Source organism: Dama dama, chromosome 9 (assembly GCF_033118175.1).
Source record: "Dama dama isolate Ldn47 chromosome 9, ASM3311817v1, whole genome shotgun sequence".
NCBI classification, from domain to species: Eukaryota; Metazoa; Chordata; class Mammalia; order Artiodactyla; family Cervidae; genus Dama; species Dama dama.
The window spans coordinates 108,656,623-108,944,980 of NC_083689.1; the positions used below are offsets into that span (position 1 = coordinate 108,656,623).

A 288,358-nucleotide genomic window follows, 5' to 3' on the forward strand; every position below is an offset into this window, starting at 1 on the left:
ATTTTTGGTTGGCTTTCTCTTATTTTGTGGTACCTACTAGCATAAAATAGTGAATATGAACAATTTTATCTTTAAGTTTTCATCTCTTTCATTTTCTTAATGGCGTCGATCTCATAAATAGTCTCTTTTCACACTTTTATTGACTTTTATTTATTTATTTATTTATTTCTTAAGTCATCACTATTGCAGATACCCCACGATACATGTGTTACACGAACTTACTTTCACCTTTCTGTGACATAAATAATTCCCAATGCAGGACATTCCTGTGCCTCAGAAGGGGCTCAGCTGCCACACGTCGACGGATCAGGCGCTCTCCAGCCACTTCTTTATTTTACTACCAGCTCTGAAATACACATTATCTTCTGCTTCTTGACTCTTCCTCCATTCCTCTGTGGCAACATGTGAAAATTCTTACCCTTCAGAAAAAATACACTACCAGAATAAAAACCAGTATTTTAATTAGACTGGCTATCAATTTTCAAGGTGTATTCTTCTTCGTGATCTCAGCACCTTAGAACAGTGGCACTTAGTAGGCGGTTGGTAACTGCTTGTCAGGGGACTTATTTGCTTTTTTGAATGGATCCCAACTGCTATATGTGCAACTGCAAAATTATGCTTGATGATGGACAAATTTGAAAAAGAACATAGGAAACTAATGACTGATTTGTTAGGGTGAGGAGGAGTAGCAGGTACTTTGCTATTCTTTATCACTAGGTATGATTGCACTACTGACTGAATAATAAAAGTTCCGTGAGAGTTCAACTGGCACAGGCCTGTGCCTAAACTCAGAATTGCCTCTTCTTGTACTAACAGCTTACTCCTTGGAAGACGCTTACTCCTTGGAAGAAAAGTTACGACCAATCTTGACAGCATATTAAAAAGCAGAGACATTACTTTGCCAACAAAGGTCTGTCTAGTCAAAGCTATGATTTTTCCAGTAGTCATGTATGGATGTGAGAGTTGGACTATAAAGAAAGCTGAGCACTGAAGAATTGATGCTTTAGAACTGTGGTGTTGGAGAAGACTCTTGAGAGTCCATCCTAAAGTCCTGAATATACATTGGAAGGACTGATGCTGAAGCTGAACCTCCAATCCTTTGGCCACCTGATGTGAAGAACTGACTCATTTGAAAAGACCCTGATGCTGGGAAAGACTGAAGGTGGGAGGAGAAGGGGATGACAGAGGATGAGATGGCTGGATGGCATCACCGACTCGATGGACATGGGTTTGGGTGGACTCCAGGAGTTGGTGATGGACAGGGAGGCCTGGCGTGCTGTGATTCATGGGGTTGCAAAGACTCGGACACGATTGAGTGACTGAACTGAACTGAACTGTACTAACAGCAGAGTGTATTGTGGTCTTCCTCTGACTCACCTCAAACGCTTTTTGACACAGCAAAATTCAACTGAAAAGAGCATTAAGATCAGCATTAAGGAAAATGATCAAAAATTAAAGCCCCAATTGCTTATTCACAGTATTTAGCACCTTGCTGTAGCACATTTAACCCTCCTGACATCACTAGGAGGTAGGATTACTATTGTTTCTATTTTAGAGATAAGGAATCAAAGACTCTGAGAAGTTAGATAAGTTATGGGAACGCCCACTAGCTGGAGTGTGTCTCCCAGGTCCTTACAGTAACCATAATGGAGCCTGGATAAGCAGTTCAGAATGGGGAGCTGGCAGGTACATCTATTTAGTTTCAACGATTAACGGGTTGATTGACTATTATTCTTTGTTCAAGGGTTGTGACTGTTGTCTCAGCTTTGTTTACCCAAGACTTAGATAAATCAGAATATAACTGAAGAACAAATAGGGTGGATCCATCAGGGGAATTATTTGTATGAAAGATAAAGACACAGGCTGTGGAAGGAAAAAAAAAAATAGGGAAAGCAACAATAAAAACCATGTTCTCATTATTCATAATGAAGCAGTCAAGACTGCAGGTCTGATCTCAGGCTAATCACTCAGGACCAGAAGGAGGCATCTGTTCATATCCATAACAATCCCTGTGTCTGAGGCCAAGGTGTTTCAAGCAAGCTCACCAGTGGGCTATTTCTTACTGTCTCTCCGAGGCTTTGAGACCACCACTTTCTAAGCCACATAACAAACCACATATGGACCAAGGGGTGGCGTGTGGGATGACAGACACTTTACAGTGCAGCCTTAAGAGTCTTGGGTGCAGGAAGCCAAAGCAAACAAATAAACAAAAAACCCCAGAAACCACTCTACTCAGGAGCTCACGTCAAACAGCCCTCACGTCCGTCCTTGGCTCATCAGAACCTTCTTTTCCTCCCTGGCCTTTGGACTGCTCTCACAAGTTATGCCTCACTGGCTAAGGGTCACGGTACCAGAATTTACTAGGAGCGTGTACAAGGGAGAGCAGCCTTGTACCATTTTTGTTATCACATACTGTTGCTCCAAGAAGGTGGTAAGCTCTTCAAGGGTAAAGACAGTACTATTTTTGCCACTCTAGTAGGACTCAGGACAATGTTGGGCATAGCACAAGCAGTTGATAATTCTTCATTAACCTGACATGACTTTATTCGACGAGTTTGATCTTACTGTTAGCAACTCAAAAAACTGTACAAAGATTGCTGAAAGGTATAAACGCGAAGAACCCCTCCTTCTGGCTATCGCCAAGGACAGCACTGCTTGGAGAGGACTGAAACGCTTTCTGTCGCTACAAACCAACTCCCTGGGAAGCCAAGCCGAGTCTGCAATGCTGATCAACAATGTTAATGTGCCTCTGTAGGCGGACAGGCAGCTCAGAGGCTTGCTTTCCACCTTCCCCCACTTCCTTAGATAGAGCTCTTCTGATTTTCAGAGAGCGAGGGAGACTCAGGGCTGGGGGCTGGAGCACAGAGAGACGTATTTACAGTAATGCGGCCTCCACTTGGGGTACACATATCCTACGGGAGCGTAGAAAGCGCTGAACTTTGTAACGAGACAAATACTCTTTGCTTAACCCTGCCTACCATATCAGAATAAATCAGGAAGCAAGAACCGAGAAGAGACGGGACGCTGTAGGCAATTTAAAGGCCTTCTCACTGAAGCCGGTAGGTTTCATTATCAAAGATAGCCACAGCCTCTAGATGTCAGTGACTCTGGGAAAAATAAAACACCACAACATGCCTGACAGATTAGTCCTTCAGCTCTGCTGTGTATGTATACTTCACCACATACTTTCTTGACTAGCAGAACCTGGTTCTCTAAAAAATTTTATTTCTAGACGTTACCCGCTGCCAGATTTTTCTGGTGATGACTAGGTGTTTACTAACTTGCTCGCCCTCTGACAGAAATTAAGTGGTGGGATGACTTGTAGTTACAACTAAGTCTGATAAAGCACACTTATCCAATGCAGCCAAGAACCAACACTGGTCCAGGAGTCAATAAATTTTAGCCTAATGCCTTACTGAACTTCCGCGAGCACCCCGTGTCTTTGAGCCCCAGTTTATCCTCACGGATGAGCAGGTTGGACCAGCTGCCTTACAGGGTCCCTCGCCACCCTCATGTCGGTGCTCTTGTCTAGCAGAGAGCGCGGTACGACAGAGAGGCCCAACTGAAAACCGGAAGAGGCGGCTGAAGGTCCCCCCTCACCATTTAACAACTCATTAAACTTTCCTGAGTCTTGACTTCTTGCATCTATAAGATCCATTCAGGTTCCAAATTCTACGATATTTTACTGAGTCTGAAAATTTCACAAACATAAGGTCTCAGAAATTACCTTTAAGATTGTCGTACTACACAGATTGCATCCCATAAACAATCCAATTTGATAATCAACCACCAGCATTTATTGTGCAAGCAAATCACTTATCTGCACAACTGTGCAGGGATGAGAGGATGCGTATTTTGCAAACATCACTCAGCAGTGATGATTTTATTTGCCTGATCTTAACCGAATTTTAGATCACTTAATATTCAGCACTAACTACCGCCCATGACTGGAGGCGGGCGTGGCAACCCTCCAGCATTCATGCCTGGAGGAGCCTATGGACAGAGGAGCCTGGTAGGCTATATAGTTCAGAGTGTTGCCAAGAGTCAGACACAACTAAAGCGACTTAGCACACACATGTGCACCACCCATGATGCGTGGGCTTCGTGAGGTTAAACACTGTGTCAGGGCACTGAATTCTACATTTTTAACAGTCTAGGTTGTCTGCTTTCTACAGAATGGTGCCACTGGAAAATGGTAAACAAGAACAGATTGGGAGCTTCACCCAGTTGGCCACTGGAAAACTGCATTCTGAGGCGCTTATGTAGCCTGCGTCCTGTGGTAGGGTCCACTCATGGTTTGACCAGGCCAACTCCTTCCTTTCTTAGGGCATAAAGTGCCGTTTGTGTAGCAGCTTGATTGGGAGTGGGCTGTTGCCTACGCTATGAGAGGCCGCCGAGCAAAGAACGGTCATTTCTGAAGAGAGAACCTGCCAAGCGCAGAGGCAGCGTGCACCGCTCTGGGCAGCCGACTGCGTGCTCCTCGTTGTCCAGTCTGTCTGGCCGGCTTTCCTATAAAACAAAGAACAGCAGTGCTGGCTGCCGCAGATGGCCTGAACCCTTGTCTGGCAGCCACCAAAGTCAGAGGGAAGAAAAGAGATGGGAGATAACATTCCCTGAGCACCTCTGTGTCAGCAGACACTGCTTACCTCACGCAGTCCTCACGAGATGACATCAGACCTGAAGAAACCCCGGGGCCTGGCAGTGAGGGCAGGCCTCCCTCCGTCTCCGTGTTCCAGCTCTGCTTTTCTTTCCTGACTGTTCCCATAGAGAAGACTCTTCTCGTTCGGCAGCAAGATGACACCAGCTCCATCCTCACATCCTCCTGGCTTAGCAAGCCCATGGAGAGAGGAGTTCTCCTTCCCATGTGTATACAGCGATCCCGAGGAAGGTTCAGTTTGGGACATGCTCCGTATGTCACATGTTTATGACCGAACCAGTTTCCCACTCCCCTCACCCAGGCGTGGCGCGCGTCTGCAGGAGTCAGGGTGGCACAGTCCCAGTATGGAATGGGGGAAAAGTTTCTTTAAAAAACCAAAAAAAGAAGGGGGCTACCCTTGCTAGAGAGACAAAACCTCTGTCTGTCCAAATGGCTACCTCAGCTCAACACAATGAGCTCCTTAAAAACAATGTTGATTTGAGATGTCAGTTTGGATGTTTCCTCAAGCAGAATGGGATTGAGAATGCAAAAAGGAAAGTTAAGGGCAGTTTACCAAGTATCAATGGACATATATATTACCATCCATTTATCAGACAAGCAACATAAATCTGTCTTCTTTCCTCTTTTGATGAGTCTTGTGCAGAAATGGCAGCTAGCTTTCTCTTGGATACATATGCAGTCATCTAGATTTAAAGGCATATGGTCTATCTTGGATTGCTTACAGATTGCAAGATGGCTCTGAAGCCAAGCTTGCTGCTTATTTCATGCCCTGCACATTTAATTACTGCTTGATGTGAATGAAGCGTTTTATCCGAAGACATGCGCCACTGAAATTTTAGCTGGGTTGAGTCATAAAACAGTTTTCAACAGATTGAGGCAATCTTAAAGGGAAGTTTGTGAGGAAAGTTGGCTTGAACTATCTTACTCTAAGTCATAAATGTTTTGAGTCAGTCTGAAGATTGCTAGATAAGACGACAAATACAAGTGTTCCTAGTTTAATGCTCTTCTGGAAAAGTTTAAAAACCACACAACTCTTCTATTGGGGCTAATCAGTATGGGTAAATGGCTAATCATTATTAGGAGTCAGTTCTGAAAGAGAGAGGGTGTGTCCCCTAGTCACGTGTTTCTTTCTGGGAGTTGTTCTTTACTTTTAGTTTGGTGCAAACTAATTTCTCTGCAGCAGAGGTTTACTTGGTTTCACCTTGGCTCAGCTTCTGTGCCTTCACGTCAGTTCAATCCTTCCTCTAGCTGGTCATCTCAGGGGGGTACTAGCCTGGGGCAGGGAAAGGCAGGAACTGGGGACCCTCTACAGCTGGGTATCTCAGCAAATAAATAAAGAGCTTATGAGTCCTGTTGTTCTGTCTCATGGGTTGCTCTACCACTTTCAAATTACGTCAATGAAGTAAATGGCTCGGCTCAGGATGAGGACTGAAGAAACAATGCTAGCGAACTGTCCGGCCGTGGTGTCTGGCACACGGCCCTCATCGAGAGCGCCTTGGCCGCGGTGGAGGTGGGAGAGCACCTCTCACCCCTGGCCCTGCAAGGCTGCTCTGAGCTGCCCCTTGCCTTTTCTTTCTTTACTGCCCTCCCTTTGTGCCAAATAACTCTGAGTTTGCAAAAAAATTTTTTTTCTTCCTTTTTTAATTCAAGCTCTGATCCTAAGAAACAGAATAGAGAAAGCAATTTTACTGACTTGTTTAAACTCCTCCGGAGCATGGCACCCTCTCTCCCTGTCAGAAGTCTTCACACAGGCTGTTCCTTTGATCTTTTCCTCTTGTGTTTGCGTCTTCAGCTTTTTCACAATCAAGGTCTTAGTTTAGATTCTTGTCTCCTCCAGAAAGCCTTCCTTGACCCTTGACCCCGCATCTCCCGGGTTTTCTATGTCTCCTGGCATGTCAGACCTTCCCTCTCACTGCAGGGCTCATCCTGGCGACTGGCTCAGACAGACCGTGAGTTCCAGAAAGGGCAGAGACCGTGCTCGCCTAATTGGTCTGTATGGATCACTGCGCCCTCAGCAGCTAGCACCCAGCAGGCACTTGATAAGCGTTCTTCCTTGGAAACACACAACAGTTCCTTTTCTAGAAGGGACCCAAGGATCATTTACTCTTTTGTGTCTCCTCAGTTATCCGTCTCCTGGGGCAGTACTGCTCTGATGGTGGAAATGTCCCGTAGTTGCGCTAGCTCACAGAGTAGACACTAGACGCATGCCGCTACCGAGTGTTTGAAATGTGGCTAGTGCAACTGGGGGTCTTAGCTTAATTTAATTTGAATTCAATTTTAATAGCCACTTGCTATCACATTGGCTGGCACAGTCCAAGAGCATGAGGTTCAGAAGTTTGCTTTGAGGAGCCGTGATTCTTAGAACTTTCACTTTTCCAGGGGATAGAATTGTCACAAAATTCCTAAGTTTGGCAGTAACACCCAAGTTCAGTTATTGTTTGGAAGTGAGTTCCCAAAGAACGCACATGTTGCATCATTTCTGGGGGCTGTGTGGAGCATCTCAATTTTAGGCAAAGGAGTGCTGGGCGTGGATTAGCAAGCCTGCGCTGAAACCTTCTTCTGTGTGACTCTCAGCACGTCACTCAATTTCTCTGGGTCTCAACTTCCTCACCTAGAAAATGGAGCTAACAGTTTCTAACTCAAACTGTGTTAGATGGGAATATGCTGCTGCTAAGTCACTTCAGTCGTGTCCGACTCTGTGCCACCCCATTGACGTTAGCCCACCAGGCTCCCCCATTCCTGGGATTCTCCAGGCAAGAACACTGGAGTGGGTTGCCATTTCCTTCTCCAATGCAAGAAAGTGAAAAGTGAAAGTGAGGTCGCTTAGTCGTGTCCAACTCTTAGTGACCCCATGGACTGCAGCCCACCAGGCTCCTCTGTCCATGGGATTTTCCAGGCAAGAGTACTGGAGTGGGGTGCCATTGCCTTCTCCGAATGAGAATGTGAGTGTGTGTTTATATGTGTGTGTGAATGAGAGAGAACAGTCCCTGGCTCATATCATATTCTCAAAAATGCTAATCACTATAGTTATTTCATTCTTCCATGTTTCTAAATCAACATGGCATTTGGATATATGTGAGTGTGTGTGTGTGTGTGTGTGTGTGTGTGTGTGTGTATACACACACATCCCAACAGATCCACTAAACCTGCTTCATAATTTTTGATCAGACAGAACAAGAATGTGAGTGTAAGGTACTATGTGAAGGTTAGAGAACAGGTATAACAGAATGTTACACTGGATCATTATGAGGGAAGGGAACTCATTTTAGAAGGGTAAAATATCTTGAAATGTTATTTTAAAAGAGCAGCAGCATTTCAGGTAGGGAGGAGAATCTTGGCTTGCAGGAAGGTTTCTGCAAACACTTCTGCTTTCTTCTCCACTGTTGTCACCTGACAACAGGTTGCCCTTCTGCCATCCTCTCAACAGGCAAAATGTCCCGCGGGCGGCTGCCGTGTACCGTGAGCCAAGGCGAGGGAAATGAGCTGATGCGCTGAGTCTAACATCCGCCCGTTCAAGTTTCACTCCTCGGATCAGTGTGCTCTACAGCGTCTGCATGTCCTTTTCGGCCCCTCAGCCCCATTAGAAACCGTGTGAGCAAGGGCAGGAGACAGGCAGATGGCTCCCGGAGTCAGCTGATTTGCAAGCCTTAGGAGTTCGCATGAAAGGCAGCAGAAAAGTCAGTCATCAGCTCTGATATTTACAGTGAGAGGGAAGACAGAGAGACGAGAAAGCCGTGAAATGTTCTTAGGAAGTCAGGCAAGTAGAGAGAGCCACTCAATATAACTCGTACCTTATTACCTGCTCTTCATTTTTTATATAAAGTTTTTTATATGTGATGTGTATGTGGGGTCTTTTTGAAGAAACAGAAATAAGAATCCTCCTCCCTCTGGTCACTGGTGTATGGTAAGTGACTATGTTTTTCACACAAGAAATTGAAAGAAACTAACCACAAATGCAGGAAGATAAGGTCTAAAAAGCAATATAAAGTTTTCTTTATTTCCTCTGCTTTTTTATGTTAGAAATTGGGGAATCATTCTGAATTTCAAACAATCTGCCTGGTCCCAATACCAAACTGTTGCATATTTTTGCAGACTTCAGCTCAGTTCAGTTCAGTTCAGTCGCTCAGTCGTGTCCGACTCTCTTCAACCCCATGAATCGCAGCTGCCAGGCCTCCCTGTCCATCACCAACTCCCGGAGTTTACTCAAACTCAGGTTCATTGAGTTGGTGATGCCATCCAGCCATCTCTGCATTTAAAAAACGTTTTGTAAAAGAAATCTTATATAGAGAAAAAAACACATAAAAAGTAATTCTCATACGATATTAGAATATCTAGTGAATCGTAAATAAGGAAGCATTAATTTTATTGTCAATACAAATAAGTACAGAGCAATAATACTAGGGAGTCTCAGATGCTCTGAACACTGTTGGAACTACTGAAATGACACAAATTAGAGAGTTTTAACATGCCCTGATGAACTGTCACTATTTTAGGTGCAGAAATATCTGGACTCATGGCTTGTTTTTGTATCTTTGATTTATTATTATCCTGAGGAGATAAGACTATGGTGCTTGGAATTCTATTTGACCCTCCATACTTGAAATTATTCCCTTCTACTACCTAGCAACTAGAAAGTAGGCAAGGATTTAAGGGGAAAATATGCTCAAATATACAGTAAACTGAAAAACACACATGTAGGAGTGAGACACGACTTAGTGACTGAACAACAACAACCCTTTCTTTAAATGTCTTCCTGGGTCTTTGAAAAACATTCATTTTAGCACAAAATTGCTTCTTGGATTAGAATTAGGACCTTTTGGGAAGGCTTATAAAAGCACTCACTTTTGGAAGGGGTTTCCAGGGTGATGAGTGAACGAGATCAGCAGTAACCATAAAATGTTAGGATCTGAGGTCAGAGAAGCTCTGTCCACCCCTTATTTTGTATGTGAGAAGGCTGAAATCCCAGAGGCTGGTGGCCTTGCACAGGCCACACATGTCAGGGTAAGGCTGTCTCTAGAATGGCACCTCCTGCCCTCATCCGGTTGCTCCTTTGACCACAGCATGCACCCTGGAATTCACTAGCACCCAGCACCCCCTCCAATGCCTGGTAGTTAGTGGACTCACAATAAATGTGTACTGACTGAGCAGCCTAAGAGCCTCAATAATTTAAAATATCATTGTAAATTGGTTACAAACACTGAAATTTTCAGACAACCTAGCCAACTGCAACAAGATCATTTTGAACAAGAAGAGGGATGGCTGAATAATATAAACAGGAGGAAAGAATTAAACCATAGCTTTTAGTAACCAGCTAAAACGTCCCATAATGAGAGGCTGGAAGAGCTGGTCACCCGTGACCGCATCAGGAACACTAAAGCATCCTTGGCGATGATGGAGTAAAACATAGAATGAGAGTCTTTTGCTTTAATGCGGCTATTCAAACAGCAGGTGGATGTTCAGAATGGTTCCTTTAGAGAAATCAGGGGGAAATTTTGACATCAAAAGGTCTTGAGATAACCACAGTAATGAGAATGACCACTGAGGGAAGACCATTCTTCTCTTACACTGAGTGAGAATATAGCTATTTTGATCATTTTTATTCAAAAAAATGGAAATTTTGCTTAATTTCCATTTATCCTATTCTAAGTCTACCAACCTTGCAAAGCAGAGGCATGATTGATCTTAAAATGTCAATCTCGCACCTAAGGAGAGGAAGAAAAGATTTATTTAAAGAATAAAATGTCATAGGGGTTCCTGGGAGAAAAGCTCCTGGGTTTGGATTTTCTTTGACAGCCAGGCTTCCAAAAGAGTAATTACCCCCCTCTATACATTTTGTAGCAGATCCCCAGATGGCTATGAGTGAAGACCTCCAGACTGGCAAATATTTCCATGTTTTAAGGTACCATTTGGCAATTAATCTACCTGGGTGCTGACTTTCAAGTAAAGAGTTCTTGGGACTGAAAGAAAAACTCCTCAGGACTTTGGGGTGATGATAAAATTCTACGCCTGGACACTTTCATCCCAGTGAAAATGCATCCACCAGGCTGGGGTTGGCAATGAAGCAGCTGGCATTTAATGCTTTTGGTTTAGTCCTAGGGGCTCAGGGAGGCAAGTGAAACCCACAATTTGGATAGCTCACCTGACTACATTTTAAAGTATGAGTGGGTACAGAAAAATGTGAATGGATTCATCAGAGAGCCTGAAGAATTCTCAGCATCTATACACAGTCTTCACACTGAATATTTAATATGCACATTAATCTATATTTCCAGCATCTACAATAGTGCCTGCCTAGCACAAAGTAGGCATTTGATGATTATTTGTGAAAATGTTTCAGTGTTAAAATTAGAGGAAATCTCCCACTGTTTAGATGCAGACAGAAATTTATATTATTCATGAAAATGTATCATTATTTTACAACCTTTTCAGTTAAAAAAAATGAGTTTAAAGACACCTCGGATTTTACCTAAATTGGCCTCATGTTTCAGAAAGAATCTTCCTCAAATCACCCTGGATTAATGTTCTATTTCTAAAGATGTTTAGGTGGAAAATGGCTATGTATAAAGTCCAGTGACTGCCATATTGGCTTTCTTTGTGCGAGGATGAATAATTCCTCTTCTTCAGGTATTCTTTACTTTCCAGACGGTGGGCGAGATTAATGGTGCATGCTGCCATTGCTCTGAGCTAGCTGGAAAGATCCCAGTCATCCTGACAATCTGGAAAACCAGGTCCCTCTTTTTACCCTTGCAGTCATTACAGAGGGACAAAAGGCCAAGAGGAGAGCCACTGTCATTGCCGAGCACCAGACCAGGAAAGAACCACTCCAAAGGCAGGAGTGTGTGACCCCCATCTCACTCCTGGGGAGCCCGAGCAGGGAGTCAGCCTCTCCAGGGACCAGCAGGCTACCAGCGCTGAAGAACCTGCTGTGTCTTCCTAGTGGAGGGACAGGACAGAGGTGTGAACACAGCTGCAGCTGGCCGCAGGGACTGCTTCAGAGCACGGCCCGAGACAGAGAAGGGAGGGGCTGTAATGGCCCGAGCATGTCATTTCAACGCAATTTATATTTTTATATCCTAACCCTTATGGCAGAAAGTGAAGAAGAACTAAAGAGCCTCTTGATGATAGTGAAAGAGGAAAGTGAAAAAGTTGACTTAAAGTTCAACATTCACAAAATGGCATCTGGTCCCATCACTTCATGGGAAATAGATGGGGAGAGAGTGGAAACAGTGGCTGACTTTATTTTATTTGGCTCCAAGATCACTGCAGATGGTGAGTGCAGCCATGAAATTAAGATGCTTACTCCTTGGAAGGAAAGTTATAACCAACCTAAACAGTATATTAAAAAGCAGAGACATTATTTTGCCAACAAAAGTCCGTCTAATCAAGGCTACGGTTTTTCTAGTGGTCATGTATGGATGTGAGAGTTGGCCCATAAAGAAAGCTGAGCGCTGAAGAATTGATGCTTTTGAACTGTGGTGTTGGAGAAGACTCTTGAGAGCCCCTTGGACTGCAAGGAGATCCAACCAGCCCATCCTAAAGGAAATCAGTCCTGGGTGTTCATTGGAAGGACTGATGTTGAAGCCGAAATGCCAATCCTTTGGCCACCTGATGTGAAGAACTGATTCATTTGAAAAGACCCTGATGCTGGGAAAGATTGAAGGTGGGAGGAGAAGGGGACGACAGAGGATGTGATGGTTGGATGGCATCATGGAATCAATGGACATGAGTTTGGGTAAACTCTGGGAGTTGGTGATGGACAGGGAGGCCTGGCGTGCGGCGGTTCATGGGGTCGCAAAGAGTTGGACATGACTGAGCGACTGAACTGAATTGAACTGAACCCCCCAAAGGTGATGGACTAGGAACTGGGCCTTTGGAAGGTGCTTGAGTCATGAGGTTAGAGCCTTCAAGAAAAGGATTAGTTCTCCAAAGAAAGAGATCCCACAGAGCTCCACAGCCCCTTCTGACACTCAGGGGCTCAGTGAGAAGCTTGCCTCCTGGAAGAGGGCCCTCACCCGACCATGCTGAGCTCAAATATCCAGCCTCCAAATCTGTGAGTGATAGATTCTGCGCTTTATAAGCTATCTCGCCTATATTGTTATAGAAACTTGAACTGACTAGAACAAGACCAAATCCAGAATATCATTATTGTTGCTTAGTTGCTCAGTCATGTCTGACTCTTTGTGACCCCACGGACTGTACCCCACCAGTCTCCTCTGTCCATGGAATTCTCCAGGCCAGAATACTGCCAGAAGCCGTTCCCTTCTCCAGGGAATCTTCCCAGCACAGGGGTTGAACCCAGGTCTCTCGCACTGCAGGCAGATTCTTTACCATCTGAGCCACCAGTGAAGCCAAACTAAGAATGTTCCTAGTAAATTTTCTAAAAAATAAATCCACCAGGAAGCTACCTAGTCCTGGTGTCCGGATAACACAAAGTTCGTTCATTTATTTATTCGTTCAACAAATAGAGCATCTCAGACCAGTATGATGGATTGGCTTAGTAAATATCTCTGCTTCTTGGCAGATAATCAAGCAAGAAACTTACATGTGACTTTGGAGCATCCTTCTAAAGAATTTCTATAGGTTACACAGTTACATGCTTATGGTCAAACATATGAAGGATAAAGGGAATATTATCAAAATAAGATCACTCTTCAAAAATTATTTAAAAGGTCTGAAAAATTTTAAACTGAAGAGACTGTCACATGAAGTCAGGGTCTGAATGCTCACACCCTGTTGAACCAGATCCAGCAGTACCAGAACTGCTCTATCTCAGCAAATTTCACCCTGAGGGGTAGCATAATATGTGAAACCAAAAATGCACAGGTATTTGGTTTCCCAGTGGCTGTAGGGTAATAGTCTAATTTATTTGGAATCTGCCAAGGAAACAGTTTATCCTCTCATTTATGTCTCAATTTATGTTTTTGAATTTTTAATAAGTTTTATTGATTTTTCTTGACCATTTTTCTATGACACACTGAGGAAAGTAAATGAAGTGTTTTAGCATATTCTCTCTAAATGCCTTCCATAAAATGCAATGATATTGCTTTCCGTTTGAAGAGATCTTGGATTTTCTCCCCTGCCTTGTGTCAGTGATAACATCATGGGAACAAAAGCGTTCCCACCCGTTCCTGACTTGGTATCTACATGGCTGTGAGTGAAGACATGGGCTTTTTCCACAAACTGCTAGGGTCAGATTGCTGCAGACATGAATTAATAAATGCAGAACCAATGTACAGCTGTTACCGGGAACCAGAGAGTTAAATCCAGGATCCGAGGCAACACCTCGAAGCAGCAGTGGCAGGGATTTGTATTTGAGTTGTGGTGGGGTTCTAAGGTGTAAGAGGGAGGGTGAGATGGAGAGACGCAGAAAGCCTCATCACAGCACGCAGTGGTTTCTCCTTAGGAGAGCCTAGTGGCTCATTGTGCCTGTCAAGTAGGCTAATGTGCCTGTAAATTTCCTCTGACAGAAAACACATCACAGCAGCAGCAGCACCAGAAAACAACACAACCAAACTGTGGAAGACTGAAGGCCCAGCGCTTTCCAGGGTGATCAGAACGTAACAGAGTTAAAAAAATACCAGGCACGGAAAATAAACAAAGAAAGGCTAGGAAGAAATGAGATCACTTTCTAAGAAAAACACATTTATCATTTATAGGCCAAAGGAAATGCTTTTTCCACAGCCATTTTTTTTTTTTAGATATATTTGGCAGTCTCGGTTCAAGGTCAAAAATATCAGAGGGCGAAAGGAATATGACTCAAGATTTAAGATTTGTCGTGACTGGCTTTGTAATTGCATAAATATTAAATATGTAGAAATAATTGTACGCACATTATCTCCACATCTCCACACGTTGCTTTAATTTTTAATGTAATCTTTTATCCGCCTTTTCCTGAGCTGGCTGTGGGTCTGTGATTTGCATAGCTAGAATGATCTGGTGCCATCAATTTAGTAATGAAGTTACTCATTGAACAGAAGAGGCTTCTAAAAGATTACACAAAGCTGCAGGAAAGAAGACTGTGGAAATGAAATTTTATGTTTCAGGTAAATGGGAAGTTTATTTTATAGCACATTTTCCCATTATAAATTTAATATGGCTACTTTAAAATAAATTTGGAAACCAGAGAAGAGAGGCAAAAAAATACCTATATTTTCATCATCCTAACAGTGTTTCACATTCTGGTCTTTCTATACATAAGCATATATATTTTTAATATAGATGCAATCATGTTCTGTGCATGTGTGCATGCATGTGTACAATTCTGCACCTATATTTTTTCTCTTATCAATATGATTTTCATAACTATAACTTTTATGACTGTAAAATAATAACAATAAAGGGGTCCATAATTAGACTCATCCATCAAATTTCTTGTGGCTAGCAATGCAGAGTAGTGAAGCATCTGACACTGGGGCCAGGTGAATCAAACACCAGCTCTGCTACCTAACTTTGGGGATTTGGACAGATTAGTAAGGACTGTACCTCAGTTTCCTCAGATATAAAAATGGGCATAATAATAGTGCCTCTACTAGAGTGTTCTTGTGAGAGTTAAATGAGATAATCTGTGGGAAGCACTTAGCCTGCCTCTTTCATACAGTAAGTACTAAGACTAAGTGTTATTAAAGACCAAAAAGTCAAAAAACATTATGCTGGGATTTAAAAAAGCTTAAGTTCTAGAAAACTGAGTTTCCTGAGACATTGTCAACACCCTAGAAATCTACACGTGCCTTTTTCCAGTAACAGTTCCCCACCTCCACCACTAATCAGATACAATGGTTAACACTTGCTTGCTTTGCCTCATCCTTAAACATCTAAGTACACTACCCTAAGAGTACAGCTTCATTTCACCTGCATTAAGCCTGATATGAATGGAATCTCTCTCTCCTTCTACCTGACCCCCCCCCCCCCACTTAAGTATCACTGTGTTTAAGAAGCACACAGAGACTTCCCTGGTGCTCAGCTGGCTGAGACTCTGAGCTCCCAACGCAGAGGGCCGGGTCCCATCCTTAGTCAGGGAACCCCATCCCACACGCCACAACTAAGAGCTTGCATGCTGCAGCTAAAGATCCGGCATGCTGCACATGAGATCTGGCATAGTCAAATAAATAAATAGTAAAAAAAAAACAAAACAAAACAAAAAAAACTAAGGCTTGGTTAGGTTGTGATTAAAAAAGGCTTTGGACAGGGAGCCAGAGAACTTGGCTTCTGGTCTAGTCTCTGTAAGATCCTGGGCACATTGTTTTGCTTCTCTGGGGCCTCCATGTAAAAATGTTTGGATGTGCTAAGTGTCTTTGAAGATTTAGAGTACTAAACTGCTAAGCCCTTCCTCTTTGAGTATTGTGTTGGCATATGAGAAGTCGGAGCCAGGAAGAATCCAGAGAAAGGCCTGGGGCTTGCTGGAAATAAGCCTCCTCTTCTCAAAATTCAAGCCAATAACAGTGCCAGCAAACAAAGGGCTATAGAAAAATGAAAGTGATGATCCCACATTGCAAATAATTTTCTCATTTCTGATATGTGTACATTTAGATATGTAATTGGCCTTAATATGCACAGGGACTATTTTCCCAGGATAAATCATAGTCATTAAGAGCATGTTAGGAGTTTGGAGTTCAAATAAATAATCACATCATGTAAGCTTTCCTGGCCAGAGACAGTTTTGAACATTTTAACCCATTCTCCCTGTGGAAGTATTTTCATTTCTCCAAATGCTGCCTGGGGTAAGGACTGCAGGGTGGCCCACTCAGTGTCCAGTCCACTGTCCTCTTATGGAGGCTTTCATAATGCAGAGACTGGAAGCTTAAAACACGTCCCAGACTTTTAGTACCAAGAGTTATGGATATGAATTAGGTCTGTCAGTTAAATATACTCATGCAAGATTTAGAAAACACAAGGGAAGTCGAGGTAAGCCTCCTGAACACTTATGACTGTATTTCTCTTATAACTAGGCTAATGGAAACTTTCTTCTAGAGCAATGTTCCATAGTTCATTACTCAACCTCCCAGCCTCCTGGAAGATAAGAGGCAGTTTATGGCAGCTATGAGGGCAGTAGCTTTTTGACTCCACCTCCTATCACAGGGTGATGTTCTTGAACCCCATGTTCCGGTCATTCTCAGCAGTAATAGCTCCACTGACAGGTCAACTCTGTATGTGCTGGAATTATTCATTCTCACAGGCCTCGTCTGTTAACTCACTTCTTCAACCCTGACATGAATTTTTGTAAGCACCCTCTATTAAATACCTCCCTGCTTAAAACATTTAGAATTGTATCTGCTTGCACCAAATCCTGACTGATACACATCCTAGATATTATTTTGGAAAGTCTATTCACTGTAATACAAGATGCAAAGTATTATAACTCTACGCAATGCTATAGCAAATAGGGGAGGGGTTTTGAAATCAGAAAAAAAAAAAAAGCTATACCATTTAGTAGCTATCTATTCTAAAGCAAGTTATATAACTTTTTTTTGTGTCTAAGTTCCTATATATTCATATATATATGCACACACACACACACACATATATATATCAGTATACTAATCTTGTAGAGTTACGAGAATTAAATGAAGCAACAGAAGCAAAGTATCTATGACCTTAGTTCAGTTCAGTTCAGTCACTCAGCAGTGTCCGACTCTTTGCGACCCCGTGAATTGCAGCATGCCAGGCCTCCCTGTTCACCACCAACTCCCGGAGCTTACTCAAACTCATGACCATAGTACCTAGCACCAAATTGTTGCTTACTTTGTAGAGTTCATTTCTTTCTTTCCCCATGTTGAATGTCCTTTAGTGATTGAGGTGATTATTAAATAATTTGGGGGGCAATTCCTTTTAAAGGACTTTTTAAAAAACCTTGTAGGAACACGAAGATTTGGCACTGATTCACAGAGGCAAGACGAATAGGTTTAAACTCAGCTCAAGAGCAGACTTCTATTATGAGTACTACTGATTCACCCCAACTGGTAATTCAGGGCTCAGATAACTGGCTAATTATTTCAACAAATACTTGTCAAGCCTCAACATTCCAAGACATCACCCATTAAGGTACAGTGGTAAATCAAAAGGTTCCTGAATTCCAGGAGCTTGCATTCTACTGGGAGAGATGGACACAAAATAATATATAATTTCAAACAAGGAGAAGGACTATGAGAAACAGGTGTTCCTCCTTTCCCTACCTTCTCAGAAGTTTATTGTCACTTGACTCCTCCCTTCTCTCCACTTCCTTCCACGGCAGGAAAGGCACAGGGAGGTGGAGTTATGCCAATAATGCTGAGACTCTTAGGTAGGTGAGTAGTTTCAGGACATGTGAAGAGACTGGAGCCTGCTACTGTCTCATGGATGCCAAGAGAAAACAGAATATGCCTGTAGGAGAGACAGAGGAGTGTGTCAAAAGTGGCGTTAGCATGTTAACCCAAACCCCATGAGGTCTCAGGGGAGGGATCCAGCTGGGTGCCGCATATACAGTGCTTTTCTGTCACAGCCAAGAAGTATTGAATTGCTTTCACAGTGTTTGGTAAGCAATCCAGTTCTTTGTTTGGGAGATTGGTTACTCAGCGTTGCTCGCTGCAAAGCCAGCTCTGAGAACTGACCCCAGTGAAGGCTAGTTTGGGCTCCGCATCTTTGGTGTGTCCTGGGATGCTCAGGACCCTCAGCAGGTTGCTTTCTCAACAGGTAGAGGGAGTACAACAACTGAATCCACCATCCTTTACAGTTCTGTGCAATCATTAACATTTTCTAAGGTTCTAGAACTTTGTACATGGGAGAGCAGAAGGAAAAGAGGGCGTCACTGGATAAGATGACTGGATGGCATCACCGATGCAATGGACATGAACTTGGGCAAGCTTTGGGAGATGGGGAGGGACAGGGAGGCCTGGGCGCCCTGCAATCCATGGGGTTGCAAAGAGTCGGACACTACTGGGCAACCGAACAAAAACAAAGAACTTTGTTTCTACTCCCTTCCAACCTTTCTCCCCAAATATAATGTATCTAGGCAACTGAAGACCTCAGGCAGATTATAGAAGCAGTTGACAGAGTGAGACAGATATTTTCCAGTTATTACCAAATGTAACCTGAGGCTTCTGTTTGGATATACAGCCTCTCATTTTCGGAAGCATGGTGCTAGTCCTTCTTGAAATTTCACCCAGTGTCTTTTCCTATTCAAGATGTCATTGAGTGCTCATTTTAATAAACCTCCATTGCAAACATGTATTTATATGGGTAGGGAAAATAGGAAAAGGGCAGAATATATGTTCACAGCCCCAAGCAACAGCCTTGATGACCATTGCGCTTGAATCCTGGGAGAAAGGGTCATTTGCGTGTCCTTCTCAGGGTCCACTTTCCTTCAGCATCAAGCCAGGAAGAGAAAATTGCAGACTTGCTCCACAAGAAACCAATGTTGTCCAATGATCTATGTGAACTCCACTCTCCACCTCCCATGGTGGTGATTTCAGACCTTCTCTACCCCATTCAGCTCTTGTGGATTCCATTTTCCCCTTTCCCAGAGAAATGGAAGGCATCTGGGGAATGCTCTCCTAACATGTCATGTGCTATCTCTTGAGTCCTGCAGCAAATGCCGAAAAATAGCTATTATTATCTCAATGTGATACATTAGAAAATTGTGTTTTGGAGAATTTATGTAACTTTCTCAAAGTGACAAAAGAAGAAGACTTTATGACATGGGGCCTTCCTCATGTAGGCTTCTGGAAACAGGAAGAGCTCAGTTGGTAGAGAATCTGCCTGCAGTGCAGGAGACCCAGGTTTGATCCCTGGGTCATGAAGATCCCCTGGAGAAGTAAATGGCAACCCACTCCAGTATCCTTGCCTGGGAAATCCCATGGACGGAGGAGCCTGGTTGGCTGTAGTCCATGGGGTCACAAAGAGTTGGGCACAGCTGAGCGACTCACACACACACACATTTTTTATTTTTTGTTTTCCTATGAGGTTCCAGCCTCCTAAGCCATAGAAATGTATGCACTATCGAGACTGTTTTCTTTCACTTTTTCTAGATACATTTTCTCATAGTATAAGGGCTAGATTTGTAGCTGCTATAATCCAAAGGGTTCATAAAACCTCTCTTATCTTCCCCAAAGCAAAAAATTATTTCCTGGGAAAGGACCCTAGGCTGGTTCTGAACATGCTGGGGAGACTGGAGGGTCATCTCTCTAGTTATTTAAATGTCAGCTAGGATGAGGCCCTGAGGCTGAAGACATCTGGGCTAAGAAGGAGACCCTCTCAGGAAAGGGAGGGGGACAACTAAGCCCTTTACCTTCATAAGCAGATAAAAATTACTTTTCCCTGTCCCTTGTCTACAGAGTATCTGGGCATTTATGTAAGAAAACCTCCACTGGCTTTCTTCACTTTGTCCTGGGGTAAGGCCCAGGGCAAGCTGGGAAAGGCTAGCATGCAGCTCCTCCTCACTGCGGGGTAATAAGGAATCTGCATCTGATCCAGAACACCTCGTGCGTTCACTCAGGGTCAAGTGAATAAAGACGGATATGAAAACCCCACCACTAGACAACTCAGAGGAGGGATAAGAACGCACATATTTCCAGACCATGAGACGAGTAGCTATTAAAAAATACCTGGTCACAGTTGAAGAGAAACAGAGATAGTGTTTGAGTTTCCTTACATGGAATGAGCAGGAATTTGCTGGTGGACAAGAAGGCTGAAGGACATTCTAAACAGAAAGAACTAAGACAAGGATTTGAGGCACACCTTTGTTCAAGTTTTTATAAAACTGACCCTTTCTTCAAGGTGGTGCTTAACTTCTATTTGTCATAAAACTGTCATATTAACTTTAATGGAATAAGACAGCTTACTGCCACCTTCCAGAAAATAGTTCTAATAACTATACAGGTTGACAATAGTAGTAGTATGCATGGAAATGTTAAATGTGTGGTATATACAGCCATACATAGTAGACTGGCCCATTAGAGACAAGTTGTTCAACATAACTCGAGTGAAGATTGTACGTGAAAGTATGATAGGCGATAAGCCTGGATAGAAAGTCAGAGGTCAGACTCCTGGGCTCATATCCAGAAAAAACCCAAAACACTAATTCCAAAAGAAACATGTACCTCAATGCTCATAGCAGCATTATTTACAACAGCCAAGATATGGGAGTAACATAAATGTCTATCAACAGATGAATGGATAAAGAAGATGTGCTACACACACACACACATGCACACACACACACAAAATGAAATAGTACTCAGCCATAAAAAAGAACGAAATTTTGCCATTTGCAGCAACATGGGTGGATTTGGAGGGCATTGTGCTAAGTGAAATAAGTCAGAGAAAGACAATTACTGTATGACATCATTCATATGTGGAATCTAAAAAATATAACATACTTGTGAGTAAAACAGAAAAGAGGATACAGATACAGAGAAGAAACTAATGGTTATCTGTGTGTGGGGGGGCAACAAAAGGGTGGGGGAGTGGGAGGTGCAAAGTACTGGGTGTAAGATAAGCTCAAGGATGTATTGTACAACACCGAGAACAAGCAACATTTTGAAGTAACTGTAAATGGAAAGTAACCTTTGAAAATAGCATTCATTTTTTTAAAAAAAATTAAAAATAAAGGCAGAGGTCAGAACTTGAAGGAACCTAGGGTCCATACTACTGTGATTAGCATCAGATGTGATGGTACTGGGAAACTACTGATGGATTTTAGGCAACAGTATGAGACTGAAATTTTAAAAATTTCACAAACAGGGGATATTGGAAAAGTCATGATAATAAGAGAAGGCAGGGGACGTGGTGAGAGACAGACTGGAACATAGCAGGAGTGCATGATAGAAAATAATGGAGAGGAGGCTTCTTGGGTGGCTTCCCGTTGGGAGTGATCCTTTCTACTACCCCTACTGATGATCCCCATCACTGTACCTTCTTCTCTATTATCTCAATATTTTACTTAACTCGTCTTTTTCCTGTGTCTTCAATCTCTCTCCACTTCACCCCTATGGCCTTTAGTTGCCCCAATATATCAAAGACTTCCCCCTGCTCACCCCTAGTTTTTCACGTGAGTATTTTCCCCTGAGTTATACTGGCTTTATTCACTCTTCAGATTGGGGGAAATCCTACCCTTCTAAGTGACTGGCTGAGCCGCTCCTAAGTAACACTGCAGTAGCTAAGAGAGCCATGAGGGTCACAGCTAAAGCTTCTAGGTTGGCTTACCACAGCTCGAGAGAATCAGCCATTAAAGTGACCACCGGCTGAACTGGACTCAGACAATGTATCACTTGCACAGCAAAAACAGTATGGGCATCGCGTCACCCCCACATCTCTAGTCCCACATCGCATCATCTCTAGTCCCACATCGTGTCACCCTCACGTCTCTAGTCCTACATTGCATCATCTCTAGTCCCACACTGCATCACCCCCACATCTCTAGTCCCATTACGCGTCATCCCAAACATCTCTAGTCCCACATCGCGTCACCGCCACGTCTCTAGTCCCACATCGCGTCATCCCACACATCTCTAGTCCCACATCGCGTCACCCCCACGTCTCTAGTCCCACATCGCGTCATCCCATACATCTCTAGTCCCACATCGCGTCACCGCCACGTCTCTAGTCCCACATCGCATCATCCCACACATCTCTAGTCCCACATCGCGTCATCCCACACATCTCTAGTCCCACATCGCGTCATCCCACACATCTCTAGTCCCACATCGCGTCACCCCCATGTCTCTCGTCCCACATCGCGTCATCCCATACATCTCTAGTCCCACATCGCGTCACCGCCACGTCTCTAGTCCCACATCGCATCATCCCACACATCTCTAGTCCCACATCGCGTCATCCCACACATCTCTAGTCCCACATCGCGTCATCCCACACATCTCTAGTCCCACATCGCGTCACCGCCACGTCTCTAGTCCCACATCGCATCATCCCACACATCTCTAGTCCCACATTGCGTCACCCCCACATCTCTAGTCCCACATCGCGTCATCCCACACATCCCGAGTCCCACATCGCGTCACCCCCACGTCTCTAGTCCCACATCGCATCATCCCACACATCTCTAGTCCCACATCGCGTCATCCCACACATCTCTAGTCCCACATCGCGTCACCGCCACGTCTCTAGTCCCACATCGCGTCACCCCCACGTCTCTAGTCCCACACTGCGTCACCCCCACGTCTCTAGTCCCACATTGCGTCATCCCACACATCTCTAGTCCCACATCGCGTCATCCCCACGTCTCTAGAACCACATCTCGTCATCCCACACATCTCTAGTCCCACATCGCGTCATCCCACACATCTCTAGTCCCACATCGCGTCATCCCACACATCTCTAGTCCCACATCGCGTCACCGCCACGTCTCTAGTCCCACATCGCGTCACCCCCACATCTCTAGTCCCACATCGCGTCACCCCCACGTCTCTAGTCCCACATCGCGTCATCCCACACATCTCTAGTCCCACATCGCATCACCGCCACGTCTCTAGTCCCACATCGCGTCATCCCACACATCTCTAGTCCCACATCGCGTCATCCCACACATCTCTAGTCCCACATCGCGTCACCGCCACGTCTCTAGTCCCACATCGCGTCACCCCCACGTCTCTAGTCCCACATCGCGTCACCCCCACGTCTCTAGTCCCACATCGCGTCATCCCACACAACTCTAGTCCCACATCGCATCACCCCCACGTCTCGAGTCCCACATCGCATCATCCCACACATCTCTAGTCCCACATCGCGTCACCGCCACGTCTCTAGTCCCACATCGCGTCACCCCCACATCTCTAGTCCCACATCGCGTCACCCCCACGTCTCTAGTCCCACATCGCATCATCCCACACAACTCTAGTCCCACATCGCGTCACCCCCACGTCTCGAGTCCCACATCGCGTCACCCCCACGTCTCGAGTCCCACATTGCGTCATCCCACACATCTCTAGTCCCACATCGCGTCACCCCCACGTCTCTAGTCCCACATCGCGTCATCCCACACATCCCTAGTCCCACACTGCGTCACCCCCACGTCTCTAGTCCCACATCGCGTCATCCCACACAACTCTAGTCCCACATCGCGTCACCCCCACGTCTCTAGTCTCACACTGCGTCACCCCCACGTCTCTAGTCCCACATCGCGTCACCCCCACGTCTCTAGTCCCACACTGCGTCACCCCCACGTCTCTAGTCCCACATCGCGTCACCCCCACGTCTCTAGTCTCACACTGCGTCACCGCCACGTCTCTAATCCCACATCGCGTCATCCCACACATCTCTAGTCCCACACTGCGTCACCCCCACGTCTCTAGTCCCACATCGCGTCACCCCCACGTCTCTAGTCTCACACTGCGTCACCCCCACGTCTCTAGTCCCACATCGCGTGACCCCCACGTCTCTAGTCCCACATCGCGTCATCCCACACATCTCTAGTCCCACATCGCGTCACCGCCACGTCTCTAGTCCCACATCGCATCATCCCACACATCTCTAGTCCCACACTGCGTCACCCCCACGTCTCTAGTCCCACATCGCGTCACCCCCACGTCTCTAGTCCCACATCGCGTCATCCCCACATCTCTAGTCCCACATCGCGTCACCGCCACGTCTCTAGTCCCACATCGCATCATCCCACACATCTCTAGTCCCACATCGCGTCACCCCCACGTCTCTAGTCCCACATCGCGTCATCCCCACATCTCTAGTCCCACATCGCGTCATCCCACACATCTCTAGTCCCACACTGCATCACCCCCACATCTCTAGTCCCACATCGCGTCATCCCACACATCTCTAGTCCCACATCGCGTCACCGCCACGTCTCTAGTCCCACATCGCATCATCCCACACATCTCTAGTCCCACACTGCGTCACCCCCACGTCTCTAGTCCCACATCGTGTCACCCCCACGTCTCTAGTCCCACATCGCGTCACCGCCACGTCTCTAGTCCCACATCGCGTCACCCCCACGTCTCTAGTCCCACATCGCGTCATCCCACACATCTCTAGTCCCACATCGCGTCACCGCCACGTCTCTAGTCCCACATCGCGTCATCCCACACATCCCTAGTCCCACATCGCGTCATCCCACACATCTCTAGTCCCACACCGCGTCACCCCCACGTCTCTAGTCCCACACTGCGTCACCCCCACGTCTCTAGTCCCACATCGCGTCATCCCACACATCCCGAGTCCCACATCGCGTCACCCCCACGTCTCTAGTCCCACACTGCGTCACCCCCACGTCTCTAGTCCCACATCGCGTCACCCCCACGTCTCTAGTCCCACACTGCGTCACCCCCACGTCTCTAGTCCCACACTGCGTCACCCCCACGTCTCTAGTCCCACATCGCGTCACCGCCACGTCTCTAGTCCTACATTGCATCATCTTTAGTCCCACAATGCATCACCCCCACGTCTCTAGTCCCACATCGCGTCATCCCACACATCCCGAGTCCCACATCGCGTCACCCCCATGTCTCTAGTCCCACATCGCGTCATCCCATACATCTCTAGTCCCACATCGCGTCACCGCCACGTCTCTAGTCCCACATCGCATCATCCCACACATCTCTAGTCCCACATCGCGTCATCCCACACATCTCTAGTCCCACATCGCGTCATCCCACACATCTCTAGTCCCACATCGCGTCACCGCCACGTCTCTAGTCCCACATCGCATCATCCCACACATCTCTAGTCCCACATTGCGTCACCCCCACATCTCTAGTCCCACATCGCGTCATCCCACACATCCCGAGTCCCACATCGCGTCACCCCCACGTCTCTAGTCCCACACTGCGTCACCCCAAGTCTCTAGTCCCACATCGCGTCACCCCCACGTCTCTAGTCCCACACTGCGTCACCCCCACGTCTCTAGTCCCACATCGCGTCACCGCCACGTCTCTAGTCCTACATTGCATCATCTCTAGTCCCACAATGCATCACCCCCACGTCTCTAGTCCCACATCGCGTCACCGCTACGTCTCTAGTCCCACATCGCATCATCCCACACATCTCTAGTCCCACATTGCGTCACCCCCACATCTCTAGTCCCACATCGCGTCATCCCACACATCCCGAGTCCCACATCGCGTCACCCCCACGTCTCTAGTCCCACACTGCGTCACCCCAAGTCTCTAGTCCCACATCGCATCATCCCACACATCTCTAGTCCCACACTGCGTCACCCCCACGTCTCTAGTCCCACATCGCGTCACCCCCACGTCTCTAGTCCCACACTGCGTCACCCCCAAGTCTCTAGTCCCACATCGCGTCACCGCCACGTCTCTAGTCCTACATTGCATCATCTCTAGTCCCACAATGCATCACCCCCACGTCTCTAGTCCCACATCGCGTCATCCCACACATCCCGAGTCCCACATCGCGTCACCCCCACGTCTCTCGTCCCACATCGCGTCATCCCATACATCTCTAGTCCCACATCGCGTCACCGCCACGTCTCTAGTCCCACATCGCATCATCCCACACATCTCTAGTCCCACATCGCGTCATCCCACACATCTCTAGTCCCACATCGCGTCATCCCACACATCTCTAGTCCCACATCGCGTCACCGCCACGTCTCTAGTCCCACATCGCATCATCCCACACATCTCTAGTCCCACATTGCGTCACCCCCACATCTCTAGTCCCACATCGCGTCATCCCACACATCCCGAGTCCCACATCGCGTCACCCCCACGTCTCTAGTCCCACATCGCATCATCCCACACATCTCTAGTCCCACATCGCGTCATCCCACACATCTCTAGTCCCACATCGCGTCACCGCCACGTCTCTAGTCCCACATCGCGTCACCCCCACGTCTCTAGTCCCACACTGCGTCACCCCCACGTCTCTAGTCCCACATTGCGTCATCCCACACATCTCTAGTCCCACATCGCGTCATCCCCACGTCTCTAGTCCCACATCTCGTCATCCCACACATCTCTAGTCCCACATCGCGTCATCCCACACATCTCTAGTCCCACATCGCGTCATCCCACACATCTCTAGTCCCACATCGCGTCACCGCCACGTCTCTAGTCCCACATCGCGTCACCCCCACATCTCTAGTCCCACATCGCGTCACCCCCACGTCTCTAGTCCCACATCGCGTCATCCCACACATCTCTAGTCCCACATCGCATCACCGCCACGTCTCTAGTCCCACATCGCGTCATCCCACACATCTCTAGTCCCACATCGCGTCATCCCACACATCTCTAGTCCCACATCGCGTCACCGCCACGTCTCTAGTCCCACATCGCGTCACCCCCACGTCTCTAGTCCCACATCGCGTCACCCCCACGTCTCTAGTCCCACATCGCGTCATCCCACACAACTCTAGTCCCACATCGCATCACCCCCACGTCTCGAGTCCCACATCGCATCATCCCACACATCTCTAGTCCCACATCGCGTCACCGCCACGTCTCTAGTCCCACATCGCGTCACCCCCACATCTCTAGTCCCACATCGCGTCACCCCCACGTCTCTAGTCCCACATCGCATCATCCCACACAACTCTAGTCCCACATCGCGTCACCCCCACGTCTCGAGTCCCACATCGCGTCACCCCCACGTCTCGAGTCCCACATTGCGTCATCCCACACATCTCTAGTCCCACATCGCGTCACCCCCACGTCTCTAGTCCCACATCGCGTCATCCCACACATCCCTAGTCCCACACTGCGTCACCCCCACGTCTCTAGTCCCACATCGCGTCATCCCACACAACTCTAGTCCCACATCGCGTCACCCCCACGTCTCTAGTCTCACACTGCGTCACCCCCACGTCTCTAGTCCCACATCGCGTCACCCCCACGTCTCTAGTCCCACACTGCGTCACCCCCACGTCTCTAGTCCCACATCGCGTCACCCCCACGTCTCTAGTCTCACACTGCGTCACCGCCACGTCTCTAATCCCACATCGCGTCATCCCACACATCTCTAGTCCCACACTGCGTCACCCCCACGTCTCTAGTCCCACATCGCGTCACCCCCACGTCTCTAGTCTCACACTGCGTCACCCCCACGTCTCTAGTCCCACATCGCGTGACCCCCACGTCTCTAGTCCCACATCGCGTCATCCCACACATCTCTAGTCCCACATCGCGTCACCGCCACGTCTCTAGTCCCACATCGCATCATCCCACACATCTCTAGTCCCACACTGCGTCACCCCCACGTCTCTAGTCCCACATCGCGTCACCCCCACGTCTCTAGTCCCACATCGCGTCATCCCCACATCTCTAGTCCCACATCGCGTCACCGCCACGTCTCTAGTCCCACATCGCATCATCCCACACATCTCTAGTCCCACATCGCGTCACCCCCACGTCTCTAGTCCCACATCGCGTCATCCCCACATCTCTAGTCCCACATCGCGTCATCCCACACATCTCTAGTCCCACACTGCATCACCCCCACATCTCTAGTCCCACATCGCGTCATCCCACACATCTCTAGTCCCACATCGCGTCACCGCCACGTCTCTAGTCCCACATCGCATCATCCCACACATCTCTAGTCCCACACTGCGTCACCCCCACGTCTCTAGTCCCACATCGTGTCACCCCCACGTCTCTAGTCCCACATCGCGTCACCGCCACGTCTCTAGTCCCACATCGCGTCACCCCCACGTCTCTAGTCCCACATCGCGTCATCCCACACATCTCTAGTCCCACATCGCGTCACCGCCACGTCTCTAGTCCCACATCGCATCATCCCACACATCTCTAGTCCCACACTGCGTCACCGCCACGTCTCTAGTCCCACATCGCGTCACCCCCACGTCTCTAGTCTCACACTGCGTCACCCCCACGTCTCTAGTCCCACATCGCATCACACCCACGTCTCTAGTCCCACATCGTGTCATCCCACACATCTCTAGTCCAACATCGCGTCACCGCCACGTCTCTAGTCCCACATCGCATCATCCCACACATCTCTAGTCCCACATCGCGTCACCCCCACGTCTCTAGTCCCACATCGCGTCATCCCACACATCCCTAGTCCCACATCGCGTCACCCCCACGTCTCTAGTCCCACATGGCGTCATCCCACACATCTTTAGTCCCACATCGCGTCACCCCCACGTCTCTAGTCCCACGTTGCATCACCCCCACATCACTAGTCCCACCGAAGGGCACTGGCCTGGGGAACCCGAGACGGAGCCAGGAGCGATGGCGGATCTGCTACCGAGAGCCGTCTCAGCCACAGCCAGGCAGTTTCTAGACTTACACAGCTTAGAGCTGTATTTGCACGAAGGTGCAATTAGAAGGAATCAAAGCAATCAACTGAGATGAGGGAGATGGAGGAGCAGTGGTTTTATGGCAGCTCCTCACAAGAAGCTTATCTCCCCTGGCTGAGAAGGGACTGCAGGGCATTCCACCAAGACCCTGGTCAGACTGGGCTGTCTGGTCTACGTAAAGCTATGTGAAGTCAAGTGGTAGCAGAGCTGTTTCTTAGTACAACCCTGACTTTCCACGCATCCAAGAAAGAATTATTTACTATCTTCATGAATTTAGGCCACCCATTAGGTTACCTAATTAACTCTACTGATTAACTGCAGGGGCTTGGAACAAACATTTTCTATTTGTCTTAGACTACTTCAGATGAGAGTGACCAAGACTCTGACTCCTGGCAGGATGATCAGACCAACTTGAAAGCTAAATTGCAAACAGACTCCCAACCAGAGCTAAGCCAGCTAAGCACGTCTCAGTACTACCAAGACAGACCTTGCATGCATGCTCAGTCACTTCAGTTGTGTCTCATGCTCTGCGACCTTATGGACTGGCTCCTCTGTCCATGAATACTGGAGTGGATTGCTATGCTCTCCTCCAGGGGATCTTCCTGATCCAGGGATCAAACTTGTGCCCGTGTCTCCTGCATTAGCAGACAGAATCTTTACTCACTGAGTCACCTGGGAAGCCAGAGACAGACCTTAGAGAGCCACTATAATGTAGGAGATACATTGCTCCACCTGCCCTGATTTATTCATCTCAGGGCAGCAATGGTGTTGGCATTTGAATGTACTTTGATTGGTCAGGCGCGATGTGGTTGTCTATAACCAGTTTCATTAGATAGTTCATACTGGTTTTTGTCAAGCAAGTATATGTCTGATGTCCACATTGAGAAGTAGTGCCCTGTATGCATGCATGCTAAGTCACTTTAGTCGTGTCCGACTCTTTGTGACTCTACGGACTGTAGCCTGCCATGCTCCTCTGTCCTTGGGATACTCCAGTCAGGAATACTGGAGTGGGTTGCCATGCCTCCCCTACTAGGGGCATAAACTGTATTAGGAGTGTTTTTGAGTCATGTATCAGAGCAAGTCAATTTAGTGTTCCTTGTGATGGACAAAGCCCTTGGTTAAACCTAAATTATTCCTGCAGAGCAGGGTGCAGTGCTTCTGAGAACAACCTGCCTATCACAGCCAACCAGCCTAGCCTTTACAGTAAGAACTGCTCCAGGTAAACTAGACTCTGCTGATAGGTCTGTAGTCCAGCAACAATGTTTTGTTGACATGGGGGTCAAGGTTTGATTTTTCAGTGTCCAAAGGAACATCTGTTAAGTATTTGGCAGTAGGGTCAGGAGACAGTGATAGATACAACAGTCAAATTCAGAGCAGTAGCTACAGTCTGGGGAAAGCATAGAAGAGAATTTTCTCTTAGCTAGTAAACAGAGAGCACACGGGACTGAATTATCTCAGCTGGGGCAGCCATATTAATGTCCAGAAAATTAATCTTGTTCTGTCATCATTGGTGGAAGTCATCCAAAAGGTCAACAGTCTTGAGTGTAAGATCTAAGGACCAAGGAGCTGTGTCCTAAGGCCTAAGGGTCTAGATCCAAGTTAAGAATGGGTATTCAGCTACCAAAGCATCCTGAGACACCAGGCCAGGTGTTCTCCATCTAACAGTTGAGAGGTTACTGAGTCTTCCCCCGTTCTCAGCCTCCTGGCGCTTCAGGTGTTCTCCCTCTACCAGCTGCGCTGCCGCCTTCCTTCCACAGCCAGACGAGTGGTAGGACCCAAGTCTGCAGCACCGCGTCCCTGGTTTTCCAACCCTATAACTCCTAACCAGCACCATCTGCTTGGATTGCTCTCTCAATGTCTTTTTCCTCATATGGCTTTTACCATCCTAGAAGCCATCCCGCCCGTGAGGTGTGGGTCTTGGCAGGAACATTTTGGAGTTGCTATCTCTCATTCTTGATTATCCGATGCCCTCTAGCTCAAATAGATCTTATGAAGGTGTATTAAATACTTGCTGCTTCCTGCTTATCATCTCCAATCACCCTACTGTTGTCATTATGAACCACCAAAATGAACCTGTGTGATGTTTCATGGAATGTCAAGATGATCACGTTTCCGTAGGCTAGAGTAAGGAGAATGGAGAGGTATATTTGTAATAGGGAAGAAGCAATCTGGCTCGATAATTCATCTGTTTCTTTTACTTTAACCTTTGTATTCTATTGCTTTTGCTATGAGAAAGATGCCCATAGCTTGAAATAAATAAGACAGTCCATTCTCAAGACTCTCATCACTAACAGTATAACACTTTTCCATTCACATAGAAATAAAAAGTTGCAGAACAGAGAATAACATTTTCTTCTTGGGTGTTATAAGAATATTGTGATAGGATCTACATGGACAGCTGTAAGAACAAAGGATTCTAACACCAAGAAGTCTGCAATAACCAACTGCACCTCCCGTTTTAGTGTAAAAGAAGCCCGAATTCTAGAGAAAGGAGGTTCTTTGGGACGCTAATCCACCATCTTCTAAATCTGCTGGCTTTCTGAATAAAGTAACTATTCCTTGTTCTAATTACTTGTCTCTTGATTTATTGGTCTATTGAGCAGTGAGCAGTTCAAGCCTGGACTCAGGAACGTGCTGTTGGCCCTGATAGATAAAAGCCAGCTTTTGGGGGTTTTTACAAATAAGTATAGAGAAGACAGCATTGGTCATATCAGTAGCTATACCAAGTACCAGGTACTGTGTTGATTCGCTCCAGTAAAAATACTGCACCTGAGGATAGCAGCCACAATTAGAATTACCTTCTGGCTAAGTTTATAATATTCCACAGTCAATTTTTAAGATCTCCTTCTGCACTGGCCAAACTGGTGAGTTAAATGAGAATAAGATAGGTATCAGCACCCGTGCTTTTTTCCAAGTCTTTTATGGTGACACTGAACAGGGAAGAGCAAAGCTGACTCTATACTGGGTCTATTTCTTTCACTTTAAACTTTGTATTCTATTACTTTAGCTGTAAGTTAATTACTTAAGGGATGTTGCCTATAGCTTAAAGTATACATAATGGCCCATCTCAGGGAGCCCAGCTTCCCTTGACTGATCTTACGATAAAATACCTTTTTTAACTCACAAGAAACATCCTGACCTGTAAAGATCTGCAGGAAAGTAGAAATTAACATATCTCCTCCAGAATCTGGCCAGAACTCACAAATATTTGCAAAAACGTATCCTCCATTTTTACTCTATCTTTTCATCTTCTCCTCTTGCTCTGTAAAATAAACCAGCATCCAAATCCAGGCAAGAATTACTGGGACACTACTCCCACTAATCCACCATCCTCTAGGTCTGCTGGCTTTCTGATAAAGTCACCATTCCTTGTCTCAACACATTGTCTCTTGATTTATTGGCTTGTCGTGAAGCAAGCAGCATGAGCTTAGACCTGGTAACAATATTAATTGCTTTAGTATCTTGTAAGGGAGTGAAATTTCCAGGAGCAACCACTTAGCTCTTCCTACTCTAATGGCCCTCATCCCATGGATAAGAAAGCCAAAATGGGGATATGACCTATTCTAGACCTCGCAAAATAATTACACAGTTGGTTGGTGTGTGGATCAAGTGACCTAACGACCAACTGTGAGCTGGATATGAGTTAAGGCTTCATCTATCAACTGACCAAGATCAAGTCCAGCTTTAGTTGAAGTGTCACAGTGGTGTTGTGTGTCCTCAGGAATTAGCATCAATTCAGATCCAAGATCCAGAAAACCTCAGAACCACTCTAGTACCACTCTAGTATATGGCTACACATTTCGGGGGAACAAGGTTGAGGGATCATTTACAACATGTACTGTGGCAATGGTGCAAGGTAATTCCTAAAAAGTACACAGACTCTCCTCCAATCAAGGGGTTCTGGGTCTGAGAATCGATATAGGTCTAAAAACTGAGAGAATCCACTGTGGTGACTCAGGTTGGATTTTGGATACCTGATTTAGAGCTTTTCTTCTTAGTAAATATCAAGTAGTATTCTCTTAGGGGGGTTTCTCTGAGGACTCAGGTGGTGAAGAATCCAAATGTGCAATGCAGAAGGTTCAATCCCTGGATTGGGAAGGTCCCCTAGAGGAGGGTATGGCAACCCACTCCAGTATTCTTGCCTGGAAAATCCATCGACAGAGGAGCCCGGTGGGCTACAGTCTAGGGGGCTGCAAAGAGTTGGACACGACTGAAGCGACTGAGCACACACAGCATTCTCTTAGGTTGCCTTTCTTTTTCCCAGGGCCTCTCTGTGGGCAAAGGCATTCTGATTGCCTGTGCATACCTGCTGCCCTTTCATAAGGCAGATGTGCCACAGCATCAGTGGTAGTCTGTGCTAATTTGGGGTTTTGTTATCCCCATCATTATCAATGAGTCCACCTCAATAGTGGCATCATTAATAGTCATACATGGCCTACTGAGGGAAACACCCACAGAAATTTTCAGAGACGCAAGTCTTCCTCTCACGGATGTATTTCTCAATTCTTCAGTGAGGGGAGTGTCTTCTGGGCCTTTGGGGGATGGGTATGCAGATTACATGCAATAAGTCTAGGGTAACATTTCCCTCAATTTTGGATTCCCTGCTGCACATTATGCCAGGGAAGCTTGGCATTTCAATCTCACAAACTTCAGGCAACCAATGAGTCTAAGTTTCCATCAATCAACCAATTAAAGTATTAGAACCACCTCTAGCTACATGAGTTAACATATATAATAAAAACTCTATCAATAAACTTGGCTCAGCATACTATTACATTCCATCATCCATGGTCTAACACCTCAGAATTCACACAAACACATGTTCTCCGGGTTTTTGCCTATATATTAGCAAAGTCTTGTCATTCCTTTGCTTGTACGTTACTTCTTCCCTATCATAGTGCACACCTATACCCCCAGGAATTTGCTGTAAATTGATTTTAGTTGTGACAACACTGGTGGGAGAAGGTGATTACCATGGTTTTTGAGGAGAATGTGAATTTCCTTTCAAGGCACCTGCCCCAGGTGAATTTTCAAGCAGAGGAAGCCTACCTCTTCAGAAACTGGAGGGCAACCTACTCCCATAGTGAGAGGGGCTCAGAGAAACATGTGGGTTCAAGATTGTCCATTTTCTCTGGGTCTAACCCACTCCAAGTTTTGGGATCCTGTTATTTAATAGTACTCTAACTTTTACATGAGAAACTTAGCATATCTGTGAATTTGATAGAAGTTGTAATGCAGTAACATGAAAATGAAAATGTGTTTGATTTTCAGCAATATCCTTTTGTCGCTACAATCAATGAGCTTCATTTAGAATTGGACAAAATCTCTCTGGTTCTCCTACGGTAACTTGGAACTGTGCTTATTATTTCTCTTTTTAAGCATTCAAAGGAACTCAAAAGAATACATCTCACACCACAGTCCTTACAGTTACCTCACAGCCATAACAGTCCAGTGTAACTGCCACTTGGGGCCCCAAGGCACTTGGTAGTCCAGCACCACAAAGTTCACAGGTGGCTGGTTAACTGAGATGCCCCCAGCACCACAAAGTCCTAGCCTCTTGATTCTGTCAAGGAATTCAGCACCCAGCTCAAGCCCAGGTGTCCAATCAAACTGAACCATCTCTTGGGACTATAAAAAAAGCTTAATAAAAAGAATTATTAACTACCACAGGGTTTTGGACTAATGAGAGATTCACTAATAAGATGAGTGAAAATACAGAAATAGCCGCTATAAGGAGTCAGACTTATAAATAACCTTGGGGTTAGGAGACAGAGTTGTTAAAGATGAGCTCCCGCTGTCCTTCCCAGGGCTAAGACCCAGACCTGACTGGAGAGGGCAGGGCCTGGCCCACTGCATGGCAGATAAAGCACTGCGGTGCTATTCCGTGTGAAAAATCCGCCGTCTGGAGCTTGCTATGAATCTTGCATCTTGCCTCCAGGGTGCTCAGAAAGTTATTCAGGAGGTCGAGTCTATTTTTAGCCCCTCTACTACAAAAATGTTTGGATGGCATCACTGACTAGATAGACGCGAGTTTGGGTAAACTCCGGGAGTTTGTGATGGACAGCGAGGCCTGGCGTGCTGCGGTCCATGGGGTCGCAAAGTGTCGGACACGACTGAGCGACTGAACTACAAAAAAAGAGTTGGCGAAGTGCTAGCTAACCGTTGGCCCCTGAGCAACACGGGAGCGCGGTACGGGGAGAGCAAGGTATGCTGCCACTGCCTGCCTGCCGATACACCAAAACCTGGCAGAAAACGCAATTCTTCCCGGAACGTCTCTTCAGCCTTCTCCAGGGACTAGGCGTCCGCCTCTGCTGGCAGAGGAACGCTCACTTCACAAGGCCCAGATCCATTTTCCCAGTGCAGCCAAAAAGGATGAGCTGAGCTGAGACGCAATGGATACACCGCCGGCACAGGCCGGTTTCCCTCAGGTTTTGTGGCCGGGTGTCTATACCTGTCGGGGGGCTCCTGCCCTCAGGTTTGACCAGAAGTCAGGGAGGCAACGGAGGCAAGGCTGAGTCTGAGCACAACGCGCAGCCCCCTTCTCACGAGTTTCTGCCCACGGCCCTGCAGGCCTGGGCCTCGAGGTCAGGAGACCCGGGCGACGAAAGGTAGGCGGGCAGAAGGCGCGGCGGACCCGGGGGCCCGGCGTCGGTCCTCCCGCGAGGCCGCCCTCCCGCCGCGGCGCTCCCGAGGCCGGCGCGGGCGGGCGGCGCGCGCTGATTGGCCGCCGGGGCGCCCGCCCCCCGCCCGCGCGTCGAGGGGCGGGGCCTGACGCCGCCTCGGCGCCGGGGCCGCGGGCGCCCACTGACCGCGCGGCGCTGCTCGGCAGCTGTCTCTGCGGGCTCGCGGCGGCAGGCGCGCGGGCGCCGAGGGGCGCTGCAGAGCCGGCGTTGCCTTTCGCGGCGGCCGCCGCCATCGCCGCGCGTGCGGGGCGGGCGGGCGGGGACTCGCGGCTGCGGCTGGAGCGGGCTTCTCCGGGGGAGGCTCCCCTCCTGCCCCCGTCGCCCTCCCCCGCGCGCCGCCGCCGCCCGCCCCCAGCGCCCCCCGGTGCTGCCCTGTTCCCGAGAGCCCGGAGGCCGGGACGGGAGGCCGGCCGGCGGGCGCGCACTCTGAGGAAAGTCCTGTCAGAGCCGGGCGCGCCCGGACCCGGCGGCGGCGGCGGCGGCGGCGGCGGCAGCGGCAGGAAGGGGCTCCGCCGGCGGGCGGGGGCGGCGCCTCGGGGCGGGCCCGGCAGTCCCGGCTGTAAGTTGTGGGGCCCGGCCCCTCCCGCCTGATTTCCTTCCCCGCGGCTCCGCGGACCCGTTCCCTCGGCGCGGGGCCGCCGTGACCGCACTCGTGGGCGGAGAGAACGCGCCGGCCCGGCTCGAGAAAACTTTTCCTGCCGACCTGGTGCTCGCGACAGCGGCAGCAAGTCCGCGCGGCGACCCTGCCTGCGCCTGCCCCGCGCGCCCCGCCGGCGGCCGGCGCGGAGCTCCGCGGCCAGGGCGAGTGGGCCCCTTCCGGGCGTGAGGCGTCCCGCCCCGGGGAGGGCGGCGGGCCGGGCCGAGGGCCGAGGGCGCGTGGGGGCGCCGGAGACGAGGTGCGGAGCGCCGCCCGGACCCGCGCCCGCGGCGGAGAGGAGCGCGTGCAGGGAGAGAGCCCAGGAGCCGGGAGCCTCCGGCCGCCGCTTCCTGGAGTCCGCGCTCCGCCGGCTCCGAGCGGGGACCGTGCTCGGTCGCCGGGTCTATCGAGGAAACATGAAGTTGAGCCGGCAGTTCACCGTTTTCGGCAGCGCTATCTTCTGCGTGGTGATCTTCTCGCTCTACCTGATGCTGGACCGGGGTCACTTGGACTACCCCAAGAACCCGCGCCGCGAGGGCTCCTTCCCGCAGGTGAGCCCCGGGGAGTGGGGCTCCGGGAGGGTGCGGGCGGGGCCCGTAGTTACCCGCTGCTCCGCCGAGGCTCCGCGCTCGGGCAGGGCGAGGCCCAACTGGACAGGGGAGGCTCGGATCCTTCTCCCGCCCGGGCGCCGCGGCGTTCGGACGGCGGTGGCCGCTACCCGGGGAGCCGCCGCCTCCCGGGGCGCGCGGAGTTAGCAAAGTACCGGGCGGGCGGCCTGCGGTGGCGGGATCACGCCCCGGGGCCCGGGCCTGCGGGGGCGCTCACCTGCGGGCCGGGCCGCCGGCGCGGCGTGCGGCTCGCTCGCGTGCAGCGCCCCCTCACAGCTGTTTGGGGAGACCCCCGGCCCGCACAGGGTTAAGCCGCCGCAGACCCCCTGCGCGACCTCGGTCGCGGAAACCCATTGAGCAGACCCCATGTGGGTGTTTTATTTGTTTTCTAACTCCACTGTCTCCGGAGACATAAAAGTTTATTTGGTGTTGCGGACCTCCAGGATGAAAAGCTGTAGGGTTGATTTTGGTGTCGTCATTCTTCAGCTGTTACCTCGGGTTTGTTGGGCACAGTCGGGAGAACCTGGGGAAGCGCGTGTCATTCTCCAGCCGGAAGCTGTGGGGCGCTCCGTCCCGGGCCACGGTCACCCTGTCAAAGGAACTGGGAAAACGACCCATCTTCAGTCTTTTATTTAAAGTTACTAAAAATAAGCGAACGGAAGGTTCCTATTTGGGAAGATACCGCGCCGCCTGTGCGATTTAAGTTATTTGCCAATGATCTGTGAGATCTAGACATTTTAGTAAAACTGGGTAATGTGTAGTATCCCTTGCAATGAATGAACCTGAAGAACCCAAAACCCCGACAAGCTGATACATCAGCTCCTTAACAGCAGAGAAACGTAGGACGTGAACAAGTTGGCGTTTTTTTGTTTTGTTTTTTATCTTTTGTGTGACAGTGTAAATAACGAAAGAATATTCTTGCCTTTTCTTCCGGTGATACACTAGGGCAAAAGGCTTGAATTTAATGAAATTTAATGAAATTTTACCCGAATTATTATGAAAGTGAAAAAAGACCATGTGACAACATCGTGAATGGTGTCATCAGTACAGAGCACTCAAAATGCTTTGCAGATGATATTAGTAATCTGATTGTAAACATGGATCCAAAAATTTAAAAGCGTTTGCTTTTGCTATTGAAAATGCAAGTTGTGTGTCTGATGCACAGTGAGGCCAAACAACACTAAAACATTGGAGTTTGGAACAGAGGCAGGCCGTACAAGGGCCATACAAGGAGATGGGTGGCTCATGTATTAAGAGCCCCCAAATTACTCAAAACTTTCATGAAAGCCCTTTTAAAAGCAAAAGGTGAGGGAGGGGCATGGTTAGTTGCAGACTTCTTGGTGTCAACCCTTTATTCTTGAAGTCAAGTCATGGTCAGGTAAGGATGTTTCTGTAAATTTCTATGTAACGAATATTATTCTCTGTCTTGACAAAAAAAAAGGGAGGGGGGGTGGTGAGATCCCGAGGCACAACTTTCCGCACCGAGGTCCGGGTCCCTGCTAAGAGGAGGCGGTCTCAGCGGCGGCTCCCTCAGGGCCAGGGCCCCAGACCCTGCCCCCGTCATCGCTGAGGAGCCGGCCCCAGACCCAGCTGGCCCGCCGGCTCCTCCGGCCGCCAGGACAGTGGGCCGGGGACCCAGGCTGTGTCCGTGCAGATAGCCGCTGCCATCAGGTTACAGAGGCAGGGATGGAGGAGAGGGTCACCGCCGCCTCCATGCCTGGGCCAAGGGGTGCTGCGCTGTGCTTAGTCGCTCAGTCATGTCCAACACTCTGTGACCCCCTAGACTGTAGCCCTCCAGGCTCCTCTGTCCGTGGGGACTCCCCAGGCAGGAACACTGGAGCGGGTTGCCAGGCCCTCCTCCAGGGGATCTTCCCAACCCAGGGATCAAACCCAGGGCTCCTGCATTGCAGGTGGATTCTTTACTGCCTGAGCCAGCAGGGAAGCCCAAGCATACGAAAGCGGGTAGCCTATCCCTTCTCCAGGGGAGCTTCCCCACCCGGGAGCCGAACCGGGGACTCCTGCACTGCAGGCGGGATCTTTACCAGCCGAGCTGCCCGGGAAGCCCTGGGCCAAGGCTAGCGGTGACTTTGGGGAGGGCTCTCGAGCCCGGCAGGACCTAGCTCTCAGCCTGTTCCCTGGGACCCGCAGCTCATCCACTTGCCCAAGGCCAAAGAACAGGTCAGAGGGGCGGGGGGAAAAGGCCAGGAGCCACCTCTTGCCTCACTCTCCACCCGATGACCTCCACCCTACAACCATAGGCTGAAACCCTCATTGACCTTTGGTTGCCAGTGAGCGGGGCCCACCAGTGCCAACCAATGGCTGAGCAGGACCACTAACGGGCTCTGATTGACCGTTGGTTGCCAGTGGGCGGGGCCCACTGTGGAGCCAACCAATAGCTGAGAAGGACCTGTTACCTGGTAAGGGCGTAGTGATGCGCAGCAATGGGTCTGTTCTGAGGGCTGCAGTCGCCTTGCGCTCTGCACTTTTAGGTAGTATTATGGAGAAAATACGGTGGGATGGGCACCATGGGGTATCGTTAAATACGCAGTTTACAGTTTGTCCAGTGCTTGTTGATGAGACTGGATAAACAGTTTAAAAAAAGTGGGGGGAGCGGTGACACCCTGGAGCTTTAAGCCTTTCTAAAATATGTTGTATAATTTTGGGGCTTAACTTAATGTGATTTTCACCCCAGTAGTCCCACTTTTAGAATTTTCTCCATTACAGGAAAAACCATAAAAACTGATCTTACTCAGAATGTTATCTTGAGTAATATCCTTTGGGTTTGACTTGAAGATCACTTGGAAATGATTTATGCAAACATCTGAGGTTGGCTTCTCTGGCAACCTTGACATTTGACTATTTCTAAAGAAGTGAGTGACTCATTTGGTCTCTAGAAAGTCTTAGGTGAAGTTAATTCTAATATTTTAGCATCCAGCCCTAGTTCTCATCAAGGGACTGAAGTTCTGCTTAGAACATAAAGCATTTAATGGAAAGTGACAGTAACTGCTGGAAGAGAAGGCCCTCTGTGTATTTTGTTTTGTGTGCAGGGGGAGAGGATTTGGAAAGTAGAACTTTCTATACTTAAGTTTGTCTTAGATTTTCATACTGGGTTTTCAGTGCAAAAGACACCTTTGCTGATTTAGTTTTGAAGAGCCACTGAATCCCCAGGCAGGTGGACTGAATAAATATTCTTATACCCTTGTATGTCTGTTACTAGCCTATGTGTTTTAGTCTTACTTGATAAACTGCATTCACACAGTCATCATCTAGTAGGTGAGGAAGCTCAGGCATGAAGAGGGTAACTTGCCCAAAGTCACCAGCTAAAAGCTGAGGTTTCAGCAGGCAGCCTTTGGGGTCTAAGCTCTCAGCTGTACTGCCCCTTAGTGATCCTTTGCCTACTGTTTAGGCCCCAGCTTCCTTGTAGAAAACAGAGCATGTTGCTCTGTGGCTTCTTAGCGTATGACTTTTTTTTAAAAGGAATTTTTAATATGAAGCCCTAATGAATGTGCTGCTTTTTTTTCCTTTGATGCTCTTAAAAAATTTGTTGATTTTGAAATGATTGTGGGGTCACAAGCAAGTATAAGTCATAATACAAAGAGATAACATGTATCCTTTAACAGTTTCCTCCAGCGGTAACATCTTCCAAAACTCTAGGGTAACACGCTGGATATTGATATCTTGATATAGTGAAGATACAGAATATTCCCATTGCCGTGAGTACCCCTTACATTGCCCTTTAATAGCCCCAACCACTTCCTTCCTATCCCTTCCCCTTCTGGCCCCTGGCAACTACTCATCTGTTCCTCAGTTTCTATAATTTGGTCATTTCAAGAATGACTAGTGAAATCACATAGTGTGCAACCTTTGGGGTTGGCTTTTTCCACTCAGTGTAAATCTCTGGAGAGACATCCAGGTTATTACATGTTTATCCCTTATTATTTTTCGTTGATGGTGTTATCTTTTCATTTTCATTTTGTTCCTTATTACTAGCGAGTAGTATTCCATGGACAGAGCATAGTTTGTTTAACCATTCATCCAGTTGAAAGATATCTGGATTGTTTCCGATTTGGGATAGTTTATTTTGAATAAAGCTGCTATGGACATTACAAACATTCACATACAGTTTTTGTGTGAACACATGTCCTGAGTTCTCTGTGAAAAATGCCCAGAAGTACAATTTCTGGGTCATATGGTATAAGCATAGAGTTTCCCAGGTGGTTCAATGGTAAAGAATACACCTGCCAATGCAGGAGATGCAGGTTCAATCCCTGGGTCAGGAAGATCCCCTGGAGGAGGAAATGACAACCCACTCCAATATTCTTGCCTGAAGAATCCCATGGACATCGGAGCCTGGTGGACTACAGTCCACGGGGTCGAAAAGAGTTGGACTTGACTGAGCATGCACACACAAGTACTACACACATAAACACACACATTGTACAGGCATACCTGAGAGACACTGTGGGTTCAGTTCTAGACCTGAATGTGCTCCTTTTTGTGAGACATTTAATGCTTGAGATTTGTACCTCTCCTGCAGTATCTTCTAGCTCACTTGAGAGCTAAATGTTACAGTGGAAACCATTATGCAGCATAGCATCCCAGCATTTGAGTTGATTTTTATTTTTTTCACTCCTTCTAATGTCTGTGTAAACCTTAATCTGATGAGAATACCAAACAGTGAAACTAGATGGCACTAAATTATATTTCTTTGATGAGTTTGGGTCTTGAATTCTTTAAGGTAGTCAGTCACTGTAAACCACTTTTGGTGTCTAGTAAAATGGTTTCTCTCGGAAGGGATTGATTTGCTCTGAATTGTCCATTTTAGTTTCTTCCAGTTAACATGGAACCTTACATGGTCCATCATGTAAACAAGGTATGTTTTAAAACTGTCTTCAGTTGAGAGCAGTCTATGTGCTGGTTATTCTAGCTTTCGTTCTTCTTCCCTCCTCCCACAGGTCTGTGTTTTCCACCACTTGGCCAGACTCGGGTGGAAGTAAGCCCAACTCTGGGTGCTCCAGTTTCTCCACCCTGGATATAGTCCTTAGAAGGCTTTCCTCTGTTTCTGGGAGGAATTCCTTTGAAGCCTTGAGGCAACAGTAGCTTTTGTGTGTCTCTTTCAGGGTTAATAAATCTCAGCTAGAAAAATTAATAAAAATTCTACTCTGAATGAGAGGTTGACCGGGGCCTAATGCCCTGAATATGCTTTGAGGTAATGTAAGAATTCAAGCAAATGTAAAGGAGAAACAGTGTTAAGGTGTTCCTGCAATTCTTCATCACTTCCCATAAGCAGATTTCACAGGCTGCTTACCATCTACATTGTGTTTAAGCAGATGGCCTATTAATGTCTTATATTTGGATCTGGAGAATTAATGACTCAGGTTGTGTATAACAAATTATCAATTTTTAGTATAGCGTATGATATAGGGATTAATTTTACCTCTTGAAAGTTCAGAGATTGAGATTGATGGAAAATGTAAAATTGAAGTTCAGGTTTTATCTTTGTGCCCAGGTAACATTTATCAAGTGACAAAGTGTGACTGTCTTTAAGTATCTGATAGAAAGGCACTGGTTAAAAAAAAAAAAAAGGCACTGGTAGAGAGAGACTTTTCTGCCTTCTTTGTTTTTTTTGACTTTGACTGTGAAAATATAATACAACTATAAAAATATGGTAGAACACTTTACATCACTACTACTTTCTTAAGAGTTAACATAGTATATATTTAATAAAAGTTGACCTTAGTTCCCCAGTTTTTTTTTCTTGTTTTTAAAATCGGTGACTCTTAAGAGTAATAAATAGAAAAATATGATCTTTTCTGCTGCTCCACACTCCAGTGCACTCCGTTTATAAACTATGGCACTTGTTGCTGGGGTTTGTGCAGGTGTGTATCAGAGAGTTTGTTTCACTTCTTGAGGTCTTCTGTTTGAGATCTGTGACTTCTGGGAAGTGATGGAACTTTGATCAGGGTGGCATCCAGGGATTTCAGAGAAATGAGTAAACGAACAGGAAAGCCCCTGAAGAGAGTTGGTTTCCTCCTCCTCCTCCTCCCGAGTCCAGCGGTCCTTCAGCACTTCTCTTACCTGCGTGTTTCACTAAGGCTAAAGGGTCTTCCTATGGACAGACACTCAGGACTGCATCCGGTTTGAAGGCTTAAGTTTATTAATTTTTAAGTTGAATTCAATGTTTTATTTCCAGATCAGCACTGCTATTAGGATTTAACCAAATACTTTTGCTTGGGAGATGTTGCAATCCTATTTATCTAAAAGATTTTCTCTGTGACTCATTAATTAGCATTAAGGGATATCTGGGCTGTGGATAATACATCGATTAAAATTACCACTTTTATTTGTTGTTTTTAAGTCAGCTATTGCTGTTGGTGATAGCTGTTAAAAGTTTGGCTTTTTTTTTTTTTTTTTAACTGGACTAAATGTTGAGATTTTCCCAAAAGGAGTAGATCAATAGCTGCTGCTGATTCCCTGCTTTGCTCTTAGTTTTTAAAATCCAACAGTCTTAGTTTTCCCTTGTTGTTCCCTCATTTCCATGGTAATCTTTAAGAAAATAGGAGGATATTCAACAACTAGGATACCATCTCCAGCTGCTGGATTGTACCTTCTGTCCTGGTAGCACCATCTTTTACAGGAAATGGAGAACTCAAGAGAGGAGGAGGAACTCTAAAGAGCAAATTTTGCTTCTGTTAGTTGTGATTAGCAAGTTGATCAGGAGAGGAGGTAGACCATTTTAGCTCAAACAGGTTTCTGTTTCAGTAATAGGTGTTAATAGGTAATAGCAAAACTGCTATTTTTAAGGTCGAAACCATGTTTAGGTTCAAACAGGTTTGAGGGTCGATTGTACTGAAATGGAATTCAGACCTAGTGCGTGGGTATTGCTGAATTTGCTTTATGAAAGGGAAGAATTAAATAATTTGAATGGAGTAAATTCAGTCTCCTGAGGTTAAATGTAGTTTTTCTGTAAGACAGTGTACTTAAGTTTAAGGTAATGTTATTTATGCTTTTATGCCACCCAGTGCATAGTTGGTAGCTGGTAAATGTTTTATGTTGAATTTGTAAATTTAACTATTTCTAGACAGTGTACTTAAGTTTAAGGTAATGTTATTTATGCTTTTATGCCACCCGGTGCATAGTTGGTAGCTGGTAAATGTTTTATGTTGAATTTGTAAATTTAACTATTTCTAAAGAAAGGATCACCTTTGGCGAACCCTGGTTTAGACATGTGCGTGCTCCTCCTCTGGCTGCCTCACTGCCTTTGCTGTTGACGTCTGTGGCTGCGGTCTTCAGTGTGGGAAGCTGTCGTACACATCCTAGGAAGTGTAGCAGCATCCCTGGTCTTTACCCACGGGATGCCAGAAACACCTTTCTCCAACTGGGAGCTACCAAAAATGTCTCCAGACGTTGCTAAATGGCCTCCTGAGGAAAAATCAACCCTTTTGAAAACCTCTTTGACTTCACTCTCGCCAAAGACGTGTTCCTTATGCTGATCGCACTATGTTGTAATTTTGCATTTTAGGAAAAAGTGATTAAAAGGCTCAATTCTTTGTTTTTTTAAATTAGAGTTGATTTGCAATATTACGCTAGTTTCTGGGGTATAGCAAAGTCTATTCAGTTACACATACGTGTGTGTGTTCTTTTACATGTTCTCTTCCATTGTAGTTTATTATAGGATATCAAATATAGTTCCCTGGGCTATACATTAGGACTTTGTTGTTTATCCATTCTGTATATATAGTTTGCCTCTGCTAGTCCCAGTCCAACCCTGCCCCCTACTCCCTTGGAAACCACAAGTCTATTCTCTCTGTCTGTGGATCTGTTTCTGTTTCATGGTAAGTGTGTATGTGTCATATTTTAGATTGCACATATACGTGATATCATACAGTATTTGTTTTTCTGTTTCTGACTCACTCTGTTTAGTATGATAATCTCTAGGTCTATCCATGTAGCTTCAAATGGCATTATTTCATTCTTTTTTTTATTTTTGAGTGATACTCCACATCTTCTTTACCTGTTCATCTGCAGATGGACGTTTAGATTCTCCCCCTGTCTTAGGTATTGTAAATAGTGCTACTGTGAACATAGGGGCCTTCCCTGGTGGCTCAGATGGTAAAGAATCTACTTGCAATGTAGGAGACCCAGGTTTGATCCCTGGGTCAGGAAGATCCCCTGGAGAAGGGATAGGTTACCCACTCCAGTACTCTTGCTTGGAGAATTCCATGCACAGAGGAGCCTGGCGGGCTACTGTCTGTGGGGTTGCAAAGAGTTGGGCACGACTCAGCAACTAACTTAGTATGAAGATAGGAGTACATGTATCTTTTCGAATTACAGTTTTGTCTGTATATATACCCAGGAATGGGATTTCAGGATAACATGGCAACTCTATTTTTAGTTGTTTGAGGAACCTCCCTCCTGTTCTCCATAGGAGTTGCACCAATTTTCATTTCCAACAGCAGTGTAGGAGGGTTCCCTTTTTTTAATACTCTGTCCAGCATTTCTTATTTGTAGACTTTTAATGATGGCCATTTTGACCAGTGTGAGGTGGTGGTACTTGTAGTTTTGATTTACATTTCTCTAGTAATTAGAGATGTTGAGCACCTCCTCTCTTGTGCCTATTGGCCATCTGTATGTCTTCTTTGAGGAAGTGTCTATTTAGGTCTTCTTTTCATTTTTTTACTGTGTTTTCTTGTTGTATGAACTATGTGTATATTTTGAAAATCAAGCCCTGTCGGTCTCATTGTTTGCACATAATTTCTCCCAGTCTATAGGTTGTCTTTTTGTTTATGGTTTTCTTTGTTGTGCAGCAAAGCTTGTAAGTTTGAGTAGGTCCGTTTGTGTGTTTTTGCGTTTGTTTCTACTGCTTTGGGAAACTAAGAAAACAGTGGTGCAGGTTATGTCACAGTATGTTTGCCTGTGTTCCCTCCTGGGAGTTTTATGGTGTCATGTCTTAAATTTAAGTCATAAGGTTTAATTCTAACACTCAGGGATAACTAGCTTTTTTTTTTTTCCATGACTGAAATGTGTCCTTTAACTAGATGCCCAAAATTCACTTACATTTTTAGGATTCCTCATTACAATATGTTACAGAGAACACAAGAGTAGATTATGTTCATATGGAAGTTAAAAACGGAATATTATTATAATGAAACAATTAAAAAATAATTGGGCACGTTTTTTTTTCTGAGGAAAACATTTGATCAAATGATAGTACATAAGCCATCTTTTCCTTTATGCAAACTCAGTTAAAGGTTTAGATTTATTCCCCTTGCCTTTAGCACAGGAAGATAAGATGTATTGATTTAGTAATAAGGTAGTATGAAAGGCATATGCGAAAATAATTGGAGAGGTCTGAAACTTTCTCAGGCAAGCTATTTACTTTCTTCAGAGTATTACTTGTTTTATTTCTTCTAATTCTGATGACTTTGGTTACTGCATTTTTTATTCCTTCTTGAGATCAGAAAAGGCTGGGAAGGAAACTAGAAAGTCACCGTTGGAGACTTCCTTCCTGTTCACTTCATTTTGTCCTAACTAGGCTTTTTAAAGAAGGGGGTGGAGATAGGGGTAGGACAAGGGTGACACTCTGGACAAGTGCTCTCCTTCCTTCCTTTTTCCCAGGCCTCTGGGCTTGAACTCTGGCGAAGTCAGGTAACTCAGCCCAGTCGGGCCTGCCGCCTGTTGTAGGACCTCAGTGTGAGACTGGAGCTTACATTTTTACATGGTTAAATAGTTCATGATGTGGTCACACCTGTTCCTCTGAATCGAATCGTCTCTGGCTGTGTTTGTGTTACCAGGGCAGAGATGGGTGGCTGGGATGAAAGTAGCATAGCCCACAAAGCCCAAGTTACTGTCTGGCCCTTTGCAGAAGCTCGCCAACCCCTGCTTTAAGCTGTGTTTCTCTGTCATTCACATTGGAAGCAAACAGTGTGGGCTAATTAAAAACAAACAAAATTCTTGTAAGCTGGTTATTAGGTTAGCATTACTCAAACTTAGTTTGTGTTTTGAGAGTATCGTTTAAAACTCCTGTTGTCTGCATGTTTCATGGATTTTTCAGATGTCCTTGGGGAACTTCTGTGTTATAGCATTGATATGCTTGACATGTTTCATTTGTTTCTCTTCTCCCACCTAAAGATTTCTTACCCTGTGGCTGCTCTGGGATGGAGGGTTCTGGGGCATGAACTATGCAAAATTGATCCATAGTCTTGAGATGCAAACCGTGACTTTATTGCATTTTAGATTTGTTGTAATTCACAGGTGGGCTGAATCCTGAGTTTAATCTGACTGCTTAGATTGCCCAGGTCCAGGTATCTTCTTCATAAGCCAGAGGTCCAGGCCAGAACTCGGCAGTCATCTCTGGGAGGACTGGTCAGTGTGGAGGCGAGGAACTGACTTCCAGGGCGTCGGCAGGCCCTGTGCTAGTCTGTTTGTCCAGGAGTGATTAATTCCATTGGTTCTGAGCCGTCTTCAAGCTTCTTAAAGATTATGTGTGATTTTCATCGTTCCCTGTGGCACAGGCCACTCTCCCATTTACATCCTCAGAGACTTTGCTGTCACCATTAAAATGCAGTACATTTCACATGAACAAAACGGGTGTAAAACATCTCATTGAGTGATACAACTTTAAAGTTTTTTCCCTCATTTTAAAATATATTCATTTTTCATATGTAAGTAGATTTCCACACTGGCTCCCTTTGCATGTCGTCGCCTTCAGAAGTCTAGAGAAATGAAACGCCTTTTGGACAGGCAGAGCAGGTCTCAAGTGAGGCCTGATCCTACCGGTGACCCTCACTGTCCTGAATCGGGGTCTAGAGAGCCAGGGGACCTGCCGATGGCCGTTTTCTTGTAAATGCGTGTTTTGCCCAGGCCTGCTGGTGTTTAGCTTTGTGGCGGGAGGCGGGGAGCTCTTCCTCTCCAGAGTGCAGCTGTGCTTTGGGCTGAGGGTGCCCTTTGCAGCGCTTGCCCGCTCTTCCCTGCTGCAGGCATGGTCTCGGCCTTTGTGGCAACAGTTTTACCCTTGGAGCATTAGAGGATGGAAGCCTGACAGTGTGAATCATTCTCAGAGTTCTCTTCTGCGTAAAGTAATCCTGAATGTGCATGTTTTAAAATCCAGTGAGATAGTCATTCTCTCAGCAGTCATCAGAATCCCGGAAAAGTCATATGAAAACATCACGGAAGTTTTGGAGTTGGGCAGGTCCTTCCAGGGTTGGTAATTTAGTATTTGATTTTTCAGATAAGGACAGAGACGTGTAGACTGGACCTCAGCAGTCTTTTTTTGATCTGTGTCCCGTACCTTATCACAGCATTCTTGGACATGCTTGCTGTCCCGTAACTCAGGGAGCTTCCTGTTGTGCTCTCGCCAGCACCGTTTGCTGACTCGCTGTGTGTTAGGGACTATGCAGATTGTGATTGACGTGCCAGACGTGTTCCTTGCTTTGATAGAGCTTCTTAGTTGTGGATACACAACTGCCATTTGTGAGATGGCTAGAGACAGTTGAACGTTTAGTTGTTCTTTAAAAGAGTTAATTTTGAGAAGTTAGAAGACTTCCTGGCACATAGCAAATGCTCAGTAAATGCTAGTTGTTACTGATGAGCAGTGTTAAATAGTACATGTTAGGTGCCAGGCACTGTTGTAGGTTCTGGGAGTATAGGAACTAAGAGTAAAACAAGAGTCCGTGTTCTTAATTCATATTTTTAGTATAAGGGCAGGGGCCTTAGAATTCAGAACTAAGTTCATGTAGTGGCCTAGTTCACACTGCCCGTAAGACACGGGACAGAGCTCGGCCTCCCTGACCGGGTAGGACTATGAAGGGAGAGAGGACATTCCTGTGTGAAGCACCACACCTGCAAAAGCTTGGAGTCCCAGTGGAGCCTGGCCACATGAGAAGGACTGAGGGGATTGGTTTGATTTCTGACCTTTGAACTTGTAGAGTAGCTGGGGAAAACAGAGTAGGTAGTCTGGGGTCCGTTTGTGAATTGCCCTGAGAGCCAGTGCAGGGAATTATGAGTTGGGTGGGGGTGAACCATTCAGAATTGTTGAGTATGTCAGGATGCTGCTTGAGAGAATCAATGATGGAGAACTAATTTCATAGAAAATTTTAGACCTGGAAGGGAGCTAAGAGAAGATTCAGTCTGAATTATTCTGGTAACAGTGTGTAGGAAGACTCAGAAGCAGGAAGGCAGCTGAGAATCTGTTTGCGGTAATACAGACAGAAGGCAGTAAATCCCTGTAACAGTGTTGAATTGGCTGGAATCAAGAGGCAGAGGGGAAATGTGGAGACGTTTTGTGAAAAGAAGCATCTGGGCTTCCTCACAGATTTGATAAAGGGTAACAATAGGTGACTTGAGTTAAAACAAATTCTCCCACCTTTGTCCTTTGGGGCGTTTGGGAGACTGCTTGTGCTGTTTGCAGAAGGGAGTAGTTGGAAGGATAAGCTGGTTTGGGAAGCCAAGTTCAGTTTGGTTTGTGATGAGGTGGTTGGCGTGGAAATAGCCAAGTGGGCCGGTGTGCAGAGGGAGAGGCGGCGAGGAGCCTCACACGGGCGGCTGGGGCGCGCACTTGGGGCTCGGCTTTGTGAGTGGAGAGCAGAGCGCCAAGCACCCTCCCTTAGAGCCAGAGCCCTCGCGTCCTGGGTTAGGGGTGCTGTGTAGCGGATGCTAATAAAAGGCAGCAGCTTGTGTTCAGATTGTCAGAAGCCAGCTTATCGTTGAGCATATCTCAGAGCAGATAATGCTATCACAAGGAAGGGTTTCAAAGAAGCGTCTCGGTAGGAAATGAAAAAAGGCCCATCTCATCTTTGGCCCAAATTCTGGTTCGGAATTATTTCTTCTAGGTTATAAGAATGAAAATAGATTATGTGTGCGGGTTTGTGTTGGAGGCTGGAGGAGGGAGAGGGAGAGAGAGAGGAGATTAAAGGGCTTCGCTGCTCAAGGTCGGTCTGAAGATCTCGGACGTCTGCGAACACCCCCAACTACCTCTTGTTTATAGTAAAGGCGAGCCTCTCCCATCTGATTGGTGACTGGCCCCCACACCACTCTCACCCCAAACTGAAGAACTGTTTTGGTCCTCAGGGCAATTCTGGAAAATTTTTAGGGCCGAATGACAGCACTCAAGATGCAAGATACTTCTTGTGACTTTCAGGGGAGATTTAACTAGTAATTGTTTAAAAAAAATGAAGAACCCAACAAATGTATACCTCTAACTCATCTTTGGTAGCTGATAGTGTGATATTTAGCAGGTTGCTGTTTTGTGTTTCTGTATGTGAAATGCCGCGTGCCTCACACTGTCACATTTGTTGTGCGCACAGCAGGCATCATGCCCCTCTGCACCCTTGTAGAGCAACTGGTTCAGACCCTTTTTTTAAAAAACAATTATTTTATTGGAGTATGGTTGATATACAGTGTTGCGTTAATTTCTGCTGTACTGCAGAGTGATTCAGTTATTCATATATATAATATTTGCACATTATTTTTCATGTGTTTTCCATGATGGCTTGTTGCAGTATGTTGAGTATAGTTTTCTATGCTATGCAGTAGGACCTTCTTGTTTATGTGTGGTAATTTGCGTCTGCTAATCCCAAACTCCTCATCCATCCCCCACCCGTTGGCAACCACAAGTCTGTTCACTATCATACCGATTTTTATAAAGTCACTAGGAGAGGATCAGTGGCAACCCACTCCACTACTCTTGGCTGGAAAATCCCATGGACGGAGGAGCCTGGTGGGCTGCAGTCCATGCGGTCCCTAAGAGTCAGACATGACTGAGCGACTTCACTTTCACTTTTCACTTTCATGCATTGGAGAAGAAAATGACAGCCCGTTCCAGTGTTCTTGCCTGGAGAATCCCAGGGAAGGGAGCCTGGTGGGCTGCCATCTGTGGGGTCACACAGAATCAGACACGACTGAAGCGACTTAGCAGCAGCACCAGCAGGAAAGGATTGGTAAAACTTTAGAATCTTTGATGCTTGTAAATAAAAGTAAGGAAATTCAGAATTTATAATAATTAAGATGGGGCTTGTCTAAACACCTGTCTCTTGTGAGTAAGGAATAGAGGGGCTTATTCAGGAAATGGTTAGTATAAAGAAGACTGAAGGTGGACTGATTACCTACTTACTACAGTCCTGCCTTCAGGAGGCTCCCCTGAACAATTTCTGTGTGAAAAACTGTCTTAGACATGACAACTGCGTTTATTTTAATAGGCTAATGCTGTTTAGGTTGTATTGCTTTTTCCATGATTGGCAGTTACTCTCTTTTTACATTAAAATCATGTTTCTCAAAACTATTTGTGTAAAATTATGTCGATAGAACTTTTATTAGGAGAACCTAAAATATAATACATGCCTTTCCTTCATGGAAAATGAGTTTAGGTAGTATAAATAGATAATGCATAATAACCCTTGTGTACAAAGACAGGCATATGTCAAAAAAATATGAGACAGATTAACAACATAGACCAGGAGTCTTTGATGAGATTAATATATGACATATAACCCTGGTTCTCTGGGAATTTTTGCATTCTGAAAGTGTGTCTCATGAACTTTTATGCAGGTTCTTGGGTGGGATACAATGTTGACATATTATTTCCGAGTGCTATATTTAAGAATAGAAATTCCATTAAAATATGAAATGTTTTAGAAGAAAAATGAGTGTGGTTTTTTAAAATGTTGCAAAATATAAAGAAAGTAATGTTCCTTAGAACAGTTTGCAAAGTGTGGAATTAAAGAATTCTATTAGCCAGCACCTAATTTGCTAGTGTCAATTGTAGTTATTAAATGTATTTGAAAGTAATAAAATTGCACTGTATGAAAATATTTTACAGCTGAAACATTTTGTGCTATCTACAAGCCCTTGTTCTCATAATCATTTTTAAAAAGATGCCCGTTTTGCAGAACTTCACTTTATGCAGTGCCTTTGTGCCTAAAATGTTGCCTCAACAGGAGGTGGTTTCTGGTGGCCACGTTGGGTTAGTGTGGGTGGGGGTGGCCGGGTTCTGACCTCCGTGAACACTGGGAACCCACGGAGGGAAGGAGGGCCGTGTCCTAGAGCCTGCAGAGTGCTGCTGGCAACTGGAGTGCTGACCGTGCCTGGGAGGTGGGGAGGCTGGGATCACACGGGCCAGGCCTGCTGATTCTCTGGGTTGTCGGGGCTCTGCAGGGATCCCAGCAGCTGCAGAGTGGTTGTCCACATGCGGCCGTGACTCTTTCGGGCCCCCTGCAGGAAGTAAGGGCTGGTGGATGTGGAGTCCCAGCTCGCCCCTTCAGGGTGACTCGGCTCCAGCACGCTGCCTTTGTGACTAGCGCCTCGGCAGGTGCGTGATCTATGAGGGATGGTTTCCGGGGCAGAGAGTGCCTTGGCCCCTGTGTTTTGATAGGGTAGTATGTAATTAAGTATTCTTTGTGTTCACATCATGAGGGCGTTTATTTCCTTGGATGGACAAGTAGAAGCACAAAGACAGTACCTTGCAAGAGCTTCAGGCATGATAAGCTCTAGGTTTGGGAAATCATAGAGAGGTCATTAGTAATTGGTTTGTGGCTTGTTTGATAGAGTTATGTAACTGTGGCCACCACTGTAGTTCACACTCTTTCTGGCCTGAGCAGTGCACATCTTAAGGGGTAAGTGGTCACTTGGATGACTTGTCATTCAGTCAAACCAAAATGCTTCCCTGTTAAGAGCCTGAGATCTGACTCAATAGGAGGGTTTTTCTGAATAGTTCAACAGCAGCTAACTGCCTTGTGCTGTGGCGGTTACGGTGACACGCCTGCTAGAAATACAGATTCTCTTTTACCAAATCACTGTTCCTATACTTAGCTTTAATGCAGTGGTTCTTAACTGAGGATGTGTGAGAATTGCCTGGTGAGCCTTTCACAAAATGATAAAAGGCAGATCTATGCACTCTCTCTCTGGGTGATCCCATTTGTCGCCACTGCTTTAAATTCACTGGTACTGACCACTCGGGTTCACACATGCTCCTGCCATTCAGAGAGCCTGTCTGTGTGACACCACCGTGGAGCTGTCTGACGGCCCCTTCTGCTCCTCCCCAGCGTGTCCTGATTGCTTAGGCTGCCGCCCCCACCCTCTCAGTTCCCCAGCTGCCTCAGCAAAAATAAGGGGCCGTTTTTCTTGCTTTCCTGGTGCCCCCCTCCCCCCGGCTCATCTGTCCTGGCAGATGTGCTCACATTCCTGCACCTCTCCCTCCTTGGCCCTGGTTACCCTGGTATTTACCGGGCACACCGCAGTCACCTCTTCCTCCACTGCTTCCCCACGGTTCCACAGGAGCTGTAAGTGCTTTTTGTTCTTTGATCCCAAAGCCTCCACACTGATGGTATGGGTGTTTCTTTCCTGGGAAAACATTTTTAACCATGTCTTTTCCCGCCTCCATTATGTAAAGATAATATATAATCTTGTTAGATCACAACACCCCTGGGAAAGCAGCTTATAAAGTCACATGGTCTCACCTTCCTTGCCCCATGGTACAAGCTCCCAGCTCTTTATGCTCCCAGCCCTCCGCCTCTCCTACGCGCATTTGGACAGACGTCCTTACACTGCCTGCAATGGTACGGACGCTTGCTGAGCTCCATATAGGTCAGCTCTCTGCCAGCTGCGTCGTTGTTGTTCAGTCGCTCAGTCGTGTCCGACTCTGTGACCCCATGGACTGCAGCACGCCAGGCTTCCCTGTCCACCACTAACTCCTGGAGCTTGCTCAAACCCATGTCCATCGAGTCAGTGATGCCGTCCAACCATCTCACCCTCTGTCATCCCCTTCTCCTCCCGCCTTCGATCTTTCCCAACATCAGGGTCTTTTCAAATGAGTCAGCTCTTCGCATCAGGTGGCCAAAGGATTGGAGTTTCAGCTTCAACATCAGTCCTTCCAATGAACACCCAGGACTGATCTCCATTAGGATGGACTGGTTGGATCTCCTTGCAGTCCAAGGGACTCTCAAGAGTCTTCTCGAGCATCCCAGTTCAAAAGCATCAATTCTTTGGTGCTCAGCCTTCTTTATAGTCCAACTCTCATATCTGTACATGACTACTGTAAAAACCATAGCTTTGCCTATACAAAAGCTTTGACTAGACAGACTTTTGTAGGCAAAGTAATGCCTTTGCTTTTTAATTTGCTGTCTAGGTTTGTCATTGCTTTTCTTCCAAGGAGAAAATGTCTTAATTTCATGGCTGCAGTCACCATCTGCAGTGATTTTGGAGCCCAAGAAAATAAAGTCTGTAACTGTTTCCATTGGTTCCCCATCTATTTGCCATGAAGTGATGCCATGATCATCTTTTTTTGAATGTTGAGTTTTAAGGCAGCTTTTTCACTCTCCTTTTTCACTTTCATCAACAGGCTCTTTAATTCCTCTTCACTTTCTGCCATAAAGGTGGTATCATCTGCATATCTGAGATTATTGGTATTTTTCCCAGCAATCTTGATTCCAGCTTGTGCTTCATCCAGCCTGGCATTTCGCACAATGTACTCTGCATATAAGTTAAATGAGTAGAGTGATAATATACAGCCTTGATGCAGTCCTTTTCTAATTTGGAACCAGTCTGTTGGCCCATGTCCAGTTCTAACGGTTACTTCCTGACCTGCATACAGATTTCTCAGCAGGCAGGTATGGGTCTGGTATTCCCATCTCTTTTGGAATTTGCCACATTTTTTTGTGTTCCTCACAGTCAAGGGCTTTAGTGTAGTCAATGAAGGTGTATTAGTTTCCTAATAAATCACAACAAACAGTGGCTTATACAAGAAAAAATGTATTATCCTATAGTTCTGCAGGTCAGAAGTTTGAAATAGGTCTTACTTGACTAAAATCACAATGCTGGCAGCACTGCCTCTTTCTGGAGGCTTTACGAAAGAATCTATTTCCTCACCTCTTTCAGCCTCTGGAGTCTGCGTGTTCACTGCTGTAAGGTCCCCTTCCAACACAGCATCACTCAGACTTCCTGTTCTGTCTCCGTGTCTCCTCTGATTCTGACCCGTCTGTCACCTTCTTTTCCATTTTATGTGATTATGTTTGGACTTCCTGAATATTCTAGGACAGTCTCTCCATCTCAAAAATCTTAAGTTAATCACATCAGCAAAGTCTTTTTTGCCATGTAAAGTAACAGATTCACAGATTTCAGGAATTAGGACATGGACATCTTTGGGAGGCCATTCCGCCTACCACACCAGGTGCAATTTAACCTGATTTGTGTATGAAAGCTAACTTAACACTCATAACTATCCTATGGGTTAGTTCTTACTTGTGATCCCTGTTTTACAGATGAGGAAACTGAAGCAGAGAAATTATGTAATCTACCCGAGGTTACAGAACAATTTATAGTGGAATCATAATTCAAATTTGACTTGGCTTTATTTTTATCCTGTTTTATTTTCCAGCTTTATTGAGAAATAACTGACATATAGCACATAAGCTTAAGGTGTACAAGTGATCATTTGATACATGTATAGTGAAATAATGTTTGTCAACATATCCGTCACCTCACATACTCACTGTTTCTCTTTTGTGGTGAGAAAGCATACACAGAAAGCATACATATACGGTATGTTTAACTGTGGTCATCATGCTGTACATTAGATCCCCAGAAGGTACTCATCTTACAGCTGCTAGTTTACTCCCTTTAATTAGCGTCTCCCCATTTTCTCCTCTGCCAAGCCCCGAGTGACTGCCAGTCTGCTCTGTGTTTCTGTGGTGTTTCAGATCCCACATGTAAACGACACTACATGTTATATGTATTTCTTTGACTGACTTCACTTAGCATAATGCCCTCAAATTTCATCTGTTTTATCACAGGTGGAGGGTTTCCTTCCTTTTTTTTTATGACTGAGGGTGTGTGTGCGTGTGCACGCAAATGTGTGTGTATGTGTGTGTGTATATATGTGTTTGTGTGTATGCGTGTGTGTATGTGTTTGTGTATGTGTCTCTGTGTGTGTATATGTGTCTGTGTGTGTGTGTGTGTGTGTGTTTGTGTGTGTGTGTGTACCACATTTTCTTTATCTGCTGATGGACACTTAGATTGTTGTGTTGTCTTGGCTGTTCTGAGCAATGCTGCAGTGATCATGGGGATGCAGACATTTCTTTGAGATCCTATTTTCGTTTCCTTTTTATACATACCCAGAAGTGGCATTGTTGGATCCTATAGTAGTTCTGTTTTAATTTTTTGAGGAAATGCCATGTTGTTTTCCATAATGACTCTACAGTTTACATTCCCACTGAGAATGCACAAAGGTTCTCTTTTCTCTACACCCTCACCAACACTTGCTACCTCGTGTCTTTTTGACAACATTTTACCCATTAAGAGGTGATGTTGTTTTGATGTGCGTTTCCCTGATGATTAGTGAGGCTGCGCACCTTTTTTATGTACTTCTTGGCCATCTATATGTCATCTTTGGAAAAATACCTGTTCCTCTGCCCAATTTTTAATCAGATTGTTTTTTTTTAAATACTGAATTGTATGAGTTCTTTATATATTGGGTATTTATCCGTTATTAGATATATGTTTGCAAGTATTTTTTTCTTGTTCCATAGGTGCCTTTTTTGTTTTGTTGTTTGCTTCTTTTGCTGTGCAGAAACTTTTTAGTTTGATGTAGTCCGATTTATTAATTTTGCTTTAGCTGCTTGTGTTTTTGGGGTCATATCCAAAAAATGGTTGCCCAGGCCAATGTCAAACATTTTCCCTATGTTTTCTTCTAGGGGTTTTATAGTTTCATTTCTTATGTTTGAGTCCATTTCACTGGCATAATATAGGGGTCTAATTCAGTTCTTCTGCTTGTGGTTTTTCATTATTCTCAACATCATTTGTGGAAGAAAATGTCTTTTCCCCACTGCACATTTTTGCCGCCCTTACTAAACGTTAGTTGACTGTGTGTGTGAGCGTTTGTCTCTGAGCTTCTGATTCTGCGCCGCTGCCCGCGGGCCACTGTCTGTGCCAGCACCGTACTGATTGGATTGCTGTAGCTTTGTAGTATAGCCTGAAATCGGGAAATGCCAGCTTTATTCTTCTTTCTCAAGATTGCTTTGGCTTTTTGAGGTCTTTGATCATTCTATACAGATTGCAAGATTGTTCTTTCTATTTCTGTCAAAAATGCCATTGGAATTTTGATAGAGATTGCATTGAATTTTGATAGGGGTGGCATTGGGTAATATGGACGTATTAACAATATTTGTTCTTTTAACTTGTAAACAAGAAATATCTTTCCATTTGTTTCTGCTCTAATATTTGTTAATTCCTTCTGCTAGCTTTGGGCTTAGTTTATTTTCCTTTCTCTATTCCTTGAGTTGTAAAGTTAAGTTGTTTGAGATCTTTCTTTTTATTTATGTAGACGTTTATCACTATAAATTTCCCTTTTAGAATTGCTTTTTGCAGCATTTACTGGGTTTTTGTATGCTATGTTTCCATTTTCATTTGTATAAAGGTATTTTTAGATTTCCCTTTGGTTTCTTCTTTGACCCATCAGTCATTCAGAAGTGTGTTATGTAATTTCCACATATTTGTCAATATTCCAGGATTCTTCCAGTCAGTTGATTTCTAGTTAGTTTCTAGTTAGACTCTATTCTGGTGGAAAGGATACTTGATGTGCGTTCAGTATTCTTAAATTTGCTGACCTGCTTTGTGGCCTATCGTATCGTCTGTGCTAGAGTGTTCCTCGTGTGCTCAGAGAGAGTATGTGTTCTGCTTCCATTGGATGCAATGTTCCATACGTGTCTTAGATCCATTTGTTCTAAAGTATGGCTCAAGACCAATGTTTCCTTGTTGATTTTCTGTCTGGATGATCTATCAGTTGTTGAAAGTGGAGTATTAAAGTTCCCCAGTTCAGTCCAGTTCAGTCGCTCAGTCATGTCCAACTCTCTCTGAGACCCCTTGGACTGCAGCGCTCCAGGCTTCTTTGCCCATCACAAACTCCCAGAGTTTACTCACACCCATGTCCATTGAGTGGTAATGCCATCCAACCATCTCATCCTCTTGTCGTCCCCTTCTCCCACCTTCAGTCTTTCCCAGCATCAGGGTCTTTTCTAATGAGTCACCTCTTTGCATCAGGTGGCCAAAGTATTGGAGTTTCAGCTTCAACATCAGTCCTTCCAACAAACACCCAGGACTGATCTCCTTTAGGATGGACTGGTTGGATCTCCTTGCAGTCCAGGGGACTCTCAAGAGTCTCCTCCAACACCACAGTTCAAAAGCATCAATTCTTCGGGGCTCAGCTTTCTTCACAGTCCAACTCTCACATCCATACATGACTACTGGAAAAACCATAGCCTTGACTAGATGGACCTTTGTTCGCAAAGTAATGTCTCTGCTTTTTAATACGCTGTCTAGATTGGTCATAACTTTCCTTCCACGGAGCAAGCATCTTTTAATTTCATGGCTGCAGTCACCATCTGCAGTGATTTTGGAGCCCCCCAAAATAAGGTCTGTCACTGTTTCCATTGTTTCCCCATCTATTTGCCATGAAGTGATTGGGCAGGGTGCCATAATCTTAGTTTTCTGAATGTTGAGCTTTAAGCCAACTTTTCCACTCTCCTCTTTTAGTTTCATCAAGAGGCTCTTTAGTTCTTTGCTTTCTGCCATAACGGTGCTATCATCTGCATATTTGAGTTTACTGATATTTCTCCCAGCCATCTTGATTCCAGCTTGTGCTTCATCCAGCCCAGCGTTTCTCATGATGTACTCTGCATATAAGTTAAATAAGCAGGGTGACAGTATACAGCCTTGACGTACTCCTTTCCCGATTTGGAACCAATCTGTTGTTCCATGTCCAGTTCTAACTGTTGCTTCTGAACCTGCGTATAGATTTCTCAGGAGGCAGGTCAGGTGGTCTGGTATTCCCATCTCTTTAAGAATTTTCCACAGTTTATCGTGATCCACACAGTCAAAGGCTTGGCATAGTCAATAAAGCAGAAGTTAATGTTTTTCTGGAACTCTCTTTTTGGATGATCCAGTGGATCCTGGCAATTTGATCTCTCGTTCCTCTGGCGTTTCTAAATCCAGCTTGAACATTAAAGTCCCCTACAGTTACTGTATTGTCTGTTTTTCCTTCAGGTCTGTTAATAATTGCTTTTAATATATTTTGGTGCTCCAATGTTGGGCACATATATATTTAAGATTGTTCTATCTTCTTGACTAATTGATTACTCTATTGATACATGGTGGCTTTTTTGTTTCTTTTTACCATTTTTGGCTTAAAGTCTATTTTGTCTGATAGAATTATACTTCAGTTTTGGTTTTTATTTGCACAGAATATCTTTTTTCAAAAAATTGTTAGTTTATTTATTAATTTTTTTGACTGAGTTGCACAGCTTGTGGGATCATATTTCCCCTGCCTTGGATCCAGCCTGGGCCCTGGCAGTGAAATCACTGAGTCCTAACCACAGGACCACCAGGGAATTCTCCTGAATGTGTTTTTCTACCTCTTCACTTTGAATCTGCGTGCCTCCTTAAAGCAGAGGTGAGTGTTGTGTAGGCAGTATTTAGTTAGGTCTTGCTTTTTGTCCAATCAGCCACTCTGCTTTTTAATCGGCATATTCAATCCATTTACATTTAGAGTAATTACTAATTGGTAAGAGCTTACTAATGTCATTTTGTTGTCTGGCTGTTTTGTAGTTCCCTTTTTCTTTATTCCTCCCCTGCTGCCTTCCTTTGTAACTTGATTTTCTGTAACATTGTGCTTTGATTCTCTTCTCTTTATCTTTTGCCAGTCTGCTATAGCATTTTGCTCTGTGGTTGCCATGAGGATGAGGCTCACATGAAAGGTTCTGTAGTTGTAACAGTCTGTTTCACTATGATAACAACTTAATCTTGATCACAGACCAAAACTTTTACCCTTTTGCTCCTTTTGATGTAAAGGAGTTTGTTTTACTCCTCTTACCCTTTGGATGTTTTGATGTCATGACTTACCCCTTTTTATAATGTTTATCCACTGACAAATTACTGTAGCTAATAGTTATTTTAATGTTCTTGTTCTTTAACTTTTTTTTTAAATTAGGGGTAACACTACAGGCTACCATATTACACTGTTAAGAGTATTCTGAATTTGACTACATACTTACCCTTACCAGTGTGTTTTGCATTTTCTGTGTTTTTGTGTTACTAATAAGTATGTCTTCAGCTTGCAGACTTTTTCCCAGCATTTTCATAATACAGGTGTTGTGGTAATAAGTTCCCTTAATTTTTGTTTGTCTAGGATAGTCTTTATCTCCTCTCCATTTCTGAAGGACAGCTCTACCTGGTAAGGTGTCCTTGGTTGGCAGTTTTCTTCTTTTAAATTTATCATCCCACTCTCTCCTGCCCTGTAAGCTATCTAAGATTCCTGCTTAGAAGTCCACCAGTAGCCTAATGGGGGATTCCCCTAAAATTTATAGGCTTTTTTTTTCTCTTCCAGCTTTTTAGATTTTTGTCTTTGACTTTTGTCAATTTTATTATACTGTGTCTTGGTGTGGATCTCTTTAAGTGTATTTGGTGACCTGTTAGCTTCATGAACCTGATCCACATCTCTCCTTAGTTTGGGAAAGTTCTCTGCCATTATTTCATTCAATAAGCTTTCTGCATCCTTCTCCTTCTCAAACTCCAGTAATTTGCAGACTGGGTCTTTTACTGTTGTCCCACAGAACATGTAGGCTTTTAAAATTCTTTCTCATTCCTTTTTCTTTTTTCTCCTCTGGTAGGATGATTTCAGTTGATTCATCTTTGAGCTTGCATATTCTTTTTTCTGCGTGGTCAAGTCTGATGTTAGAACTTTCTATTGATCATTGTATTCTTCAGGTCAAAACTTCTTGTTTGGCTCTTCCATGTGTTTTCCTTCTCTTTATTGAACGTCTTATTTTGTTGTTATATTGTGTTTCTGATATTCTCATATTGCTTATCTGTGTTCTCTTGTAACTCTGAGCTCCTTTTCAACAAGTATTTTGAATTATTTTTTGGGCAATTCCTGTATCTTCTTTTGTTTGGGACTAGTTACTAGGGGTTTACTGTATTCCTTTGATGGAGTCATCCTTCCCTGACTCTTTGTGTTGCCTGTAGCCTAGTAAAGGTACCTGGATTTGAAGAAGCAGTGTCCTCTCCCAAACTTCGTGGCCTGACTTCAGTACGTGAAGCCTTGCCCCTGTGCATGGGACATGCTGGAGCGTGCTGCGACCCCAGGTCTAGTAGGTCAGGGCTCCAGTGCAGCCATGTGCGGCTGCATCGATAGCTCTGGGGGTCGTGTGCTGTCTTTTGCCTCAGGCCCCTGCATTCCGTAGCACTGACATGTGTGGCTTCTGGTGAGTGCCGCAGGTGTTTGCAGAGGGCTGCAGGGCTGTGAGTCCTCAGGGGCCCTCCTGGGTCCCATGGCTCTGCATCAGCCCACATGGCATGACGGCCAGCATGGGGCTGTCACGCGTCTGGCTGTGGGGGCCAGCTGCAGGGAGCAGGGTGGTGGCCGGGCTGGCTGCAAGCGTGCGTGTGGCTGCGGGGCCACGGCAGGCAGCAGAGCTGGAGCTAGCCGTGGGTGCGCAGGTGGGTGCAGGTCTCCTGCTTGTGGGTGCTTCTGGGGACGGCTCGGCCCCACGGCAGGCATGCGGCGCAGTGCTGGGGACGGGCAGGCAGGCGTCACTTAGGTGACAGCTGGCGGCAGGGGGTGGGGGGCGGGGTGCCGGTGGGCACAGTGGCGCCTGCAGTGACAGCAGACGGGGCCTCATCCTGGCTGACACACCGCTGCGGGGACAGTGCCCTGTGCAGAGACAGTGGAGGCTGGGGACGGGCACCAGCGGGGGCATCTTGCAGTGCCCGCTGGCCGCCCCGGAGGCCAGAGGTGGCTGCGGGTGCGGCTCCCGCGCTCCAGAGAGGCTGCGTGGGGGGAGCAGGAGGGGGCTCGGGCATGCCCGCCTGCGGGCGAGAACTGGTGGGCTCTGCGGGGCTCCTGCGGCTGCCCTGCTGGCTGTGGGCTCCTTCGGGGCAGCTGCGGCTTTCTCTGGGAGACAGGCCTCGGAGCCGCTCCGCCCCGGCTGTGTGACTGCTCCCGGAGCCCGCCCTCCCCCGTGTCTCGCAGCCTCTGTGCGCCTCCCCACGCAGTGCTCCAGAGCACTGAGGACGTCGGCCCCTCACCCCGCTTCCCTTTCCCAGAAAGAGGAACTCTTCCAGCCGTGGAGTTCCCTCTTGGCGTTGAGCAGCGCCAGCCTGGGGGATGGGATGAGGCAGCACAGTGACGCTGCTGTCCTTCTTTTTATGGGTGGTACTCTCGAGGGTTTTTTGTTCCACCAGGTTGCTGAAATTCTGTAAGTAGCCTCCACAGCTCTCCCAGAACAATTTTGCTTGTGGATAACTGTCTAATTGTTGATCTTTGTGGAAAGATGGGGGTGAGGGTCTTCCATGCTGCTGTTTTGGTGACGCCACTCTTTGGACGTGGCTTTAGAGTCTGCTTCTAATCACAGTTGTTGCTCCCTTCAGCGTAATTTTAGAAAGCCAGACCCTTGTTAGGGCAGTAGTAGCAGTGATGTCTTCCTGAGTGTTTACTTAGTAGCAAAAGTGAAAGTGTTAGTCACTCACTTGTGTCTGAATTTTTGTGACCCCATGGACTGTAGCCCGCCAGACCCCTCTGTCCATGGGATTCTCCAGGCAAGACCACTGGAGTGGGTCGCCATTCCCTTCTCTAGGGGATCTTCCAGACCCGGGGATCAAACCCGTGTCTCTTGCGTCTCCTGCACTGCAGGCAGATTCTTTACTGAGCCACCGGGGGAGCCCATCCCCTTGATGGCAGACTCAGTGCTAATTCATTTATAACCATCATAAGCAATGGGATTAGCACTACATTTTGCCTGTAATGAAACGAGGCTTCCAAAAGTTAAGCTACTTTCTCAAGGTCACAGGAAAGTGCAGGAAAAGTGCTGAAACTAGGACTAGAGCCCAAATAGTGTGATCCAGAACCCATGTACTTTAACTTTTTAGCTAAACTGGTTTTGCCTTTATTTGGTAAAAGGAGTCATTAAAAATAAAAGTAATCATTATTTGCTGCTATTGTATGAAAATACAAATGTGATCTCCTACCACAAGCACATGAGGTGGGTGAGCATTACTGTCCGGTTTAAACGGGTTATCAAACGGTGCAGCTTTGTGAATTCACGTCACCCTGTGGGGAGTTGAGGGATGATTTTCCAAATGGCTGATTGTCTGCTGCATCCTCTTAGGCAGCAGCCTCCCATCTTTTTGGCACCAGGGATTGGTTTTGTGGAAGACAGTTTTCCACTGACCGAGGTCGGGTGTATGGTTTCGGGATGATTCAGGCGCCTCGCATATATTGTGCCCTTTGTTATTACTGCATCAGCTCCACCTCAGATCATCAGGCATTAGATTCTGGAGGTTGGGGACCCCTGGTATCTCAGTGAGATGTGTGACTTCAGAGTCACCTGTGGAGCATAAACATTGCAGTTTCTGGGGCCCTACGTGACATTCTAGGGTGGATCCCAGGGGTTTGTACTTTTGAGCAGCCTTTACAATGAGTCTTGATGGTCACTGTTGGAGCCTGTTGACCCAACAACACTCACTACACGAAGGGCCCTTTAGTGACAGAATCCAAATGCAGAAAAGTCTTGATGTGATGGAGTGATAGCTGACTCTAACAAATTAGATTTAAAGGGGAAAAAGCATGAGGTGTACACACAAGCATACCATGGGGAAAGCTTTTTTCTTTAGAATACTGCCTCTTTAGAATGCTGGTTATATACGTGTAATATTATTTCCTCTGGAGTTCCCTTAATTATAAGTTTGATTTGGTTGTGAAGATTTCATATCACTAACATGGTAGGAGGGATTCTAGAAGTGTCTCAGGGTTCTGAATTCACAGACACCCTCAGTCACCCTCGTCAGCTGAAAATCATAGCTCACTGAGCCACAGTTACTGACGGTTGTGAAACCTGAAAACATTTGGTTGGACTGTACAGAACCCATGATCTTTGCTTTAGAAAGGAAGCCACGTTTTTGCTGTACTCACGAGGTCATGATGGTCACCCTGTGGCTGAATATGGATCAGTTTCTCTCTCATTTCCCAGACAGTCCGTGAAGATTATTCTACTATTTAGGACTCCTCATTCTTTTCTTACCTACATTTAGGGTTACAGTGAAGATTTTTTCTTTCTTTAAAAATTGTTAGTTTCATTTTTGTGTTTGTAGTGTAGGTGTATGTGCCACAAAATGACAGTCACTGCTTCTTTGTCTTAGAGAAAATGCTGCGCACTTTTTTAAAGTAAATGTTTCCAGTTCTGCTTTGTGCCAGGCACTGTGCTCGGCATCAGAATGCAGTGGGTACAATGGTGAGTAAAACAGCTGTAGTGCCTGTTCTAAATACAGTGATTCATTTAGTGCTGAAGGTGGGTAAAAATGCATGAATAAAATAGGCAAAAATACTGTGACAGAAGCAAAAAAATAAGCTGACATGAAGTGTAACATGAGGAGGCCTATTTCAGAGAGCATGACTGGAGAAAACCATGCAGAGGGAACACTTGAGAAGGGGTGAAACGCTGTTTAAAGAGAGAACCTGTGCCAGATCTGGATGAGGTGGGAGGAGCTGGTTTAGGGCTGAGATAAGATAAGGGTGTGGGCTTCCCTGGTGGTCAGACAGTAAAGAATGCGCCTGCAATGTGGGGGACCTGGGTTCAATCCCTGGGGCAGGAAGATCCCCTGGAGGAGGGCATGGCAACCCACTCCAGGATTCTTGCCTGAAGAATCCCATGGACAGAGGAACCTGGAGGCTACAGGCCATGGGGTCACAAAGAGTCGGACACGACTGAGTGTCTAAGAGCAGCACAGCACAGGAGAAGGGTGTGGCTAAGTAGGAAGTAAAGAACTAAAGAGCCTCTTGATGAAAGCAAAAGAGAGTGAAAAGGTTGGCTTAAAACTCAACCTTCAGAAAACTAGGATCATGGCATCTGGTCCCATCACTTCATGGAAAATAGATGGAGAAACAGTGGAACCAGTGACAGACTTTATTTTGGGGGGGGCTCCAAAATCACTGCAGATGGTGACTGCAGCCATGAAATTAAAAGATGCTTGCTCCTTGGAAGAAAAGTTATGACCAACCTAGACAGCAGAAACATTACTTTGTCAACAAAGGTCCGTCTAGTCAAAGCTATTGTTTTTCCAGTAGTCATGTATGGATGTGTTAGTTGGACTATAAAGAAAGCTGAGCACCAAAGAATTGATGCTTTTGAACTGTGGTGTTGGAGAAGAAGTCCCTTGCACTGCAAGGAGATCCAACCGGTCCATTCTAAAGGAAGTCAGTCCTGAGTGTTCATTGGAAGGACTGATGTTGAAGCTGAAACTCCAATACTTTGGCCACCTGATGCGAAGAGCTGACTCATTAGAAAAGACCCTGATGCTGGGAAGGATTGGGGGCAGGAGGAGAAGGGGATGACAGAGGATGAGATGGTTGGATGGCATCACTGACTGGATGGATATGAGTCTGACCAAACTCCTGGAGTTGGTGATGGTCAGGGAGGCCTGGCGTGCTGCAGTCCACGGGGTCGCAAAGAGTCGGACACAACTGAGCAACTGAACTGAGCTGAAGTTGGAGGAGAGGAAGAGTGAGGTGGGGAGGTAGATATGCAGGTCCTTATTGAGTCTAGTGTGGGGCGTTTCAGTGTTTTGTTTTTTTTAAAGTACAAGAGAAACTACCACTATATTGATTAAACGTGTTCCATCTTAGGAGGGCCTGGTTGATGCTGTGGATCTAGGGAATCCTTAAGCGGCTGCTTGGACTGTAGGGAGGGCAGCCCAGGGCGGCCGGTAGCACAGCCACTGCTCTGCGCTCTCACCCTCCGCCCCCGAGCAGAGCAGGCAGGGGCCCCGGGCCCTCGGTGGTCCTGCTCCGCCGTCGGTCCGGGTGGGCCCCTCGGTGGTCCTGCTCCGCCGTCGGTCCGGGTGGGCCCCTCGGTGGTCCTGCTCCGCCGTCGGTCCGGGTGGGCCCCTCGGTGGTCCTGCTCCGCCGTCGGTCCGGGTGGGCCCCTCGGTGGTCCTGCTCCGCCGTCGGTCCGGGTGGGCCCCTCGGTGGTCCTGCTCCGCCGTCGGTCCGGGTGGGCCCCTCGGTGGTCCTGCTCCGCCGTCGGTCCGGGTGGGCCCCTCCTGCTCGCCAGCATTCTCTGAGCAACCCTCCGTGCTCCTGCTGGGCATAGGGTGGTCCTCGGGCGGAGTGCGAGGCCAAAGATCAGAGGCAGCCTGCCTTCTCCCCAGGCCGCCCGGCTCTTTGGCCTCCGAGCAGCCGCCCGGCCGGGCCTGTGAGTAGGGGTGCAGCGTCCGAGGGCTCCGTCTCCCCAGGCCCAGGCCTGGGGGCGGCGGGGACCCTCCCGGCGCGCACCTCCGCCACCCGACAGCAGCGGCCGTGTGCAGGGACGCAGCCTGGGCCCCGGGCCCGCCGTCTCGGAGCCTGCGGGCCATCTGGGTCCGGCCCGGCCCCTCACGATGACCGCGGGCAGGGTCTGGGCCCTGGCCTTGAGGGGGCTGCCGCTGAGAACGCCTCCTACTAGCTGGGACCTGGACTCGCCCTTTCTTCTGAGGACAGAGGAAAACGTCCCTTAGAGAGAGATGACAGGACCATGGTTACCTGACCATGACCTGACCTCTAGGACAAAGGATCTGACACCACAAAGTCTGTATCAGCTAACCACGTCCCTCCCTCCCTTTTCTAGAAGAGGGCTGTTCTGGAAAATTTCAGTAACTTGGGGCTCTTAGGGCCTGAGCCCCCCATCTCCCTGCCTAGCGCTGTAATGAGCCTGTCTCTGTTTCAAACGCCAGTGTTTCACTGTTGTGTGGCCTCGCTCTGCAGGGGCGCTCTGACTGGTGGTTTTGGTAACCGGTAGGGCCCTCGAAGGGAATGGCAGGGCTAAGGGAAACACCAGAGGTGGTTTTTTGGATGGGTTGTAGTGTTAAGTGGAACCCTGAGAAACTGGTGACATTTGACTATTTCCAGCTTAAGAGAATGGTAATTTCATATTCTTTGACCTAGTACAATGTTATACTACTGAGGAGGCGTTACTTTTAGAAGGGGAATTTGATGAAGCAGTGTTGAGGGAATTTAGCCAAAGGGAGTGCCTTTGAGCCGTTGAGGGGCAGTTTAGAGATCACCAGTGGAGTGTTGGCCTCTGAAGCACAGAGAGACAGGAGGCGTGTATTCTTTTCAGCTGCCCCAGGAGGGAAGACTGATGCGCAGATTCTGCCTGCCCCAGTGACCGCAGTGACGCCAGCCCCAAGCGAGAGTCTTCTCTGGGGCAGGTAGCTGCATGACGGTTTTGTAAATGTAGCCCTAGGTGTGCATAGGTTGGCTCTGTCCACAGGACAGTTGGGGGCACTGATCCTGATTCGCTGGCAGCAGACTCTGAATTTTCTCTCAAAAGTCTTTGCTGTCAGTGATTTTTTTTCCCTTTACTCAGTTATTCTCTTTCACCAAAAGCAGAATAAATCATCGTGACCTTCTTTCCCACTCTGTGGCAGTGCAACACTGGCCTCCCTTTAGAACTGATTAGCAAATCAAAGAATAAAGTGGTTTTCTCACAAGTGATTTTCTTGCCCTACAAGGAAAATTGTCTTTTTCAATATTACCATCAGTGTTCTTTGACTTGTCAGCATAATTGAAACATTATCTATGATTTCTGTTACTTTAATGCAGACCGCAAGTGTATCTTTTTAAAGTCATATCACTCTTCTCTGACATGTATATAGAATTTGCTTATGGAAGTATGTGTATTTCAGGAATTTCAGCTGTTTGGATCAAGACTTCATTCCACTGCATAATATAGTTTAGAAAATGATTTTCACTAGACCATTATGCTAACATATCCCCAGGCCAGGATTTTCTCTATGGACCTATTATTCAGCACAGAATTCCAGGTACTCATCATTCTTTGTATCTTTAAAGCTACAGTGAACTTAAAAGTCATCTTAAGTGCCTGCTGGATCCTTTTTCATGAAACACTGATCACCTGTAATGTTTATTTTGTGTGGTGCTCTTCATCCATGGGTTATGGGACTGGGGCCACAGTGAGAACATTCCCAAAAGGAACTTAATTAACTCTTTTTCAGTGTGTTCTTTTAAGCTGCAAGTAACTTTGCAATGTGCATGGCCCCAAAATTATCTTTTCCTGAAAGTACAGAAAGATCTGGAGAAACATAGCGCCCATGAATTAATTTATACATTATAAGTGTCTGGTAAAACACATGGCATCTTTAAAAGCTCTGGAATGGTGGTATTTTAGACTAAGGTTTTATTTTATGGAGGTGCGTAGCTTTACTGCAGGCCAGACAAGTCAACACTTGTTGACTAATTCTGCTTGGAATCAGAGGAACTTGATTTACTGTTGGACCTGCTGTGGTAGAAATTGTAAGTATCACTGAAGTAGGCTTGTGTCTTCGGTGCTGGAAATATTCAAAAGAACTCATCAGAAGTGATTTCAAAAAGCCTCAGTCTGGGGTATTGTGATTGATGATGAGTGAAGAAAAATTTTCCCTTATTTCAAACAGCCTTTGATAGTGCATTTTAGTTCAGTTCAGTCACTCAGTCGTGTCCGACTCTTTGCAGCCTCATGGACCGCAGCACGCCAGGCCTCCCTGCTCGTCACCAGCTCCCACAGTTTATTCAAACCCATGTCCATTGAGTCAGTGATGTCATCCAGCCATCTCATCCTCTGTCGTCCCCTCTTCCTCCTGCCCTCAATCTTTCCCAGCATCAGGGTCTTTTCCAATGAGTCAGTTTTTCGCATCAGGTGGCCAAAGTATTGGAGTTTCAGCTTCACCATCAATCCTTCCTATGAATATTCAGGACTGATGTCCTTTAAGATGGACTGGTTGGATCTCCTTGTAGTCCAAGGGACTCTCAAGAGTCTTCTCCAACACCACAGTTCAGAAGCATCAATTCTTCGGCGCTCAGCTTTCTTTATAGTCCAACTCTCACACCCATACATGACTACTGGAAAACCCGTAGCCTTGACTAGACGGACCTTTGTTGGCCAAGTAATGTCTCTGCTTTTTAATATGCTGTCTAGGTTGGTCATAACTTTTCTTCCAAGGAGTAAGTGTCTTTTTATTTCACGGCTGCGGTCACCACCAGACCACCTGACCTGCCTCTTGAGAAATCTGTATGCAGTTCAGGAAGCAACAGTTAGAACTGGATGTGGAACAAGAGACTGGTTCCAAATAGGAAAAGGAGCGCGTCAAGGCTGTATGTTGTCACCCTGCTTATTTATTTCAGTATGTGTCTTTTATTAAAAAGGTGATCGATTATGTCATACACACAGTTTTAAAACTGTGTTTGCATAACTCTATCTTCTGAAAGTGGCTTCTCAATTTTTTAAAAAAATTGTATTTCTAAGTTTTTAGTGACTAAAAGCTATTCATGATGTTAGTTATATTGTTTGAGCAGTCCTTGACTTTGGGACATGTAGGTGTTTTTTTCTTTTCTCCTTTCTGTCTTTCTGTTATTTACTGGTGAGAGAAATTTTGTTGCTGGGTGTTCAGATTTATTTTGCTTTCTGTGCGTTTGTTTTTTTAAACCTTAATGTGGACTTTTTTGCAGTCATGGGGCGGGCTATTGCTATGGCACGAATACAATGCCACCTTGTTTGTTCAATGTAGGGAGCCATATCTAATGCTCATCTGTCTTTCCAGCATGTAGCATTATGCCTGTACAGAGGGTGTTCACTAAAGCACTCTTGTTGCATTGAAGAAGTGTAGAGAGCTATATGACAAGCATTTACGTACTATGTCTTTGGGACCCAGGATATTGGAGTGAACAAGATGAAGACTGCGACTGAGGTGGACTGCCGTTTCCTCCTCCTGGGAATCTTCCTCACCCTGGGATTGAACCCTGGTCTGTCGCATTGCAGGCAGTCTCCTGCATTGCATGAATTCTTGCCTGACTGAACCACCAGAGAAGCCCCTTTACTTAGACATGTGTGACAGAAATAGCAGCCTCCTACAGATCAGAGGTTGAAGGCTTATTCTATGAAGGAAAGTTTGTGTTTAGAGGTGGCAAGCCTCTACATGTGAGGATCAATTAAAGGAAACAAAAGTGCACAGTGTAGTAGAAGTGATCTGAATGACTTACGGTGCAGCTGCTGGGGGAAGGCTCACGCCAGTCTTTTTCACAATATCGCTAATTAAAAGAGTTGACTAGATTTTTCTGTTGATGGTCGTTCTTGTTTAGGATTGTTCACTAGTCTTACTGACTGAAATGGAACAGTCATTTTCAAGTTCATACTTTTTTGTTCTTTTAAGTAACTGGACTCAATTGTACCTAAATTTAAAATTTCATACCTGAATATAATATGGTATTGCCCTTAGTGGTTTTAGAGCCCTGAGGGTCTTTTAGGACTGGGTTTGGGGTGATAGGAAACATAGGCCCAAATATTCTTGGTCTTTGTTTTGCGCCTTTTAAAATATGACTAAACGAAGGTTGCGGCCATGGGGAAGGTTTTCTGCTGTACTCTGGTGTTTAAAACCCTGCCAGCTACTCATGCTTTCAGTGACCCCACTTAGAAAAGAGAAAAGTGAAGGGTGAGTGGTTACCCTCTTTGGTCAGGCACATAGTTAAAAAAAAAATGTTGTCTGTCTCAGTAGAGCTATCTTAGAGTTTCATATAGCTGTCTTTTTCTTTTTTATTATAGGGTCAGCTTTCAATGTTGCAAGAAAAAATAGACCATTTGGAACGTTTGCTAGCTGAGAATAATGAAATCATCTCAAATATTAGAGACTCAGTCATCAATTTGAGTGAATCTGTGGAGGATGGTACGAAAAACTCCAAAGGCAATTTCAGCCATGGTGCTGGCTCTCCTCTTCTGCCGTCAAAACATTTGTCCCTCACAGTTGACCCTGGAGACTGTCTGTTTGCCTCACAAAGTGGAAGTCAGAGTTCAGACGTGCAGGTAATGTATGCATTCATTAATTATCACCGGGCTTTGATTTGTTTTTCTCTTTTTAGATTTGATTTGGTACCTGTTTATAGTTGCTAAACTCTTTGGATTACAGTTTCTGTTTTTGTAAAGTCATTTAATTGGTCACATGATCATTGATGTTCTTTTTAGTGATAAAATTCTGTAATTCTATGTTTCTCCTAGTTTTTCTTTCTTTAATACCATGTGACTATGGCCTTTTCTGTGTGCTTCTTAGGTTTTATTTTCTGTAAAATAAAGACCTTTAGAGGTTTAAATCTTGGCAAAGAGATTTTTTCCCCCTTCCTTTAGCTAATACAAGAAAAGCCCTACTCTCACTGTATACCTGTCATACATAGGTTTCACAGAGTGTACTGTTAGCTTCTTTTTACTGAATGTGCCTTTGTGAGAGGGGAAGGGGAAGGTCCGAGAGCTGTCGAGTGTCAAGGTTGCTGTCCGCCTGTGGTCAATGAGCGCGTCAAGTGTGGCACATCTGACTTGAGATACGTGCTGATATCCACACAGAGTGTTGAAGATTTAGTGTGAAAAGAAGAATGTAAAATATCTTGCTTATTTTATTTTGATTATGTATTGGGATGGTAATATTTTGAATATATTAGGTTAAAATATATCATCAAAATTAATTTCACCTATTTTCCTTTCATTGGTTTAGTCAGAGCTCTATTTTAAAAATTAGTTGTGCAGTTATTTAAAAGGAAGTTGATATGTATTTCCCTAAACATGATTAGTTTTACCATTTTCTTTTAGTAGGAGATATTCTCATTCTCTTTATGGTCTATAAGACTATTCATTTTTCTGATTGATTTCCTTTCTTAAAAAGGGTTTATTTATGAATTTTTAGCTTGATCCTGTTTTTGTTTCTAGTATCTTTAGTTTGCTACCCAGTAATATTTAAAGCTACTTTCAGGTAGTAATTATTGGATTTTAATTTTGAGATACTATATTTTGGATTTCAAATAACTTCTATCTTTCATTTATTTATTTGTTTATTTTTTCCTATCTAGGTAGTATGATTTTATTTTCTTTATACTTTTGCATTTATGTACAGAGACCTTCCTCCGCCCTGGATTCTTTTTTTTTTTTTTTAAATGAAACAAAGATGAATATTTTTAATGATAGAATGTACAATTCACAAAGAAGATAGATGACATAAATCATTAGACACCTTAACAATAAAGAAACAAAGATACATAAAGGAGAAATCAGAAGAAATATGAGGGAAAAGAAAAATATATAATCATATATATAATATATCATAATGAGATGTATTAACATTTCTCTGAGAATATCAAGTGCAGAAAAAATAAGAATAGGAGCATCTTGAGTGATGTCATTAATAATTTAAATATAATTGGTTTATATTTAATTCAATTCAGTTCAGTCACTTAGTTTTGTCAGACTCTTTGCGACCCCATGAATCGCAGCATGCCAGGCCTCCCTGTCCATCACCAAATCCCGGAGTTTACTCAAATTCATGTCCATTGAGTGGTGATGCTATCCAACCATCTCATTCTCTGTCATCCCCTTCTCCTCCTGCCCTCAATCTTTCCCAGCATCAGGGTCTTTTCCAAAGATGCCAGCTCTTCGCATGAGGTGGCCAAAAGTATTGGAGTTTCAGCTTCAGCATCAGTCCTACCAATGAACACCCAGGACTGATCTCCATTCGGATGGACTGGTTGGATCTCCTTGCAGTCCAAGGGACTCTCAAGAGTCTTCTCCAACACCACAGTTCAAAAGCATCAATTCTTCGGGGCTCAGCTTTCTTCACAGTCCAACTCTCACATCCATATGTGACCACTGGAAAAACCATAGCCTTGATTAGACGGACCTTTGTTGGCAAAGTAATGTCTCTGCTTTTTAATATGCTATCTAGGTTGGTCATAACTTTCCTTCCAAGGAGTAAGCGTCTTTTAATTTCATGGCTGCAATCACCATCTGCAGTGATTTAATTAATTTATGTTAATCATATCCTACACAAATATATTTAATATTTTGTATTTTATACATTGTTTTTAGATGTGCATAGGACATTTAGAAAAGCTGGCAAAAAGGTAGACATAGCTAAATTTCAGAAAGTAGAATTCTTTTTTTGTGTGTGTGATTCAGTTATACACATATGTTATTTGTGAAATTATTTTCCATTATAGGTTATTACAAGATACTGACTATAGTTCCCTGTGTTATACAGAAAACCTTTGTTGCTTATTGCATATCTGTTTTTTAGAATTAGAAATCTAGCATTCTATTCATACTAAGTCAAACAAGTGGAATCAAAATGTCATGAACTTTTTAGTTAGGCAAAGATTCATAAGTTTTGTAAAATATATACATACTATATATATACACACACACACACACAAAAGCTTTTCTAATATGCTTCATAAAGGCTTGAGAAAGAACATTAAAAAATAATCAATGGAGAGATTGGAAAACATAAACCAAATGAAATGGGAGCACTGAATATGAAATAGAAAAAGTGAAACAAGCTAGATAAAAGTAAAAGATTCTCATACGGTCTGGTTGCTCTTAAATATGACTGTTCATTAGGAACATATCTGGACCTCTGGAAAATAAGCAATACCTGGGCATTTGTATTTTTCAAAAAATACCAAAATAATTCTGCTATGCATCTAGATTTCAAAAAGTGATTACAGGTTTTTCTATTAAATGGTAGTTTTGGTGATATAAAATTCTATCTATGATTTTTCTGTTGACCAATCATGATACAATGATATTAAGTGAGTAATAGTTATATTGTCACAATAGTAAAAGATGTTTATTAGTTTCCACCATCAATAGCCAGACAAAAAATAAAATCAATACAAAAAATTGTATAGATTACAATTGCAAGGTATAATGGGAACTTGATTAATCTAACAATATAAAATAATTACATGCATTTTAGGGAGTCAAGCCGAGTGATGTGGTAAACGGACATGCATACATACACATGTTTTCATCTGCTAATTAAGCCAGGCTCTGTCTTTTGGTTGGTGCATTTACTCTGTTTGTGTTTAAGGTAATTACTGATAATGTAGACCGGAATTCGATCCCTGGGTCAGGAAGATCCCCTCGAGGGGGGCATGGCAACCCACGCCAGTATTCTTGCCTGGAGAATCCCATGGACAGAGGAGCCTTGTGAGACACAGTCCATGGGGTCACAAAGAGTTGGACACAACTGAAGCAACTTAGCATGCATGCACCCATGATCCCGTTACCTTTTTCTTAATTGTTCTGGATTTATTTTCTGTAGCTAGGGCTTTTCCTTCTCTTGTTTTCTGCCTAGAGAAGTTCCTTTAGCATGTGTTATAAAGCTGGTTTGAGGATGCTGAGTTCTCTTAACTTTGCTTGTCTAGAATGCTTTTGATTTCTCCATCAAATCTGAAGGAGAGTCTTGCTGGGTAGAGTATTCTTGGTTGTAGGCTCTTCCCTTTCATCACTTTAAGTATGTCACGCCGCTCCCTTCTGGCTTGTAGCGTTTCTGTTGAGAACCAGCTGGTGTCCTGATGGGAGCTCCCTTGTGTGCTGTCATTTTTCCCATGTTGCTTTTAATATTTTATTTCTGTCTTTGATTTTTGTCAGTTTGATCACTGTGTATCTTGTGTTCTTCCTTGGGTTTATCCTGCCAGGGACTCTCTGTGCTTCCTGGACTTGGTTGGTTGCCATATTAGGGAAGTTTTCAGCTGTTATCTCTTTGAATATTTTCTCAGGCCCTCTCTCTCGCTCTCCTCCTTCTGGGATCCCTATAATGTGAAGTTTGGTGCATTAAATGTTGTCCAGAGGCCTCTTAGGCTGTCCTCATGTCTTTTCATTCTTTTTCTATGTTCTGTCCCGCAGCAGTGATTTCCACCGTTCTCTCCCCCAGGTCGTTTATCTGTGCTTCTGCCTCGGTTATTCTTGTCTGTTTGTTCTCTATTTCTTGTAGGTCTTTCAGTTCAGTTCAGTCGCTCAGTCGTGTCTGACTCTTTGCAAGCCCATGAGCCACAGCACACCAAGCCTCCCTGTCCATCACCAACTCCCGGAGTCCACTCAAAACATGTCTATTGTAGGTCTTTGGTATACACTATTTGCATCTTCTCAATCTTTGCCTCCATTCTTCTTCCGAGATCCTGAATTATATTCACTATCATTATTCTGAATTCTTTTTCTGGAACGTTGCCTACTTCCACTTCATTTAGTTGTTTTTCTGGGGATTTTGTCTTGTCCCTTCATCTGGGACGTAACCTTCTGCTTTGTCATGGTGATTTTGTTTCAGTTGCTGTGGGATTGTGGTTCTTCTTGCTTCTTCTGTCTGCCCTCTGATGGAGGAGGCCAAGAGCCGTGTAAGCTTCCTGATGGGAGGGACTGGTGGTGGAAAAGTCTGGGTCTTGCTCTGGTGGGCAGTGCCTTGCTCTGTAAAGTTTTAATCCAATTATCTGCTGGATTTGCACTCCCTCCTTGGTAGTCTTTTGGCCTGAGGCCACCCAGCCCTTGGGTGTACTGGCTCTGTGATTGGGTTATTGGGGACCTCCAAGAGAGTTTATGCCAAAGGGGACCTTCCCAGGCAGCTGCTGCCAGTCCCCTGGTCCTTGCAGCGAGCCCTTGCTGACCTACACCTCCACAGGAGACCCTGCAATGCTAGCAGGTAGTTCTGGTTCAGTTTCCTGTGGCGTCACTGCTCCTTTCCTCTGAGTCTTGGTGTGCACAAGGTTTTGTTTGTGTCCCCCAAGACTGAAATCTTTGTTTCCCCCAATCCTGTGGAAGTCTTGTAGTCAAATCCTGCTGGCCTTCAAGGTCAGATACCCTGGGGATTCCTGTCCCTTTGTTGGGTCCTGGGTCTGGGAAGCATGATGTGGGGTTCTGAACCTTCCCAAGAAGGGGAAAACTTCTTTAGTATTATTGATCTCCAGTTTGTGGGTCACCCACCCGATAACTTCCCTGGTGGCTCAGATGGTAAAGCATCTGCCTACAATGTGAGAGACCTGAGTTCGATCTCTGGGTTGGGAAGATCCCCTGGCGAAGGAAATGGCAACCCACTCCAGTATTCTTGCCTGGAGAATCCCATGGATAGAGGAGCATGGTAGACTACAGTCCACGGGGTCGCAAAGAGTTGGACACAACTGAGCGACTTCACTTTTCACCCCGATAGGTATGGGATTTGATTTTATCGTGATTGTGTCCTTGCTACGTCTTGCTGCGGCCTCTGCTTTGTCTTTGGACATGGAGTGTCTTTTTTTTTGTTAGGTTCCAGTGCTCCTATCAGTGGTTGTTCAGCAGCTAGTTGTGGTTCTGGTGCTTTGGCAGGAGAAGAGGAGCGCATCTTCTTCTGCTGCACCGTCTTCAACTGGAGGTTACTGATTTCATTTCATTAGAGAATTTTAAATTATGTATTTAGGTTGCATTATATTGGTTTGCCAAAATGCTTGTTCGGGTGTTTTGTAATGGCTTAGAAAGCACTCAAACTTTTTGGCCAAAGCAATTTTTTCCTCCAGCGGCACTGTTCTTGGAGGGTAGTGGTGTTGAGAACTCAGGTAAGACAGGACTTCTGCCTTTCTTAAACTTTGAGTGTGTCGCTCATATTTGCTCCGTTGTACAAGTTGACAAAGAGCTATTTTAACATTGTACCTTAGACCGGAAACTGGATCTTGGTGCTGTACCCTAAGGAGTGAATATTTTAAAGTTGGACAAAAGGAGTTGGCTCTGGCCTTGCTTCAGTGTAGAAACTTTCACTGACTCTTGGGGACAGAGAACGTGATATGATCTCAAGGCCATGGCTCGCTTGCTAAGCCAGAAGCTGGGGACAGTGGGATTGTCTCATCAGCTAGTGTGTGGCCATGTTCAGATAGGATCAGGATCCTGGGCTTTGAGGGGATGTCTGTTTCTCTGAGGCTTGGCTGTGTTTAGGTTTTAACTAAGTACTTTTAAAGGGAAACGATAAAATCTTTTTCGGGGGTGGTCCTAAATCAGCTGGCTAGAAGGAGGTGCAGAGCAGTCATGGAGCTCAGGTGGAGCGAGGCAGCAGGGTGCTGGGAGCCGCAGGGCCTGAGAAGGACCCGCGAGGTAGCGGGGACTGCTCCGTCCCTTCTTATCCTGGGGGCATTTTATTTACATTGTGAGTGTCCAAGTGAAAGGTATGTTATTTTCTTAAAATATTTTGTGTTCACTTTTGTATAATTTGCTTGTTATCTTGAAACATTGTTTTGTAACCCATTTATGTATTAATTAGGATGTAATTTCTCAAGTAGTTTACATTTTACTAAAGGAGGGTCGTGTTCTCTGTCACACTTAGTATCACAGAGAACATGAAAAATAAGTGTTCAGGTTTGTTTGGCTTTGTTTTCTTGTAATATTTTTTTCCCTTTTTCCCCCAAATGTTTTATTATTTAGAAGAAATACTACTTTGGAACTTAGCAAACATTTGAACACTTAAAAGCTGAATCTCAATTAAAAAAAATTATTTTAAACCTAGTTGACCCTGTTATAGTTTTATTTTTAGTATAAAAAAGGTAAACATACATAAGCTAAATTAAAGAATATCTATAGATCCGTTTCCATTCAGATATAGAATTCAAAATATAGGAGATTGGTTATAAAATAAAGACAAATTATAAAATAATTTTCAGTACTTTGTTTGAAAATGCTAAAATATTTGATCATATTGAAATCTTTTGTTAGCTCTTCAGTTCCCATCATTTTCTGTTGTATTGTATTGGAAGTAAAGTAGGGGAAGAGGAATTGAATGAAGTTATTTTATATTAGGAGCAAAAGAGGAATGGGGTTATTTATCAGGTTTATTATATAGCACAATTTTAACCTTTATTTTAGCCCTTTGGATGATGGTTAAAGGTGTTCTGCCTCAACCTCTTTAGTTAAGGTCTACAGAAATAGTTTCATTTTTCAAAATATACATAAAGAATATAGCAACAAGTAGTTTTGAGCAAATATTCCCAACATTAAGTTTAAATTAATAATGGTTATACACGATTAACTGGAGAAGGGAACAGTAACCCACTCCAGTATTCTTGCCTGGAGAATTCCATGGACAGAGGAGCCTGCCAGACTACAGTCCATGGGGTCAGAAAGAGCTGGACACGACTTACTAACACACATGCATACATGATTAAACTTAACTTTTTTTGTCTTTCTGTTTTTAGATGTTGGATGTTTACAGTCTAATTCCTTTTGACAATCCAGATGGTGGAGTTTGGAAGCAAGGATTTGACATTACTTATAAACCTGATGAATGGGACACTAAGCCCCTTCAAGTCTTTGTGGTGCCTCATTCCCATAATGACCCAGGTAAAATTTGCACTTCAAAAATCTGGAAGTTATTGAGTCCTTGTAGACCCAAAGAATTTTAATGAGAATCAGGTAAACCTACTTTTCAAATTTTGGGGATGTTATTCTCTGACTTTTAACATATTTTGTATGTCACAGTGTTCTCATTTTACCAATTTATGGGCCATTCAAGGATAATACTTGTGCAGTACCAAATAGGAATAAACACAAGAAGGTCTTAGCTTTGGGAGATGAAAAGTTACATGCATTTAAGGTAGTGATAGTTCATTTTAGTTACTACTTAAATATTGTGTGAGAGAATTATGTCATGTCCATAAACTCTGCATTAGAAAATGCAAAATGCTCATGGTAAAGTTTGTATCTTTAAAATATAGAAACAGCATAAAGTGGTTAAGAGCCTTGGTTTCAAGCAGTCATGAGTGTGAGTCCCAGCCCAGCCGTGTTAGACAGCCTTAGGCCAGAGTAAGTTTTCTCCCGGGAGGAGACAGGATGAAGTGTTCCCTTCACAGAGGGGAAGGTTAGAGGCCCGCTGCACAGCCCGAGAGTAACTGCGTCGTTACTGTTGGTGCTGGTGTTCGTTCAGGTGACACCTTTTCGTATTTATCAGAGGTTTTTCCACCCAAGGTAAAGGAAAGTTGCTAAAATGATAACGGGAAATGTAATTCAGTGTTTGTCTTTATTAGCGTGAGGACACAGGTAATGAGTAAATGACCCGTAAATTAAGTTGCAGGATTTTTTGGAATGTACTTCCAAAGACTTCTTTTGAAGGACTTACTTACGCTTCTGTTTGTCATTTTTCTCAATTTCATTGTTACTATCGGAGGCACCATATTCATTTACTACTTTGCATGTTTTTGCTCTTAACATTGAATTTTGTCATATTCTTTTCCGCTAGTTTATGTATTTCTTTCTAAGACAGTAGAACTTGTTACTTTATGTCTGGAAGTATGATTTGGTGAAGCTTTGCATGTGTGTGTTTGACCACGTACACTGCTTTTAGATGTGAAAGATGGTCTGCAAGATAGAGCTTGGATGCTGAAACGTGTGAATCTCTAGTATACTTCAGTATTTAGTATGAGAAGAAGTATTATATATATATATATGAAATCAATATTGTTCTGGAAATTTGTGATGAGCAGTTACTACACATCAGCTTCCGATTTGGTTTCCTTGTCTTTGGTTGTAATGTCTTCATCTAGCTCTATTTGTCTCATTAACATTTCCTCTTATGTGTTTTAGTCATCACCTCAGCAGGTAAAGAATCTGCCTGCAATGCAGGAGACACAGGAGATACAGGTTCTGTCCCTCAGTTGGGAAGATCCCCTGGAGGAGGAAATGGCAACCCACTCCAGTATTCTTGCCTGAAAAGTCCCATGGACAGAGGAGCCTGGCTGCCTGCAGTACAAAGGGTCACAAAGAGTCAGACACGACTGAGCGACTAAGCGTGCAAAAAGGCCTCCCCGTGTAAAGGCCGCAGAGCTCTGGGGCCAGCCTGGATGAGGCCGACCTCCAGGTGTCCTTGGGCTTGTTCGTTTGTGTGTCTATCAAGTGGAGGTCATGTAGGCGGCGCAGCATCTTAAACGAGATTTAGTTATAAAGTAAGTGCAAAAGGTGATGAAAATCATACCTAATCAAAATTTCTTTTGCTGTTTATTTACCCACTTGAGCACCAGATTAAGTAGTACATTTGCATTTAGGGGACACATATGAAAGACATACTATCTTCATTTATATTTGGATTCACTCATTGAGGTGAGGTGCTCACACTTCACATATGGGATCTGAGACTGTAGGACTGTGGATTTATTTTTTTCCTATAAATCTCATTTACTCTGAAATATCTCTTCATTGAGTGAGATAGTGGCCAAGCTGGTTTTATTATTTAAATTGTTCTCTCCTCCTCTTTTCTCTGCCAGTCATGCATAGTTTAATTCTTGTCACTTAATTGGGTTTGTGATGTTATTGCATTATGTTCCCATAATTCCAAATCCATAGTAGGAGTTCCGAGGAATCCCTCATAGGTTTGTAAATACACTTACAGTGTGCTTCACAAGACCTCCCCATGTGAACACAAGTCTCCTTCCTTTTTATTTTTTAGAGGCCTTTGTTATCCTTTCCTCTTTTCTGCCATCCTCAGCTTCCACTGATCTCATTTCTTGTTATCTATAATGTGGGCTCTTAACTGAAATAATAAAGTTTGTAGTTTCCCAGGCAGTGTGGCAGATGTTTTATAAACAGCTAATGCTGACAATAACTTTTGAAGGTTGGTGCCACTGTTAATGATGAAGGTGTTACCAACTTGCCAAGGTCACCCAGGCAGTAAGTGGCACCAGAGTACTTCCCTGCTGGTTTACCTGGACCGGCAGAGAACATGGGTCTCTTGTTACACGCTGTCCTCATTGCCTAGCCCAATAGTTGGCATATAGTCTTCGCTAAATATGTGCAAAGCCTTCACTAACTTCCTCCATGCCCCTTCACAACTTTTTCACACTGTGTACATGTGTGCACACACACACACACACACACTTCATGCTTGCATATCAGCACAGATACAAATTTTGATCGGTCTCCTTACTGGAGTGTGAGCTCAGTGAGGGCTCGAACTTTGTCCTGTTAACCAGTGGGTTTGTTGTAGCCACACTCTGCGGGAAACAAACTGACTCAGAGGGACAATGCAGACAGTGGAGTGCAGTTTATTACACCGGCGGGCCCAAGGCAGAGTCTCCTCTTAGCCACGGACCCCGACCAGCATTTGTGAAAATCTTTTATACCCCATGTGTTCGTGTCCAAACCCACCACCCCAATTCCCTTGAGACTTACACAGACTAAGGAAGGGTAAATACAACTACAGTAACCCCATCATTCACGTGTTATGTGTTCTAACAGTCAATAATCAATAAGCCCGCAGTTACATTCCAAACAGTTAATAATCAGTAAGCTTGTGGTCACGTTCCAACCAGTTAATAATCGATAAGCCTGTGATTACATCCCAATAGATACGGAAAAAGTTTATGACCTGTCTGGAGACAGGGGTGATTACAGTATGTTTCCTCTTAGGCAATGAGTAACCTGGATGTGATCTTCAAGATTCCCCTGTCCGGAGGGGGTCTTATCCTTCCATCGTCGTTCCCACAGGCACTAAGCAGAGAGTTCAGAGTCCACTGGAGAGGCAGCCAAGCATGATCAGCACAGATAGGCCTGAGATGGAGTCCTGGCCCTGTGAATTCCTTCTTCAGGTTGTTAATACCTCAAACTGCACATAGTACAGACTCATTCAGTTAAATAAGCTAATGAACAAAGGAATCTGATTCTGCAGACTCAGATCAAACAGTTGACTTACTTATTCTTTGGCCTATACTTTCAACTGCCCTCCTTCTTGTTGTCTACTTATTTCCAGTCCTTTAAAAAATAGCTTCTTTAAATAAGTGCACTGTATAATTTTGAATACCAATAACATGATATTACGCCCTTAAAGGGCGGGGACTGTCTCTGCCTTTTAAACTTTGTTTGCATTAAGCTTCCTGTTGCAGTTAGTATGTTGTTCTGTGAGAAGGCATTCTGAATAATTGTTCCTGACTAATAAATGAGTCTGTCTGTTGGTATCCTAGCAACCACAGTTGAATCTTTTTGTCTTAGTGAAAGATGTTAATGACCTTTACCCTCAGGCCCTTCTCCACTTGAGTCAAAAGTAATGGTCAGAAACAGACCTTTTAAAACTAAAGCAATTTTTGCTTTCAAGCAAACTGCTAGAGAAAAGAACCTGCTGACTTAATTTTCATTCCTCCTTAACAAAAATAGAATTTAGATAACTGAATTGTTCTGTAAAAAACTGAATCATTCAGATCATGAAAAACCACTCTTTGAGTAGAGGAAAAGAGATGAGTATGTACACATGCATTCTAAGTTAAAGTGTGACTCCGTGATGGGAAATATTTGTATAATACTCCTAAATGAATGTGCAGTTTACTGGTAAATGAAATTTATAGAGAGTTTTTCCTTTTCTGTAGCAACAATTTAAAATAAACTTTAGCCCAGTAGTTGGTTTCATCAGTGGAGTTTTGTCTGTTGGGGCTAGAAATATTTGAAATAAATTTTTAGGAAATTCCTATATTAAGTCACCATACTTAAAAAATTATGTTGCTGCATTTTTGTGTGTGGAGATATTTTTCTTTTTGGATTGAATTGGAAAGGTAAATTTCAAATTTTATTTATATATTAATAAAATTTCTAACTATGTCTTTTTCCAGTACATAAGGACATGTAACAATTATCATGTAATATTTTATATGATTTACATGAGTTGAAACAAACTTGGAAAGGAATTAAGTAAATGCTGATAATTGTGTACTGTTACACTTTTGAAAAGTTTTGAATCATAGACCATGAAATTAAATGTTAGTTGATTGATACATGTTCATGTTGTATTTAATAAGCTGATTAAAACACCATTACAGCACCTTTATATCTACAATCTTAATTCTTTGCTTCCTGCTAGTTAACTGTGGAAATAGTTAATTTTCCTTCAAAGGAAAAAAGTGTGTAGAGAGAAGGTAAGGTACACTAAATGAAAAATTGGACAGCATATTGCTAGTTAAGCAGTTTGTAAAATGAACATTAGAAAATAATCCTCCCTGTGGTGTGACTCCAAAACTGAAGGAAGATCTAGGCCCAAGAGTCACACTGGAAGATAATTTTCTTTCATGAGTTTTCAGTTCTTCTGCCCAATTTTTGACTCAAATGAGTGTTTAGGATTTTCAGCCTTTGTTTTTTGAAAACTGAGAGGACAGATTTTTGCATTTAGTATTATATGATAATTTGAAATGAATTTGCTTATGTATCCTTATTCTTAAAAAGTCTGTGGGAAAGAGAAACATGTGAGGACGTCACGGTGTAATGTTATTCCCCAGCTCTTCTGTTCCAATACGTTAAGCACAGTCCAGAGAGAACAGCTCTGGTTCTCCGTGGGTGGGTGAACGTCCACGCAGGCGAAAGGCCGGGGACGGAGCTCAGGCTGCCGGAGGAGACTGCCAGGTGGAAGGAGGGCGTCGGGAGAAGGCGAGCTTTGTCTGTGGCAACAGTGGGGAGTGCATATGTTTTTCTGTTTAGTTATTGTGGGGTGAAGTGAGTTCTTTGGTTGTGGCTACTGTACAGGAAATTTGAGTTTCTGGAGCTAAGACACTATGACCTTTACTGCCCATCTTGCCTCAGGGAGTGTTGGGCATGCATTATTTAGTGTGACCTGTCCTGCAGCCCTGAAAAGTGGTAAATTCAAATCCCATTTACCAGGTGAGGACAGTGAGGCTAGAGTAACTGTAGTTGTTTATTCAAAGTTAAACAGTTATAAAGTGGCAGAGGATGGTGAATTGGAGCTCAGATTTGCCTGATTCTAAGCCCCAGATTCTTTCCATTTACTATACTGCCTCTTAAGATACTTTGTTTAGTTCAAATGATGCTGGTATTTCTTTTCTTCTTGCTTTATGGGCATTGGCTAATTTAGCACATTTGTCTGAACTTTGGTTGTTAATAGAGTTGCCAGATTTAGCTGGGGAAAAAAGAAAACAACAACAGGCTGCTCATTTACATTTTAACTTTCTATAAACAATGTATAATTTTTTACATGTGCTGCAAATATCATATGGTACACACTTATACTAAACATTTATTGTTTATCTGAAGCTCAAATTTAACCTGTCATCCTGTATTTTATCTGGCACTCTTAAATGTTAAGAAAATTTGACATTTGTTTTGAAGAGATCTCTAGAATTGGTATATTGATATTCCTCTTCAGAGGGAAAAAAATCTGATTGTTTGGGCTCTCACTAGACTATATTCCTTAGGAGCACAAATGTCAGGTAGTGCATGAAACGTGGGTCATCATTAAACATCTTCCAGTTCCCCGGTTTTGATTACTTTTGTCTGTCTTCAGTCCTGAGTGCTTCAGAGCTCACCACTATGCTGACTATACAACTAACTGCTGCTACAGTGGAAATTTACCATGTTCCAGGCACTGTTCTAGGTATTGTGTGTGTGTGTGTGTGTGAGAGAGAGAGAGAGAGAGAGTCGCTCAGCCGTGTCCGACTCTTGTGACCCCATGGACTGTAGCCCTCTAGGCTCCTCTGTCCATGGGATTCTCCAGGCAAGTCTACTGGAGTGGGTTGCCATTTCCTGCTCTGGGGATCTTCCCCAGCCAGCGATGAACCCGGATCTCCTGCATTGCAGGCGGATGCTTTACTGTTTTGAACCATCAATCCTGTCAGCGACTTTATGATAAAAATCATGTTTTCACCCTCATCTCACTGATGAAAAAACAAAACAAACTGAGGCACAAAAGAGGATAAGAAATGTGTCTGTGGCAGGGCGGGTTTGAACCCAAGTCAATCTGGGCCTGGAATCAGAACTCATAACTATTTTTTAATATTGCCTCTTGCAGGTAATACTTCTGAAACCACAAAAAGAGCTTCTAGGAAGAGTGTCTTTAAGTTTTTCCAAGCCAGATGCCGTCTACTTTAGTGCTATTAATCGTATAAAACATTTTAGTGACTGTTGCTAAAGTGGATACCTCACTACACTGTATGCTATCCTTTCTTTCTTTTCTTCTGTCCTTATTGAAACAGATGGCTTAGTCCTTAAATACTACATTAGTACATGAAATGGTGAGTGGTTTTTCTCATTGCTACAAAGTGGTTGAGAAGCAGTATTTTCCAGCTTTTAAGTGATTTTTTCTAGAAACGTTGATAATTTGCCCAATATTGGCTTGCTCATAAGGCTAAGTTAGTAGACTCCTCACATATCCTAAGAGTAATGCCCCCAAAGGAATATGCATGTCTCTCATAGATACTTTTCTTTACTTCAAATGATCAAGCTTTGTTTGGACAGGACTTACTTGTCCGGAAGTGTCCTCATTTGGTTCAAATAAATACTCATGGATGAAATTTTTAACACGGAAGGGAAGTAACACAGGGAAGCACAGATTTAGAAAATATTTTGGAGGGTTATCTCACAATTGCAGGTGTCAGGTATCAAGGTATGCAGGTCTTTTAAAGGGCATTTAGAAAAGCAATACAGAAAGAGGTCACATTTGGTCATTAATACAAATGCAATGTGAACCAAATCCAGCTGTCCTGATAGTAATGCAAACGGATTCTTGTGGTGTGGGGTAGAATTTCCAGTGACAGCATCTTACATAGGTTAAAAAAATGCTGTATCTCAAACAAGCTAATGGAAGTGAAGCTGATATGTTTTAAAAACTATTAGATGATACTGACTCACCTGCAAAAAGGTTGGGTTATTTTGGATATCTGAGTTCAAAAGCATTTAGAGGCATCGGCAGGTTTGTAAGTTTTCAGAGACTCAGCTTCAGTTCTGACTCTGCTTCTCCTCTCCTGAAAACTTAACTGCTCAACTCCCTTCACCGTGCCTTCTTGGCCTCTGTTTCCCGTGTTTGTTCCCACGGGGGTCCATTACCGTATTCAGCAGGATGATGGCGGTGGCCTCATGTCTTGTTTTTCTCCTATTTTACCTGGTTAGTTTATCTGCAGTGCAGATAGTTTTGAAAACCCAGCTCAGAAAACCTTCACTTCCTTCCTTCTAAGTTTTTGGAGAGAACAAGGATGGTTGAGGAGTTCTCAGTGGTCTGATCTCACTTCTCTTATTCCGTGTCTCACCGTGTCCCCCACTGTGTGAGGTGCAGTGAGGCCGTGCCCGCTGCCTGCTGCTTCCTGAAACTGACACATCCTTTCATGGCTTCCTGTCTTTTCTGTCTCCTCTTGCCTCTGTTTGGAACATCCCCCTTTTCTCTCTAACCAAGTGACATCTAATCTAAGAATCTCTCTTCTATTCTTCTAATAGGAACTTACCATTTCTTTATTCCCACAGCATTTTGTTTATATTTTCACTGTAAAATGTTTTCATTCAACTTAGCTTTATTGCTTTGTCATCATTAGATGCTTGGATTGTGTTTGAATGAATAAACCAGAACAGAAAGTTAATTAAAACTCTTTCACAGTTATCAGGGGGAAAAATAAGTTTATTTTATACTAGAAATATTGTAATTACAATTAATCATCCATGTGAGTTATGGTCACATCAGTTAAAGTTGTTTGTAACCCCTTAAGCGTAGGATTGGATGTTGCAGGTGAACATGGGAAGGTTTGACAAGTGATGTAAGGAACTTGTTGATCATTTGTTAATATAGAATAACTTAATGACTAAAATAAAGGCGCTTTCTTTTTTAATGAACTCCACTTATATTTTTAAATTTGAAAATATTTGTTAAAATGGAAATAACTTGAAACATGTTGGATTTTTTTCAGTGTTTATTATCTGGATATATTTTTGACTCAGAATCTTTTTATGTTTTCTTAACAGTTGGTACCTATTTGAGTGGAATTAATGTACTCATTAAAAAGTCATTATTGTAGCAATTAAAACCATAACAGTGTAACAATGGTTTGAGGGGCATGCCTTCTTCAGGATGTGTGTGTTTTAAGTCATCTTAGAACTGACAGAGCCTTTATAAATATAAAATAGAAACTTAGAGATATTGTTCAAAGATTATTAGGTTAGTATCAGGACTGTGAACATAATAGAGCTAATAGTATGTGGTGTCTTTGACCTTTGGTTTCATTTTCAGTTGAAGTAGTAAATTTGCATTTTTCATTCCACATGGATTTTTTTTCCAGTCCTTTTCGCCATACAGTTCATTCATCTGTCGAGTACTTACTGACTGACCTTTTGCTGTTGTGGACTGTACCAGGTGCTAGAGTCAGGAGAGTGGACTTGTTTGAAGTTCAGCTGGCAGTGTTTATCTAGGCTCGCTTCTAAAACTTGCATGACCTGGGGCAAAAGTACATGGGGGCCCTCAAACACTATGTCTAAACATTTAAACGTTGCAAATCAAACTAATACATTGCTAAATAAAGTAGATCTTTTCCTGTTGCCTTAGGATGTAATAGCTCAGAGACCTGAAAGGCCAGGCGAGGGTTTAAGACGCCTGCGCTCTGCCGCCCACTGGCTGTGCTGCTGCTGTGGGGAGCCTCAGCCTCTGGGATTCCCGCCCTGCCTGAACCCGGGAGGGCGCTTCTTGCAGACACCCCAGCCCTCTCCCCACACCCCTGCAAACTGCACCTCCTGGCTACTGCCAGGCTCGTGGCCACCTGCAAGTTCACCTGTCCTGGCAGGGACGGCCTAGTAGGAGGCCCTGGGAGGCTCAAGAAGCTGGCTGTGGGGTGATCAGACATGGATTTCCGAGCCCTGGGGACTCAGAAGGGCAGGGCTGTATGGTGCAGACGGTAGCTGGGCACAGCCTCTGCCTGGTGGCTTTGTCCTGTGGAAAGGGTGGGTCCAGTGCGCAGGGCGGGCGCTCCTGCCCAGGCCCCTGGGTGGCCCTGTACGTGCCCTCAACCAGAAAGGTGAAGCGCTCCTCAGATGCTCAGATCCCGCAAGCCTGCAGACTTTGAGCTAGATCAGAAGTCCACAATTTAAAAAATAAACTGTGTTTTGTTAGTGAACAGTTATTAGGTGTGTATTTGTTTATGCAGATTAAGAATAAACAATAGAGTTTTCAACTGTGTTATTTTTATATTTTAGAAATTAAAAATTTCTCTGATAAAATAGTGATAATGACTTTGGAATTATGATGGCTGAATAAAACTTCTAATTGTGTACTCTTTGTTTTTAACATTTCCTCACTTATTTAAAATAGTGATTAGCTGTTTTATGGGTGATGGTGCTGTTAGAATGAAAAAGGATAAATTGAAAGGTATTCTTAATGCTGTTCTAGCCCTGTTTCAATTTCTAAGTATATTCAAAGAAAAGAAAAAGCCTGTGAATTGACCATTTAAGTAAATCAGTTTGTATCTGAATGTCCCAAGATTATTAAATCTCGACATAGGAATGTAATTTTATATCACAAAAATTCATCCCATACAACTTTTTATAAAATGCTATCTTTGTGATTGGTCTCATGTTAATATACAGTTGGAGTTTTACAGTAATTTAGAAAAAGAGTCAATTCAGTGTAAAAGGGAATACTTGATTACTCTATTGTATAAGAGCAATAAAAGCTAATTTACTGTTATATTACTCAGTATTGAAAACTGCAAGAGACTATCTTTCTGTTCATTCTACATTAATTGTGCTGTATTGTAGTGATATTCATATCTATTATATATGAGCTTCATGAGCCTTTAAGGCGACGTCTCTGAGCTTGTCTTTTGGCTCACGTGAATATCTTTGACATGTTGTCTGCATGATTGTTGAAGGACGAATGAAGTGTTGAAGGCAAAATGGATTAATCAGTCACTGTAATTCCTCTATGAACACTCCCCGGATAAACTATTCTTTGAAATGGCCTGAGTTCATCACAAAGATGAAAATAAGTGGTTGTATTTTAAAAAAGCTTTTAACTTATTAAATTTCATAAAGACTATTTCTTCTAAATTTGCCTCTTATGCAGGTATTTTATTATTAAATTAATTTCAGAGGCATTTCACTGTAGTTCTTTTCTTTAATTGAGTTTATAAGCCAAATAATTGGGATTAATTTTGATTTTTGTTAAAATTTAGGTAGAAAGTGGTAGATGTGTGTCTTTGTTGTTCAGTCGCTCAGTCATGTCTGACTCCTTGCAACTCCATGGACTGCAGCACGCCAGGCTTCCCTGTCCTTCATCATCTCCCCGAGTTTGCTCAAATTCATGTCCATTGAGTTGGTGATAAAATCCAGCCATCTCATCCTCTGTCGTCCCCTTCTCCTCCTGCCTTCAGTCTTTCCCACCATGAATGTCTTTTCCAGTGAGTCGGCTCTTTGCATCAGGTGGCCAAAGTATTGGAGCTGCAGCTTCAGCATCAGTCCTTCCAATGAATATTCGGGGTTGTTTCCTTTAGAATTGACTGGTTTGATCTCCTTGCAGTCCAAGGGACTCTCAAGGGTCTTCTGGAGTCTTAACCACTGGACCACCAGGGGAGTTCCTTTGGACTCCACTGTTAATTCTACCACATTTGCAGTGACTTCCTCTGCTAAAGTCTTGAACCCCTGAAATTATTCATGAAGATTGAAGTCAATACGTTCCAAAATCCTGTTGCATTGATATTTTGACCTCTTCCCATGAATTGCAGATGTTAATAATGGCATCTAAAATGGTGAATTTTTTCCAGAAGTTTTTCAATTGATTTGGCTCTGACCCATCAGAGAACTCACCATCTATGACAGCTATATAGTCTTATGAAAGGTATTTCTTAAAGCATAAGACTTGAAAGTCAAAATTAGTACTTGATCCATGAGCTGCCGAATGGATGTTATATGAGTGGGCATGAAACCAATGTGAATGTTGTTGTGTATCTTCATCAGACACCCTGTGTGACCAGGTGACCATTGCTAATAAGCAGTACTGTTTTGAAAGGAATCTTTTTTTCTGAGTAGAAGATCTCAGTAATGGGCTTAAAATATTCAGTACATCCTATTGTAAACATATGTGCTGTTATCTAAGCTTTGCTCTTCCATTTATAGAGCACAGGCAGAATAGATTTGCATAATTCTTAAGGGCCCTTGAATTTTTGGAATGGTAAATGAGCATTGGCTTTAACTTCAAGTCACCAGCTCCATTATCCCCGAACAAGCCAGTCAGCCTGTCTTGCGAGGCTCTGCAGCCAGACAGCAATTTCTCTTTGCTAGCTATAAGAAAGTGTGAGATGACATCTCCCTCCAATAGAATGCTCTTTCATCTACATTGCAAATCTCTTGTTTAATGTAGCCACCTTCATTCATGATCTTAGCTAGATTTTTCTGGATAACTTGCTGCAGCTTCTGCATTAGCACTTGCTGTTTCCCTTGCTGTTGCACTTGCATGTTATGGAGATGGCTTCTTTCTTTGAACCTCATGAATCAGCCTCTACTAGCTTCAAACTTTTCTTCTTTATCTTCCTCAACTTTCTCAGCCTTCATAGAATTGGAGAGAGTTAGGCCTTGGTCTAGGTTTGGTTTTGACTTAAGAGAATGTGTTACTGGTTTGATCTTCTGTCCAGACCACCAAAACTTTCTCCGTATCAGTAATAAGGCTGTTTAGCTTTTTATCGTTCATGTGGTCATTGGAGTAGCAGTTTTCATTTCCTTTAAGAACTTTTCCTTTGCATTCATCGCTTGACTATTTCAGGGCAATTTGTCTAGCTTTTGGCCATCTTGGCTTTCAACACACCTTCCTTACTAAGGTTAATCATTTCTAGCTTCTGATTAAAAGTGAGAGACATGGGACTCTTCTTTCACTTGAACACTTAAGAGGTCATTGTAGGGCTATTAATTGGTCTGCTTTCAATTTTATTTTGTCTCAGGGAATAGGGAGGCTGGAGGAGAGGGGGAGATGAAGAATGGCCTTTAGAACAGTCAGAACATTGAGTTCACTGTCTTCTATGGGTGTGGTTCGTGGCACCCCAAAACAATTGCAGGTGAAACATCAAGATCACTGCTTACAGTTCATGGTAACAAATATGATCACAATTAAAAATTTTAAAATAGAATTACTGAAGTGTGACAGACACATAAAGTGAGCAAATGCTGTTGGAAAAATTGCACAGATCTATTTGTTTGGCAAAGGGTTGCCACAAACCTTCAGTTTGTAAAGAATGCAACATCTGTGAAGCAAAATAAAGCAAAGCGTGATAAAACAAGTTATGCCTGCACTGGGTTAGGCTCCATTCATGACATGGTTTTTTTTTTTTTTTTTTTTTTTAATATATATAAGAGTCACTATACTTTATTTTTTTAATTTATTTTTTATTTATTTATTTTTTTATTAGTGGGAGGCAAATTACTTCACAGTATTTCAGTGGGTTTTGTCATACATTGATATGAATCAGCCATAGATTTACATGTATTCCCCATCCCGATCCCCCCTCCCACCTCCCTCTCCACCCGATTCCTCTGGGTCTTCCCAGTGCACCAGGCCCGAGCACTTGTCTCATGCATCCCACCTGGGCTGGTGATCTGTTTCACCATAGATAGTATACATGCTGTTCTTTTGAAACATCCCTCCCTCACCTTCTCCCACAGAGTTCAAAAGTCTGTTCTGTATTTCTGTGTCTCTTTTTCTGTTTTGCATATAGGGTTATCATTACCATCTTTCTAAATTCCATATATATGTGTTAGTATGCTGTAATGTTCTTTATCTTTCTGGCTTACTTCACTCTGTATAATGGGCTCCAGTTTCATCCATCTCATTAGAACTGGTTCAAATGAATTCTTTTTAATGGCTGAGTAATATTCCATGGTGTATATGTACCACAGCTTCCTTATCCATTCATCTGCTGATGGGCATCTAGGTTGCTTCCATGTCCTGGCTATTATAAACAGTGCTGCGATGAACATTGGGGTGCACGTGTCTCTTTCAGATCTGGTTTCCTCAGTGTGTATGCCCAGAAGTGGGATTGCTGGGTCATATGGCAGTTCTATTTCCAGTTTTTTAAGAAATCTCCACACTGTTCTCCATAGCCGCTGTACTAGTTTGCATTCCCACCAACAGTGTAAGAGGGTTCCCCTTTCTCCACACCCTCTCCAGCATTTATTGCTTGTAGACTTTTGGATAGCAGCCATCCTGACTGGCGTGTAATGGTACCTCATTGTGGTTTTGATTTGCATTTCTCTGATAATGAGTGATGTTGAGCATCTTTTCATGTGTTTGTTAGCCATCTGTATGTCTTCTTTGGAGAAATGTCTGTTTAGTTCTTTGGCCCATTTTTTGATTGGGTCATTTATTTTTCCGGAATTGAGCTGCAGGAGTTGCTTGTATATTTTTGAGATTAATCCTTTGTCTGTTTCTTCATTTGCTAATATTTTCTCCCAATCTGAGGGCTGTCTTTTCACCTTACTTATAGTTTCCTTTGTAGTGCAAAAGCTTTTAAGTTTCATTAAGTCCCATTTGTTTAGTTTTGCTTTTATTCCCAATATTCTGGGAGGTGGGTCATAGAGGATCTTGCTGTGATTTATGTCGGAGAGTGTTTTGCCTATGTTCTCCTCTAGGGGTTTTATAGTTTCTGGTCTTACATTTAGATCTTTAATCCATTTTGAGTTTATTTTTGTGTATGGTGTTAGAAGGTGTTCTAGTTTCTTTCTTTTACAAGTGGTTGACCAGTTATCCCAGCACCACTTGTTAAAGAGGTTGTCTTTTTTCCATTGTATATCCTTGCCTCCTTTGTCAAAGATAAGGTGTCGATAGGTTCGTGGATTTATCTCTGGGCTTTCTATTCTGTTCCATTGATCTATATTTCTGTCTTTATGCCAGTACCATACTGTCTTGATGACTGTGGCTTTGTAGTAGAGTCTGAAGTCAGGCAGGTTGATTCCTCCAGTTCCCTTCTTCTTTCTCAAGATTACTTTGGCTATTCGAGGTTTTTTGTATTTCCATACAAATTGTGAAATTATTTGTTCTAGTTCTGTGAAAAATACCGTTGGTAGCTTGATAGGGAGTGCATTGAATCTATAGATTGCTTTGGGTAGAATAGCCATTTTGACAATATTGATTCTTCCAATCCATGAACACGGTATGTTTCTCCATCTGTTTGTGTCCTCTTTGATTTCTTTCATCAGTGTTTTATAGTTTTCTATGTATAGGTCTTTTGTTTCTTTAGGTAGATATACTCCTAAGTATTTTATTCTTTTTGTTGCAATGGTGAATGGTATTGTTTCCTTAATTTCTCTTTCTGTTTTTTCATTGTTAGTATATAGGAATGCAAGGGATTTCTGTGTGTTAATTTTATATCCAGCAACTTTACTATATTCATTGATTAGCTCTAGTAATTTTCTGGAAGAGTCTTTAGGGTTTTCTATGTGGAGGATCATGTCATCTGCAAACAGTGAGAGTTTCACTTCTTCTTTTCCTATCTGGATTCCTTTTACTTCTTTTTCTGCTCTGATTGCTGTGGCCAAAACTTCCAACACTATGTTGAATAGTAGTGGTGAGAGTGGGCATCCTTGTCTTGTTCCTGATTTCAGGGGAAATGCTTTCAATTTTTCACCATTGAGGGTGATGCTTGCTGTGGGTTTGTCATATATAGGTTTTATTATGTTGAGGTATGTTCCTTCTATTCCTGCTTTTTGGAGAGTTTTAATCATAAATGAGTGTTGAATTTTGTCAAAGGCTTTCTCTGCATCTATTGAGATAATCATATGGTTTTTGTCTTTAAATTTGTTAATGTGGTGTATTACATTGATTGATTTGCAGATATTAAAGAATCCTTGCATTCCTGGGATAAAGCCCACTTGGTCATGGTGTATGATTTTTTTAATATGTTGTTGGATTCTGTTTGCAAGAATTTTGTTAAGGATTTTTGCATCTGTGTTCATCAGTGATATTGGCCTGTAGTTTTCTTTTTTTGTGGCATCTTTGTCTGGTTTTGGAATTAGGGTGATGGTGGCCTCATAGAATGAGTTTGGAAGTTTACCTTCATCTGCAATTTTCTGGAAGAGTTTGAGTAAGATAGGTGTTAGCTCTTCTCTAAATTTTTGGTAGAATTCAGCTGTGAAGCCATCTGGTCCTGGGCTTTTGTTTGCTGGAAGATTTTTGATTACAGTTTTGATTTCCTTGCTTGTGAAGGCTGTGTTAAGATCTTCTATTTCTTCCTGGTTCAGTTTTGGAGAGTTATACTTTTCTAAGAATTTGTTCATTTCATCCAAGTTGTCCATTTTATTGGCATAGAGCTGCTGGTAGTAGTCTCTTATGATCCTTTGTATTTCAGTGTTGTCTCTTGTGATCTCTCCATTTTCATTTCTAATTTTGTTAATTTGGTTCTTCTCTCTTTGTTTCTTAATGAGTCTTGCTAATGGTTTGTCAATTTTGTTTATTTTTTCAAAAAACCAGCTTTTAGCTTTGTTGATTTTTGCTATGGTCTCCTTAGTTTCTTTTGCATTTATTTCTGCCCTAATTTTTAAGATTTCTTTCCTTCTGCTAACCCTGGGGTTCTTAAGTGAGGTAGAAGATAAAATGGTGGAAATAAATGAAGCAGAGAGGAAAAAAGAAAAAAGGATCAAAAGAAATGAGGACAACCTCAGGGACCTCTGGGACAATGTGAAACACCCCAACATTCGAATCACAGAAGAAGAAGACAAAAAGAAAGGCCATGAGAAAATACTCGAGGAGATAATAGCTGAAAACTTCTCTAAAATTGGGAAGGAAATAGCCACCCAAGTCCAAGAAACCCAGAGAGTCCCAAACAGGATAAACCCAAGGCGAAACACCCCAAGACACATATTAATCAAATTAACAAAGATCAAACCCAAAGAACAAATATTAAAAGCATCAAGGGAGAAACAACAAATAACACACAAAGGGATTCCCATAAGGATAACAGCTGATCTATCAATAGAAACCCTCCAGGCCAGAAGGGAATGGCAGGACGTACTGAAAGAAATGAAAGAGAATAACGTACAGCCTAGATTACTATACCCAGCAAGTATCTCATTCAGATATGAAGGAGAATTCAAAAGCTTTACAGACAAGCAAAAGCTGAGAGAATTCAGCACCACCAAACCAGCTCTTCAGCAAATGCTAAAGGATCTTCTCTAGACAGGAAACACAGAAAGGTTGTATAAACGTGAACCCAAAACAACAAAGTAAATGGCAGCGGGACCACACCTATCAATAATTACCTTAAATGTAAATGGGTTGAATGCCCCAACCAAAAGACAAAGATAGGCTGAATGGATACAAAAACAAGACCCCTATATATGCTGTCTACAAGAAACCCACCTCAAAACAAGAGACACATACAGACTAAAAGTGAAGGGCTGGAAAAAAATATTTCACGCAAACGGAGACCAAAAGAAAGCAGGAGTCGCAATACTCATATCAGATAAAATAGACTTTCAAATAAAGGATGTGAAAAGAGACAAAGAAGGACACTACATAATGATCAAAGGATCAATCCAAGAAGAAGATATAACAATTATAAATATATATGCACCCAACATAGGAGCACCGCAATATGTACGGCAAACGCTAACGAGTATGAAAGAGGAAATTAATAGTAACACAATAATAGTGGGAGACTTTAATACCCCACTCACAACTCTGGATAGATCAACTAAACAGAAAATTAACAAGGAAACACAAACCTTAAATGACACAGTGGACCAGCTAGACCTAATTGATATCTATAGGACATTTCACCCCAACACAATCAACTTCACCTTTTTCTCAAGTGCACACGGAACCTTCTCCAGAATAGATCACATCCTGGGCCATAAATCTGGTCTTGGAAAATTCAAAAAAATTGAAATCATTCCAGTCATCTTTTCTGACCACAGTGCAGTAAGATTAGATCTCAATTACAGGAAAAAAATTGTTAAAAATTCAAACATATGGAGGCTAAATAACATGCTTCTGAATAACCAACAAATCATAGAAGAAATCAAAAAAGAAATCAAAACATGTATAGAAATGAATGAAAATGAAAACACAACAACCCTAAACCTATGGGACACTGTAAAAGCAGTGCTAAGGGGAAGGTTCATAGCATTACAGGCTTATATCAAGAAACAAGAAAAAAGCCAAATAAATAACCTAACTCTACATTATGACATGGTTTTATCTTGGTCATCTCTTTGGAGACAAGGGAAGTCGCTCAGTCACGTGCGACTCTCTGCGATCCCCTGGACTGTAGCCTGCCGGCTCCTCTGTCCATGGAGTTTTCCTGGCAAGAGTACTGGAGTGGGTTGCTATTTCCTTCTCCAGGGGAATCTTCCTGACCCGGGGATCGAACCCAGGTCTCCTGCACTGCAGGCAGACGCTTTACCTTCTGAGCCACCAGGGAGGCCCCTCTTTGGTGACGTTATGTTCAAATACAGTTATATTCTGAAGTTACTGGCTGTTAGGACTTCAGTGTATGTGTTTCAAGAGGACAAATCCAGCCCATTAAAGGGTCATAAAATGAATTCTATGCTGATGTATTGGACAACCAATATGTTTAAGATGTGGAGCAGTTTATTTAATGTTATAAATAAATTGTATACTTTTCAAAATTGGATGTTAGGAGTATCTTTTATTTCTCCTTTGACCCAGTTTGATTGTAGAGATGTGAAAAGGGTAGTTAAAGGCTGATGATGGTTATAAAAATAGCAGCAGCAGCAGCCGTGTCATCAAGTGTTGTAGTGTGTCCTGGGCTTGGGTCTGAGCACTGGATCGTTTCTGTGTCCCGGGGTGCTGCGTGGTCAGCAGGAAATTAGGGCATCTCCATTTAAGGATAGGTTGAATTTTCTTTGCTTGTCCTTGGGAATCTGGGTGTAGATCCTGGCCTCAGTGCTCTGGGGCAGGGTCCGGGTTCATCGCTGTGTGAAGCAAGACGGAATTCTGTGTAAACCACTAATTCCTGAGGTATTTTTGAGTTTTCTGTAGGTACAGGCTTTTTACTCAATATGGAAAAGTTGAATTATTCAGGTGGTGTTCTTAGGTGACAGACTAGCTTAAAAATGTCCTAAATCAAGAAAGTTCTCTAAAGAATATTTTAAACTGTATCCTGTCTGGCTCATAGCTCCTATACCCATCACTTTGTGGGTGCTTGATAAATAATCGTAGAATGAATAGATTTCAGTTAAAGTGAAAGGGAGAAATACAGTCATAGAGGCAGTGCCCATTGGAATCTCCGGTTTGCATTGTCAAAAGAGTATATTGCCTGCTCAGCCCTTGCAAGTTTTTGTTATTTGTTTTGTCAGCAAATATAGTATGCATTGAATTTTCACTCAATTGTAGACAGACAAAAGAAATAACTAGCTGGACCCTTTGTGTCTTAGACCTCCCGCATGTTTGAGACTTGGAAACAATAGAACCGCAGTTTTGCCTGTCTGTATAGAAGCTCCGCGCCCTGTAGGATGTCACAGATGAGAGGTGATCCTCACAGAGGACATTTTGTCTCCCACCAGGAGGTGGGGTTGACGGTTGTGCGTGTTCTGCCTCAGCCTTTTGTCCGTTGCTTTATTACTAGGCTGGGTGGCTAGGCTGCATTTGGAACTATAGATCTTGTTAAAAATGTTTCTTAATAGTCAAATTGTAAATGTCTTTAGATATAGTTTCCAGGATATTTGAGAAGTAGTAGGAAAAGGCAAAGAACTGAGTTGTCGCTATTCTTTTTTGAAAAAAACTTTATATGGATGTATGTACATTTGTTGTTTGATTATTGTCAATTTGTTCTTCAAAAAAGTGGAATAATGAGCAGCCTTTTGGGAACTGATGCCTATTTTTGGTAGAATTCTTCTTGTTAGTATTCATAATAGTGCTGTAACTACCTTATTGCTCTGTTTCTAGGCTTTTCTTAGTTTTGGGTACTTAATGAAGAAGAAATTTTAGATGTGGTATGAGAGAATAAACGGACTTCCCTGGTGGCTCAGCAGTCAAGAATCTGCCTGCAGTGCAGGAGACCAGAGTTGAGCCCTGGGTTGGGACGCTCCCCTGGAGGAGGGCAGGGCAGCCCCCTCCAGGACTCTGGCCTGGGCAGCCCCACGGACAGAGGGGCCTGGCGGGCTGCAGTCCGTGGGGCCGCACAGAGTTGGACACGACTGAGCGACTAAGCAGCAGCAGGAGAGAGAGTAAAATTTTGATTCCGTATTAAAAGAATATTATGTCCAACTTGCTAATGCTGTTTGGGTTTTTTAAATTTTAAAAAATTCCTTAAATTAGAGATAAGTTACAATAGTTGAATTAGATACTGTAATTGTTAAGTATGAATAAATGTTTTTCGGCTCTCTTGTTTTTCTCATTGATATCTGAATTTGTACAGTTTTCAGTCTTTTTATCATTTCAGTATTAGTGACTTTTTGAGTCTCATGTCCATTCAGTGGAATTTCATTAACTGAAAATGTTTGCTAAATTTTTAGTTGTCTTTGTATGAATGAAACCCCTAAGGTTGTACAAAATGCAATTGAGTGTGACTGAGTTTAAATCAGACCTTTGTGATATATTTGTGTCTTAATTTAGGTTGGTTGAAGACCTTTGATGACTACTTTAGAGAGAAGACTCAGTATATTTTTAATAATATGGTTGTCAAGTTGAAAGAAGACCCACGGAGAAAATTTATATGGTCTGAGATCTCTTACCTTTGGAAGTGGTGGGAAACTATAGATATTCAGAAGAAGGATGCTGTTAAAAGGTTTGTTGTTTAAAACTATTGTTTTTTGAAATTAGGTAATATTAAATACATTGATTTTACAATGAAACGTGTTGACTTTTCAGAAGGTGAAAATTCTTAGCTTTATAAATGAAACTTAAAATATTTCTCCATATCCTTTTATTACCTTGATTCTGGTTCATTTTTGAAAAAGCGACCTGAAACTTCTTCACTGAAATTCTTATGTTCCAACTTTGTCCTCGCAATGGAACTACTACGTCAAAGGGGCTTGATGTTGTAAAGATGCTTTTGAAGCATATAAATCAAAGTGGTGCCTGTAAAGGTGGTCTCAGCGTGTTCTTCATTTAGAAATGGACCAATTTCTCTGCATATTAGGCAACAATGTAATGTTTTCTAAACCATATCAATTTAAGTATTGGAAAATTTGCATTTTTGATTAGTGATAGTGTTACGTGTTTTCTCATATATGCAGGCAGAACTTTTTGTGAACTGCTTCATCATGTACTTTCCTTACTGATTTCTAAGAGTATTTATGCACACGTATGAACCCTTATTTTTTCTGAAGCTTTAAATTTCTTCTTAATTCTTAGTGTTTGACAAATAGACTTCAAAAGTTTTTATATAGTCTTAATGTATTAATCTATTTTCTTGATACTGGCTTTTCTGTCACACCCTAGTCTTACCCGACCTAGGAGGGGATCTTTTCCCCCCCCTTTAGTGTTTTTACTGCTCCCTTTTATAAACCCTCCGGTTTTTTCTTTAATGTGGTGTCATGCGGGCTTCTGCTCTGCGTCTCCCTCCTCCCGCCACCCGCCTGGCTTCCGGGAGCTTAAGGTTTGTCTTCGCATAAACTACTTTTTACTTACTTGGTGTCACACATGCACCATTCACTGTGTCACTTCCTGTGGTAAGTGCCTCACAAACAATAACTGACCATCTCTGCAGCGAGCCTGTGCAGTGAGCCCAGTGAGTGTCCTGACTGTGCAGACGGGGCCACCCAGCTGGGCAGGCCACACTGCTTACCGTCCAGACCAGCCTCCGCCCCACATGCTGTTCCCATACACATTCATTCTTTCCACTGACTTGAAGTGCCATCTTTATTGTATTTAAATAAACATTGATTTCTGGGCTTTCTGACCTCTTTCATAGACCTTTCCGTCTAACTATAATTATTGCAAGTTTATGAGGTGTTTCATTAACAGACAGTTTAAATCTTCCCTTATTTTTCTTTATTGAAAAGTTCTTTTAATGAGTGACTGCTTAATTTTCCCAGAGACCTTTAGGATTAATTCTTCCTACTCTATCCCCCAAAAAAGATGGGAAAGTTTTTGAGAGGTCTTGACCTAAATGTTTAAAGGTATTTTTGGGAGAATTGGCTTTCCGTTATTATCTATATTTATTTTTCCCTGATAGCATCCTTAAGATGCTCACAAGAGTGGTCAGAGGAAGTCATAACTAAGGGCTCCAGGCTCTGAGAGGCCTGCACTCACCAGGAATAGCCGTGGCACCCAGAGATCTACCCCCGTCTCCATGCGTGCTGTGTGCGGCCACAGGCGGTGCTTGTCAGGACACTCTTCCAGGCAGTCACGAAGAGCTGGGACTCCAAGACATTACATAAAAAGTGTTGACTTTTAAGTTGAAATGTTAGCAGTTAACTTAGATTAACATGAACATATACACATCCTTAGTTAAAATCAAGCTTTCCCCTGGTTTGCAACTTTTCAAAAATTAAGAACTGCCCTGTAATGCTGTATGGAATTGGTGTTTGTCAGATATGTAATTTTTTTTTTAACTAAGTTTAAAGACAAATTTTTCTGTCTGTCTAGGTTTTATGTTGCTCCTTGACTATAAATAATGCTTTATAGTTTCTTAAATTATTATTTTATAGCATTTTACTTAGATTGTGCAGATTTTAAGATTTTATTCCATCTGTAGGTTTTTTTTTCCTTATTATTTGGTGGGACCTGATTTTTTTCTTTATCTTGATTAGATTGGCTGAAGCTCTTACTAGTTTCATTGGTTTTTGTACTGCCACTTGTTTCCTAAAAAGTTTTTTGCATTTTACTGATATTTACTCTTGACTTTTCTGTTTTTATTAATTCCTTCTGCCTGTTTTTTAACTAATGCTAAATGGGCCAGTTGATTTACTTGAACAAGAAGTATTTCTCCCTCTATGTTTGCCTTTTAGCACTGCTCTTAACCAGCATTCACATTTTTATGTGTTATTTTGTTAATATGATATTTTTTCCTAAATCATCTGTAACTGTATTATTGTTTTCTTTTGCCATATATTTGGCTATGTATAACTTACTATTAACTTTTTCATCTATCAATTCAGATACTTTGCAGCTTATCTGTTTTGCTGTTACTAATTGGTTTTTATTTCATTTTCTTATAATTCAGTTATCTAGTTATCTCTGGTCTCTCTTTGGCATATGCTTTTTAATATTTTTTGTTATATTTACTGCATTTTATGTGATTTTTTTCAAGGTTTTTTCTGCCCGCTTCACATTCAGTTATCGGTCATGTAGAGCCTGTTCTCTTCTGGCTGCGAATGCATGGTTTTAACTATGCTTTTTAATGAGTTCTGGATTCTCTTTGTTGTTGTTTATGGGTCCAAACATTTTCTCTCTCTTTTTTAACTCATCCTATGAGGAATAACATGTATCCACACCTGGAATGTATTTTAAAACAGAGAGTGTAACTTGAATCACATTCCTTCCTTTTCTAACCGGATACTGCTTCCATCTCATTCACCTGGTTTCCTTTTAGGAAACGGTCTCCAAATGCAGAAGTCACATCTTTCATTTTCCTGCCCCAGGTCAGACAGCTCAGCTATTATCTGACTCAGCTAGTCAGTGTTTTATTTCCCAGGGTTTTAAGCCCTTAGAGAGTGACGTGAGGGTGGACAGGTGAAAGAAAGGGAAACAGGATGGAGGGAAGTTTGGGGTCATCCCTTGTAGCACTGGTGCGTTCACGAGAGGCTTCCTGCCCTGGGTCCCAGCCCCTGTCGTGCCTGTGGCGTGCCTTCTCATGGTTTCCAGTCCTTTGTTTAGCCTGGACTTGTAGCTTGCCCTCAATCCTGTGTGCCCACGACAGCCCCCCAATACATTTCCTGTTCAGAGTCAGTCAGTGTTGCTTGTGGGCAAGAATGCTAGCTGTTATGTAGTTGTTATTCAGTCACTCAGCTGTGCCCTACTCTTTGTGACCCATAAACTGCAGCACACCAGGCTTCCCTGTCCTTTACCATCTCTCTCAGTTTTCTCAGACTCATGTCCATTGAGTCAGTGATGCTGTCTGACCATCTCACCCTCTGTCATTCTCTTCTCCTCTTGCTCTCAAACTTTCCCAGCATCAGAGTCTTTTCCAAGAAGAGTTGGCTTTTTGAATCAGGTGACCAAAGTATTGGAGCTTCAGCTTCAGAGCCAGTCCTTTCAGTGAATATTCAGGGTTGATTTCCTTTAGGATTGACTGGTTTCATCTTGCAGTCCAAGGGACTCTCAAGAGTCTTCTCCAGCACCACAGTTTGAAAGCATCAATTCTTTGGTGCTCAGCTTTCTTTATGGTCCAGCTTTCACATCCATACATGACTGCTGGAAAAACCATAGCTTTGACTAGATGGACCTTTGTTGGCGAAGTGATGTTTCTGCTTTTTAATACACTGTTGAGATTTGTCATAGCTGTTCTTCCAAGAAGCAAGTGTCTTTTGATTTAGTGGCTACTGTCACCGTTTGCAGTGATTTTGGAGCCCAAGAAAATGAAATCTGACACTGTTTCCACATTTTCTCCCATCTGTTTGCCAAGAAGTGATAGGACTGGATGCCATTATCTTTGTTTTTTGAACATTGAGTTTTAAACCAGCTTTTTCACTCTCTTCTTTCACCTTCATCAAGAGGCTCTGTAGTTCTTCTTCACTTTCTGCCATAAGGGTGGTGTCATCTGCATATGTGAGGTTATTGGTATTTCTCCTGGCAGTCTTGATTCCAGCTTGTGCTTCATCCAGCCCAGCATTTCACTTGATGTACTCTGCATATAAGTTAAATAAGCAGGGTGACAACACATAGCATTGGCATACTCCTTTCCCAGTTTTGAACTAGTCCGTTGTTCCATGTCCAGTTCTAACTGTTGCTTCATGAGCTGCATACAGGTTTCTCAGGAGGCACGTCAGCTGGTCTGGTATTCCCATCTTGTTAAGAATTTCCCACAGTTTGGGGACTTCTCTGGTGGTCCAGTGGCTAAGACTCAGCACTCTCAGTGTGGGGGGCCTGGGTTCAATCCCCAGTCAGGGAACTAGATCCCATATGCTGCAACTAAGAGTTCCCACAACTGAGACCTGCATAGCCAAATAAATAAATAAAATTTAAAAATAAAACGAATTTCCCACAGTTTGTAGTGATCTACACAGTCAAAGGCTTTATCATAGTCAATGAAGCAGAAGTAGATGTTTTAGCTAATATATTTCTCCTTAAATCCTTTGTTGGAGAGCAGGGTTCCAGAAAGAAGGAAAGAAAAGACACATAGGTTTGCTCCCATTATTTTAAATTCTGAGCTTATACTAAGTGGCATTACTGATAGAATTTTTTTTGACTGCTAGTGTAATGGTTATGCAATGGCTATTTTTCCCTTTTTGAAGGTGAATATATGGATTAAATGTCTGTAGCTAAATTTGCAAGCTAGCTATTGCAGAGAAGAACCTGTTAATCTAGCAGAGTTCTCTGTAAGCTTTTATTGTCCCTGAAGAATACCAATTGATTATGGGAATTTAACAGAAACATAGCTCAAGTGATCTTCATAATCTATGCTAGCAATGACTTGTTTGATTCTTCCCCCTGTGGTAGCAGTATTCAGCTCTATAAGCTTTTAAAAATGAAAAATCTAGTTAACTAAAAGGAGATTCATGCAGACAACATCTACCTTCTTTATTTTGTGTGACTCAAAGTAATTTAATCAAGTATAGTCACGGTTCCTACTTGTAACACGTATCCAGTGGATTTAAAAGAAACTGCCTTGTTATAATCAGCTCATTTTCTGTCTACTCTTGTTTTATTTTGAAAATAACTGGTATGTTAACATTCTTTTTACTTTTTAAACTTCCTATTTGAATATTTTTTGGCTAAATTCAGTTTCAATACTGTGTGATATTTATACTACATAGAAATGTGGACCCTTATTCAAACAGCTGAAATGTTAGCCTTAGCATTTCCTTTGACTAGCACCCAGCATGTTACATATTCATTTTTCCTCTGGGCTCTGAGATATTGAAAGAGTTTTTACATAGCATTTGCTTCTGCTATTGAGACCAGTGTTCACGTGAGAAGCCCATTGAACTGTTGGAACCTAGAACAGTTTATGTGTTTGCCAGTATCTTGACCAACTTCTCTGTGTGGACTTCTGATATGAAATAAGTCTCTAAATGTATGTGTTAGATATTGTCTTGACATTTCTGGATTGCATTGCTTTGCCAAGCCTGCAGTCTTTCATCTTTCTACCATTCCCTTACATCTTTTTTCCCTAGGTTTATAGTTAAGTAAACCTTCTACCCTGTCCTAATAACTCTTTCTGCTTATTGAAATCAGAGAAATGTTTGAGGTTGCTTTCTTAAATAATACAATTGCAAACATATTGCAAACCTACATACATTCTATATCTTGAGTTCACTAGAAAAAATAACCTTTAAAGTTCTTACACTAGCTAATTTATTATACGTTTTATACAGGTCAGATTTTATGGTATTTAACCAAAGTCTCCTACAAAATTTGCAGAGCGATGAGAAGTTACAGTGTGGCTTGTGATGTTCAGAGTAAATTGCAGGTTTGGATTGAGTTTAGAGCCTAAAGATACATAGCGTTTCATCAAAGGAGTCAAAGCAGTGCCTGGTGTCTCAGATGACTTTGGTTCAAATAGCTGAAGCCAGGGTGTCCGTTTATTTCAGAGTCTGTACTCCATCCCGATGACCTGCAGTCCCAGCTCGTCTGGACTGAGGGGGCTTCGCTCCCGCCTCGTTCCGTTCATCGGCTGGCTTCCGCTGACATCAGACACGGGCAGAAGCCTGGAGCGCTGATCAGCTGTTCTGTCTGTGGGGACTTTTCAGTCCTCCTAGGGGATTTCTTTGCAGCGCTGACACTGACCACTCCATTCGCCTTAAATTCTTTCCTCCTCCTGTCTTCTGTGGCCCAGAGCTCTTCTGGCCCCAGGTGTGTGTGGCTGAATGGTGCTTTGTCCTCCCCTCGGCGACTCCCTCCTCTGCCCCTTCCTACACATGCCAGCCCTCACCTGTGGGCGTCGCGGGCGATGCCACACCGCTGTTTTAATGTCCGTGTGTGCAGGCTGCTTCTAGATCTACAGTTCCAGCCTCACTTTCTCTCTTCTTCCCCAGTCAAGGCTAAGAGTAACAGCTAACATTACTGAGTGGTTACTCTACTCAATGTAGAAGGCATAGTCTCAACAGTGCTATGTATGTTCAGCTGGTCCTAGATCATTCCTGCCTGCTGAGATCCTGCATTATCCTCATTCTCCTGCTGAGGAAACCAGGGCAAAGGGGGTCAGGAGTGTGCCTCGGGTCCCAGTGTGTGAGCCTGCCCATGTCTCTTCTTGGCTTCAGATGCCTCAGTGACATCCAGCGTCCAAAGGCCCCGCGTGGCCCCTCCGCTGGGCACGCTCTTGCTCTGGCCCAGTTCCCGCTTGCCTGTCTGCCCTTCCCTCTGTCACTCCTCACCTCACACCCCGCTCTAAGCCCTGCTGAACCACAGGGATGTCCTCAGTCACAGCTATCTTCTCCTTCTTGGGATTTGCTCACAGTTTAGCTGAGAATTTCTTTTTTCCTTTTGTGCAGTGGATGATCTCAATGCTGTTTATTCTTTAAGACTCGACTGAAATGTTACCTCACCTCCGAAGCCTTCCCTTATTTTCTCCATCATCTATTCAGCAAGTATTTACGGTGCTAGACTCCAGGGATACAAGAAGTGAATTAGACTTACCTGATCCCAGCCCTCAGGGCAGGGGAGGGAAGACAATGTAATGAGCACAGTCTTTCCTTCTATGGAACCAAGGGGGTCTTGGAAAGCTTCCCGAAGCAAGTGGTATTCATGTTGAAACTGGAAAGGCTATTAGAAGAGCCAATAGCAGAGGGTGGGGAAAGGATTCCAGGTTTTGAGAGGAGAATTGTGATTATGGGCCAGGGATTAGCAAGAGCATGGCATGTTCAGACACCTGAAAGAAGTTGATTAGACTGCAACAGAGCAGGGGCGGGTGTGCGTGCAGGGCTGAGCTGTGTGTAGGCATCAGGGAGACGGAAGTTAAAACTGCTACAGTGTCCTATCCAGAACCCCTGCAAGGGGCTGCAGGCAAAAGGACTGACAGCACCAAGGCTTGGAAAGAAGGCGCAGTGACTGTAGCTCTCCTACAGTGCTAGTGGGAATGTGAGACGAGAAATCCACTTTCTGAAAGGCTGCCCGGGATTTCCAAAGTTAAATGTTCATCAGCTTTCCAAGACCGTCTTGTCTCCATAGAAGGAACTGCTTTGTTGTGATTCAGTTTTCATTCCATTGTCTTCGCCCCCCTGCCCTGAGGGCTGGGACCAGGTAAATCTAATTCCTGGGGGCTCCTTCCTAGGAATTTATTCAAGAAAAATAAAAACATGTTAACAAAAAGACTTACATAGACATTTTTATAGCAGAATCTTTTATGACGACTTCAAACTGGAAACAGTTCAAATATCCATCAACAGAATAATGAATTAAAACTTTGTGCCATATTTAAACAATGAATTACCACTCAACAATGAAAAATAATGTTACTGAGATATACAGAAATACGGATGAATCTAACAAACATGTTAGCAAAAGAATCCTGACAGCAAAGCATATTGTATGACTCCGTTTTATGAAGTCTGAGAGTAGCTAAACTAATCTATTGGGGTATAAATCACAAAGTAAGAATGTCTTTTTTTGGTTTTTATTGTTGGGGGGAATTGATTGGAAAAGGGCAGAAGGGAAATCTCTGAATAGCTTATGTCTTATTTTCAGTAGTAACGGGTACAGTTTTGGGCAGTAACAGGGGTCTAAACGGTTGTCAAAATACATCAAACTGAACACATGTATATTATGTGTTGCTGTATCTCAATTATAAATACTTTAGCAAAAATGATCAGCCATAACATAATGATATATGTCTATTTATTGACATGGAAAGATGTTTATGGTATATAGTATTAAGTAAAATAAACTGGTTAAAAACTATGTCTACCATAACTGTTTATGTATTTATAGAAGGACATTAAGAGTGAATTTTTCAATGTTATTCTTCAACCTCATGTATTTTCTGATTTATTTGCATGAGCATTTTATTGTTTTTATTTTTTAAAAAATGAGAAAATGAAATACTCTGTATTATACAATGAAATATTTAAAGTATATCTTATTAAAATTTTTCAGAAACTATTAGTTAAACCATCTAATGTGGTAAATATTCCTAAATGAAATTTCATGACTATTTTGTGCTATAGTTTTGTTTTTAGTACTTAAAAGAAATCAGCGTAGTATGGCATTTATAGTTTAGAAAAAAGTTTAATTCATATTTTAACATAAGTCTGAACATATGAAGGGTACACAGTGAAAGGCAGGGTGCTGGCTACTCCTGTTTCTTTGTCATCTAACTCTTCACAGGAGGCAGCTATTGTGATCACACGTATATAATTTATAGAGAAATAGGAAAAAGATATGTTCATGTACATATGTGCAAAGACACATTCATATGTATTATGCAAACGATAGCATGCCACGGACATTGTGGTTTTTTTTGAGTGCATCTTTTTTATGGTGGTATAGTGTACATAACCTAAAATCTATCATTTTAATGATTCTCTGTGTGACATTCGCTGGCATTACACATACTCACATTGTTTTGCACCATGACCACCACCCGTCTCCAGAACTTTTTCGTCACCCTGGATTGAAACACTGCGCCTGTTAAACGGTAACCCCCCGCCTCAGTCTGGCCGGCAGTTGCCATTCTGCCTGCTGTCTCTGTCAGTGTGACTCTGCAGGTGAAGTCATACAATATTTCTTTTTCTGTGTCTACCTTATTTCACTTAACGTGTTTGAGGTTCATCCATGCTGAAGCATGTGTCAGTCTCCTTCTTTTCCAGGGCTGAATGGTATTCCACTGCATGAATATGCTGTGTTTTGTTTATTCATTCCTCGTCAGTGGACATTTGGGCTGTTTCTACCTGTGGGCTATTGCAAAGATGCTGCTGTGAACATGAGCACATAAATACCAGTTTGAGTCCGTCCTCTCAGTTCCTTTGTGTGTGTACCCAGAAGCGGAACTGCAGGATCCCGTACCAGTTCTGCGCTGAGTTTTTCACAGAACTCCCATACTGTTTGCCACACTAGCTGCGTCACTTCACATTGCCACTAGTAGTACTTGAGGTTCCCAGCTTCTCTGCATTTCTTATCAATACCTGTTTCCTGTTTTTCTTTTCTTTCTTTCTTTTTTTTTAATAATAACTATCCTAATGAGTTTTGTACCATGCTTTTTAAACTTAATATGTCTCGGAGAATCTTTCAGGAAAGTTTCTGTTTTAAAGACTGTATAAAAGTCTTTGTTATGAGTGGGCCTTAATTTAACTTCTCCTGATTAATGGCCCTGTATTTTCTTTTCTGGTTTCTTGTGAATGCATGGTGTATATCTTTATCTTTAGTGTATACAGTCGACCCTTGATAATCCTCAGAGGATTGGCTGCAGAACCTGCCCTGGATACCAAAATCCTTATATAAAATTGAGTAATACTTGCATTTAACCTACATACATTTCTCCTGTATACTTGAAACCATCTCCAGATTACTTATAATATTTAATACAATGTAAATGTTATGTTAATAGTTGTCAATATAATGTCAGTGCTATGTAAATAGTTACTAGTGCACAACAAATTCAATTTTTGCTTTTGGTACTTTCTGGAAACCTTTTCTTTTTAAAATTTTCCTTCAAAAGTTGGTTCAGTTTGTGGACACAGAACCTGCAGATATGTGGGGCTGACTGTACAGAGCTTTTGTTTATTTTTATCTATTTTCTGACTTCATTTTAATGAGCATAGATAAAAGTATATATGCATTTTAAAATTTGATAGTTATTGCTAGTCTTAAATAACAATACCTATTTATAAACATCCTTGACATCACAGTGGTTGTACAACTTTTTTATCTCATTGAAGTTTTAATTTGCATTTCCTCATGAGTGACATTAAACTTTTCATTTTTAGGAGCTAGTTATTTCTGAAATATCTGCTTCATATCTTTTGTTTGCATTTCTTTGGGGTTGTTGTTACTCTCTTCTAATAGGAACGCCGAGATTTAAATGGTTAACAAAACAGGTATGATTCCTCCCTTCATGAGCCTGTAGTCTACTGGGGGACAAAGACCGTGAACATGAAAATGTGTTATTAAATTTCATGAAAAGTGCCATGAAAAAAGCCTTTGGATTTTATGCAAGATAACAGTTTAGGTGGGGCTTGGGTGGGGTGTGTTGGCCAGAGACAGCTCCTACTGGGTGCATTGTGAGCCAGTGAGGCAGACATTGGGAGAGGGTCGTTTAGACAGAGAGCGCGCATAGACTGCAAACTCAGGGACAGGGTGTGGTTGGAGTGAAGTGAGGAGGGAAGGAGGGGCGATGGCTCACTGGCCGTTTGTCCGTCATGCACTGTCTGAAGATGGGCATCTGCAGTACTCAGAATAATGCAGTAAGTTTCTCGAATTATTATCTGAGCGGTTTTAAGACAAAACTTATCTTTACTCTCCTATTAGATACTCCTCATGAAAGGCATATGAATCAGATAATCTGATGAGCAAATGTTTTTAAATTATTAATTGATTCATTGTGAGTCTCCATCTTTTTAAATTTTCCATTTAACTAGTTTTTTATTTAAGAATGAATCCCTGTGTATCATGTGTTATTTCATATTTCCCCAGATGTATGATTACAAATGCAACTCATTTTGTCATGTGAAATTAATTTGTGATTCTTTGATGCTGGCAAAATGATGCATTGTTTGCTGCTAAGTTATCTGTAACAATTTCCCCATCAGGGAAAAAAGCTCTTTGCGTCTGTCCTTCTATGTGTGACCCAAGTCCCAGCGTGTGATGTGTGTACATGGGGGAGGGGGACACGCAGAGAAGAGGGCTTGCCGCTTCCTGTGCTTGGTGAGTAAACTCACTCTTCACAGCAAAGTGAGTGTGACAGAGACGCTCAGCTCACTTTTGATCAGTGCCTTCTAAAGCTTTTTATATCAAGCTTTCAAGCAGAGAAATTGTAGAAACGGAGAAGTGCATAGTGGCATACAGATCAGCCATTTCAAAAAGTAAAATAATATTCCATGGTGTATATGTACCACAGCTTTCTTATCCATTTGTCTGCTGATGGGCATCTAGGTCGCTTCCATGTCCTGGCTATTATAAACAGTGCTGCGATGAACATTGGGGTGCACGTGTCTCTTTCAGATCTGGTTTCCTCAGTGTGTATGCCCAGAAGTGGGATTGCTGGGTCATATGGCAGCTATAGTACATATACACCATGGAATATTACTCAGCCATTAGAAAGAATTCATTTGAATCAGTTCTAATGAGATGGATGAAACTGGAGCCCATTATACAGAGTGAAGTAAGCCAGAAAGATAAAGACCAATACAGTATACTAACACATATATATGGAATTTAAAAAGATGGTAACGATAACCCTATATGCAAAACAGAAAAGGAGACACAGATGTTCAGAACAGACTTTTGGACTCTGTGGGAGAAGGCGAGGGTGGGATGTTTCGAGAGAACAGCATCGAAACATGTATATTATCAAGGGTGAAACAGATCACCTGCCCAGGTTGGATGCATGAGACAAGAGCTTGGGGCTGGTGCACTGGGAAGACCCAGAGGGATCGGGTGGAGAGGGAGGTGGGAGGGGGGATCGGGATTGGGAATACATGTAAATCCATGGCTGATTCATGTCAATGTATGACAAAACCCACTACAATATTGTAAAGTAATTAGCCTCCAACTAATAAAAATAAATGAAAAAAAATAGATAAATGATAAAAAAAAAAATTCTTATGACACATCCATCCAGTGGCATATTAGCCATAAAAATACAACTGTTGACAAGGAAAGTCAATAAAATTGTGTGGTCAAGTGTAAATAAAAGCATGTCTGAAACAAACAAACAAACAAAAAAGTAAAATAAGGGTGTTGTTAATTGTGAAAGTTAGTGCCTGGTTTCCTATTTTCTGGACTTGCTGTATGTACATATCCCTTTCTCTCCCTCTCTTTCCTTGTCTTTTCATTTGTTTCTAGATCTCTTGTTTATTAGGAAATGTTAGGAAGAGCATTCATGCAAAAAATTAACCAGAAACCAGAAAGTAATTTCTGTCTGGGCAGAAATTAAGCAATAGACCCTGAGAAGTGGGCACATCATTTTTGATTTTGCATTTCCTTTTTTTTTCCCCAGAGTGATAATAGTGGTCTTTTTCGGGGATTTCAGTTCAGTTCAGTCGCTCAGTCGTGTCCGACTCTTTGCGACCCCATGAATCGCAGCACGCCAGGTCTCCCTGTCCATCACCAACTCCCAGAGCTTACTCAGACTCATGTCCATCTAGTCGGTGATGCCATCCAGCCATCTTATCCTCTGTCGTCCCCTTCTCCTCCTGCCCCCAATCCCTCCAAGCATCAGGGTCTTGTCCAATGACTCAACTCTTCGCATGAGGTGGCCAAAGTATTGGAGTTTCAGCTTCAGCATCAGTCCTTCCAATCAGGGAGTTAGATCTAGGTAATTTTGTTTACAGTTTTCTTCATCCTTTAAGTTTTATCATTAGAACAGTAGGCATTGCTCTCCTAAAAGTAGTTTAAGTAATATGCTTGTTTTTTTTTCCAAAACAAAGAACCTTTTATTGGAGTATAGTTGATTTACAGTGTTGTGTTAGTTCCAGGTGTATAGCAAAGTGATGCAGTTATGCGTGTATCTGTGTATGAATGTGTATCTTCTTTTTCAGATTCTTTTTCGTTATAGGTTATTGCAAGATACGTGGTTCCCTGTGCCGTGCAGTAGGTCCTTGTTGCTGTGCTCCCCTGACAGTTGCAGAGAATGGCTCAGTTCATGCTTGTTGAGTGCTAAGCGAATGGAAATATTACTTGGGAACACCTGTATTTGCTCTAAGTGGCTTCTCTGGTTCCCGTTAGTTGATTTTAAAAAATTATGAAAGTGTCAAATGTACAGCTTGCATTCTGCCTTAACTTTATTTTGTTTGGTAACAATGGCAGTTTTAAATATGGTGCTTTTTGTAGGATAGCGTGGCCTTTCTGCTATGGCTTATAAATATTTTTCCTAATTAGTTCCTGGAGCGTTATTTCTGCAAGGCTGTCCGGACTGCGTTCTGTCCCCGTCACTACATGATGCTGATGGCTGCCGTGCTTCATTAGCTCGATGTTTCTCATCTTTATTGGACCATTTTGTCCTGTCATTCCTCAGATACTTCTTAAGTGCTTATTGCATATGTTCTAGAAATCAGGGGTACATGGCAAATTTATGCACTGCTGCAATTTCTATGTGTGCATGTGTCTTTTTATTTAACTGGTCAAGTAGCACTTTTGCTTAACACAGTGAGTATTTTATATTAAGTCTGACCTTCCTGCCTGTAAGACTGTCTGGTTTATAATCCAGATTTCATCATTGATACGTATGGACTAGCGAGTGAGATAGTACTCACTCACTTGACTGTCTGGCCAGGTGCCCACTAACTGTCACATCTCTGTATGTCTGAAATCATGCTCTTCTCTCCCAGTCTGTTCCACAGGTTAGAGGGACTGTGCTGAGAAAAAAAGGAAACCTGTGTTCTTTCTGGCTTGCTGTTTTGATACCACTTACGCCTCTTGTGACTGCCTCATGTAATTTTTATTAAAAATCTGTCTGAGCCACTTCAGATGTCAATTCTTTGTCTTCCATGACAAAATATCTTGGCTTTCTTATAAGTTTGTTTTAAATCACTGACTGAAGATTTTAAAAACAAACTGTAATCCATGCTTCCCCAGTAATTTAATAGCTATTTTAATAGTATAAATATGTTTAAAATCTATTTCTCAACGTTATGTTCTGAGCCCCTGATGTGTCTGTGTCTGAGTTGCAGTTACACGGTAGCTTTATAAGCTGCAAACACACCTTTTACCAAGCAGAGGTGTGGGTGCTCTTCATCGCTCTTTTCTGGGTTGTTTCAGCACAGAGGCACAGATCTATTTTTGTCTTTAACCTTTCTTGTTGCCTCAGTTTCCTCTTGTGTTTTCCTGCCACTTGTTCCTTCACTCTCCTTTGACTGTTTTCTCCAAACTTTCTGTCCTTTTCTCTTTCCTCTTTGTGTCCTTTCTTCAAAATGCAGTCTGTGTATTGGCCTTTTCCCCGAAACTCAGTTTCCTTTTTCGTTAGTTTCTTTGGACTGCTCCTTGTCACATCCAGTAGCCTTAAACAAATTTATATTTATCACACTGTAAATTGTAAACTGATTGCATTCTCAGCGGAACTGTACTGTGTGTTAGCAGCGCCTCTGTTAGACGCCTGGGACCCCAACGCTGCATCGTGTGCGCTTTAATGCTCTTATTTCAGGCATCTCTTGATTTCCACTGATGCTCCCTGAGCGAGTCCTCTCTCCTTCCTTGTTCATTTTTCATACATAAACCACATTCCAGATCATGTCACCTCATACCTACGTGATTCACACCCCTTTTTAGCTGACTCTTCCCTGTCCAATTTATTTTGCCTATGTCTGTACTTCAGCTAATAAAAGACTTTATGTTCATACTGATTTTAAACTGAGAATCTCATTCATGCGTTCCCTATTCATCTAGCAACAGAGTGCCCATTATATGCCAAGGAAGTTTCTCGGTGCTGGGCCTGGAGAAGTGAACAAAGCAGCACGTCTGGTCCCTTCTGTCCCGGAGCTAATATTGTAACGGTTGGTTGGACAAGGAAGGATGGGTATCCTGGAGACTTCTGTGGGCAGGTTTATTTGAGCTGAGAGAAGAAAGACAGGAGAAAATAGATAAGAAAATTATGAAAAGCAGTTAAATGAGCAGGGGCTTTCATGCCTCTCCTATTTACAAATGGGATAGTTTTTAAAATAATCACTGTGTTCAGATAAGAATTCAACTATAATCTCAGTAGTATCTCAGGCATCATGGGGAGGGGGAAGGGGTAAAGTATTCACAAAAGGAGTTGAAGAAATTTAGTATGCATGATTATTTTCCAGAGTGGCTGTTTCTTGCAGCCCATTTATGCCTATGGGACAGGAAATATGTAGCAAAATAAAACTGGCAGATATAGGTGAAAAATTCCATTGTCTGAGTGATTTATTTTTCCATTTAACCTTAATGGTATTTAGATTAATTACTTTATAGTTTCTATTCTCTGTTGAGGGGCAGCACAGAATTTGTTTTGGCCAGTTCATTTGTGATGTTTTCCAAAAGGTGTGTTTACTGAAGTACTGAGCTAAGGAGGCCAGGTTTCTGTGTTTGACGGCGGGAGGTTAAAGCTGCCCTGATGTCTCAGGCTTCCAGGGACTGGCCATAGGTGTAAGGGGCTGGGGCTGGCCACGGCCTCCAGAGTGTGGCCAAAGCAGGCAATCAACAGAAAGAGAAGAGGAAGAAACCGTTAATGAAGTCCTGTTGGCAGGGAGAGTGGGACAGAATCGCCTTGGGTTTCGTTGTGTTCTTAAAGAGAGACAGTTGTTATGAACTCCCATCTTCTTCTTTCTTGTGAGTTCTGATGTGGGCCTGTAAGAACCTGAGAATCTGAGGTTTGACTGGATGTTTGGATTTCTTCAGCTACAATAATGAACCATCATATTCTCTGTGTGAGATTGCGTTAGTTGGTGATCCCCGTGGTAACACAGATGTAATTAATACGTTTTCATTTTACACAAGGAAATCATTCATTCATTCACTTTTAGAAATTGTGTCCTTATCCATTCTGTCATTGGTTCTGTGTTTGAAAAAATCAGATATTTTGTTAATGCTGTAGCTTTTGTTATATGCTTTGTAGAAAATTATTTATTCTTTATGCATCTAGTCTGTTTTAGCTAAATTTGGCTTGATACTTGGCTGTTAAGTTATAGGTGTTCAGTGATGTTTATCCTCATTAAGACTGCTTTTTTTTCTGAAATTTTATAGCATTTTCAAAACCACCTTGTCACAAACTCAGAAGTCTGTGGCACTTAAGATGTTTGCTAAAGTTCTTGACATTTATACTTCCTCATGTAGTTTTTCAGATTTTTTATTAGTTGATGATTTTTGTCTTTCTCTGAGAAAGATGTATTGTAACACTTTAGTTTTCCAGGATGGGGGATCTAGTTACTTTGTACGGTGTTATGTAAAGGGGAACCCAATGAACAGATGATGATAATGGTAGAGCTTTTCATTCAGTAATCAAAGATAAACTTAACAGCTCATATTATAGCTGACTCTGGAGCCAGGGGGCTTTGTGGTGCCTTCTGTATTCCCAGAAGCGTGTGATATTGCTGGCTTTACCTTTGTCATCATGACTTTTGTAGTTTGCTTGATTCACTTACTAATGTCAGGAGTACTAAGTAAATGGTGATTTTTCAGCATAAGTATAATGAAACAAATACTGAGCTTAAAATGACTGTCCACCAGTGAGCACTCATCACGCGTGCACTCTGAGTGAGGCACTTTGCCAGGCGCTCAGGAAGACCCAGACACAAGTGAGGCGTGGCTGCTGGCTTCAGGGAGTTGTGTGGGAGACTGTGCCCTTCATGAAGTAGGGCTTCCAGAGTCGCCTCTGCGGCTCTGTCTGTAGGATGGGCTGCCTCAGTTACTTTACCACGCATGCTTTATCACCACTGTCCCGGAGTTGGAACTCATTCACTGCTTTGTTTTGTTTTGTTTTTAATTAGTGTAAATACTGGTTACATTTAAAGGCTATACCTAATGTTTATGATGTCTTACTTTTTTATTTGAACTTTTCCTATGTATGTTAATGTAAATTCTTATGTTATTTTTTCCCTAGTTTGCTAGAAAATGGTCAGTTTGAAATTGTGACAGGTGGCTGGGTAATGCCTGATGAAGCTGGGGCACATTATTTTGCCATAATTGACCAACTAATCGAAGGACATCAGTGGCTGGAAAAAAACCTAGGTATGTATCGGCATCTTTGTCTTTCATACGGACAGTGCTAGGTGCAGTGCTCAGTCGTGCCCGACTCCGCGGCCCCACGGCCTGCAGCCGGTCAGGCTCCTCTGTCCGTGGGGCCTCTCCAGGCAGGAACACTGGAGTGGGTTGCCACGGCCTCCTCCAGGGGATCTTCCTAAACCAGGGGCGAGCCCAGGTCTCCTGCATTGCAGGCAGATTCTTGACCATCTGAGCCACCAGGGAAGCCCAGAAAGACTGGAGTGGGTAGCCTGTCCCTTCTCCAGGGGGTCTTCCTGACCCTGGAATCGAATCAGGGTCTCTTGCATTGCAGCCAGATTCTTTATCAGCTGAGATATCAGGTAAGCCCTGGTAGCTCATGTGGACTACTTTGGGCAGTTCATTTTGGGAAAGGTGAGATGGGTTTTTAAAATTTTTTTAATAATTAATTTTTCTAGGACTGATTATTATTGAATAATTTATTTTTCATTGATTTATGTTTTTTGGATCATAAACTCAGTTATATAGGTATAGCATGGTCACTCTTAGGATCATCTACCTTGTTTCACCTATTATTTTATCAATTTATTAATTTTAGTATTTTTTGCTAAAAATATCCCACTGGAATTTTAATCATATATTAGTTAAGACTCTTGATCATAAAAGGCAAAAACCTAATTTCCTAGCTTAAGCAAAGGGAAAAAAAGGAGAGGAAAATAACTAGTTCTGTCATTGAGAATTCAATGACTGGGCCCAGGGGCCCACTCTTTAAAAGACTTAATGACTGAAACAACAGCAAACAGCGTGTGTGTAACTGTGTTCAAATATTTCTGAGTACAATTTTGTACTTTATAGTAAATATACATTTGTAATTGAAATTATTTCTAGATATTTTATTACTTTAAAATATTTTAAAAATATTCTGTTACAAATGAAACACTCCCACCCCATTAATATTGACTTTTAATTTTGGAATAATTTCAAATATTAGCATTGTACGAGTACTACAAAGAACTCCCACAAGCCCCCGATCACACCCACGGGTTACTGACATTTTGACATTTCTGCCTTACCTTCTCTTTCCTTGTGGTTACTGTTGCGGTTCCCGCAGAGTGAGCTGCGGACGCCACACCTGTGCTGAGAAGAGTCGGCACGGCAGCTCAGACGCTGCTCCCCCTAGAAAGGCCTTGCTTGCAGAGCTGGTCTTTGGTGGGCGTCTGAAGAGCTGAATTCTTCAGTGTTGAGTACCTCACTGCGTTTAAACTGCTTGTAAAACCAGTGTAGTATATGATGAACACTTGTCTTCCTTCTGGGAGTCGAATCGCATTATGAACTGGACAGAGTACCCCCGTGGCCGGACCCAGGGGAAAGCTCGGGCACCGCCTCTGGCGAGCGGCTGTGGCTGGCCGCCTGCCCGGCGGCGTCAGCGTCCACTGCTGCGGTCACTGCCTCCGTCTGGGTGGCGCGTCGGAGCGGAGCTCTCAGAAGCTCGGCCTGCTTTCCTGTAGACCCGGCCCTGCGTGCCTTTTGTGTTAGCTCATCTTTCTTTGTATCTTTTCACTATGATAAATCACAGCTGTGAGTGGGACTTTATGTTGAGTGCCAAAAGTTTTCTTAAAGAAAGAAAGTCTGGGGGTGGACTTAGGGACCCCCTACTTAGTGTCACTTTTCTTAAATATTGAGTTGGCCAAGAATTTCCTTCAGTTTTTAAATAAAAATAAAAGACACTTTTTTTTTTAATCAGGAATCTTATTGAACAAAGTATTCACCGTTTTGTTCCACTACCTTCTGCCATTTTTCATGCAACTTTATAATTCCATTTTCCCAAAACTTCTTGTCTTTTTGAGCAAAGAACTGTTCCAGGTGCCTTTTTATAGTCTTCCAGGGAATTGAAACTTTTCCCATTAAGAGAATTTTGTAAAGACTGCAGTAAGTGGATTTTGTATATTTTTTCTTTATGTTTAGCTTTTATGAATGTGTAATTTACATGCAGTGCAACATATAAGTCTTAACTGTAGAGTTCTGACAGATATATATACCCATGTAACCCCGTTTTCATCATTCTAGAAAGTTCCCTCATTCCCCCACCCCCCGAATTTCTCCCTGCAGCCAAGTGCTCTGTGTTGCTATCACTGTAGATTATTTTCACTTATTTAAGGGATAAGGCTTTTGGATCTGACTTCTTTCGTTCAGCATAGACTTTTTTCTTATTGTATTATAAGTAACTGTTACTTTACATACCATAAAAGTCACTCAGTTAAAGTGTATAGTAGTTTTTGGTGTTGTCACAGAGTTGTGTAGCCATAACTACCATCTGTTTTAGAACTTTATCAACATCCCCAAAAGGAACGTCTTGTTCATTAATAGTCACACCCCTTTCTGACTCCTTCCTTCTCTGTCCTAGGCTCAGGTTACCACTGATCTCCTGAGTGGAGCGCACACACATACACACACACACACATACGCAGACACACACATACACACACTTACACACACACAGACACACACACATACACACACAAACACATACAGACACACATACATACACACAGACACACACATACACACACACAGACACACATACACACAAATACACACATACACACAGACACACATACACACACATACACAGAGACACACACACACATACACACACAGAGACACACACACACACATACACATATACACAGACACACACATACACACACACAGACACACACACATACACACTCACATACACACACAGACACACATACACATACACACACAGACACACAGTTTGACTGTTCCGGACATTTCACATGAATGGAATCATACAATGAGGCCTTTTGAGACTAACTTTTTTACTTGGTATAATGTTTTCAAGGTTTATCCACACACACACACACACACACACACACACACATACACACACAGACAGACACACACATACACACACACAGACACAGTTTGACTGTTCTGGACATTTCACATGAATGGCCTCATACAACGAGGCCTTTTGTGACTAACTTTTTTACTTGGCATAATGTTTTCAAGGTTTATCCACACACACAGACACACACACACAGACACACACACACACACACACAGTTTGACTGTTCTGGACATTTCACATGAATGGAATCATTCAATGAGGCCTTTTGTGACTAACTTTTTTACTTGGCATAATGTTTTCAAGGTTTATCCATAGCATGTATCAGTCATTTATTCCTTTTTATGACTGAATAATATCCTATTGTATGGATATACCATATTTGTTTATCCACTGTTTTTTCACCTTCAGCTAATGGGCATTTAGATTGTTCTCCTTTTTAGCTACTCTGGGTAATGCTGCTATGCACGTTTGTGTAAGTTTTTATGAGGACAAAAGCTTTCATTTTTTTGGATGTGTGCCTAAGAGTGGAGTTCAGTGAACATACTTGAGGATATTAATTTCCTTATTGTAGCTGTGAATGGATCTTGTCATCTTCTCAGTTTTTTGTTTTCTAAACAGTTTGGAGCAGCTTGTTTTGGACACTGTTTTTACATTTGGTTTTGGGATACTTTTTAAAATAATTTAGTCTTTGGTTGTTAATTTCTGTTTTTATAAGTTTTATTATATAAAACTGATCATTAGAAACTTTAAATTTGAGTTTTTAAGGTTATCTTCTGCCTAAAATATGCGTTTTGAAACTGTTCTCTGACTTCTCTTAAGTTCTAATATTAGATATATTTGAAATGATCCAATTTTATTAATTATGTTATTCATATTGCTCATGTTTTGATTTTAAGTCTATTAGATTTGCCAATACTTAAGTGGTATGTTTTACTCTTTTTAATGATTATTTCCTGCAACTTTTCTTGCTTTTACTTTTATGTATTTTAACAATCTTATTCTTACATGAAAACACAAAATCTTTCCTGGTTTTATTGACACATGTGCCCTCTTTTTAAATTTTGGATTTTTCTTATACTGCATTTTCCCTAAAATTTGTCACTTATCCCCTTTTAAAAATATTTACTTATACCAAGAAGAATCCTGGCAGGATACTGGGTTTCCCTCTAAGTCTCTCTGTAGCTTTCATCTCCTTTCATATCAGTTTTTAAAAATTCTCTCTTTTCTCTGTCATGACATCTCAGGAGTTCTTTAATCTGTTGCAGCTAGGTTAAGTTGCTCTATCCTGTGTATCAGGTGATTTTGATTGGAAAAGATCACTGGTGATGATAAAATCTCAGACATCACTGTAACTTTTCATGTTGGTTTTTACTCTTGTTTGTAAGCTTATTCTGCCCTTGTTATTCTGGACAATATGTGAAGAAGTGAAGTCGCTCGGTTGTGTCCGATTCTTTGTGACCCCGTGGACTGTAGCCTGCACCAGGCTCCTCTGTCTTTGGGATTCTCCAGGCAAGAATCCTGGAGTGGGTTGCCATTTCCTTCTCCAGGGGATCTTCCCAACCCAGGGATTGAACCCAGGTCTCCCCCTTTGTAGGCAGATGCTTTACCCTCTGAGCCACCAGGGAAGCCCTGGACAATATATACTCCGTTTTTTTTTTTAAAAAAAAAAATATTTTAATTGAAGGATAATTACTTTACGGTATTGTGGTGGTTTTTGCCATATATCAACCTGAATCATTTTATAGCTTGCTGCTGCTGCTGCTGCTAAGTCACTTCAGTCGTGTTCGACTCTGTGCAACCCCATAGACGGCAGCCCACTGGGCTCCCCCGTCACTGGGATTCTCCAGGCAAGAACACTGGAGTGGGCTGCCATTTCCTTCTCCAGTGCAGGAAAGTGAAAAGTCAAAGCGAAGTCGCTCAGTCGTGTCTGACTCTTTGCGACCCCATGGACTGCAGCCTACCAGGCTCCTCCATCCATGGGATTTTCCAGGCAAGAGTACTGGAGTGGGTTGCCATTGCCTTCTCCACATTTTATAGCTTAATTTGATTTAATTTCAAATTTGTAAAGAGTTGCATGCTAGTATTTGGGAAGGACTCCTATTTATACTGAATAGTTGACTCTCCACATTCACTGGTTCTGCACCGTTGGTCCTTTAATGGACCGGAACCTGGTGGTCCGGAGTCGACGATGAGAAAGTGAGAGAGAGAAAGAGGCTGATATCCCCTGGTTTACGCAGAAAGCCAATAGAGTCCTGTTCTTAGAGCTTACACTGCTGCACGTAGGCACTGGGTGCCCTCTCGAGTGGGTGAAGGCACAGGGCGCCTTCTCGAGAGGGTCTTAGACCCCCGGGTAAGAAAGTAAGCTCAGCGGGCCTCCGCGCTCTAAGGAATTAGCCTGAAAGAGAGAGAGAGGGAAAGAAAGAAAGAAAGAAAGACACGGGGATCCAAGCTCTGGTGGAGCAAAGGTGTTTTAATCAACATGGTGTGGGCATATATACTGTCTTACAAGGTAGTTATTCTCAGCAAAGATAAATATTAAAATTCCACATTTACAAAACATAATGCTATCCCTATCAAAGAGAGAGTTGCAAACAATCACTTTTTACCGTATGGGTCATAAAAAGGAAGAGGGTACTTATCACTGTAATGAGAAATGCCTGGATTCCTGAATAATCAGGAATTAATAAGGGCCAGAGGGTTCCTTACAGATCCAGAACAGCACACAAGAAGCCTCTTGTTAAATGCTTCCTGATACTGCATCTGATGATTCAACCAACCATGAATGTAAAATAATGGAAAAAAAATTTTCTGTTAAGTTCCAAACAGCAAAACTTGAATTTGCCACGCCTGGCAGTTGCTTAAATATTAGGTTGCTGCAAGAGTAATTGTGGTTTCAAACCCTGAATTTTAAATCATTATAACTAGGCTCAAACACATTTTTATTTTAATCAAAATAGAAACCATTACAATCAACACATTTTTGCCAATGATAAGTTTGTTTATTCCTGTAACATAAAAATGTGTGCTTTGAGATTTGACGAGCTCTTGGAAAGCACTTTCTGTATCCTGCTGGTTATGGAGGTGTTTTCCCTGCTGAGAGTTGTCGTGGTGCTTGATGAAGTGGTAGTCAGTTGGCGACAGGTCAGGTGAATACGGCAGATGAGGCAAAACTTCATAGTCCAATTTGTTCAGCTTTTGACGCGTGAATTGTGTGACGTGTGATCAGGCCTTGTTGTGGAGAAGAACTGAGTGCTTTCTGTCGGCCAATGCTGGCTGCAGGCATTGGGGTTCCTGGTGTCTCTCATGGATTTGCTGAGCATGCTTCTCAGAAGTAGCGGTTTTGCCGGGATTCAGGGGGCCGTAGTGTGTCAGACCATCAGCAGTTGCACAAACAGTGACCGTGACCCTGTTTTCGATGCAACTTTGGTTTTGGGAAGTGCTCTGGAACTTCTCAGTCCAACCGCTGAGCTGGTCTTCACCGGTTGTCATACTTTTTTTTGTCCATCACAGTCTGATCAAGAAATGGTTTGTTGTGTAGAATGAGAGAAGATGACACTTCAAAATAAAGATTATTTTTTTTTTGATTTGTGGTCAGCTCATGAGTCACCCACTTACTGAGCTTTTTCACCTTCCCAGTTTGCTTCAATGCCAGAGGACCATAGCATGGTTGGCGCTGAGTTCTCTGGCCCCTTCTTGGGTGACTGTAAGAGGGTCAGCTCTGACACCTGCTCCCAGCCGGTCATGGTCAGCTTCCCACGTCCAGCTGCTGTGTCCTCTGCAGAAATGGTTGAACCACCGCACTGCACGTGGATGAGCAGTCCCTGCGTCAGATGCATTGTTGAGCTTGTGAGCTGTCTCTGCGGCTTTATGACCCATTTTGAACTTGAACAAGAGTTCAGATTTGCTTTTAGTCTCGCATCATTTAAAATACATATAAAACAAACAAACAAAATACATATAAAACAAACAGCAAGTAATAAGTTATTAGCAAAAATTTAAAGTGAGAAATGCGCATTAAAATAATGTATAACAAACATAACCACATTTAAGAATGTATGCCAGTATCAAATGGGCAAAGTTCAACAATGCAAAACAGCAATTACTTTTGCACCATCCTAATAGTATTTACATTGTATTTATAACTATTTGCATAGCACTTATATTGTTTTAAATATTATGTGTAATCTGGATATGATTTAAATCACAAGCATACCTTACTTTACTGTGCTTCACAGATACTAGGTTTTTATGGATTGAGGATTTGTCACAGCCCTGTTGAGCAAGTTTGTTGGTGTCATTATTCCAACAGCATTTGTTCACTTCGTGTCTCTGTGTCACATTTTGGTAATTCTAGCAATGTTTCAGACTTTTTCATTGTTATTACACTTGTTAGGGTGAGCTGTGATCAGTGATCTTTTACTATTGCAAAAGGAGCAAGACTTGGAGAAGGCTCAGAGGATGGTTAGCAATTTTAGCAATAAAGTTTTACTTTGTTCTGTTTTTCTTCAAGTTTTATTGAGATATGATTGAGGTACTGAATTATTTACGTTTAAGGTATACAGCATATGATTTGACTTACATACATCATGAAAAGATTATCTCAATAAGTTTAGCGAATGTGTCATCTGATATAGATAGAAAATTAAACAGAAGAAAAGTTTTTCTTGTCAGGAGCACCCTTGAGATTCACCTCTCTCCACAGCTTCCATGTGCGACACACGGCAGTGTTCACTGCGTTGATTGTGTTGCACTTACACCCCTGCACACCTGTGGCGAGGTTGGTCAAAGCGCTGATCCTCTTTCTTGTTTAGCCGCCAAGTCACTTCCTGCTCTTGGAGCCTTACGTTCTGTAGCCTGCCAGGCTCCTCCGTCCATGGGATTTCCCAGGCAAGAATACTGGAGTGGGCTGCCATTTCCTCCTCCAGGGCATCTTCCCGACCCAGGGACTGAGCCCGCATCTCCTGCCCTGGCTGGCGAGTTCTTCACCACTGAGCCGCAAGGGAAGCCGACTCACTGGAAGAGCCCTGATTCTGGGGAAGCCTGAAGGCAGAAGGAGAAGGGGCGGCAGAGGGTGAGATGGTTAGATAGCGTCACCAACTCGATGGACATGGGTGTGAGCACAGTCTGGGGGAGTGGGGGGACAGAGGAGCCTGGCGCACAGCAGTCCCTCGGGTTTCGAAGGATCGGACTGAAGTGGCCCGCAGCGTTACATTCCTGGTGCTTACATATCTTGTACCTGGAGGCTTGCGCCTTTTGACTACCTTCATTCAGTCCCTTCTTCTCCCACTCCCACCTTTGGTAAGCCCAGATCTGATCTCTTTTTCTTTGAGTGTGCCGCTTCTGAAGTATAATTTATCTGCAGCGTTATGTTCCTCATATACAACGTTGTGACTCTGTATTTCCATACGTTTCAGATATGGGATCACATGACTAACTTTGCAGCTGGAAGTTTGTGCCTCTTAATCTCCTCACCTATTTCTTTCTTCTTGGCAGTCTCCTCCCTTCTGGAAACCACCTGTTTATTCTGTGTATCTATGACTCTATTTCTGTTTTGTTGTTCATTTGTTTTTTAGCTTCCACATGTAAGTGAAATCATACATTTTTTGTCTTTCTCTATTTCAGAGGGGAAATGGCCTCAAGCCTGATAAATGTTGTCAAAAATGACATGATTTTGTTCTTTTATATGCCTGAATAGGATTCTATTGTATATTTGTCTGTATACATACCTATATGTACGTGTGTATGTGTACATGTGTGGGTATGTATATGTACCCACTGATCCACTTACGGACACTTAGTTTGCTTTGGCATCTTGGCTGTTGTAAATAATGCTGCTGTGAATGTGGGGGTCCATGCATCTTTTCAAATTAGTGTTTTTGTTTTCTTTAGATTAACTCCCAGGTGTGGAATTGCTGGGTCATATGGTAGTTCTCTTTTTAATTTTTCCAGAATTTTCTGTACTGTTTACTACAGTGACTGTACCAACTTACATTCCCACCAGCAGTGCAGGGGTTCTCTATTCCCTGCATATAGTTTCTTTTAACTGAAGTATGTACAGTTTTTTAGACATAATGCTCTTGTACACTTAAGAGACTATGTAAACATAACTTTTATATGTACTGGGTAACATTTTATTGCGATACTCTCTTTATTGCAGTGGTCTGGAAGTAAATCCTCAATATCTCTGAGGTATGCCTATATGCAATAGGATGTGTGTAGGTTATATGCAAATATACCATTTTATATAAGGAACTTGACATCCAAGGATTTTGGTTTCTTTAGGAGTCCTGGAACCAATCTCTCTTGGATACCAAGGGATGGCTAGTTAGATTCACATGCGTGTTTTTTTTGAACCATTTGACAGTAAGTGGGAGACATCTTGTCCCTTCATCTCTCAATATTTCATAGTGTTATTTCCTAAGAAACAGAGATGGTTTCTAAGATAAGCAGAAGATAGTTTTCAAATCAGGAGTGTTAATAATGATACCACAATCTAGTTCACAGTATATTCAAATCTTGTCAATTGTCTTAGTAATATTCTTCAATAAAAGCTGCTGTTTATTCCTCTCCCAGACCAGGATCGTGTATTACCTCTAGTTGTCACGTCTTTTTGTCTCCTTAACCTGGAACACTCCGTCAGCCTTTCTCTGGATTTCTTAACCTTGATATTTTTGAGGAGGTCAGACGTCTGTTGTAAAACATCTCTCAGTTTGAGATTTTCCCCTTATCGTTAGCTTCAGATCATTTGTCTGTCTGATCCGTCTACGTAGTATAACCAAGTCTACTGACTTTCCTAGAATATCACGGCGGTCGTTTTCTGTGGGCTCAGTGCATCCTATCGGAAAGCGAGCCATCTCTCTGTTCCCGCATCGGTGCTGCTGTCTGTGACCAGTCACGCTTTAGGCTTCTTCCCTGTGCTTTGCACCCCCGTTTGTGGGGGACACATTGAGAATAGGTAGAAGTCCTCATCAAACATCAGTATCTTAGTTTTAGGGTCTGTTGATGACTTTCTAACTCCACCATTCCTTCTGTAACTATTAGTTTTTTTGTTATTTAGTCGCTACGTCTGACCCTTTTGTGACCCCAGGGACTGTAGTCCACCAGGCTCCTCTGTCCATGGGATTTCCCAGGCAGGAGTACTGGAGTGGGTTGCCATTTTCTTCTCCAAGGGATCTTCCTGACCCAGGGATCAAACCCACATCTCTTGCATTAGCAGGCGATTCTTTACTGCTGAGCCAGGGAAGACCTAATTATTTGTTAGCATTTTACTAAAAGGAAGAGCTTTCTTTTTTATTTCTTATTTGTGAGCTTGTGGGTTTTATTTTATTCAGTGGGTTCTAGTCCAGTACTACTATTCTTTATCTTGCTGCCCCAGTTGTCCCACATTTGGCCAATGGAAGCCCCTTCAAGCTATCTCCTGATTTATTTTTATGTAATGTGTTTCCATGACTCTTTGGCTATTTCTTTACTTTATGCCCCAAAGAATCTGTTCTACGGTTATCTTGTACTTTCCCAGTCCCAGCTCTGAAATAAGCTGTTTCTTTGAGGTTATTTTTTATAGAGCATAGCATTTAGAGGTCAAAATCTAGGAGCAAAGTTCTGCTAATTGATACTGAAGTATTACTGCATCTAGGCCTTCCTAGTGCTGTGAGCTAGGAGATGTGTGTGTACAAACACGCACATATATGTATAGTTTGTTTAAATATACATATATGTTTGTGTGTTTATTTGTATATTTATTCATAAGTTAGTATTACTATCTCCTGTTTCAACTCGGTATTACAGGGTCCATTCTACTCTCAGATTTACAGGAACTATTTTGTAGTTCCTTCTCTCAAAATATAAAACCTGGCTACTTTAACCTAATTAATTTGCTCAGTCTTGGAATTCATGAAAGTTTCAGAATTGCTAAACCTATGCCACCACAAAAACCCCAAAATTACTAAATAGGTTCAAGATTTCTGTATAATTTTTGGAGGTAAATCACATGTGTGAAATGGGCAAACTTCATGTGGCAGCTTCTTTGAGTTTCGACGTACGCTTGGTTCTCTGACAGCGCGGCTTTTCCTTCTCGGTCGCCTCTGCTGGCTACACCTGCAGTGTCTGCAGCTTCCTCTCTGCTTTCTCTTCTGTTGCTCTGTGTGAACGCCTTGTGTGGTCATCTCTACAGCTATAAAGCTATAGTCAGGATCAAGATTAACTCATGTGTGTAATCCTAGGGCCTTTCCAAGCCTTCGGTCCATGGAAAGTGCTAAGTAGGTGTTTGAGTGAAAAAAATGCACAGTTAGATTACTTATATCTGTGTATAGGTAGCATATAGAAGCCTTCTTTGAGAATCCTGAATAAATAAAATATTTGCATACTCCCCAGTGAATAATCTTATTTCATTAATTCTAACCTGTGCATTTATTATGTTGATTTTTAATAGGTTATCCTCTGTGAGATTGAGGTATATTTTTAGTCCTTTACCAGAATTGGTGTGTCTTAAGAAAGTCTTAAGATTTATAATGACGTAACAGCACAGTTATTTTGGCCAGTTCTGCCACTGTGTTATGTGATGATTGGCACTGTTGTACAGTATGAAAGATAGCCTAAAACCACTTAGCGTTGGCATTGGAGAGGACAAGTTGCCGTGGCTCAGGTTGGTTTTGTGTGTGCTGTGAGAGCAGGCTGCAGGATTCTCCAGCCCCACAGAAGCCAGGACTGTCGGCCCCTGGAGTGCGCTGCCTTGGGCCTGTGTGTTTCTCTGGCTCCGCTGACTGCAGCAGCTTTCTAACCTCTGTCAGATGACGGAGCGCCCGCGTTGGCTCCGGCCGGCTCCCTTCCAGCGTGGGTCCCTGCCTGGGAGGACCGCCTGGGCAGAGCCCTCCGCTCAGGCGGTCTTGCAGGGAGTCTCATGGGGTGGTCTGGGCCGCGCTGTGTGTATCTTGGAATCCAGGAGACCAGGGAGCTCGGGTGGGTCTGAATGTGTTGTGACTTCTTTCTCATTTATCAATTTAAAAAAATGACACTTATTTTCTTTATTGACAGGAGTGAAACCTCGGTCTGGTTGGGCCATCGATCCATTTGGACATTCACCAACGATGGCTTATCTTCTAAAACGCGCTGGATTTTCTCACATGCTTATTCAGAGAGTTCATTATGCAGTTAAAAAACATTTTGCATTGCATAAAACACTGGAGTTTTTTTGGAGACAAAATTGGGGTATGTAGGGTTAGATGAAAATGGAAGATCTTACTTGACCTAGATATTATTTCACAGGGGTTATGACCTCTTCCTGTTACAGGTTTTATTCAACTTGTCAGTCTTGAGAATCAGATTGCCTAAAGATATACATAATTATTTTTTCAATGTAATTGTGTCAGGAATCTTTTAAGCATTGGTAAAAATATTTATCTATAGAACATGGTAGACTGTTTCATTTGATTCTATTTTAAAATGTACCCATTTTACCACAAAGTTGATTGCATTAGAACTGATGTTTATTTAGTCGCTAAGTCATGTCGGACGTTTTTGCGACCCCGTGGGCTGTAGCCTTTCGGACTCCTCTGTCCATAAGAATTTTCCAGGCAAGAGTCCTGGGGTGCATTGCCATTTCCTTCCCCAGGGGATCTTCCTGACCTGGGGCTCGAACCCACGGCTCTGCTGCGTCCCCTGCGTGGCAGGCTGATCCTTTACCACTGAGTCGCTGGGGAGTCCCCTTTAGAACCGATGTCCAGTCATGCGTTCTGCCAGAGTTCCTCCCCTCTGCCCCTCCTGTCTGTGTGTCTGGCTAGAACTGCCTTTGAAAACCTGCATCTTGCCCTCTTGGAACAGCTGTCCTCTGTCCTGCGTCACTTGATTTCCCCAGGGGACCCACGGATGTGCTTCTCCAGCTCTGTCCTGGAGGAGGGGTGACAGGATTCAGACCTCCTGAGGGGCCTCTGCCTTTCCCAACCCCAGGCAATTCAGAACACCTTGTCTGCTTACATATTTTTATTTACTGAGTCCTTATGACACGCATTGTGTTACATGCTTTATGTTCACTCTGTCATTGAACCTTTGTAATCATCGTTAAGTTGGATTCTATTATTATAGGACCTTTTAAATGGTGAAAAAGTGGAGGCCATTTGCCAAAAATCATACAGGTAATAGGTACAAAGCCTAGATTTAAACCCAGTTCTGGGCTCTTCCAAAGCCTAGGCCCCCTAACCTATAGCATCTGCTGCCAACTGTATCAAGTTGTCAGTAAAATTTCATCTGAAAAAAGGGTTTCATTATGAGAACTGTTCAGCTGTTACTGCATGACGTCATACTTGCTTCTCTGTGTGGTCCCGACCCTCACTCAGTGCTTCAGTAGCATCGTTTGTAAATTTAGACAGTATCTTTCTTGTGTGCACTGTTATTGTTTCAAAAGGAAACACATTAACTGCCTGACTTATTATCCTGGAAAACAGGAGCTTGTGGGGGATTGCATCCTATATAATTTTACCAGATGCTTAGTAGCATATTAATTTTTTTAGAAAAAGGATTATTTATTTGAGGAAGCCCTACTTAAACTATTGTTTACATTCAAATTGCTTATAAATATCAGTTGGCATAAAATTAATACTTTTATGTACTTAATACTATGCTAAGAAGAAATATAGAAAACATCCTTGCCTGTAAAATTATAGTCTAATTTGATAAAAGACTAACACCACCAAATGCAGCAGATAAACTGAAATGTGTAAATGAGCTGCTAAATAGCATGGTGGACCTACCCAATGTATTTGGACATGTTGCTTGAAAATGATGTTTTGGAATTAAGGTGAGCTTCTTTGTTTGTTCTGGTTGTTAATGAAGCAGTTGTTTTCAAATTTTTAAAATGTATATGGTGCTTGTTGGTTTTTTCTTGTTGTCTGTCTTATAAAAGCAATACATTGCTGAGAACTGGAGAGCTGTATGTAGAGAGGAAGAGGTATTTACAGGTCAGAATTTAAAAAAAAAAATAGCCACTTTCAACTCTTATTAAAGCCCTCCAATCTTATTGTGGGAGGCTTCTGACCTCTCGAGGGCAGTGATGTCAACACATACTGGCATTGAGGTTTCAGTTAAAAACAATTCTGTGTTGGGAACCAGTACTCGTTTTCTGTATCTTTTTTGTTTGCTTTGATTCTTTTCTTTGCTTTTGAAAATTATTTTTACTTTTCCTCTGCCTCCAAGGAGAACAGTCAAACTGGCCCTTCATTGGTAAGGGGCCCTCTACAGACTCTCCTGAGTGCACTTATTTCTCATTACTGCGAGAGAGTATTTCCCCAGTATTTTCACAAGCCCTTCCCTCTCTGTCTCTTATTCTCCCAGTTCCCTGTTTTACTGCCGCCTTGCCTTCTTCACACCCGGGCTCTGCAGTTAATGGTCCCTCTCAGAGTCCCTGTTCCCCGAGGTAGACGCGGATGTGGCAGGCGCTGGCAGCCAGGGGTGGCTGTAACTTTGGATGAGCTGGTTGTAACTTCTGCTCATTTATATCCTTCCAGGTCAGCAGATGCTGCTTTAGGATGGGGCATTACTGTTTCAGTTAAGTTTAGACAGAAGATGCAGGTAGAGACTGAGCTACCTTCTGGCCTCTCATCCTTCTGGCCGGTGGGCATTGATGCTGTTGGGGTGTGTGCACCAGTAGAGGGGTTGTTGCTTTAGGATGGAGCTTGCCCTGTGTATGTGTAAAGCACTGGTGTTTTGAAAGTTTGGGGATGACATCTGTAAATTTACACAGGTCTGTTGCTCTTTGTTGTAGATCTGGGATCAGTCACAGATATTTTTTGCCATATGATGCCCTTCTACAGTTACGACATCCCCCACACTTGTGGACCTGATCCTAAAATATGCTGCCAGTTTGATTTCAAACGGCTTCCTGGAGGCAGATATGGTTGTCCCTGGGGAGTCCCCCCAGAAACAATATATCCTGGAAATCTCCAGAACAGGTATGAAAATATGCATTTTATAAGTCAGCATCTTGAACAAGTAAGCATTAGTGGCTTGTTGCTGAAGAGTTGCATAAATGGGCTCTGGTAGCCAATATTATCCTTACTCAAGGCATTCATTCAAATGAGATTTAAAGCAGCTGAAAAATGCCAGAGCCTTGCCTGTTTGTCTTCTGTGTTATAACTTAATGGAAAGTGAACAATAGTAGATCAGTGTACGGTGGGTAACCTATTATACACTGTTATTATGATCTTCTTTGCTTTTATTAGAAAAGCTTCCTACTGTGTTTGATTGATTTCATATACTTTTGTTGATAATAAAACTTATGGTCTCTATGGTATAAATTGGTAAGAAAAGCAACCCAATTGCAAAAACACATTTATTGAAATGGATCACATAAAGAGTGTAATTATCTGTTCCCTTAATAACAATTTCAGTAATAGTGAATGCTGCCCAGCTCTGATGAATACATGTCTCTGCATTTTTCTGACGTTTTTGACTTACTGGAAACTTTAATTAGGAATATTTATTCTTAAAAATTGTTAATTAAAAATCAGGAAACGAATTACTTGTTTTTTCTTAGAAGAAAACTGTCCTAAAGATGGAAGCACCTCATTAAACCGAGCTACCTATACTTCTAATTCTGGTGCTTTTAAAAGTTTAATTTCTTCACGGTAAAATTAATGGTATGTAATACACTAAAATAAAACACTGTGTTATTATATAAGCCACTCAACTCTGCTAGAAAAATAATATAGGCTTTTAAATAAAGTAAGATTGTTGCTCTGTGCTCAGTAAAATCTATTTTTAAAAAAGTGTGTGTGAGGATGAAGATATGATTTGGGTCTCCTTGCACTGAGTGAGTCCTTGTGGCCATAAAGGAAATATTCCAGTGTGAACCTCTCACTGTGGCAGACGTAAAAGTATCTTAGCACGGCAATCTTCTTAAAGGCGTAAGAGGATAATCCAGCACATTATGTAGCAGAGGGGTGCTGGTGGGTTGTCAGGGTGGGGGATCCCTGCCTGCCTTCTCGGGAGAACGGCTGTTTGCCGCTAAGTGGGGTTTGCACGCCTCCTCTTACTCCAGTGGTCGGGGCACCAGGAGGCTTCTTGCAGGCTCGCTCGGGGAATCCCCGCACACCCGTAGACGGTGCGAGGCCCCGCGTGTCCTGTTTCGGGCGCTGCTGAGAGTGCCCGAGAGCCGCTCTGCGCAATCCCTTGATGGTCGTGGGGCCCTTCAAAGACGCCAACACCCCTCCCCACCCCACTCAAAACACACCGTGTTCAGTGAGTCCCAGTGATTCTGAAAGGGCGTCCAGGCACCAGGGACACAGAGATGAGTGAATCTGTATAATGCTTACATAGATTGTTTGTTTGTTTGTTTAGCTTGTAAGTCTTGAAGTCTTAGCTCTGCTGGTTGTTTCCCGTGCAGATGTCACCCTCCTTGTGATGCTCAGAGATCAAACATGGGCGTTCCAGCGTAATGGCGCTGGGTTTTTTAATGCCTTAAAGAAAATGATTTTTAACCATAATGTGCAGGTGATGCATTCAGTATGTTTAGCTTATCAGGTTTCTCTACTTTGAGGGTAGAGAAGCTCCATTCTCTATCCAGTTTGGTCTTAGCTCTAGTACCACGTAATTTGGGCTTCCCTGGTGGCTCAGATGGTGGTGAATCTGCCTGCAGTGCAGGAGACTGGAGCTCAGTCCCGGGTCGGGAAGGTCCCCTGGAGGGGGGCATGGCTAACTACTCCAGTGTTCTTGCCTGGAGAATTCCATGGACAGAGGAGCCTGGGGGCTCTAGTGCATGGGGTCAGAAAGAGCTGGACACGGCTGAGCAACTGGTGACTCACTCTCTGTGTATTTTACGTATGGTGATGATTTGCATGTCAGGTGATTTGGCGTTTGTCCCAGTCAAGTTGCCCTCTCTCACCTGGCAGAGTGAGCGCAGAGCGAGTTGCAGCGGCATGTCTTTGCCTGTGATGCTGGTCAGCGCGTCTGTCACCAGGTCGTCCTGTGCAGCGAGTGTCCACCCCCAGCGGGTTGGCACCGCGGTCCCCTGCCTTCCCCGCGCTGATGCTTTCTGAGCAAGAGCGTGCCAGTTGGGATGGCTGCTCTGTAGAAAGGCGCTTCGCTGGAGTCTGTGCTTGCCTTCCTCCTCTGTGTCTCACACACAGACGCGCAAAGCGTGCTGTGTCTAGTTGTAAGCCTGGGGATGCGTTTTTGTGCTGCTTGCCTGGAGGATCTAGCTCGATGCTCATTTATACTTTATCTTATATCTGTGATTTATGTACATATTTTTCCTCTTATTTCTTTAGGTCTTATACATCTTCCTGTGGGATTAATCTCATTGTATGTGTGCCTTTTAATTATAAGTAATAATTAAAAATTGTTTTTTGGAAAATATGGACTATTAGTAAATTACTAGTAAAAATTAAGTTCTATATTGAATGGTTATCTCAGGAAACTTAAGTATTATATGTTATGTAAGAATATTATGGTTGTATTGTACTCACCAACTTATTAAACTTTTGCTAATTTAATATTTGAAGAACAATTTCAGAGACCATCAATATAAAAAGAGCATATGAGATTCTAAATTTAGTTTAATGTTTTTTCATAGTTTGTGTAAAATGCCTCTTTCCATCATTGATGTTCTTTGAGATTTCTTCATAAATTTTTATATCATGAATTAGAATCTACTTCTGGATAATCCTTGAAATGAAAATTGGAATACTGAGTAAAAAAGCATATTTGTCATCTATCACTGTTTTTTTAAGCTCTGGCACTAGAAATATGGAGAACTCCTCAGGGTTCATCTGCTTGTTTAATTTCACTTTCAGAAGCTCTTCCTCTTACTTTGTGTTCCCAGACTTTCTCAAACGGGCCCCAATTCAGCGTCTCCCAGAAGGTTTTCTACAGAGTATAAGTAAATGAAATATAGAAGCTTATGAGCACATTGTGTTTAGCTGTCCTTTTGAGTCATGGGTTAGGGCCCAGAGGATAGTAACCAAAATAGCTCATGCAATTCCTTAGCTGTATCTGTTGATCAGTATGAAGGACACTGTAACAGATACTCAGATTATTGATGGAAGATGTTGACTGAGTTGGTTTTCTTCCTTTAGAAAAGGAAATATGGTTCTATAATTGGTTTCATTCAAAATAACACTGTTTAATTAGGCAATTTTATTTATTTTTTTAATTAGGCAATTTTAGATTAAGTTAGAGAAAGGGATATTAAGTCAAAGCAAGCTTCAGAGTTCATGTAGATGAGAAATTCTATCTTCTTGGAGTAAATTATTTTATGACGCAGGCTATCTGGAAGTCAGTCTCTGTGGCTGACCTTTAGGAGGGCACTGATGCCGTCAGTCCTTGTATGCCAAAGCTGTCATGTGACTTTATTTCTCTAAGGCTATTCCATTGAAAATCTATGGGGTTTTTCCCTCTGAAAAGAATTTATGAATATTTTAAAGGGGTAATAAAAATGAGTATAGTGGTTTAAAAAAATCTGCCTCGTAAATCATGCTAAGCTAGGACACAGGCAGAGCATATGGTACTTTATTTTTCTATAGCACGCTTTGTGATGAGTGGCCCCACTGTTGTTAGTAGCACTCCTCTTCCTGTTGCAGGGCGGAGATGCTTCTGGACCAGTACCGAAAGAAGTCAAAGCTTTTCCGTACCGCCGTTGTCCTGGCCCCGCTGGGAGACGATTTCCGCTACACTGAGCGCACCGAATGGGACCATCAGCTCAAGAATTACCAGCTGCTTTTTGATCATATGAATTCTCATTCTCAGTATAATGTTAAGGTAACGAGGACGTACTTTATCATGATGCTGTGTTTGAAGGCGAACCTTCGTCATTAACACAACAGCCTTCGTTTCTTTGTCCCGCATCCTGCTATTTCTTAGAATATGTAGTTCTTCTGTAAAAGTGTAATTCCTGAAGGGGAACCTCTTACATTACAGTTCCATTTCTAAGCTTATCCCTTTCTTACCACTCATTGAGGATTAAAGAGGCATTACTTTATGTGGTTGAAAACTCGTACCTACCAAGTTGTGATGCTCACTCCCCAGTGACGTCCTGTTTTCCTCCTGGCGCTGAAAGTTTGCTGTTTCTCTCGGTTGCTTCCTGTGGTTTAGTAGTGTGACTGGCAGATGCAGACGCGCATGTCAAGAATTTTGCAAACAAATGTCTTGTATCCAGAGACTACACTCGCATTTTTCTTAGATGAGAAGTCTTCTAAAATTAATCATTCGTCTGTCATTCTTGCTCTTTTTCTCCCCCTCTGGAAAATTTAAAATGCACCCTAAAATTTTGAGAATAGCATAAATTCCTCCCCCAACCCCCCATTGCTTCCCAATACCCATGACTCAGCTACAGCATTCAAGGTCATACGTCAGTTCAAGGTCATGCGTCAGGTCAAGGTCATGCGTCAGGTCAGGGTCAGCCTTGCTTCCGCCGTGTGCTGCTGTCATCTCACTCCTGGAATTTTGGAGCAAATCTCAGAGGCGTGTGTGTTTGTCCATAACCATTTCATTATGTATCTGAATGATAAGGACATTGTGGAAAAATAACGATCATAATACCATTATCACATCTAAAAGATTAATGGTAATATCATATATCCAGACACATTCCAATTTTACTCACCTCATAAGTGTTTTAACAGACGGGTTGCCTGAGTGAGGACTTGAGGAAGAGTCATGTATTGGACCCCATAAGAAAAAGCTAATTATCCAACAAGTGTATTCTGTTCACAGACAGAACTTTTAGACAGTAAAAATACGGTGAAAATACAATAGAGAGGAAGTGGTATTAAGTGTGGAAAATAAATTCAAGCTTATTAAGGAAAATTACATAATACTGAATAGATGAATAAGCTTAAATAAAATATCACGGTGATTCAAGATACTTAAAACTGAATTTCAACCATGATATAAACTTTAAGTATTGAATCTGTATTTAAATCATCTCTGTACTTTCCTCCAAGACAAAGTGCATATAGGGACAGTTGATTAGAGGAGTGTGTGTATATATCTCTAAATACACCTTCTTGGGGAATAGTTTTGAGGTCTGCAGAAGGATCCACTGCATGACTCTGAAGAATTTAATCTTATCTTTAGTATTTCACCTGTTTCCTCCTTTGCCCACTAGAATAATCTTTAAAGTAATTTGAAAAGTTAATGTATCATGTACATAGGCGTGCACAGACCATTAAGTATACAGAGAATATTTTCAAGTTTTAAAACACCCATGTAATATTGAAAAGGAGATATATATATATATATATATATATATATATATATGTATAACTGAGTCAGTGTGTTGTATAGCAGAGATTGGCATAACATTGTAAACCAAATATACTTCATTTGAAAGAAAAAACAAAACCACCATGTAACCACTATCCAATATGTAGGCCGTCTCTAGACTTCCAAGTCGTTACCAATTCCTACAAGAGTAACCATCACTTTCTTTTCTATTTTTTAATTTAAATTCATTTATTTTCTAATTGGAGGATAGTTGCTTTACAGTTTTATGTTGGTCTCTGCCATCTATCAGCATGGGTCAGCCGTGGGTGTGTGTCTGTCCCCTTCTTGCTGAGCCCCCTCCTCCCTCCCACCCCGTCCCACTCTTCTCGGTTGTGTCTTCGTGATTTGTGTTGCCTGTTTTTGAATTTTATGAGAAGGGAATCTTAAATATGTGTTATTTTGTGTCTCACTTTTTTTTTTTTTTTTGCTGCACATGATGTTTTTGAAATTCATCTACTGTTACGTGTTACATGTAACATGTGTCATGTAATATTGGTGAACACACCACCGTTTATCCATTCTGTTGCTGATGGACACTGGGGTTGCTTTCCGCTTTGGTTTATTACAGGTGACACTGCGTTGGCCGTTTGTGCAGTGTGTGTGTATGAGTTTATAGGGTATAAAATGGATGGAGGTTTGGGGTTATTGGGTATGCACAGGTTCAACTTCAGTAGATATTGTCAAATAAAATTCCAAAGTAGATCCACTGGATATTGCACCCTGTGACAGTGTCAATTGCTGTGCTTCCTTACTCAGACTCTGTTTTATCAGAACTTTTTTTTTCCTTTTATGATGGATGTGATGGTTTTATTTTGTATTTCCAGTAGTTAATGAGGTTGAGTCTCTTTTCATAAGTTTATTGCCATTTGGGTATCCTCTTTTGAGCAGTGCTAAGTCTTTTGATGATTATTTTATTAAATTGGGTCGTCTGTCTTTTTCCTAACCATTTATATTTCTCTTCTGTATTTTGGATTGAGTCTTCTTTCAGATAAAAGTTATGCAAATGTTATCTCCCACTGTGTAGCCTGTGTTTTCTCTCTCTTAGTGCTATCTTTTGATGAACAGAAATTCTTAATTTTAATTGAATCTTACGGTTCGTGCTTGTTATGTTTGCTTAAGAAGCTTTTGTTTACCCATGGTCATGAGAATCTCTTTCTTAGGAAGCTGTACTCTGGAAGTGCTGTTGTTGTGCCTTCAGCATTTAGGTCTATAGTATGTCTGGAATCAGTTAGTTCAGTTCAGTTGCTCAGTCGCGTCGGACTCTTTGCGACCCCATAGACTGCAGCACGCCGGGCCTCCCTGTCCATCACCACCTCCCAGAGCTCATTCAAACTCCTGTCCATTGAGTCAGTGATGCCATCCAGACATCCCATCCTCTGTCGTCCCCTTCTCCTCCCACCTTCAGTCCCTCCCAGCATCAGGGTCTTTTCCAATGAGTGAACTCTTCACATCAGGTGGCCAAAGTACTGGAATTTCAGCTTCAGCATCAATCCTTCCAATGAATATTCAGGACTGACTTCCTTTAGGATGGACTGGTTGGATCTCCTTGCAGTCCAAGGGACTCTCAAGAGTCTTCTCCAACACCACAGTTCAAAAGCATCAATGCTTCGGCACTCAGCTTGCTTTATAGTCCAGCTCTCACATCCATACATGACCACTGGAAAAACCATAGCCTTGACTAGATGGACCTTTGTTGGCAAAGTAAAGTCTCTGCTTTTTAATAATGTTTGGAATAGATTGTTGTATATTGTCTGAGGGGAGGGATCAAGATACTTTTTGCCCATGTGAATATCAAGCACCATTTATTGAAAAGACCATAGTTTTCCCATTTTTATGCAGTGTCATCTTTATTATTAATCATGAGTGGAGATGAATTTATGTGTGGGTCTGTGTCTAGATTTTCTATTCGCTTTTGTCTATTTGATAAGTTGCATACTTTCAGCTTTATGATAGATCTTACTGTCTGATAGTGAGTCTTCTAGTTTTGTTCTTCTCAATATTGCATTGGTTATTCTTCAGCACTCTGCCTTCTTTATGGTCCAACTCTCACATCCATACATTGACTGTTGGAAAAACCCTACTTCTGAGTATATGGACCTTGGTCAGCAGAGTGTTATCTCTGCTTTTTGATATGCTGTCTAGGTTTGTAATAGTTTTTCTTCCAAGGAGCAAGCGTCTCTTAATTTCATGGCTGCAGTCACTGTCTGCCATGACTTTGGAGCCCATGAAAATAAAGTCTTTTACTGTTTCCATTTTTTCCTCTTCTGTTTGCCTTGAAGATGGGACTGGATGCCATGACCTTCATTTTTTGAATGTTGAGTTTTAAGGCAGCTTTTTCACTCTCTTTCACCTTCGTCAAGAGGCTCTTTAGTGCTCTTCACTTTCTGCTGTAAGGGTGGTGTCATCAGCATATCTGAGGTTATTGATTTCCTTTATTTCAAGAATTTTTGTCCTTCAGATCCTGGCTGCTTTGAGGGCCCTCAGATAGCTTCAGACATTTTTTTCTCTGTATTAAAACTTGTTTGTCTAGTTGTATCTGTTCTCTGTGAGATGTTTAAAGTTGCTTAATCAAGCTGGAAGTGTAACCTTATTTTCTTCTACTGAAAGGACAAACAAAAATAAGCCATTAGATTTAGCTGACTGAGAAACTGGCCTTGGGCGGGCTCAGCCGGCCGGCTTGCCGTCGGTCACGGCTTGTTCACCAGTCTGTGTAACCGTCCCTTTTACGTTGTCCTGCTGGAGGAGTTTAATATTATGTAAGGTTAAGGTGATGTTTAAGATTATTTGTTGCCTTTTAGTGTAAAACATTTAAATATTTTTGTTTGGTTATTTTTTTGGTATCCCAAATACTTTATTTGAGCTACCAAGAGACTATAGAAAAATTTACTTTAAATAATTTTTTTTTGAAACTACTTTAGCATTCATAGAGGATTATATTTCAGTCCTTTAAGTTTGTGAGAAAGCTCATCAGGTCACTTACATCAACTTTGCTCTGGGATGTTGCCAAGAAGAAAATATTTTCATTCTGGGTAGTACCAAAAATTAACGGAAATATTTTAAAAAGGGTGTACTTGTTTTTGATATTAACTTTCTAGCACGTCACAGATCTCTAAAATTTGAAACTGAAAGTGATTTTTGTTATCTAATAGTAATCCCTTATTATATAGATGACGAAGTGAAAGTGAAAGGCGCTGTTGTGTCTGACTCTTTGTGACCCCATGGACTGTACAATCCACAGAATTCTCCAGGCCAGGATACTGGAGTGGGGAACCTTTCCCTCCTCCAGGGGGTCTTCCCAACCCGGGGACTGAACCCAGGTCTCGCGCAGCGCAGGCGGGTTCTCGCCAGCTGAGCCACCAGGGAAGCCCTGTGTGGATGAGGAGAGGGAGCCTCAGAAATACCTGGCTCGATGAACATTTTGCCACTGTCGTCATTACACTGCCCTGGCCTCATCTGTACCTGTCGGGTCTGAAGCTAATGCCGTGTCCTTGCATTTGTGACTCTCATTTTCTCATTTCTTGTGTGTTCACACGTACTCTGCTTCCTATTAAGTGTATTCTGCTTCCTAGTGATAAGATTGGGGAGTGATACTTAAATATTAACTAAAGTATGTTGAGAGATTGATTTGCTATTAACTCTCTAAAGGGCTTTACTTTTTAATTTGTGTCTAATGTGATTGAAATATGATTGATATATATCACTGTTTATGTCTAAGGTGTATATTAATAGCATAATTTTTGACTTACCTATATTGTGGGATGGTTACCACAATAAATTCAGTTGGCAGCCATCATCTTGTATAGATAAAATAAAAAAAGAAGAAAAAATTTTTCCCTTGTGATGAGAACTGTTAGGATCTACTCTCTTCACAGTTTTCATGCATGTCACTCAGCAGTGTTAACTGTGGACATCATGTTGTGTATGTTACAGTCCTGGTACTTCCTTCTCTTGTAACTGGAAGTTTGTAGCTTTCAGCCACCTTTGGCCAGTTTCCTTCCCTGCCGCCACCTCTACTCTCTTTTTCTGAGCTGTTTATTTTTGTTATATTTCACATGTAAGTGAGGTCATAGAGTATTTATCCTTCTCTTTATCTACTTGGCTTAATATCCTCTAGTAAAGTGCTTTATTTTAACAATTATTGAATTCTCTGAGCATTTTCTGGTAAGCACGTAGTTATATTTGAGGAGACAGGCACAAATAGATTAACTTGCCCAAGAAAAGTTGTATTTGGTGAAGACAAGATTAGAGTAGATAATGTAATTTAAAACTGCTTTTCTTAATGGTACTGATGAACATATTTGCAGGGCAGGAATAGAAAGACATGGAGAATGGACTTGTGGACACAGTGGGGGAGGAGAGGGTGGGGCAGCTTGAGAGGAGCATTGGCAGGTATACATCACCGCGGGCAGGGCGGACAGCTGATGGGCAGCCGCGCTCGGTGATGAGCTGGGCGTGGGACGCGGGGACCGGGAGGGGGGCGTGTGTGTGCCTACAGCTGGTTCACCTTACTCTGCAGCAGAAACCAGCACAAGACGTAAGACGGTCATCCTCCAAGTAAAAATGAATGTAAAAAGTTAACTTTAAAAAGCTGCTTGTCTTTAATGTAAGCATAAGGACTTGGAATAATCATCCATTTTGCTGTTACAAAATTTGTTATATCACAGATTATGAAAACTTACACTTGCCTTACTAATATCATTGTTGTGTTTCCAGTTGATATTTTGCCTCTGCAGTGGTGGAGTAACAGCCAAAACTTAGACCTTTATTTGCCAGTCGTGTTTGTAAGCATCTTACTTAGAGCCCTGTTAGCTGTGCCACGGAGGCGTGCAGAGACTAACTCCTTTTGATTACTGGAATTATTTTTCCGCCACATTGAATCAAAATGACTCTCAATATCTGTGTGTGTATGTGTGTATATATGTCTTGGGTTGGCCAGAAAGGTCATTTGGGTTTCATTACATCTTATGGAAAAACTCAAATTAACTCATTGGCCACATACATATGTGTGTGTATATAAGACCAGAAACAAAAAAAATAGCATCTTTTTAAAAAGAACACATTCCCTGTTTAATTGTATATTTACTTCTAGCAACACTACCTTCCAATTTATGTTTATGAGGTCTTGTATAATATTTCTTTTTTCCTTTGATTTATAGACTAGTTTGAGATCGTAAAAATGGATTTATGTACTGGTAATTTGAGTCATTAGTCAGAAAAACCTTTTCATTTGAGCAGTCAACCTTGCAATTCTCATCGGCTTTTCTGTTTTACTTCTGTTGTTCACTGTTACCTACTGGTAGAGAAAGTCCTTTTTTTTTTTTTTTTTTAAAATGACCTGCTGTTCTTAAAGTCTCTCTTTTCTCCTTTTTAAGAATACAGACTGGGGAGAGTGGAGGCCAGAGGAGAATATGTGCATATGATATGTGGAAATACTTAATAGCTAACAAAGCTGCTCTTCCGGACTGCTGGAACATGTACTTAAAATATACGCCTTTTATTTTTGCTGTTTCCCCTTCTTGCCATTCATCTCTGGATTAGGCCGTAGCCCGATCCTTGCCCACTTGGAGAGTCTAGAAATATATAAGGAGTTTTCAGATCCACACATTTGTAGCTCTGATGAACTCTTCTAACTGCTTACATGTGCAAGTTTTCTGTTAGTTTTTTGGGACTTGCTGCAAGTAAAAGACAGTCACCGAGTGCTTTTCCCCCTGCATTTAAGTAAATCTGAGCTATATATTTATTCTAATTTGGAAGCATGCCTTAAATATTTATCAGGAACTTTTCCTTTCAGCACTAAAAGTAATTTTAAGGTACAGATGAATGTGTGAATAAGTGAAATGTAAACTTTTTTTTTTCCCCACTAGGTACAGTTTGGGACTTTATCAGATTATTTTGATGCACTGGAAAAAGAAGCTTCAGCCAATAGTAGGAAGAGCCAATCAACATTCCCTGTTCTAAGTGGGGATTTTTTCACTTATGCTGACCGAGATGATCATTACTGGAGTGGCTATTTTACATCCAGACCCTTTTACAAACGAATGGATAGGATATTGGAATCCCATTTAAGGTACATTTACCTTTAGAGAGCTTCGTTTATTTTTTCACTTCTTTTATGTTATCATAACTTGTCTATAGAGTTTTGCATAATATACAGCATTTATGTTGTATGTGTAAGGATGTATTTGATGTAATTGTGAAATTTTAATGCAATCAGATCTATATCTTCAGAAATAATCAGATTTTTACAAGGGTATTGCTCTTGAAGGAAAAACATTTTGTGTAATTAGGTTTTCTGGGAGTTGTACTCAATATTTTATATTTTTCTAACTGACTCCCTGTACTATCTGCACACTGTAGTAGCATTTCGGCAGCCTCACTGTGCCTGCAGGCCGGGAGCCTGGTCAGCCGGGTTATGGAAGCGGGAGCAGGGGTCAGAAGGAGCAGACAGGCTCTCAGCTGCCGGGGGCAGGTCTCAAAGTCTGTCCTCTGAAACAGCCGTATTCATATTTGGGAGGACTGGGGACTTCATCGCCACTTTTGTTTTAAAACACGTTTCTACAGATATGGTTTTCTGCTTAAAGAAGAAAATTTAAGAGATGGGACCTGATGGAGGCAGAATGATTGGTTGAAAAAATAAACTGATATGGGGAAGACAGAAAAAGCCAATAAGAAAAACATAAAAGCACTGTGTAAACCTGCATTACCCAGTTCTTCTCAGTCACTCTCCAGTAGAGCTCTCTGTAGCGAGAAATGCTCAGTATCTCTGCACTGTCCATGCAGCACTGGGGCCACTAGCCACGGGCAGCTGGACGACGGGAACTGTGACCAGCGTGACTGAGGAACTGAATTCTCAGTTTTATTTCATTTTAATGTACATAGCCACATGTGGCTAGTGGCTATCATAGTGGAGAGTACTGCTATAAACAACTGAGTCTCATTGTTTTTAGATGCTCAGAAACCATCCCAAGAGAATCCTGTGGCTTTTTCTATATGTGTAGCTCAGGAGGTTAACTTTTATGATGAATTTATTGTCCATTCAGTTCAAAATATGAAATCATGATGATTAATTTTCATGATGAATATTGGCATTAAAAATAATAAGTTATATGAAACCTACCTTCTTCTATGTACTATTTATTAAGTATATATTGGACAGTATTTTTCTAAAAATCATTAATTTCTTTAAGCATTGTACTTTGGTGTAGTGGTGTGTGTGTTTATTATTTTTACTGTTTCTGTGATACTGTGTCCAAAAAATAACAGTAACTTATTAAAAAAAAAACCCTAACCTTTGAATCTTTGAGGGGATAGTCATTAATGTGCCAGATGAATGTATATTATTATATTTATAACAAAAAAGTTTTATATATTATAAAGATTTCTGCATCCTTAACCAATAGAATGTTAGTTATCTGTTATGTTATTCTAAACTATCTATGATAAGAACAGAGCAAGTACTAAATAACGTAGAAATTCTTTTGGGCCACTGCATAATTTTTAAGTATCAAGTATTTTTTGGTGGCAAAAAGTTATGAGTATTGGTTCAGTCTTATTTTATTGAACTTATTTAAGGTACTACTTGAATATATTCCTACTGGTAATGTATTTTGAAAATTCTCCTGCTCTAAAATAAAACAATAAACCATATGGTAATTTGAATTTCAAAATGTAATTAATTTATTTGAAACTAAGTCTTTTGTGTAATAAAAATTATATTTAATCCTCAACTCATTTGTAAAAATAGGTGCATAAAATAGAAAAGTACAAAAAAATTCTTAAAATCCACTTTTTTAATATTTTGGAATATTTGGAACGTTTGTATGTATATGTACATTTGCTCTGGATATGTATGCCTACATACATATAGTTTCCTTAATTCCAATATAGTGATTCTCATGCCATCAAGAAGGCTTATAATTTTAAAAAGTGGATATTAAATTTTTATCTGTTTTTAAAAAGTAGAGATTATTTAGTATATTCAAAAATTCAAAGGAATTATTTTTTCAAAAGAGCAGTTTGAATCTCTTCTTTTTTCCTGAGATCGTAATACATTTTTGTGCTGCCTTGATTTTTCTCTCCATCCTCCTAACGTTTGTCATAAGGATCCTTATATTTTTTACTCCATCAAGCTGTGTCTCTTTTTAAAGAACTTTTCAGAAACCTATCCTGAACCATATCCTTGGATGAAAAAATTTAAAGGTGAAAGTTATAAACCCCCATATTCTTGCTCAAAACTATTCTTAAGCTAAAGTATTTTTATTCTTTAAAATAAGTGAGGAAGGCCAGTGTGTGATTGATCACCTTTCAGGTTATGTTGCTAAATTCTCTGTAGCTGGCGTGTGTTGTCATTCGGCTCTTAGACTGACTTCTGTCCCTGAGCTGTCAGGCCGCCATCCCCTTCCTCTCCGTTATTGTTATTCTAACACTCAGGGCCACACGTTTCCTCACCGCCTCCTCCACTGTACGTGTGAGGATAAATGGCCTTCTGGTGGAGTTCATGGTATATGTCTACACTGCAGAGATGAAAGGACAGAAACACTTACCTAGTTCTTATTGCTTTCATCTGTTACATGGAAATGGGCATATCTTGCTGCCAACAGATACTCACTTCTTTGCCTTATATCACTGGGACATGGTGTTCTTTGATACTTAAGAATTTAGATGTATTAGGTGCATACCATGGTGGTTTTATAGAAATGTCTGTTTTCAATATTTGTCTTATAAATTGATCATACTGAAATCATGGATTTCTTTTTTTAAAAAAAGTTTGAAAATGTATCATTGATACCTCTTTTGTAGTAAATTAAAATGTTTGTTTTGAAATAAAAATTAATGACTGTTTTATGCAATTAGGGCTGCTGAAATTCTTTACTATTTCGCCCTGAAACAAGCTAAGCAGTACAAGATAAATAAATTTCTTTCATCATCCCATTATGTGATGCTGACAGAAGCAAGACGAAATTTGGGACTATTTCAACATCATGATGCTATCACAGGAACTGCAAAAGATTGGGTGGTTGTGGATTATGGTACCAGGTAATGTAATTATTGCAAAGTGAACTTAAAATCTTTTAAAATTTGGGGTCATAAGCTTTATCTTTTGATGAAGTTTTTTTTAATTGTAGTACTGAATTTTTATTGAAGGAGAGCACACTAAATCAAACCAATTTCAAAGATACATATGTCATGCCAAGAAAACATTTTCAGTTATGCTGACAACTCAAAAGGCTTATCTTTGATGAAGTTTTTAATAACCACATCTCTTATAAGTATTGCTATAGAAAAACCATCAATTTTCAAAACCATCAATTTTTTAAGAAATCACTTGACAAAAAGTACTGGCCGTCCCAACTTTTTATGGTAGTGCCTTTCTGTAAATGGAGTAGTAAAAACATTGTTATAAAACTGATCCCACTTTTCCCCAAGTAGAGTGTGGTAATTGAGGCTACCTTCTTGCCCAAGGATTTGGTATCAAATAAAGCATAGTTATAATCCAGGGCCATGCAGAGCTCCATTTCATTATATAGCTATTTAATTCCATCCTATCATATCCATTTGTTCTTGCATATCTCATTTTTTAAGAGGGGCACTGACAACAAAAACTATGTTTAGAAGAATAGCCAGCAAGTAGAAGAACCGAGAAACCTTGTCATGTATAATGACATAAAGAATCGGAGTGAGAAGGGATGGTCTGGGTGTTGATATCAAAGCTATCTTCAGCTCCTGGATGGTCTGTTAGATGATTGAGGGAATAGAATCCCATCATTTTCATATTGCAGATCAGAAACAGTGATTACTGGCTTTGGCTCAGAATAGCAGGGCACTTTGTAAACTGTGCTTCCCAATAAGCTTACCTTTTGTAATAGTGAGATTTCCATCATCATACCAGAGTTGAGGCTATCATTCGTTAGGATCGGTGCAGGGGAGATTCTGACATTGGAGGAGGAGTTTTGCCTATTGTTTCACTGTAGTTTAGATTAGTATTTCTTCCAGATTACTCTTTGATAATGTTATAAAAATCATTAAAAATCTGATTTTCTTAGATATAAAAAGTGAATCTCTTTTTATAGATATTCTCATAGGTAGAAAGTATACATAACACATAAAGCTATTCTTAGAAAACTGATCTACAACTGATACAACTAATTGTAATAGTGTTAACTAAACTTGTAGTTAGAATATTTTGACTGCCTTTCAGGAAACTTGGTAACAAATATTCTGGAGGTTCCACTGGTTGCCTTGAGTCTTAAAAAAATATATTCAAGGTAGTACCTTAAATATCTTCTTAGTTTTCTTGTGGCAGATATATCTGGCATTGGTCTGAGTTTGAGCTGAGCTTAAAGTGGAAGATACTTACTGGATGATAGTGATGTTATTGCTCCCACAGAAAGTGTCTTTGAAAGTAAGGTCAGATACTGTATTTTTCTTTTCATCTGTTCCTATTTTCTTGGTTTCTCGAGAGTTTAAAAGTGAGGCTGCTGGGAGTCAGGCCAGAGCAGAGCTCCTAGGAGGACACAGAGAGTCCTCCTTCCCCACTGACTGCTCTCTCCCTGGCTGCCATACTGAAAGGGGTTAGGGTCCAGGTCACGGGGCTTTTGTACAGAATATTTTCTGTCTCGTGACCTCTCCAGAAGGCCTGCCATTAGTTCCTCCATGTATTTGGTGTTGCTTTTAACATATAAAAGCATCGCCATAGAAAACTGCATCTTAGAGAAAAAAGACACAGTAATTCTCATTGTACTTGACATTTGTAAATCTGCTTTGTCAGCCCTTCATGCTTCATTGAAAAGCCATAAACAATTATCAAGCCATTAGCACACACATTTTTAAATAGGAAGTTTCAAAACACAAGTTAGAGAATTATTACTAAAGGAGTAGCTAGTATAGGGTGACTTCCGGTTCTTAGATTGTTGACTCCTGCTTATTCAGATGTTGGCAGAGATGTCCCTGTGATCAAGTGTGTGCGTTAGGAGCTGACTACGGTTGCTGGTGATGGTCCCTGGAACCTGAATGAGCCCCACCTCTGCGTTTCCAGGCTGTGCTCAGGTGTGACCGCTCCGCAGCACCGTCAGAGCTCCGGGCCCCGTTAGCCCTCTCTTCTGCCTTCTCAGGGCCGTTCTTCACAGCACATGTACATTACGGCATATTTGGAGGTTAATTCTAATTATGGCATAAAAATCATGGCATCAAAAATGAATTAGACTAGGCAGTGTTTTGCTGGATGTTTAGCTTAACAGTGAATCCTGGGACTGTGTGAAGAAGGGATGGTAAGAGGTCAGTTACAGAGAGATTAAGGCTCTGCCAGTGGCTAAACTGTAATAAAGGTAGGTAGGAGAAAAGAATGAACAGTGGGTGAGACTGAGGCCCCTAATGCGTAGTCTAAACTATTGAATGGCAAGCATGAGAGCACCTCTTTAAACAGCAGCAGTGGTGACAGACTAAAGACTGATTCCTCAGTGATGTTTGCTAAACTTGTTTCATAGTACGACAAGGGTATATTAGGAAATTAGAGGAAATTTTCATACCACATTGATGAAATGTTGAAATGTATAAAATTCTGTTTTTCCCAATTTTTCCCAAACTTATTTACTGGGTTTAGCTTTATTTTGTTTTTAGCAAAATAGCTTTATACATCTTGAGAAAGTGTTTGGGAAATGCACTGTCTTCAACTCGTAAGAAGACTACATATGTGCCTTTAGGACACAAACATTGATTTATGGCATTCACTCAGTTTAATCAGGACCCTCTAAAACACTAATAGGAGTAAGATTTTAGCAGGTGCAGAACATGACTTTTATTCTGTAGGTTCAGATAACCTCATAAAGATAGCCATGTAGATAATAAAAATAAACTTAGATTGAAGGAGTTGTTCTCATAACTGCATTGTGTTCATTCATATATATGGTCTCTTAGTCTTATGAAAACACTGTTATTTAGTAAAATATTTGAATAGAATGAGAAATTTAGCTGGATGATTGAACTCCATAAGATTTTAATACTGTAGTTACAGATTTACTATGTAAATGCACTTAATTAATAACTTACTGATTATGATCACTTACATCTTTGAAGTTATCTAATTCTTTTACAATTATTTTGTTGCTGAATATAAACAAAAATATTTTAACACATAGATCCAAAATTGCTTTCTGTGTTTGGGAAAATAATATAATCACTCTATAAACATCTGAGGGTTGATTGAAAGCATTACTATGAAAGTTTCTCTACCAATTTCTCCATTATGAGTTTACTTAGGGATACCTGCTCTCTAAATCTTTAAAGAAATAAGATGGGACTTTGAAAAAAAAAAAAAAAGGCAAGTTTTCTTTCCTAGGTATAGTGCTTCACCAATAGCTGGTAATGTTCCAAGATTATATTTTAGATTTGAACTTGAATCAGTCAATTCATAGGCATGTCTTTTGTTCCTCAGGCAGAAATGCACAGTTTGAATACAGTTAAGACTTTCAGTGACAAAGAAGTAGAACAAGGACAAAGACAATTTTGTTATCTGGATCTGAGAAATTTTCTAATTCTTTTGAACAAGAACATGAAACTAACTTCAACAAAATATTAGAATTCTTTAGGAATTTAAATTCTTTGAAGTGTGTATACTGATTGAATTTTCTTGTGAATGAGAGTTAATCTCATGTCTTCTTTTGTTGTTATTTCAATGCTTGTTAAAGATTTTTCTAAAGTGAAACATCAACTAATTGCTATTGGTAGAATGCTTTAGAGCTGTTGGGGTCATCATGCTGGCTATTGTTATTATTTAGTATGATATTCATGGAGAATATAAGTAGTGTGGATAAGTTTATATGTTTCAGCTGTGTCCAGAAAGTTTGCTATTTAATGAATCCTTACCAGTGATACCTTCTGATTAACTTTTTTTCCCTAAGTACTTCATTCAGAGATTCATCATAGGTTCATGATAGGTTTTAGTTTGAATACAGGGTGAAGATGATGGTGGTTTGGCCATAAATAAAACAACTGAAAATATTGTATACAGATTAGTTGATGTATAGTGTGTTAGTTCCTACTGCATAGCAGTGATTCAGTTATATACACATTTTTAAAATTTTCCTGTCTGTTGTGGCGTATCACAGGATAGTGTATATATTTCCCTGTGCTATACAGTAGGACTTTATTGTTTATCTATTCTGTGCATAATAGTTTGTGTCTACTAATCCCAGACTCCCAATCCACTCCTCCCCTCTCCCTGGCAACAAGTCTGATCTCTGTGAAAATAGTGTATACTAATGTTTGAATCACTTCTCAGATAAGTAAAATTTTTGGTTCACAGACTCTTTCATTCACTGATGAATTTAAAGAAGATAATTGGACATTCTGCACTGCTGCTTATTTTGAAGGACAAACGCTTATACGACTCTTACTCTTCAGATACCTTCCTAGAAATGGTTAGTTAATATCTTCTATTTTCATCATAAAAACGAATGATTCTTTTCTTTTTAGATTGGGAAAGGGAGTGAGAAGCTTAATAAAAAGAGACATTGAAATATGATGACTTCTTTGTATATTATTTGAAATAATTTGTATCACTTTATATAAATTACCTGTGTTTTTCTTTCCTGTGTCTCTTTGATTTATGGTGTGTATTTTCCCATGAAATTTAAGCATGAAAAATGAAATAATGAACTTATTTCAAGGTATGCGAAACATTCAGACTTTTAGAACACTTAAGATGATATTATAAGGTAACTAGGCTTGATACTCGTTATTTTCCTTAGCTTTAATGAACAACTCTTTGATGTGTGAACTGCCGTAAATCCTGAGCCTGTCCTTGTGCATTTCTATTTGAATGGTCCTAAGTTCCCTCTGGTTTCGGGATGAGTCAGGGAGTGCTCTGGGCAGTGTAGAGATGTCAGAGCAGAGCCGTGGCGAGGGCTTGCGGGAGTAGCTGTTAGTCTCACCTCTGCCCCTCTGCGGGGCGAGGGAGTCGCTTTATATCTGTGAGCCCTTGCTTGGTCACTCATCTGTGAGACAGAATGATGCATGCCTTAGCCTGTTAGGGCCAGATGAGTTAGTAAAACAGGCCGTGCCCTGAGAGGAAGAGCATGGTATCCACAGCAAGGAAGAACGGTTCAAAATTGGTTTATTGAAATCCTTTTTACACTTCTACTTAGCAACTCAGATATTTTAAAATTGTTTTTATTTATCAAACTTATGTCTCTAAAGATATGAAGCATGTGACACAAAGTGACATAGTAAAGCTTTCTGCAGAATTGTTTCTAGAACTCTGATTTATTTGGTTACTAATTAGAGCTACACATTATGGACTCTCTAGTCCCTGCAGCACATGCCATGCTTAAAATCTAAATGCACAACACATATTCATAGACACAAGATCTGCTTGCTTTGAACTTGGGTGGACTTTATGTAGCTGGAAAGAGGTTTGTTTTTTGTTTTCTGCTGTGCCCTTTTCATGTTTTCTTCAAGATATTATTACACAGCTAATTTTGAAACTTCTTTTAAAAGTAAAATAAAAACTTCTGTTCATTTTTCTAGGATTTGAAACAAAGAACGCAAAGTTCTCTGCCACAAAAAAATGTGATAAGTCTGAGTGCAGAGCCAAGGTAAATAGCATTATTTCTTAGAAACTTTGACCACTTGTTTGACTTGACTTTTTGGATTTTCGTGGTTTTGCTCTGGATCCAGCACATATTTTAAGGCAGTATTTCATTGAATCAGCTTATTAATTTAAAACGCCTGCTTGAAGAATGGATTTTTCTCCCATGGCTGTGCCATATGTGAGTGTGCGCTTCAGTCATGACCAACTCTTGGCGCCCCCATAAACTGTAGCCCCCAGGCTCCTCTGTCCGTGAGATTCCCCTGGAGAGAGTCCTGGAGTGGGCTGCCATGCCCTCCTCCAGGGATCTTCCCCACCCGGGATGGAAACTGTGTCTCCTGCATTGCAGGTGGGATTTTTATCCCAGAGCCACCGCGGAAGCCCGCCGCAGTGTCGTGCTCCGTGCTAACAGCTGACACAGTGCTTGGTACACTGATGGCCTATAACTGTGTAAGAGTAGTTCTTCACAGATACTTAATACGGGGCGGGAAACATGTAGCTTTATTATAAAAACTACCTTACATTTCTAATATTGACTATTTTTTAGAGTATAATCTTTCTTAATTAACTTTCTATTTACTTACCTTATTAGTCTCTGATCATGTATTTTTAAATGGAAGAAGAAATGTAATTACTATTAGGAGATAAGTGTTCCTACTGTAAATTGTTTACTAGATAACTATCACTGTGCTTGTAAAACTGCCTCATTTTTACACTGTAGATTTATGCTTAAATGGGAAAGGTGCTCAGTCAACCTAAAAATGTGGCATTTAATTTATAGCTGCCTCTGATTTACGAAAAACATTTTATGTTTTTATTGACAATTATTTAACCAAGTTATCTATTTTTAATTGACCCCAAGTATCAATTAGTCACTACCCAGATACACAATATCAGTTCAGTTCAGTCGCTCAGTCATGTCTGACTCTTTGCAACCCCATGAACCGCAGCACACCAGGCCTCCCTGTCCATCACCAACTCTGGAGTTTACTCAAACTCAGGTCCATTGAGTCTGTGATGCCATCCAACCATCCCATCCTCTGTCGTCCCCTTCTCCTCCCGCCTTCAATCTTTCCCAGCATCAGGGTCTTTTCAAATGAGTCAGCTCTTCGCATCAGGTGGCCAGAGTACTGGAGTTTCAGCTTCAACATCAGTTCTTCCAATGAATATTCAGGACTGATCTCCTTTAGGATGGACTGGTTGGATCTCCTTGCAGTCCAAGGGACTCTCAAGAGTCTTCTCCAACACCACAGTTCAAAAGCATCAATTCTTTGGTGCTCAGCTTTCTTTATGGTCCAACTCTCACATCCATACATGACTACTGGAAAAACCATAGCTTTGACGAGACAGACCTTTGTTGGCAAAGTGATGTCTCTGCTTTTTAATATGCTGTCTAGGTTGGTCATAACTGTCCTTCCAAGGAGTAAGTGTCTTTTAATTTCATGGCTGCAGTCATCATCTGCAGTGATTTTGGAGCCCCCAAAAATAAAGTCAGCCACTGTTTCCACTGTTTCCCCATCTATTTCCCATAAAGTGATGGGACTGGATGCCATGATCTTAGTTTTCTGAATGTTGAGCTTTAAGCCAACTTTTTCACTGTCCTCTTTCACTTGTGTCAAGAGGCTCTTTAGTTCCTCTTTCCTTTCTGCCATAAGGGTGGTGTCATCTGCATATCTGAGGTTATTGATATTTCTCCTGGCAATCTTGATTCCAGCTTGTGCTTCTTCCAGCCCAGCATTTCTCATGATGTACTCTGCATATAAGTTAAATAAGCAGAGTCACAAAATACAGCCTTGATGTACTCCTTTCCCTATTTGGAACCAGTCTGTTGTTCCATGCCCAGTTCTAACTGTTGCTTCCTGGCCTGCATACAGATTTCTCAGGAGGCAGGACAGGTGGTCTGGTACTCCCATCTCTTTCAGAATTTTCCACAGTTTATTGTGATCCATACAGTCAAAGGCTTTGGCATAGTCAATAAAGCAGAAATAGATGTTTTTCTTGAACTCTCTTGCTTTTTTGATGATCCAGCAGATGTTGGCAATTTGATCTCTGGTTTGTCTGCCTTTTCTAAAACCAGCTTGAACATCTGGAAGTTCATGGTTCATGTATTGCTGAAGCCTGGCTTGGAGAATTTTGAGCATTACTTTGCTAGCATGTGAGATGAGTGCAATTGTGTGGTAGCTTGAGCATTATTTGGCATTGTTTCCCTTGTGACTCAGACAGTAAACAGTCTGCCTGCAATGCGGGCGACCCGGGTTCGATCTCTGGATTGGGAAGATCCCCTGGAGAAGGAAATGGCAACCACTCAGTATTCTTGTCTGGAGAATCCTATGGTAGAGGAGCCTGGTGGGTTACAAAGGGGTCACAAAGAGTCGGACACGACTGAGCGACTTCACTTCACTTTCTTTGGGATTGGAATGAAAACTGACCTATTCCAGTCCTATGGCCACTGCTGAGTTTTCCAAATTTGCTGACATATTGAGTGCAGCACTTTCACAGCATCGTCTTTCAGGATTTGAAATAGCTCAACTGGAATTCCATCACCTCCACTAGCTTTGTTTGTAGTGATGCTTCCTAAGGCCCACTTGACTTCACATTCCAGGATGTCTGGCTCTAGGTGAGTGATCACACCATTGTGATTATCTGGGTCGTGAAAATCTTTTTTGTACAGTTCTTTTGTGTATTCTTGCCACCTTATAGTTTGGTAATATAAGTTTTTGCTATCTAAATTGAGAAATTGAGTATCACCTCTTATAAACTATAGAATAAAAGACTAATTGTAAAGTGTGATGCATTATTTTAAATAGGTACACTGTATTAAAAGTATTTTAAAATAAATGGGATCAAAGTGATTACAGAAATTTTACAGTTGAGACCTCTTCTGTGCTCAGATTTCCAGCAGATTCAGGCCACACCTGACAGCAGTAGTATATTTCAATAATACTTAGGTATCACTAAAGTAATACTAAAGAAACTTAACATCTCTTTTGCCTGGAAAAAAGGAGGGGATTGTTTTGAAAAGAAAATAAAGTTTAACCTTGCTAAAGTCTTAAAAGCTTGCATATAGCCAAGCCATAGTTAGGATGAAAAGATAATGAATGATCCTGAAAGAAAAATCAGTTATAAAATTATAAAACATTTTCTTTGTCCTAAAATAAGTAATGTTTTGATGGATTTGGGATTGTATGGCAACTCTTAATATGTTGTGTGCCTAATAAACTGTGGTGTCAGTAAATCTATTTGGGTTTAGGCATAATCCTCTTATCTATTACCTGTTTTATCTTTTCCTATTCTGGTGGCGGCAGATCTCCTTTTTTGCTGACTCTGAGAATGACTTCTGTGTGCTCTTGGGAAGTCGCGCTCCACCCCCACCCCTAGTGGTCCTGCGGGCGCGCATCGGGCGGGCGGGCTGCGCTGGGGTCAGAGCGGGACCTGTGCGCTGTGGTTTCTCTTCCCGTGCAGGCCTTGCTTTGGCCAGCTGTGCGCGAGACTCAACTTTCCTGATGCTAGAGGGAGAAAGGAGACAGAAGTCTATTAATTGAGGAAAATATATTTTTGAGCTTTAATAATGAACAGTTTTAATAAAAAATAAGCATAGACTTTTTGAGTCTATTAGGAGAACAGTCACTTCTTGATATTTCATTTTAAATAGTTTTCTTCATTTTCATGTTATATCTTCAGAGTTCTTTTCTACCAAATGTCAGTGCTGCTGTTTCCATAGTTAGGTGTGTTGGAAATACTTAGGATTGTCAGATCCTTATTTTTATCTTTCCTGTCTTTTTTGAACTCTAGAACCTCATGAATAAAACCGTTTATATTTTTGGTTTTAAATCCACTTTTTACTTGTTAGCCACAAATTATATGAGTTGTTGTCTTTCAATAAAATCAATCAAGAATGGAGGACTGTTGGTGTCCTTTAAAATGGAAGTGTTTCATAGCTTTGTTTTGCAGGTACTGGAAGTCAGAGTGTATTATCGGTGCTCCTCCGTCTTTAAGTTGGCAGTTCCAGGAGAGCAGCCACGACTCAGTCTTGTCCTCTCGTGTGTCTTCTGAGATGTTCCGAGGCCTAGTTTTATTTTGATTATAGGAATAATTCTAATTTGAACAACATATTATTAGTCTAAATAAAGCGTGCATTCTCAATAGGGAGGTGTCTTCCCCAGGAGGATAAGAATTGGTTCTTGGGCCCATGGTGATGTTGGGGTGGGGGATTTAAAAAAAAATGTATTCTTTGGGAAATGCAAAGCACAGATACAGTGCATAATGGTGCCCAGCAGATGAACATTTTATATGTAGTGTCAAAATTGTGTGGAGGAATGATTAGGAAAAAATAAATAAAGAGAATCTTGAAGGAGGTTATAATGACAAAAGGTTGGGAAACACTGGTCTAAACCCCTGCAGTTTAAATAATACATGTAAAATGCATTTGATCATGCTTTTGGCAGCATTAGTAAAATCTACTACCTGATACGATTTCATTTGTGCGTATGTAAAAGCAGTCCTTGATTCGCTGAGAGCTGACATAGTGCTTGCCTGTGTGCCTGAGTTAGTTCACAGGGTTCTGTGAGCTGCATAGTAAACGCTCACTTAGCCTTTGCGTAGAAAGCACATGAAATTACAAATTAGCAGTTAGGGTGCCCTGAACAGGTCATAAATTGTCTAGCCTTAATTCTTAGATACACAGAGATGTTGCCGTTTCTCTTTACGTTCACAGTTGCCTAAGGAAACCAGTTGTAAGAACATTTAATACAAAGATTTGACAGGATTCGGGACTGAGGACGCAAAGTGAGAGCCTGAGACAGACAAAGGGATTTCAGTCTCCTGTCAGTATCCGTCTGCTCAGGCGGGGCAGGATTAAATGTTGCTGCAACACAGGTCTGCAAGTCATGTGCTTGACAGAGTATAAAGTCACTTTTTTTTTTTTTATGGTGAATACTTTGAAATGCCACCAAGGGATTCCCTGGTGGCTCAGTGGTGGAGAATCCACGGGTAGACACACATTTGATCCCTGGGTCAGGAAGATCCCCTGAGGGAGGAAGTGGCAGCCCGTTACAGTGTTCTCGCCTGGGAGATCCCATGAACAGAGGAGCCTGGCGGGCTACAGTTCACGGGTTCACCAAGAGTCAGACAGGACTGAGCGACCCAACACCAAAGGCACAGAGGTAGTCAGAATGATACCGCGGTGGCTTCTGTAAACCTGAAAGGTTAAGTTTCTCAAGTAGGTAAGCTTTTAGTTTGAAATCACTATTACACGTTTACCTTGATATGCTTCTAATTATTAGAGAGGTATTTATTAGTAAGGGGTCCTACATCTCTTTTGGCCAGAAAAAAAAAAAAAAGAATTAATTAGAAAAGATAGCATTAACCATGTGGAGACACAAAGGAAGTCAGTGTTTTCTAGGCTTAGGTTACTTCAGAATATCAGCCAGATGGAAGAGGACACAATTCCAGAACAGGCACTCAGTACCCCACTCACTTGACGTGTTGCCGTTCATTTGTTGGAGGACCTTGATTGAGAGCATCATTTTCTTTTTAGCTGTCTAGGTTCTGAAACGCCAGAACCCACATTGACTTCTATTTTTTCTTAATCCTTAAGTGTCATCAATAGGAGAGTCTTTTGGATTTTAGCTTTACTCATCTCTGACACCCATCCTCTCTCCTCTTTCTGTTGCTTTTGGTTTTAACCAGCCCTTTATGTTTTGCGTGAACTGCTGTAGTAGCTTACTGTCCCTGGGCCTTTCTCTGTACCTGAACTATTAATTCAGCTCTGATGAGTCTACCCAAAGCCACTCTGAAAAAGTTACTTGCATAGAAATGGCAAGCCTTCAGACCTAGACTCGGAAGCCCTAGAAGGTCACTTTGAGTTCAGTCAATTAGTGGAGCAGTCAGGGAGGCCACCTGGGATGTAAGGGGGGGTCACTCCCCACTGCCTGATGGGGGGCGCATGTAGGGGACGCAGAGGGGAGGACGGCAGCGGCTTTGGGGAGGGCCTGCCGCAGCTCACACCGGCCCTCACGGCTCACTGATTTCCCAGTGCAAAATGAAACACGCCCCTCCTCCCGAGATGCCCAGGGTCTCATCCTGTCATGGTCTTGGCCCCAGTGTTTCATCTAGTCAGGTCCAGCGTAGCTCAGTCGCGTGACTGGGGGTTGATGCTGGCTTTTTCTGCCAGTGTAATTGTTTGAAGTGTGTCCCACAAGACTGTAAACTCCTTGAGGATTTATTTTTGTCCACTGCTGTGCCTATGGTATGATAGCATGGTGAGAATTTAATAAAGATAGGTTATGACACATTTGATTATTGCTTGAAGAGAAGATTAAACTTCAGATACCACATATGCATAGAATATGGTTCACATTCTATGTGAAAACGTAGTATTCTGGTATATATTCTCTTCAACAGATTCTTTCATCTGACATTTGGAGTGACAGAAGGCTTCCAATCCACTAAATACTAATATAAATAAAAATAAGCAGTAATTCAATATACTTTAAATTTGTTCAGCAAACTGTTCAGAAAACTGTTCATTTGAGATTTCAGAGTATAATACCATGAGACTTGACAGATTTGGCATTGCATCTCAGCACCACTGCCTTCTTATAGAATTAACTTTGTTGGGATTGCATTCTTGGGGTCTCTAAAGAATGAGTGGATTTAAAAGATACACCTGTATATCTGAATGAGTATACTTTGTCATGAGGCTTTTGCTGTTGTTGACATAGATTATTTGCCTAATTCTACATTTTGTATTTTTTAATTGGTGGAAAACTGATTTATAATGTTCTGATATAATGTGATGGTTTCTGCCATTGTATTTTTAATATTGTTATCAGACACAGTTATTCTGATAGTAATTTTCCACTAGTGAGATAGGATTCAAGGCTTTGGAGCATTTTCTGATTGGTCATTATGTCATAACATCACAGTATATCTAAGGAAGTACCTACCATCTCTGCCAGTTATTTAAACATAAGCTTTCAGTGAAGAAACCAAAGCCTTATTTTTTTGTTTGGAATGTTGGCTTATTCTTTGGGGGAGGTGGAACAGTGTTAATTAGCAGTGTAATTAGTGTGAGGACTGTGCTTATTGCTCATGGTTTTTAATGTTCGAGCTCAAGTCTTGTCATGTAGTAGAAAGCTAGTGTAGAAATGTCTTCACATTAGTTAGCAGAAAAATAAATGGATACAATCAAGGTTTGTATCCATTGTGAGCATTTTTGTTTGTTTTGTTTTGTTTTTCCCTTGGAAGTGGCTGCATTTTAAAATTATCACAAGGGAATTCCAAGTGATAATAGAATGCACAATTCACTAGGCTCTGACACTGAACCCTCTAATGGTTCTGTTATTCTGAGAGCAACCCAAAGGTCCTTTGCTTAGAAAACTAGTGTATAGCTTTTCTTTAATGGAGGAATTGTTGATGACAGTTGTTTGATCGTGTCCGATTCTTTTGCAACACCATAGCCTGAAGGTTCCTGCCAGCCTCCTCTGTCCATGGGATTTCCCAGCAAGAACACTGGAGTGGGTTGCCGTTTCCTCCTCCAGGGGATCTCCTTGACCCGGGGATTGAACCCGGGTCTCCTGCATTGGCAGGTGGATTCTTTATGACTGAGCCGCCAGAGGAACCGTAACTGACAGGACTGAGACAAAGAAGCTGAGCTCACTAAGTCTATCGGGGTGTTAATTGCATAGTCTATTTTAAAATTAATATTCAGTACTGGACTTGAAGGAGGAGTTCCTAAAGTCTCTTCTGAGATACTGTTCTGTTTAAGTATTAATTACTTTTGAAGGGTATTTGTGTATTTTTATCTATGTTCTGTCTGAGTTGTGTTTTATTAACGTTGACTGTTTTTAAGCCGTAGATTGACCAGTTCTATGATTATCCAGAAATATTTTGCAGCCTGTTTGTAATCTGGAATATTTTAGAGAGGATGTTTTAACCTGAAGACTGAGTTGGACTATAATACATTATTTAAACAACCAAAGTCTCTTAGGGGATTGGTGATACCTTTCATGTGGTATATTTTGTGTTAAAACTTCTTTGCCTAGTAGTTGGAACTGTTTGGGAACAATCACGTCTGATAAGCAAAATAACCTTGTCTAGAGTTTGCCATTCTAAATCAGTCATTTACTGGCTTGCTTTTTACCTGACTTTTAAGGGAAATAGCTCTTAGAGGAGAGAAGAGGAGGAAAGACTCCACCTTTCTCACACTGTTCTCCCTACTCTTAATATTTCTGTTTATTTTATTATATCAGCAATGATGAGTATTAGTTCCTAAAATACTCTTTCAGCCTCACATTGACTTAGATGAAGTAACACATGTTATATGTTTCTTAAAAATATTGACAAAATATTGATGCTTCCGTTTTATATGGTGACTGACTAGGAACCCTGAAGTTGACTCTCAGTTTTTTATTAAAACTCAGATGATCAACAATCAAAGGAACACCAAAACCTTGACTTGACAGTCGCCCTGTTGCAGCAGTGTAAGATAACTGCAAACTGCAGTGCTGATCAAACTGGACTAAAAAATGCACCTGCTCACTAACCAATGAAAACGGAAGTGAAAATAACATGTGGGTTTCTGAAAGCAGGTGTGGAGACTGATTCCTTTATGTCTGCCCACAAGGCTTTGAAGGGGCTTCCCTGTGGCTCAGACGGTAAGGAGTCTGCCCGCAGTGCAGGAGACCCAGGTTCAATCCCTGGTTTGGGAAGATCCCCTGGAAAAGGGAATGGCATTCTTGCCTGGAGAATCCCACGGGCAGAGGAGCCTGGCGGGCTACAGTCGGTGGGGTTGCAAAGAGCCAGGTGCAACTGAGCGAGTAAGCGCGCGGCACCAGGCTCTAAGATTCTGGCGCAGGAAAACTGGACAAGATGGGGCTGCTCTCTGCAGCTTTAGGCAGCTGTTCTTCCCTTTCATCCTCCTCGCCTCAGATCTCTATTTACAAGTGCCCGCTTAACTGACCAGCTAGACCAGCGGCTGCTCTGTGCCCATGCACCCACCCTCCTGCCGACAGACCACTGGCTAGCAGGCTGGGGCTTCCCTCCTGCCAGGAGTTCACTTGAACCGTGTGATTACCATAATGCAGTTACTTACTCCCAAATCAGTTGTTCTTGCTACTGTTCTCTTATCATTTGATTTTTATTAAACTGATGGATTAAGTATAAAGTTTTTTAATCATAAAGTTGAGTGCTTTGGAAATTTTCAATAAAGGTAAGTCACCGATAAGTACCGACAAGATGCCTACAAAAGATTTGGAAAGAAATTGTAAAGATGTAGAGGCACTCTGTGTTCATATTGTCTAATATTTTTGAGTATTTAAATTCCTGGTCTTCTTTACAAAAACTAGGCTAGAAACCACAAATAATTTATCATATGTATGGTTATGCAGAAAATATGACACAGAATGCCAATTAGTGGTCCCATAATCAAAGCAGAAGCTTTGCTTTTGCATCAGTAGACTGGGGCATTATACATATTTGTATGTTTTATGATGAAGTCTTTTATGGTAAAGCTCTGAAGAATGATGAATGATGGAAGATGTCCTTAAAGATACACCTATGGCTGATTCATGTTGACAGAAAACAACAAAATTCTGTAAAGCAATTATCCTTCAATTAAAAATAAATAATTTTTTTTTTAAAAAGATGTTCTACTTTAAATTTTACTTTCAAGTCAGGTTTAACCCTTTCAGTTAGCAGAGCCACTGCCAGCCTTAATCGCACTGATGGTTTTCCCTGTGCCTGTATTTTACAACCAATGTGGGGACTGAATCTGCCAGATATAAAATAGGTGGGAACAAATAGGGGGACTGATGATAGAGCATTGATCTAGCACAGTATCCACTCAAGGAAGTTGCTGTTGGTGGCATGGGCCAGGATGTTGTTTGTTGAAGGAAGAGGCCCTGTGTTTTTTCAGAGCAGCAGAGCTGGTGTAGAATACCCAGTGCTGTAGACAGTAGCCCCCTTGGGTAGTAGCCTTTCGGAAACTTCACTCAGACTGCGTCTGTGCCTGTGAACTTATTTTTCACTCATTCTTTTCTCTGTTACTGCATCTTCTTCACATCCTTCAGGCCTTAATAGCAAACTGATTATTTCCTTTATTTCTGGTTTTCCATCTCTCTTGCTAAAATGTTAGCTTCATGAGTGCAGGGAACTTTTACTTTTGAATCCCCTGGCAAATAACTGGTACACTGTAGGTGGTCAACAAGTATTTGTGAAATAACTAACTCTAGAGAAGAGAGGAACTTTGGCCAGTACTGCGGTGAGGACCACGAGGTACCTTTCTCGTACACAGGATTAGGTGGATGTCTATTTCTACGAGGAGAAATAGTAAATGGGAAATTATCATAGGAGAGCTTGTGAAGAAGCCCTGCAGAATCCTGAAAATTGGGGTAACATGAGGATTGAGAAGAACAGCTTATCTTAAAATAGTTTATTACAGAGACCAGAAAAAAATTTTTTTAATTCTTTGTAATTCTCAGTTTGAGTCATAATCCCAAAGGAAAAAGAAAGAGTGGAAGGCAAAAAATGGCAAGATGCTGTAGAAAGGGGGTGGGGTGAGATAAGGAAAGACTGTTAGGATGACAGGAACAGAATCTTCATTGGTGAGACGTAAGAGTGAAGCTGACATGGTGAAAGAGCACATCAGTGACGTGAGAAAAATGAGACGCTCTTCAGGAGTGCAGGGGAGAGGGACAGTGGTGGGGGTCAAGGACGGGAGTTCAGCAGAGGAGTTGTGGTCTTTCTGTAGGGAAATGTTAGCAGATGCAGTCATCAAAGATACAATGGAAAGTGTTCTGAGCGGAGGCGGCCTTGCTTTGTAGATGAAAAGGGCTAAGTTCTCCGCAGTATAATGAAAGGGTCACCCCTCGTGCGTCTTGGTAACTTATTTCAATTAAAAGGAAAAGGACATTTTGTAAAAGTACCCAGGCAGAAAGACAGATATTGTGCAATATGGCACAAAAAGGGTTTCTGCTCTATGACAAGTATATGGAGTTTTGAAATTATTTTGTACTCAGAGTTATCTTTCATATGTGAAAGCAACAAAGAGGCATTTTCAAATATGAAAACATTTATAAAGCATACTACAGATACTCTTTTCTTTTTTTAAAAAGGAAATTTTAAAAATGTTCCTGCTAAACTTAACTTCCCTGACTGATAAGTGAATCAAAATTAAGAAGGCATTGGAAATAATTAGACATAGTGAAAATCCAAATCATTGTTGTAAATTTGATTACCAAACTGAATTAGAATTTCCCATCTAGTTTTGGCAGAATTTTTATAATGTAAAGGCAGTTTGCTAATAGTAGTATTGATCTCTAGTTTCAGATTATGTTGACATCTGAAAGAGGTAGAGAAGCAGAGCATGTAGAGATCTTAGAAAACAGTCACGTTGCCTTGGAAAGATTTGAAAGTTAGAAGTTTGTGGGGAGAGTGGTATTTCCTCCGCATTGCCATCACTTATTATCCCTGGCTTTCTAAATACGCAGATCTGCTGAGAAGTCCCTGGAGGTCTAGACCCGCACGCCGCAGGCTCTGCGGGCAGCTCCGCTGGGACAGCCGCCCACACCTCGGCCTCAGTGGGTTTAAATGGGATTCCTCCCTGCCTGGACTTGTTTTGTGGCTCCAAGCTCTTTGATAAAGTTTTCGCCTCATCATCCAGTTCCCCAGGCCAGAAACCTGGGCCTCAGCCTGAAAGTGATCATGTGTTCTAGTTTCTCATTAGTGTCCCCTTTCACTCTCAAAAGTCTGCTTGTTTGGGCAAGAAATTATGGGCGTACCTGATTATTCTTGTCTCTTCCCTTTCACTTTCAACTTGGATCCAGGCAAACACCATGTCTTCTTGTGTTGTTTATTAAGTGTATCTCAGTTTTGTCCATATTTATTCAGTGCCAGCTCTTTCTCCCTTGGGTGTGTCCCTGCTGCATACATTTGTTTGAGGAATTAAGTAAGATTATGTATATGAGCTTAATTGTGTGGGATCTAGTGCTTAGTAGGCACTCAGCAAGTGTTAGCAATGATGTTGTAACTCTCCTGCTCAAAACCCTTCTTTTTCCCATTGCCCGAAAGAAAAATTCCACAGTCTTTAACTTGGCTTTTCTGTCTGCATTTTGATTTCTCTTGTTTTATCTTCCATATGATACTCTAGCCTACACCATGAGCTCTAACCTTTCAAAAGCTATCAGTTTTTTGACTGGCTATGTCCTGTCTTATTTACATGTCTTTGCTACCTGGAGAAAAATAAAAAACAAAAAACCCTTTCCACCTTGCCCCCAAACACACACATATGTGCGCACACACACACACACACACACACACACACACACACACACTTGGCTTGATTGATCCCTGCTTATCTTTTAGAGCTCAGCGTTGGTGTTACATCCTCGCGCGTGCACACACACACACACACACCACACACACACACACACACACACACACACTTGGCTTGATTGATTCCTGCTTACCTTTTAGAACTCAGCGTTGGTGTTACATCCTCACGCGCGCGCACACACACGCACACACACACACACACACACACTTGGCTTGATTGGTTCCTGCTTATCTTTTAGAACTCGGCGTTGGCGTTACATCCTCGCGCACATGCACACACACGCACGCACACGCACACACACACACACACAGCTTGATTGATCCCTGAATACCTTTTAGAACTCAGCGTTGGCATTACATCCACGTGCACACACACACACACACACACACACACGCGCGCGCGCACACATGCACACACTTGGCTTGATTGATCCCTGCTTACCTTTTAGAGCTCGGCGTTGGCGCTGCGCCCTCTGGAACCTTTTCCGGCGCCCTCGTGTCAGGGCGGGGTGCCGCTCTGCACATTCTCACAGGAGTGTGTCCTTCCTCACCATTGCTTCTCTTACGACGTGTGTAATGTTGCTATAAACCTCATGAAGGCAGAGGCTGAGTCTTGTTCATCATTCTAAACATGGCACCTGGCAGTCTCTCAGGAAAGGGACTTAGTATGTGCCAGGAGCATTTGGATTGGACAGTGTGCTGGAAGAAATCTACCCTGCAGAAATAATCATGTATAGATATGAAGAGAATTTTGGACAAGATTATGTCTCTTGGCTTTATTGTGTGAACAAATATTTTTAAAGATTTCAGTGTTCATCAACAATAACTATCAATGAATTTGTCAGATATTCTATGTTGGGACTTACCTGATGGCTCAGACAGTAAAGAATCTGCCTGGAATACGAGAGACCTGGGTTCGATCCCTGGGTTGGGAAGATCCCCAGGAGTAGGGAATGGCAACCTGCTCCAGGATTCTTGCCTGGAGAATGTCATAGACTACAGTCCATGGGGTCACAAAGAGTCAGACATGAGAGCGACGAACGCTTTCACTTTTCTACTTTTATTTCTGTGTTCATAAAGTTCTGTATGAAGTTTTAAAAAGATGCTAAACTTGCTTTTATTTTTTTTAATAAAAGAACGGGATTGGTAAATTCTGAGGTTTTCATTTTATGTTTTTATGAAATCTCTCTTCCAAGTCCCATGGAGGAAAGGAAGATGACTTGTTTGAATGGAAGAAGTTGTGATTAGTTGAGTCAAATAAGGAGAGGTGCTTGGCTTGTAGGACATGTTTGCTGAATTGAAAACTAAAAATTGAAATGGAAGAGGTAACAATTATGAGAAAGAAGTTATGTGGAATATTTGATAGGCAGTTAAGGGCTTGTTTAAAAAATAAACAACCCTTTAAGGAAAAGCATGTCTATAGTGATGAATCTTTATGGGGAATTTTCTACTTTAGGAGAATTATCTCTTGCATTCAACGTTACTTTAAGTTTTCAGTACTTGTTGGCTTCCCTGTGTTACCCAGTATTGTTTCTCATGTGTTTAATGAATCACTTTGGGTTGCATTCAGCTGCCCTCAACAAAAATTGAAGGCAGGTAATTTTTCTTATGTACGAGTTTTGAGGTGGGTAGCCCCGGACTTGTGATGTATCTCATGGGGTCATTAAAGAATCAGGCATTTTTTTACCTTTCAGCTCTCTGCCACTAAGCCTATCGCTATTGTTCTTATGGCCTTAAGATTGTTCCTGCTTTTTCAGACATTGCATCTGTGTTCCAGCCAGGAATGGGAAGGAGCAAAGGATGAAAGTTATACCAATTGAGCCTGCTGACTTTTATTAAATTGGTGATATAATAAATTTCTGGGCTTCCCAGGTGGCGCAGTGGTAAAGAATCCACCTGCCACTGCAGGAGACCAAGAGACAGAGGTTTGATCCCTGGGTCGGGAAGATCCCCTGGAGTAGGAAATGGCAACCCACTCCAGGATTCTTGACTGGAGAATCCCATGGACAGAGGAGGCTGGGGGGCTGCAGTCCACGGGGTCGCAAAGATGTGAACATGACTGAGCCACTGAGCCACACGGACAGCGCGCATGCACACGGATACACACGCACACACAGAAGACGCTCTACTTACTGAATTCCAGTTAAAAGATCATTCCAATATCTTTTGTTGGCCAGAACTGTGTCACATGGCCCACCCCAAGCTTGGGAAATCAAATGTTGTGACCCTGTTTTAAGCTAGGATTGTTGTCATCCCAAGTGAACTTGGGTTTCTTCTGGCAGAGTAGGAACTGAGAATGGCTGTGGAGGAACCATCCGGCAGTGTCCGCTCATCGCTTATAAGCAGACCACAGGGCAGCCACCCTGCTTTCTGACCACTCTTGGCCTTTCCTGCTCCCTTCAGCTCAGAGTGCATTTATGTGTTGTGTATTATAGATACAGGTCTGTGCTGAAGAAATAAGTCCTGGGTACTAAAAGCATCTTAAAGACATGTCGCCAAGACTTTGCTAGCAGTCAGATAGGAAGATCCTGTCAGGTACTTCCCTGGTGGTCCAGTGGTTGAGAGCCTGGCTTCCGAGGCAGGAGACCCGGGTCAGCCCCTGGTGGGACACCGAGACCCACGGTCTGTGGGGCGGCTGAGCCCCGGCACCTGAGCTCTGGAGCCCCCGTGCGTAGGGGTCCAGGTGCTGCCTCCGAGACCAGACACAGCCAGCAGCACACAGGAGGAGTCACAATCACAGCTGTTGAAGAAATGAGAGTTTTCTGTGGATTCCAAAGCCGAAGCGTAATTGAACATTGCGTGATTACACGTTAGGAAAGAGAGGAAGGGGTGTCTCACAGAAGCGGATGTGTGTCCTGTTGGGATTTGGGGATTTCACATATGAAGAAAATAGAGTGTTCTTAAACATTCACTGTTTCTTGGTGACCTATTTAAGAGCATGTTAAAACACACCTGTTCCGCTGTGCCGTCGGTCAGCCACTCGGGCCAGATATAGTTAGTGCTCCCGCCCTGGGTAGCACTGTGCGGGATGGGCGCATCCTCTCCCCACTCTCTCACCTGTTGGTTTCTTTCTTGCTCAGAATCTGGACAGAATCGACAAGCAGTGTGTAACTCACATTGCTGCATCGCCTCTAAATACAAGTCCTCAATCCTTTACCTGAAGTCTTCAGGGCTAGGTATTTATTTGTGGATTTAGAATTTTTAAAATTTTAGGAACATGATAGGAATAGACGTGGTGTATTATATAGTACTTCAGAGACTGGGGCAAAACTCCTCAAATACTTTAAAGATTCTGAATATTCAGATTAAAAGGAATAAATAATTATATATAGCTTCGTGTCAGTTCAGTTTAAGTTTTGCCACCAAAAGAACTTTGGAAAATCCTGTAAAACTGTAGATTAGTGGTGTGAAGAGGGATGAAATTGTTTGACATAATTAGTGAGTTCCCCCCAGAAGGTATAGAAGCCACCGTGATTCTTCCAGCTGGCATCAGATTATCACCAACATGTTTGCTGCCTCGACTCTGCCCTGTCTGGTTTTGTCCCTGGCCTCTCAGGAGGTCTTTGCAGTTTGAGCACCGCTATCTCTCCACATCTCTGTATCCCATCTCCTGATCACAGCAGTGTGAGGTGCTGACTTTTCACTCAAAGGAGACTCGGCTGAGTGTTCTGGCTCCTTGATTATACTCCATGCTTCCTCATTATCAGAATTTAAAAAACCAAACATTTCTTATTCCATTCTTGTACCTCCTGAAGTAATAATTTTTAGAATTCTTACATTAACCAGTTTAAAGTTTGTGATAGAATGATTTAAATAATATAATTACTTCTTACATGTACATTTTTACTGTCGTTTATAAGTTTGAAGACCACGTTTGTCAGTAGGCTACTCTTGAGTCTCACGTGTTGTCTCCTAAATGATTCTCCTTAGTGCTTTCAGGGTGTAGTGTCCTCAGTCATTCCTTTCAGCAGTTTTACATAAACTTGAAATGCTCAGATTCTTCCCAGGTCCTTAGGATTAGTCTGTTTTCATTTTTGTTCCTAGGTACAAAACTATTTTAGATTTATTAGGTTTAGACTTTATTTTGAAAAGTGATTGAACAGACTGTTTTAAATAATTATTTTAAGGTTTATTTGAGAGCAATGGCAAAGTAGTTGTGTGTTCAGAGAACATTTGCTAAGCTGCTATGTTTTAATTGCCTTTTTATTGTTTATACTTTAAATCAAACTTTAACTAGCCGTGAGGTGCTAGTTTATTGTTGTCAGATTATCATACAGAGAATTAGGTTTACACTTACGTTTTAGTTGTGTGATTTGTCTAATGAAATTAAAGTGATTTTGCACGTTGCATACATGTTATAGTTACTCCAAGGACCACAGTCAAGAAAGTGCTGAAGATGGAAAGAAGTAACGTGTGCCTTTGTCTGTGTAGAAGTATGATATTATTTTGATACCTTCCAATATGAAGGCAGAGTTAGCTTGGGGACTGTCGCCTGTATCTAAGAAGGATTATAATAATTGCCAGTTATGATATTTGGAAATACGTTTGTAGAACCCAAGAAACATTTGTAAAGGGGATGAAGTTGTGTCAGAGAAGAGCTAGAGTTGGTTTTTGCTGTGTCTGCCGGATAACCCAGTTACCCCCCGCCATCAGCTGGAGTTGCGCACTGTGAGAGTGCGGAAGTAACTTAAACGTCTGGCACCTGCGTGGTTTCTCTAAGCGGTTTGTGTCGGGTCTGGGGGAACTGACCGGGGTGCGAGTGTGCTTCCTCGGGTGCTTCTTTCCCCTGGCTTTGTGCGCGCTTCGTCCTCTGTCCTGTCTCCTTTCCCTCGCAGCGTCTGCCGCGCCTTCCGAAGCCGCTCACACAGAGCTGTTAGCCCAGAGCGGTGCAGAGCACAGGCTGGAGAGGTGCGGCTTACTGCAGTCTTCCATTCTTCTGGGCCGGATTTTTTTCCTTCTAAATGTAGATTAATAAACCGTGCACTACAAGAGGAACAAGGAAAAAGATTTTAGTGAAGGTATCCTGATGCTGAAAAAGTCAGGGAGGGCTTCAAGTCCATCTTGGACTTGAGAACACTTCACAACTTTGTGGTAAAAGAAACATTTTAAATAGAGCCTTTGGACTTACTTCACCCTTCTTTGGAGAGTAGCTTTATTTTATTTTTTAGGCAAGAAAATTAAATGTGAAATTGGGGTGCTTTTGGAACTAACATGTACTTGGTTTTAGATTTTGATATTTTGTAGGTGCTTAGCATATACTCCGGAGAAGGCGATGGCAGCCCACTCCAGTACTCTCGCCTGGAAAATCCCATGGACGGAGGAGCCTGGTGGGCTGCAGTCCATGGGGTCTCTAAGAGTCGGACACGACTGAGCGACTTCACTTTCCCTTTTCACTTTCATGCATTGGAGAAGGAAATGGCAACCCACTCCAGTGTTCTTGCCTGGAGAATCCCAGGGACAGACAAGCCTGGTGGGCTGCCGTCTGTGGGGTCGCACAGAGTCGGACACGACTGAAGTGACTTAGCAGCAGCAGCAGCAGCATAAACTCAGAGTACTGTGGGTGTCTGGATGGCGTGTGTGTTTTTCTTTGAAATGTGTTCTTTACCCCTTGTGACATGGTGTCTCCTTCACTGAGAGTCGTGTTTTCCCTAGTGTTTTGTGTCTTCTTCAGTCGGCTCCTGGGACTGTAGAGTTTCTGTCCTAGAGCCGACATTGTGTCAAAGTGTTTTGGAAAGAGAGTGTGCTTTTTTTGTCTGGTTGTTTTCATGGTTTTACCTCTTACAGGATGGCTCACCGGCATGCAGAGATGTAGCACCAGTAAAAAGTTGTTTGCTCCTCACCAGAAAACCTCTCACGAGATGGATTTTCATCTGTCAACAGGGAGATGTGCACTGAATACAAACATTTGCCGTTTTTGTCTTTAGCAACAAAACAACCTTATTTTACTGCACTAAACTTTTAAGGTCTTTTTATTTGTGAAAATCAGCCTGTTTATGTACTGTGTATTCCTCCAAAGTTATGGCGTTATAGTCACTGGAGAAATGAAATTTTCTTCTAGTAGATGAAAATTACATTTTGATTGAACATCATTCCTTATGCAGTCACCCATAAATATAATGTCTTTTGCTGTCTTTTCAGAAAATGGCTACAGATGTGATTTCTGAATTGACAAGAAAATAGAACATCTTAATGTTTTAGGTAAAACAGATGGTATTTTTGTTTTAGGCAAAGCTATCTCAGAGTGAAAGCAGCTTAATTGGTGACAAGACTCTTGGGGTCAGCCAAATTATGTACAGTTTTTGTATCTGTTTCTCTTTATTGCTTTAGTATCAAACATTTTAGAATAGTTGGAAAGGAATATTTATCCTTTTCATTGATTTGCTATTTTCTGTTATACAGTGGAAATAGTTGCAACATTTTTCAACCTTATTTTTTTTAAAAAGTTATACAATGACGTGTTGATTCTACTTTGGTTGTGGTTTTATTTCTGCTTTTAGAAATGCTTTTCTCAGTGTAGGAAAGCCTGAAATATGTAGTTGTACTTTTGAGGGTTAAAACTTTATAGTATTGCGTTGCATTTGCAGCTGTGAATCCTGGTAGCATTTATGATACTACCTCTGCTTCTATCCTGCTGGGCTTTGGGCAGGGCTCACTGCCCGGTGCCTGGAAAGAGCATGGACTTGTGAGGTGAGCGCGGGCTGAGAGTCGGAGGCTCCTTCTGGTCCCACCTCTGTCACCAACCAGCTCTGTGTTTTTAAATGTTAGGTCTAGCTGCAGTATGTCTTGAGGGAGAGGGAGCTGTGGATAATCCCCAGGTTATGTCCAACTGACATTTAGTTGTCTGTTATAATAGAAATCATTTATAAAGCATTTCACTTGCATAATCACTGGGAAAGGAAGTTTGGAGGTAGAAAACTCTAGAAAATAACCAAGTTGGTTCAATAACTGGGACATAGGAGAAAGAAACTATTTTCCAAAATAACATCAATATTGCAAAATGAAGACCTGTGATACAGTTCGGGCTCCCCCGGCGGCTCAGCTGGTAAAGAGCCCACCTGCAGTGCGGGAGACCTGGGTTCTATCCCCGGGTGGGGACGGTCCCCTGGAGGAGGGCTAGGCTGCCCACGTCCATATTCTTGAGCTTCCCCGGTGGCTCAGACAGTAAAGAATCTGCCTGCAGTGCGGGAGACCTGGGTTCCATCCCCGGGTTGGGACGGTCCCCTGGAGGAGGGATAGGTTGCCCACGTCCATATTCTTGAGCTTCCCCGGTGGCTCAGACAGTAAAGAATCTGCCTGCAGTGCGGGAGACCTGGGTTCTATCCCCGGGTGGGGAAGACCCCCGGGAGGAGGGATAGGTTGCCCACGTCCATATTCTTGAGCTTCCCCGGTGGCTCAGACAGTAAAGAATCTGCCTGCAGTGCGGGAGACCTGGGTTCCATCCCTGGGTTGGGACGGTCCCCTGGAGGAGGGCCTAGCAGCCCACTCCAGTGTCCTTGCGTGGAGAATCCCATGGACAGAGGAGCTGAGGGCTACAGTCCAGGGGGTCACAGAGAGTCCGACGTGACTAGGCGACTGAGCACACACACATTCCCACTGCTTCCTACAAAAAGGAGAATCTCCTGAGAGAGTAGCTTGTGTTGTTATTCGAGCCGTTTAGAGAAGTACCTTTCGTTTCACCCCCTTAAAGAAAGCCCGTCCACCCCAGTCCTCCATCTGCAGCTGATTGGGGGCCGTCAGAGTGAGGGCTATTTGCTGAGGTGGAGGTGGCGTGGAGCTGCCTGATCAAGCGGTGTTCAGAGAGCTGTGGGGAGCTGGAGCTGGGGTCGGCCTCTGCTCCCAGCACGTGCACACCAAGGCCCTCACCCGCTGGAGAAGGGCAGGCCACCTGCTCTGCCTCCGAGAGGCCTTAGGGCCTGGCTGGTTCCGTGTGATTCCTGGCTCTGCATGGTTTTAGGGTTTCATAAGCTGGCTGTAAGCTGCACAGAGTTAAGGAAAGCACATCCTGTATGCTCGGCCCTGTTCTAAAGGCCCATTAATGCTGGCTGTTTGGTATTGTTATTGTTGTTAACATCTGAAAGGCGGGAGGAGCAGGGGACGACAGATGGTGGGATGGCATCACCGGACTCAATGGGCATGAGTCTGAGCAAACTCCGGGAGTTGGTGACGGACAGGGAGGCCTGGCGTGCTGCAGTCCGTAGGGTCGAAAAGAGTCGGACACGACTGAGCCACTGAACTGAACTGGACTGACCAACATCTGAAAATCTCTGCCACTTAACAAGTCAAATTTACTTTGAATTAAAAGTAGTAAAAATATTCCCTTAAGATACAGTTTTATTTTGTTTATTTTTTTTACAATTTTATTTTTGATTTACTGCTTTGCCTATTAGTATTATAAGCAAACTTAATTCTCTACACAAAGTAGTATCTTCTAATGTAGAACTTCGTGGAATGTTTACTTAGTAATTGCCTGTTCTCCATCTCAAGTAAGAACCCTTGTTAGTGATCTCTTACGGAGCTTTTGGATTTAGGAAGGTGTTTTCAGAAATCAAGTGCTTGGCTGACAACAGCAGTTTAGGTGCTCCTGCCATCTTACTGCTTCATGAAGGGCATCTTCACACTGGCAGGACATTTGTTTACTTTCCTTTTGAATCTCGTCCTTGGGTGAATGACTTCCATGAGATTAGATTTATAATATTTTTGTCCATGAATTTTAATTTATTTCTCCTAAATGTAGAAAAATTGCTGAAATAAAGTTTTATGTGTTAAGAAATTCAGGCTATATTTATGCACTATTGTATTCAAGTAAAATCCTAATTTTGATTGTTGAGATGAAAGTGTTCTATTCCTAAGTGTGGAATTACTTTTCTTCTTAACTGAGGCCAAATAATATATGTTACTGAATCAACTGGAAGCTTCCAGAAAACATGGTGTTTTATTTTTCCTCTTGCAAGTATAAATTCTATATCTGGTCATGGAAGAGAAGTGTGATTGTTATTATATAGTTTCTAGGAAAGTTTTTATGGAAAAACAGTTAAATGTCTAATAAAGAAGGCCTGTTTTATAGAAATAGAAGGGTCTTTAAACTGAGAGGCCGTGGGACTTGTATGAATAAGTCCTGGGCATATGTACATTTCTTCAGTGAATGATGTCTGTGTAAGGTATGCAAAGGTGAACAAGTAAGTAGAATTGTAAAAGGTTAAGAATAATCACCTTGGTCAGTGTAACGGGCTGTTAGTCATTTGCTTTTTACGAAATACAGGTCTGGGAGTTTTCTCCTCTGCTTCTTGTTTTTGCTAGCTGCGTGCACTTGCTCCAGGACACTGTGGGTCTGGGTTCCTCAGACCTTGTAGCCGGCGGATGAGAAAGCAGGAGGGAGTCCTCCTTGGGAGAGGGGTCAGAGGCGACACCCTTCAGTCTCTCCTGGGCCCAGTTCCAGGAGCCCCGGGCCCTGCCTCCTGCCCATGTCCAGCACTCGGGATTTTCTTTTCTGTGTGCGGTGGTCTCTGCTGGGAAACCGGAGCTTGGCCCTCGTTTTCAGGAGCAACAGTATAACCCGGTGTGTTCGTTCCCTAGTGCTGTTGTAACAAATACCCACACTCTTAGTGTCTTGAAAAACCACAAATGTATTATCTTAAACATTTAGAAGTCAGAAGTTCAAAATCAGTTTCACTTGGGTGACAAGTGCTCGCAGGGCTTGTCCCGTGTGGAGGCTGTGAGGGACAAATCTGGTCCCTGCCTCTTTTCTCTTCTCGCTGTCTTGCGTCCCTAAGGCGTGGCCGGTTCGTTGCGGCCCCGTGGGCTGCAGCATGCCCCGTGTCCCCGTTCCATCAGCTTCTCGTGGTCACCTGCAGTGCTTGGCCTCCAGCCCCTTGCACACACTGCCCTATCTCTGGCAGGTTCTAAACGCTCCTGTCTTGCTCTACTTTTCAGAAGCTTTCTGTTTAGATTTCTGGGCGGCCCCCAGTCTCCGGTGCTGTGCTGATGAGAGAGCCGAGTGCGTGCGTGAAGCCCCCTGCGTGTCCTCCGAGTGCTCTTTAGCCTCTTCGGAGACAGTGACGCTCCTCCAGGCTTCGTGCTGGCTTTGCACGGAACTCAGCCTTTCCTGTGCTGAGAACTGGCACAACCCAGAGTGGGAAATGGCTCGAGAAGGCAGCTCTCTTCTCTGAAATTCTCTCTTCAGCAATTCTCTGTTGCCTTCAAGCAAACAATTACTATATTTTATCTGGTTTCCTACTTGACCCATAGAAGTGAGAGCTCTTGTCATCAACTACTTTATGTCTGCTGGAAGTGGAAGCATCATTTATTGTTCAATTTCAATTTGGTGAAAGAAAAATGCTCATTTTCTCCACTTGAGTGTTTATATTTCTATTGATTTTTAACAACACTTTACAGATTTCCTGAATTTGATCTCCTTTTATTTTTTCATATAATCTTACTAATCTTTTTAATCTTACATTTTAATATAGAAAATGTTCTAAGCATTTTGTTATCAAATCTGTCAGCCTTTTACTTTATTGCTGTATTTTCTATTATGGTTAAAAAGATGTTTTGTACCACAAACTTTACATTTATTTTTCCTACTTATTTTCTATCATTTTTTCCGTCTTTAAATTTTTTAATTCATTGGGAATCAATGTTGGCATTATGTTTTAGTGCATCTATTTAACCATATGTCTTGCCCATCTATTTATAGAAATATCATAAGATTGTTTTGTTCCCTTTCTTCCAATAAGAGGATTTCAGTGGGATTTTGGTTGGCAGTGCATAAAATTCATGAATTAATTTTGGGAGAATTGTATATTTTGCAGTATTTTAGTTTTCTTACCTAGAAAAGTATATTTCTCTTCATTTTTTACATCCCTCAATAAAGCTCTGTCAGCTTCCTTGTATACATTTTGCTTATTTTGTGTAAAGTTGATTTCTAGTTTGAATCCTCTCCTGATTGATTCTTACCCATCCTGACTGCCATCTCTGTGTGCCTCACAGCACACTCTGTACACAGTTTTTTCTTGCTGCCTACTCTGTCATATTGAGCTCAGCAATGCTTAGAACGGGGCCTGCGCGGTCACGTCCATAAGTGTGTAATGCACACAGCAGGCGGAGCCCTCCTCTGTCCATCTTAACGCCGTATGTCATGCGTTGACTTTGTGCTTGTGTGTCTTCTGCGCACCTGTTTATCCCCACTGCCTCCCCACATCTTCTCTGAACTCTTGTTTAAGGTGTCTGTAACATGTGTGGTTTTGCTAATTTCTCTCATTTAGGTTTATATGTGCCTTACCTCGAAAAGCATGTGAGGCGGCTCAGAGACCTCCATCCCACCATCCATGTGATTTGCATGCCAGGGTCCCTGGTCAGGACACCAGAACGATCTTATAAGAGAAAGGAGAGATTTAATTGCTGTTGATATTCTACTTTGTGCCAAGTGTCAGCCCTGGGATTTTCCAAACGTTTTATGATTTAACCCTAACCGCAAGCTTGTCTCCTGATTGTATAGATAAGGATCTTAAGGCTTGGAGAAATGAAATCACTTGTCCAAAGCCTGTCAAATTGTATGTATGATTGTTGGCTTTTGAACTTGAATGTATCTGACTCCAGAGCTTAGGAATCACAGAACTGATTGTGATTTTTGAAGGCCTAATATATCTCAAAAAGGCTTCCTTTTTGTTTTTTAATATCTTGATTTTTATTCTGATGGCCATTATGGTAAGCATTATGTTTTAAAGCTAGAAAACTAGGTGGACTATATGAATATAAGTTCATATCTAGAAATTGTAGTTTTTGTAAACAGATAAAACTACATATTTTCGTATTCAGAATAACTTAATGTAAGGGTTACTACTCTTTCTATTATGCTCCACTAATGAGGCTATTTAGAGAAGTTGAATATATTGTTTGAAGTGAATTTTTTAATATGCTGTCATTGATTAATAATCAGACAGACTGAACTCTAGTTTTTGCTTTTATTGTTAACTTTTTCTTTGATCATGAATCTGTCATTTCCCTCATCTTTGCAGAGGGGTTAATTACATAGTTTCTCAACCATATCTTTTGAGGAATTAAGATAATCAAAATGAAAATGATTTGACAAAACCATAAAGCTCCACAGTAGTAGGTATTCTTCACAAGTGATGAGGCCTCCTCCTGAGATTCTTGTTTTATTCATTCGTCAACTATTTACTGAATGTTATTTCATGCAAGGCACTACACTAGGCACATGAAGTTAGTTACTTTTCATATAACCTGGCGTTTGTTTAATTGGTTTTTAAACTTTAGTAACAGGTGACATTTTTCGTTTATATCTTCCTTTCACCTCCATAAATGCATGTAATATTTTTTAATTTTTTAAAAATTTTTTAAAAAATATAGTTTAGTTTTTTAATATTTTTAATATCATTTGAATAATGTTTTGACTATTGTTTGAATATGCAGTAAGGTCATAAGGTAAATGACTTTATATACTCTTATATACTTACATGTAAGTATACACTCTTATATACTCTTTGGTATATAAGATTTTTTCTATTCCATTATTCTGGTTTATAAGTTTTCTTTCACAGATGTAATGTACTGAAATGTAAATAGCTTTTTGTTCATCCTGAGCTATCTGAAGAGAGAAGGTCCGTGGGGATCTTAGGCATCAGTGAAGAATCTGTCTTCACGTCAGTGGAGTTTTTCCCAAGTAAGTGTGGAGCTAAGGGAACCTCCACAGAAAACCGCATTTGTCAGAATGGTTGCTGTGAGCGTGTCCTGTGAGTCAAGGGGTTAGGACGGTTAAGACGACCGTGGGGTGAAGCTGAGTCCTAAGCCCGTTCTGGCCCCTCTGACCAGTGGAATCTGGCAGCTCACCTGACCTCGTGACCCTCAGCTCTGCTGACTGCCCAGTAAGGGATGAAATGCTGCGTCTCGTAGGTTTCCAGCCTTCGGGCTGAGCTCGGCATAGAGGAAACGCTCTGAGTGGTGCCTCCAGCATCTCTCTCCCCAAGGGCCTCTTCCTTTCCTGTTGCCCTGGGTGCAGTCCTAGGAGGAAGTCCGCCTGGTCCTAGCCCTTTGTTTATAGTAGGTGTTGGTTAGATTACCTCAAAAATAGGACCCAGAGGACCACTGTTGCCTTAACATGACTCAGATCATTTCTACAAAAGAAGTGAGTGAATTTTAAATAGGCTCCTCTTCATTAGAATCTTCAAGGACAGAATCACATTTACAGTGGAATTCTAGTTCTTCATAAAATGATTCCCAATTTGACATGAACAAGCAGATGTTTCTCCTTCCCATTTTCTCTCAGCCACGATAGATCATAGTCTCTCATTTGATTGGCAGGTAACATATGAGTGCTCTGTCTTCATGAGGTGAAGGTTGTTCTTTGTATATAGAGACATGAGATAATTGCCTGTAGCCCCAGGTCATGGGGGCTGAGTGTCGTAATGAGGACTAGGAAGCTGGCTTGGTGACAGGCAGATCAGAAGCCAATGCAAATGTAGGAGAGATTAGGGGGAATAGTTCTGAGCTTCCTATGCAGTTTCTTCCAAGGTAAAATAGAAATTAACTACTGCCCCTTTTCAGGAATATTACTCTTTTGTTAGTATGGATGAAATCTTATTATTTTTTAATAAGTGAGTATGATAGTTTAATATGAAACCTGTTGGTTGCATTCATAATTGACAGGTTTAATAAGTCTCATGTTTGGAGATACTGATAGTGTAACAAATGTCTTACCACTGAACACAGTGATGACAGTGAAAACACTTCGTTTGCGGTGGTGTCCTTACTTCCCTTGGAAGTGAGCTTCGTGTGTGACCATGCGTTCTCTGTGCTCTGCTTGGCGCACACGTAGACAGGAGTGCGTGAGTCAGGTAACCGTGTGCGATGCTCTTGGACATGCTGTCAATCTCTCGTTATGTTAAAGAATTGCTTCCTTCGTGCAGCGTTATACTCATTATATATGCCACACATTTAGCTTTTGAATAGATTCCTGGCATGATAATTACATAATCATTTAGTACAGTAGAAACATCATTATGGTCAAATACTAATTAGCTACTAACACGAAACAAAACAGAACCTAGTTCACAGCATATTATAAAAATCGATTTAATACTGTACAAAATGAAATATATGGTTAAAATTATTTGCTTTCGGTGTGAATCACTTCTTTCTTATCAGAAGGAATCAGTGTTTTGGATGCTTGCTGCCCAGGTTTATTTCTTGGATGCATTGTATTTTATTGTCAGAGCCTTTATGACCAGCCCTGCGTATTTGCAGTGGAAGTTCCGGACTCCATTCCTGGGTCTTCCTCAGACCGCCTACCGCATTAGGAGGCTGGCCCCAGCCCTCAGCCTACACACGCAGACCACACGGAGCTCTCCTCATTCTGGCGCTCAACGAGCCTCTGGACGCCTGAGGCTCAGTAGGAAGCGCCCGGCTCTGGGATGCCGGTTTGCACATCCGGCGCGGGACTGGCCGTCCGCCGCCTTCCTGCGCCCCGGTTGGTAGCCCTGAAGCCCTGGCGTTCCTGCCTCTCCCGGCGGGAGCGTGGCTGGACGGCCCGGGGAAAGCGCAGCGCCGGCAGAGCGTCGCGGGCCGGCCCCCGCGGGCGGGCAGCGCCTTCCGCGGAGTCCGCCCAGCACCGCCCGGGGGCGGCGCTCCGCCCCCGCCTGCCTCGTGGGTGCGGCGGGGCGTGCTCTCGGGCTTCGGGGCTCCGGCGCCCGTTGTGCATGTCTGGCTGTGTTTTCTCTCGTTTTTGGCTGCATGCTGCCGGCGCTCCTTTCCCAAACACGCCCGGGATGGCAGTGAGCCTCCGTGACGCTGGCGCTCGGCACCCTGGCCCACGCCACGCCTCGTGCGAGCCGAGCCGCCCCCGCGCCGTCCCCTGTGGCGTGTCACGGCGCTGCCCTGACCAAGTGCTGCTCCCGACGGCGCGCGAGCCGGGCGCTTTACGGCTTTGTGCTGCGCCCTCCGTGTCCTTTGTCCTTCGCTTCCGTTGTGGTCGCGGTATTTATTTATTCCCTAATGAACCATGTGCAGTGCAGCTGAAACGTGCAGGGCACGTGCAGGATGGAGGAGGGCCGCCCGACTCGGTCACGCGCTGAGCGGGCGGCGGCCGCTGGGGCCTGTCCGATAGCGCGATGGGCAAGAGCGAGGCGCGCGGCTGGCTCCTCACTCCGCTCCCGAAGCCGCGGGAGGGTCGGCACGCAAAGTGCGTTCCGGTACGTGAAAGTATAGGGGATGCCATGAAAGGATTCACTGACGAATCAGTTATACTGTTAGTCAAGTATCCTCTTTGAAATACTGTTTCCTTTATTTGAAGATAATATGTTGTAAGTGTATTGTAAAGTAAAATCATAGGTCTTACAAAGAATGCATAATTCCCGAAGTCTGTGACATGATCTAGAACGTTTCTACTCACAGGCAAAGCCCATGAAGTCGTGAGGACCTAATGCTTCTGAGGAAACCAAGGCTGTTAAGGGCTTCAACTGACAATGGTCTAAATATCAAAGAAGTGAGAGAGAACTTCAGGAAAAATGATTAGGACCTTGAATATTCTTTAACAAATACAGTTATGTTTAAAACCATCTTGTAAAAATTAAATGTTACATGATGGATGTGTGCTAATATAAAGTATTGTTGGAAAAATTTTGTCAAAACCCCACTTCATTCTAAGAACTGCACTTATTTGCAAATGCTGCCTAAACTTATTTTAATAGTCTTTATTTCCCTTTTCTAGCAAAGTTCCAATCAGTTTTTTACCACTATTTATTATAAGATTTCAGCCTTTTATTTTAAGTGAATTTGTTTCAAATGATCTTTCTTCTGGGACCAACTTTCTGGGATAATAGGGACCCCTGTTTATAAAATACATGTGTGGCTGCATGTGTAGCCATATATTTCACTGTGTGTTAGTCATCTAAAATGAATGTCAGAATTTTAATTGAAATTAATTGTGACTAAAATGCAAATTGAAACTCCAGTACTTTGGCCACCTGATTCAAAGAGCTGACTCATTTGAAAAGACCCTGATGCTGGGAAAGATTGAGGGCAGGAGAAGGGGACGAGGATTAGATGGTTGGATGGCATCACCAACTTGATGGACATGGGTTTGGGTGGACTCCGGGAGTTGGTGATGGACAGGGAGGCCTGGCGTGCTGCAGTTCATGGGGTCACAAAGAGTCAGACACAATTGAGCGACTGAACTGAACTGAGAAATGCAAATGTTAAGGGATTCCCTTGTGGCTCAGCTGGTAAAGAATCCACCTGCAATGCGGGAGACCTGGGTTTGATCCATGGCTGGAGAAGGGAAAGGACACCCACTCCAGTATGCTGGCTTACTGAGCGACTTTCACTTTCAAAATGCAAACAGGCAGTTTATGTATTTTCTTATTCAGATTAGGCAAGGATCAGGATATTGTATAGGGCTGCTTATTTTAGATTAATAAAACTATATGTACATAAGTCATTTTATAGGACATAGAAATAACAATAATAGTTCTATTGTTGACTTCCATTTGTATAACATTTACTCTCAGAAAGAGAATCATTGTTTCGTTACCTTTGTACGATGTGGTATTTGTTATGATGAAAATTGTCTGTTCTCTGAAAGTTGTACTGGAATGTTTCTGAAAATTCTTCTTGTGTTGGCTTTGTGCTTACCTGTGAGTTGAAATCTTACGAATGGTGTGGAAAAAGGACAAACATTTTGAGACCCCACTAGTAAAGCAGCTGTTTCTACAGGTATCTCGTGGTCTATAATCCTTCAGAACAAGCTCGAAGCTCCGTGGTCTCAGTCTGGGTGAGCTCATCGGCAGCGCAGGTGTCCTCTGCTTCGGGAAAGCCTGTGGAGATTCAAATGAGTGCCGTGTGGGATACAGCAAATAGCGTCTCACAGACAGCCTACGAGGTATGCGCGCTCCGTGGAGCCGAAGGAGGCGTCCTGACAGAGGCACGGCCAGTGTATAGTTTGTAATGTTGTGAGGTTGCACAGTCACGCCCGACTCTTCTGGGACCCCATGGACAGTAGCCCGCCAGGCTCCTCTGTCCATGGGACTCTCCAGGCAAGAACGCCGGAGTGGGTTGTCATTTCCTTCTGCAGGGGATCTTCCCGACCCAGGAATCGAACCCAGGTCTCCTGAACTGGCAGGCAAATACTTTACCGCTGAGCCACCAGGGAAGCCCCGCTGGCCAGTGAAATGACTCTAAAGGAAAACAGATCCTTTGTTTTCCAAAATATTAATATCTTTGTTAGTATGTAGACTGCATGTTATTTTTAGTGCATTATGAGTATGTATATTGTTCGTTTTTGTAAGTGTGTATATTGTAACTCTTTCCTGATGTCATGAAGTAATCATTCCTTGTAAAATTTTGAACTTTTTTGCCTAACTCAATTTAATGAGTTGTAAGTATTGAAATGAAGATAAATACCACCTTCTAAATAACTGGATACTTTCAACTTTTCATTGCAAAGATGACAGTAATATCCCAAGAAAGAAAGACTTTTTAAATAAATAAGATGCTTCTTTTCTGAGATATAATTATGAAAAAAATGTCTGGGTTCAAGTAATAGACTTTTTGGGGAAATATCTTGAAGTAAGCAGTATTAAATCAAACCCCCATATCACTGGAAATAATGAACTTCTAGAATTTGGAGTACAACTTAAATTGTATTTCTGAAGACACAGACAAAAACTAGGGAACCTAAAAGAGAATTAAAAGCCATTGCTGGCTGCTCTTATAAATTTATTATCCTTTAGAAAGAAAGGAAACTATGATACAGGTTTTGATCAGATTTTACAGGAAACGCCTCACCTCGAGATTGGAGCAGAAGCTCCTGAAAGGTTGGATCATGTCCCTTGGTGGGTGCCTCCTCCGTGCCTGTTCAGCGTCTGCTGGATCCCCCAGGCACTGATGTCTGGTATTGGTTGGACTAATATGCTTGATGTTTACATTGTTACATTTATTATTTTTTATTTTTAATGTACTGAATTATCATAGTATTGTAAAATGATTCCTAAAATCACTGTCACAGTAAACCCTTACCATCATGGACAATTTCCATGAGCATCCATTAAGAATACTGTAGGACAATTGAGAATGGTCACATAATTTCATATATTGAATAAAAGCCTTAATGTCTTTGATAGTCCTTCCCACTTGAATTTACTAGGTTCCCTAGTTAAACAGAAATGTGAATACTCCACCCATAAGTTATAAAAACATAGAATAGTATTATATTCTTTCTTAAATATAGTAGTTTCTTGTTTTTACTAGAAGTATAAATAGTTTCCTTTCAGTAGATTGCATTTCTCTTTAATAACTTCTCTCCTTTATCTTTAAAGATATCTTTTCTAGCAGAGATGCCACCATTGGGACTGAAAGTTTATAAGATTTTGGAAACATCAAGTTCAAGTCCACATTTAGCCAAATATGACCTGTATAATGGTAATATAGCAAATGAAGGAATTTTTAACATGAATAATATAAAAAGTGCTCAGGAAGCTATAACTCTAGAGAACTCCTTTATTAAGCTGCGCTTTGGTCAGTCTGGGCTTATGGAGGTATGTTCCAAATAGTTCTGAAATTTATAGAAGGCTTGTCACTTTTGTTATAACATATGCAGATTACCTATGTAAAGTGGAAAAAGTGGACACAGATATTGTGGAGGAAAGGGTGGAGAGGTACATGTGCCTTCTCCTGCGGTCCACAGTGCCCACTGCTGCTCACAGGTGTGGTCTATGATGCTGCTGACCGTGGACTGCTTGTTACTAGTCCACAGATAAGTGTGCAATTGGCGGCTATTTAGAAATGTTTATGGGAACTTTGAAAGTAACTAGACTGAGTAGATATATGCCTACTAAATCTGATAATAAAAAAATGAGTTTATATTTGGCATATCACTTTAATTTTTTTTTTAATTAATTCACTTTCATTGTACTTTACCAAAATGCTGCTCCATGCATAGTGAAAATAAAAATAAATTCACTCCTTTACTGCAGAAAGTTTGAGAAGTACTGGTCTAATCTCTAGTATATCTCTTTCTTTGGTGAAATGTGTTCTTTTTGTTCTATTGTGGAGATTTTAAATCCTAAGGTTAAGTATAAAATTTGGAGTGTTCATCCAAGAATTGTGACTATTACAGGCTGAATGTTAATCACTTTTAAATCTATCACAAGGTAATTTTTTGAAAATAGACATATGCATCTAGCTAGATACAGTAAGTTTATGTCTTAATACTGACTTACACTAAATTTTTTTTTTTTTTTAATCCTTAGGAAATGATAAATAAAGGAGATGGTAAAAGTCTTGAAGTGAAAGTACAGTTTTCATGGTATGGAACCACAAGTAAAAAGGATAAAAGTGGTGCCTACCTCTTCTTACCCGACGGGGAAGCCAAGGTAAGAGCTGATGCTGGGAGCAGTGAATAGGCACTTATTGAAAGAGTAGTGAGGAGCATAATAAACACATCTCAATATTATGGTCATCTATTAGGAACAGATGAATTAGCTCCACTGTTATATATCATTATTGACACTTAGCAATTTCTAGTTGAGTATTAGGTGAACAATAATTTCTGTGTTGAAATTCGGTAAGGATGCTACAGTGGACAAGTGCTCCATATGGAAAGAAGCTAGATTTGATTTAGGATTAGGGTGCTGCTGAGTTATTTATGTGCCTGTGTGGCATGGCATAGATAGAGACACAAAATTCCTAGCCATGTGGGAAAGATAGATTGACCACTGAGCCATTTTTCTCCTTAACATTTAGCACTTTAAAAAACAAACAAAAAAAAGTGTTCTCCGACCTTGACTGCACATTTAATGCAGAAAACTGAAGAAAACAATGATATTTGCCGATTGTTCCACAAGCCCGTGAAAACCTTTGCCAGTGTTGTTGTATTTTTACCATTTATTTTTACCGTTTATTTTATTCTGTGCATATCATTTCCCCCCATTTTAAAGTTTTACCTTCCTATGTGAATATATTTTGTTTTTCATTGTGACAATGCCCACAATCTGATATGCTCTCGGAAAACACAATACACACTTTTGATATTAAAAACTTTAGCTGTAAGATGAACGAGGTCTGAGTCTGATGCGTTATATGGTAACTATAGTTGATAGCACTCTGTTGGATTATTGATATTTGCTAAAAGAGTAGAACTTAAGTGTTCTCACATTAAATAAGTGTGTCCGTGTGTGTGTTATATATATGTGGAAGTAAAGAATTTACTGTGGTTGCATATGTACATTTTACATTTTCTCCCAATACTTTATTACTGTAATATTGTGATAAGCTTTCTTTGTACAGTGCTAATTATTTCTTGAGAGTAATTTTCTAGAAGAGTCATTTTGTGTGTTTGGAGCCTTTTAAGGCTTTTGACATATAGATACTACTTATCTTCCTTGTCTCTCTAGAAAGATACATGTTCATTCTGCAGCTGTGTGTTTTTGAGGGTAGCTATCTAACATACTACTCTAAACTCTGAGAGTTAGCCATATTAAATACTTAACCTATAATAGTAAATGAAAAATACTTTACTGTTATGATTTTTGTGATTATTAGTAAGGTTGAACTTTATAATGCTTTTATTTATCTTTAATAATTCTTTTGTGAGTGTCCTATTTAAGTTCCTGGCCATTTTTCCATTGATATGACTTGTGGATCTGTAAAGATTTTGTATATATAATAAAATTAATCCTTTTTCCTATTTATTGAAAAATATACCCTCAGTGTATCACTGCGTTTGTTATTTTATTTTTCTGTTATAGTAGTTTTTAATTTTTGTGTAATCAATTTTGTATTTTTTTCTTTAGAGTTTCTTCCTTTGCTTTTACACTTACACCAACTTTCTCCACTTTAAGATAAATTCAGTATTCTCCCTGTTTTGTTGCCCAGAGTCCTGTCTCCTGAAAAGTTACTTTTGCTCTAGAAAAGCCTGCTAACCAAAATCAACGATAGGTGTTAAGGGATTGTTTAGATCATGCTCAGAATTCTAGTTACTTGTTGTTTCTGTTTTTTTAAAGCATTGAGGAATTAAAGGTGAGCTATAGATCATAGTAGACCTTTCAGGATGGGCAGTGGACCCTGAATATAAGCTGCATCAGTGTTTTCTCACTTCACAGCTTTTGTCATCACACAGGCATTTTGTTTTGACTGACTTTAAAAAAAAAATAGCTTGCTATAGAATATTATACACAGACAATTGTAATTACTATTTTATTTTTTAAAATTATTTTATGTTTAAGTAACTCTAATATTAGATAGTAGGAAAAAGAGAATCATCATATGCTTACAAAGAAGGAATAGAAGCGCACCAGGGAACGAGAAGCTGGGTGAAGCAGACACGGTGGGAGCCCGGGCGGCACCGCTCTGCTCCCACCCTCCCCGTGACTTTCTCGCCGTGTGGCAGTTAGGCGCAGGAGCTTTGTTAACTGTAAAGCATGATGTTAAATTCAGAATGTTTCTCTCTAACCAAAGAGGCAAATATGGAAGCAAATCACACAGCACTGAAAACCCTGTGCTGCACTGCAGCCTAGCTTTGCATGCTGTTGTTGAGCCTTCTAGATGTGTAATACTTAAAATGAAATTCTTCGTAGGAGCTTTGGATTTCATTTCTCTACCATATCAGTCACATGGTTTATTCCCATAGTTTGTTGACTCTAGATTCTAAATAATGAAAACTAAACCAGTGGTTGCCACAGTTTTTCCAAGTTTGCAAATTGGCTTTATATTCGCTTAGTTCTTTCAAGTAAAAGGGCAGTGTGTTTTATAGAGTAGTAAACCTGACTGTGATTAAGCTATGATTCTGAATCCTGCTTCCAGTTTGTTTGAGATGAACCCCTGTGGTCCTTCTAGCCACATGCTCCCGACTCTGAACATTAGGGGCCCATGGTTATAATGTTTGCCTGGGCAGCGTCACTGCTGCCGTTTTCCTACATGACATAGGAGCCATAGGGAAAAACTTTAATTAGAAATTTTTATGGCAGGGAGAAATGTTTGTAGATCTTCTAAACCAATCAAGTTGTAACATTTTTATTTTCTATTTTCAGCAGTTTTTGTCTAATGTAAAACCGTATATTCAATTTTTATAGCATGTGCATAGTCTGATACCTTATAAGGTTTGGTTTTCACTTAATATTACATATATCAAATGATATGTATTTGCCAATTTGGAAACTATAATAAACATTCCTTGGAAAAATTAAAAGCCAAACATTTTTCTTAAAAATGTGATTTCCTCCTCAGCCTTACGTTTACACAACACCACCCTTTGTCATAGTGCAACGTGGAAGGTTTTATTCGGACGTGACTTGCTTTTTTGAACATGTTACCCACAGAGTTCGACTGTACAACATACATGGTAAGAAAACAGAAATGCAACTGTGGAAAAAATGTATACTGATTCTTGAATTCTTGCTTTTCTTGTGTCAGTTTTAATAATTTAGCAATTGGTTTTTGAAGATGACATAATCATCTGTCTAAACTTGACATCATACTCATTTGACTTTAAATGGTGGTATTTACCCTTCAACAATCAAAAATGGTCAAACACTTAACTCCCTACATATACATGTTTTGTTTTTGTTTTTTTTTCTTCTGTATATCTTCTCTTTCTTGGGGCTTCCCTGGTGGCTCAGAGGGTAAAGTGTCTGCTTGCAGTGCGGGAGCCCTGGTTTCGATCCCTGGGTCAGGAAGGTCCCCTGGAGAAGGAAATGGAAACCCACTCTGATATTCTTGCCTGGAGAATCTCATGGACAGAGGAGCCTGGTGGGCTACAGACCACGGGGTCACAGAGAGTCGGACATGACTAAGCAACTTCACTTTAACTTTCTCTTTCTTACTGCAGTGCTTGTCATAAGTCATGAGCTCTTTTCTCAGATCAAAAAGCAGTATAGTATTTTTTTATTTTAGGAAATAGAAATTATATCAAATGTGGCTTTCAGTTAATGGATCCCTGACTACCTTTCTCTCACACACACAACCTGGCTCAAATATAGAATTTATTTCCATAGTGAACATTATTAGAGTTTAACTTTAGAAGAAAAATATTCTATATTCATTCTGTTTGTTTACAACTTATTATCTTGTAGCATATAAAATCAGGCAGTTTGTTACTTTTAGCACAGTATTGAAGCAGCTTCTTTGTTAATCAAGTGGTAAGAAGTAGGCCTTTGATCTGTTTGGAAACTGAACTGTGACCAGTAGCACTGGTTTTTCCATACGATATGACTGGACCTATGGTTCCCAGTCTCAGAATTGTATAGTTAGGTTGGTTGATTTTTAATTCACTGTTTTTAGCATGGAGTACCTTTCCAACCACAATTTTAATCCTAGTAACCAGACCATTTACTGTTGTATCAAATCTCTTAGTAAAGGACCTCATAAAAATGCTACTTTAAATGTTTTGTTGCTATGAGCTAAGATGAAAAAATTAGAAAAGGAAAATATTCTTTCCCTGAGTCTGTAGACAGGTAGACAAAGAGTGTTTCAAAACAGGTAATAAAATACATGGGCAGGCACGGTTTACTTTTGGGTATCATGGGGAAGCAGAGGCTACTCTGGGCTTCCGTGGTGGCTCAGCAGTAAAGCATCTGCCTGTCAGTGCAGGAGCTGTGGGACCCATCCCAGAACTGGGAAGGTCCTCTGAAGAAAGTGGCAACCCCATCCGGTGTTCCTGCCTGGGAAATCCCATGGACAGAGGAGCCTGGCCGTCCACAGTCCACGGGGTTGCAAAAGAGTCAGACACTAATTCACAACTAAGCAATAACAGAAGCCTACTGTGTTCAGGGAATTTCTTATTCAGCTACGTTCAGTTTTCAGATTTGAGTGTCTAAATTTGACTTTGTTTTTAACTTTTTTTTAACTTCAAACCTCATCGATGCAAAAATCTAACATCAGCTCAAGTTTATCTCACCCACTGAGACATCGAGAGGCAATTTGAGGTCTGGGTATTTATTTTTTAATTATTATTTTTGTTTTGCTAATACTCCAAGTACCCAGTTAGAATTTCAGGTACGAATAACTTCATTATGTGACTACTTATGTGATATATTTTCAGGGTAACCCATGGTTCATATGTTGAATTAAAAAGTGAAAGTTCTTCTAGATGGCAGGGAAAATCATACTAGACACTAACTTGGTGTCTTTTGCAATTATCTGCAAACACTTTGAAAACTACAAGAAAGTATAGTTTTGAAATAATCTTTTAAAGCTTTTAAGTCAGAAACACTATTTTTGGCCTTCCTTTTGTACCCTTGCATAGGCCATTGTTTAGCATTTGAGAGAGTCCTAAAATTCTATCTTCAGCTATGGCCAAAGGTTTCATCTTACGGATATAAAATAGCATGATCACACAGAAGATGTGCCTGTCTACTTTTGAATTTGCTTAAGACTTCTGTCCCTAACGGGAGGTTCTGCCCTGAGTGCAGCGCGGGGCGCGCGTTGCCCAGAGCTGCGTGAGCGGCCCGGTGTGCTGCCGCTCCTCGTCAGTGACTTTGAGGAGCAGACTCTGTCTCAGAGCAGGCTTCTGTGTGGGCTCAGGGTAAATACCAGAGAGACAGGTCTGATCCCTGGGTCTGGAGGATCCCTGGAGAAGGAAATGTCAGCCCACTGTGGTATTCTTGCCTGGGAAATCCCATGGACGGAGGAGCCTGGTGGGCTACAGTCCATGGGGTCGCAAAGAGTCAGACACAACTGAGCAACTAAACAACAACGTGTTTCAGAGGAAATGCTGAAGTAGCTCATCAGAAAAGTCCAACTTCTGTATTCCGACAGGGGTGTCTGCGTAACTGCTTTTGCTTTTGTTTAATGGCATTTGCTCAGTAGTGCAATTTCTGAGTTTTCTTCGGATGTCCACAGGATCTGGATCTCATATCAGAGGTCGTTTCTGTGAACTCGACGGCCCTCTTCCACTTCTGTGGCTGTAGCTTAGCTTGCTGTCGCGTTTCAGCAGCCAGCTCGGAAGTTATTATGCTCTGCCTTGGCCTGTTTGCTTATCCCAACAGATAGGCCTCCTCAGAACTACGTGCCTGTCTTTCCACCCCTCCTCCTCCACCTGTTCCCCACTGAGCGGTCAGAAAGGCCCAGGGCCTAGTCGGCCCTTAAGCAGGAGCAGGGCAAGAGATGTCACAAACTCCCCACACACCTGCCCTGCTCTCCAGGGTGGCAAGGCTGGCTCTGATTAGTCAGTTAAGAAATAGAGGTTGTTTTGAACTGGGCACTTAGAGTATTAGCATAACAAAAATAATAATTAAAAAATAAATATGCAGACCTCAGATTGCCTCTAGATGTCCCAGTGGATGGGACAAATTGAGCTGATGTTAGATTTTTGCAGCTTGAAAGCAGGAAGCTTCAGAAGTTTGTGTGAAATGACGGATAAGTTAGAGAAAATGTGACTTTAAAGTGATTCTCCAGATGAGCTTTAGTGTACTTGCTTGAACTGAACCTGAAACCAGCATATGTAAGTATTCGAAGTGACAGATCAATCTTTCCTTTTACTCTTTCAAGCCTAGAGCATTTTTTCCCCACCAAGACTGTGGAGAAAATGGAGATATAAGATCACCTGAGTGCTTTCCTTCAAACTGCATACCCTCCCACGTTTGTATTTGAGACTCTCACCGTGCCCCAGTTGCGGAGGTGGAGCCTTTTCCCGGTGGCCTCTGTTGTCTGTTTCCATCTGCCCTTGTTTCATGCACCGCTGTCTGAGGGCACAGGTTGTCTGGATCCTGTCTTCCTGGGTTTTAACTGAATCACTCACCAGGCCTGTGACTGAGATGTGACATCTTCAGGGTGCTTGCCTCTCTAGGTGTTCCCAATACCTGAAGAGCGTTTGGTTATGTGACGCTCCTCTGTACTAAGAAATGCTTCTAAACTTCAGCCTCGTGTAGGACTCCTTGTAAGCTAAGCTTCTGAGTTGAACTGAACTGAGGCTTTTGAGTAATTGATCAGAATGTATACACAGATGACCTGATGTTTGGTGCTACAAATATTTCAGCCAAATTCCATGCTTTTTTAAATTGACTTTGGTTGAAAATTTCTTAAGATAACAAAAAGATCTATTCTTGAATTTAACTTATGGATCTATTTTCTGACATAGAATAATTTTCCCCCTTTAAATTGCAGATGCAGTTATTTGAATGAATACTAATGACTAGAGTCTGTTGTTAGTACTAAGTTCAGGATCCAAGAACAAATGGGGGCTGATGGGAAGAAAACTGTTAATATTTTATGATTACATATTGTAACTATTAGTTTACTAAACCATTTAATCATACAAAAGATTGTCTTATCTCTCAGCAACAAGAGTAAAGAAGCAGAAAATGAGTTAATACTATGGACTGTCTTACTGAATTCAGTTCAGTTCAGTCATTCAGTCGTGTCTGACTCTTTGTCACCCCATGAACCATAGCATACCAGGCCTCCCTGTCCATCACAAACTCCCGGAGTTTACTCAAACCCATGTCCATTGAGTTGGTGATGCCATCCAGCAATCTCATCCTCTGTCCTCCCCTTTTCCTCCTCCCCTCAATCTTTCCCAGAATCAGGGTGTTTTCCAGTGAGTCAGCTCTTCGCATCAGGTGGCCAGAGTGTTGGAGTTTCAGCTTCAACATCAGTCCTTCCAGTGAACACCCAGGACTGATCTCCTTCAGGATGGACGAGTTGGATTTCCTTGCAGTCCAAGGGACTCTCAAGAGTCTCCTCCAACACCACAGTTCAAAAGCATCAGTTCTTCCATGCTCACCTTTCTTTATAGTCCAACTCTCACATCCATACATGACCACTAGAAAAACCATAGCCTTGACTAGATGGACCTTTGTTGGCAAAGTAATGTCTCTGCTTTTTAATATGCTATCTAGGTTGGTCATAACTTTCCTTCCAAGGAGTCATCATCTTTTAATTTCATGGCTGCAGTCACCATCTGCAGTGATTTTGGAGCCCAGAAAAGTAAAGTCTGACACTGTTTCCACTGTCTCCCCATCTATTTCCCATGAAGAGATGGGACTGGATGCCATGATCTTAGTTTTCTGAATGTTGAGCTTTAAGCCAACTTTTTCACTCTTCTCTTTCACTTCCATCAAGAGGCTGTTTAGTTCTTCTTCACTTTCTGCCATAAGGGAGGTGTCATCTGCATATCTGAGGTTATTGATATTTCTCCCGGCAATCTTGATTCCAGCTTGTGCTTCCTCCAGCCCAGCGTTTCTCATGATGTACTCTGCATATAAGTTAAACAAACAGGGTGACAATATACAGCCTTGACGTACTCCTTTTCCTATTTGAAACCAGTCTGTTATTCCATGCCCAGTTCTAACTGTTGCTTCCTAACCTTCATACAGATTTCTCCGGAGGCAAGTCAGGTGGTCTGATATTCCCATCTTTTTCAGGATTTTCCACAGTTTATTGTGATCCACACAGTCAAAGGCTTTGGCATAGTCAATAAAGCAGAAATAGATGTTTTTCTGAAACTCCCTCGCTTTTTTGATGATCCAGTGGATGTTGGCAATTTGATCTCTGGTTCCTCTGCCTTTTCTAAAACCAGCTTACTGAATATGTTATATTAAAACTTTCAAATTCTGTTTACTTGAAGCATTCTCTTAAAAACCTAAGGTAATGAAAATCCGAAAAAATATATTTAAATTCCTCAAAATCTTTTTAAGTTACTCTTTGATTCTTCTCTCCATAAAGTAACTTTTGCCCAAATTAAGCTTTATAAGAAAACAAAGTCAAGGACAAAAGTTAAGCAACACTTCCCAAATTACATAAACTGTGTGGTCGTTATTGATTTTGAAACAAACTGATTTGGGAGGCCTGGGTTCAGCCTCGCTTCTGGTTTCTTCTTGATGTGGTATTTAACTTCAGTTTCTCTATTTGTGTTCTCTCCGGATTCTGAAAATAATAAGTGGTGCAGTTTAAAGTCTCTTCTTAACATCATTTAAGCTATTAAAAACACTGTGGTTTTATTTTCATTATTGTTCAGACATTATATTCAAAAAGGTTCCTAGAAATTTGAACTAAAGGAAATCTTGTGCTCATGAGCTTTAAAAGCTCCAAAAGATCAGAGAAATTTCAGAGATTTCAAATGAAACATTATGCTTTGCCTCATAAAAAGTTAAATAAGAAACCCTTTTCTTGGTGACCATAATTTAATGAAATGCCCTTTTAGAGCATTTCATGATTTCTGAAAGATTATTTTGTTTGTAGAAAATAACATTTTTCTGGAGGAACAGGTGAAAGAAGTGGGGATTAATTTTTTATTATAGTGTAATCATCTTTCATTAAACTGAAGCTTTAAGTGTTACCAAATATGCTACTTTAGCTTTTATCATTAAGCTTGGATTAGAAGATAGACTATCATACAAGCCAAAAGCCCTATACCCCCCTGTGTTATAGTAATTTGATATTTTACCGTCACAGAAACATACCTGTCTTGCAGTGATGATCAGTGAGTGGCATTCACTAGTTTAGTTTCATTTGTCTTCAGAGTTGTAATTATTAGACTTTGGTGCCCTGGTTTTCTGGCATCACCTGCTGCTTTGAAGAGTTAGATTGCTGTTGGTTAGCAGTGAGGCGTGCACAGTCCCTGGCATGATGTTTGGGTCTCAGGTCTGTTATAATATATACCCTCAAGGCTTTTCCCTCCCTCAGAACTTTGTTCTCCTAGGCAAGTATTTGTGAGTGAGTGAGTATGTCAGTGTGAACCATGGTTAAACCCTTAGGAGAAGTATCGTAAATGCAGTACTGTTACCTGTTTTCCACCAATCACATTATAAAAGTGTAGCGTGTAATGGATTTTGGCAAAGAAAGTACAGAGTAGCCTGGGGGTAAAATGTAATGAACTGCCATCAAAAAGTATGGAAGAAAAGACTTTTCCTTTGGCTGAAATGACTGATAATTTTCTTCCATGGGCATATTTGGTAATCAAAGAGAGCTTGCTTAGTTTTCCTTTTGTTTTGAATGTATACTCTAAATGGATTCATAACATGACCCTTAACTTGCAGAGAATTGACATGAATTTAACTTTATCCAGTTAAACATGTGAAGAGAGTTCACGTTGGGAATTAGAGATCTGAATCTTTAGTTTTGCCTCTAAGCAAACTAGAATGACTTTGAGTTTGTTCTGTAAGTTCTTAAGAGAGAAAGACTAGATGGTCAATTAGGTATTACCATCAAAGTGTCTTCACAAAACTTACTTTCACATGAAGTTTCTTTAGTGCTTGAATCCAGTTCAAGGTCAGGAGGGGCGGCTGTGAGGAGATACCCCTCGTCCAAGGTAAGGAGCAACGGCTGCGCTTTGCTGGAGCAGCCGTAAAGAGATACCCCACGTCCAAGGTAAGAGAAACCCAAGTAAGACAGTAGGTATTGCCAGAGGGCATCAGAGGGCAGACACACTAAAACCATAATCACAGAAAACTAGCCAATCTGATCACAGGACCACAGTCGTGTCTAACTCAATGAAACTAAGCCATGCCATGTGGGGCCACCCAAGACGGATGGGTCATGGTGAAGAGGTCTGACAGAATGTGGTCCACTGGAGAAGGGAATGGCAAACCACTTCAGTATTCTTGCCTTGAGAAGCCCATGAACAGTATGAAAAGGCAAAATGACAGGATACTGAAAGAGGAACTCCGCAGGTCGGTAGGTGCCCAATATGCTACTGGGGATCAGTGGAGAAATAACTCCAGAAAGAATGAAGGGATAGAGCCAAAGCAAAAACAATACCCAGTTGTGGATGTGACTGGTGATAGAAGCAAGGTCCGATGCTGTAAAGAGCAATATTGCATAGGAGCCTGGAATGTTGGGTCCATGAATCAAGGCAAATTGGAACTGATCAAACGAAATGGCAAGAGTGAATGTCAACATTCTAGGAATCAGCGAACTAAAATGGACTGGAATGGGTGAATTTAACTCAGATGACCATTATATCTACTACTGTGGGCAGGAATCCCTTAGAAGAAATGGAGTAGCCATTCTGGTCAACAAAAGAGTCCGAAATGCAGTACTTGGAAGCAGTCTCAAAAATGACAGAATGATCTCTGTTCGTTTCCAAGGGAAACCATTCAATATCACAGTAATCCAAGCCTATTCCCCAACCCAGTAATGCTGAAGAAGCTGAAGCTGAATGGTTCTATGAAGACCTACAAGACCCTTTACAACTAACACCCAAAGAAGATGTCCTTTTCATTATAGGGGACTGGAATGCAAAAGTAGGAAGTCAAGAAACAGCTGGAGTAACAGGGAAATTTGGCTTTGGAGTATGGAATGAAGCAGGGAAAAGGCTAATAGAGTTTTGCCAAGAGAATGCACTGGTCATAGCAAACACCCTCCTCCAACAACACAAGAGAAGACTCTACACATGGACATCACCAGATGGTCAACACCGAAATCAGATTGATTATATTCTTGCAGCCAAAGATAGAGAAGCTCTATACAGTCAGCAAAAACAAGACTGGGAGCTGACTGTGGCTCAGATCATGAACTCCTTATTGCCAAATTCAGACTGAAATTTTAGAAAGTAGGGAAAAACCACTAGACCATTCAGGTATGACCTAAATCACATCCCTTATGACTATACAGTGGAAATGAGAAATAGATTTTTTTTTTTTTTTTGAGAAATAGATTTAAGGGACTAGATCTGATGGAGTACCTGATGGACGGAGATTCGTGACATTGTACAGGAGGCAGGGATCAAGACCATCCCCATGGAGAAGAATTGAAAAAGGCAAAATGGTTGTCTGAGGAGGCCTTACAAATAGCTGTGAAAAGAAGAGAAGTGAAAAGCAAAGAAGGAAAGTAAAGATATTCTCATTTGAATGCAGAGTTCCAAAGAATAGCAAGGAGAGATAAGAAAGCCTTCCTCAGCGATCAATGCAAAGCAATAGAGGAAAACAACAGAATGGGAAAGACTAGAGATCTCTTCAAGAAAATTAGAGATACCAAGGGAACATTTCATGGAAAGATGGGCTCAATAAAGGACAGAAATGGTATGGACCTAACAGAAGCAGAAGATATTAAGAAGAGCTGGCAAGAATACACAGAAGAACTGTACAAAAAAGATCTTCACAACCCAGATAATCACGATGGTGTGATCACTCACCTACAGCCAGACATCCTGGAATGTGAAGTCAAGTGGGCCTTAGAAAGCATCACTATGAACAAAGCTAGTGGAGGTGATGGAATTCCAGTGGAGCTGTTTCAAATCCTGAAAGATGATGCTGTGAAAGTGCTGCACTCAATATGCCAGCAAATTTGGAAAACTCAGCAGTGGCCACAGGACTGGAAAAGGTCAGTTTTCATTCCAATCCCAAAGCAAGGCAATGCCAAAGAATGCTCAAACTACCGCACGATTGCACTCATCTCACATGCTAGTAAAGTAATGCTCAAAATTCTCCAAGCCAGGCTTCAGCAATATGTGAACCATGAACTTCCAGATGTTCAAGCTGGTTTTAGAAAAGGCAGAAGAACCAGAGATCAAATTGCCAACATCCGCTGGATCATCGAAAAAGCAAGAGAGTTCCAGAAAAACATCTATTTCTGCTTTATTGACTATGCCAAAGCCTTTGACTGTGTGGATCACAATAAACTGTGGACAATTCTGAAAGAGATGGGAATACCGGACCACCTGACCTGCCTCTTGAGAAACCTGTATGCAAGTCAGGAAGCAACAGTGAGAACTGGACATGGAACAACAGACTGGTTCCAAATAGGAAAAGGAGTACGTCAAAGCTGTATATTGTCATCCTTCTTATTTAACTTATATGCAGAGTACATCATGAGAAACACTGGGCTGGAGGAAGCACAAGCTGGAATCAAGATTGCCGGGAGAAATATCAATAACCTCAAATACGCAGATGACACCACCCTTATGGCAGAGAGTGAAGAGGTACTAAAAAGCCTCTTGATGAAAGTGAAAGAGGAGAGTGAAAAAGTTGGCTTAAAGCTCAACATTCAGAAAACTAAGATCATGGCATCTGGTCCCATCTCTTCATGGGAAATAGATGGGGAGACAGTGGAAACAGTGTCAGACTTTATTTTTCTGGGCTCCAAAATCACTGCAGATGGTGACTGAAGCCATGAAATTAAAAGACACTTACTGCTTGGAAGGAAAGTTATGACCAACCTAGATAGCATATTAAAAAGCAGAGACATTACTTTGCCAACAAAGGTCCATCTAGTCAAGGCTATGGTTTTTCCAGTGGTCATGTATGGATGTGAGAGTTGGACTGTGAAGAAAGCTGAGCACCGAAAAATTGACCCTTTTGAACTGTGGTGTTGGAGAAGACTCTTGAGAGTCCCTTGGACTGCAAGGAGATCCAACCCGTCCATCCTGAAGGAGATCAGTCCTGGGTGTTCATTGGACGGACTGATGTTGAAGCCGAAACTCCAATATTTTGTCCACCTCATGGGAAGAGTTGACTCATTGGAAAAGACCCTGATTCTGGGAGGGATTGGGGGCAGGGGGAGAAGGGGACAACAGAGGATGAGATGGCTGGATGGCATCACCAGCTCAATGGACAATGGACTCCAGGAGTTTGTGATGGACACGGAGGCCCGGCGTGCTTCGATTCATGGGGTCACAAAGAGTCGGACATGACTGAGCAACTGAACTGAACTGAACTGACTCCTTGCTTCTAAATTCATTTTCTAAGGATGCTTGAGTCTGGGGCCTCATTCCTGGAGTCCTTTCACTTACAAACATCTCAGAGCTTCGCTGAAATTGTTTTTATTTCCATAAAAAGATTCATGAGGATATTAAAATGGTTTGCAATCAATCTCTCATTTTTCCCAGGACTACATTCCATATTTAGCTTGATTTAAGAGTAAAAAGCATTAAGTAAGTTATGGCTAGGCAGACTTAAGTAATTAAAACATTTTTGGAATATCGTAATATGCAATTGACTGCTAAGGATCTTTTCTTTTTCCTGTTAATTGGAACTTAAAAAAAATGAAATAAGTAGCTATGTGTTGAATCTGATTATTCCCTACAGGCATGAAAGGGAAGGTTATTTTAAGGGACTATACACATATTCTGGTTGCACAAATTCAGAACTCAAAGATAACCTTGAGGGGGCTGTTTGACAGCAGCTGCTGCGCTGAAGGAATAGCTTCTTACCAGGAAACAGCATCATCTTCCACAAATGTGTGTTCAGCTAAACTGAGATAAGGGGGCCGGGCCGGGACACGCAGGGGAAGTGTGATGGTTAAGAGCCCAGGCCCCAGAGAGAGCCCATGCCCCTCTCATTCCCAGCTCTCACACCAGCTTTGTTTGACCTTGTGCAGGTTATGACCTGCATGATCTTGGTTTCATTATCCTGCAAATGGTGACAATAAGCCTTCCTCAGAGTGCTGGAGGATTAACTGAGCTAATGCACATAAAGCCCAGCACATACTGAGTGTTGTATCTCCTTTAAGAGGTGCAGGCCCAGTTGCACAGTAAGTCATTGGAGGTTTGGGGAAGATTTGATTTTAAAAAGTGAGCTTTTGAGAGGCTTAGTCTTGGAGAAACATAATTTGAATGGACAGAAAAGAGGAAAAGAATATCACAGAGTGTAAAGTGGATTTGTTGAGGTCAAATTCCCTTGTTCTTATAAAAATTTGAAGAATCTATGTCCATTACATTTTTGTAAGTTGACATCTAGTTTTTCTTTATACATTTGAATTTTTGCAAAGGATGTTATATTTGGTACATTGTAAATATTGCCATTTTAAAATAAACGTATCCAGTGCATAGCAGTTTGATACTAAATCATGCATTTTTGAAATGTCTGAACAAGCCCTTCTTAACAGTAAATTTCATATCATTATTTTCTCCTTGAATTCATGTTTCCATTCTACTTCCCTCACGAAATTTTACCTCAGTTTAATACTTTATACTTAAGAGTCTTATTATTGGTCAACTTTTCATTATTCTTCTGAAAGAAATATATATATACATATATATATGTGTGTATATATATATATATACATGTTTTAAGATTCTGTCATCCTAAAACTCAAAGAATTAAATTTCTTCTAGATTGAGTTATAAAATTATTACTAATAGTATGTAATTGATCAAAACATATAATTAATATATATATTATCATTTTGATAATTTATTTTATAAATTTTAATAGAAACATTTTTCTTATTGAGATGAATTGTACCTTTAGTATCCTAAATGTTTATGACTTCATTGGTGAGTGTTACTTATTGCTAGAGTGAGATAAGTTTCATCATTGATTTTATTCTTATTTTTTGTTCTTATAAATTTAAGGCAAAGGAATGTTGCAAACATAAATAAGTAGGCGGGAATAGAAGGAGTTTAGTTATGGGCGTATCATCTAGTTCCTTGAATTCCTTCTGAGTTATATTCCATAAATCACAGTGATCTATTGCCAAACATTAATCAATTATTTTTAATGATGTACTGTCTGACAATGTTATTAGGTAACCTTCAATTTTGTTGAAAGCCAACAATTGGAAACCGTGTGTTTTGCAAAAAGTCTTTGTTCCTAGTCATTAAAGTTCAGTCAGACACCAGTCCTTTAATTGTTTCTGTTCAGCCCCACAGGAGTTAGGGTGTAAGAGGAACGCGCCTGCCTTTGTTTTTTGTGTGTTTTTTTGTTTTTCCTTTGGTGGGTGGGGTAAGTTAGGGGAAAGAATAGTCAAAGTGTGGTGTAAGGTAATTAGCCTCCAACTAATAAAAACAAATGAAAAAAAAAAAGGAAGAATCACGAGCCTGCATGGCAGGTTTGTGTCAGTGAAATCTGATTTTCCTCTCTAAAGGAGGCTTGGAAAAGAGCATGTTTGTAAGAAGGGGAAGTAGGCGACTCCAGAGTGCCTCCAGTGTGGAGGCAGACAGACATGAGATTCCTCCAGCATTCCTCCCTGCCTGCACCAGACCAGCCCAAGCCTGTAATGCAGGTCATGAGCTATTTATTCACCTTCTGGGAGGAAGTGAAGGTTAGTGAGACTGAATCTGTTTGGGGTTTGAAAGAATGTTAGTGACATAGGTGTTATGTTCCTCCAAAATGAGGCTTCCAAGAAAGCGTGTTGTTTCTTAAAATCAGTGTTTATTAGAGGGAAAAAAAGAAAAGAGACAGCTTCCTAGTTTTGTTGTCTGTGTTTCAGTTATTAGGGCTTTTTCACCCATAGCATACCTAATTGGTATAATCTTTAACCAGAATTTGCAATCTGTGTGATCAAAATGTTGTACCTTTCCTAGTATGCCTTTACTTTTTGCGTCATTTTGAGAGTTCGTGAGATGAAAAGCATAAAATATGTTGACTAGTGCCTAGCTCATGACAAGTTGATCAGTAAGTAGTGGTAGTTGTTTATCTAGTGCTTTATGAATAAAACACAGTGATGCATTATCGTTTTCTTAAATTTGAGTCTTGGAGTGAAATTTACTAAACTTTGTATTCATGAAAGTAGATGTTAAAATTTTCACTTGTGGAGAAATAATCACTGTGAACATTTACAGATCTGGGAATCACCACGTACCTCAGAGGATAAATTAGATCTTGTAATGGACGATAAGTTGAGTTAGTCAACATGAAGAAAAAGGTCATCTGGTTGTGGGAATTACTGCCATTTCTATTCTTGGTACATTCAGAAAGGAGTACATTTTTTTAAAAATATAGTAACAGTAATATTTGCTTTAAAGAAACATCATCTCCTGCTGACCTACTGAATGTGTCATCGTTGTGAGAACTGTCATTTAGATGTATGTGCCCCCCTAAGCAGTATGTGCTAGTTATTAGTGATAACCATGTGTCAGTTCCCAGTTAGGTTGGGTACGTTTACAAAAGCAATGTCACAAAGTAAGCACACAACCAGGAACATTATTTTTCAATTTTCGATCACTTAAATATGAAACAAAGTACCCCCCAGATTGAAGGGGAGCTGTTCAAAGTGAGAAGCCCGAGTTTCTCACGACAGCTCTTTCTGTCCTGCTTCTGTTCTGATGTGAGGGCCCAGTCCTCTCTGTTGAGGACAGCAGATTGAGCGCAAGGTTCCATTTTCGCCCGAAAGCCAGCATTTTAAGGACAGTCACTGAAGACCTTGCTTTAAATTGTGGATGGGTTTCTTTCAGGACTTATTCTGCATGATATCCTGTCTGTGTCAGATCTCAGTTAAACTTCTGTTTGGTGGCTTAGACACGTCCCTCAGGGCCCCCATCACCACTGTTCGTTTCTCCAGGTGGGGGTGGGCCAGTTGCTGTTTTCCCATCTGATCTGATGACTTGTCCTCAGCGCATATTGACTGCCACTAAACACGGTCCTGAATTCTTGCTGGACTGTGAGTGAGGCTGTCTTTTGCTCTTTCTCCCAAGCTGCTGCCTCTTGTTCCTGTCACTGTTTCACCGTCATGAGAGAGCTGTCTGACTTATCAGGCATGTCCTTGGAAGAGTGTGTTTTGCATTTCAGAACTGCTAGAGTCAGGTAGTCTAGACAGGTGGAGGCAGCTGAACTCGGCTGGTCCAGAGTTCATGTGCGGAGGAGATATGCCTGGGATTCTCCAGAGGTTGCTGTCAGAGCCACAGCCCTGGGCCGTCTGTCTGCAGCACCCAGTCATGAGACCTTCCAGGCTGCTTGGCCCACCTCTTCTTTAAGGCCCAGGGGACATGCTGGAGGTGCCATCCAGTCTTTCTCTCCATACACAAGGGACTGCGCGTCTTGATTTCCTTAGAACCCGTGCTGAGCAACAGACTGCAGACGGTGCTGCTTTCTGACCCTCACCTCTTGCCTACTTAGTTTCATTATTTTCCCTGCCTCAGAAAATATTCTTTAAAAAGAAAAAAATGCTTAAAATTACTTTTATGTATAAAATGCAAATACATAGTATTTATGACTGTGTTTACACACATATTCTTTTGACAAAAATTTCACATGCTATAAAAAAGCTGGCTTAAAACTCAACATTCAGAAACCTAAGATCATGGCATCCAGTCCCATCACTTCTTGGCAAATAGATGGGGAAACAATGGAAACAGTGACAGAGTTTACTTTCTTGGGCTCCAAAATCACTGCTGATGGTGACTGCAACCATGAAAGTAATAGATGCTTGCTCCTTGGAAGAAAAGCTATGACGAACCTAGACAGCTTATTAAAAAGCAGAGACATTACTTTGCCAACAAAGGTCCGTCTAGTCAAGGCTATGGTTTTTTCACTGGTCATGTATGCATGTGAGAGTTGGACTATGAAGAAAGCTGAGCACCGAAAAATTGACCCTTTTGAACTGTGGTGTTGGAGAAGACTCTTGAGAGTCCCTTGGACTGCAAGGAGATCCAACCCGTCCATCCTGAAGGAGATCAGTCCTGGGTGTTCATTGGAGGGACTGATGCCGAAGCTGAAACTCCAATCCTTTGGCCACCTGATGCGAAGAGTTGACTCATTGGAAAGGACCCTGATGCTGGGAAAGGTTGAAGGTGGGAGGGGAAGGGAAGGAATGATAGAGGACAAGATGGTTGGATGGCATCACAGACTCAGTGGGCATGAGTCTGAGCAAACTCTGGGAGTTGATGATGGACAGGCAGGCCTGGCGTGCTGCGGTCCATGGGGTCACAGAGAGTCGGACACGACAGAGCGACTGAGCAACAACAACAGCATAGACACAAAATCTCTTTGAAATCTGTTCCTGTCCTCTGTCCACCACTTAAGACAGGTAATACAGATATGTGGGCCTTTTCTCTCTCTCTCTCTCTCACACACACCCCCAAAGAAATATGTTGTATTTGTGTCTGTTTTGAGCATGAAGTTTATCATACTGTACAGATGCTCTGCTTGCTTTCTCCATCAGCTCCTCTGCCAGGACAGAGTGTTGCCTCTTTCTTTTCATTTGCTGCAGAGCATTCCATAGCATGGATGTACCTACCTGGTTTTTTTACTCATTTGCCTGTTAGTGGGCATCTGGTGTGTTTCCCCATATTTCTACTCTTGGCACCAGTGCACTGTAAATATCCTTGTGCTCATGATCGCTGTTCATTTAAGGTAGATAAGAGGTAATTAGGGTATGTGACTTTAACATTTAATGTATATTATTTTATTGGCTTCTAAAGTGTCTGTGACAGTTCAGAAGAGATTCTGAGATTGTTTTAAAGAAATTTTAGGTTCTGGCAAGCCTTGTCCCTTAATTTTATTTTATTTAATTCAGTAGCTCTTATAGTATATCAGATTGCAGATCAGTGCCTTCTCTCCTTGTTTAAAAATAATCTGGAGCTCTTCTCTCTGCTTAGAGTTCCTATAAAATATTTCTCAATCCTTGGTCTGAAAGTAATTTCAACATTTTCTAGTAGTTGGTCTGCCATGGAGACATGATAGCCGAGAGGTTTAGTCCTGATTCTGCCAGACCTTGTGATCTTGCACAGATAATTCCCTCCTAGGCTTGCGGTCAGAATTGAATGGGTTATTAGGTGTATGCAATACGGTCCATACTAAGCACTTGCTGCCTGCTCGTGGTTTTCCCCCACGCAGCTGCCTCCCTTCACTCAGTTCTTCGTGCCTTCTGTGCTCGGAGCGTAAGGATAAATACGACGTGGTCCCGGTACACGAGGGGCTGAGAGTGTAGCAGGCGTGCGTTTGCTCAAAACGAAAGGACTTCCTCCTCACCTTTCCACCTGAGCCTTCTCTGTAGCCCGTCTGCTCTCCCCCTGCCGGCCAGCTGCTGCGTGGTGAGGGACAGCCTCTCACGTCTTCATTCTCTCTAACTGTTTCCAGCACATGGCTGAACTCTGAAGTGTGAGGTGTGTGTAAGACAGCCTGTGTCTGTGAGGTGCTCACAGGCTGTGGGGAGGAGAAATGAAAGAGCGCCATGGTTCTCAGAGACTCCTTTGGCTCCTCTGTCGCAGCTTTCCGCCTGTGAGCTGGCTGCATTTTACTCTGCATCGCGTGTATTAATATGGGTAAAGAATCCCCATCCTCTCTTCTGCAGGGGCACAGACTGTGAGGTGCTGTTAACAGCTAACGGGCGCCTAGTCCTCCGTTGGAACGTGGAGTGTCCGCACACCCACTCTCACTTCCCTGTGCATTACTTTTGTAAAGTCAGAGCTGTTTTCTTTCCCAGGATTGAGATAAAACTAGAGGGCCTTTAAAACCCCTGGCCATCTAGAGCCGTTGCTCTGGTAGAACCATTTTAGTAAAAGTATCTTTTGCTGCCACATCCTGCAGAGAGGCAGCAGGTCTCTGGAATCAATGGGCTTGTACCCCTGCTTCTTGGGGACTTCTCCCCTCAGTCCACGGAGCTTCGCTGGGACAGGTGCGTCTTCAGATTCTTGACACAGAATAGGAGATGTTGTTTGTCGGTCGCTCAGTCATGTCCGACTCTTTGCGGCCCCATGGACTGCAGCATGCTAGGCTTCCCTGTCCTTCACTATTTCCTGGAGTTTCCTCAGACTCATGTCCACTGAGTCGATGATGCCATCTGACCATCTCATCCTCTGTCGTCCCCTTCTCCTGCCCTGTCATTCTCAGGAATAAGGTCTTTTCCAACGAGTTGGCTTTTCACATCGGGTGGCCAAATTATTGGAGCTTCAGTGTTAGCCCTACCAATGAATATTCAAGGTTAATTTCCTTTAAGATTGACTGGTTTGATATCCTTGCTGTCCAAGGGACTTTTAAGAGTCTTCTCCAACATCACAGTTCAAAAGCATCAATTCTTCAGCACTCAGCTTTCTTTATAGTCCAATTCTCTCATCCATACATGACCACTGGAAAAACCATAGCTTTGACTATACGGACCTTTGTCAGCAAAGTGATGTCTCTGCTTTTTAATAATATGCTGTCTAGGTCTTTCATAGCTTTTCTTCCAAAAAGCAAACATCTTTTAATTTCATGGCTGCAGTCACCATTTTCAGTGATTTTGGAGCCCAAGAAATAAAGTCTATCACTGTTGCCATGGTTTCCCCATCGATTTGCCATGAAGTGATGGGACCAGATGCCATGATCTTCATTTTTTGAATGTTGAGTTTTAAACCCACTTTTTCACTCTCCTCTTTTCACTTTCCCTGGGCTTCCCTGGTGGGCTTCTGGGCTTCCCTGGTAGCTCAGAGGGTAAAGCGTCTGCCTGCAATGCAGGAGACCTGGGTTCGATCCCTGGGTCGGGAAGATCCCCTGGAGAAGGAAATGGCGACCCACTCCAGTACTCTTGCCTGGAAAATCTCCTGAACGGAGAAGCCTGGTAGGCTACAGTCCATTTAGTCGGAAAGAGTCGGACACAACTGAGAGACTTCACTTTCACTTTCACCAAGAAGCTCTTCAGTTCCTCTTTGCTTTCTGCCATTAGGGTGGTGCCATCTATGACATCTGAGATTATTAATATTTCTCCCAGAAATCTTCACTCCACCTGTGGTTCATCCAGCCTGGCGTTTTGTATAACATACTCTGCATTTAATTAAGTAAGCAGGGCGAGAGCACACAGCCTGAGCCCAGTCCTCCCCCAGCCTGAACCGGCCGGCTGCCCCGCGCCCGGCCCTGGCTGCTCCCTGGCCGGCACACAGACTCCTCAGGACGCGGGCCAGGCGCTCTGGCGCCCCGTCTCTTCAAGAGCTTTGCACAGTGTGTTTTGTCCAGCCAGCCAAAGGCTTTGGCACAGTCAATAAAGCAGAAGTCGATGTGTGTCTGGAACTCTCTTGCTTTTTCTTTGAACCAGCGGATATTGGCAATTTGATCTCTGGTTCCTCTGCCCTTTCTAAATCCAGCTTGAACATCTGGAAGTTCTCAGTTCACATACTGTTGAAGCCTAGCTTGAAGGATTTTTAACATTACCTTGCTAGCACATGAAATAAGTGCAATTATGCAGTAGTTTGAGCACTCTTCGGCATTGCCTTTCTTTGGGATTGGAATGAAAACTGGCCTTTTTCCAGTCCTGTGGCCCCTGCTTAGTTTTCCAAATTTGTTTGCATATTGAGTATAGCACTTTAACAGCATCATCTTTCAGGATTTGAAATAACTCAGCTGGAATTCCATCACTTCCCCTAGCTTTGTTGTAGTAATTCTTCCTGAGGCCCACTTGACTTCACACTCCAGGATGTCTGGCTCTGGGTGAGTGATCACACCATTGTGATTATCTGGGTCATCAAGGCCTTGTTTTGTACAGTTCTTCCCTGTATTTTTGCCACCTCTTCTTAATCTCTTCTGCTTCTGCTGGGTCCTTATTTCTGTCCTTTATTGTGCCCTTCTTGCATGAAATGTTCCTTTGGTATCTCTAATTCTCTTGAGGAGACCTCTAGTCTTTCCTGTTCTGTTGTTTTCCTCTATTTCTTTGCACTGTTCACTTAAGAAGGCTTTATCTCTCCTTCCTGTTCTCTGGAACTCTGCATTCGGATGGGTGTATCTTTCCTTTTCCCCTTTGCCTTTCAGTTCTCTTTTCTCAGCTGTTTGTAAAGCCTCCTCAGGCAACTGTCTTGCCTCATTGCGTCTCTGTTTCTTGGGAGTGGTTCTGGCCACCACCTCCTGTACAGTGTTACAAAGCTTCATCCATAGTTCCTCAGGCACTCTCTGTCACATCTAATCCCTTGAATCTATTTGTTGCTTCCATTGTATAATCATAAGGGATTTGATTTAGGTCATACCTGAATGGTCTACTGGTGTTCCCTACTTTCTTCAAGTGAAGTCTGAATTTTCCAATAAGGAACTGATGATCTGAGCCACAGTCAGCTCCTGGTCTTGTTTTGCTGACTGTATAGAGCTTCTCCCTTTTTGGCTGCAAAGAATATAATCAGTCTGATTTTAGTATTAACTATCTCGTGATGTCCATGTGTAGAGTTGTCTCTAGTGTTTTGTTGGAAGAGGATGTTTGCTGTGACCAGAGCGTTCTCTTGCCTAAACTCTATTAGCCTTTGCCCTGCTTCATTTTGTACTCCAAGGCCAAATTTGCCTGTTACTCCAGATTTCTCTGACTTCCTACTTTTGCGTTCTAGTCCCCTGTAACGGACATCTTTTTTTGGTGCTAGTTATAAAGGTCTTACTGGTTTTCATAGAACCGTTTAACATCTGCTTCTTCAACATTAGTGATTGGGTCATAGACCTGGATTACTGTGATGTTGAATGGTCGTCCTTGGAAACGAACTGAGATGATTGTGTCGTTTTTGAGATTGCACTGGAGTATTGCATTTTGAAGTCTTTTGTTGACTAGGAGGGCCACTCCATTTCTTCTGAGGGATTCTTGCCCACAGTAGTAGATATAATGGTCATCTGAATTAAATTCACCCATTCCCAATCATTTTAGTCCTCTTTCTCCTTCAAACATTTTCTTCTTTGAAAAATAATAATTTTTCTTTGAGAACTCAGGGATACCTTCTTGCTTTTATTACCATCACATGGTCTGTTGGTAATAAGTATATTAAGTCTGACCTTATTTTAAAACTCTGTCCTGGCACAGAATTTAAATTAATGTCTTATTCAAGTGCAATGGACATAGAGGCTCCATTTAAAGGACCTTTAAGCATTTGTTGCCCCAATAGTATCTGAACATAATAGTGCTGAGCTTGAGAAAGATGATTGTCTCAATAGAAATAATTTATCATTGCTAGAGGTAATGCGAAATTGTTAATTTTTTTCTCAGAGCATTTTTCTTTTGTCAGTGTTTTCCAGAGATGCATGACACCCTCCTTTATGAAGACTACTTCATTTTATGTATTTCGTTGGCCCCTGAGATAATGTTCCGTCTAGAGAGGAAAAACATAAAGCAGTGCTGAAAACCCTACAAACGCTTCCAGTAACGTGGAGTCACTTGCTGTCTGCTGTTTTTCCTAATGCCCCATTAACACTAGCATCCCTAGTGCTACATTTTGGGTTTGGGGCTTCTTTGGTTCATTTGTGAATACTTGTCTATTAAGTTTTTTATATAATTCATTTGGTTGTAGAAAAAAAAAAGTCTGGGTTACTTAAAGTATGCTGGAGGGAAAGTTTACTTTAAAAGTAATGCATTTCCTAGTTCAAGGAGGTTACTATTGTTCTATTACCAGTGTTATGTCTTTGCTTGCCCCCCCACCCCAAACTTCCTGGTAGTGGTGGGGTTTCCATCAGCTTTGTTGGTAGGTTTATCTGGTAATCCTCAGAAGAAAATGTGTGTAGGTATATGTATGTATTTAGCTAGTAGAGGTTAGTGGTTCAGACTGTGGCTGTGTGTGTGTGCTAAGTCACTTCAGTCACGTCTGTCTCTCTGCAACCCCAAGGACTATAGCCCGCCAGGCTCCTGTCCACAGGATTCTCCAGGCAAGAACACTGGAGTGGATTGCCATGTCCTCCTCCAGGGGATCTTCCCGACCCAGGGATCGAACCCAGGTCCCTTATGTCTCCTGCGTTGGCAGGTGGGTTCTTTACCACTAGTGCCACTTGGGAAGCCTATAAAGCAGGGGGGAAATGGCATTTCCTTCCTCCACCCATGAAGATCATACTCCTCATAGTAAGAAACTGAAGTTGGCTCTGTGAGGTTGTTCAATCAGAAGGGCGACATCTACCAGAAGAGACTCCCTGAGCATTCTGAATATTGTGTTATTGGGAGCTGCAGCCCATTCAGTATTGTTACCATGTTATTATTTATGGTGTACAATTTCCAGTGTATTTTTCACCTAAAGCTATAATGCTTAGGCCAGCTGCATTTATGTTTTCTCCACAAATCCTGCGTATTCAAACTTCCTTTCTGCTTGCTGTCACCTTCTGTAAGCTCTGGGGATTCTTCTTAGCTCCTGGAAAAAAGTCTTCCTCACTTTATTTCTCCCCTCCCTGTGTTTCTGTAGACAGCCCTCTGTGTCTAAAGAGGTGCTGGTTGTCAGCGAGGTGACAGGTTGTGTGTGAGAAAGGGGAGGGGCTGAGTCATGAGTCACAGCTGTGGGAAAGTGTCGCGGGCTCCAGGAGCCTCAGAAAGCTTCAGCTGTACAGGATAGTATGTGGCCAGTCTTTCTCCTTTGACCACTTTCCTAATTGCTCTCTTTCTCGGAAGATCCTGCGACATCTTTTCTACCCACTTCACTGTATTAAGTGTTTCATTTATTTATAACTCCTCTCCAGCTCTAAAATAGACCCAAGGGTTCACCACAGACCTGAAGATATACTTAGGGTAGCATGACAGATAGAAATTAGTAAATACTTTAGGCTTATTAAAAATAAAAATGTCCAGTACATCTGGGACTTTCTGAAGCCCTCCTCTCTCTGCTTTATATAGCAAAGGGCAAAATGAATCGCTCCATAACAAGGGATCCTAAGAGATATCAGACTCAGTTAAAATTGACTGAAGTTCTGGGGAGCTCTCCAGATTATACTCCACAAATACTAATACGGTAATATCGGTTTCAGCCATAAATCATCTCGCTGGATCTCCTGTCTCTTTTCCTGGAGAGAGATCATGGGCAGTAATATACTGTCTTTTGAACCAACAGAGTGTAAATTTCACTGCTCATAATTTCCAGTGTGTGAAGAGAGCCTGGTGAAGAAGTAGCCCTGAATGGCTCTGCTGGGGATGGCAGCCCCGCTTGAGTGGTGGATGAGCCGCAGTGGGCTGACATCCTGCCCTTCAGTGTCATCTCTCCCCTCTGTGACTTCCTGCAGGGTCATTTGCATGTTTTATTCCATGTACATTTATCTCATTCCAGCCTCTTAATCCTTCTGTAGAGTCATACATGATCTGAATATGGTCTGACTTTAAAAAAGATGAATTGTGACACCGCTCTGTGTATGAGGGATGGTAAAGATAGACAGCTGGAAACAGGGAAATGCATGTGACTTTGGAAGGAGTTCTGTATAGTATATTTAAGAAAAGGGGGGGCAATTATTTTTTATTAATGTATTGTTTAGTCGCTAAGACATGTCTGACTCTTTGTGACCACATGGACTGCAACGCTCCAGAATTCCCTGTCCTTTACTGTCTCTTGTCTCTTTGCTCAAACTCACGTTCATTGAGTCGGTGATGTTATCCAACTGTTTCATCCTCTGGCACCCTGCCCTCATTCTTTCCCAACATCTTAGTGTAAATATTGTTTTGATTTTAGGAGTAGAAGGACAGTCTGTGGAGATTTCCAATATTGTAGACATCCGAAAAGAACATAACTATGAGATTGCAATGAGAATTTCTTCTAGCATCAACAGCCAAAACAGATTTTATACTGACCTAAATGGATACCAGGTAATTTTCCATTAAAATGTTTAAATGATGGTTATAGTATGTACCTTTTATATGTCATAATAGGCAAGTTAATTTTGGATCCTTTGAAAAAATATACTTACTTAAGGTTGCAAATTATTTCTAAAATAAAACTGAATTTTCACAGACACTTTTAGTTTCTGTATCTAACCAGGTTTTCAAGGACAGAACAAATATTTGCAAGACTATTTTGTAAAACATCTATTTGTAAGGATTTGTTTTTTCAAAGGAAGATTTGGAGACCACTATGCATGTTAAATACCTTGATGCTAAAATATATATGAATTTATCTAGTAGAAGGAAATATTAGTATTAATTAGGGATTGATAGAGTATATCTTTTATTTCCTCGTAAGGAATTGGTCTATGCGTATTTAGTTTGTTCCACGTATGTTTTTAAATGTATGATTTAACCGTGGGCTCTTTTCAATTCCAGGAAATCCTTCTCTACTGATGTATGTGTGTGTGTGTGTTTATACACATACGTATATGTGTACATAGATACAGACACACAAATAAAAACATCTATCTGTTAGAAATGTGAATAGCTGTATTTAATCAAAGTTTTTGTGAAATAGTTTGAAATAGTAATGGGAAAATGGATTCATAAATTTTTTTTCAGATTTTCATTTCTCTAGTTTACTAGAGCTCTTTTGATTGCTACCTAAATCTATATTCAGAGTATATGTGTGTAACAATATATATTTGAAATAATACTATTAAAAACATGAGCATGTCTCTGAGACATTAGCATTTTAGAAATTTCTGACTGTGAATAGAAATAATTTCACAAATGCTATTACTCTGATTTTCAACTGGGATGAGTGGAAAGGATTGTGATAATTTTCTCTTCTACAGTTTCCTGCAAAAGTTAAATTTAAACCTTTCCAAAGCATAAAAAATTGCAGCATCCATTTAAAATTAACATGTTAATTCTGCTACAGCTGTTTGGCTTTCAGATGAAGCCCTGGCTTTATGGTGATTCATTTTTCTTGTGTACAAAAGAAAGACTTTTCTTCAAGTCCTATAGAAGCAATCATTTGTATATGTGGGTGTATACATGAATGAAAAAACTTAGTAAAAATGAAAATGTGAATTTTCTTTACAAAGATAGAGCACATTAATAAATAGGAAAATATTATTTTTAAGACTGTAAGCTAAATGTTTCTTCTTTTTTAGAATAGGCCATTTCTTATGCTTTGAAAAGAATAGTTACTTGGGCCAAACTAGAAATCTAGACCCACAAATGGGGAGGGTAACAGCTACACAGTTGTGACGATTTTAGATGTCAATTTTTAAAGTATAAGCTTAATTGGAGTAGAAAGATTAGGCTTGGCAATTTCCTGCTAGCTAGCTTTCTTTCCTTCCTTTTTAAAAAACATTTTACAGGTTTTTTTTTTTTTTTTCTTTTACACCTACCAGGTTGTTAATTTCTTAGGGCTGTGATATAAACTGCCACAAACTGGGTGACTTAAAACAACAAAAATTTATTCCCTCACAGTTTTGGACTTTAGGAGCCAAAACGGAGGTGTAGCCAGGGTCCCCCCCACCCCGCCTGCTCTCGGAAAGGGTGACCTTGCCTCTTCTGGCTGCTGGCGGTCCTTGGCGCCCCGTGTGCTGTAAACACATCACTGCAGTGCCTGCCTCCGCTGTCACACGGCCTCCGTGTGTCTCTGCATGTCTGTATGTCCAAATGCCCCATCTCTTGTAAGGACACCATTCTTTAGACTATCACCCACCCCAACCCCGTGTAACTTGGTTATATCTGCAGAGGCCACGTTTCAAAATAAAATCACACTCACAGGTTCTGAGTGAACATGAATTTGAGGGGACACTGTTGAGAACTAGTAAATTGAATGACCTACTGCAGGGTTGTTGTGAGGATTAAAGACCTTATTTGTGAAATACCCAGTACTGTGCCTGGTGTTAATGGACACTCACTGAGTACATGTTAACTATTGTGCTTACATTGTACTTCTCCTATTCTGAGTTAAAGTTTCATGAGTTTAAAAGAAGACAGGACATTTTTATGTGGTGTGAGTAAGGTTTCTGATAACGGAGTCTCTGTTTGACATCTCTTCCTGAGGTTTGAGTGAGTTTGAGTTTCCTTGACCCAACCAGCTTAGTTCATTATCAGTGTCTCTCATAAACTAAAGGTGGAGTTGTAGTTCATGCATTCAGATACTAAACCAAGAAAAATTGGAATTTGGAGCTGTCTACATTGAAACTAAACAAGAAGAGTAAGCCTTGAATAGTTTTTAAATATAAAAATGCATTTGATTATTATAACATAGTATGTTAGAGGATATGGTGGTGAGATGTGTGGTATTTCTTAAAACTGATTCAAGAATTATGAGAGATATTTCTTGAAAGGGGATAGGGAGCTATTATGCTTTGCATTCATTACAAAAGCAGTATGTTAGATTTAAATGAGAAATGAATACCTTTGTAACTTGTTTTATGCAAATATGGAGAGCTAGAAAACTTTTGTAAAGGATTTTTATTCTAAATTTAAATAGTAATGCTGTTTTAAAAAATACAGGTAAGTTCTACCTATTTCACTTAAAAATTTTCTAAGATGCTCATGATTTTTCTTCATATTGAAGAATGTTTTAATTTCTAAGTTAACTGTTGTGTTGGACAAGAAAGGTGCTGTACCTTTTTCTGTTTGGAAATAAGCCATTTGTAGTCAACAGTAATGTTTTTAAGTACATGTATAAATATCAGTGGATTTTCTTTTTTTCTTAACGGTAATTGTTTGGTCTTGCAGATTCAGCCTAGACTGACAATGAGTAAATTGCCTCTTCAGGCGAACGTCTACCCCATGACTACGATGGCATATATCCAGGATGCCGAGCATCGCTTGAGTCTGCTCTCCGCTCAGTCTTTAGGTGTTTCAAGTTTGAAAAGTGGTGTGTATTCTGTAGACTCTCTCTGGCTCTTACTAGTCTCACTTCCCAGTGTATCATCTTTCTCTTAGTCATGTGTTAGTTATCTTCCTCAGTCACAAGCTTTTTTTCTTTTGAGGCTGTTAACCTCAAACAGCTGTTAACAGCTGTTAACCAGGCTGTTAGTTAATTTTGAGCTTTGTGAGACTGACATAAAATAATAAATTTCCTCAATCTTCAGATGACAGCAGACCCAAAAGTTCACAAAACTGATGATTTTTAAAGATAATTTACTTTTCCTGATAGCCCATTGTTTGCAAAATTCTGTCATTGTTGTGACTGAATGGATATGGAAATTCAGACTCCAACTAAACTAAATTTAGATAATTTGAAGTTTAGATATTAATAAATTAACCAAGGTTGCAAAAGGGGAAAGTTACAGTTCAAACTTAGGTCCTTTTCTGAATCGCATCCCCCTAGAATGCTGCCACCTGAAAGAAGAAGGGGAGTAGAGATGATACAGATACGGCAACAAAGAGATGACAGACACGACTCTACAGATTCCCAGCAGACGGAAATAGGGAGGAGAAAAGAGACAGTAGACGCTGATGGTTTTTTGTGGGACTTTCTATTGAGAGATGTGTCCTTCATAATGCCTGTTTTTAATTATTTACATGTCATTGCTCCTCTTTGCTTACATACTAAGAGTTGCTAAGACAAGTGTGTTATAGAGCTGGGCAGGTAATAAATGAGTGTAGTTGCCTGGCATATTCATTTCATGTTGGCACATGCATGCATTCTGTACTTCCATACACAGAAAACTTTACTATTTATCATTTTTCTTTGTGGCCTTCTTTACACAAAATCCTGAGATCATGTCATGAAGACATGAATGCAGTTATAAAAATAAAAATGGCCTCACCTCGGGGATCCACTAGGGACTGCTGAGATGTGAGTGAATTGCAGAGCACACCCCCCAGTGCACAGACCTTGTTGCCGTGGGGAACTGGCCCAGTGTTGTCACGTCCTGCAGTTTTTCACAAAAAGCCCATCTGGAATTTTACAAGAAGTAGCCCATTCTGTAAATGTTGACATAATTTTTTAATAATGAGAATGTAAAACCTGTTGGTGTCAGATACGACTCCTGAGCTACCCATTTTTAAACCCTGCCTTAAACTCTCCAATTTGGGCTCTAAATATGGGACTAGACCTTACGATTCAAGCAATCATAAAGCTAACAGTGTTGTCTCACTTCTCTGATAAAGACCCTGCTGTAGATACCCAGATACCCTGGAGTTTGCATAACTACAGACATAAAAGCAGTTTGAGTTAGGCGAGACCACTATGTGTCACACGGTGTGTGGGCCAGTGTTTGAAGTCAGGGAGAAGACTTAGAAAGGACCGGGAGGTTGATAGACGACTTTGGACGTGAAGCAGTAGAGCTCTGGACAAGCACGGGACAGTTAGCCCCAGGGCCTGAGGAGCACGTGCTAGACAGCTGTCTTATAGAATATGGAGAAAGTAACACTGAAAATTCTAACCCTGAATGATAACTTTATGTCCTGGTTACCTAAACTAAAAGAAACCAGAGTTGGTTTAACTATATGAGCATGATAGTTACTAAAACATTTTATAAAATTTCCTTTTACTCCAAGTGATTGCTCAATACAGTAGCAAATATTAGTGGATGGACAGGTGAATAAATACATTTAAGTGTGTGTGTGTTACTCAGTCGTGTCCAACTCTCTGTGACCCCGTGGGCTGCAGCCCACCAGGCTCCTCTGCTCACTGAGTTCTCCAGGCAAGAACACTGGAGAGGGTTGCCATTTCCTTCTCCAATGTATTTAAGTAGTATAATGTTAATGGGGTTTTTTGGTATAATCTTAGACATATAAATATGTCTCTGGTGATTTTCTTTTAGTTTGTAATTTCATAACCTAACTATTAGGGTTATAGCTTAAACTAGAGGAGTTGTAGAATTTCTGCATAGCAAATAGAGGAACCAAATATAACAACTTTTTGAGCTAAAGGAGAAAAGACAGCTGGGAAATGACTACTCTAGTATCGGAGAGGGAAGGGGTTACACAGTGGGTGTCCCCAGATCCTTGGGCTTCAGAGAATCTCCACACATCAAGTAACCTAAAATGTTACTTCAGACAGATCCTTTTTAGATCTGTCCTTCTGTATTTTTCTTATTACTCCATGTGTGATATATATATTTCTTAATGAACCTCATAAACATTTTTAAATTCCAAATGCTGTCACTAAAAATTTTGGAAGACTTTACTCTTTTGATCAGTATTTTTAAGTTTTACTTTCATTTTGCTCTCTTCTGTCCCATTTAAATTTCTTATTAGATTTTACAAAATGCTGATGAAGAAAAGGAGAAATACAGTCCTGTTTTGTGAATTCATACTAAATGCTGTGAGCTATTATTGAAAGGAACCCCATAGCGTCCCTGACTGGAGGGGAAACGTAAATCTAGACTTTGCTTTATATTTGTGAGATTCTCAGTGAATAACCCTGGCCTGTTTGTTTCCTTGTTTGCTAGGTCAGATTGAAGTTATCATGGATCGGAGACTCATGCAAGATGATAATCGTGGCCTTGAGCAAGGTGTCCATGATAACAAGATTACAGCTAATTTATTTCGAATACTACTAGAAAAAAGAAGTGTCGTGAATATGGTAGGAAAGAAGCTCTCATGTTCCAATGTTGACTGTTCTTTGCCATCCAAAAATGTGACTTTATACTTTTATTTTTTGCATTTTCTGATATTGAGATGTGTCTTTATATTAGACTTAGCCTGTATTCACAAGAAAGAGAACTTCAGTTATGTGTATCATGTAAGATTTATATTTAGGCATTTTATTTTTTATTTTGCTTATTATGTAGATATAAAATAATGTTAAGCAATCAGTTTGGATGAAATTTCCTGAAATTACTTTGACAGAAACAAGAGTTCAGTTTAAAGAATAGAGCTTAGTCACATACTTAGGAGATTAAGTTTGATTAGTAAAATTTATTTGAAACTTTAGTGCAGTCATGCTAGTCTTAGACTCATCTATTAAAAGTGGATTTACTTGTCTGCTTTCTTGTTCAGTTTTCATTTCTCAAAGCAAAAATCCAGCATTCTGTGCAAAGAGTCTGGCAAAGACCTGGTTGGCCATGAAGTAACCTGACAATATACTCCTTCAGAAGGCAGAAACGGTTCCCCGTGGAGCCCCCGCAGACTGCAGGTCCCCACTTCAGGGGCCCCCGACGCGGCCTCCTTCCTCTGGTCCGCTCTTGGGCGCTCGGACCGGCCGTCAGACCTCTGCTCTGCGCAGCCGGGGCCCCCATCCGCCTTGTGGAGGGAGCCCCGGGCGTCTGCTCCCCGCCTCCCTCTCCTCCTCGGCCGGTCCCCCACCGTCACCCTCCCCAGGGCCCTTGGGTGGTCCCCGCGCCTACAGCCTTTGTGTTGGCTTGTGAGCACCATTCATTGTCTTCTGTCAAACACAAACCCACGCCGCTGAGCCTGGGACTCTCATCTGCGGCTCCCTGCCCGTCTCCCCCGCGCCGAGGCAGGGCTGCCGGCCACCTTGGTGCCCTCACCGCCCCCTGCTGCTGTGCTCCGGGCGGCCTCCGCCTCCGGCCGCTCGCCCCAGTGGGTGTGGTCGGTCATCATCTGACCTCCTCCCGCAGCAGCACCCGACACTGCCCGCCTTCAGGTCCCGAAACGCTGCCGAGCCAGGGCTCCCGTGGCCCTTGGTACTGGGTTTTCCTCCTGCCTTGGGACGGTTCTCTGTCTCTCCCATAGCTCTGTATTCAGCTTTAAACATGAGCCTCAAGGCTCAGCCCCAGGCCTTTCCATTTCCTCACTTTGTATGTTATTCCTCTGCACCAGCTGGAACTGACTGATACAAACCCTCAGCTTCAGATTCACCTCTTGCCTTGAGACCCATCCATCTGGTTGCTGCCTGGCATTTCTAAGGGCATCTCAAGCCTGGCAGACTCAGAACCACGGTTCTGATCGCCCCCTTCCCAGTGTCCCCTCTCTTGATAACCGGCGCCGCTTTCCACGCAGCCCAGACCCTGAGGGTCGGCCCGGGTGGACCTTCTCCCCCACCTGCTCTCTCTCACAGCAGCCTGCCCCAGTGCTTGGCTGTGTCGTTGCCCGAGTACTTGGACGACTCGAACGTTTCCTCGCCTCCTGTGTCTCCTGGGGTGGGCTGCTCACATCCGGTCCGCTGTCTTCTTTCTGCCCTGTCTGTTCTGAACCCAGGGAGCAGTAGTTGTTTCTCGAAACCGACTCTGTCCTCACTGTGCCCTGCTTCCCACCTCTGCCTCCTCGTTGCTCCCCGTATAAAAACCAGCTGACCGTGGTCCGCGGAGCCCCATGCTCGGGGCCCTGCCTGTCCCGCCTTCTCCTCTCTCGATGCGTGGTCTCCCTGTTTCTGCCCTGGGCCAGCTGGCTTCCTTCAGTCCTCAGTGCTCCTCGTGCACCCGGCCCCCCTGCACCTTTGCACACGCCTTTCAGTCTCTCTGCCCAGCGATTCTTCGTAATTAATTGTTCAGGTGGTCTGAGTCTACTTCAGCAGCTTCTTCGGCTTGACCAGATCCGAACCGCCCTCAGAATCGTGCATGTTTCCTTTGTGTGTGTGTGTGTGTGTGTGTGTGTGTGTGTGTGTGTTTATGCGCTCATTGTCTTTCTCCTCCTGCGGACCACAAGCTCGCTGGGGTTAAGAGGTGGTCTCTGTCTGCTTCTGGGCTGGTTCCTAGCACAGCAGACGCCGGTGTGTGCTGTGTGGATGATCACACAGGTGCGGCGGTGCCTGGGCCGGGAGAGCACGCTGCCCCCGCAGGCCTTGCCCGCTGCCCGTCCCCGTGTGCGTGTCCTGCCCCCACGGGGCTCAGGACTCTGCTTCCTTGCCCTGTGCCCCCGCAGGGCCTCGTGCCTACGGTAGGCATTTTACAAATAAAATACTGGTTGATTTAATGAAATGGCAGCAGCTAATTAAGGCAAAGAATTCTCTCCGAATTTAGAATCTTTCAGGAAAAAGGTTTTAATATACATTTTAGATGTCAAGATTTATACCAGTTCTTGGGACTCATGGTTTAAATCAATTACTGACAAGATAGCTTAGTTTTAGGACTAAAACGGCATATAAAAATCATTGTCTGGGTGCTGGCAGCTACTATCTTTTGCTTCTCCTGAAATGTTTCTGGCTTTGATGGTTTTTCTCTCCATAAATACTAATTTACAAAACTTCTGTTAACTATAGCGATAAGAATTTTTTGTGTCAGATCTATAAAGCTTTCACTTAGAAGTTAAATAATTTGTTTATTCTCATTCAAAACTCTTTGCATAATGATTGATTTCAGTTTGATTCAAAGTTTTTATAATCCTGTCTTGGTTAAATTCTTCTTTTGCTCAACTATAGATTCTTGGGCTTAAGTCAGTAGTTTCTTTTAAATAAAAGATGAACCAGAGAAGAGAAGATACGTTTTAATTTCTAGTGAAATTAATTAAAATGACATTTAATTAAGAAATGTTACATATCACGTAACTTAAATTTTCTAGAAAGTGTTTTTATTTTCAACCAGACTAATGACTAAAATGTCGATGGTAGAAATTGAGATGGGGAGACATTTCCTGGAAAGGAAGGCTTTTTAGTGGAAGCTTTGAACCTGCTGGAGCTTCATGGTGATAATCCTGGATGACTGAATGGAAGCAACCTGTTTTCGAGTCTTTCGCAGAGTCAGTGAGAACCAGATTGGAATGATAAATATCACTGGGAGAGGTGTCGATGCCCAGCGGAGGACTGTGACTGTGAGGTCTTCCACAGTAATGATGCTCAGGGCTCAGCAGAAGAATGAAACAGAAATTGTCTCATTAGTGTTGACCTTTTAGGATTTATTTCTTTGACCCTCACTCCCTACCCCCTTCCTGCTGGCAACTAGAATAACAGTAAAGGGGACATTGAATCAGGAAGCATTGCACTAGAGATATTCATGTGTTACAGTTGGGTCATTTTGCTTCCAGATATCAGTTCTTTACATATAGGAGAGGGATTTTGGAGCTATCAGATGAAAATCACAAATGCTGACTGGACTCAGGGAGATGATAGCAGAAGGAGGTTGGTCAAGTTTAAGGGAAGTGCTTACATTAGGTGACCAGAGGGTCTGGCGAACATGAGGATGGATGCCTGGCCCACATCAGAGCCGCAGTGCAGCCCCAGATGGTCGTTTCCACTCGAGAGTGGGGGCGCCCAGTGTGACTTCATTTCCCAGTGCTTGGGGTGAAAAATAAGTTATCTGTTTGGATAAGTTTTCGTTACTATAGTCATTTTGATGATTTTAAATATAAAATCTCTTAGTTTTTTTTTTTTTGTCTTGAGAGGACTGAAAAATAAACACTGTTTTAATGCCATGTGGAACTGCCAGAACATGTCTAACAGGGCCAGTCAGTTCAGTCGCTCAGTCATGTCTGACTCTGCGACCCCATGGACTGCAGCACGCCAGGCTCCCTGTCCCTCACCAACTCCCAGAGCTTGCTCAGACTCATGTCTTTCAGTCGGTGATGCCGCCCAACCATCTCATCCTCTGTCGTCCCTTCTCCTCCTACCTTCAATCTTTCCCAGCATCAGGGTCTTTTCAAATGAGTCAGCTCTCACATCAGGTGGCCAGAGTATTAGAGTTTCAGCTTCAGCATCAGTCCTTCCAATGAATATTCAGGACTGATTTCCTTTAGGGTGGACTGGTTGGATCTCCTTGCAGTCCAAGGGACTCTCAAGAGTCTTCTCCAACACCACAGTTCAAAAGCATCAATTCTTCGGTGCTCAGCTTTCTTTATAGTCCAACTCTCACATCCATACGTGACCACTGGAAAAACCATAGCCTTGACTAGACGGACCTTTGTTGGCCAAGTAATGTCTCTGCTTTTTAATATGCTGTCTAGGTTGGTCATAACTTTCCTTTCAAGGAGTAAGTGTCTTTTAATTTCATGGCTGCAGTCACCATCTGCAGTGATTTTGGAGCCCAGAAAAATAGTCTCCCACTGTTTCCCCATCTACTTGCCATGAAGTGATGGGACCGGATGCCATGATCTTGGTTTTCTGAATGTTGAGCTTTAAGCCAACTTTTTTGGTCTCCTTTTTCACTTTCATCATGTGTTGTTTAGGCAGCAGGTAACTCAAGTGGGCTTAATGAGGGGCACCAAGGAGCCTGGCAGGAAGTTCTGACTTATGAGATAAGGGCTTAAACCCAGTGGAGAAGATCTCAACTTAATGTGGGTTGCATCAGAATGTGCTAGAAATTCTCCTTAATCTCGGGTAGGCTGCAGATAGAAAAAGCCAGACATATATAGTCTGAAACCTCCCAACCTACAAGAAACCAAATAGTGTTTGCAGTTGTAATATATCATTTATTGTAACACTGGTTTATAGCTCACACAAACATAAAATTTCCTATAGCAAATATATTTTATAAATTTTGAGTTTATCATCAAGGTTATGCTTAAAAGATTACCTTCCTAGCAGGTTAGTCAAAATAGTGATAGTGTCACAGTTAAATATATTGTTGAGCCCCTTAATGCTATAAAGCTGCTAAGAAGCTGTGTGAATCATGGTGCTTTGCCTGAGTCTTTGTCTCATCTGGCCTGGCCAGTGTCCAGAAGTGTTTGTGTTCATGGAGCTCTTCTGGCACGGAACCACAACTCTTACATAAACTTCTCTTCCTTTCTTGCTGAGGAGAACATAAATAGCACAGTTCTCGAATGCCCAGAGTACTTACATTCATGACATTGTATTATTTGACAAGACTTTTCCTTAACATGCTTCTGAGTCTGCATCTTTTTTTTTTATCCTAAGCTAGTTAAATGGTAAGGCTTATACTTTCAATTCCAAAGTGAGCCCTGTTTCCTCTGAAAGGTTGGGAGGGTGCTGAGGTGGCAGTCCCTGCATCATACAGGTCAGGAGAGCAGAGTGGGGCTGACTGTGACCTTCACTTGCGGGCTTTTAACTTGACCTTCGCAGGCCCCTCTCCTTAGAATTCTGATGTGGTAGGTTTTGGTTCAGGTCCAAGGATCTATGTTTTATAAAAGTTTCCCAAGCCATTCTGATGTCTGGTCAATCTGGGGGAAACACTGAAGGTCTGGAGAACTGATTTGGGCTTGGAAGAGTACTAGCTATGCACATTATTACTCCTAAGGTATAGATTAGTTAGTATCCTACCATCTCACTGAAGTGTCCAAGGATTCCTCCAAGAGTGCAGAACAAAGCCGGAGCGCATTTTCTGAATGTATCTTGACCTAGAAGGGATTTAATGCCTCTGGAATCTGATAAAACAGGTGTTTTCCTTTCTGTAAGAAGCTTTTATCTTTTATTACTCAAAAGTGATTTTGTCAGCAGTCCTGACCTAGATTATGAAGTCCTTTGATCTTTGAGTCCATTTAAAGCTTCTTGTTGAAAATGTTCCCTCTCTCTTCATGTTACCCTACAAGCTGCATTAAATTTCAATGTTGTTGAAGAATATTATTTTATATGCTTTATTTAATTTTTCCTTAAAAAAGAATGTGGAATGGATAAACTTTTTAACGTAATATTTTTTACCTAATGTTTTTTGTCAGTATCTTAATATTGTAGTGTCCCTCTGTTGCCTTAATTTTTTTTCTCTACTCATAGTCTGCATTGTGATGACATCTCCAGTTTGCTGCTGGCAGGATGCTCAGCGCTCTTTGCTAATACCCTCTGTCCAGTGCTGATCTGACATTCTGAATTTTAAGCTGTCTTCTGTAAATCTTGTCTTTGCACACAGATAAGTTGTCAGACCTTTTATTTGAGCCACCTATTAAAAAATATGCAAAATCAGAAGATATCAGTGAAATAGTCATTTCCAAAAATACGATACAAAATGGAAATATCCTGAAGTGGTGTTGGTGATCACAAGGCCTTTCTACATAAATTACGTTCTCTTCTCAGTGCTTTTCTGGGTCTGCTTTTACACCTTAGGCATTATTGGTTAAGATTCTACTTAGTTACTGATTTAATTAATTGTGTATGTCATCTGCCATATGTATATTCCCCAGTCCTGGTGGATTTACTTATTGTTTGAATGTGTTGAAATGCTTATCTGTAACCACACACCATAGCAAAGACTAAAGTATTTTAAAATTATACTGAATAATTGTATACCATGTAAATGTGTGACAACTATTCTGTTACAGATATAGTAATTCCAGTGTTTGGAATAAAGTAAAGCGAAACATCTGGCAATGATTTTACCAAATTTAAAGATAACAGATGATCTAGATATGCTACCTGTGTTATTTTAAAGCCTTATTTATTTTTATTTTTTTAAAAAATCCTATCATTGGGTAGAACATAGCTTTATATATTTTATATATAGAATATATATACAAAGAACCTTCATATAAAGTTATATATATAGAACTTATAAAACATAATTTTGGATTGGTATATAACTTCACAGTCTAGTCAAATGTATAAATGAAACCATGAGAATATGATAGATACAACCTGAGGGAAAAGAGACAACATTTGATGACGTACAGGATATATGAGCATCCCAATCTGTCCACTTTAAGAGTTTTATGGTAGGTTGAGAAAGAATCTTCATATAACGTAATTCCTTGTCCTAGGATGTTTGTGGAAAATGTTCTCAAGACTTGTAGTTTTAAAGCAGTGGAGAGGAGATGTATTTCTAAACAGGGAAGTTAATGTTAAGTGGACACTGTTTTCTTCTATTGCTTAGAACTGAACTTGGTACCCTGCTGTGCATTGCCTAAGACTTATTTATAAAATACAGCGAAAGCAAAGTATTAATATATTTTTATATTTCTCTCCTGTCTGAACCATGTCTGCTGATTCAGTTAATACTATGAGAGTTGCACATATCAAACCTTTACGCATTTTTGTTTTTTCTTGACAGGAAGAAGAACAGAAGGCAGTCAGTCACCCTTCCCTCCTTAGCCACATAACTTCTTCTTTCCTGAACCATCCTGTCTTTCCCATGACAGAAAAGGTCCCCGTGCCCACCCTTCAGCTGCTGGCTGAATTCTCTCCACTGATGTCACCTCTGCCCTGTGACATTCATCTGGTTAATCTGAGGACAATACAGTCGAAGGTATATCCACAAGTCTATCTATGAAAAGCTGACTTTCTGTATTATACTTGGCATAAGGGGATGGGAATAAGAAAACTGTGAATTTTACTCTGCTTCAGGGAATGATTAAGAGCACTTCACCTTTAGGCAACATCGTTATACCTTTCGTTTGACTGTTGCTGTATAGTTTAGAGAATGTCCTTAGACTTATTTTATTCTCATAAAATTCCTGTGTGGTGAGCAGATTGGGAAGAATCAGCTTCTATTTACAGATAAAGAAGCTGAAGCTGGCCTGCAGTCACATAACTAGTAGGTGGGAGAACAAGGAGAACAAGGCCTGAAGATCAGCTCTACTGGTGTTTGCCATTTGTTTCTGCCTATTAGCCAGTGTTTCTCAGGAGTTAGAGAAACAGAAAGCACAGTGTTTGATTATTTCTATACCAGAGGCTTTGTACATTTATATCTTTTCTCCTAAAAATATAAAAAGTCCTAGTGAGTGAGTGAAGTCGCTCAGTCATGTCCGACTCTTTGCGACCCCATGGACTGTGTAGTCTACCAGGCTCCTCCATCCATGGGATTTTCCAGGCAAGAATACTGGAGTGGGTTGCCATTTCCTTTTCCAGGAGATCTTCCCGACCCAAGGATTGAACCTGGGTCTCCTGCATTGTAGGCGGACGCTTTACTGTCTGAGCCACCAGGGAAGTCTCTTAAAATACTCCTAAAACTTTGCATTGAGAAACCAGCTATGTAGGAGAGGTATAAAGATATGTTAGAGGAAGTAACAAGGGAAGATTTTGTTAGGTACAGAATGTTAACTCAGATTGCTTGAGTTTACCTGTATGCCTAATTTTAAAGTCAGATAGCATTTGAAAAAAGAAAAGATGAGAGGTTTGACATTTTTATGTTTTGTAGAGCTGTTTTGATATTGTGGATTGACATACACTTAGCTGGAAATAGTAAGTGGTTATGGATTCTGTGGGAAATATAATAAATAACTTGAGTGTGAAAAAAAGAAAGTGTTCATGTTCAAAGACAGCATAAGAGGGAAAAATTGTTTAGCTTAAGAATAAAGAACTGAAGTGTATCAAATAAAGGAGGAATCAGCACATATAAATTTGGACGTTCAGTGCTTTAAGACTGGATGTCCACAGAAGAGCTTACGCCTGCATCTGCAGGAGAATACATATGACGAGTAATGACGAATACAAGTGAATGTTAGAGGCCTGTGCGTGTACCTCTGTGTCACAGGTACACAGAAGATCACATGAGTGAACTTCAGGGTTTATTCTGTGCCTGCTATGTGCCGATTATCACTAAAGGCGCTAAGGGGTACAGCCAGGAACCAGACAAGAGCCCCTGCCTTTTTGAAGCTTAGATTCTAGCAATTGGAGAAAACTGAAGACCAAAAATAAGAGGACACATGTTAGATGGTAATAAGCGTTGTTTTGAAAGGGAAAAAGGAGAGAAGAGCACCTTCAGGAGGTGGTTTGAATAGGGCGGTTGGAGAAGGCATTGCAGAAAAGGTGGTAATGGAGTGAAAATCTGAAGGAAGTCAGGGAATAGGAGACTTAGCGGATTTCTGGGGGTAGAGTCGTCGGGAAGAGTTACAAGCACACGGAAGGACTGAAGGCAGGAGATGCCGGTCAGAATGGCGGAGCCCTGAGGCCTGCACTTTTCTTTGCCTCCTCGCTGCGTGTCCCCCACTGAGAGCGGGATCTGCACCCAGTGGGCACGGTATAACCATTTGTTGAACAAGTGCGTCCTGAGAGCGCTCTCTAGGATTTTGCTGTGGTCTTTGCGGGTCTACTCTGACTCAGGGAAAGAACACACTAGACGATGGGCAGCCTCCCTGCGGTGACCCGTCACTGATTCATGGGCTCGAGAGAAAGATGGGAGAGAGTGGAGACACCAGCCTCTGAGCCCCCGGCTGCCCGCTCTGGGCGGGAATGGCGGAGGGCACTAGCAAGCGGGAGGCGCCGAGGGCTTTCGGGCCCACAGTGGCCACTGTTCCTTAGCCTCACTTCTCAGGGACTCTTTCCTGTGGTGGTTTTCTGGAAGCAGCACCAGCTGACTCTGTAGAGGCGATGAGTGTAGGGATTTTCCCTCCAAGGTTTGCGCTTCTTTTCCAGATCACCTCTTTGTCGTGGTTACCTGTTTCTTTCATTTTTCCTGCTGTTGGCTGTCTTACCTGTGATACAAATCTAATCACTTTTGTGGTTAAAAATTCCATAGCCAGGACTTTCCGTGTGGTCCAGTGGCTCAGACTCTGCACTCCCAGTTCAGACTGGGCCCGGCTTCAGTCCCTGGTCAGAGCACTAGATCCTGCATGCTGCACCTAAGAGCCAGAACACAACCAAGATCCCCCAAACTGCAGGCAAGATCCCCCAGACCGCAGCCAAGATCCCCCAGACCACAGCCAAGACCCCGCAGGCCACAGCCAAGACCTGTGCAGCTAAAATAAACCCCGCTGCCTACCAAGTTTGGCTTCCCTGGTGGCTCAGACAGGAAAGAAGCTGCCTACAATGTGGGAGACCAGGGTTTGAGCCCCGGGTTGGGAAGTTCCCCTGCAGAAGGGAATGGCTACCGTCTCCAGTATTCTGGCCTGGAAAGTCCCATGGACAGAGGAGCCTAGCAGACTACGGTCCATGGGGTTGCAAAGAGTCAGACGCGACTGAGCAACTAATAGTTACACTTTGCCCAGCTGGTTCATAGTCGTGGACGCTCAGGCCCCTGCAGGCTGGCTCCCACTGGCTATGGTCACGTGGCGTCCCATTGCCCCTCTCGCCTCTGGGCAGACAGACTGCCTGCACCCCAGCTGCGTGCCTGTGGACCCCACTGCCGTGTATGAAATGGGCCTGGTGGCAGATATTTCCCGTCTGGTATGAGAGATGGGTGAGATAATGCTGTGAGAACTTTTGGAAACAGAAGGTCTTTGTAGACATACATTGTTGTCCTGATGATGCTTAGAGTACATGCCAACACAGGTGCAGACCGGGGTCTTAGCAGAGGAAATAAAAAGTGATTTAACAGTCTGACCAGGAAGAATAAAGACTGAAATGCCATAGGCATAAGTTAATGCCTCACCACGTGATCAGAACTAAATATTTGGGGCTGTTTTGCATTAGATATCAGTTGGTTCCAATTCCTCTATTAGTCTTTGACTCTTAGCACTTATTTCTAACAGTTTAAAAACTTGCCAGGATTCTCTAGACAGGAAACACAGAAAGGTTGTATAAACGTGAACCCAAAACAACAAAGTAAATGGCAGCGGGACCACACCTATCAATAATTACCTTAAATGTAAATGGGTTGAATGCCCCAACCAAAAGACAAAGATTGGCTGAATGGATACAAGAACAAGACCCCTATATATGCTGTCTACAAGAGACCCACCTCAAAACAAGAGACACATACAGACTAAAAGTGAAGGGCTGGAAAAAATTATTTCATGCAAACGGAGACCAAAAGAAAGCAGGAGTCGCAATACTCATATCAGATAAAATAGACTTTAGGATGTGAAAAGAGACAAAGAAGGACACTACATAATGATCAAAGGATCAATCCAAGAAGAAGATATAACAATTATAAATATATATGCACCCAACATAGGAGCACCGCAATATGTACGGCAAACGCTAACGAGTATGAAAGAGGAAATTAATAGTAACACAATAATAGTGGGAGACTTTAATACCCCACTCACAACTATGGATAGATCAACTAAACAGAAAATTAACAAGGAAACACAAACCTTAAATGACATAATGGACCAGCTAGACCTAATTGATATCTATAGGACATTTCACCCCAACACAATCAACTTCACCTTTTTCTCAAGTGCACACGGAACCTTCTCCAGAATAGATCACATCCTGGGCCATAAATCTGGTCTTGGAAAATTCAAAAAAATTGAAATCATTCCAGTCATCTTTTCTGACCACAGTGCAGTAAGATTAGATCTCAATTACAGGAAAAAAACTGTTAAAAATTCAAACATATGGAGGCTAAATAACATGCTTCTGAATAACCAACAAATCATAGAAGAAATCAAAAAAGAAATCAAAATATGTATAGAAATGAATGAAAATGAAAACACAACAACCCAAAACCTATGGGACACTGTAAAAGCAGTGCTAAGGGGAAGGTTCATAGCATTACAGGCTTATATCAAGAAACAAGAAAAAAGCCAAATAAATAACCTAACTCTACACCTAAAGCAATTAGAGAAGGAAGAAATGAAGAACCCCAGGGTTAGCAGAAGGAAAAAAATCTTAAAAATTAGGGCAGAAATAAATGCAAAAGAAACTAAGGAGACCATAGCAAAAATCAACAAAGCTAAAAGCTGGTTTTTTGAAAAAATAAACAAAATTGACAAACCATTAGCAAGACTCATTAAGAAACAGAGGGAAGAACCAAATTAACAAAATTAGAAATGAAAATGGAGAGATCACAACAGACAACACTGAAATACAAAGGATCATAAGAGACTACTACCAGCAGCTCTATGCCAATAAAATGGACAACTTGGATGAAATGAACAAATTCTTAGAAAAGTATAACTTTCCAAAACTGAACCAGGAAGAAATAGAAGATCTTAACAGACCCATCACAAGCAAGGAAATCGAAACTGTAATCAAAAATCTTCCAGCAAACAAAAGTCCAGGACCAGATGGGTCACAGCTGAATTCTACCAAAAATTTAGAGAAGAGCTAACACCTATCTTACTCAAACTCTTCCAGAAAATTGCAGATGAAGGTAAACTTCCAAACTCATTCTCTGAGGCCACCATCACCCTAATTCCAAAACCAGACAAAGATGCCACAAAAAAAAGAAAACTACAGGCCAATATCACTGATGAACATAGATGCAAAAATCCTTAACAAAATTCTTGCAAACAGAATCCAACAACATATTAAAAAAATCATACACCATGACCAAGTGGGCTTTATCCCAGGAATGCAAGGATTCTTTAATATCTGCAAATCAATCAATGTAATACACCACATTAACAAATTGAAAGATAAAAACCATATGATTATCTCAATAGATGCAGAGAAAGCCTTTGACAAAATTCAACACCCATTTATGATTAAAACTCTCCAGAAAGCAGGAATAGAAGGAACATACCTCAACATAATAAAAGCTATATATGACAAACCCACAGCAAGCATCACCCTCAATGGTGAAAAATTGAAAGCATTTCCCCTGAAATCAGGAACAAGACAAGGATGCCCACTCTCACCACTACTATTCAACATAGTGTTGGAAGTTTTGGCCACAGCAATCAGAGCAGAAAAAGAAGTAAAAGGAATCCAGATAGGAAAAGAAGAAGTGAAACTCTCACTGTTTGCAGATGACATGATCCTCTACATAGAAAACCCTAAAGACTCTTCCAGAAAATTACTAGAGCTAATCAATGAATATAGTAAAGTTGCAGGATATTAAATTAACACACGGAAATCCCTTGCATTCCTATATACTAACAATGAAAAAACAGAAAGAGAAATTAAGGAAACAATACCATTCACCATTGCAACAAAAGGAATAAAATACTTAGGAGTATATCTACCTAAAGAAACAAAAGACCTATACATAGAAAACTATAAAACACTGATGAAAGAAATCAAAGAGGACACAAACAGATGGAGAAACATACCATGTTCATGGATTGGAAGAATCAATATTGTCAAAATGGCTATTCTACCCAAAGCAATCTATAGATCCAGTGCAATCCCTATCAAGCTACCAACGGTATTTTTCACAGAACTAGACCAAAGAATTTCGCAATTTGTATGGAAATACAAAAAAACCTCGAATAGCCAAAGTAATCTTGAGAAAGAAGAATGGAACTGGAGGAATCAACCTGCCTGACTTCAGATTCTACTACAAAGCCACAATCATCAAGACAGTATGGTACTGGCACAAAGACAGAAATATAGATCAATGGAACAGAATAGAAAGCCCAGAGATAAATCCACGAACCTATGGACACCTTATCTTTGACAAAGGAGGCAAGGATATACAATGGAAAAAAGACAACCTCTTTAACAAGTGGTGCTGGGAAAACTGGTCAACCACTTGTAAAAGAATGAAACTAGAACACTTTCTAACACCATACACAAAAATAAACTCAAAATGGATTAAAGATCTAAATGTAAGACCAGAAACTATAAAACCCCTAGAGGAGAACATAGGCAAAACACTCTCCGACATAAATCACAGCAAGATCCTCTATGACCCACCTCCCAGAATATTGGAAATAAAAGCAAAACTAAACAAATGGGACCTAATGAAACTTAAAAGCTTTTGCACTACAAAGGAAACTATAAGTAAGGTGAAAAGACAGCCCTCAGATTGGGAGAAAATAATAGCAAATGAAGAAACAGACAAAGGATTAATCTCAAAAATATACAAGCAACTCCTGCAGCTCAATTCCAGAAAAATAAATGACCCAGTCAAAAAATGGGCCAAAGAACTAAACAGACATTTCTCCAAAGAAGACATACAGATGGCTAACAAACACATGAAAAGATGCTCAACATCACTCATTATTAGAGAAATGCAAATCAAATCCACAATGAGGTACCATTACACGCCAGTCAGGATGGCTGCTATCCAAAAGTCTACAAGCAATAAATGCTGGAGAGGGTGTGGAGAAAGGGGAACCCTCTTACACTGTTGGTGGGAATGCAAACTAGTACAGCCACTATGGAAAACAGTGTGGAGATTTCTTAAAAAACTGGAAATAGAACTGCCATATGACCCAGCACTCCCACTTCTGGGCATACACACTGAGGAAACCAGATCTGAAAGAGACACGTGCACCCCAATGTTCATCGCAGCACTGTTTATAATAGCCAGGACATGGAAGCAACCTAGATGCCCATCAGCAGATGAATGGATAAGGAAGCTGTGGTACATATACACCATGGAATATTACTCAGCCGTTAAAAAGAATTCATTTGAATCAGTTCTAATGAGATGGATGAAACTGGAGCCCATTATACAGAGTGAAGTAAGCCAGAAAGATAAAGAACATTACAGCATACTAACACATATATATGGAATTTAGAACGATGGTAACGATAACCCTATATGCAAAACAGAAAAAGAGACACAGAAGTACAGAACAGACTTTCGAACTCTGTGGGAGAAGGTGAGCGTGGGATGTTTCGAAAGAACAGCATGTATACTATCTATGGTGAAACAGATCAGCAGCCCAGGTGGGATGCATGAGACAAGTGCTCGGGCCTGGTGCACTGGGAAGACCCAGAGGAATCAGGTGGAGAGGGAGAGGTGGGAGGGGGGATCGGGATGGGGAATACGTGTAAATCTATGGCTGATTCATATCAATGTATAACAAAACCCACTGGAAAAAAATAAATAAATAAATAAAGGAGGGGAAAAAAAAAAACTCGCCAGGAATCTGAAGGGATTCTTTAACGAATTGCTTCCATCCCCTAATCTCTGATAATGGGAAAGTAATCATTGAAGGACACTGATGTACATATTCATTCAAAGAAAACTTAGTACTTAAAAGGTATCCAGAGTAATTCAGTGGTTATAACTAGAAGAAAGATGAAAGCAACTCAGCCCAGAAGCCAGAGCTAGACGTCTTGGATTGTGTTCTTGTTTTGGTCTGTTGACATCTCCCAGCATGCAATAATGTGCTCTTTGTTTAGAGACTGCAGTGCATTTTTGCCACTGAAATTATGTCAAGAGAGATTGGCCTCCAGGCAAGACTGGAGGTCTGCCTTGGCCCATCACCTCACAGTATTCCCATGAGAAAAGTGTCTGCAGACCTCCGTAACATTAAAGGGGCGCATCGCCCTTGCTGCCTGATCCCTCCTCCTGCAGCATGATAGGGGGCCCTCTGCCAGCCTGCGCTCCAGGCTGCTATCTGCAGTCTCCGCGCTCCTGGTGGGGGGGCTCCCTGCTCCTGGTGGAGGAAGGCGCTGTGTGCTCAAGACTCAGAGAGCATGTGGGACTTGGGGGGTCTGCTAACCCCCTGAGGTGGTTCAGCTTTTCCAGCTAAAGTCCTCAAACTCACTGTGTCCAGGTGATAGCAGTGAGATTATAGAAAAGACTTCCACAGATGTCTTCATCTCTGAGATTCTGATTCTGTAGATTTGGGGTGGAGAGCTTAGGAACTAGTAACTTTTAAAAACTCTTCCTAGTGATTCTAGAAATTGCTGTTATCTGCGTTACTGAATTGGGAAAGTAAGGGTTAGATTAAATACTTAAAATTTAATTACCTACCAGTGAATGGCAGAATCAGGAGCCACCTCGAGTTCTTCTGAACCTAGGTGCTGAATGTGATCTCAGGGGATCACATGATGATTTCAAGATTTACTAAATCTGTTCTCAGAGTCCAGCTTTCCAGAAAAACAAGCAAATAAAACAGCAACAAAAAAGGTCCAGTTTTCAAAAATTATTCTATATTGACAGAGGAGCTTGTTTTTACATAGACATATCTTGCTTTTCAGGTTTATAGCTTTGTTTTGTCTTTTTTTGAAAAAATCAACTATGTCATATATTTGTAGTCAGATGGAGAGGAGAACAAACATCTCTTAAAACCCTGCCCCACAGCTGCATGGCCCAGCGTGCTCCAGCCACTGTTGAGGAATTTAAATGTTAGCCTTCTCTTCCTGTGTGCCTGGTGTCCAACTCTTCTCTTCATCACTCTCTTTTCTTGCACTGTCGACAGCCTGAGTTATAAAAAGAAGCTTTTATAACGGGTTGAAAACTAGGGAATAAGAGTACTAGTCAAGTGCACATCCTCAGGAAAGGGAAGTGACTTAGGGAGAAGAGAGCCTTGGGAGAGAGGATGCTGGGAGAATCTCATGGGAGGATGAGTCGTGGATCAAGCTAGAATGAGAGGTTCCATCTGGAATGCTGACTTCCCAGGGATGGGGAGGAACTTGATTAAGCTGCTTAACTTAGCTTCATGGAGTCATTCTGCCTTGATGTTTTGAACAGTGATATCTACTTCCACTCTTTTTTGCAGATTGTTTTCCTTGCTTTTATTTTCAAATATATTTTTATTTTATTTATCCATAGATGTGAAGTGAAAAGTGTTAGTCACTCAGCCGAGTCTGACTCTTTGTGGCCCAGTGGACTGTAGGTCCCCAGGCTCCCCTGTCCGTGGAGTTCTCCAGATGGGGATCCTGGTGTGGGTGGCCATTTCACCATCCGAGCCCCCAGGGAAGCCCTCATTCCTAGACATCTGTCTGTATATCTCTCCTCTCTGTCTGTATGTGTTACATGTAACTCTTTATTCTATATGGGATTTATTTTGGTTTGTGCTTGAGTGTTTCTTACAGAGAGTTAACCAGTAATTTCAACGTCAGCACCACTTACTGAATAAAGTCTTCTCTCTCAACTTGTTTTCACCACCCCCTCCTTTTCTTGTAAGAGGCAGTTTAAGGTTTAGAATTTATTTTGCCTTTCTTAAAAGAATTGATTGGTGCTTTATTGATCTCCCCCTAGTTTCTGGAAAGGTGAAAATTGTGGGGAAAAAATGTTCTTTGTTGTACATATCTGAGGACAACCGTTCACCTTCCCCTTTCTTTCTGTCATGCTACCTTGTTGATTAAAACAGGATAACTGTTATTGACATTTTAACAAGTGCCCTGGAAAATGAATTTCTACTGGTTATTTCCTGTGTTCGGACTTATAACACAGTGTGAGATTTTCCAGCCTTCCTACCTGCCAGAATGCACTGAAATATGAGAGGTGTCTGATATCGTCAAAGAACCTGAGCAACGTGGAGCCATTTCCCCCCAGGTGTTCAGCCATGGCGTCATCTGGGAAGGGCGGGGTCGCACTCTCCTTGGGGAGTCCAGCACCGTGGCAGCCGCTCTCCCTCAGGAAGCGGTGTGTCCACAGGCACTGTTGCCGGCTTGCAGCAGTTACGGGTTGTGGGCCTCACAGGAGCGGCCCGGCTCTCACGTTTGCAGAGTTATCCACCTTGGGAAAGCAGCACCTGCCTGTTCCTCTGCTGAGAAGAGGCTGTCGTATGTGGGGTGATTTTCAGGGTGGCCTTAAATCTTTTAGAATGGGGTGAGTGGATGGCTGGGCAGGTTGTAGGTGGATAGAAGTAATAGTTTCTAAACCTTTCTTTCTGTATATGTTTTAGTAAGTCTTGATTTTAGCTCTGTTGGAACCATTGATTAAATACTCCCATTTTCCAGCCTGAGATCAGAAGCTGGAAAGTCTCCTTAGGTGATCTCCTTAGGTTGATAACCTTTTGTTATATTAAGTCAGAAGCGATCCTCCTTCCTCTCAGGCCTGAGTCTGCGCGCACCAGTCCGCAGCACGGCAGAGGCGGGAGAACGCAGCCGCGGCGCCGCGGCGTGGGGGCCGGGCCCGCTGGGTCCAGGGCACTCCGTCCGCCCGCTGCCCGGCTGGCTCAGAGCGGGCCCTGGATCCTCCGCGCGCCAGAGTCCTGCCCAGTGAGCAGGCGGTGGTGAGGGTGTCACCGAGAGAGGCCCTGCCAGGCCCCGGTGAGGTGAGAGTTGTCGAGCATGTAGAATAGCATCCGGCACGTAGTAAGCACGAAGTTTTAACGAGGTCTCAGCTGAGGTCACTCAGTCCTCAGCAGTTTGACTGTTACTGATTATGAAGTGAAAACATTGGCACCTTCTTTTTAATTGGAGAACGTTGAAGCTCACTGCCACAGTAAATGTTGGCGTGTCTCTGATGCGTGTTCCCTGTGTGGCTCATTGCTGATTCTCGGGTCGCTCCGGTGTGACGTACTAAAGCCGCCCCCGGCCCAGGCGGCGCCCTGGGTGCGTCCTGTGGCTCGCCGTGGCTCTCGCGGCGGCCGTACAGTGCCCGGTTGCGTAGGCGAGGAGGCGGGCCGGCCTGGGGTGGGGGAGACCGCCCCTCGCACAGCCAGGAAGTGGCGATGCTTGGAGGCGCGCCCAGGAGCCTGACTCCAGGCCCCTGCTCAGTGCCGCATGCGGCCTTCTGCCTGGGACATGCAGTCTTGGGAAGTACCCTGCTTGCTTTTTTCTTGCCTGCTCAGTAATAGAGGAATACTCATAGAAGGATGCATCGACCGTTGGTGAGGAGAGAGGATGGAAAGCAAAGTGGCGTTACTGTGCTAGCTGCTGTCTGAGGACGAGGGGGAGTGTGTTGCGGTCAGTGTCTGTGCCCGTGAGTACAGCGGCGCGCCTTTACGCCCCCTGCCCTGCTCCAAAGGGGCCGTAAGGGGGTGGCTTCATCCCTGCAGAGCACCCTGCCCAGCCCGGCACACGGCGAGCGCTCAGCAAGTGTCAGCTGCATCCACGTTCCCCTCATCACTGGAGGGACTCTTGCCGAGTCTCACCTGGCTCCCTGAGTTTTCAGAGGTGAGTGACAGCCTCAGTCCTGAGCTGGTTCCTCCTGGAACCAAACCAAGCCTCCAGGCTAGCCTCCTCTGAGCCTGACGATGTCACTTGTAGCCAGATCTTCTTGCCCAGCCTTCCCCCAGTCGCTGGAGAAGTTTTATGAGCCCTGCTTAGTCTAGAAACTCGGTGTTGGTTTTTCCTCAGAGATAAGTTCTACAGTGAATTTTCCTGGTACAGCTTGGGAACATCCACACAGTGATTCAGCCTCAACGGTGATCTGTTCTAGAAAGACAGTTTGACACTCACCCAGCACAGCGATGATGCAGTTTCAAATTTATAAGTTTTCTTCCCCATGCCCCCCCACTTTTTAGAGGTCTGGATTTTATTAATATGTTAATGAATATAAAAAGAGGTCTTTCAAAATTTGTTTACTCTCCTAGAGCGTATGCTGTGACTACTTGAGGGTAGCTGAATTTCCTGCATACATATTCAAGTTAAAATCACAGTTTCCCTCCTTTGAAAAACAGTTTTCTTGGAAATAAAATGTCTAGACAGACTTTGAAACTGAAAAACTGCTGCTTTGCCTCAGGTATTTTTGCTTGAAAACTGATACTTTCATGAATATTTGATTTTTAAAAACTTACACAAAATGAATGCCATTTTATTAGTCTTTTAGTCCTTGTGAAAATGATGCAATTTTAGTTTTTACAGAAAGTAAAACTTTTTTCCCATAAGTGAAAATTAATTTTTATGACTTTAATGTCCACTTTTGTACTGTTTGTTTAAATCTCTTGTCTAATTCAATGGCAGAATCCTGAAAGTGTCTCCCTTCCCACTTTTTTTGGTCATCATCAGTCTGCTAAAGACCTTACACAGTCGTTATTCCGAGAACAAATGTTTTGCAGGAATTTTCACAGTGCCTGCTTATCAGTGTTTTTTTTAAGGGTGGTCTAGAGAGTTAAAATGGCCAGATGCCAATGATAATAGTAATGAGTGCTTTTGGAGTTTAATTAAGAGGCCACCTAATTTGTGAATTTGAATCAGAACTCTTAGGACTTTGAGGTATAGTTGCGGACATATAATTTAGGACTATCCTTACTCCTTAATTACAAAGCTATGATGCCAATAAAATAAATTTGTGAATAAGAAGTTAAAAGAGAATATTGTTTAACTTGTAACTGTTATGAAAATAACTACTGTTTATTTGATGAATGATGTTGATATAAATAATAATAATAATATACTAAGGTCTTTCTTTGCTCCAGACCCTGGGCTAAGTCCTTATTATGCTGCCCCTTTTTATCTCTTTTTTTATGGTAAAGGAAAAACAGTTTTGCTGAAATCAGCAGCTAGTAAATTGCGGAAGTAGGCTACAGATCTTAGGCTGTCTGACTCCCAGCCCAGATTGTGAACCTCTTATTTCTACAATTTCTGCACTAGCTCAGTCTGTCCTACAAGCTGGGCTGCCTCATAAGTATTTTTAGTGGGTTAACTCACAACATGACTCTATGAGGAGATAAGACATGCATTAGCTCCATTTTACAGACGAGGAGACTGGTGCTCAGGAAGAATAAAAGACTGTTCCAGGGTTTCAAAATTGGCATAACTGTTATCCTTCTGTACATACTAAATACAAGGTTTTTTTAATGTGCTATTTTCATGCTATTTAGAGACTGTAAAATTGTTTGAAATTTCATTAGGAATCTTTATCATATTACTTCAACTTGCTATGTGTACTGTGTGGTCCTGTGATGATTCAGAATCCCTAAATGACTTTTTTCTCTTTCTTCAAAAAAATTTTTTAGCAGTACCACTGCAAAATACCAGTGTAAAATGTCATAAAACAGGTTATTCCAGCCAAGAATCTGAGGTGAGGACAGATTTAAGTTGTTCAGTCACATTAAAAGCAAATCAGTGTTGGGAATGCTGGCAGCTATTCAGAAGAGATGTCTCTGTAGCACATTAAAAAAATTCTATGCCCTAGTAAGGCTGGCCAAGGCTTCCCTGGTGGCTCAAGCAGTAAGGAGCCCACCTGCAATGCGGGAGACCTGGGTTCGGTCCCTCGGTTGGGAAGATCCCCCATAGTCCGTGGGATCACAAAGAGTCTGACACGACTGAGCCACTTTCACTTTCAAGGTTGATCAAGAACCTCGGCATATTCATATCTGTGGTCACTTAGAAAAGAAAGAGTAAATGTGTCTATACCGTAAGTGTGCATTGCTTAACTTTTCCAAAGATTTTATTAATCCATTTTATCATAAACATTTCCTGGTTTAGAAAACATAAAATTTATTAAATAGTTATAATTTTAAATGTTCGAGGACTTAAAGCTTTCAAGGCATTGTTACTTGAATTGGGTGCAAGAAATTTTACTGCAGGAAAGTGTATACTGATCACTGTAGCTGACTTGTCATTTTTAGTGTTTTCCTTTTTGCCTGCACAAGAAGAATAGCTTCTGTAATGTGAATTTAAATGATACATCAAGCTAATAAATGTGGCTGGCTTAGCAAGTGATAAGCATAACTAATTCAATTTAAATGTCTCATATAAAAATCATGAACCAATACATTAAAGATTAAAAATGTTAATGCAATTAACAAAAATTAGTATTCAGTGAAGAAGCATATTTCAGTTTTAAGATGGATGATACATCATTCACTGACCAGATAAGGACCAAATTCAGGTATACTTTATTCAGCTGATGGATTTATTAAAAGTAAATTAAAATGAAATGCTTTATTTGAAGAAACCTTGACAAACCGGTGTATAACATGTGGACAAAAGATAGCCCATGTCCTTAGGAACCGTGGAGGGAACCGAGGCTTGAATGACTTGCCAAGCACTCTCAGAATGTCACCTGGGCACCTGGGAAAGGCGGTGTCGCCGAGGAGTGGGCAGGCTCAGCACCCAGCCTGAGTGGGAGTGGGGGGCTTGAAGTCACTTTGAGATACAAGAGCATTTGTGGCTGGGGATGGGGCATCGAGGCTGTGCAGCGGGGTCAGAATGTGCTCTCAGCGTCCCCGTGGTGTCTTGCTGTCTGCCCGTTCACAGGTGGACGGCAAGCACTCCAGCGAGGCCGCCTTGATCCTGCACAGGAAGGGGTTCGACTGCCGCTTCTCCAGCAGAGGCGCCGGGTTGCTGTGTTCCACGACCCGGGGAAAGGTGAGCCGAAAGCTTGTCTCTCCTGCTGATTTAGAGCTTTGAAATCCTTACTTTCTGCAGGCAATCCTGACAAGGAGATGTTTCATTGCCTTTCCGCGGACTCCTTCACCTCAGCTTCAAGTTTGTTCAAGTTTTCCCTTCTTAAGGAAGCCCCGTCCCAGTGTTCAGTCTTTTCTCCTTGTCGATATCAGACTGCCCCGGCAGACAGGTGCATGTCTGAAGACAGGGCCTCACCGATTCTTAGGCCTTCCCTTTCCAGCCCGCAAAGCAGCTTCTTCCCTCCCGCTGTCTCCCCGCCTCTCTCAGACGGCTCAGGTTTGATCCAGTTCAGTGATGGCAAACCCAGGCCCTGCGGGAGCCCAGTAACTGCGTGGGGGCTTCCCTGTGGCTCAGACAGTAACGAATCCACTGCAGTGCAGGAGACCAGCTTTGATCCCTGGGTTGGAAGGTCCCCTGGAGGAGGAAATGGCAGCCCACTCCAGTGCTCTTGCCTGGAGAATTCCATGGACAGAGGAGCCTGGTGGGCTACTGTCTGTGGGGTCGCAGAGTCGGACACGACTGAGCGGCTCACACACATACAGTGTGGGTGCAGGCTTGCAGTGGGGCCGGTGGGTCCTCAGGCTGACCACTGACCGCCGGCTGCCCCTCTGGCTTCTCTCCAGCTGGCCTTGCCGCTGGTCCCGTCAGCCTCTCTCAGAGGGAAGGGCGCCTCCGCCTCAGGCCTCTGGCTCCGGCAGGCTGGGGCTGTCTGCAGCACACCGGCTGCCCCACACCAAGCCAGCTAGCCGGCCCACTCTTCAGGACCTCGCAGGCATGGTGTCGGACGGACTCCAGGGGCGCCGTTCTGTCCTGCAGTTAGCATGTGCGTAGCACAGGCTCCAGAAAGGGGAAGATGAAAGGCGGCGGGGAGGCCTGAAGCTGCTCGGGCTGTGCGCGTCTGTTCCTTTCGCCTCCTGCCGCATGGCCCTAGTGCTCAGAGGGACACTGATGGCTCTGTTGTTTGTCCCACTGTTCCTACTCTCCCTTCTCAGTGATGATCTGAGACACTTGGGTGTGAACGTGTGTACTCAGACACTAAGGCACTGAGTCCTAAGGGGGTTATACGGTCCAGAGAGACATACTAGAAGAACCTGCAAGAGTGAGCATAGTGTTTTCCAAACAACCTTCCTACCCTGTAAACGACTCACTTTGAGGGCCTTCCTGGGGGCCTGGGGCCTGTCCCCAGCTTTTCTGCTCAGGGAGGATGGTGGAGAAGCCCCGCTGTTGGGGTGAGTGCTGACTGAGCGAGGGTGTGGGTGTGTTTAAAGCTCTTGGACTGTGGAGTCCTTTCTTTCATTGAGAAAGGCCCTTGCACACGATACGTTGTGAAGCAGCTGGAAAGGGATCCAGAAGACAGCGTTCTCCTGTTACTGGGCTCCAGTCTCCCTTCAGAGTTAGTCTCCATGCTCAAGTGTGTGGAGGCGGACTAATCGCCCCCTTCCGCTGCTTTTGCTCGGAAACATACTTTTCACGTTTTCTCACACTGAATATGTAGATGCACTGCTTATCTTTCTTCAAAGTTATTCTAAACATGTAATTTTTTTTTTATCATTTACCTTTTAGATATTGGTCCAGAAACTTTTTAGCAAGTTCACTGTTGTAAGCATCATACCTTCGTCATTATCCTTGATGCATTCTCCTCTAGACGCCCGAAATATAAGTGAAATCAGCTTGAGTCCCATGGAGATCAGCACGTTCCGAATCCACTTGAGGTGAACCTGGCTTTCAGCTTTGGCTTGGGAAGCATTGGCTTTGATACACTTATTGGTTTTACGTGCAATAGAGAAGCACATTATTTTAGCTTCTGGCTACTGTGAGGACATGAATTCTGTGATTCTTTTTCTTAAACCCGTACAGTAGGAGAGAAGAAAAGCCATGCTACAAACTAGTTTTTTTTTTTTTTTTTTAAGTTCCTTCCATGAACTACTATCATCAGTATGAATTGATGCAACAAACGAAGAAATGTCTAAAGACAGCCTCTCAACAGATTGTATCTCAGGTTAAATGTTAACTAATTATATCTGTGTTGGGGGTTGTGAAGAGATTGTTCTAAGTATTCATGTTGCTGACCCTTTGTTAGTTTTACAAAAATACCCATTTTTACCAAAATGGAATAAAAAGCTGGTGGGTAATAGCTAATGGCCAAAATGGTTGCAATCATTCATACATGTTAGAAGATCTTTATGTGTTGAAATATGTGGAAAAGTGCAATCCATCAATCCTGATAATATATATCGTTGCTTTTACATGTTTTTCTACCACTTGACCCCTCCCTTCCTACCCTTTGTAAGTATTCCCAGAAATACCAGATTTTGAATCATTCAGTAGTAGACAAAGAGGCATATTTTCATTACTTGACAATGTGGGATAGGTGCAATTTATTCCATTGTCACTAAACTAGGAGAAGCAATTCTATAGGTACCATGACCTCTTTTAGGTACCCACAAGGTGTCTTTTTACACAGCTCATTTGAATACAGATGTTCTGAGAGGGGTTTCTATTTTAAAATTACCATATCAGAATAAATGTGCCTTATTTTTTTATAAGTCTTGTTAAATCTTTTGGTGTCCATATTACTGTTGGGGGAGGTGGGGAGTGGCTGGGGGGAGGGGCGAGTACTTTCTATGACACGTAAATTGTATAATTTTTGCCTGACAATGCTGGCCACGTTCTGATCTGTTTCATTGAATTTGTGGTGATGTTACTCTAAACATTTTGACTATTTGAATGTACTGAGATGTCAGAAAACAAAACAAGGAAGAAAAATATTGTTAATTAAAATATGCTGCTGCCAAGGAGACTGCAACTTGAAGCAAGGATTTTGTAACAAGCAGAATCCACATACTGTTTTCATTTCACAAGAGTTCACCATTTTGAAGAGAGAATGCTTTAAAATAGACCGTTTTGAAACCCACTTATATGTAACTCATCATAATTTATCATATTAAAGAATATGTTTGTTCAGTGAATTTCAAACTTTTGTATATGCTAACCTCAAAATGAAGTTCTAAACCTATGTGCCATTACAATACTTTTGATAAAATTTACTTGGGATCATTGTTAACTTGACATTAAAATAAAACCAACATTTAGAGCATTCCATTTTAGCATAGAAAGGATTCTTGACTAGGTGCACTGCTGAAAATTCTCTGTGTTAACTAATACATTTAGTATTATCTGACATAACTTCCATTTTTACCTCCTGCCATTCCAAAATCTTCATATAGAAATAAAACATCATTTCTGTTTTATCATGTAGCCTGGTTATCATCTGTATTTTCAGTCAAGATGCAGCTCCTTAGATTACTGTTCCATTAAGTTCATAAACTTCTTTCGCCTTTAATTATTAAGGAAATAATACTAGTGTTGATGAAGATATTACAAGAGAGTAATTTCTTGCAATAAACATGTACTGTAAGTTTCCTTCCTTGTTTTGGGGGGATAAACAACTAAAACAAAAAACAAACTTACTTTCTGTGAACATCTACAGACATTAGGATTGCCAGACACAAATCCCAGGAATAAGATCAGTATTTTCATTGCATCTTAAGTGTAAAACCTTCCTAAAGGAGTTCACTGTGTTCTGTGGTTCAAGTGGTTGTACTTAATCGCTCTGGAATCTCTGGTCAGTTGAAATAAAAAGTCTTGATGCAATAGCAGTGGTCCTGCCCCTCCTGGTTGTTTGCGATGGAGCGGTCCTGTGTTCCGTCGGGGTCTCACTCAGTGTGTGTTGTCACCAGCTGCTAACAGGTAAAGCAGAAATTCTCTTTCACCAGCAAGTTTCTGCTTTTTGTTTTTAGAATAAATCATCAGGGAAATGAAGAGAGGATGCTTTTGCTTTGGGCTGTGGTCAAGAACTGATTAAATAATTTAGTGTCCCTGGCACACACTAAAAATCGTACACTTCAGTTGTGATCTCAGTGGCATATTTGTTTGCTTAGGTTTTATTACATTCATTATCGCAGATGTTCAGTTGACCAAGTAGTTCATTACTTTCTTTTTTTTTTTGAAAATTTAATTTGGGGTTATAACTGCAGTGTTTGAGAACTCAGCATCCTTGTTTTCTGCAAATACTGATTAAAACAAAATGCTGTAAAACGTGTTGTAAAACATTGTAATTACCTTCCCATGTCTTTGTTGTATTTGTGCTGAAACGTTTTCACATTCCTTTGTCTGGAAGAAAATTTTTGCTTTCATTTTGATTATGTTGGTTTCCTTGAAATCAATAGGTTTTGATATTTTCTCTTGGAAGATTTTATATCTTTTTGGGAATATGTAATATAAGATATCTAATAAAAGATAAATCTTACCATGTGCATGGTCCTCTAGAGTAGTTCTTAAATCTTATTTTGTAAACAAGATATATTAAATGTTTTGGTGGGTTGAGTAGAGGAGGGGCTTGTTTTGTCTTCTGTCATGAGTGAATTGCTGCTTCTTCAGTCCATTTCTGTTGGGTTGGCCAAAAAGTTTATTCAGTGTTTTCCTCTAAGATGGATGGTTCTAGTAGCACTTTATCTAGTTGTCTTTATCTTCAAAACAATTTTGTTACACTGTGTTGTGACTACTGTCATATCAACATGTATTTTTAAAAAAATCAGTTGGTGAATTGATGTGTAGCCATTTTAGTAATGCAGATGGAAGAAAAAGCAACATTTTTGGCATATTATGCTTTATTCAAGAAAGGTAAAAATGCAACTGAAACACACACACAAAATATCTATGCAGTGAATGAAGAAGGTGTTGTGATTGAGCTAACTTTTCAAAAGCGGTTTGCAAAGTTTCATGCTGGATATTTCTTGCTGGACAATATTCCACAGTCATGTACACCAGTTGAAGTTGATAGCAATCAAATGGAGACGTTGAGAACAATCAGCGTATACCACAGGGAGATAGCTGCCACACTCAAAATACCCAAATCAAGCACTGAAAAATCACTTGTGCCAGCTCGGTTATGTTAATCCCTATGATGTTTGAGTTCCACATAAGTTAAGAAAAAAACCTTCTTGACCATATTTTCATGTGCAGTTCTCTAATGAAAGGTAATAAAAATGTTCTGTTTTTTTAAAACAAATCATATTGGGTGATGAAAAATAGGTACTGTACAGTGATGTGGAAGGGAAGAGATTGTGAGGCAAGCAAAATGAACCACCACCAGTCACACCAAAGGCAAGTCTTCATCCAAAGAAGGTGACATCTTCTCTATGGTGGGATTGGAAGGGAGTCCTCTCTATGAGCTCTTGCTGGAAAATGTTTAATTCCAACAAGTACCGCTCCCAGTTAGATCAACTGAAAGCAGCGCTCAAGGAAAAGCATCCGGGATTAGTCAACAGAAAACGCATCATCATCTCCCCCAGGATTGCACAAGGCCACATGTTACTTTGATGACCAAGCAAAAACTGTTACAGCTTGGCTGGGAAGTTCTGATTCATCCAGGTATTTCTCCAGACCTTTGGATTTCCATTTATTTTCATCTTTACAGAATTCTCTTAATGGAAAAAAAAATTTCAGTTCCCTGGAAGACTATAAACACACTTGAAACAGTTCTTTGCTCAAAAAGATAAAAAGTTTTGGGAAGATGAGATTATGACGTTGCCTGGAAAATGGCAGAACGTAGTAGGAAAAAAAAAAAAAACGGTGAATACATTGTTCAATAAAGCTCTTGGTGAAAATGAAAAATGTGTCTTTTATTTGTACTTTAAAGCCAAAGGAACTTTTTGGCCAACCCAATAGCAGGCAATTGGCAGGCAGGGGTGGTAGTGAGTTTCACGTCTGGGTTTGGATCAGCTTTGAGGTTGGGGTTCAGGAGCCTTTCCAGGAACACTGTGCCTGTGGGACCTTCTGAGCCAGTAAGGAGGGGGGAGGTCGTGGTCACATCCATGTATTCCAGGATAAGATGAGAGTATGCCAAGACGTGAAGCAGAAGGTCTGTGATCAGATGCGGAAGGTAAGGCGTGTTGGAAGGGTGGGAGTCTGAAGACACCCTCCAGGCTGCCAGCCCAGGCCAGCACGCAGCTTAGTGGCTTTAGGGGAATTTCCTCAAAGCCAGGAGGTGGGGGAGGGAGAGGGATACATATTCACATATGTGTTAGCGAGGCAAAGAATACACACTAACTAGGAAGTTTATACTTGTTTGGGGTGACTCACAAAGTGGAGAGACTAATCGGTTTGTAATATATATGCACTGAGCTGTAAAACCCTAGAGAAATATTAATAAAAATACTAATATCATCAGATGATGAAAAAATTTTGGCTCCATGTTATTTGATTATCAACATGCCAAAATCATTTGAAAGTTAAAACGGGTAAAGAAAAATTTAGTTTAGATGGGCATATGTTTACATTCCTCCTACAAAGCTGTGATGTGACACCAACTAAGGGTGTGACTGTAAATGGCTGCAGGAGTGGCTGAAGAGTGGCTTTAGTGGATGAGGCTCCTTCAGTGTACATTGGCTTGAGCAAAAATAAGTGATTTATTGCTCCCAGTAACAAACGTCAAGGGGAGATAGAACTCCAAATACAGCTGGAAGCAACGATAGGGTGATGTCATCCAGGATGTGGTTTTTCCTCTTATCTTGCTTTCCTCTGAGTTGTTCTCGTCTCAGGCAAGGACCGCGCATGCAATGGCAAGATGGCTTCCAGCAGAGCCAGACCTGCACCCAGCCGGCCTCGTGACCCCACTGGTAAGAGCACCTTCATTCGGATTTTCAGCAAATGTCCCAGAGTCGACAGTACTGGTGGTCATCTTGCTTATATCCTAATGACAATGACTAGCGGTGGAGTTAGGTTCAACTGAATCACGTGGACAAAACACATGAGAATAGAGCTCCCCTTACCCCCTACCCCATCGAAACAACCAGAGAAAAGGGAGTTGGATACTAGGGTACTTTGGATACTAAGTAAGCAAAATACAGTAAGAAATACATTGCTGAGAAGAAACAAATGTGCAGATTTTAAGGAAGCAGAAAGCACACTTAGCTTTAATTTCAGGAAAGGTTCCATACAAGAGATAGGCTTGAAATAGTTCCTTAAAGATACATTTGACTTCAGCAGGTAGAAAGAATATGCATGTTCTCCGTAAAAACCAGAATAAGGGAAGACATGGTAGCAGCAAGCCTGAAGAACTAGAAAGAGTTCCTTCTGTTTGGGGCAGCGCTCTCCAATAAAACATTTCTGTGATAATGGCAGGGTTCTTTCTACATGTGCCGCCCAGTATGGTGGCCACTAGCCACGTGTGGTCCACCAACATTTGGATGTGCTGCTTGCAACTAAGGAACTGAACAGCTCATTCTAGTTGAATAGCAGCGTGTGTCTACAGTATTAACAGTGGTCTGGAGCACATGGTATGTATAAGAGACCGGTAGGAAAAACAACTAAAAATCCACGCTATTTGCATTCTTCGTGGATTGGGCGCCTTGGGCTACAATCCTGCCACACAGTGTGGCCTTCAAACCGGGAGCGTGGGCATCACCTGGGAGCTTGTTAGGGATGCAGTCTCAGGCCCATCCCCAGACCTGCTGAGTCACCATCTACCTGTTGGCAAGACCCCTCCCCAGAGGATTAACATGCATGTTAAAGCACTGGCCTGGAACATTTTTCGAGAGGGAAAGTCTCTCACGCCTGTCAGAAGGTCTGTTATCAAAAAGGGCAAGAAACAAGTGTTGGCAAGGACGTGGCGAGAAGGGAAGCTCCATACGCTGTTACTGCTGTCCTCTGCCCCCGTCCCTCGTGCGCCAGCATTTCTGCTCTCACGCCTTCCTGCAGGCTCCTTGCGATTCTGCTCCAGTCCATTGTCACCTCGAGAATCCCCTGGACCAGCCCGTTTATACTAGTCCTACCCCTACTTCCTCACTGAGTATTTTATTACCCCGCTTCTTTTCTTCTTAACAGAGCCAAGTGTGAAATGTCAGTCTGCCTTCCCCAGTGGACTGTAAGCGCTACTGAGGGCAGGGACCCCAGCTGTCTGTCCACTTTGTATTTCCGCACTTGAAACAGCAGGCATTCAGAAAATACGTGTTCAATAAATTGATGAAAATGTTGATCACCATTGAATATTGAGAGACAATTGCAATTTTCAGAATAGAAGGCTGAGAAGTCGTTTACATCTTAATGGTATTGAACAATATTTGTTGATGGTATTTTCCTGCCCAGAAAACCCTCAATAAATTCCCATTACCCGAAATTAAAGCATAAATGTTTCAAGCTGCATTCCTAATTTCCCTCAAGGAGGTGACCTCCTTATGGAAGATACTATACTTGCTTCACAACCAGCCACTGGCCCTCTGGCTTCTTTGCTAATAAAATCCTGATTTTATTCACATATCGGAGAGTCATGAGCCTCAGGAGGTAGATTGTAATTGGTCTAAATCAGTCACGATTTCTTTCTATAGCTTTGATGACTGATTTAAGAATTAGCTTGTGACACAGTTTTAGCCAGTGAACTGTCAGGAGCCAGTTGGGGACTTCTGGGGGAGGATTCCTCCGTCCTCAAAAGGGGAGAGCACCTCATCCTCACGCAGCCATGTTCCAAGGCAGCTTTGTGTGGTGTTGATGCTGGAGCGGCCGCAGCCATTTTGCAACCCTGCAGAGACACGCCTGAGGACCGAATGAAAACGGGCAGAGCCTGGTGGGTCCCCGTCGGTGCTGAGCTGCCAAGGGAGCCAGCTCCCACCTTCTCGTCACGTGAAGTCACGGCGCGTTAGTGTTTCAGCCCCTTGGCGTTCATTCGGTGTTACGTCACAGAGAACCGAAGGCGGTTAAACGTGCGCTCTTCACGGCTGCCTCGGCACCCCACGCTGCTCAGAGCGGTGCGCCGTGCGCTTGCCTGGCTGAGGCTGTCAGGGCAAGTTCTCAGAACACAGCCTCTCACTGTGTCCCTGCTGCTCCCACCGCCTTGCGCGTTTGCTCAGAGTAGTTAGTAAAACTGTTCCTAATGCTACTGCGTAGGCACTTTCCTCAAGTATAAGATGAAAAGATAACAAAGGCAAAATGAATCCAGGACGTGTGTCCCAGAAACATGCCTCAAGGGCACAGAGCTCCTTTGGCCCCGCCCTGAGTGCCGGCTCAGTGCGGCGCGGCCGCCTCGGTGTGGTTCTGGGCGGTTCAGGGCGGCTCGAGCTGCTTCAGTGCAGTTCACGGCGGTTCAGGGTGGCTCGAGCTGCTTCAGTGCAGTTCACGGCGGTTCAGGGTGGCTCGGGCTGCTTCAGCGTGGTTCAGTGCGGTTCAGTGCAGCTCGGGCTGCCTCAGTGAAGTTCAGGGCAGTTCAGTGCGGCACGGGCTGCTTCCCTGCGGTTCAGGGCAGTTAAGGGCGGCTGGAACTGCTTCTGCGCGGTTCAGGGCGGTTCAGTGCAGTTCAGGCTTCTTCTGCGCGGGGAGGTGAGTCTTACAGACTGTGAGCATGGCCTGCCGCGGGGGGCCGGGAGCCAGGTGGCCGGGTCGGGCCTCTGTGAAGTGCGTCAGCTACCTGTTCAGGTACTATAAGAGTTTTTCCAGTAGATCTCTCTCATTGGAGGACTGTATGTGAACTTCTGAATCTCCAAACTGGGCAAAGAAAGGCAGTTGCAACAGCGCTGCTTTTAAGCGCCAACGTTAAGCGTCTCCCGAGGAGCCTGGCGATCCTGGCCCCCACACCCTGGGTAGCTTTCCGAATCTGGAGTCATCAGTGTGGTCCCAGGGCTCATTTTCTGATCCCAAATCTAAATGGCAATGCTAGCAAGCAAGACGAGTCTCTAGGGTCTGGGTGTGTGAAACACTTTCACTAAACCAGATGCACCCTTCATTGGTTGGCTTTCAAAGCATGATCTGAAGTTGCAGGGAGGCCTTTGATCCAAAACTCGCCCCCTACCCCTGGAGCAGAAGATCAGAGTACTTGCCTTCCTTGGGATGGATATCCTTGTCAGATGCAGGACTGACATCTTCTCGGGATGGCTGTGTGGAAGGAAGTTTTCAAAAAAAGCAATTTGACTTATTTATTTTGTCTTCCTAAATGGATTTTTAAAGTGCAGTTAATATGATTAGTTTGAAGTTTAAATCTATTAAGGAAAATCTACAAATTCTTCTTCACTGATTGCGTAGACTCCCTTTAATAGATTCTGATGGCAATTGGTTTTAGATTTTGCATTGAGTTCCAATAAACATTGGTAGGAGTTGGCATTTGAGCAGGGTACCTGCTCTGTACTCTGGAGGAGTGGGATTTTAATCGTCTGGCTCTCCTGTCTAGTGAGGGAGAAAGAACCTGCCTGGACTTACGGGGCTGTAAGGTCAGAGGCTGAGAGGGCCCCTTAGTGCTGGTGGCACAAACGTGGGGTACCCAGAGCCCAGGGGAAGGGGACTCGGCATCCACCTGGAGTGCCGAGAGGAGGGTCGGCGGGCGTGAGCTGAACAGGCGGATGGAAGTGTATCACCAGCTAGACGTGGGAAGTGGGGGTGACCCCAGCACATAAAACAAGAAAGCTCATGTCTGCGGGAAGTGTGGTGAGGGGAAGTCATGGAAGTTAGGCTGGAAAGGTTTTTGTGTAATTTAAAGGCCCCTCCTACTCTGTATTTAGACTTTGAACCTACAGAAGAAAATGGAGATAGGGTGGTATCCATGTGCATATTGACTGGTGAGCACATTTAAGAAGGTGGAAGGAAAGAAGTATGAGTGCCGTTTTCAGGAAACCTTAATAATTGTCGGTCGTTGTGAAGAAAAGGAAATGTGTATCCAAATTAATTTTTTTCACTGTAGCCATGTGATGTTTGATCAAGACAGGTAGGAAATGTAAGTTTCTTGTGTGTGAGACCGTTGACTCCAGAACCCTGCAGTGGTCTTATCAGTGAAATAGCAGCATCCCCTCTAAGCCTGGGCAGAGCAGCAGTCCAGGGGATTGCAGTCACCAGCCCCCTCCTGTTAGTCCACCGGCAGGCTGCTTTGGGGCTGTCTCTATAAACTCGGGAGTGTTGTCACCCAGCTAAGAATCAAAGAACTAATGAGACACATTGTTAAAATACTTTGAGCTTTAAAAGGGTCTAATAGTTTCAAGTTTAGTGGAACTTTGTCATATGCGGTTTTCTTGGCCCTGTGTCACTGAAATGTGATGAGGGTTTGTGAGTCAGTAAACCTGTGTAAGGTGAAGACTAGTCCATCTTATCCTGAGCCCCCCACCCTTTTGGAGATGAGAGGTGAGTGAGGTTCCAACAGTTGTGGCCCCAGTTCTTTCAGCTTCAACAATATGACCAAAGCAGAGCCCTTTGGGGACATTTCAGTTTAGAAGGGAACGCAAGGGGCCAAGGCCACAGGCACGGATGCCTGGCCTTTAAAACTGCACCTGGCTTCATTAAAGTCTCCAGAAATAAACCAGGAAAATGAACGCTTTTCAGTATTTAAAGAAAACTACCTATTCGAGCATCTGGCATCACAGAGCCAGGAGGCTGTAGAAGTTCCAGACTTGCCAAAGTGCCAAGTGGAAGGCAAGCCGACTGTCTGGGGCCTGCAGAGTCTGGGGTTGCCATCTGTGGGGCTGTGGCAGTCAGCTGCCTGACCACACATGCAAGGCTGCAGGGGCTCGGGGCAGCCAGCAGATAATGTCAGGGGCAAGGGAAAAGAAAGCACTAAATGTTGACTCCTTCTTCTCTTCCTTTTTCAGAGGGTATGACCAAAAGTAAAATAAGATGATGATAAAAATAATTGCCAGCCAACACTTAGAGTGTTATGTGCCAGGTACTGTAAATCCATGGTGTATTTAGGAATGCCTTACAGCCATTGTATAAAGGCTGTACTGTTATTATACCCATTTTACAGAAAAAGAAAGTGAAGGCTCGTGAAATGGAGTTCCAGTCTTGGTCTCTTGAGGATCTGAGAACTATAATCCACAGGCCAAAGCTAACCTACTGCCTGTTTGTACGAATAAAGTTTTAATGGAACACAGGCATACCATTTGTTACATACTGTTTATGGCTACTGTATGGCAGGGTTGAGTAGTTGTGACAGAGACCATATGGCCCACAAAGCTGAAAATATTTCCTAATGGTCCATAAGAGAAGAAAGTAGACTTTTTATCTATCTGACTGTAGAGTTCACTTGATGTAGAATCCCCACTTCAGTCAATTTTCAGAATATTCTAATCATAAAAGAATGGAAAATGTGGCAGAAGTGCAAGGCAGTCTAGACTAGGGAGCGTGATAATCTAGATTCTGGTCTTAATTCTGCAAAAAGTAACATTAGGTCCTTGGAAAAGTCACTCCAACTCCTAAGAAATCTTTTTTTTCCCTGATCTGCTCATTAAAGCCACACTGCCAAGCTTCCAAATTAAAAGGTTCCCCAAACACTTCTTCTGGTTTACAAAAAGCTATTTTAACTGATCAAATAAAATGCATTTTTTACCAGTTCTCCATGGCAACGCTCACAGCTCTCGCCAAATAACCTTTTGAAGTCCTATTTCTGCATGTTAGGGGTATGGCACCTTTGGGTAGAAAGATGTTTCAGAATGGGAATATAATATCTGTTTAACTTATTTTTGTTCTGTTTTTTGTGAATGCCAGGGTTTCCTTCCACTGAAACCACCTGAGCCTAAAGCTTTCTCTGGGAAGACTGAAGGCTGAATGTGAAGAGTAACATAAAAATCCCCAACGGATTGCGTTTCAAGCCGCGAATCATCACGGACAGCTCCTACACGTTGTGGGCTTGTGGTCAGCGTGGGGACCTAGGGAACAAGAGAGTTTTCCATTGCAGGACGAAGATGAGAAATCATTTTAATCTCAGGGAGTCTTAGTCTTTGGCCATCTGTGGTAAAAATCAGTCCTGGTGTAGCTTTACTCTGAAAGATTAAGGGAAAGGATTGCTTAGGAAAAAACACAGGCTGCCTTGTGATAAGTGCCTGAGATCCTGCCTTATGCAAAGAGGATTTGATGAGAAGGTTGGTGATGGGACTTATATCTTGTTCCAATAATGCAGGGTTTCCCTGGTGGCTCAGCTGGTAAAGAATCCACCTGCGATGTGGGAGACCTGGGTTGGGAAGATCCCCTGGAGGAGGGCATGGCAACCCACTCCAGTATTCTGGCCTGGAGAATCCCATGGACAGAGGAGCCTGGAGAGCTACAGTCCATGGGGTCGCAAAGAGTCGGACAAGACTGAGCGACTAAGCGCACACTCACACATCCAGTCTTCTGGCCTGGAGAGTTCCATGGATTGTATAGTCCTAGGGGTCGTGAAGAGTCAGACACGACTGAGTGACTTTCACTTTCCAATAATGCATCATGGTCATTTGAAGCAAGGAACATGTTAATCTGGTGATCCCCTCTTGACTCTTTTGTACGTAAAGTGTAAAGATTTGGAGTGGGAGTGGGAAGGAGATAATTAAATTTATATCTTTGAATTTGACCTCAGTCAAGTTTGAATCTGAAAGACACTCTGTATATTTTAGAAAGAGAAAGATGTCAGAACTTGATGCCCACTGTTTAGTAATGAACTTCCATTCGGCTAATATCAGCTATAGCCCGTTACGTCTCAAAGTGATAAAGCACTGCATCCACGGAGACTGATCTCTTCTGACGATACAGGCTTCTGTAGATACAGGCTTCTGTAGTGGAGTGAAGAGGGTGTGTGTGGGGGGGGAGGGGGCTGGTCCCCAAAAGATTTGCCCATGTCCGAACCCCTGGAGTCTGCTAATGTTACCTAAAGTGGGAAAAGGGTCTTTGAAGATGTAGTTAAACAACTCGAGATGAAGTGGATTATCTGGATGGGCCCTAAATCTAACGCAAATATACTTACAAGAGACAGAATAGAAAACATAGCCAGCAGGAAGCAAAGTGACGCAGAGCGGAGACTGCAGTGATGCGGCCCCAGGCTCAGGAGTGCTGGGGCTCCTGGAGACCGGGAGTCCCAGGGGGTCCTCCTCAGATCCCCCAAGCAGCGCGACCCCGCTGACACCGATTTCAGACTTCCGGCCTCGGCAACCATGAGACGATACGCTTCTGTTGTGTTAAGCACAGTTCCGGTGCTTTGTTACAGAAGCCTCAGGAAAGGAATAGCGTATTCAAGATACATCTCTCCGATCTGTCCTAATCCAGCCTGTCTGGGAATGCCCACAGGGCTTCCCCGGTCTCCCCTGGGATCCTGCCGAGAAGGAAAGACTGTGGGATTATGCTGATTGGTGGCAGACACTGCGCTTTGCCAAAAACAGAGGAGCACCAGACTTGACCGGAGCCCCTTCAGCATTTGATTCATTCTGTGGCAGTCCTCATCCACGGGCAGTGGAGAGAACGACTGGGAATAAAGACAGGAAAATGTGTGCAGTGAGTTGCCACCATTCACCACGGAAGGTTACTGATCTATTTCCAATCAATTTAAGTAAATCTTCTCGAGATGAAAGGGTGGGATACTTGTCAATAATAAACAATACGACTGATTTTTACTTCCCAGAAGCTTCATTTGTAAAGCACCTTTAATATGCAGGTTAATTTGCACTCTCTTGTCTCACGATACCTCTGTGAAGCAGGTCAGATAGCTGTGATTATGGATCTTTCAAAGCTGTGCCTCTGAAAGCTGGAAACTAATGAGGGCAGCCTGATTGAAAGATAATTTTTTCTGATCCAATGCCCTGCTCATTGGCTTACTTGCTAGGGATTGATTGGACTCAAAAGAGACTTGATAAATTCACAGCATATTTACCTGGCTGTGTTCCTGAAGAAGACTAGGAAAAAAAGTTTCAAAGAGGAAAAATGGAGATTTGCCTTATCATGTACCAAAACATACAGATGTAACATCTTATATAGAGTATGAAAAGGGTTCCAATTCACATTGGTGGCAAAGAGTTAGATTATTCAATAAATAGCATGGTCTTTATTTAGAGGAAAATAAAATTGTATACCTGCCTCAAACACACACAAATAATTGTCAGGTTAAAGAGTTAATTGCAAAAATTAAGACAATACATTATTACAGAGGTCTATTTTCATCATTTAGGATTGAAGAAGGCATGTGTATGCATGGTGAGAACTTGAGAATTGTAGACAATCAGACAAATCTGATTATACAAATTAAAAATGATGTGGCCAAGATGCCAGAAATAGTTAAAAGAAAAATAATATGTAGTGGTAAATATTTGCAATATATATGTTATTAATTAATATACTCAATGGCTCTGGAGCCGTAACTGTGGACCAGGCAGGCACTGTGGTTGGTGCTGAGGACTCAGCTCTGAATAAGACAAGAATAGACCATCCCTTGTAAAACGTGTGGCTGTGTAAGCAAGGAGCCACACTGAACCGTTTAGAGCATAATAAGCGTTACAACGGTCAAGTCTGGATGCCCCGGGAAAACACGGTATGCAGGAGTATCAACAAACAAGAGTTAATATTTACAGTGTGTAAATAACTCGTGGAATCAATGAGAGAAACATTAAGATAGAAAAGTCAGCAGATACATACTGGAAATTCACAAATGGAGAAATATTTTTCACCAATAAATAAAGAATGTCTATCCTCAGGCGTAATCAAATATATGCAAACCAGAATTAGTTGTGGTGTTTTATCAGATTATCAAAGAATGAAATGAGTTGTGATGAAAACTGCTAATGATAAGATGTAGAGAAATGGGAACTCTCACCTGTTTTGGTAGGAGTGTAAATTGCAGAAACTCTGATGATGCATATTAACACTCACAATTTAAAAACTGGTCTCTTTGTTCAACATAGTATGAACCAAATGTTTGCATCTCCCCCAAATTTACAGTTGAAACTCTAACCCCCAGTGTGATGATGTTGGGCCCTTGAGAGGTAATTAGTATTAGATAGATCATGTGGTTGGGGCATCCGTGATGGGATTAGTGCCCTTGGAAACAGACAGCAGAGAGCTTGCTTTTTCTCCCTCCACACACACACACACCATGAGGACACATTGTCTTATAGAGTATCACTCAGCAAATGATAGAGTGACTCCTTGCATAAAGACATGGCTATATGTTTTAAGACGTTTTGTTAAGTGAGAATTATATTTCAATATATAACATGATTTGTTTCTGTAAATAATACATACATATGTAGGCATATACTCATAAAGTGCTACAGTGTGCCGAGTACTGTGCTATGCATTTGGCATAATTTGTCTCAAAAATAAATTTCGTTTACTCCATACAACATTCACATGTGTTTCAGTTCAGTTCAGTCACTCAGTGATGTCCAACTCTTTGCGACCCCAAAGAGGTTTAGGTAGTAATATTATCCCTATTTTACAGATAAATAAGTAAAGTCTAAGAGGTTAAATTGCCTAGCCACACAGCTAGTAAGTGGTAAAGCTGGAGTGTGAATTTATGCTCTGAATCACTACACGGTACCTAAATGTTCAAAAAGGACAAATGCCAAGTTATTATTTTAGATTAAGGATGAGAATCAGAATAGAAATATTAGGGCCTTTGAAGTGAAGTGAAGTGAAGTCGCTCAGTCATGTCCGACTCTTTGCGACCCCGTGGACTGTAGCCTACCAGGCTCCTCCGTCCATGGGATTTTCCAGGTAAGAATACTGGAGTGGGTTACCATTTCCTTCTCCAGGGGATCTTCCCAACCCAAGGATCAAACCCTCGTCTCCCGCATTGGAGGCAGACGCTTTAAGCTCTGAGCCACCAGGGAAGCCCAGTTAGGGCCTTTGGTATCTTGATATTATTTATTTTACTGGCAATAAATGGTTATTGTTAAAAATCCAAAGGTTTCTCCTATTTTTGAAGAAAAAGAACAAGTGAGGTAATTCCATGACTTTTGCGTTATCTATAAAATATTTACAGTCAATAAATGATTAATACTGTCACATCAATGCAAAATACACTGAAACCTGTCATATTGGATACTTTCTTAATTACTTTGTTATCAGAAAACCAGTTCAGTTTTAAATGAGGGAAAGAACGCTTTAACGTCAATTATTCTCCTAGAAAACTTGCAAGAGAAGGAGAACTATAAAATGTCCAAGCTTGGGTTAACCATGGATTTCCTAAGCTTGCATTATTCAGATGGACACAATTTTCCTGCTTTGTCACTTGGCAGGCATCATTGCGGCTTAGTAGAAATAGGTTTACATTGAAAGTAAATTCAATTGAATTAAAGATCTGGGTTTAAACCCTAGCCCTGCCTTTTTAACTAGGTAATTGACAAATTATTTACCCACTTCGAACTTACTTTCTTCACGTTTCAAACTGGGATGTTAGTCCCTACTTTTTGGGTTTACACACATGAAATCTTCTAATGTATCCAGCACATTGTCAACCACTTTGTCGGTGCTTAACAAACATTGGCCGTATCTGTGGAGATACAGTTTAAGCTCTCAACTAGAGAGTTAAATTGGTCAACTCAGATTTTTCTGTCCTCAGCTCCACCCATCCAGAAGGAAGGTGGTTCTCTCCCACTCAGCAACACAAGCCGGCAGCAGCAGCATCGGCCCGGCGCTTGTCGCCATGGCAACAACCACAGTCTCCCTGCCTCCTGCTCAGTCTCTGCTCCCATCGTCCCTCCTGGAGCCAGACTCAGCCTCGGCTCCCCCTCAGATGTCCTTTTGAAAAGGATAGATAAACTGTAGCAAGGATAAATTGGACCTCTCTCTTGTTCCCTCAGAGTAAGATACCACTGTGGTCCAATTTTAAAGCAATGTAACTAAATATTGTGTTTCCATTCTGATAACAACACAAGATTCCCTTATTTGGTGGAAATATAAGAAGTAGGCAAGACTTTTGATACTTAGCTCTTGTGGATTTTTGCTCTTTAAAGCCCTAAACTGGGGGCACTCTGACTGAAGTGACCGCAAGAGCGAAGACACAGATGTAGGAGAGCTATCAGTGAATCTGGAGGTCTGCGGGGGAGCTTGGCGGGAAGAGAAGGTTGACGCAGGTGAGGAATAGAACACATGGCTATAGTACTAGATTGTGGTCAGGCTGTGATATAATGCATACGAATGATCTCACTGGCCTCCCAGGAGACGTCATCTCTCATTGTACCAAATTTCTCTGTAATAATCTCTATAGAGTCCTATACTCCCTATGTCTCTGTGATTCTAGCATCTTCAAGCAATCCAAATGTGTAGAAACTCAACAGTATTTGGTCTTAAGCAGTTTATCATCTATGACCCTACATGCAATGGTAATACTTGCATAAATTATTCTTTTAGCTCACAATTTCCAACAAGCAGATATGTCTAAATTTTAATTTTTACAGGAATAATATTTTTGCAAACATTAATCTGACATTTTTTTTCATTCCCAGAAACCAAGTCGCTATGTAGCTCTGTATTTAACAAATCAATGGACTTCATCATGTCATGGGAGTTTGAAACAGAGAAGTCATTTCTTGAGTGGAAAACCATATTTTAAAAAATTCACGGTGAGATCATAGTGCTGAAATCCAGGCTCTGTTGGGTGAGATGGGGCGGGGGAAGGTGGTTTCAGTTTGCCAAAATTCCCTTTACAAATCAAATTCTAAGCCTACAGAATCTGGATGACTGTATTTTATGTTAAGCCCTAGTGTAGTGAGGACCGATGTTTGCTCTAAGGGACATTTCCCCCTTAGAGAGACAGGGAAAGCCCTTCCTGTTTTGTTTTGTTTTTTTTTTTTTTCCATTTATTTTTATCAGTTGGAGGCTAAAGCCCTTCCGTTTTTGAGAGGAGGTTGCTAAGAGAAGAAAGCAGAAGAAATACAAGTCGTCAGATGTGACTATCCCAGCCGCCTGGCCCCTTGGCGTTGAGTTGTTGGAGTGCGTAGCACAAACATGCTCCAGAGGAGCGGCTCATCCTAGGACGTGTTTCGGAGCATCCCCACAGTCGGCAGGACACTGCGGCCGGCGCGGCGCCAAGCTGGCGTTTCGAGACGGCTGAGGACGGTGTCTAGGGAGCCGGGCTCCGGACGTCACCCCGTTTCTTCATGCCCTGCCACGTGCTGTGTCGCTGGCGGGGACGGGGAAGGAGGACACAGCAGACCGGAGGAAGCCTAGGCTGAGAAAGGAGACGTCACAGCGGTGACGTCACGACCAGCGCGACGACCGCACCCGGGGAAGCGCACTTCGGTGAGGCGCTTCCGGAAGAACGGCCCTTACCCAGACCCACCTGCGGCCGCTTGTATTAGGAAGTCGATTTCCTGAATTTTACGGGAGGCGCACAGGGCCCCTAGACAGACCAGTCATCAAATCACAAATGCCACTTCCTTCTGATTTAAGGGTTGGCCGAGAAATGCTTCCACATGAGTTCAGTTCAGTTCAGTCGCTCAGTCGTGTCCGACTCTTTGCGACCCCATGAACCGCAGCACGCCAGGCCTCCCTGTCCATCACCAACTCCCGGAGTTTACGCAAACTCATGCCCATCGAGCCGGTGATGCCATCCAGCCATCCCATCCTCTGTCGTCCCCTTCTCCTCCTGCCCCCAATCCCTCCCAACAGGAGGGTCTTTTCCAACGAGTCAACTTCGCATGAGGTGGCCAAAGTATTGGAGTTTCCGCTTCAGCATCAGTCCTTCCAATGAATATTCAGGGCTGATTTCCTTTAGGATGGACCAGTGGGTTGTCCACATGAGTAGACGGTTCTTATTTCATCTTCCTATAGAAGAGGAAGTGAGGCTTTCAGCCCAGAGATAATTTATCTTTCATCGTTTTTGCTGTAGTGCTTTACTAAAATGTCTTTAGAACTTTTAGTGGAGTTGATTGGCAGTGTTGTGTTTTTGCTGCGAAGCAGAATAAATCATGATGCATGAATACATATCTGCCCTTTTAGATCCTTTTCCCACATGGGTTATTACAGAGTATTGAGTAGTGTCCCCTGTGCCATACAGCAGGTCCGCATTAGTTGTCTATTTTATATAGAGTGATGTATATGTGTCAGCCCCAGTCTTCCAGTTTATTCCTCCCCTACTGCCCCTCTCCATTAGTGTGTTTTCTACCTCTATGACTCCTTTTCCATTGTGTAAATAAGTTCATTTGTACCATTTCTTTTAATATCCCACACATAAGTGATGCCATATTATGATTGTCTTTGAGTTACTTCACTTAGTATGCCAGTCTCTAGGTTCATCCCTGTCACTGCAAGTGGCCTCATCTCATACTTTTATGGCTGAGTAACATCCCATTGTATATGCGTACCACATCTTCATCCGTCTCCGCTGTTGATGGATATTTTGGTTGCTCCCATGCTCTGGCTCTTGTGAACAGTGCTGTGGTGGTCATTGAGGTGCATGCATCATTTCAGATTATGGTTTTCTCCAGATACATGTCCAAGAGTGGGTCTGCTGGATTATATGGTAGCTCTATTTTTAGTTTCTTAAGGAACCCCACGCTGTTCTCCATAGTGATTGTACCAATTTATATTCCCACCAACAGTTTCTTTTAAAAGACAGTTTCTGTATTCAGAGCCCCTTTAGTTCCATTCCTATGTTTTCCTAAAGTCATTGCAGATTTTTCTTTGTATCTCCAGCAGGTTTTCAGTCTTTCCTAATTCTACATCTCGTCCATGGAATGTTTTCTCATTTTTAGAGTTATTCTAAAGTTATTGCTTTCACCTACCTGTTTAACTATTTAGGTACATTTCTATGTTACCATTACAATGAAAAAACAGCTCTTTTAAGGAGCTTTATTTTGTCTTACAACTGGTGCAGCAAACCCACTCCAAGTGTTGGTTCTCTTCTGTCTCCAGATAAAATTGGAGAAGTGTACCATTAACCTTTCTGATCATAGCTAGAAAATAAAAATATTTAATCTGTAGAGTAGCCTCAATTCAAACACCTGGATTTCTAGTCAAAACTCTGAATTATATTCACACTTGCAATCTCTCCTTCCTCCAGCTCTGGCCTATCAGCTGATGTGGGAAGGGGAAGGGGCGTGATTAGCTCCATCATTCCCCACTCATCTCCATCTACCCTCAGCTCCTTGACAGGAGAGTGGGAGGAGAGGCAAGGGGGTGAGGAGGCGGTGGGGAGTCTTCCTTGACTGGCCTCAATCAGCAGTAGACATCCAAAGCTGGCTCTGCCACAGAACACTTTCCTGGGTTTTCTGGAAGCCTCCCCTTTGCTGGCAGTCTCTCACTGAAGTTTCCTTTGATGTGGGTGCAACTTTGTCCCAATCACTGGCTTCCTCTCACCATCCCTGGATATCTTGTGGTGCATTTCCACCTTTGAATGCAACATCTTCCCCAGACACAGCCCATTTTTCCTTTAATCAGCTGGTAGGAATCCTTTTCAACAATAAAAAGAAGAAAGTTCGCTCAGTCGTGTCCGACTCTGCGACCCCATGGACTGTAGCCCACCAGGCTCGTCCATCCATGGAATTTTCTAGGCAAGAGTACTGGAGTGGGTTGCCATTTCCTTCTCCAGGGGATCTTCCCAACGTAGGAATCAAACCTGGGTCTCCCGCAATTCGGGCAGACGCTTTACCATCTGAGCCACCAGGGAATCAACTATTCCCTACCCTTATTTTGAGAAAGTCAAAGCTGGATTTGGACTGTGTGTGTGACAAGCCTTGCAGACATAGTCTTGTGCATCATTTTGGATGCAGTTTCCATCTATTGTCTGCGAGCTTCAGCCTACACCAAGCCTGAGGTCCCTCTTAGCTCCCCGCTGTGTTCCCTGCAAGCAGACCCACGGCAGGTGGCGGGCGGTGTGGGTTGCAGTGAGCTCCTGCGTTCCCTGCTCCCTCACCTCCGGGACCCCCACCTCCTCCCCACCTCCTGAGTGCCTCCTTCTGTGGAGTCAATCCTAGAGCACCTATTCTATGCTTTTTTCATCCTTTGATTCTTCCTTGTTCATCCTTTGATTCACTCTTCCCAGTTTATTGTTTCTTTGGTGGATATTTCCTCACCTCCTAACCTAAAGATTTTTATTTTTTGTTCCCACTTTCTATTCAATTCAAGCATCCTATAGAAAAGATAAGGACTGTATTTCTTCAAAAGAAAAGTTTAGGAAGTTTCTTCGATACCCTGGGCTCTTTGTCCACAGATTCTTATTTGCTCCAAGGGAACTCTCTGCTTGTAAGAACAGGAGAGACACTATTGTGTGTTGGCTACAAAGGTGAAGCCTCGAGCATTGAAAAAGAATCATGTTGTGAACTCTGTATGTTTGTAGTATTTCAGCTTGTGTGTACTTCTTTTGTTCCACTTCTTTACTTGTAGTAGAAGGGCAAATAAAAACAAACTTTGAAAAATGACCTTGGTAAAACAACAAGTACGGTTTTTTCAGATTGATATTTAAAAGAAAATAACAGAAATGGGTAAAATGATGTTAAGGCATAGCTAGGAAGATGTTAAAATCAGCACACTGTATTTTATTGTGATCAGTGATTTATTTGGCCACATGATAAAGGCTATAAATGCTTTCAACTTTCCTCTGGATCCTAAAAAGAATGTTTCTTGTTCACATTAGACTAATACACTTTAGAAAATAATTTGAATTTAAAGAAGATAAATATTTAGAAAAATTTTGGCTAGATTGCCTATTAAAGAGGATTTATATATTCACCATTAGTAATTGCCAATGAGGAAACTCTGAACAGCTGCCATCTAGAATTCTAAAATATCACTCTGTGTTAACTGCGCAGCCTAAGCACCATAGCTCCACAAAATGAAGTGCAATTTTCTCTTCATTCGGAGAAAAGAGCAAGTTCAAGACTAGTTATGCATTAAACAGTCCATTTGGGGAGGCTAATTAGAGGAGACCTTGAAACAGAAGTCATCAGAAAAAGCTAGCAGATGAGTCTCTAGGAGATTTAGTTTGTCCTTTGTCACAAACAGGGATACCTGTGAAAAGTGCCTGCTGCCCTCGTGCATAGCCTGGGCGTGAGGTTTGCGGGCTTTCTGATCCCGAGGGAAAGAACAGGACTAGTTCAGCAGACTGTCTTTGGGGGCCCTGGAGCCTCTGAGTATCAGGTTTCCAAATGAGTAGAGCAGGTGTGAAAAATCAAGTGCCAAAAAAATAGACACGGGCACACAAGAATTTGGATTGTTCTGTTTTCCCCAGGACTTCATTAGGACCAAGAAAGAGCAGAACAGACAGCCTTAAGATGGTCACATTTTTAACAGGAAACCTAATATGTGAAAAAAGTATCTGAGTTCCATCCCATTTACATACACTTGGATTAGTGTAACTCTCACTCCAGCCAAATAACAATGCCCCTGGAAACTGGCCTAGTTTAAGATCATGTTATTTTGGTAACATTTTCATCAAGAATAAGAAAGAAGTAATTCTGTATACATTGTGTTCACTTTGGTATCAGTAATGTGCATATTTCTAGAAAATTTAGACAATACATTTTCTTAACAAATTTGTGTCAGATTATCTGTATCCAGGTTTCTCAATATTGTATCATAAAAGGGCAAGCAAAATACTTTGGAGAAAAGTAAGTGTGAATTGTCCATTATGAGTGCTGTCTACCTTATTTAGTGACCACTCTCATGAAATATCTCTGGGAAGACTGCTCTGGGCCTTCTTTGTAAGGAATGGACAAAATGCCCCTAGAGAGAAGACCACAATCATAAAATCATAAATTAAGCATTTTTTTTCTTAGAGCCTCTGTTTTCTGAAGTTGGCAGCCTAGCCCTGAAACCAGATAAACCGTAAGTTCAACACTTAAACTTTATCGGTGTCAGAAACTCTCGGGTGACCTATTAAAATCTAAGATCATGTACAGAAACTCTTTTTATTGTGAAAAAACTAGTTCTGTTCTTCACATACAAAATAACAAGACTGAGGAAGCTCACTTCTGGTGATTACATAATGAGGTTTAATGAAAGGTCGAAGCTGCCCCTCCTCTGACTTGGGATAGGCAGTGATTAAAGGCCAAGAGGGTTGCCTTTAGGTCTTACTATTCAGTGCTCTTTACCCTTCAAGGATTCCTCTTCAGGTACTCCTCACCTTTTTAGAGGAGGTATCTTGGTCCTCTTGATCTGGGTCAGCTACTGCAAGTATATGCTTCTTACAAAAAAAAAAATCTCCAAATCTCTGCAGTCTATAATCTCATGAATGTGGACCACCTCATTCATATTTAATGCCCACAACAAGAGATGGTATTCAAAACATTTAACAGACCAGTAAGATAGCTTCACGGATGATTCACAGGCGCCCTGGAATAGACCTGGAAGTCCTGTGTGTCTCTAGTTGGAGGATGATGGAGATGCGTGACCGGGGCCGTGGGGACCCTGTAGACACTCAGGCACTGATTATTTGCCAACTTGCACTGAAACGTTTTCATATTTTCTCAATCAGTACAGCTGAACCGGCCAGAGTTACCTGGTTGGACGCCCTGCTCACGACACCAGGAGGAAGAGATGAGCATTTCTCTTTTATAGTCGAGGAAGCTGAGCTCAAGGAGGTTAAGCAGTGTTTCTGTCGTCCCCCAACTTGCAGGGGGCAGAGAGGAGGGGATCCTAGAGCTCACCCCGCTCGGGAGATGCCGAAGCACGGGCTCTGTGCCCTGGCAGACTCCGGGCGGCGTCCCCGCGGCCAGGCCCAGGTTTACCCAGCTCCTCAGCGTCTAGTCTGATGTTGTACCATGCTCAGATGTAAACTCTGAGCCTTCTTACTCTGTGAGGTTGGCCCTGCTGGAAAAGGCTGCCTGAAGACCTGGCCCAGCGCAGCAGCTGCAGGAGCCCGCGGTACAGTCGGACCACGTGAGACTCTGGAAGACTGTACTCGACGCCTGTCTTTCTGAATAAGCGGTAGGAGCTTGAGGGACCATCTTTTCTGGGGTTGCTTTAGGAAAAGAAAGAAAATGAAGTCGCCGAGTCGTGTCCAACTCTTGGTGAGCCCATGGACTGCAGCCCACCAGGATGCTCTGTCCATGGGATTTTCCAGGCAAGCATACCGGAGAGGGTTGCCATTTCCTTCTCCAGGGGATCTTCCCAACCCAGGGATCAAACCTGGGTCTCCTGCATTGCAGGCAGACACTTTACCCTCTGAGCCACCAGGGAAGCTTTGGGAATAGGAGGCTTGAATACATTCCTCTTAAATGTATAATTTTTTCTCTTTCTCCTTCTCGCTGAAAATCAGTCAAGTATACAAAAGAAATGAATTTTCCTTTTTCTCTGAAAAATTCCTCAACACTTAAAAATGTTGTTGTTGTCTTTAAAGTTAACATGCATTCATTGTAGATGATTGAAAAAAATTTCCTTTAAAAATTACTTACATTCTCGCTACCTGTTATTTTATTACATTTATTTACATATTTAGAATCATAGTATTTAGCACTTTAAAGTTATTTTAACATTATTAATTTTTAAAAAGTCAATATTTTTGAAAGTTTCATGAGTTTTTTCCCTATTTTATTGCATTATATTTGAAATTAATGTGATTATTCCTTTATGGATGGACACTTAGGCTATTTCCAGTTTTTCAGCATTCTACACAATGCTCCATCCAAATCCTAATAACATGAGGCTGACTCACCGCAGGCTGTTTTTTTCTCAGGGAAAACCCTAAGAACTGAGATTACAGAGACTCGGTGTGGGTGTCTGCTCGCTACCCGAAGCAGCTACTCCTCTGGGTCTTCATGGAGGCCTGGCGCAGGAGCAGACCCCGAGGGGGCGCACGGGCCTGCGGGGCCGGCGCGCCCTCCGTGCTGGGAGCCCGTGTTCGTCCTCTCGGCAGCCTCGGGGTCTGGGGGCCCGGTCCTGCCGGCGCAGCGCAGCACGCGAGAAGACAGGCCCTGGCGGCGCCCCGGAGCGCTGGGACGTCAGACCGACCTGCCCGTCCTCCTGGGGCCGCCGGAAGCTGGCCTGCGGGCCGTCACCGCGCGCTGAGCTGCAGGGCCGAGGGCGCGGCTGCCTGTGCGCCGGTCACTGTCCTCGGGGACCGCCGGGACCCGGGGTGCCGGGCCCTCAGCCCGCTGAGAGGCGCACGGGGCCGTCGGTCTCTCGGGCTGCGCCCAGACGGCTGGGACGCTGGGGTGCGCTCACTCCCTTGCCCCTGAGGAGCAGCCTGGAGCGGGGCTTCCTCCTGACTGCTCGTCCCGAGCCGGGAGGGGTAGGAGGGCGTCCTCTGTCTCTCTGTTTTTTGATCTTGGCGTGGCTGAGTTTGCACTCGCTCAGGATGTAGGAGCCGCTCATTTATTTCCCGACCTGGATCAGGGCCTCTCATGTCACCCTCTTGGGGACCTCAGGGAGCTTCAGCCGGCACTGCTAGCCTTTCCCTGCAACCATGCAGAGCCCCACACTTAGCCCCAACAATAGGAATAGGAATATTAAGCTTCTGTTCACTCTCCCAGTCCCAGCCCTGACGGTACACTGTACGTGCTCCTATCAAATGACGCCAGGTGATTTTCCTGGTCAAAGGGGTGGAATTGCAGGAACAGAATGATGTCCAGTTAATGGCTGACGTAAGTAGTTCATAGACTTCGCTGCAGCCTCCAGCGCTAAGTCCAGCTCACTCACCCGCTTCAGCGACCCTGTAACTTCTTCAAAGAGAACGTTTGGACAGCAGAGCCGGCCGGCTCACTGCGCCTTCGATAAGGGAGCCCACTCCCTTGGCTTGTTCTTTGAGCATAATGTGCTCACAGCACATGTCAGGACTGATTTCGCGTAAGAGAAAAAACCTTCAGGCAACTTAAGCGTGAAATGAAACGCAGGCGATGAAACTTGTAACTCAGGCCATGAGAAGTTCAAGCAAAGCTGAGCTGGGCGTCAGGCCGTCACCAGCGCTCGGCTTCTCTCTGTCCTCATCTCTCAGCTTTGTTCTGTGTTGACATCATCCTCCTTGTCCCTGTCTGGGCGTGGACAGATAGGTAGATTCTGCTGGGTCTGTTTCTTTGCAGAGTGCTGACTAGCAGAGTGGGATAAGCAGCAGAAACTCTCCCTGTCTTCTCTCTAAGCCAGTCTGTTTCAGGTGGTCTGCTCCAGAGCTCTCCTTGATGGTCTCCCTGACTTCATTCTTGGAGAACCAGGCATCACCCACTTTAGAGTTTCACAGGGCACTGGACTTGTGTTTCAGTCTGGTCGTTCTGTTTTCACATAGACTGCCTCCGTTTCCCTGCCTTTACTGGAGGAAAAGCTCTTTCTTTCTTGGGTCCCTGCTGTGTATAAAATACTGTGTTACATGTTTTATGGGATGTGGATAGGAAATATTTGTCTCTTTCTCACAAACGGGGGGGGGGGGGGTGGGGGGAGCGGGGAGTCGGATAATCATGGTCTTCTCTGCCCTGCTACCCTGGTTTTCTTGCTCATCTCTAGTTAGACATTCATAGTATCTCTATAAACCGTGTTTTGTCCCCACACTGCTGTTAGAGGGGTAATTAGGTTCTGTGACCAGGTGCAGTAAACCACGGTGATGATTCGAAAGAGCAGGAGAATTGGCTTGAGTAGCAAATTGGAGCAAGCTTTAAGGGGGTCGGGGGCCTGCCAAGCGGGTCAAGGCCAGAGACGGTGCGGCTGTGCCCAGCTCGGCAGTGAGGTCTGTTACGACGGAGCAGGGAGAGCCGCCTCTCAGGGGACCTGCCTCGCCTCGCAGAAGCCAGCCTGCATCCTGCAAGCGGTCACACGGCCCGGGGTGCGGACCCAGGGCCTCCTCTGACCTTATGTGAGATCCCGGGGGAGGCCGCTTCGCCACTGGGTTTGTCCCCTCCTCCTCGGCTGGAAGATGACGCGCCCCCGGAAGCCTGGCTTCACTGTTGTACTGGATCCTTGCCGTCCCTCAGAATCCCGCAGGTTGGCTGCTTTTTGTTTGTCTTCTTTGTTTTTAATACTTATTTACTTGGCTGCCCTGGGTCTTAGCTGCAGCCATGAGATCTTCTGTCTTCGCTGTGGTGTGTGCGATCTGGTTCCCGACCAGGAGAGACCCCGGCACCCTGCGTTGGGAGCTGAGTCTCAGCCCCGGACCAGCAGGGAAGTCCTGGAGCCCACCTTTAAACGGTCCTACACTGGGGTCCATGTTCTGCTCTCACCGGCTTGGAAAATTCTTATTGAGATTTGAATAAAGAGCCTGACATTTTCACATTGCTCTGAGCCCTGCAAATTATTCAGCTGGTCCTGCAGGCCAGGTCAGTGGCTCCCCAGGGCTGTTCTATGGACTAAGGGACCCAAAGCCTATCGGTATGGAAACACTGGGTTCACCATTAACAGTATGGAAACAGTTGTGTTAAAAAAATCTTCAAGTCTTTAGTGTGCCCATGTGTTTTGTAGCCATCCAGAAAAGGGATGTGAAAGTCATTTCCAAACTTACTTGGCCACAAAACCTCTTTCTTTGTACAAGAAGGGTGTAGTATAACAAGTATCACACAGACTGCGTGTTGGGGAATGTTGGCCTTGATGTTTGCTTAGGTGTCTGTGAACTCTGCAACCTTTACCTTCTAAATACAGTGAGTTTATGTGGAGAGTGGAGTTGGGAGGTGGGAAGTGAAGCTGCAGTTAAGAGTGAGGATGGTGCTATTCATTGACCCAGGGCTCTGCTACAAGAAAGACTTAGGCTCCTCCAGCCTCAAGGAAGCCCACACAGACTCACCGTTTTCCTCCTCTGAATCTTTGCTTATGTTGTTTTGTCTCCTTAAAGGCCCTGTTCTATTTCAATCCAGTAATTTCTGTTGTTTCTTTTTCTAAAATGTATTTCAGATTTACCTACCCACCTCCCAGCTTCACCCTGGCATAAAGCACGCTGCCCCAAAGGGCCCACCCTGCTTATCCCCCGAGCTCAGTCCATTCTCCACGTGGTGCTCCGTCCCTACCTTTTCAAGGTGTAAATTGGCTTCATACCGCTGCTCAGCTTGAAGCCCTTCAAGAGTCTTTTCTACATTTGGGAGAAAATCCAGATTCCTTCTCATGACCAATGCCTTACAAGCCCACCTACCTCTCCAGCACCCTCTCAAGCTGGCTGACCCTTGAGTCCTTCTTGATAATCCCCAATTCTTTTTCTTTTTAAGAACTTGTCACTGAGGCTCACAGGATTTTGCTCATCCCAATCCCCACTTTTCAAATGGCTGGCTCTTCTTGTGCCTCGGATCTCCACTGAAACTCACAGAGACTTCCCCTGCCCACTTTGCCAAAGTAGGACCCTGCCCTGCCCCCAGCACCGCCCTCCCCGGGTGACGCACTCCGTGCCTCCTGCCCCTTTAATCCTCATATCCACAGAGAGAAAGAAAGTGAAGTCGCTCAGTCGTGGCTGACTCTTTGTGACCCCATGGACTGTAGCCCACCAGGCTCCTCTGTCTATGGGATTTTCCAGGCAAGATACTGGAGTGGGTTGCTGTTTCCTTCGCCAGGAGATCTTCCCAACTCAGGGCTTGAACCCGGGTCTCCCACATTGTAGGCAGATGCTTTACCGTCTGAGCCACCAGGGAAGTCTTGTTATATCCGTAACAAGCTGTAACTGATGTGTTTACTTGCATATTGTCTACTTATTCACTAGGAGGCAGGCAGCTTGTGGCTCGGGATTGTGTTCCTCTTGTGTCCCCAGTTCTCTGCACGTGCCTGGCACATGATGTGTGTCCAGTAAATATTTTTTGACTGAGTACTTCCTAAAGGTCTATATCAGACGCTGGCTCCTTGTCCACGATGTCTTCTTCTCCCAAGCGGAAGCAGTGTCTCCTTTGTCCACGCTCCTGTAGCTCTTTACCTGCACCCCAGTACAGTTCTCATCTTTGTCTCTCAGCATTATCTGTGGGATGATTGCATCCTCCCAGTCCCTCAGGTTCCTGTCCCGGTGTCTTAGTGATCTTTTTATACTCCCGTTGTGTCTGGCACAGAATAGGTGCTCAATGAATTCTGATTGAATGGATTTGAATAATTGAAAGAACTTTCAATAGAAAAGGCAACTGAAAAAAAAAATGTTAGAGAGGTTTACTTAAAAATAAAACCATGGTAAGCACTGGACTCCTTGCCAACAACTGTTGTGTTTCCTGGCTACTCTAGAAGTCTTGGAGAACAGCCCGAACACCAATCTCCACCGATCCAAATCGGCTCCATTAAACACTCCCCGGGCCTGTGAGATGGATGGATTGGGAGCCAAGTCTTGATGGTTGAGGAGAGATTTCCCACCTCCAGGCGCTCCCGACCCCAATAACGGCCTTGCCGTGGAAGCTTTCAAGGAGGAGACCCTGCCGTGGTCATGAGGACTGAGCGGGGCTGTTTTTTCTGGACCTTTCAGAAGTGTCTCCTGATTGAGGAGGAAGCCTGGATATAATGCATGGGTGGGGCTGCAGCAAAGACTTAGGGGGAAAGAAAGGTTTCTGTCCCTGCCAGGACACTTAACGTGAGTGACCATTACCACTCTGAGTTCATTTCGTTGTATCTGTAAAACAGTACATATCTCACAATATTGCTGTAAGTATTAATTAGGGTAATTACATGCCTTAACTTTATGTACTTTCAGTAGGTGGTAAATGCAGGTTAAGCTCCTTCCTCTCATCTCTCCCATTCCAGGTGCGAGCTCCACCTGGGACCCCTGGGATAGGCCAGTTCTTGGTTTTCTGCAACAAGAATCATGTAGAAAGGAGGAGAGTGGGTGATAAATGTGTGTGTGTGTGTGTGTGTGTCCATGTGGCTCGTGACTGTACATACATCATATGAAGGAACATGCATTTGCTATGCGTTCGGATGTAGTAGGTGAACAAAGAAATGATGTGTAATTAGCATCTGTTACTTCTGCCCCCAGAAGAGAATGTTGTTGGAATCCTGATCTCAGCGTGGAGAGCGATGACTTGCAGGCCTAGTATCAGTTTGGGGGAAGAAAAAGTTCAGCGCTTTAATGGGACGAACAAGAGTGACATTTTCATACACAAGCCAGGAGGAGTAAGGATGAATTTAATCAGTGGCAGACTGACAAACAGCACAAAAAATTTAGAATTTCGTGTTTAAATCCTGTCCAGTAACCAGACTGAGGGATTTCTGTTGGTAGACATGGAAGCCTCTCCAGATCAGTCTTGGTTCTTATGAGCAGGGGACGTGGCTACTAAATGATTATCTGTATTGCTTTTCTAGGGCTTCCTTAACAAAGGGCTACAGAATAGGTGGTGTAAATAGCAGAGTTTTATATGCTTGTGGCTCTGGAGGCTGTCAGGAATGGTCCCTCCTGGGTGTCTGTTCCGGCTTTCCTTGTAGATGGCCATCCTCTCCCTGTATCTTCACCCCCACCCCGTGGACCTGTCTCCAGGACCCCAATCACGTTGGAGTATCGCCTATGCCGCATCCTCGTTTTAACTTGATTTCTCCTGTAAACATCCTGTCTCCAAACACAGTCACCTTCTGAGGCACTGGGGGTTAGGACTTGAACATGTGAATTTGAGGTGGGGCTGGGGGATTTAAGTCAACTGAGTTTCATGACAGTTCTGAAACTTGAACATGTCTGCCAAATGCTATGCCCCTACCTCAGCAAAAGAGGGGCCGGATTATATTAAGATGGTGCCGTCTGCATCTCTGACAGTTCTGGACCTAGGTTTGGGAAACAGGCTACTTGGATACAGAATGTTTCTAGCAGGAGCTCACTTAAGGTCCAGGATGTACTGGAAACAGTAAGATTCATTTCTCCGTGTAACTGTGATGTGACAATTCACCCATGGGCCAGGTGAAGCCAGTGCATGGAGGCCCATCAGGTCATGCATTTGCTGGAGAGTTAGCCCCAGGACACCCTGACTTCAGTTTTCAGGGAAGGTAGCTTCTGGGTCATAATCTGTGTGCCTTTTGTATCCTACCCAATACCCATGTTCTTTCATTATAAATGGGCAGGAGAGCTAAAAAGAAAACTAGAACTGAAGAACAGACAGACCTAAGGCCCTCAGGAGCTTGTGTATGTGGACAGGAATACTAGCTGACGGGGAGGCATCTTTGTCACAGTGACAGCTATCACGTGAAATAGCTTGTCTCTAAGGTTTTGTTTAACCAACTTATTTTAAACTGAGTTCTGTAAGCATGATGTCTTTTTGCGTTTCTTTTCTAATTATAAGCTGTTGAAAATAATACATTTCTTGGTTTTGCTGTTCATGAAAGCTTATTTTTAAAAGACAGCATTGAAGGAGATTCCTAGGGCAAAATGGCCATCTGCCCCGACATTCAACACTATCAAAGCAAACACAGCAAAAGGCTAGAAATCGAATGCAACAAGTTCCAGGATGTTAGGATTTCAGAGGATCCTCCCAGCTGTTTGCTCCTTTGCTGCTCTAAGCCGCTAATAGCTGCTTTAGCGGCACGGTTGCACTAGGGCCATTTATGAGACGAGACAGTGGATTCCATCGGAATGGAGGCACACTCAGTCCTCAGGTGGAGGATGAGCTGATAATGGGGTGAGCATATTTTTCCACAGGCACGTTTCCCACCGGCGGGGTGTGGGTTCAGCAGAATGTCAGATGCCTTTAGTGGAGGGTTTTAGTCCTGTTTCAGCACTTGAGAAGCTCACTTCATGTAAAGACAGGACCGGGCCCTTTAAAATCTTCCCTGAGCTTAACGAATGGATTTGAACAGGTTTATAAAAATGGCTGCAAATATTTTTCTTTGCCTGTTTCAGAGCATGCTAATCAGAAGGGCTCTTTGAGAACAGTATTTTTATCTGTACCTCAAATTCATCCATACCCATTAGCTGCTCAATTAGGCGAAACAGACTTTTAGTGGTATGCCAGGGGCTTAATTTAATTTGCCTGGGATAAGCAGTTGGCCATAACTGTGAAACCCTGTGTTTTTTTAGAAATTAAACCAGAGTAGTGAAGCAAAAGCTCTTGACATGCCATGTGGAAACTGAAGTCCACCGTAGTTTAGATTGTGTGGAAATTCAAAGCGATTTAGTCGGCAGTATGCAGGTACGCTAGTCACATCTTCCTGCTCCTGTTCACATTCCAGTTTCTGCTTGTTTTGTTTTTGTTTTTTTTTCCACTCTAGTCCTGTAGATTCTAAAGCAGAACAAGGCAAGTGACATCTGTTCTGGAAGACAAAAGAAGCTTTTTGTTTGGCTGTGGCAGGATGGGTGTTTAGTTCAAGCAAGAGCAAAATAAAAGTTGTCTTTATAAATCCATAGCCTAATGGAATTGCCTCAGATTCAAAATGTAAATTCTGTGAAATGCCTTTCCAGTCATCATCTAATGTACCGAAGCGTCTCTAGATAGTGAAACACATTTAGTCTTAATGCTAAAAGAAAAAAGAAAAAAATAACCATGCAAAAAATTGTTCCTTTGTTTTTAATCATTTAAAGCATCCAAACTACGCAATCTTATAAAAAGGAAAGTTAGAAGGCTGATTCTCTCTGGCATTAAAACAAGGATATTTAGGTGTGAAGTTGGTCCTGGGAAGACAGGGGAACCCACAGCAAAGTCTGCCTGCATTGTGTGTGGCCAGCCACACGCTGCAGGGGAAGCCGGAAGGCCAAGTGTGGGGTGTGGGGGCCCAGGTGGGCTCCTCCTGTGGCCCCCATCCCGATACTGAACTTAGATTTGAGGCTGATAATAGAGCTTGACTTCAGACAGGTCACCTGACCATGCTATCTCAGTTTCCGGGTATGTGAAAAGTAGAAATATATATAAAAATATATGTATATACCCCCCAGGAGTGTCATTTTCAAAGGAAAGATAAAAGTGATTAATATGTATGTCAGAGCAGGAGTCCAAATAAGAGCTGCAAGGTGAAGAGGAAAGAGAAGCGGGTTCAGAGAGGGGTGGACGGTGAGAGCAGGGTGATGTGCAGAGACTAGACCGAGGATGCAGGGACGGAAAGGCCTGGGTGATCTGAGCTCGGGGGGCGGCGTGGGGCGGGCAAGCAGGCAGGGGACCCCGGACCCCGACCCCCGTGCGGGGCGCGCTGCCACCGCTGACGGTGCAGAGGCTTCAGAAGCCTGTGGGGCCGGGGCCAGGAGGCGGTCAGGGCGGGTAGCAGCCTGTGCCGATGACTGTGTCCCCCGCCAAGCCTGCAGTGCGGGCTGGTTCCGTGAGGGGCTAAGTGCTGAGGGCCGGTTGAAGGGACAGAGGAGAAGCTGCCGACCACGCCAGGTGTCCACTGCCCAGCGCCGCTCCGCGCGCGAGCTGGGTGTACCCCGCAGGGAGCAGGACCGGGGGGACGTCCGCCCCTGGAGGGAAGCCTTCCCGGGGGCTCTCAGTTGACGACTTACTCGCTTAATTGCCGTCGAGGGACAGAGGCTGCTCACAGCTGAGCTGCCAAACTGAGCAAAGGTGAGTTATGCTAAGAAATGAACCAAAGATGGATTTCAGGCAACTTTCTGGAAAACACAGTCTGGTGATCAGATCCACCAGACTGTGAAATAGCCTTTCAGTGGGAAGGGGAGAGGTGCCCTCATTGAAGATATTTAAAGCAAGAGTAGCTAAAGCATCTGCTAGAATCTCATCCTGGAGGGAAAATTCCAGACCTGGCAAGAGCTGAGTGAGCTGCTGCCTGAGAGCTCTCACACCTCTCATTCCTGATGCCGAAAAATTGTGGTCAATCCCTGAACATTTTCACAAGCACATCTACGGCTGGGACCTGTGCTACTCGACAGTCGTTCCCGTGATCCCTGGGATTCAGGGCCAGCTGCGGAATTTCCAGCAGATGTGGCAAAACAGCAGAGAGCACCTTTCAGATTCACATCCTCTTTACCTCTCACTCTGGTCTTATCCCTGAGAGAATCGGAGCACCTTTTCTTAAAGGACAAGTTAGGTGGTGGTAGGGATGTAAAGAAAGGAAAAAGTAAATAATCTGTTTAAAAGAGAAAGCTTCCTGCCTCCTAATTTGTACGAAGGAGAGGAGAATCGCAAATGCCCAGGTTGAATGTAGGAGTACTGCAGACATAGATGTGCCCAGATAGTGTTGCTGCTGCTGAGTCGCGTCAGTCGTGTCCGACTCTGTGCAGCCCCACAGACGGCAGCCCACCAGGCTCCCCCGTCCCTGGGATTCTCCAGGCAAGAACACTGGAGTGGGCTGCCATTTCCTTCTCCAATGCATGAAAGTGGAAAGTGAAAGTGAAGTCGCTCAGTCGTTTCCGACTCTTAGTGACCCCGTGGACCGCAGCCCACAAGGCTCCTCGGTCCATGGGATTTTCCAGGCAAGAGCACTGGAGTGGGGTGCCATTGCCTTCTCCGATATTTCTGGTTCATCCCCTGTCTATTTGCTAGCAGAACACACTATATCCTTGATAAGCCTGCCATTTGAGAAGAAATACACCTGGAGGAACTGGCAGAAGAGAAGGGGGAGAGGGGCTCCCTTGATAAGTCGTCACAGCCACCTGTCAGCCCTGAGTCTCTGCGTGAGGCTGGTTGGGGAACAGATGGGTGCAGATCAAAGCTAAGAAACACGTCTCAAATGAATTCGTTAAAAGATGACCTTACCTGATTTCCACAAGATACTAAGCCCGTGGCTTTGACTCACCCTCCCAAGAGTGGCATTTCTACTGTGTCACTGACAGATGTGCTGGGGAAAAGCAAGAAGAACCAGGGATGGGGCCTCAGAGGTCAGAGCCCGAGTCCTGCTCTGACACCGAGAGTCGCCGCCTGACTTCAGACACGTGGCTTAACTCTGTTGCCTCAGCTTCCTGGTGAAAGAGGAAATAAATAATCCTTATCTTTCATATGGATCTCACAGCGTTGCTTTTATTAAAGGAGGAGAAAAATGGAAGCAATTAGTATATTTATTTTTAAAAAAAAGCACTTAGATTAGAAAAATTTGTCCTATCAAAGCTAACTCCTCGATTTATTTAATTCATTTAGAAACTGGAGCTGATCCTCTTTTAATTAAACTCCAGCAATTCTTCATTTTCCATCCTGCATTGTCTTAGTTCAGGTTGTTACAAGAAAAATACCACAGGCTGGGTGACTTTTTAAGAAATAATTTGTTTTTAACTGAAGGATAATTGCCGTACAGGGTTGCGTTGGTTCCTACCAAACGTCGACGTGGATCCACGTAGGTTTCCCCGTGGCCCTGCCCACTTGAAAGCCCTCCCGCCTCCCTTCCCGTCCCACCCCGCTAGGTTGTTACGGAGCCCGGGTTGAGTTCCCTGATAGACTGGATGCCTTCAACAACAGGAATTTGCTTCTCACAGTGTGAGGGCTGACTGAGGTGTGGCAGATTCATTTCTTGGAGAGAGCCCTTCTCCCACTTTGAAGATAGACGCCTTCCTGCTGTATCTCACATGGTGGAGAGACATCATTTCTCTGCGTCTCTTACTCACTTCAGTTCCTTTCAGCCGCTCAGTCGTGTCCGATTCTTTGTGACCCCACGGACTGCAGCTCGCCAGGCCTCCCTGTCCATCACCAACTCCCGGAGCTTGCTCGTAGTGTCTCTTATTATAAAGGCCCTAATGCTCTTCATGAGTGTTCTGCCTTTATAATTGATCACAATCTCAGAGGGCCCACCTCCAAATACCACCACACTGGGGATTAGGGCTTCCACTCCTGACGCTGGGGAGACAGAAACATTCAGCTCGCACCATATATATCGCATTTTCTCTACTGGGTAGTATAAAAATAGTCTTCATAATTCCAATCTTAAGACAAACCACGAGGAGAAAACCTTGACCCCACGTCTCACATCTTCCTTCACCTGCAGCCTGTCTTCGCTGCTCATCTCGATGGAAGAAGCTCTCCTACGGTGGCTGTACAGCTCTGCTTGCTGGTCCGACTCTCTTTCCAGTTCACTCCCCTCTGCTTTGCTCTCACCACTCCTGGCCAGGCCCCGAGTGCCTGCCCTGCTGCCAGCTCTACTGACCACCTTATAGTTCTGTGAACTCTCAGCATCACTGACACAAATTTTTACTCCTTATTTTTGAAACACACTTCACTTTTAGACAACTGCAGTTTTCTGATATTCATTCTGTATCCTCAACCACTTCTCGGCCTTCCCCGCGGGATCCACCTCTTCTTTCTGACCACATTTGTGGCATACTGGAGCTCCTGGATCGGGTCTCGGCCTTCTCTATATCCTAAGATGATTCCATCTAGTTTCATGTCTTTAGATGTCATGGGTAGCCTACTTCTCCAGCCTCATCCCCTCCTCTGAACTGCAAAATCACAGCCTTGTTGAAATCTCCAGGGTCCAATAAATTTCGCAAACTTAGCATGTACCAAAAATCTACTCAGTTGTTGAGGTCAAATTATAGGAGCCATCTTTTAATCTTTTGTTGACTTGATATCCTAGATTGTATCCATCAAAAAGTCCTCTCTGTTCTTCAAATTATACCTCAAATCTAACTACCCTTCATTTTCGAGAGTACTATTCTATTGCGTCACCATCATCTGTCATTTGGACTCACACAAAAGCATCCTTGTGAATCATCTTGCTTCTGCCCAAAACTGCCTCAAATCTAATCTCTACCCAGCAGCTTCAAAGTATTTTTTAAAACCTATGTCAGATTTTATCACTTTTCATTTGAAATTCTCCACTATGTTCCTATCATAGTCATGTCGTGCCCAACCCTTTCTGACCCCCTGGACTGTAGCCCACCAGGCCCCTCCATCCATGGGATTCTCCGGGTAAGAATACTGGAGATGGTTGCCATTTTCTCCTCCAGGGATCGTCCCAACCCTGATGCAGGGATCAAACCTGCATCTCCTGCATGGATAGGCGAATTCTTTACCACTGGGCCACCTGGAATGTCCTATGTTCTTATCACGCCTATGATAAAATAAAAACTTTTATCATGTCCAACAAGTCCCACATACTTTAACTTCAACCTATTTCTCTAACCTAATTTTCTATTTTTGTCCTTATTGTGTACTCTCTTCTAGTCATGAGATCTTTCTTAGGTTCTGTGAACTTGTCGGGCTTTTCTGCTCCTCGGGATTCTTGCAGTTACTCTCTCCTCTGTCTGAGGAGTCTCTTCCAGATCTTTGAAAGAGTTTGCATAAGGACTCCTCCCACCCAACCTAGTCTTTGCCCCACCACTGTTTCACCACAGTCCCTCAATTTGATTATATTTTCTTCAGAACATTTATTAGTATCTGAAGATCATCTTTTATTTATTGCTTTTACTTTCCAAATAAATGTAAATTTCCAATAGGCAAGGACCTAAAGTTTACTGTTGGATCTTCAGTGCCCAAAGAAGCCCAGTCGGTAATAGGTATTCTTCTATGGTCTGAATATCTGTGTTTTCCCCCAGATTCAAGTACTGATATCCTAAACCCCAAAGGTGATAGTAATTAGTAGTTGGGGACTTTGGGAAGTGATTAGGTCATGAAGGTGGAGTTTTCATAAATGAGATTAGTGTTCTTTTAAAAAATTATTTTATTTTAGAACATGGTTGATTTACAGTCTTGTGTTAGTTTCAGATATACAGCAAAGTGATTCAGTTACACAGTTTTTTTTTTTTTTTTTCAGATTCTTTTCTCATATGGGTTATTACAGAATGTTGAGTAGAGTTCCCTGGGCTATACAGTAGGTTGATTATCTATTTTATATATACTAGTGGGTATATGTTTATCAAAAAATCTTAATTTATTCATCCCCCCCACCTTTTCCCTTTGGTAGCCATAAGTTTGTTTCCGGAGTCTGTGAGCCTGTCTCTGTTTCGTAAATAAATTCATTTGCATTATTTTTTAGATTCTACCTACAAGTGATATCATATGATATTTGTCTTTCTGTCTGACTTACTTTACTTAGTAACATAATCTCTAGGTCCATCCATGTTATTGCAAATGGTATTATTTCATCTTTTTATGTTTGAGTAACATTCCATTGTGTATAATACACCACACCTTCTTTATCCATTCCTCTGCCGGTGGAAGTGTAGGTTGCTTCCCTGTCTGGGCTGTTGTAAACACTGCTGCGATGAACAGCAGGGCGCATGTATCCTTTCAGACCATAATTTTCTCTGGATATATGCCCAGGAGTGGAATTGCAGGATTGCATGGTAATTCTATTTTTAGTTTTTAAAGGAACATCTGTACTGTTCTTGGAGAAGGCAATGGCAATCCACTCCAGGATTCTTGCCTGAAGAGTCCCGTGGACAGAGGAGCCTGGCGGGCTACAGTCCCTGGGTCTCAAAGGGTCGGACACGACTGAGAGGCTGAGCATGCAGGCAAATCGCACTGCTCTCCACAGTGGCTGCACCAGCTCACACTGGGAGGTTAGTGTTCTTGTAAAGGAGGCCCCACGGGCTCCCTCACTCTGTGCCAGGACATGACCCGGAGGTGCTGGCTGTGAGCCAGGAAGGGGGCCCAACCGGAACGTGACCATGCCAGCTCCCCATCTTGGTCCTCCCAGCCTCCAGAACCATGAACCATATGTTTCTACTGTTTATGTAGGCTACCCAGCCTGGGATCTTTTGTTATAGAAGCTTGAGTAGATTAAGACATGCCACACAGTGTTTTTTTTGCGTCTGATTAATTCACCACACCTTTTAAATTTCTTTCAAAATTGCTTTGCTGTATTTAACTCTTGATGCATAAAGAGACTAGGTCTTCTTTACGGGATCAGAAGACGTCTGCTGTTGGCTAACTGCATTTTGCTACTCGTGATTCTCACCGTGATGTTGGGTGACTGACTCTTTATACCTTCTGCGTGTTTTTTTTTTCTCCCTAAGGAGTCCTGGATATGTCAGTGTATCATAGATCACAAGGGAAATTTACCAGTTGGATCTGCTTTGAAATTGGCTTTTTGGTGAAGCTATAAAAAAAAACAAAAAAAACAAACTGGGTCCTTCCTGTTTGCTCGCCTTCCTGAAGCCCAGATGTGTCAGCTTGAAGACCGTGGTTTGGAGCATCCTTGGACTTGAGAATGGAGGAGAATGATCTGGCAAGATAGGAAGCCAGGTCGGGGTGGTTCTGGCACAATGAAGAGAGAAGAACGGATCCCATGGGCACAGACCCAGGTGCCACCTCCAGGCACAGCAGAGAGGCCAGGGACTGGGAGGCGGGCGGCTACTGACGGCCCGGGGCAAGGTGAGGGGGTGAGTGCAGGGCCCGGTCCCATGAGCAGATGCTTGTGTGCGGGACGGAGGGCGCAGTGATAAAGGAGAGACAAACTCCCACTCGCTGAGTCCTCCAGATAATTCTTTCCTGAGCACTGACCAACTTTTCATTCAACTGAATTGATTTTTTAGGAATTTATTAAGTGCCCACGTTTGGCAGTCTTTCTGATAGCTGAAATACCCGTTTTGTATCCTCAGAGTGCTCACAGTGGGATGTGTTATTTGCCCTCAGTAAACCTGTGGACAGAAGTCTTTGTTAAGCCAAACAGATTTAGCTTCATTTTGGAAAGATAAAGCTGATGAGGCGGTCAGGGGCTCCGGCTCGCGTGGTTCAGGTTGGGGGACGGAAGGAAGGACCGGCCAAGGGAAGACTTGAGGAGGTGAGGTCCCCCCTTGAAAATAAAGCATTGTCGTTTTCTTCGTGATGATTTCGGTATTTATCAAAGGCTTCATTCATGTAACGAGTGCTTCACTGTCAGCAGACATTTCCCCTTTCCCTCTTTGGCTCAGGTAGGCACAGGAGTCTGCGTGATGAGAGAGGAAACCTTGAAGTCAGATAGAGAGGCATGTTATTTCCCAGGGTGTCCGAAAAACGTCATACAGGGGGGTTTGGAATGCAGGCAAACTGTCCTTATCTTCTTTAGGCCTCTCGTTTCTGCTAGGAATCCTTGGAGAAGTGTGCACAACATTCTGTTTGACGTAAAATCAGCATGTGTCCCAAGTAAATCAACAACAGCTGTTTTAAACAGCAGACTGTATCCCAAAATACCACGGTGAATCCGGGGCCGAGTCGCGTGCACGCCTGCGTTTCCGAGCACCCTGGCGGGGACCAGACTCTGGCCGCCGTGGCCGTGGCCGCGGAGTTCACGCCGGCTGAGGGCTGGTGGCCTGTTTACCGGGGCGGCTGATCTCCGTGGGAAACTTCGGTGTCACCTCAGCGGTGCCACTCCCTTTCCCTCTGAGATGGGGCCTGTCTGCATCAGAAGACTCATGTCTCGGTGGCTGAAGCTCTCACCCAGAATCCCGGGGGTTTCTCTGCACGGGCCAGAGATGCGGTTTAAATCTAGTTCATCCCTTCATCAGTGCTCACTCCAGTGTTCTAAAAATATTCTGTACCTTCCTCCCTCTGAGAGTTCATGGTATAATATGGTGGGCTAATCATATTATCTCGCGTCACTAAGAAGATTTCAGTTCTGTGAAATACAGATTGTTTTCATCTTAGCACAGAGCCAGACACACTTTCAGTCTCCTCCATCGACTGCCTCTGGTTGGGGCTCCTTTGGCAACTCTCGGGGTGCCGTTTGGGGCTTGCATATCAGGCCTCAGAGAGCAGGGGGGCATTCCCCCTCCAGCGCCTCACCCGGCTCCTCTGAACGAGGTGTCCCCTGCCGCAAGGCTGCAAGCCCAGACCTCACCGGGCAGAGCTGCTCCCGCGGCCTCCGAGAGCCCGGCGCATGCTCGGGGGGTGGCCCGACCCAGGCGGGTGACTCTCCCTGGGAGCCTCTATTTCACCTGTCTTGCAGGCTTAGAGAGGCTCGCTCTTTTACGTGACTGAAGCCGCCCCTGTTCTCTTGCCTAGTGGCTCCCTCCCTGCGGACATTCCGGGAAATAATGCACCTATCCAACTGACTTCAGTTTTCCTGGTTCATTATTTATGCTCCCACGCGTCCACTCAGGGCAATATTATAAGTCTCTGTGACCCTCCTACCCATCAGGATGGTGACCTTCAAAAAACCAGAAAATAATGAGGGTTGGAACAGTGCAGAGAAACGGGAATCTCGTGCACTGTTGGCGGGAGTGTCAGACGGGGCGGTTCTGGGTGAAGCAGGATGGCCATTCCTCAGGTATCAAGAGGAGAATCACTCTGTGATCTCATAACTTCACTTCTGGATAGATATACCCCAAGAATTGAAAGTAGGATCTGGAAGAGATACCTGTATGCCCATACTCATGGCAGTGTTATTCTAATTCAATATTATAATAATATTATTATAATATAAGTAATATAAATATAATAATAAAATTATTATATTATAATTACATTATTCTACTTAGCTATTACACAATAGCTAAAAGTGGAAAAATCCAAGTGCCCATCAACAAATGAATGAATATACAAAATGTGGTATGTATATATACAATGTAATATGCTACAGCATGGATCAATCAATAACCTTAGATTCACAGATGACACCACCCTTATGGCAGAAAACAAAGAAGAACTAAAGAACCTCTTGATGAAAGTGAAAGAGGAGAATGAAAAAGCTGCCTTAAAAGTCAACATTCAGAAAACTAAGATCATGGCATCTGGTCCCATCACTTCATGGCAAATAGATGGGGAAACAGTGGAAACAGTGGCTGACTTTATTTTTGGGGGCTCCAAAATCACTGCAGATGGTGACTGCAGCCATGAAATTAAAAGACACTCCTTGGAAGGAAAGTTATGACCAACCTAGACAGCATATTAAAAAGCAGAGACATTACTTTGCCAACAAAGGTCTGTCTAGCCAAGGCTATGGTTTTTCCAGTGGTCATGTATGGATGTGAGAGTTGGACTATAAAGAAAGCTGAGCGCTGAAGAATTGATGCTTTTGAACTGTGGTGTTGGAGAAGACTCTTGAGAGTCCCTTGGACTGCAAGGAGATCCAAACAGTCCATCCTAACAGAAGTCAGTCCTGGGTGTTCATTGGAAGGACTGATGTTGAAGCTGAAACTCCAATACTTTGGCCACCTGATGTGAAGAGCTGACTCATTGGAAAAGACTCTGGGAAAGATTGAGGGCAGGAGGAGAAGGGGACTACAGAGAATGAGATGGCTGGATGGCATCACTGACTCGATGGACATGGGTTTGAGTAGACTCCCGGAGTTTGTGATGGACAGGGAGGCCTGGCGTGCTGCAGTTCATGGGGTCGCAAAGAGTCGGACACGACTGAGACTGAACTGACAGCATGGATGAAACTTGAGGACATTAACTAAGCGAAACAAGCCAGACACATGAAGGACAAATACTGCTTGAGTCTACTTACATGGAGTACTTAGAATAGTCAAATTTATAGAAACAGAAAATAGAATGGCAGTTGCCAGGGGCTGGAGGAAGGGGAAAATGCAGTGTGTTTGTTTAATGGGTGTAAAGTTTCAGGTTTGCAAGGTGGACAGAGTTCTGGAGATTGGATGCACAACAAGGTGAGTGAGCTTAACGCTACTGAAAAACTGTTAAGATGGTGAATTTTATGTTATGTATATTTTACCACAACTAGAAGTAGAAAAAGATTTTTTAAAAAAGACCCTTATGACCAGCCTCAGTATCTCAGGGAGCTGCTAGAATTGAACTGATGCCCCACCTTCTGAGAGCACCCTGCTGACTTTGGACTGACCGTGGCTGGCCCACTGTCCTTATGTGCGGCCCCAGACTAAGGACAGACCCTCCCCAAGCTCCCTCACCCCGCCACTGACGGGCGGGGGGGCCCTGCCACTCTGGGCCAGGGCTTTGCACGTACCTGCATTGGTCATAAACCCCCCAGAGCAGTCACTGGACGGCATCGGTTTCTGCCACTTGTATCAGAGTTCCTCCCGAGCAGGGAAGAGTAGTGTGCGGTGATCAGCTGCTCCTCAAACCTCTCAGGCCACAGAAAGAATTTGAAAAACAAAATCACTTATTTATTTTAGAATACTTACTGTCAAAAAGACAGGAAGAAAGCTCACCAATTTCATTGCCTCTTGAAAGCCTTGCAGATAGGTAGGTGCAAACCATACCCGCCTTTAAGACACAGCTTAAATGCCAGCCATCCTCTGAGTCCGAAGTGATCAATAACATCCCCTTTTGAATTCCCAAAGCATTTTATCTGAAACTCTCTTGAGACATTTTTACTTTTATCCTGGAATACAGTTATCGATGCTTATCTGTCTTCCGTATAGACTCTGTACTACAAGCTCTCTTACTGTGGAGTGTCCCACAATGCTTGTGGCATGCACGATGTATATTTGCTGAATAGAAAATACAGAACTCTCTGAAAGAGTTATGCTAACTCTGCAAAAGAAAAAAAAATAAAAAAAGAATTGAAAATGGCAAAATTTCTAGCCCTGTAGCTCCCGGTTGGTGCAGATGGCTTTGGACAAGGGCTCTTTCTGGTTCTTCCAGATCAGCCTCCCCGGCAGCTGTGACTCGTGGGAAGCCTGACTCCCAGTGTGAAGCTGTTAATGAGACAAAAGCTGGTTTTGCCCACTCACGCAGGCCACCGTGGAATCTAATCAACAAGCGCGGTCTTGACCAACATGTGAGAATTAGGGTTCACGTGTGTGTTAACATCGCCAGGGAGACCTTCCGAGGGAGGAAGGAGCCACACTGAGGGCAGAAACGGTGGTTTTGGTGGCGCACGGGCAGGGAGGCGCGTCCGGCTTTAGGAGAATTTGACTTAAGTCTTTCAAGTGAACACCAAAGGACGCCAGCTTTCAGAACACGCTTCTGTCTGCGGGCGCTCCTGCTAACTCCTGCCGAAGGTCAGAGGAAGGACGGACTGTAAATGAAGGGAAAAGAAATGATTACCAACGCCGCTGCCTTTCCCTGGGAAGTTAATTTCTATTCAGAATCGTCTTCACGGAAGAACTTAGAACACACAATAAAATCATCAGAAGCAGCATCCCGAGTGCTCTTTCTCTGAGAAAGTGGTCTTGACAAACCCGTCATGGAACTCTCCCCCGAGGAGGGCGTTCCTGGTCTTCTCTCCTCGTAACTGATGGGTCCTGCTCCCCCTGAACCCTTAGGCTCAGCCGCCTTACCCCAGCCTTTTACCTGGATTCTCACGTTATTTCTCGGGGCCGACCAATGCGAGTGAGCGTGGAAGCCATGTCGTGTCCGCCTTCTGGTTTACTGTGCGATCTGGGGGCTTCCCAGGTGGCGCTAGCGGTCAAAAAACTGCCAATGCAGGAGGCGTAAGAGCTGCGGGTTCGATCCCTGGGTGGGGAAGATCCCCTGGAGAAGGCCGTGGCAACCCACTCCAGTATCCTTGCCTGAAGAATCCCATGGACAGAGGAGCCTGGGGGGCTAAAGTCCATCGGGTTGCAAAGAGTCAGATCTGACTGAACTGACTTTGCATGCAGGCACTGTATAATCTTGAACAGCCAATGAGTATGTGGGTGAATCCCCAGAGCTGGCTGCTCTGAAGGCCCCTTCTCTGTGGCCTCTATATTCCCCCTGTATTAGCTAATGGGTGGGACTCACATAGGCAAAATTTTCATTACTGTTCAATATTTACTTGGGTGGCAATAATAAGCAAAGTACCGAACATATATTTAAGTAAATTTCTGCCCATGGGGACGTGCAGGGTAAACGCCAAGCAAAACGGTTACTGAGGAAACCCAGGGCTCAGTGGAGGAGGACCGGCCCTGGTCCCCCAAGGGTCCTCTCTGCAGAGGACCCAGGAGACACCAGCTTCCTTCCCATGGTCTCCACGCCCCCGCCATCAACCCAGCCCCTCTTTTGCTCTGACATCAGAAGTGCATGTGTACTTGAGGGCTGGCTCTGGCTCTTCAGAATTCCTGATCCCTCTGTTTTGAACGGTTCTTGGGCTTTTCTACCAGAGATACTGTCTCACCCTACAGTGAGCTCCCCCAGTTGAGGGTGGGAACATTGATGTTGAACGCAGCGTCACCTGAGCAGAAACTGACTGTGTGCTGGCTCAGGGCTAGAGAAGCATGCCCAGGTATGTCCTGGGTCTCATGAGTGACGTCTTGACATGGAAAATACAGAGGTCTTGGACCAGATTTATTTGGGAAATCCCATTTCCTCCTTTTTAATCTCTTCCCTATCAAAATTTGATCTGATTCCTGAGAGTGAGATAGTAATCCTGGGATGCTCTACTCATTAATTTGTCTCTTGAGTAGCATTTAAAGAGCACCTACTATGTGTGGGTGAGTTTCTCTGTCTCTGGAGAGGCAGAATAGGGGAAAGAGATACCGATATCGATATTGACATAAATATCAATACAGACACAGATGAATATATGATTCCTGAGGCTGAGAAGTCCTGTGGCCCGCTGTCTGCAAGCTGCTTGCCCAGGAAAGCCAGTGGCTTACGTCCCAGTCTGAGTCTGAAGGCCTGAGCGCCGGGATTGCCCAGTGGTGCAAGTTCCAGTGTGCAGCCCAGCGGCGTACCTCACCCCTTCGGGCAGAGTGGATGCAGCGTGCTTCTGCCTCTTTGTTCTGTGGCCTCTCAGGGGGTGAGCTGATGCCCCCCACTCTGGGGAGACCACTCTGCTTTCCTCCGTTTCACCAGTTAAAGTGCTAATTTATTCTGGAAATCCTCTCACAGACACACCCAGGAATAATATTGAACCCGAGATCCGGGCACGCTGTGGCCCCTTCAAGCTGACACCTAAAATGAAGCATCGCAGCATGTCTCTGAGCTGGGTCGTTCATCAATACAAGCTGGGCCCTCGCCTCCGAGTGCAAAGCTGCTAAAATACTGTCTTCCTGGGAGCCTCCGCTGCCCTTTATTCTCCAGCCCTTGTTCGCCTCTTCACCTTTGCTTAACTTCTTCTCACCAGGCAGGCCGGCCCAGCTTGGGGTTACGGAGTGAGCTGGACTCCCAAGCCCCTGAGGCTTAACACAAGCTATTTCCTCTGGAGGGGATGGCCTCCCCACATTTGTGATTCTCATGCACGCTTACCCTTCCGTTTTGAGCTTAAGAGCTACCTCTTCTACTTATAAAGCCTCCCTTGATTTCTTCAGTCAAATTGGAAAGCTCCTTCTCTAATATATTCATAGCACTTTGTGTACAGACTCATAAGCTTGCTGAGAACTATGTCCCACCTCAAAACTGTCAGCTCTTTGATTGTGCTTTTCCTGCACGCAGCCCCCTTCTGTCACTGATGAGTGTTGCCCACCGGTGCCCGTGGGGGGACATTGGCCTTTGAGCAGGAGTTCCCCCCGCCATTGTTGCTCAGTCACTAAGTTGTGTCCAACGCTTTACCACCCGTGGATTGTAGCACGCCAGGCTCCCCTATCTGCACACTGTCCTTTAAAAACAACAACAACTCTAAGCCCTTGGAGGATTCAGTTCAGTTCAGTTCATTCACTCAGTCGTGTCCAACTCTTTGTGACCCCATGAATTGCAGCTCGCCAGGCCTCCCTGTCCATCGCCAACTCCTAGAGTCCACCCAAACCCATGCCCATCAAGTCGGTGATGCCATCCAACCATCTCATCCCCCGTCTTCCCCTTCTCCTCCTGCCCCCAATCCCTCCCAGCATCAAGGTCTTTTCCAATGAGTCAGCTCTTCAAATGAGGTGGCCAAAGTACTGGAGTTTCAGCTTCAACATCAGACCTTCCAATGAACACCCAGGACTGATCTCCTTTAGGAAGGACTGGTTGGATCTCCTTGCAGTCCGAGGGACTCTCAAGAGTCTTCAACACCACAGTTCAAAAGCGTCAATTCTTCGGCACTCAGCTTTCTTCATAGTCCAACTCTCACATCCATACATGATGAATGGGAAAACCATTGCCTTGACTAGATGGACCTTTGTTGGCGAAGTAATGTCTCTGCTTTTTAGTATGCTGTCTAGGTTGGTCATAGAGACCACATATTTTTATTTCTCTATCCCTTTTACTTTTCCTGATGGGTTGGTAGGTTCTCAACACACGTTTGATGGTTGACTAAAGGTATAATTGAAAGTAGAAAATGGTTAATACCCTAGGAGGGGTTCTGGTGAGTGGCATCTGTCTTTCACTGAACACGCATTCTGTATTCGGCATTGTGCCACACCCCGTATGATCATCATCTCCTTGTTACCTCCTGGGCTGCAGATGGTGAACCTGAATGTGGAGAGGCTGGCTGGCTGGCCTGGTGTGACAGGGCTGAACGTGACGGCCTGAGGCTGGGGCTCAGGTCTGCCTGCTTGCTCCTAACCGCCGTGTGGTATTATCCTCCCTGAGCCTGTGGCTTAGAATGGTATGGCTCTTTTTAAAAGCAGCCATCAAACCCATGTGAACGGGTTTGCGCATTATTTCCGAGTCTGCCCGACAACCTCAGACGATGGTTTTAGGAGGAACGGAACCTTAGCGCTGAAGGAGCCCTGAGCAGGGATTGCGTCTCCTTCAGAAGCTAGGTCCCTGCGTATGCCCAGTGCTTAATTAACACCCGATCAAACTCAAATCTCATGTGACTGTGGAAATTAAAGTTCTCTACAGTGAACTCTGAGGGACTTTGTCAACAGGAGATAACTCTCTTCCAAGATAATGACCGAATTTAATCTCACAGAAGCACGATAAAGGCCATCCTCCTGCCAGCCAGGAGCTGCTGCGCTGACGTGTGATGCTGAGGGTCTGGGTGAGCTCCGGGGTCCTGGCATGCAGGATGGGGTGGGGAGGGCAGGGCGGAGAGCAGGCCATTCCGGGACGGGGCATCCAGGCCTCTGCGCAGACGCAGCTCGGTAAAAGGCACATGCAGCATGATATTTGAAGTCTTACAGGCATTTCTGAACATATTCATTTGATTTTTTTTTTCATATGCCTAATTGGCATTTTTAAAATTAGTTCATTTGTAATTGGGGGATAATTGCTTTACAATGCTGCGCTGGTTTCTGCTATCCATCAGCATGAACCAGCCGTGGGTATGCCCCGTCCCTGCCCTCTGGAGCCTCCCTCCCACATCCCACCTCACCCACTCCCCTGGGTGGTCACAGGGCGCTGGGCTGAGCTCCCTGCATCACACAGCAAAGCCCCGCTGGCTGTTCTCCATATGGTGATGGATACGTTTCAATGCTGTTCTCGCAATTCATCCCATTCTGATTTTTTAACCTCATTTTTTTTTCTTTTTTTTAATGCTTATGTCCCTCTTTCTCAACTCCTGGGAATTGGTTTCCCCTCTGGACAAGATAAAAGATGTAACATTTCTCTTCATACCCCAGTCTAGAAACACTTGAGCCAGAACATTTACTGTCTGTGACGGATGGAGTACAGAGAAGTCAGCCCATGACTGAGTTCCTAGATCCTTCTGAACTGACTTGACAGTTTTTGTTTTCATCTCACATGGACTCAGCTACAAGCCGACTTTGGGCGAATTTTCTTTCTTGCTCTCCCTTCTCTCCCACTGAGAGCAACCAGGATTTCCAAGGCCCACGAGCGCCCTGTTCGTGTCCCAGGGACTGTGTGGACGTGGAAGGAAGGGTGCGTGGTCGGCTGCCGCGCGGGCTCTCTGCAGGTCCTCGAAAGCGCTGCTGAGGGCTTGCTGGCTGCTGATATTCAGGCCTTTTTACCAGGGAGGGGTCGGGAACGGGCAAACGAGCCAACGTGGTGTGGGCAGGCTGGCCCCACGCTTTGTGCATAACGACTCTGTAACTGCTGAGGTCACCGAGAGCTCTGCGCGTGCGAGTCCCGAGGGGCCCGCTTGGTCACGGGCGGCTGTGCGCGGCGCCCCTGTATGATCTCCACCGGGAACGCCCTGGCGCACTGGGGCGGCGCCGTGGTTATGTGCTATGAGGTCACGTCACGGCTGCCGAGCCAGCCAGGAGAGAAGACACGTGTCTGCACTTCCTACGGCTCCTTGAGTCTCCTTCCAGCCTCTTCGCTCGCACTTGCCTGCCCTGGGTTCAGCAAGCCGTGTGGATGGCAAGGCAGCTGGCGTGGTGAACAGGGTCAGCGAGACAGAGGGTCTGTAGGAGACTTCCCTTTAGACAGAGCTTCATTGCAAAATCTCGTTTCTAATTTTCCCAACTCCTCTCTCAACCAGGCCTGGCCCTCCAAGGGCACCCAAGGTGAAGCAAGCAGGCCGAGCTCTGTTGGTCATTTCCGGCGCTTGCGGGCCTCTGTGGTCGTCCCTGCAGCTGGAGGAGGCTTACCGTTCTGTCACTATTCTTGAAGTTGACGGGAGCTGGGTCAGGCCTTTGGCTGCCAAGGCAGGGACCCAGAGCTGACCCACACTTGGGCCTAAAGGAAGGATGCTGTAACCATGGATTGGAAGCCAGCTCCACTTGCACTCAATCCCTCTCGCTGGGGGGAGGGTATGCAGAAATGGACAGCAGCGACACCCAGAGGGCCAGGCTCACCAGACCTCTGCTGGCCAACCCCGATCACCCTGCTCTGACCTCTGGAAATTACACGGTGCTGCATGCTCTTGATTCAGGGTATGGATTCTGAGGGAAGGTGGCCAAGAAACCATGCCTTGAGACTTGTATCATCACCATTTTATTAGTTTCTTTCCTTCTAATCCATCATGCAATCCAAGAGTGCATTCAAACGATTTGGGCTGGAGGAGCCCATGACATCGAAGGACGTGATATTAACAACAGACATGATTACCAAGAACAGCAGGAAGGAATCCAGAAGGACTGCAGAACTGTGTGCAACTGTCTGAAAGGGCTGTGGGAGGAGACTTGAGGCTGTGGTACGTGGCCAAGATAGGCTCCAAGAAAAAGTCGCTAAAGCTGGGTCTTAGAAAACGTGCCAGATTTGAGCTGGGAGGGAAGGACATCCCAGGAGCCAAGAACAAAGGGAAGGCTGCAGGAAGTTTTGATTCAGTGCTAAAGAGACTGGGACAGATCCAAGCCTTGGAAAGGCAGGCGGTGAACGTCTTTAATCATAGACTGATTTCCTGAGGGCACCCTTGTTCAAGGCAAAGCAGCTGTGACTTTCTCACATCCGGGGTCCCCCAGGCGACCCTTCGAGGTCACCACGCAGCTGTGGTGCGGGAATGCTGGGGTGTGTCCCTGCAGCCACAGGCTCTCGTTGCGTCTCTCTTAACCACGTGGTGTTCCCGCCCCGCTTGTAACCCCTTTGAAGCTCCAAAACACAGGTGTGCTTTTGTTTTGATTACAAACTCGGAGAGAGCTTCTGGTGGGACCTTTTGAATCCCGAGAGCTGGCGCTTCTGCAGCTGCTCAGATCCTTCCAAGAGCTGAGGTCTGAGCCACAGGCAGAGGGGAGGCTTTGGCTTCAGAGGTTCAGGCGGGGGTGCCTTCTCCACTCTTGCTCCCCCCACCTTGGAAGCAGAGGCTTCTGGTCTCTTTTGCAGACAATCGCCAATGGCCCGGCCATGCCAAGCACTGACAGGAGGGCGCGGCTGCTTTCAGCTGAGCATTAGCCCTAATGGGCTTGGCAGGATTTTACAACCTAAACAAAGCGGGGTAAAAGTTTCCATGGGGGCGGCCGGGGTGGCTGCCTGAGCCCAGATCACGGGCTGCGCCGTGCAGCCTGGGCTCAGAGCTGCCCCACGGCCGGATGCCCAGGGTCTGAGCCGGAGGGAAATCAGGACTGGCTCTATCAGCGAAAGCCGCCGGCGATGCGGGCTGAGAGTCTGAACTTGCACGCGGCACCCGAGGATAAGGTGTTTTGTGTGGTGATGAGTTCCTCCCTCCGGCTCTGCAGGCTCCGGGGGAACTTCTCAAAGGAGGGCGGTGGGGAGACGGGTGTGGGGTGGTGCCTCGGTGGGACTGTGGAGGGTGCACTCCTCTTTGGGGGACTAAGGTTTTTCTTTTTAACAAGTAATTTATTTAACATTTTAGAGATTGAAAAGAGATCAACATAAGAAAAGAGAACAGATACAATTACTGGGCAGGGAAGGAGGCTTCGGTGATTTTTGTTTGGTTGGTTGTTTAAACTCAAGTTGGCGTTAGCTGACTGGCGATGTTGTGGATAGTGAAGGGGCTCACCACACACATACATGTATCTGTTCTCCTCCAAACTCCCCTCCCTCCTTTGGCACCCATTTGGGTCCAGCATTCAGATACCTAAGAGCAGGTATTAGAGGTCAGGAAAGACAGAACTTTGACCAGGTTGGGTATAGAGTTTTTTATGAAACTGGAATAATGTATAATGTATCTTCTTCCTTTTTTTTTCTTCAGATTTTTAAAAACCCTTTTATTTTGAGATAATTTTCAACTCAGAAGAGTTGGGAAGACAGGACAGAGAATTCCCACCCACCCCGTTTCTCCTTCTGTTAACGCGTTACCTAACCATAGAACAGTAATTAAAGCTAAGACATTGGCACTGGGGCAGGGCTATTAACTGCAGACTTGATTCAGGTTTCACCCATTTTCCCGTGAATGTCGTCCTTGTATTCTAGGACCCGCCCTGGGTCCCGCGCTGTATTCGCTTGGGTCTCCCTTCGGCGTCTTCAGTCCTTAACAAGTCTTTGCTTTCTCTGTCGCCTGGTTTGACACCTGGGTGGAGGGCTGGTCCTGGGTTTGGTGGGGAGCCCCGGAGTTCATGTTTGGCTTGTGTGTCCTCAGGGTTAGTAAGAGGTGGTGCCTTCCACGGCAGGCATGCTGTGGGGGCGATGCACGCGTCTTGGTGATCACATTAGGGGCACACATGTCAGAATGCCCTTTCTAGTTACACTGTTTATACAATCTTGTGGGCATTTTCCCTCTGCAGTGATCAGGATGTACTAGCTAGCTTCGCTGTGTCGGGCGGCACCGCCCCGAGCCTCTGGAGCACCTCCAGGAAAGGACCGCAGCCCACCTCTCTCCTCGCGGGAGGACTGTGCCCCGGCACGCGGGACCCCGGCACCCGGGACCCCCACCCGCGGGCTGCAGACGCCGCCGCCGCGGCGAGGCGGTCGCTCCGTCCGCGACCCCGAGGGGGTCTCTGGCGGAAGGCAGAGCGAACCCCACCGCCGTGGACAGCACATCTTCAGCGGGGACCCGGCGGGGTCCTGGGGTGCCCGCGGGCTGCCCGGGGTCGGGGAGGAGGAAAATTGGACACACCCTCCATCCAGAAATTTCCTTTCTCGAGGGTATCTGCCTGCTGTTCACTTCAGCAAAGTTCCTCATTAACATGGCCCTGCTGAATCTGGAGATTTGGTCCCAGATTATCTAATCATCCTCTGTCTTCCTGGAGTGGATAAACTGATATATGCTGGGGAAGCTTTGGTAAATTTACATTTCTTTTAATATGCATTGGGCACAGATGGTTACCAGGTTGTCTGCGATCCATAAGTCTTCTTTCATTAAGGGCTGATCAAAATTTAGTGCGAGCAGGTTTAAAGGGACAAGCTTCTAGGCTTGGAAATGCACGTATAAATACACATGTTGTGGAGTGGCTCCATTGTTAATGAAAGAAAAATGATCCATGTCCTCTTCCGGGATAACGGAGTCTCTGAATATATTTATTTCAAGATTTAGGTGCTGGGGGGAACTAGCCACAAATCACGGAGCAACCGTTAACGAGCCTCTGTCCCTACCTGTTAAGCTTATTAACTGCCTGTTCCCTACAGTCCTATTTCCCACCTGGGGCAACACAACGGCTGCTTCGCCGACGCAGCGGCTGAAGAACACAGAAGTCCATCAAAGGCACGGGAGGGCCTGGAAATGCAATCAGGAGACATGTGCCAGCTGAGATTATTGGGGCAGTGGGAGGCGCCTGGGGGAAGGATCTGGTGCTGAGCTGAGATATAGCTAATTAAATTCAGCTGTCCTTTACTCTGTCTTGCTCCATGCAAGCCGAGGACTTGAACGGTACCGTCCCTGCCCTCAAGGAACCCGCATGCTCTTCGGGTGGGCAAGCTCCACAGAACTGAATCCATGGATTCTTCTGGGAGGTGGGTTGGGGTCAGCGATGCTGAGGCTACGTGAGTAAGTGCAAAGTCACAAAAAGAGTGGAAAGGGCCCTTAGCTGGGGCAGAGGAGACTTCGGTTTTACTCCATTCTGCCACGTGACTGGGGCCCTGCTGTTCATTT

The 288,358-nt window shown here is 43.1% G+C and overlaps 1 protein-coding gene and 1 long non-coding RNA gene across 2 annotated transcripts; one reads left to right on the forward strand and one right to left on the reverse strand.

The window, feature by feature from the left end:
* Positions 1-8,633: 8,633 nt before the first annotated feature.
* On the reverse strand, positions 8,634-35,527 carry LOC133061513 (uncharacterized). The gene is made up of 3 exons (XR_009694008.1): positions 35,335-35,527; positions 17,827-18,013; positions 8,634-8,903 (listed from the first exon to the last, which is right to left on the reverse strand). It is a non-coding gene; the product is annotated as an uncharacterized LOC133061513 (long non-coding RNA).
* A 939-nt stretch (positions 35,528-36,466) lies between these two features.
* On the forward strand, positions 36,467-239,236 carry MAN2A1 (mannosidase alpha class 2A member 1). The gene is made up of 22 exons (XM_061152130.1): positions 36,467-36,754; positions 70,420-70,677; positions 77,838-77,982; positions 97,934-98,105; positions 115,137-115,264; positions 127,161-127,334; positions 129,883-130,069; positions 133,697-133,874; positions 141,245-141,447; positions 144,234-144,416; positions 148,681-148,795; positions 149,904-149,971; positions 179,023-179,188; positions 180,624-180,842; positions 181,557-181,679; positions 184,531-184,645; positions 207,248-207,381; positions 210,169-210,310; positions 212,838-212,971; positions 220,215-220,409; positions 234,773-234,883; positions 236,486-239,236. Exons 1-22 carry the CDS (start codon positions 36,620-36,622, stop codon positions 236,636-236,638), a joined length of 3,438 nt encoding a protein of 1,145 aa, XP_061008113.1. The 5' UTR covers positions 36,467-36,619; the 3' UTR covers positions 236,639-239,236.
* Positions 239,237-288,358: the final 49,122 nt, after the last annotated feature.

What these genes read in the sequence shown, in the direction of transcription:
- MAN2A1 (XM_061152130.1), top strand. Translation starts at nt 36,620, where the DNA reads ATGAAGTTGAGCCGGCAGTTCACCGTTTTCGGCAGCGCTATCTTCTGC. An exon ending in CCTGGAAATCTCCAGAACAG is followed by an intron (nt 130,070 to 133,696) that starts GTATGAAAATAT and finishes TTCCTGTTGCAG; the next exon opens with GGCGGAGATGCTTCTGGACC. An exon ending in ATTCTCAGTATAATGTTAAG is followed by an intron (nt 133,875 to 141,244) that starts GTAACGAGGACG and finishes TTTCCCCACTAG; the next exon opens with GTACAGTTTGGGACTTTATC.